At 34.1% G+C, this 203621-nt stretch overlaps 3 long non-coding RNA genes across 10 annotated transcripts; all 3 read right to left on the bottom strand.

Moving 5' to 3' along the window:
• Positions 1–33359: 33359 nt before the first annotated feature.
• On the bottom strand, positions 33360–194360 carry LOC143071050 (uncharacterized). Of its 5 annotated transcripts, XR_012976773.1 has the most exons (6): positions 45467–45554; positions 39635–39709; positions 38706–38775; positions 37710–37907; positions 36836–37035; positions 33360–33586 (listed from the first exon to the last, which is right to left on the bottom strand). It is a non-coding gene; the product is annotated as an uncharacterized LOC143071050 (long non-coding RNA). The 5 variants fall into 5 exon arrangements; XR_012976774.1 differs by lacking the exon at positions 38706–38775 and having other exon boundaries at positions 33361–33586; XR_012976776.1 differs by lacking the exons at positions 38706–38775; positions 39635–39709; positions 45467–45554 and adding an exon at positions 194293–194360 and having other exon boundaries at positions 33364–33586.
• On the bottom strand, positions 111101–164730 carry LOC143071074 (uncharacterized). 2 transcript variants are annotated; one of them, XR_012976780.1, is made up of 3 exons: positions 164612–164730; positions 113813–113885; positions 111101–111706 (listed from the first exon to the last, which is right to left on the bottom strand). It is a non-coding gene; the product is annotated as an uncharacterized LOC143071074 (long non-coding RNA). The 2 variants fall into 2 exon arrangements; XR_012976782.1 differs by lacking the exon at positions 164612–164730 and adding an exon at positions 161830–162231.
• Positions 137581–155975, bottom strand: LOC143071035 (uncharacterized). 3 transcript variants are annotated; one of them, XR_012976772.1, is made up of 4 exons: positions 155856–155975; positions 140191–140319; positions 139268–139366; positions 137581–137978 (listed from the first exon to the last, which is right to left on the bottom strand). It is a non-coding gene; the product is annotated as an uncharacterized LOC143071035 (long non-coding RNA). The 3 variants fall into 3 exon arrangements; XR_012976771.1 differs by lacking the exon at positions 155856–155975 and adding an exon at positions 144155–144169 and having other exon boundaries at positions 139268–139382; XR_012976770.1 differs by having other exon boundaries at positions 137582–137978; positions 139268–139382; positions 155856–155971.
• Positions 194361–203621: the final 9261 nt, after the last annotated feature.

The following is a 203621-nucleotide window of genomic DNA, read 5'->3' as shown; positions in this document are numbered from 1 at the left end:
ATATAATATATAATTTTGCTTATAAATACACATCACCAAGCCTTAAATAGATCACCTTTATCTGCAAACCAAGGATTTGTACTATACAAATCTTTGTGGAAACCTAACAAAATTGACAAATTAAAACTAAACCCGTGCTTTAAAGTTATTTGATATGCTATCCTTAGATGAGGAAAGATGATTTTCGTAATTCGTGTGTTTTGCTTATAAATTTCTTAACCTGATCATCAACAAGTTACAAAATGCTAAAGTGTTCATTTTTGGGTTCAATTTTCAAAAATGCAAACACTAATTATTAATTTGGGCGAAAGCTTTCGATAAAAAAAAAATCACGTAATAAAACCAATCGTCAACAAACGAGTACTTTATGGACAATTATGTTTATTCATAGATATGTAGATGTATTTAAGGATCATCCTTTTTAAAACTTATTAATGTCACATTATCAGACACTAATCGTTAAAGAATTTATGTGGGAGTATTTTTTTCTGGGGTAAACATTCTTCAGGTACATGCAAAAACACAATTTTTATAAGATAGATACGACAAGCCACGAAATTTCCACGGATGTCTAAAATTGGCTACTTACATATTTATCTAGTAAATTATTGAAAAAACACTATGACATGGCCTTTTTTTTAATTATAAAGAAAATGGTATTTTTGAATTTAGGCATAGTGAATGTGTACTTGGTGGTAACTTTAAATTATCATAGGCAATCATTTATACTGTTCCATATTGATATTATTAGGTCCTTACACTTTTCTGTTGAAATACCTATTGGTTTTCTTATGATTATTATTTTTTCTTCTTTTGCCACATTTTCTGTAATGGTGTTTTTTGTTTCGCAAGATGTCACTTAGTTTTTCTGTATATGATATCGAACAGTTATTGCAATTTTGAAACTAATCCTGTTAAGCCAAACAGTTTTTATTGTAAGAGTTGTCTCCCCAAACACTGATTTCTTGTCTGTCGTTCTCCTTCGCAACCGTTAAAGATTAAGACAAAATTATTTCACCAATTTGCTCATTATATCCTCAGCATCATAAAATTATTTTTGACCGAAGCGGTCAGGAGACTCCATATGGAATTTATTTCCCTTTTTGTATTTTTTAATAAGAAAAATTTAGTTGTAAACAAAAGGTGATAGAAACCTAGTGTCTTTTGAATTGAAGTTCATGGTCCAAGAGAAAGAAAATAAGGTCAAGGTCAAAGGTCAAGATCATGTTCTAAAGTTTGATTTTGGGTTATTTTCAATTCTTTCCAGAAACCGTATAAGATATCGACAAATGATTTTGACTGCATTGTTAGTTGCGTCATGTCGTAACACATACATTTTAGTTGAAAGGATGCGTAGACATTGAATTATTTTTAGAATTATGCGTATTGTAATAAAACTCATTACCCATGTATAATAAAGATATAGGATCTTTTTATTTGATTTCTTTGGTTTATGGCCTTGAAATTGATGTCAATGTCATAGGTCAGTTTGACGTTTTAGATATTTTTAGTCTTTGCTTTTACTTATTATGCATGCGAGCATGCATGATAAAGCTGTGGTACTTTGTGTATCAAGTTGCAAGCCATTTAACCTTAAAAAGGAACCGGAAGTGACCTTTTAAACCGGAAGTAGCAATTTTGTACTTTACAATGTAAAAGTATATCAAATCATATATTTTTGGAATTAATATCAAGTTTCAAATGAAACCGATTGTGACATTTTTCAAACCGGAGGTAACAAATTATCTTCCTTTTTTATAAAATAAAAAATGTAAAGAAACTACATATATATTTTTTTGGAATCAGCTCACAGTAAGATGCCATTTGACTCTTGAAATAACATTTTAAAGTCGATTTTAATATTTTCATGTCAAAATACATGTGTTTATATAGAACGACCTTCAAATGTTCCCTGAACAATTTGTTTTTAATTTTAAATAAAATTAAATTTAATTTGTTAATACGTTTTCTCTTGATGAATTGGATTTTGAATTAATGAAACTTTATATATAACACACAACGCATTATTCAGTATACGGATTCTCTATCAACCAATATAGCTTAAGGAGGTTCGCGGGTATAAGATTTTTAGAAAAAAATTAAACATTAATTTTTCATTACAGATTTTATTTATTACCTTAAGTAGTTGTTACTTTATCATGTGGTACAAAAATCATTCCAAAAAATCAATTCGTGTTGTCCCCAGCGGACTTTTAAAATGTAGATATCACTTTAAAAGCTCCAAATTATCTCCCTTTGGTGCAAAAATGCCATTTTTAACTCATCGGTGACCTATATTTTTTATTGCTGTTTTCGAATAAGCTATACATAAACTAAATAATTGTGAAATTTTAGCGATTTCTGTAATTTAGTTCTTTTTTAATTTCGATATTACTGCTATTTCTCCTATTAGTTCAACAGAAAAAAAGGACATTACCAAAATTGTATGCTTCTTTCGAAAGCAGATTGTGAGCGTAAATGAACGGTGACCCCATTTTTTTATTTCATTATTCTATTAAGTATAAGATAAAGTTCATTTATAGAAAAATATAGAGAATTGTTCCGAAAAAATTTGGCGGGAAAGGGATATCCAAATTGGCATAGAGGGGGATATGAGACATGTTCATCAGCAGTTGTAAAAAACAAATAAATTCGTTTGAAATGATGACAAAAAAGTTAGAGCATGTGAAAAATACACTGGCTACCAACCAATCAAATTCAGATTTCTTGTATAAGGGTAATATAATAATATAAGTATCTAGTACATGCTGAAACAAACCACTTGGCATATTTTTTGTTAGAACAAAGAAACTAATATCTTTAATTTAATTGGGCATAGTGCGACTGTACAGAATTTGGTGGTGAATTTGCATTATTGTAGGCAATAATTTATTTTATTCCATACTGTTATTTTTATTACATTTTCTCTTAATGGATTTGTGATTTTGGATAAAATAAACATAAACACCTGTGGAACAGTTATATTCACTGATCTGAACGTCACATTGATAGACAATCGGTTTTGGTAAATATTTGACATCAAATACATTGTTTTCTCTTGGAAAAATGGGGGGAAAACACAAAGTCGGCCTCAGTATATATCTGGGTTTTTTCAAGTTAAATAAATCGCATATTTACCAAATGACAGTTATTATATAAATTAAAAAAATATTGTACTTTATTGGCGATATTACTCTCTAACAATTTAAAATATTTTAATACAAATTTCAAATGAATTAAGGGTACTACATACAAACAGCTCGTAGGTACCTTTCAAGAAATGTGATCTAAATTTGATGTTATAAAGATAGTATAATGTTAGTTAGTTATAGAAAGCTTCATTTCAATGTTTAACTGTTATTTCGAAGTATTTAAAAAGAAAAGAATTAACACTTTACCTTGGCCGCCAACTGCGTTATTGTTTGAAGTGAACAATACTTGAATCTACCATAATAATGGAAGTAGTCTACGTTGTAGTAAAATTGAAGTAAGAAATAATAAAAACTGCAAACTAAATGGATAAAATATAGAGCAGATATATCTGCTCTAATGTATCTGCTCTATAGGTTTTCTTCAAAGCAATCGAAGTTCTTTCATAACCAATGTACCGTATCAAATACTTAAAATGAGATTCAATATTGTATTCAACTACTGCTGTGAACTGTTACGCTTCGTATGCTTGGTAGATAAAAGATGTACATCATAATTTTCAGTTAAAAGACATTATTATTCAAACAAAATTTAAAAAAGTTTAAATTAGATTTTTTAAAACATTTTGAAAGAAACAATTTACATGTTTATTTTCAATTTAAAACAATTGATTTTCTTTAAAAAAAAACTTCAGAATCAAACAATTTTTGTGAAGAAAAAGGCCACCCCTACTCCCCCTTCCCACCTCCCTAAACAGATATGTTTTGGAGGTTTGGGGTACTTTTGTTTTTTGATAGGAATTGTGTATATATTTAGTTGGAGGGAGTTATGTCTAAAATTGGCATATAAAACGACACCTGTCCTTTCAATTTTAAAACCGGTGATTACCGTGATCAGTAATACTATAAAAGACCGGCGTTCTCAAACAAATAAACACAAATATTCTTTGTCTAATAGATTAGTACGACCTGTATGTATTATTCTCCTGGTATTCGCTGTACCTTTCATGATAAAAACTGAAACCAGAGGGTGTATTTTCTCAGAACCAATACATGCTAAAACTAAGAAAATATGTCAATAGCACTTTGTTCTATGGTAGAAACTTGATATATGTTGTGGTCAGAAGCTACCAAGTGTTTGCATCAACTAGAAATATCAAGGTTTGTGATTGTCAATTATTGAATTAAGCATGTTTGTCTGTATTCAGGGTAAATTTTGAGGTGAACATTTTTAGCCAAAAGGTCCACATGAACCTTAATACTATATTTGTTTTTATGGTTTTCAGCTAAATTTGAATATCGAACTGACTGCTAGCAGCCGGTTGGATATTGAATATCGAATATCGAATAACGAACCGGCTGATAACTTCACATCCATCAAATATTGGTTGTTTCACTATTTTTGTGAAAATTTACTTTTGGTGATATATATAAGAAATGTGATATACTTTTACAGACGGTAAGATTGAACAAAACGTTACATAAATTAAAAAATCGTCCAATTCACTCAATTTATATGTTCACATGATAATAAAGTTTGATGTCAAATATAAGCTGATACATCACTCTTTTATCTGATATTAATTGTTTGATGATATCTTCATTCTGGAATTTTATATAAGCGTTCCAGTGTTTGAAAATAAAAAAGAAAAAAATTCCGAAAGTCCCACTTTAACGCGATTTTACAAAAAAAAAAGCTTAAATGAAAGTATAATATTTACTCTGTCTTCATGTTGATTTTCAGCCGTGAGGTATATCGGTCCATTAAACTTTTAGATTAAACGACTTTTCCCGATTTGTCACTCCATTAACTTGGAGAAAAGTTATATTAACTGCGCTGAACGTCACTTTGATATAACAAATGGTTTTGGTAAAATGAATATTCGGCATTTTAAAAAATACATTGTTTTCTCTTATGAAATGGGGGGAAAAACATTACCGTTGGTTTCAGTAAATATCAGTATATCAGTATTTTTTGTAACGTCAATTAAACCACGCACTTACCATAAAGACATTAATTATATAGATTTAAAAAAAATATTGTACTTTATTGGCGCTGTTTTATCTCCAACACATTAATGAATTTGAATACAAATTTCAAATGAATTAAATGAGCGACATACAAACAGTTCTTAGTTATCTTTCAGTGAATGTAATTTTAATTTGATGTTTTAAAGTTAGTATAAAGTTAGTTAGTTAAATGAAGCTTCAATTAGATAATGTTTAAACTGCTATTTGGAAGGTTTTGTAAATAAAAGGGTTAACACTTTACCTTGGCTGCCAACTGCATTATTGTTTGAAGTGAACAATATTTAATTCTAACATTCAGTGCTCTACAGATTTTCAAATTGATCATAATTAATGTACCGTATCAAATATGGTTGAATGAGATTCAAAACAAAATTTAAAAGCTTTCTCTGAACTAACTTTATCACAACAAGTTTCAATTACATTTTCTAGAGGGGGCTTGTAAGAGTTATTTCATTCCACCATGTTTTTAATCCGGGTAACTGTTTTTCGCTAGAGAATATTGGTTGTGAATAGTGTGAAAGCGTTGATTTTGATATTATTTTTTTCTTTAGGGAACAGTCATTATTACTCAGCTGAGGGGGTTGATAAAAGAGTGATGTATCAGCTTATATTTTAGGGGGGTCATTGCCAAAAATGTCATACCACTGGGGTGGGGGGGGGGGGTTACCATCAAAAAATATTTTAACTAGGGGGGGGGGGGTCACACAATAAAGATTTTATGTCTTACTAGTATATAAATTGTTGACAAAATTGAAATGAGTGTGCGATCTGTGAAAAAATGTCTGTTTATTCAATCTTTGATAGTGTAAACTGTAAAGCACCAGCAGGATATGCCTAATTTCTCAAGGGCAGTGCACATCTGATCACTCCTTTGATACGGTGCTTTTTGTCCGCAATTTGCTTTTTGTCCGCTTTTACTTTTTGTCCGATAATTTTGCTTTTTGTCCGACACTTTTGCTTTTTGTCCGTTGCTTTTTGTCCGTTTCGCTTTTTGTCCGATAATTTTGACTTTTGTCCGACACTTTTGCTTTTTGTCCGTTGCTTTTTGTCCGTTTTGCTTTTTGTCCGATAATTTTGCTTTTTGTCCGACCCTTTTGCTCTTTGTCCGTTGCTTTTTGTCCGTTTTGCCTTTTTAGCTCACCTGGACCAGAGGGTTAAGGGAGCTTTTCTCATCACTTGGCATTCGTCGTCTACGTTAACTTTTAAAAAAATCTGAAACTAATGACAATATTAAAGCAAATATGGCCACAATCATCCTTAGGGTATCTAGTTTCAAAAAAGTATCCGATGACCACGTTCAATAATCAAGATGGCCGCCATGTCTAAAAATAGAACATTGTGGTAAAATGTAGATTTTGGCTTATATCTTGAAACTAAAGATTTAGAGCCTGGGATAAGAATTATTCATAATGTCAAGATCTATCTTCCCGAGATTTTTCAGTTACACTAGACAACTTGTTTTGGGGTTGCTGCCCCTGATATTTTAATTTTAAGGCATTTTTAAGTTTAAATTTGATTGGAGTTTTGTTTAAAAGTCGTTAAACCACTTGACTAATAGTTATCAAAGGTACTAGGATTATAATTTAGTACGCCAGACGCGCGTTTCGTCTACACAACACTCACCAGTGACGCTCATATCAAAATATTTATAAAGCCAAACATGTACGAAGTTGAAGTGCATTGAGGATCCAAAATTGGGATAAGAATTGTTCATAATGTCAAGATCTATTTGCCCGAGATTTTTCAGTTGCATCAGACAACGCGTTTTGGGGTTGCTGCCCTGATATTTTAATTTTAGGGTAACTTAGCATTTTTAAGTTTAAATTTGATTGGAGTTTTGTTTAAAAGTCGTTAAACCACTTGACTAATAGTTATCAAAGGTACCAGGATTATAATTTAGTACGCCAGACACGCGTTTCGTCTACATAAGACTCATCAGTGACGCTCATATCAAAATATTTATAAAGCCAAAAAAGTACGAAGTTGAAGAGCATTCAGGATCAAAAATTCCAAAAAGTTGTTTAACTTGTTAAAAGTTGACTAACTTGTTTACCTAAAAGCTACTTATTGTAAATACACAATTTTTATGTGATGTTTGATAATAATACAATGATTAAATTTGTTGCTATTAGATAATAAAGCATGGATTTCTGGGGAAAACATTTATAACAGCCTAATTAAAAGTTTTGTCTTGGCTGATAGAAGAAATTGCATGATGAAAACTGAAACGCATGATGAAAAACGCACAAACGCTTAAAGATGTTTATTCAGAACAATAACTTATATCCAAAAAAAACCTCAGAAATATAGGAACTACCACCAATGAAGGTTCTAAAAAACTATAGGTGATACTTATAATGCTTAAAGCAATGCTCTGTTTATCTTTTTTTTTTTTTCGTTAAGACTTGAAATTGAACAAAAAATAATGGAATTATCCTTTAACGAAAACATCTCTTGAAAAGCCATTCGTTAATGGCTAAATGCTATTTATTTCTGAAATCGGCTTTTGGTACACATAAGATATTTTGTTGGTTAACAGATATTTTTTTACGCCGGACAGCGATTAAAACCTCACCAAGGAAACTTAATTTTATTTCGCTGTTCTGAGTGTTCAAGATGTTACATGCAGCTAAAATATTGGTAAAATAATTAAAAAAAATACTGGTCTGTATAAAATGTACGCAAAAGTAGAAGAAAGAAAGCAACTTGAATGCACTCCTGGCCTCAGATAAGTACATTAAACAAATGACAGCTAACACGAAATGAGTGACAATAAAAGCGCTATTCCAACACTTGCTTCATCAAAAACAAAATCTATATTCAAGACGATAATCTATGAAAAAAAGAATGAATATGAAAATTTTCAATTCAAACAATAGATCGATATCAATCAAATGAGTTTCATTATCATTTATCGGCTACCATATGAAACATCTAATGTCGAATTATCAACATTCAGTCCTATTAAACAAAGAATATTTATGTCATGTTGTGTAACGAAATCTCTACAGCACATGTTGTGACAACACTAGATGTTTAATAGGATCCCGCGAAAAGTCTGACTTGGGTCCACGAAGGTAGCAAATTGTCTGTGTGACCATCGCTGACGGCTTTTGGTACACATAAGATATTTTGTTGATTAACAGATTTTTTTTACGCCGGACAGCCATTAAAACACCAAGGAAAGGTTGCCATGCTCTTTGTTAATTTTCATGAAACTGATACAACCCCAAAGGTTTTACTATGAACACCAATGGATACTCGTGTCAATTTGAAAGCCACGCGGAATCAAATTCGAAGATGTTAAAGACAAATGCATCAATCCTGCTGGGCGTTTGTTGCTTTATATCGCCCTTGACATGGCTTTTCATTAAAAGGTCTACCGTAGAGGGTAAATATACAATCTATAAGAAATTGCATCCTTGGAAAAGCCACCTTAAATTACGCCCCAAATTCTTTGTCACTAGTTATTAGAAAGACCTGGCATATAGTCTGCTGTTCATTGAAGGTTCTTTACAACTAGGGCGGGACGTTCGAACTCGATTTGCGTCCGTTCAAATAACACTGTACTTCACATCTGTTCATAAAATCTATCAGGCGAAAAGTATACGATATTAGAACAGTAACTTTTAACCAACTATGCATAGTTCTAATAATAATAAACAAGAGTCTCTATGTGCATATTCAACAAAGGACACTCTCCAAAATTGTACACAAGAATATAATTCATGACACATTCTGTTTTGTTGATCTTGTATTGCTGATTATTTGCTGTTTAGATTCCTTCTATCTTGTTTAGTTTTGCTCAAAACAAAAAAGAGGATAAAAAAAATTCCTCATTTAAGGGCAATTAGGCTACTTTTATAAAGATTTTCAATCTACTTAACTTTGACGACAACATTTGACTTGTTAGTAGATCTTGACTTGCTGGTCATTTTTGTGATTTAAAGTGTATCTTTTTCTACTATAATTTTCTATAATATATGACAAAACTAATAAAGATAGGGGAACATCTTCTTTAAAAAGGGGCAAAATATACTAGAGGGGCAGTCAAACTCATAAATGGAAAATAAACTGACAACGCCATGGCTAAAAATGAAACGGTCAAACAGACAAACAGACAAACAATAGTACACATGACACAACATAGAAAAAAACCCAACACGAACCCCACCGAAAACTAGGGGTGATCTCAGTTGCTCCGGAAGGGTAAGCAGATCCTGCTCCGGATCCACATGTGTTACCCGTCGTGTTACTTCTGAGATAACAAATCCGGTTTATAGTCCAATTCGGTAGGTCACATTTATGAAAGGGAATGAGATTGTAGTTACGACGTACGGAACATATCCGATATCATTTGTGAAACGGTTATCCATAACGGTCAACCAACTTGTGGTGGCGTTCGTAAAATTTACGAAGATATGATTTCATCTTCACCATTTGGGACTCTCGATTTTATAGCTTCCTTGTGAGAAACCACCTTCTATCAAGAAAATCATGGTATGAAATGCAAGCACGGGAATATCGTATCAATTGGGAGATAAATACACCGTATGCTGGAATGTTGCTACTTAGAAGTGGAAAGTTCACAATTGGAAAGCTGAAATCATCTCTTTTGTCGTAAAGTTTTATTTTCAATCGACCCTCATTGTCAATTTGTAGATGTAAGTCAAGATTTGAGACCGGCTTTACTGTATCTGTTGTATCCTTATCTCTAGTTCAATGGGATAGATGCGTTCGACATAGCCACCAAATTTTGAATTAATTTATAAAGCGGAAAGTAGAGTTAAAGGATATTGCTAAGTTCTTATCTTTCTTCCTAAGAAGTTCCTGTATGAAGTCAGCCTATTAATAATAAAGAAACAGTTCTGCAAGAAAAGGGGCACAATTCGTTCCCATTGGAATGTCGCCAGTCTGTTGAAAAACACGTCATCCGAACGTAACAAATACGTTGTCAATCAAGAAATCAAGCATCTTGATAATGTCAGTTTCCAAAAAACATTTGTTTAAATCAGAGTAATCATTTACAAAGTAGGATTTATCCCGGCCTTCCTAAGACAAGATACTTGTATCTTCGTTGGCTATTCTTTTTTATGAAACTAAGCACCAACTCTTTCAATTTGTCTTTTAGTTTGGAATGTGGAATACTTGTATAAAGTGTAGAAAGTCAAATGTTTTAATACTATTACAAGATGAAAGAGAGTTAGATTGTATGTACTCTAAAAGATCTTTGGAATTTTTAAGTATCCACATCTGATTAACGCCACCTTTAGTATAGGCAGTTTCACAATAACTTTGAAGCCCGTCTTTGTTTGCTGATAAAATAGATGATAATAATTTAGAAAGAGGTTTCGTGGAGCACTTGAAAGGACAGCAATATACCGTAGTTTGTAAGGACGCTTATACAGTTTATGTATCCAATACAGTGATGGAAGATCCAGTTCATCGTCTTTGGTTGAAATTCTAAAGGAACATAGAACTGAACTATGATTTACAAGAATTTCCTCTTTGGTAAGTGTCGTGAGGGTATATGTTGGGTTTCCAAGTGAATTGTCAATACCTTTATACATCAAGCAGTTAATGTAATGAGTTTTACACACAAAAACAATGTTGTTTGGGGCTTCATCTGCGGGGACAACATATTTGTCATGCAGGTAGGATAAGTGTTTTGCAACATTAGGGTCTTTAAAGATTGACGTAGCATGGGCATTGATAGACCCATTCAGTTTCTTAATTCTGATTTGTAAAAACGACCTCACTGCCTTAATCCATTCGGAACGAGTGTCTACGTCTTCCTTCTCACGCTTAGCCCATTGCCTGGCATAATCCTCGACTGAATCCATCAAAATTTAAAAGTTGTATTTCCAATTGATGGATTTCGGCTCACGATATTTTGGACCTTTTGGTGGTATGGAAGTTTAGATTAAAAATGAACGAATTTTTGCATTTAAGTACTCTGTAACCCCTCTAATGTTCACTGCAGGACATATATTTTATAACCATTTTATTCCTCCACTAGTGTATAAAGGATGCAATAAGGTGAGGTTAGGTAAAAATTAAGAAAGAAAGAAATATTATAAGCTGGTAGAGTATCAATTAAGGATAAAGATAAGCTAAACATTTTAATAGGTCATGGACCTCCTGTTCAAGATATTTGAGATTAAAAATATGACGGGAAAAGGCTGACTCGAACTTTTACCTTATATTTGCATTGGTATTATTTGGGTCTCAAAACAAAAGAAAGAAAATCAAAAATCTTCTAAAATTTTGGTAAATGACCTTTTCATGAGCTATTTTAAAGTCTTATATGCAAAAATAAATGGGTTTTATGGGGCAAAATATTTTACATTGTATTTTATGGAAAAACACTAAGGAGTCCGAACATTTGACACAAATTCCAAAACATCACCTAAGTACATCCTTAAGTTTTCTGTATTTAGAGGCTAACGAGTACCAGCAGTCCATTGTATTATTCAAAATAAGCTATTTCTTATTGTTCACGCGTATTTTGGCATATAAGTCCTCCGTAATCCCTCTAATGGTCAATGCGGAATATACTGTTTGTAACCATTTTATTCCTCTTTGTATAGCTATATGTTATAAACCTCTTGTTTCTTTGTTGGTACGCTTTTGATTGACGTATAAGGTAGCAATACAATAATCTTTCGAATGAGGTATAAGGTTTATATGTTATTAGGGGCTGAAAGGTCGCAGTAGTCCATTCCATTATTCAAAATATCCATTTCATTATTCAAAATTGGCTATTTCTTAATCTTCACGCGTATTTTGGCACTTAAGTCCTCTCCTAATAAAAAGTCCACCTTCTAATGGTCATTGCGCCACAATCGACATGTTATATCTGTGATCAGAGGACTAAGAATAGCAAAGATCTTGAAAAATAAAAAAGACAATGTTTAGTATTCTAATATTTATTTATGTTTTGGTATTCAGGTGGCCCATACATTAAACCAAGGAATTTCTGTTAAAAATAGTTAGGAAAACCAACAAGTTCATCCTTCGAAACTAAATAAATAAATTAAGATCATTATATCACATAGTGTTTTGATTTTTTTCTTACAAAATTATACATTAACACATGACATGGGTAAAATCTCTTTGTTTTTACTGTGCTATAATCTGGATAATGCACAGCAAATGTGTGCATTAACTACCTCAGATATACTACACAGTTCAAATCTATTTTTACCTTTAGGGGCGGTTCCTAGATTTTGAAAGGGGCGCTATTCTATCAAATTAAAAAAATTATCACCGCGTGTAGCGAGACTAAAAACAATATTGACGATTTTAAGGCAAAACACGATACTTTGTCCAATCCTAGGGTGAACGACATGTTCGTCCCCACCCCGAATCCGCCATCTGCCTTGAAATTACGACACAGTTGAACTTTGTACAAACATCGTAGTTTCAAAATAGGAAAAAAGAAAGGTTTCTCATTCTTTTTTTTACATCTTAGCTTGAACATAAAATGTTTTATTATATTTTGCGTACAACATAAATCTTAAATCAGTGTTTTAAAGTCAGAAAGATAGTTTAAACATTTTTTGGTAATTTCCGCCAAAAAAGAAATGTATCTAAGAATATCCGAAAAAAAGAAATCTGATTTGGATTAGTTTTAGACTCAATGGAATTTATAACGACTTTTTGAATATCTATTCCCCATATTTTTGGATCGAATTTAAAGGGGATCATATTTAAGTTTGTTTGAAAACAGGGAGATTAGCTGGAGATCAATCAGACTTCATTTAGATGGACGTGTCTTAAAAACTAATACAGTAGATACAAAGAAATTTGGGGAAGGGGGAGTAAAACATTGGAAAGAGAAACGTATTTTCCGTTTATTCAACATTAAAAATTTAGGTAATATAACTAACATCTTCCTCGGTTTATCTTTCTCTATTAAAGCATATCATTGATGGAAAGAAATTCAAAAGCAATTAATCTAAACACAATAACCCTTCCGGTTATGATTTTTTTTTCATACAACGATTTGAAAGTACTCAATTTTTCAAAGTCTTAAACGTCACTTATTAAATAAAAATGGGAATAGATTTAACAGAAACATTAAAAAAAAATCTACCATTAAATCGCAATTTTACAATAAGTCTAAACCCCAAAAAAAATTATCAATTTGAAACTTACCAATGAAAGTCGTATTTCCCCCTTTCTTTACCCTACAATAAACTTTCCTAGGATCCGTGGATTGCGGAACATCGTCCACATCTAAAACGTTCACGTAAATTAATGACGTCATGTGTTAAAACAGTTATTGGCCAATCAAATCGGTATATAGAATTTAATCTGCACGCGCTCAGGATGACCCTTTAACCCGAACTTCTACGTCGTTCGGGTTAATAAGGGTCACCTGAGCTGTGCAGATTAAATTCTATATACCGACTTGCTTGGTCAATAACTATAACTTAATTTGAAAATTTGTTAGATTATACGAAAATGAAGAATTATGAAATACGGGATATAGTGTCACAGTCAAAAAATATTATTCTATTTCATTATTCACTTTGATTTTCAACTTGAATACTGAGATATAAGCTATTTCATTATTCATTATTTATCACGTAACGTTGAATAGTGAATAATGAACTTTTTCATTATTCATAATTTAATTTTGAATAATGCAAAATTAATAATGGACTTACTTAAGCGCGAAATTTGTATAGATTATACGGGGGAAACAGCATTCTGTGATCAGAAGCTAATCTAAATTATAGAATATAAAATTGAAAACAAAATTCAAGAAGATAGCTTTAAAAAAATGCTTTGAGAATATCAATGGATACAATAGGGTCACCGTGCGTTTTTTCCTTCTAAATTTTAAACTGTTAATATTTATCAATTCAATTCTAAAAAAAATGTTCTTTTAAATGAAAATTACCATTAGTAATCTGCATTTCTGTAAATGATTAAAATTAGACCTAAAGATAGCAAAAGTTCATGCAGATTCTTTCATAAAATGCACTATCTCCCTTAAAAATGCCAACTTAAAAACATTAAAAATCAAACAAATAAAATCTACACTTGTAAAAATGTTAATATTTATCAATTCAATTCTAAAAAAAATGTTCTTTTAAATGAAAATTCACATTAGTAATCTGCATTTCTGTAAATGATTAAAATTAGACCTAAGGTTTTTTTTGTATTACAATCCATGAATGCGCAAGACACTACATTTAAAGGACAATAACTTCAATTTAAGTAGTCGCCGTCATATTTTCTTTGTTGAAGACTTAAGATATAAGGCAAAGAAACGCCCCCCCCCCCCTTCCCAAAAAAAAATAAATATGGTCAAAATCATCATCAATGAACATTATCTGTAATAAGGAGTCGATTAACGATTTCGATCATGTTGTCTCATTTGTAGAACTGGTCTTGCTGGTCACTATAAAGTTTTTCGGTATCTATTATAATTTTCAAGATAGTAGGCAAAAAAGATTGTCATTTTAGGGCAATTAATCCTTTATTAAAATGGGAAATGAGTCCATGGTGTACAGATAATGCACCCACTTGATATAACTTCAGAAAGGGACATAGCTTGATAACGACAAAAGTGACACTACCCACATTTGTACTTGATCTAACTTCTGTTGTAATAAGCATTGTGTAGAAGTTTCATAAAATGTGCTTGAGGCCGTTTGTTTTCTCTTTTGAATTGTTTTACATTGTCATATCGAGACCCTTTAAAGCTGACTTTGCGTTATGGGTTTTGCTCATTGTTAAAGGCCGTACGGTGACCTATTGTAGTGAATTTCTGTGTCATTCAGTCTCATGTGGAGAGGTGTCTCATTGGCAATCATATCACATCTTCTTTTTTATATAAAGTTAAGAAACACAAACGTCAATATTTTCCCCATTTATATAGGGCATAAGAGGAAAAGTGAGGCCACCAAAATTCATACTTGACCTGTGTGTTGTGGTTTACTCATTGCATATATATATAAGCTTTATACCATTGTTTAAAGGCACACTGCAGTTAAAGAACGGAAATAAAAAGTTTAGCAGTTTTTCCATTTTCAAACTCTAGAGCAGTAAATATGACGTATCAAAATTCAAACTTGATCTGGGATATGTGGTAATAAGCATTGCGTTTAGGTTTCATAACATTGGGTGGGGCGAACCAATTTTGGACGTCATCTGAAAGTTTTAACAATTGGTAGAGCTCAACATCCTTCTGTTGTCAGATTTTCTCTCTTTTATAGTGGTTTTCAAATTAATAGACAAAACTTTAATTTTACCCCGTATGTTCTATTTCAGTCATGTTGGCCATCTTGCATGCGTTAATTGGTTGGTAGACATATTTTTTTTAATAAAATACCCTAATACTGATATTTCGATGTTCAAAATAAAACCTGCCAAAATATACACGTTTTTATATCGGACATAAAGCAACGTTACCGGACAAAAAACAAAACGGACCAAAAGCAACGCACAAAAAGCAAAAGTGTCGGACAAAAAGCAAAATTATCGGACAAAAAGCAAAACGGACAAAAAACAACGGACAAAAAGCAAAAGTGTCGGACAAAAAGCAAAATTATCGGACAAAAAGCAAAACGGACAAAAAGCAACGGACAAAAAGCAAAAGTGTCGGACAAAAAGCAAAATTATCGGACAAAAAGCAAAAGCGGACAAAAAGCAAATTGCGGACAAAAAGCATCGTATCACTCCTTATCACAGTTGTGTAAATTTACAATCAATAGATTAACAACTGTATGAAACATTTCTCCCTAGTTTTGACCACAGGAAATAGTGAGTTATAAACTTCAAGGTTTCTGGACATGCACAATTAACTTTCTATAGTCATGATAGTGTTTAAATCATTTTGATGTGATTCTTGAGATGAAATGGGTGTGTATATTTAATTATTTTGATGAAAGCAAGGATGCATATGTTAGTTATATGTCTGTCACGTGGTTACAAAAATAGGTATACTTATTTTATGAAATTATTACAAAGATATTGAATAAGAATAAAAGATGATCTCGATATAAGGTATTTCCCTTCTGTATTCTTTAATTTTTAAGGTAATATTTCTCTATTCTTACGTATTTTTTGCTCTTTTCTCCTTTTCTTTATATTTGAACACCAGTGTCCTCTGTTTTTTTTTTTTTTTTTTGGTCCATTTTTCTGTAAATTTTACCCATTCTCCGATATTCTTTCCTATCCAAATTTCAGATCTTACTAAAAAAAAATACTTGATGGGCACCATGGCATTCACACACACTAAACAAAACACTATATGATTTGGAAAAAGAACAAATATATTCAGCTTAGGCCCCTAAACAAAAATGTGTACTTGTTCAGAGAAAATTGATAACACACTTAACTCTTAAAAAATACATCTGTACAAAACAAAGAAAGGCCAGAGATTCCTGGCTTGTTTGTATATTTCTTTATCTCAAATAAATCATGTACATATTTAATCAAGAAAGGACAAGAACCATATAATCAGTGTTATATTATTTGCACTTCCTAAATCATTGTACATTGGAATCCTGATCCCCCGCCCCCATTCATAACTAGATATTTTAAGGCACAAAGGTTAAAAAAATTAAGATACAAGGGCCTGTGATTGGGATTAAAATAACAGTCAGTATTGAAAGTTTATCTACTGGTATACTGATAAAATTTGTAGAATTATAGGTTGCAGCAAAATAAATTAATAAATTGGAACATACAATTTTCTGTATATTTTTTTTTTATTTTTCTACATGCACGTGTCAAATATTCCTTTTTGAGAAACAAGAAACAAGAAAAAAAGCTGTTTGTTATACTCAGAATTTCTCAAAGCCTGTTACTATGTAGCTGGTAATCATAACCTTAACACAACTGGAGATCTCTTTTTTTGGAGGGGGGGTAAAACTTTTGAAATTATGTTCTTGGGGGGGGGGGGGGGGTCATAGTGTGGTTTTATAAAATAATGGGGGGGGGGATTCCCAACATAAAATTTTATATTAAAATTTGAACCGACCCCCTCAGCTGATAAATAATGACCATTCCCTTATATAAGACCAGTTTTCTTGTTTACATAAATTAATAGATTAAAAGTAAAATAGTTTTCAAGGAACCAGTTTAATTAATAGATATTGACATCGGCGCGGGACGTTTGCGCTTTTTCATAGGACATTTGCGCTTATTTTTTTTTTTGAACACTTGCGCTTCAAATCATAGGACATTTTCGCTGTTAACAAAAGGACATTAGCGCTTTTAACATCAGACATTTCGCTTTTGCAATATTTGGTTTTTATGACTATCCTCCTCTTTAATCCGGGTGGGGACCGGCATGTGTGACTTGGCAAAGTTAAATTAATATTGTTTCTTTATGGTTAAAAGTTTGAAAAAAATCATTTAAAAGCACATTTCATAGAGCATTCATGCCATAGCACATTGATATCTGTTTAAAAGTCTTCATACACTGAGCGACAAGTAAAAATTCTAAAGACATAAAAACCCATTCAGTCACCACAGGTCAGTTTTCGCTTGACATCTGAAGCCCAAGGAGTGAACAAATTTATCTCTTGTTATCTGTTCTGACTGATATTTCGCCCACATTTCAAATATATATTCAAGTTTCTCTTTCTAAAATCTTGACAGGGGTGCCTGTTCATCAATATAACGAATCTAATGTAATTCACACACTGTTGTTTAATGATACTATTCAAAAAGAAAAGAAAAAATAGCAGGATTATAGTCGAGTAGGATGTCCATTATAGTGGGCAGGGAAGGGTTCTGGACCATTTGTCGTACTAATGACAAATATAAGTTAAATTATTTACGTAATAATTTCTTCTCATTAAAATTACAGGTAGACGACTATAGGTGCAAAAGCGCAAATGTCCGGTCAATTTAGTACAGGTGAATCAAAATTTAAAGCGCAAATGTCCATAGTATTTGAAGCACAAATGTACGTACTATCGTTTTACAGGTAAAACATCGCAAACGTCATGTGCCCTCAATAAAGAAGATTTTATATCGAAGTGTACCAAAACACAAATGCACAGAAAAACTTCGGCAATCCAGTAAATATGAATATAACAATTAGTGACAATTTAAAAGCATACGATTTGATTAGAAAAAATATCAAAATTTTAAAATTCGTAAATAAAGTATATTATATTGTGTTATCATGTGTTAAAAGTGAGTATACTAAATAAAACACTTCATCAAGTGTAATAATTATTTGTTCAAAATCACTAGTGAAATCATTCCTGAGCTTGTGCAATATAAAGTTCTTCTCGGGACAATATTCCCCAATATTCATGCAATAACCCTATATTTTTACTCAAAGCGTTTGAAGGACGTCATGTTAGAATTGCCATTTAAGTGATTCTGTACTTGTAGTCTGATCAAGGTACACGGCGATCTGGACCTGGCTGCAAGTGCAGAACAAATATCATTCCCCTTATTATCATAAATCTCAGATTTTTTAATGTTTATCACAGGATCCTGTCCTCAAGCACATCGGGGATTTTACCACGGGCTGGCCCTTTATAACAAATATTTTACCCTGAGCGATAGCGAGGGGTAAAATATCGTCATAAAGGGACAACCCATGGTAAAATCACGATATATTCAAGCCCCCATGAATTATTCCGATTCTAGTAGGACAAATACGGCACTTGTTTTTGGATCGAAACGCTCTAGATAGGTGAAGGCATTATTTGCCGTTCCCATAAATAAACGCACAATTAGATTGACGTACGAGATCGGAGCAAACTGAATAAGTGATATGCTTAAACTATTTACAATAACATATTTAGATAGGTTTGGATGAATTTAAATAATATTCTAATATGACGTGCTTCTTTCGCTTTGTAAACAACACCGTGATAAAATTCTCGATATATCTATACTTAGCGCAGACTCCAAGATGTACACAAATGGCTGTTTAAATATGCCTCCCACGTAAATCCACATGTATCGTAACCTATGTGTAAACGGTTGTGGATTTCGCTGTGTTAGCAATTACAATTGAATAAAACCCTACAGAACATTTATTCTGATTCTGACGCTTAACAAAAAGAATTTACACATTAGAGAACGGAAAAATGGACAAAAACAAAATAAATTAAAATTCCGCGAAATTCCAGTAATGATTTTGGCGCATTAACGTCATTTCAAAACATGACGTCATACGTATGAAAACGTCAAAGCTGAAGGTTTTTCTATTGCGTTTACCTTCTAAACTCGGATACAACTGCATTAAAATAAATTATTGAGGTAGGTGTTGCTTGTTTTCTGTTCTATTGCATTATTCGCACATTTACTGATTTCAGCAAGTCAACATGGCGGCTCCATGGTTACAACATGTCAACAGTGAATTTGACTGTAGCTTACGATAAAAAATGTAAATTTAAAATTGCAAATGTTGGGTTTACTGAGAAGTAACAAAAGGAATCACATTTTTTTTCTAGCGGTTAGTTAAGAAATCATTCATGCAGGTTTATTAAATTTGTTTTACATTTATCGAACAGTGGGTAAAATAGAACAGCCACACACACGGTATACCCATCATCGCTTCAGTTTTTTAATGATCGTATTTGTCCTATTAGAATCGAAATAATTCATGGAAGCCATAGATTTGTTGTAAATTTACACATGGCCTGGGCCGTGATATTCGTTAATTTTATCCCTCGCTAACGCTCAGGATAAAATTCGAATATCACGTCCCAGGCCATGTGTAAATTTCCAACAAATCTATGGCTTCCATGAATTATTTCCTAAATTGTACTTAAACATTGTCAACAAACAAACAAAGTGTGGGCCGGACACCCTACCCTACTACATTACAGAAAAATTAATGGAAAAATGTTCTATATCAAATCATTCTCCACAATAGGCGCAAAGGAACGCTGGGTAGCTGTGGTCTACTTGTGAAAAAACTCAGTGTAATCTACGGCTTAGTTTATTGTATTTTAAGAAGGTTTAAAGATAAAGTCGGACAGTCTTCTACCCATAAAGTCCTCCTTACAGAAAAGTTAATAAAAAATGTTCTACGGCAGTATTTGTGTCTGCACTAGGTGCAAATGAAAACTTTGTAGCTGAGGTATATTGGAGAAGAAATCCAGGGTGTTCTTCGTCTTAGTTTTTTTTCAAAGAAAGTGCAAAGTTTGGGCCGGACACCCTACCCCACTATCTTAGTGAACAAAAAATAAAAAAATGTTCTATGTCAAATCATTGTCCACAATAGGCGCAAAGGAACTCTGGGTAGCTGTGGTCTACTTTTGAAAAAACACAGTGTGTTCTACGGCTTATTTTCTTGTTTTTTTTAAATAGGTTCTAAGATTGAGTCGGACAGTCTTCTTACCTTACAGTCTTAATACAAAAAAGTTAATAAAAAATGTTCTACGGCAGTATTTGTGTCTACACTAGGTGCAAATGGAAGCTTGGTAGCTGAGGTATACTGCAGAAGAAATCCAGGATGTTCTTCGGCTTAGTTTTTTTTTCAAAGAAAGTGCAAAGTTGGGGCCGAACACCCTATCCCACTACCTTACAGAAAAACTAACACGGGTATAAAAATTTACCATATTATAATAATTTCCAAAAAATGACATAAGTGTGTCAGAAATCATATCTGATATTCTTCCTCAGTCATAATGACCTTCCATCATAACGTACGAACTGAAAAAGGAAATAACACGACGGGTGCCGTACTCGGTGGAGGAAATGCTTACTCTTCCTGAGCACCTGATTTAACTCCCGGTTTTCAGTGGAGTTCGTGTTGTTTCTTATTTATTAGTTGTAACTGTTGATGTAAATGTCTTTTGGTTTGATGAGTCTTTGTTTACTCCTTGGTTTTGATTGGTATTGTCTTCCAGTCGTAACGTGGAAAACGTAAAAAGGTCCTAAATCAGTTGACGTAAAATTAGATTTTTTTCTTTTTGATAATTTCTTATGTGCAATGCAAATAGCTCTCGACAAGAGCACACAGTAACAGTACGGCTACAACATCGGGAACAGCTTCACGACTACCGGCATTAAGAAGGGACATTTACTTTCACATAAATAACACACATATTTTAGATATGACACCTTTGGGTCAACATAAAGGATTTGTTACTGAAAAAAATGATGTGAAATGATTAAATTGTGTGTGACAAATTTTCATTGTAATAGTTTTAAGAATGGAATTGCACATAATGTTTAGTAATACAGCACCAAACTTGCTATATAAACTCCTACTTTACTTAATTTTATTCTATGATCTATTACTATTTAAGAAAACACTTGAAGCTTTAATCCACACACTATGTCAATGAATTTAAGCTCAAATTGAACAGGTAGTAACATATGCAATATACATTGAGAACTGCATCGTGACTTGTGCTAAACAAACCAACATGCCTTTATTGCATATAACAGCTCACTGGTTCCAGAAAAATTGGGTAGTACAAAATAGGTACTTCTGATCTAAGTAACAAGGCTGATATATCCTCTTATCATCCAATTAATTTTTTTATCATTCATAGCAAACTTTTAAAAATGGTTCAACAGCTATCCCAAGTTCTTAAGCTTTTATTTGATACCAAAATTACTCAAATACTTTTTGACAACGTAACATCAATGGGAAAGAACTATATGGTTCAACATTGTTCGCCCTTGTGAAATTGAGATTTCAGCATTTAATAAATGTTGCATGGTTTTATCATCTTGGGGATAGTCAATCTATGTACTCAGGCTGCTATGTCATGGAGGACGGTATCAATCTTGGCTTATAATAAGAGTGTAACGGAGCGCAAACGCACTGTTTTATATATTTTATATGTTTTTTTAGATAATAGTCCACATAAAGACAGTAAATGTACTCATTATTCATGGCATCTTTAATCACAATTTATCTGCAGAAGTGTAATAAAACGTCGTGTACATTAGTTATAGTTTTTTGCTCTCTTTATACATCATAATCCGTATATACATACGACAAATATTGTGTACACACATAACAAATCAATATACAGTAAAACCTGTATAAACCAACCGGCCATGGGACTATAAAGAACGGCCGGTTTGGACAGTGAGTCGGTTTATTCAGGTTTCCGTTGTGACCGGAAGTAAATGACTTGTGACGTCCGATATATTGCATGTAAAAGGTCTGTCAGATTATATATTACAAAACAATGTATAGAGCGATAAATTAAAATACAAAACGCAATAACGTACTAACTTCGTTGGATCGTTTTCTTAAATCTTCATATTGATTGGTTGCAAAATATTTAGAAACTGGTTGTTTCTAGAATTAAAAAAATAAATAATTTAACCACGTTTTAACATGTCCTCGTATGTCAAATAGACCTATGTAGCACAAGTCACCGACTTGTCAATTTCACTTTTACTTTGTTATTCATTTGCATCATAATACTCCTCTTGTTTTGTTTGTAACACGAGAGTTTCGTTTTACTTCCATGATCGTTATATTCAAACTTTGGAATGGCCGGTTTGAAAGCCAGAATATTATCAAAGGAAATGTCATCACTATTTGTCGTACAGTGTACACTGCACATTGATTGTCGTCATCCGGTTGTTTTTCGTTATCAGGGTCATTCGTTTAAATGTTCATAACAGGGAATCCAGAACTTCGAAAACACGATGTAAATTTCTAACTCAATGATTTGAAAAAAAATATTCAAGTTACAACGTAAGTTCAAACTGAGATATATTCGGCGTGTCTATTACAAGTACTTTAATTAAGTATGGCTCCACCTAAGAATTATGCAGAGGGTGATACAGTGATAGTTAGATACTTTTTAATATAAGAAAATGATTTTTTTTATATTAGAAAATGATTTCCTAATATGTGACCCGCCATGACATTTGCATGCTTATGGAGGTAGAACGTAATTGTTAGAAAAATTATAAACATGATAAATATCGAGATTCAATGAAATACGTATTTGTGAAGAAGAGATAAACACTTTCCTTGACTTCATTTTGCGGACGCCGAACTATACATCATCTATAAGTTTTGAAGAAGTTTTACTTTATCGTTTGAAGTGAAAAATATTTGAATCTACATTTTAAATTGATACAAAAAAATAAATTTCTGCCCTATAGATTTCCTTTCATAAATGAAGTCTGAATATATCCATAATTAATGCACCGTATCAAATGCATTTAAGACCTACTTGTAAACTGTTACGCGTCGAATACTATGTATAAAGACATGCATAATAAATCTAAATTGAAAAAAGGAATTCTTAATGCTTACTTTGACAAATGTTAAACTAACTTCATTTCAACAAGTTTAAATTACATGTTCTAAAATAGAACTTGCATTGTAGTAAATTTAAGTCTTTAAAATTTTATTCAAATACGCTATTGAGCATCACTAAAAGCCAATAAATACAATAATTTTGTGTTTTATAAATAAGGGCATTCAATAAATAAAAGTCGTTATAGAACAGTCCCATTTTCATACCGGTATTCGAAATGACTCGTTTCATTGCTATAACAACACATATATCATAATAGCATGACAGAGAGTTTTGTTTCGGAATATTCTAGATAAATATACAAAAATCAAATTTTAGACAATGTACCCTATGGCTAGTCACATATAGTTAACGGCGTTTTTCTCACAATGACGTTCTACCTCCATAAGTTTTGATATGTCGTGGCTAGTCACATATTAGAAAATCATTTTTTGATATTAAAAAATTTCTAATATTAAAAATTGATTTTCTAATATTAAAAATGATTTTCTAATATTAAAAAAGAAAAACACTATTTATTAATAATAAAAAATGTTTTTCAAATATTAGGAAATGATTTTTTAATATTAGGAAATGATTTTCTAATATTAAAAAAACATTTTCTAACACTAAAAAGTATCTTATTTTTTAATATAAGAAAATGTATTTTTAATATAAGAAAAGTTTTTCTAATTTTAGAAAATAATATTTTAATATTAGAAAATGATTTTTTAACATTAAAAAATAGCTCTTTTTGTCCACTTTGGCTTGCCATATGTATGATCATGTTTAAAATAATTGTAAGAATAAAAATCATAGGAATCAAATGTCATATTTATAAACGCCTTAATACTCAACAAGCATGTTGCGTCAAAACTTGAAACTGTTAAATTTTGTTTTACGTAAGTAGACAGTCAGCAGTTATGAATAGATTTGATAAAAAGTAAATCTATTTTTCTATATTTATCTGATCCAAGTTTTCAAAAATAAATTTGACTTTTTAATGTATTGTTGTAATATGTCATGTATGTATTAGTATTTTAAGGTCTGCTAATTTTAAGTTTGCATTTATTGACAACCCTGTGTACATGTGTACCGGGATACAGTGATTTTTACCATTTCATGAGACTCTATCCAAAGTTACAAGCACATTGATTCACCTTATACATATATGATATAGAGTTACAAATGCTATATATATATAATGGTCAAAGTTTCATATCAATGAAATCGAACTTTTTCAGCCTAGTTGTAATCTAATGTACTTTTACATAATGTGTGTATAGAAATCAAAAGGATTAGTGCAGTTGAAAAAAGGCTTTAAAAAATGTGAACAAGAGAACAAAAGTGGCACAATCTTCTAACAGTTATCTATTTGTTATGTCAACTAAGTTGTCTGATATAAGAATATCTTTTAAAACATATTTTCTATTCTTTAATTACCATCTGTACAATGTTTCACTTTCTTCATAATTTAAATTACTGCTCTAGTAACTTTAAATGACACTGGATGATTGGTGGAAGGTACTTTCAAACAGATTGTAATAAATATTCCATGTATTAATAAGATTTTTTAAATTCAGTTAAACAAACAAAATTTAATATAGAATATGGAGTTTAGTATGACTTTCATTATCACTGAACTAGTATATATATATATATATGTGTTCATACCTTTTCCCAAAACAAGTTTTTGTATATATATTGGCTTAATTAGGATGAGGAAAAAAAGTGAAATACAAATGCAATTCCAAGATTCCTAAAAGTGAGTCTGGCAACCGTAATTATAAAGGGTAATATAGTGATCAGTGATGTCCACTTTGATATATAACAAACAATAAACAGCTGCGCCATGAGCGCATGATACGCCCGATGTCTTGTGTGAAAGTCTTATGCAATAATCATCAATAGTTTCTGAGAAAGTTTAAGCAATAACCATTGACTGTTTTTGAGACACGGCGGGACATGTGAAACACCCCCCCCCCCCCCAAAAAAAAACCCTGTTTTTTTTTTACAAATATCACTAAAATAAAATTTTGAATCAAACCAAAAAGTATACAGATCTTTAGATTAATATAACAAAGAAATGTGTACAGTTTCAAGCAATAATCATAAATTGTTTTTGAGATACGTCGCGACATGTAAAAAAAAAACTCCCCTTTTTTACAAAATACTCAATAACTAAAATAAAATTTTGAGTCATCACCATAAAGTATACAGATCTTTAGATTAATATAACAAAGAAGTGTGTAAAGTTTTAAGCAATAATCATAAATCGTTTTTGAGATACGGTGACATGTAAAAAACCCTCCCCCTTTTTTACAAAATACTCGATAACTCAGAAATGAAATTTTGAATCATCACCAAAAAGTATACAGATATTAAGATTAATATAACTAAAAAGTGTGTAAAGTTTTAAGCAATAATCAAGAATCGTTTGTGAGATACGGTGCGACATGTGAAAAAAAAACACATCCCTGTTTTAGTTACCAAAGTGCCGTGACTCAAAAAGTTTAAATCTTATTTTCACCAAAAAGTATACAGATCATTTGACCATCATAAAAAACAACTATATTAAGTTTCATGAAATTTAGATAAGTCGTTCTCAAGTTACGGTGCGACATGTTTACGCCGGACAGACAGACAGACAGACGGACAGACAGACAGACGGACGGACACCGAACATTTGTATACCATAATACGTCCTGTCAAAATTTTGACGGGCGTATAAAACTACAGTAAAAACAATGTATGTATTTCACTTGTTCCCAACTCTGCCATATTAAGAAAAAATAGGTTCACAATGCAAAGGCAACATGACATAGTAATCAAGATATTGAAGATTTCTGAAAGTTTAATGCGATCCAAATCCTGGTCTTTGTAGAGTTGCATATTTCATAATTGAAGATATGCATTCAGGGGCAAATCCGGCCATTTTAAAAAGGGGGGTCCTAACCAAGGTCAAAGGGGGAGTTCTCACTACGTGTCCCCATTCAAATGCATTGATCGTCCAAAAAAAAGGGGGATTCCAACTCTCGGACCTCGCCCCCATGATCCGCGCCTGACATTAGTACATGTACATTGTGTATTGTATCCATAAATCTCCAATTTTCAACTATGTTGCAAGATCATAAAATTTATATCAATTTCATTTTACGGGTAACATAAAAAAAAGTTTAATTGGAATTCATAGACGTTTTTCAAACGATAGTGTACTTTTTCACGACAAAATCAACGTTAAATTTATAATTCCCATTAACGATAAGATACAGCACCAATTAAATGTTACTTGCAGATGTCGCAACAAAGTAACATTATACACTAATGCTAGACTTTTCTTTATATAATGGACTGTTTTCTCCTTGCTGTATATTAACCCTCTTTCTGATAATAATTAATAGGACGCAAAAATAATTACCTTAATAATAAACAACATCAGGCGATCATTGCAGAGACGACTTTGTTGAGCTTGACTCTCAGACTTTACTAGTATATAGTTTATGCCAAATGTTTTAATTAATCTTTATTTCCTATGTTTTGAGTTTTCTTTGTTTAAAAAACATATCATTTGACACCACTCTACCATTGTCTTTGATACAGCATCTACATAACTGTTCCTGTCGGTGTGATATTGAACACAAGTACTTCGATTAATTAAGCATGACATTCATACTTATATATATACGAAGAATATTGTTAATCTTACAACCTAAACACAAGATGGATTATATTCAATAGAGATAAAAAAGTGTGTCAAATTAAAAAAAAACACCTCCCATACATGTGCTTGTAAATCTTTTATCAGAAACATTTTGAATTAAAAGCAAACAAATATTTGTGCACAACCAAATCTAATTAAACATAAATGTTTAGAAAGACGACCAATTGTAATATGCTTGAAGTAAAAACTGATAATGTTGTAAGCTGAAATTATATAATGCACTTTGGGTGATTTATGATATAAGCAGTAGTATGTCCATTTGAATTGAAAATTAATTGAAAAACAATATCGGGGGAATTCACTTTGGGGGGTGGGCTAACTTCCTTTTTTTTGGTGGACGGGAATGTGCCAAAAATATGGGTCATAATTTTGGGAGATTTTATACAAAAGTGACACTCTTTTTGCAACATCCTACAACATAATACATTAACGTTTGATAACTGTATATTGATTAGCGATATTATGGTCTAAATATTATGTATAAATAGGTTCACAATGCAAAGGCAACATGCTGTTCCAAATCTTAAATTATTAATGGAAAATTAATTTTTAAATTTAAATCATGTCATTTGAAAGTTCACCTTTCAAATAAGTTCCTAAATGAACCCAAAATTTGTCTCCTGATAATTTAAAATGGGTATATTTTGGCAAAAATGACACGACCCTACCAAAGATTTATGTAACTTCATTAAGGAATTCGATCATAAATGATACCATGGCTATACGTTAACTGCCGTTTTAAAAGCATAATTGTAATGTTTCCATCATGCACATCAATTATTGACTTTTTCCTACGTAGAATCGATAAATCCAGATGCCAAATTATTATATGAGTATAACATAGATCAGAGGGTGATACAGCAGATTATGACTCCAAGAAAACAATGTCAACCGCGGCAAAGCCAAAATTGAAAATGTATTTTTCGAGGGGTAATAATCTGCTCTATCACCCTCTCGGCTATTTGATTTTTTTATATTATACTGAATGTCCTTACCTAATTGTCTTTTAAACTAAATTTAAAAGTAATGATCTTTGAAGTCGTTTACCAAAAACATAACGGTTGTACAAAAGTAACAAAAGTAAAGCAAAAAAGTTTAGTTTTTTAATCAAGTGACAATCAATTTATACAAACGTAAACCTTTGTATTTAAATCCACGATGTTAATGGAAAACATTGTCTCTTGAGTTATCGATTTTTTATTGGTCAAAACGGGAGGGCGATATTCAAATAAATCATCTCCCACTGAACTATGGGATAGAGTAAATTGTTCACATAAATAAAGGCAACAGTAGTATACCGCTGTTCAAAACTCGTAAATCGATAGACAAAAAACAAAATCGGGATAACAAACTTAAACTGAGGGAAACGCATTAAATATAAGAGGAGAACAACGACACAACATGTAACACACACAGAAACCGATTAAGCATTAGACAAAATCCGATGAGAATAACAAATATAACATCAAAACCAAATACATGAATTTAGGATAGAAAAGTACCATGACACGTCTTATAGTAATGTGAATTCACACTCAAATATAAGAGAAAACAAACGACACAACGGAAACACAACGTTAAAATGTAACACACACCAGAAACGAACTATAATATAACAATGGCCATATTCCTGACTTGGTACAGGACATTTTTAAAGAACAAAATGGTGGGTTGAACCTGGTTTTGTGGCATGCCAAACCTCGCGCTTTAATGGCAATGTTAAATATAACATTAAAAATATATATAAAAGCTCTCCAGGTTTTGTTTGAAACATCAATTTCAATTTAACCATGGAAACACTGGACCGGTTTTAAAATTGGTCCACATCGAGGTGCAAAGGGTCAAAGTTAAAACTGTTTGATTTCATCAAAATAATATTTATTACGGTTTTGATATGCTGACTGTTAAAATTTGTAAATGGGTCCACATTAAGGTCTAAAGGTTCAAAGTTAAATTCTGTTTCATTTAATATCAAAATCTTGAGGTTCCTAATATGTGACCCGCCATGACATTTGCAGGCTTATGGAGGTAGAACGTCATTGTTAGAAAAATTATAAACATGATAAATATCGAGATTCAACAAGAAGAAGAGATAAACACTTTCCTTCGCTTCTTTTTTGCGGACGCCGAACTGTACATCATATATCAGTTTGAAGAAGTTTTACTTTATCGTTTGAGGTGAAAAATATTTGAATCTACATTTTAAATTGATACAAAAAAAATTTCCAAATCAAAATAATTAAAATGAGAAGATAAATACCTTACAGATTCCTTTACCGTCGATGCTGAAATGTTTAATGTTATCAACAATTTTAGCGTCTTTGGCCTCAAATTTCTGCTCTATAGATTTCCTTTCATAAATGAAGTTTGAATATATCCATAACTAATGCACCGTATCAGATGCATTTAAGATAACACCTACTTATAAACTGTTACGCGTCGCATACTATGTATAGAGACATGCATAATAAATCTAAATTAAAAAAAGGAATTCTTAATGCTTACTTTGACAAACGTTAAACTAACTTCATTTCAACAAGTTTAAATTACACTAGAACACACCCGTGATATCGCGGGTCCGTGACTGAATTAAAGTATATAACTTTGCGTAAGCCTTATTTTAGTATTGGTATTGTCATCTGATAAAGTCGTGCCGATTATTATAATATACACAGTTTTCTCTGCTTTCAAATCTTTCTGTTTAAACCCGTCGACCTGGAACTTTTCAATTATTGGTAATATTCAGGTCCTGGACTTGAGTATTTTTTAATTAACAGCATTGTCTAATAAAGTTCTTGAATGAATATCTTTGATTCGCTGTTTTACGTCATGCCCGCTAACAAATTGAAAACTGTACCTCTACGCCTTAGTCCAAATTTTTAGTATTCGTATTGTTACCTTAGAAAGTCTTACTAATTAAAAAAACTACAATAGGGAACAATTTGACAATGATTGAATTTAGTTATGTCGACTTTGTGGTTATGACCCGTGTATATATTTGGTGGTGCGCCTGTTAGATGCGGAACGTACAGATAAGGTAATATGTAACAGGTGAATATACTATTGGTATCGATACCGGATTCGACCCGGAACTTGTTAATTATTGGCAATATTAATTATGTGGAAAACAAAAGGGTCTGGAGTGGTGTAATTTTTAATCTACACAATTGTCCTATATTAGCTATATATAAAGTTGAATTCTTTGATATGTCGTTTTTACCTGATGCCGGCTGATAAATTGGACCTCGTAATTTTAGTATTATAGATGTTCTAATTTAGGGCTATAATTGTTTGCATTGGAGTAAATTTAAGTCTTTGAAATTTTATTCAAATACGCTATTGAACATCACTAAAAGCCAATTAATACAATAATTTTGTGTTTTATAAATTAGTGCCTTCAATAAATAAAAGTCGTCATAGAACATATTGTGATTGGTTCAATCATTAACGGTTCAATCATTAACTTAATTGAAATAGAAAATTTGAGACGCGACATTATTTGGTTGCATGTACATCCTATTATTTTCACCGAAATAAATAAATTGCATAATTTCTTATTTTTTTCAACACAAGTACAGCTATACTAGTTTTCTTCAGAATTAATTTGTAGTTATGAGGTAACATGACACCAATAGGAGCTTTTGCTGAACCAGTAAGTGGTTAAGGGGTCCTTACTTATTCATTTAGCTCTCATATTGGTCTGAAATGGAGATAGAAATCGGGATTTCTATACATTGACTAGACATTATTTATGACAAAGAATGTATTTATGAAGTTATATCAGCAAGATTAAACGGTTTATTCATTTTTCATGCAAATACCATTAATTGTTAAGATTTTGTGACAGTGAAAAGCACAATAAAGACAAATTGATTATGTAAGGGGAGATAATTTAACTTAATACAGACATGAGAAATAGACAAACAGTCAACTTAGTGATGTATTCTGGTACATGTATTGTCAAAAAGATTTTAGAATAATAGTTAACTTCAATCTAAAGACTCTTGTTGTATTGCCCTCATAATCAGGAAATGTTTAAAGTAATATAAGGCATGCTGTAAAATGTGGAATGGACTTTAATATCATTTTTCATGATTTGGTGCTTAAACTGTTTCTTTCAGTCATATTAACAATAAATAGAGTTGGCAATCCAATAATTCCTCCTGAATCACCATGTTTGACTTCTGTGTTGATTTGAAACATCATATATTTGGGTTTTGTTCACTATTTAAGTAAAAATGGTAAGATGAAAAAAATGTGAAAATCTGTCAGATGGGGTAGGGGTGTAATGTTTCATTTTTTTTGGTTAAGAAATGAGTGCAGACTAGTTATCTTTATTGTAATATGTTCAAAAGTAAGAAGTCTATGCATCATAGGTGTCATGACTGGTTTCAAGTTTGTTACGTCTTGGTTAAGGGGTGTAAATATTTTTACACTAAATCAATAAAGGAACTTTTTTTACCTATGCAGTTTGTAAGTTTATCAATAAAAAGTTGATTGGGGGCAATTATGATAAAAAAACAAGCCTTAAATTCCACCCCTGAGAGTAAAAATTGCTGATTCAGCAAATTTTGACTGATCTGTGGGTAATAATGTAAAAATTTACCTAGAAAGTAGAACTTAATTTTTTTTATGTAACTTGCAATACATTTTTATTTTTAAATGCTCGCTTTAACTTTTCGCAGTGTCTGACACATGTGCAACCAATGAAATTCGAGACAAGACATTCTTTGGTTGCATGTACATCCTATTATTTTCACCGAAATAAATAAATTGCATAATTTCTTATTTTTTTCAACACAAGTACATCTATACTAGTTTTCGTCAGGCTTAATTTGTAGTTGTGAGGTAACATGACACCAATAGGAGCTTTTGGTGAACCAGTAAGTAGTTAAGGGGTCCTTACTTATTCATTTAGCTCTCATATTGGTCTGAAATGGAGATAGAAATCGGGATTTCTATACATTGACTAGACATTAATTTTGACAAAGAATGTATTTATGAAGTTATATCAGCAAGATTAAATGGTTTATTCATTTTCCATGCAAATACCATTAATTGTCAAGATTTTGTGACACTGAAAAGCACAATAAAGACAAATTGATTATGTAAGGGGACATAATTTAACTTAATGCAGACATGAGAAATAGACAAACAGTCAACTTAGAGATGTATTCTGGTCCATGTATTGTCAGAAAAGATTTTAGAATAATAGTTAACTGCAATCGAAAGACTCTTGTTGTATTGCCCTCATAATCTGGAAATGTTTAAAGTAATATAAGGCATACTGTAAAAAGTGGAATGGACTTTAATATCATTTTTCATGATTTTGGTGCTTAAACTGTTTCTTTCAGTCAGATTAACCATAAATAGAGTTGGCAATTCAATAATTCCTCCTGAATCACCATGGTTGACTTCTGTGTTGATTTGAAACATCATATAATTGGGTTTTGTTCACTCCTTAAGTAAAAATGGTAAGATGAAAAAAATGTGAAAATCTGTCAGATGGGGTGTAATGTTTTTTGGTTGTTTTTTTTTTGGGGGGGGGGGGGGGGTTGAGAAATAAGTGCAGACAAGTATTCTTTATTGTAATATGTTCAAAAGTAATAAGTAAATATAAAATGTTATACGGCAAAACTTTTGTCCGCAATAGGTGTAAAGGGAAGCTGGGAAACTGAGGTCAACTTGAGTGAAAATCCATGGTGTGTTACGGTTTAGTTTTTTTTTTGTAAAGTAGGTCCAAAGTTGGGACAGGACATCGCTCCCAACTCTTACAGAAAAGTTACTAACAAATATTCTATGGCAATTGTTTTGTCCCTACTAGGTTGAAAATAAATCTAGGTAGCTAAAGTCTACTTGAATAAAATCAAGGGTGTTTTACGGCTTATTTTGTCTAAAGTTGGGACCGGATATCGTTCCCACATGTTACAAAAAAATGTTCTACGGCAACTCTTTTGTCTCACTATGTGCAGAGAGAAGCTAGGTTGCTGAGGTCTGTCTGAGAAAAAAATCAGGATGTTCTTCGGCTTAGTTTTTTTTTCTATGTATGTCTAACGTAGGGGTCTGACACCCTCTACAACCCTTACAGAAAAGTTGATCAACAAATGTTCTTCGGCAATGCATCTGTCCGCACGATGCACAAAAGGGAAGCAGGGTAGCTGATGTCTACTTGAGAAAACAAATCCAGGGTATTGTTCGATATTTTTTTTATTGTTAAACTAGATCCACAGTTGGGGTCGAACACCCTACCCCACCTTACAGAAAAGTTAATAAAAAAAAGTTCTACGACAAGACTTTTGTCCGTACTAGATGAAAAGGGAAGCTTGGTAGCTGAGATCTACTTGAAAAAAAAACAGTATGTTGTTCGGCTTGAAGTTTTTTTTTTAAGTAGGGTCCAAACCTTGTAAAAGTCGCCGAAAGTTTTTGTTCTTCTGTTTAGAGATTATTCCACAAGTTGAGAAATTCTCCTGAAATTAATAATAAAAAATAGTCAATAATTGAATACTAAATAAATGTAGTATTATGTAATCAATGTACAATAGAAGATCGTGTATATTCACGCCAAACAAATGGCATTTTTAACTGAAAAAAAAAATAGCAAATTGCTCTTCACACTTTAAACATGATGCAAAACTCTTTTGAAGTGACTTTTGAAAAATCATTTTCTTAATGTTATTTGAAATTTGGGATTACAATTTTTGATTTCACAAGGATATTAAAAAAAGATAATAATTCAACAGTTTGAATACATCAAATAATTTGCAGATGCTTGTTTTAGAAAGAAAAATAATATAAGTTCATTTCAGACGAAAAATTGAAATTGATTACATTAAGCATTTTTCAATTTGACTTTAAATGTTGAAAAATGAAAAATGCATTTTTCATTTTGAATTGAAATTACTTCGCAATATAAAAAATTTAAAAGATGATCAAAACTGCATCATTTTTTTTTAATTTTTAATGAGTAGATCTAGAATGAAATGAAATTTGTTTTAAATATTCAAATTGTCGACACTATTTTAAAATTATTCACGGTTTCTTTATCTTTTTCCTCGTTTTAAGCAAAACATCTTGAAGAACTTGTTAACTATGTATACGTGTGCACTATGTGTGTATCACCTAATTTTGAACATGAGAAATATACTAAAAGGTACAATAATGACCAAAAAGATGTGAATTTTTATTAATTAGTTTACCCGCAGAGCACACGACTGAATACATACACGTGCATGGAACATGACAAATATCCTTAAATGTTTATGATAACATTGAGAATGGAAATGTGGAACGTGTAACAAAGGCAACAATCCGATCAAAGGGCAAACAAGAGCTCAAGATCACCAATTGGTCTTCAACACAGGGTGAAATTCCAGCGCCTGAAGGTGGGCTTCATGCAGCTGGCCCCTTATCATCTGTGCGTATGCAGTAAAATAGAAGTTACACACAAGTCCAATATATAAGAAAACAATTAATTAAATTGACAAAACATAAACAAGACTAACAAAAGACGGAGGCTCCTGACTTAGACACAAATATGTATTGTTAGACCATCTAATACCTCTAAACAATGTAGAATATGACACGAAATCATGCACATTAAAACTCATATATCTTATTGGCCCAAAACCACAATTAATGATCCCCATTTCGTTGTCTACGAATATAGTCCCCTTTAATAATAGTGTATTTTTTTTCTTTCCCTTCCTCAAAGATTTCTTAGTTTTTCTGGGGTGGAAATAATAGATGAGAGCTTAAATAAACTTTTGAATTTTTCATTTTAACTGATGTTTATATGGAAAGAGTGATTAGGCCAGGTGCAAAAAGGTTATATTTACACTTTTCGGAACATCTCTTGACTTACCTATAGGGGTATGGATGTGTATTTACCAAATGTGTATGATGTATACTGGATATATTTTTGGACGTACTGCACATTACACACACACACAGAAAATAAAAAAATAGATTTGTTTTTAATGCGACAAAACGTTATAAAGAATTGGTAGAGGAATTAATTGTGGTCTCGGGCGTAATAGATTTCAAAACTAAGCAAAATGACAATGATACATACATTAACAACGGACTACTATCAATTACTGACATGCCCGCTCCAGACATAAATTAATCTGATTGAAAGATAATGTCTTCCTCAACTGAATTTCTAGCACAATCTCTCTCATTAAGGGTTTTGTTTATGATATCATCATAAAACATGTGAAAAGAACATAACCCGTTTGATGCCAACAACTTGTTTTATAATAAATTTGTTTATTTACAATGCAAAAACCCTATGAGTAAATAAATATTTATACTAAAATATGCCATCCTTAGGGACATTATCGTAACTCTATCCCTTTTGAATAAGCCTGTGTGGTTAGCTTTTGAGATGAATGCCGACAAATTTGTGTTTTATATAGAATATTACTGTTACAGAATAAGATTTGATGTGTAGATCTGAACATATAACATGTCCGTGTGTTGATTTGTATTTTTTTTTTGGCGAATGGTGTCATTGTACCGTTGATACAATTTAGTGAATGTAATGACTAGTTTGCGATACAGAAAACCATGGTGTAATATATTTTAGTAATACAGAGATTGATGTCGTGAAAATCAAATACATATACTACGTTACTTGTTCAGACATCGAACTCCGACTTCTTTTGAAATGATCAGTACTGTGCGTATTGCTATGTGTTTGTTGACTAGAGGTATATTAAAGATTCATTGGTGGCCTTTGGCTGTTTTCTTCACTTTTGTCGAGTTGCTGTCTCTTTTGCGCATTCACCATTTCTATTCTCAATGTCATCATATATATAATATATAAATACTACTCATGTTCGGAATAAGTTGATACCAAAAGAAAGTGCACACGTATACATCATTAACTAATTCTTCGAGATTGTTTGCTTTAAACAAGGGAACAGAAATACTGCAAATTAAAATGACAAATGATGTACGTTAGAGGATTTTTCATTTTTCAATTTATAATGTCAAAAGGAAAAATAAAAAAATGCTCCATATTGGAGCATTTTTCAGTTTTCAATATTTGATGTCAAATTGAAAAATGCTCCACGTTGGAGCATTTTTCTTTTTCAATATGTAAAGTCAAATAAAAAAATGCTTAAAATATTAATTTTTTCTTAGACAAGCATATACAAATGTTTTATTTATTTAAACTGTTGAACAATTAAATCATTTTTAACACAAACTTATTATTATTTTTTTAGATATCCTCATGAAATCAAAAGGTGTAATCTCAAATTTCAAATTTCATTCAGGAAAAGATTTTTATGAGTTGATGTCAAAAGATGTTTGCTACTTTTTTCCAAACAATGATCTCGAATTCAGATATATTTGATTGAATGCGTTTACGACTAATTGTCTGAACTATGAACTTACCATTTTTTGTTTGTTGAAAGCGTCTTTTGATAAAAGTGTTACTTATTCTTTTTTATTATACTTCGTCACTTGTTTCGACTTTTTAAAGACTGTCATCGGGGCCTATTATAGCTGACTATGCGGTATGGGCTTTGCTCATTGTTGAAGGCCGTACGGTGACCTATAGTTGTTACTGTCTGTGTCATTTTGGTCTTTTGTGGATAGTTGTCTCATTGGCAATCATACCACATCTTCTTTTTTATATCTCCATGCAATAAAAAAAAACATCATTTTATTTGTAATTGCTTTTGGATAGGACCGTTTTACGTGCATACCTTTTTTATTTGTTTTTCAGCAAAATTAAACCACATTTAATAGTGCCGTTATATTAGACAGAGAGCATGTGCAGTTGATAATCTTGATCTTGATATATTGCTTTTTTTCTAACAGTCCATCGAATTCACCGGTTTATAAAAGTCGCCAAACTTTTTCTTCTGATGTTGTGAGAGATTATTTCACAAGTTGGAAAATTCTCCTGAAATTAATAATAGAAAGAGTCAATAATTGAACATAAATGAAGTTTAATTTAATTAGTAATTTATGTACAATAGAAAATAGTGACCATACCAAACCAATGAACACCAACTGTCATATTCCTGACTTGGTACAGGCAATTTCTTTTTATAAAAAAAAATGGTGGATTAAATTGGGTTTCAAGCTAGCTAAACCTCTCCCTTGTTTGACTGTCGTATTAAAATCCATTATATTGACAACGATTTGTGAACAAAACAAACAGACATAACAGGTAAAATGTCAAAAATAGAGGCACAGCAGTCAACATTGTGTTATTATCTTAAACCTTATAAAATAAACAAATATATTAACAAACATTAAACATGGCACAATAATACAATGATGGGATGTATAAGTACAAAGCCACGTCATATGTAAGAAATAAATACAAAAAGGCATATAGACAAAAAGTTATATAGACATATATGTGTTCGAATGCATTTAAGACTAATGGTCTGAACTATGAACTTACCATTTTATGTTTGTTGAAAGCGTCTTTTGATAAAAGTGTTTACTTATTCTTTTTTATTATACTTTGTCACTTGTTTCGACTTTTTAAGGACAGTCCATGCAATAGAAAAAAAAACATCATTTTATTTGTAATTGCTTTTGGATAAGACCGTTTTACGTGCATACCTTTTTTATTTGTTTTTCAGCAAAATTAATCCACATTTGATAGTGCCGTTATATTAGACAGATTGCATGTGCAGTTGATAATCTTGATCTTGATATATTGCTTTTTTTCTAACAGTCCATCGAATTTACCGGTTTATAAAAGTCGCCAAACTTTTTCTTCTTATGTTGTGAGATTATTTCACAAGTTGGGAAATTCTCCTGAAATTGATAACAGAAAGAGTCAATAATTGAACATTAATGAAGTTTAATTTAATTAGTAATTTATGTACAATAGAAAATAGTGACCATACCAAACCAATAAACACCAACTGTCATATTCCTGACTTGGTACAGGCATTTTCTTTTTATAGAAAAATGGTGGATTAAAATGGTTTTAAAGCTAGCTAAACCTCTCCCTTGTTTGACTGTCGTATTAAAATCCATTATATTGACAACGATTTGTGAACAAAACAAACAGACATAACAGGTAAAAATGTCAAAAATAGAGACAAAGCAGTCAACATTGTGTTATTATCTTAATCCCTATAAAACAAACAAATATATTAACAAACATTAATCATGGCACAATAATACAATGATGGGATGTATAAGTACAAAGACACGTCATATGTAAGAAATAAACACAAAAAGGCATATAGACAAAAAGTTATATAGACATATATGTGTTTGAATGCATTTAAGACTAATTGTCTGAAAAATGACCCTACCATTGTTATGTTCATTGAAATAATCTTGCTATAACCGTGCTTATTTTTTTATTTTTTTTGTGCATACTTTTCCTCTAGTTTCAACTTTTTAAAGACTCCTTGCAAAAGAAAACGTCATTTTATTTACAATTGTTTATGGGAAAGTCTGTTTTACGTGCCTACTTTTGATATAATTTTTTTAGCAATAGTAAACTACATTCAATAGTGCCGTTATATAAGGTAGAATGAATGTACAGTTGAATATCTTGATATTGATGTATAGTTTATTCTAACAGTCATTCCAATAAACCTGTTTGTAAAAGTCGCCAAATGTTTTTACCCTGATGTTGTAAGATCATTACATAAGTTTGGAAATGCTCCTGAAATTAATAATAGGAAATAGTCAATGATTGCATATTAATGAAGATAGAAATCAAAGTACAATAGAAAATAGTGACCATATCAAACCAATAAACATCAACTGTCATAATCATGACTTAGTACATGCATTTTCTTTTATAAAAACTGTTGGATTAAACCTGGTTTTAAAGCTAGTTAAACCTCTCACTTGTATGATTGTCGTATAAAAATCTTAAGAAAACAAACAGACATAATAAGTAAAAATGTCAAAAATAGAGGCACAGCAGTGGACATTGTGTTATTATGTTAATCTTTATAAAACAAACAATAAAAGAAACAATAAAAGTCGCAAAAAGTTTTGATTCTTATGTATTAGGGTATTCCATACGTTTGGAAATTCTACTGAAATCAATAATAGAAAAACAAGGCAATAATTGAATATCAATGCAGATAGTAATCATTATACAATGGAAAACAATGTACACTAACTTTGTTTAAGTTCATTTAAATTTTTTTACAAAACAATAATAAGTAACCTCGAATGCAGATATACACGTTCGCATGCGTTTACGACCAATTGTCTGAAATATGAAGTTTCCATTGTTATGTTTATTGAAAGCATCTTTTTTTTTTTATAAAAGTGCTTATTTATTTTGGTGTATACCTTGTTACTAGTTTCAACTGTTTAAGCTCTCCTCGAAAAGGAAAACAAAACATAACTTTATTAGCACTTGCTTTTAGATAAGACTGTTTTACGAGCCTTATTTTTCAGCAAAAGTAGACGACATTCAATCGTGCCGTTATGTTAGGAAGAATAAATCTACAATTGATTATCTTGATTTTGATGTTTTGCTTTTTCTGACAGTCATTCGAATATACCTGTTTAAAAACTCGCCAAAAGTTTTGCTTCTGATGTTGTGAGATTATTCCACAAGTTTGAAAATTCTCCTGAATCTAATAATAAAAAGAGTCAATATTGAATATTAATGAAGTAAGTTAGTAATGAACAATTGAAATATCAAATTTGTTAAAGTTCATCTAGATTTGTTTACAAAAATAGTCAGCAACCTCGAATGCAGATATATGTGTTCGAATGCGTTTACGACTTCTTGTCTGAAAAATCAAATCATAATTGTTATGTTCATTGAAATAATCTTTTTATAAAAGTCCTTATCTAGTGTTTGGCAAACCTTATTACTAGTTTTGACTTATTAAAGACTCTCCTTGCAAAAGATAAACGTCATTTTATTAGCATTTGCTATAGGATAAGATTATTTTACGTGCCTACTTTTTAAGTATTTTTTTTTTTTTTGCTAAAGTAAAGCACATTCTATAGTGCCGTTATATTACGTAGAATATATGTACCGTTGATTCTTATTCATATTTCGCCTTTAGGTCTCAAGAAATGAATTAGCTTAACTTTTCTATGAGGCGTAATGTAATATCTATGTTTAAGGATGTACACCTCTGAGGAGCCAACAATTTCTGGAATTAAACATTTTTTTCTAAACCTGCTTTTTGAGTTTATAAGACTGTAATAAAATCATTGGTGAAGAAAAAATCATATCGTGGTGCACTTCTTTTTCTGCTACAGCCCTTTGAAAATGCCCAATTGTGATGATTTTCCCATTTTTCATCGATTTTTACCTATTTTTGGGCTATAATCATGAAAAAAATCCCAGTTCCACAATTAAACTTTTTTTCATACTTTCTACAAAGATGAAGTGGACCAATCTGACTAAATTTTACTTAATAAAACTATAGGTAGGTGTACCATGGTCAATTTTACATTTTTGTTATTTTCTTAGTTTTATGAACAAAAAGCATATAATTTCAACTTTTTTGTTATAAATGATTGAAAAAAATACATATCTAAGAAATTTGAACAGACCAAAATGACATGGGATGAACATGATTCTTGTAAAATAATTTTTTGTATCCCTCACCCATTTTCTCAAAATATTGGCTAAAAACATTTGTAAATATACAGACTTGATTTGTCGTAAAATTTGAAAACTGGATTACTCAAAAACCATTCATTGTAAATCTACAATTTTTCGACAGCGTTATGTTTAATTATAATCTTTTTAAAATTCATTGATATTTTACACTTGTATCACATATTTTGGAAATTATTCAAGAACGATATTTCAACGAGACTGAACGAGACTGAAGAGTCAGAAGAATACATCCTTAAACAAACAAACAAACCATAACCACCAGACCAGAGATGGTCGGTGACCTTGACCCTAGTATATACGCACTTGTTCTAAACAGTGAACACAACACTTTACTTAAATTCTTTTTAGTTATTTTATTGTTTATTTAAATTTAGGAAGTTTGAAAGTTACTTAAAATATAATTATCTTGTCTTTGATGCAAGACACGTGCTAATGTTAATAAGAAAAACAGATGTCTTGTCTACGACGTTTGACAAGTGTTGCTGGAAATGAATTAAACTTTTTTTTTGTCTACAATGTATGACAAGTTTATTCATTTAAGTTATTCCCTGTGCTGGACGGCACATTTGCTACTTTATTCTTTTACTCCTGTTTGTTGAACAGGTAGATATTTAAAAGTATTTCTTTTTACCTAAATGGCGTGTGTACTCTTAACATTTATTCACATTATGTTTTTTTACAATGGCTAAATTTGATTATGCAGATGTTATGCTTTGCAAGATGTTGTCTTCCTCCTCCTCCTCTTTCTCCTCCTCCTCCTCTTTCTTGTCCTCCTCCTCCTCCTCCTCCTCCTCCTCCTCATCATCATCATCATCATCATCATCATCATCATCATCATCATCATCATCATCATCATCATCATCATCATCATCATCATCACCATCACCATCATCATCATCATCATCATCATCATCATCATCATCATCATCATCATCATCATCATCATCATCATCATCATCATCATCATCATCATCATCATCATCATCATCATCATCATCATCATCATCATCATCATCATCATTCATCACCACCACCACCTTTGTTGTGTATGAAGATGGGAATTTTCTTCTAAAGCCCTTAACGTCCTTAACGTCCCTGTGAAAACGCAAAACTGCAAAACTCCGAAGAAGTGTACTATTTATATCAACTTCTTATTAGTATCGTATTGATATTAGAATTAATGGCCGAGTTAAATCACTAACAGAATTTAAAATTATGCTAGACTTTTATTTACAAGTAATTCCAAACTGGGTAAAAACAGGAGAAAGTTTTACAAAATTCAAATATTAGAAAACAGATTATTTTTGGAAACCGATACGTTAAACATTGCAACAACAGTTTGTTCTTTCAAAACTGGGTAGCGAGTGGATTGATTTATATCAACGACTTACTTGATCTTGCGGGAAAGTGATCAGATGTTTTTGTTTTTTTTATTTTAGAAAAATTAAACAATAAGTCTAATTGGATTGTAAAGTTTACAATCGTAAAATCTTCCATCCCAACGGAATTGAAGGAAACTCTCTAAAGAGTAAAATCAGTATCAATAAGGACAATTTGATATGTGGAAATAAACAAATACAATCAAAATATATATATAATAAAATGTTATATAATAGTCTAGTAGATCAAAAATATTCACAGGCAATTGGTATAAATATTTGGACAAGCAATTTATAGTTAGATAGCAAGCTAAATTTCATTCGTAAACGATTTTATATCTAAATCTTTAAGAGAGAATAAGATGAAAATGTTTAGATGGAAACTACTACATTATAGTATTCCAACAAAGTAATTACTATGTAAATGGAAAATTTCTGATAAAAATTAATGTATTTTTTTGTTAAACAGAAGAGGAAGATTACTTTCATTTCTTTATAACGTGTTATTTTTTAAAAGACTTTAGGGATGAAGTAGAACATCTTGCACAAATAAATTTTGTAAAATAAAATATCAGTTAAACATATAGTATTTGGATTCAACATATCAGATAAGGGTTCTTATGGTTTTAACTATTTTGTGACAGTTTTAGATTTTTGCATTTTCAAATTATACTATGTTTCAGAGCAGAAATTGAAATATATAGATGTGTATGAATTGTTGAAAAAGAAATTAAGAAGGGTTATGAATGAAAGCAAAATAATTTCTCGAAGTGTATATTTCATAAATTTGAAGAAATTGATTTAATAGAATAACTTGCATATACTATAATAGTTTATGTAATATTGTTGATTATATTGTGAGTATGTTCCTGGCAACTCAGAGTTTTTTCACAGGAATACTCCACTGGCGCTTGGACAGTAAAGTATAATTGTAACAAACTATCTTTAGAATAAGGAATGTATTTGTTGTGAAAAAAACATAATATTTATTACGAAGAAATTGCTGAATACAAAGTAAAGGAGGTAGCTTAAATGTCGTTCAGTATTACAAAAACCTACATAATATTAATCATATTTGACAATATAACATTCAGATATTTGAAAGAAAACATAAATACAACTAAAGTATGAAAATTCTATCTGTTGCCTAAAATACATAATAGTTATCAAAAGTACCAGGATTATAATTTTATACGCCAGACGCGCGTTTCGTCTACATAAGACTCATCAGTGACGCTCAGATCAAAATAGTTAAAAAGCCAAATAAATATAAAGTTGAAGAGCATTGAGGATCAAAAATTTCTAAAAGTTGTGCCAAATATGGCTAAGGTAATCTACTCCTGGGGTAAGAAAATCCTTAGTTTTTCGAAAAATTCAAAGTTTTGTAAACAGAAAATTTATAAAATGACCATATAATTGATATTCATGTCAACACCGAAGTGCTGACTACTGGGCTGGTGATACCCTCGGGGACGAAACGTCCACTAGCAGTGGCATCGACCCAGTGGTGTAAATAGTTATCAAAAGTACCAGGATTATAATTTTATACGCCAGACGCGCGTTTCGTCTACATAAGACTCATCAGTGACGCTCAGATCAAAATAGTTAAAAAGCCAAATAAATATAAAGTTGAAGAGCATTGAGGATCAAAAATTTCTAAAAGTTGTGCCAAATATGGCTAAGGTAATCTACATAAACTATTTGAAAATATACTAACAGAAATGGAGAGAAATGAAACAGCTAGACGAGAAAATTTAATTCCGAGCAGACCAATTGTATCCTTGTGTAAAACACCTCTACACAATAGTGGACACTATATCGATTATTTTCCAGTTCCGTTTGTTAAACAAGAGGCTCTCAAGAGTCTAAATCGCTCACCTGTTATTGTTTTGCTGAAATCTTTCATCAATGATCATTTTTGCTTTTTAATGTATTTTAATATGTGGCTTTAAAATGCAATTCAAATGTGCATAGTATCAGTCATATTTTCTTCAAAAGCAAATAAATGCATTTTAGCCATATTGTCTCTGTTTCTAGACTTACAACAAGTAAATACAATACAAAATTTATCCTATATTCATTTGCGAAGATTTGTTTAAAAACATAGACATGTGTAAAATTGTCCTTAAAGAGCAAATACATCCATAACGGGTCAATTGAAAATTTTGGTAACATAAAACCTTGACCTTACTTTGTTGAAAATTTTTGCTGTTTACAATTTATCTTAATCTTCAATAATATTCAAGATAATAACAAAAAACTGAACATTTTCCTTAAAAACCAATTAAGTAGCAACAACCCAACAATGGGTTCTTCGGTTTATCTGAAAATTTCAGGGCTGATACATTTAGACCTTTTAAACCAGTTTACCCTTTGTCAGATTTGCTCTAAATGCTTTAGTTTCTGAGATATAAGCCAAAACTGGCGGCGGCAGACGACGGACGACGACGGACGCCAAGTATTAGTCAAAGCTCACACGGTGCCCTTCGGACCTCGCTGAACTTAAAATAATATTCATATATATAAAAGATAAGTCAAGTTTTATTAATTCGATTGAAAATATAAAACCCAAACGTGACTGTTACCTATAAGTAGCATTCGATGCCAATTATATGTACACTTGTTTTACATTTGATGACATACTGGAAGCCACAAACGGGGAACTGACCAATATTGATCCAAGCAAGAATGAAATCAAAGTGCCAACAAAGGACAGTATACAACGCCTATTAAGGCTTATTTTAGAGAAAAAAATGAAAATGAATTTATATTTAACAATAAACATTACCGTGAAACCTTGGGCGGACCTTACAATGTTTGTGTTTCTTCAAAACATTTTACAACGCTTTCAACACAGAAACCCTATGATAATCACCTCCAGATTTAGGGATGACGGCTGGATTATATATTCCGGGCCTATAGAGGAAATACACGAGCTCATAATAATAGATAATTCTCCGCTCACTGACCTACTGAATGACGAATGCACGTTTCAACCCCAAGAGCTGCATGCAAACTGCAAAATCATAAACGGTGTTGTACACTTTCTATTAGTCTGCTCAAAATATGATGCGCATCGAAAATAGATGTTTGATACGCTTAAAAATAATGACATAATAGATCTCTCATTGAAACACCTTCTATCCGGATACACACACACTTTTAGTCCCATACGGGACACTAATATACTTATAAGAAAATAAGGAAAACTCTCCAATATTAGTTTCATTTAGTCTTAGTTTAGATATTATAAAATAAACAATAATGTATTTTGAACCAGTGTATATGAAGTAAATCTCAGATGGTCCCTCAAGTTAAACTATTTTATCAAGTTATACAATAAACAATTTTAAAGAAAAATACAAACTCACCCAAATCTGAAATCATTTCCTTTTTTAATACACATAGAATAATTATAAGTAAGTCAGAAGTGCAATGCACACTTCACCTTTGTGTCAGTCCATTTAGCGAAATAAAATAGACCTTTTCTACCTGTGTTATACTTCAGTAAATCAATCACCTTTCAAACACGAGTACTAATTGACCATGAAATGCACGCATTTAATTTTAACAAGTATCAACATTCAATTTGAACACTGTGATCTATTGAAGATTAGAACACTATATAATTTAACAGTATATAATAAGGGTAAAATACAACATCACTTTAATATTCTCTACAATGGATAATTACCGTCATTTTATTTAGAAATTAAAAAATTAAAACAACACAACACAACACGCTTTGTTTGTATACGTAACAATAGAAACATTTGCTACAGCCGTTTTTCATGAAAAGTGCGACTAACATTTGTCTTGCTTATTTAACGTTATATGTTAAAAGCTAAAGGAAAAGTGAGAACAAAAAAAAATGCAATATATGTCTTTTCAGATCATCCCAAACTGACAATTAGAGTCATATTATTAGAAAATAAGAAAAACCAACAAACACAATCAATACGCTCATATATTTTTTTTGGAATAGAAGTGCTAAATCCTTTATATGAGAATAGAATGATAAAATCTTAATTCGGACTAGAGGATGTCAGTTACATAAACACACACAGATGTTTGTATATATAGTCAAATGCGTTTTGTTAGAAGATACTTTTTCACTTTTTTCGTCTTTTGGAAAATGTTGTTTGTGCTGTATTTAGACCCTTCATCAACGAAAATGGTTTGACATGCTAACATTGGTAGCATTTTTCAAACTAGCATATGTCTTGTTCTATGTTTCTAAATATACTTTGATAAGTATATCAAAGACGACAAAAAGGTGAACAAACAGATAAAATTTCTAAACAATTATATGATACCTATCAGTTCATAATTTACATTTCATTAGTAACTATCATTTGCTTTTTTTCATTTTCCTATTATATGTTTCTACTGTTATGTGTTTTTTCCTCCATAGATAAACACTCTATGGTAACAAAGTCAACCATGTTCGTCACATATTCATCTAATTAATCGCCAAAATGTAATACATAAAATAAATTAAGGACTAAACATATTATATATACATAATATTTATGCTGTATGAATATAAGACGCAATTACTACATAAGTAAGCCGCCAACCAAAAGCAATAACAACAACGTCACACATGTACAAATAAAATAATTGTTTCGTTCAATGTATGATTGGATGCAATAGTACAGAGTCACGTCAAATGAATAACAGACCTGACAGTAAAAGTTATATTAAAAAAGACAAATGAAAGAACACTATAACACGTTATTATTTTAAAAATACTGCACTCCAATAAAAAATCAAAACGGCAGTCCTTCACCAAATGGTAAAATCAAAAAGTCATAATGCAAATTGTTGCAAATTGGTAACTAGTATATGATAAACAACAAACTATGAAGATGTCAAAGAATCACCTTTACGTCGTGAAAATGAAGCAAATGATACCCAAGGGACATTCAAACTCATAAGTCGAAAATAGACTGACAACGCCATGTAGGTTTACTTGTTTAGTACGAAATTACATGAAGTGAGTACGATTTTGCTTTATTACGAGACTCTCGCTATTTGACATATTCGACTTAAAACAAAATATTTCAAATTACTATCTTCAATGTTGACGACAATATGGCTGAACTTTAATTGGAAATGAAAGACAGAAATTATATAGTTCAGGTTCAAATGAATAATAGTTCAAATAAGTCAAACAACTGTGAAAATGTCTCGAAAACAACCCTTTCACCCCATTGCAAGTGAAATGAAAACATTTAATCAAAATTGTTTGGAAAATTGATCGTCTTGGCGAGTCATGCTAGTCATGCTATAAGCTCACGAAGGCATGTGTCCATTTCGATTCATAAAAAGAGTGTAACGGAACGCAAATGTACTTTAGAAATGTCTTAAATTACTAGTTGCGGACATCTGTGTGATTTGTTAAATGATAGTTGACTTTTCGACAGATTACTATTATTATCGTAAACTATGAATTATCTTCAGGTGTGTAATAAAAAAATCTACAAATTAAAGATTTTCTTTATTAGAACGTCTATTTAGCCAAACAGAATAAATGAAACAAACTTACCATTATTCGTTAACTACAAATTATCGTCAAACGTGTAATGAAAGGTAATTTAAATTTCGCTACACAATAAAGATTTTCTTTACTTAAACGTTAAGTAAGCCAAACATAATGATTAAAGCAAAATTATCATTCACGTTAGATTTATACATTTTATCACCGATCACAAACTGTCAAATTTATACAGATTAATCCCACTTCGAACAGCTGTCTCTTTTTGTATAAAACCTTATATAAATTATGGTATAAAATTTCTAAACTTGTAATAACAAAGTCATGAATGAACATTGGTATAATAAAAATCAACATTGATATCAATAAAAGTGAGACGAAGTGTATCAGTTTAAATTCAATATTTAGGTTATACTAAAATATAGAAAATAAAAGAATGAAATGTATTTGGGTTGATAGTTAAAATAATGTTGACATCTGTAATATCTGAAAACGAAATGTCTTTTGCATTATTCGAAGGTGGTCTAATATCTAGAACTGCTGTATTGATGTGATATATAAAATGAGTTTAGTTTTATTTGGTTAGAGAAAGCTTGTGGTCATTAAAAACGTAAATTAAAAAAGAACAAGATAATGTATTTCTCTTTTCTATGATGCACTTAAACGAAGTTTCGTTCGTTCAAATATCGAAACTATTTCACAGTTATGGCATACATTATCTAGTTGAAATAGGTTCACGGAAAAAGAGTCAAGGGAAAAACGTCATTAACTTGGAAGGTAAAGAGTCACACATTTTGATAAATGTAGGGAGAAACAGCCACAAATCTAAAATGTCAACATTAAATTTTGTATAATTATTTGATATTTCATCGTCCATTTTGGAAATTATACTGAAATTTAAATGCCAACTTATGTCCCTCTGGTATCTTTCGTCCCTCTTTTATGATATTGTGTATATGAGAAACCACTATTTTTAAGGTTTCAATTTTGTATCTGTCCAGATATTACACAATTGACAGGGAAACAGTTAACTGGAGACATGTAGTTAGTAAGTAACCGCCTGTTGGATTGTAATCATTTGTTTTAATCTTATAAACGTAATTATTTGCAATAAACACAAAATCGAAACATCCCGGTATTTTAGAATTAAACACTCAATTCAATTCAATCTTGAGACCAAATATCAATATACTCTTTTCATAGAGCTTTTTTACATTTTGCCAAAAGTTACGAACGAACGTAAAGGAAGCACGTATTACATTTAAACAATAACAATAAAGAGTCTTTGGTTGATCCGGTAATACAGCATTAATCTGCTTGACCACAATACTTTTTTGTCAAATTGGGAATCAGAGTATTTGTTTAGGAAAAGTCATAACCCCCTGAAGTTAAATGCTCGTGCTTTTACACTGATAGCAAAAATGAAAAACTTGTTTGGGGGAAATTAAACGGTCTCTCTCTCTCTCTGTCTGATTAATTGTGTATACTAGATTAAGGCTAAGATCTAGAATTGGAGGCTATGAACGTGTCTGTTGGGTAGAGGTACTCTTGTACGCCACACTCCATAATCTGCTCTTAAAATCAACTAAATATATACAAGTAGATCGTTTAGTTCATCTACATACACATTTTATCACATTAATATATATCAAGAAAATAAATCTGCAGTTTTGCATCCAATATATTGTAGAAATAATAATGACCATTAAACAGTAAACAAACTTGAAAGATAGACCCATATTGGTCACTCGACACCCAGGGCCAAAACGCAAATATACGCTAAAATAACCGTTCCATTATGAGCCTAACTCCGGTGTATGGACACATCACAAGGTGATAATGAATAGTACATAGGAAAAGGCGATGATTCACAAGTTAATAACGAGCATCAGCATTTATTTGCTTTGGTATTTTCTTATGTTAATCAATTCAACATTGTAATTTTAAAAGTGTACGGGTGGGGGCGGGCTGTAGGAGTACTTTAACAATATTTAGGGGTATTTTTTTCTTCTGACTACCATGCCATATATTTAGAATATTTTTTTAACTCCTTCCACCTGGTGGTACTATAATTTTACCTTTCGTACGTCCCAACATCCTATATCTCACGAAAAATATAATTTAATAAGTGTCGTTGCATGTAGGGAACTGGTCCTAAATAGGCTCACATTGGGTTGGAATGCTTTCGAAGTTATAGGACTATTATTGAAACATGTCAAAATAAAGGATCCCTAAAACGACTTTTACTCTACTGTTATTTAAACATATTTTAGTGTCCATAAATGAAAAATAGATTAGACAAACTGTTTTTCAATTTGAAGGTTTTTTTTATACATGTATTAATAGCATGCGTCGGAAGCGCTTTTACGGACTTCTGAGTTGAAACCTTATTTTTCATTATAGCCTAACTTTATGGTGTTTGAGAAATGAAGAATCTTGAAATCTTGAAAATCTTGTGGACGCTTCTGATGACAGAATGGTTTGCTATGTATCGCTTTTGCGACAATAGTTGCAGTTTCGACAAAAAGAAACAGAATAACAACATTGAAAGTGAAAAAAAGGGATCGACCATTTAGGTGACGTATACAAGTAAAAACGATGATAAAAATTTATTGCAGATATATAAGCTTAAGTTTGGAGGTCTTAAAAAAGTCATAAAAAAGAGAAACACAGAAATATGAAATGTGACTCTTAACACCATCAAAGTGTATGAATTTGTTTGTGAAGAATGTCAGCTTCATCGCAACAGTCTGACAAAAGAAATCTTAAATAAACCTATTTTGTAAATGGAATTTCACTTGTCTCATTTGGCAAGTATGCCTGTTGGAGATTTTAATTTAAAGAAATTATGAGATTTTAAGAATTATCACGATAATTCAACCAAATTTGGAATTATCAAATTATGAAAAAGAGGTGACGAAGTTGCCTATAAACTTCTCACAAATGTATTTCTCAATAGTGGATAGATATCATTGTCTTGCGTGATGAAAATGACTTCTAGGAAGTTTCAAAACTTTTAAAATAACCATTTTCCAGTTTCAGTTCACAAACACTAGAGAGTATACACTTTTAATGTGGCTTATATTCCTTAATCCTTAATTAAGAAAGCCCTAACATAGTTGTAGCACTAACATTAACGGTACCAATTTTTCTGCACCAGATGCGCATTTCGACAATACATGTGTCTTTAGTGATGCTCGTGGCCAAATTATTTGAAATACAAAGCTTACATAAAAGATGAAGAGCTATAATCTTAAAGTTCCAAAAAGTATAGCCAAATCCGTGAAAGGAATCAGAGCTTTGCATGAGGGAGATACATTCCTTTATCTATAATAATTTTTAACATTTTGTAACAGCAAATTAAATAACACAAAAAAATCCGTATTTGCATGCCAGTACCGGAGTACTGGCTACTGGGCTGGTGATACCCTCGGGGACTAACAGTCTACCAGCAAAGACATCGACCCAGTTGTTGTAGTAACATCAACGGTACCAATTTTTCTGCACCAGATGCGCATTTCGACATTACATGTCTCTTCAGTGATGCTCGTGGCGTAAATATGTAAAATCCAAAGCTTATATAAAAGATGAAGAGCTATAATCCAAAAGTTCCAAAAAGTATAGCCCAATTCGTGAAAGGAACCAGAGCTTTGCAGAGGGAGATACATTCCTTAATCTATAATAATTTTTAACATTTTGTAGCAGCAAATTTAATAACACAAAAAAATCCGTATTTTCATGCCAGTACCGGAGTACTGGCTACTGGGCTGGTGATACCCTCGGGGACTAACAGTCCACCAGCAGAAGCATAGACCCCTATTTCGTATAACTAATTCATTGAAAATTGGTCTTGAGACTATATATCAATATATTTCTTTTTATCGTACCTCCTATATATTTCTAAATATGATTTGTTAAAAGCGTCTACGTGGAGACCATGTATATTCCAAATTAGGTTTGTAGGGAGGCAGAGCTTACTTCATACACGGTTAGTAGTGGTGTTACGTTCCTTTATAAAAACAAAACGATAATGAGAAAAATTCTTAAAGGTTTCAACAGATGAGGAAATTGATGATGAAGATTGAAATAAATTGATTCACATATTTAAACCTAACCAGTTATTATTGTAGACATCTGTTTTTGTAGGATCGATTGAAGAAGTTTCTTAATGCTAACGGTATTGAATTTTCACACGTTAATATAGTCGGTAAGATAATTCGTCCCATAGTGTGCAAGGACGTAGTACGCGGTATATATGGATTGTAAATTCCATATAGGGATTCCATATTCGCTCTCATCCTATATGGATTTTACAAACCCCATATATATATATATATATATATATATATATATACCGTATTATGTCACTAGCACACTATGTTATTAATAATATCTTTTAACAGATACTACGATGTGTTTTAACATACTTCTTTGTCAAAAAAATAATAAATGGATCATAAACGCTTTTTTTAACTAAGAAGAACTTTTTATTTACAAAATAGAAACAACACGTTAATAGTGTCTTGCGTCGGAAGCCCTTTTCTGGATTTCTGAGTTGAAACCTTAGTTTCTTTATAGCTTAACAATACATAATAAAACAAAATCAAATACACGCAAATTACATCATACATGTTATATGTTAAATATGAAAACATGAAATCAATAAGAATTGATATATGGTTCTGATAATGATTTGATCGTACATTTATATGACTAAAGACGAAGAAATCTAGAATTTCAGATTAATGCTGACGATACAAATTTTAACTTTAAAGTTATCGAAAATAGTTGTCAAACCACTTGAGTGGTTTATTCATCATAAACATGATCCTTGTGTGTGAATGAAAAGAGCAACCGGATATCTGGTCTCTGTTAAGAAAAAATTAAAACCCAATGTAATTATTGCATAAAACATGCATTAAACTATTAATAAATTAAAATGTCTGTTCCATGAATAAAGCTCATTTAAATGCTACAGATTAATTTCAATCAAAGTAATGTGTTTTCCGTGACAGTATGGAAATACCGCTTATCTATTGAATGAAATAGATGTCAAAATTATACAATCTGATGAAATTTCAGACATCTTCAAGGTTTCTGTTGTCTTTGTGACAACGAGGACAAGTGCATTGGTCAATTTACAAAATATGTATATGTATTACTGGCTGCTTTCAAATGTTCAAAAAATTTATTAAGCAAAACAGAAGTTACTTTAAATCGTTAATTTAGTAGATAGGTAGGAAGTGTAGGATACACTACAATCACTCACTGTTCTGCCTTTAACTCGACCTGTCTGAATTGATCTGACATTCACTTATTTTGAAATACTCGAAACTTGTACTTGACTTTTACTCGACCAGTACTTAGCTATTTTAAACGCATCTGAATCATGCTAGACCTAGTCTGAACCATACTCGACCTCGTGCTGAACCATACTTTAGGCCTCTGTGATATTAAACACCATGCAATTATTGACGAAGTTGACCGAGAAAAACTTTACACCTCCTTATATCTTTCGCCCAACAAACCTACAGGACGTGTCAATAAAGTGCAATTTGACAAAAGACTCTACTCTATAACATGACATAAAAAACTTTTTCTGTTAAAACTGACAATAAGACAGGCTTAAGATATGTCATTAAGATACAAGACGAGCTAACAAAAAATCATCGTGAATTCGACAAAGAAATCGTGTCAGGAGTGATGTCAGAATCACAAGGTGAGTACTCAATTTTAAAAAGGGTATAATATGCTACTGGTTGTGTATTAAATATATTAAATAAAATGTACGCATGATGTATAAAATCTTACTGGGTGAGCATAGGGGGCCCAGGGGAAACCTGCCCCCGTTTGTGGAACACATTTCGTTGATTATATTGGGAATTACTCATGCATAACTGGAGCAACGCCTCCACCCTAATATCCGCCACTGCTCACCTCGCCCACTGTGGTGTATACAAATTCTTGTACACATTATGTATAAACCTTACTGAATGGATATGACATGAATGACATCGTACTGACCGTTTATTTAAAACTTTCTACACAGCATGTTTGAAATCGAACTGGCCATGTTTTTACAAAATTTTGTAAACAGCATGAATGAAATCGTAATGACCATCTATAAAACATTTTGTATACACCCTGTATGAAATCCTACTAACCATCTCTTACAGGTTATTTCTTACGATATGTATGAAATCAAACTGACCGTCTATTGAAAATCTGGTACACACCATGTATGAACAGGTACAGAATTTTTTTCCAGATTGATAATAAAGTGTGTTCAAATTAGATTATAGTATCTATTTTCGATGTAAAGAAATACATGTTTAGTCTATTGACGTCAGGTCTCTTGATTGAATTTTCAAGAATTTAGTTATACGGAATACAAACGTAGTTGCACTTTTATAAATTGGGTATAATAAATTATTATCGTTATAAAGGTTTAGTTAGTGCACTAGACAAGTGTGGTCTTCCCTTTGATTTGTGTTAACAATTAGATGACGTAAATTTATTTAATGTGTATCATATAAAAAAAGCAAACGTAAACTTGTTCCTCTATTTACGTTTTTTTTTTTTATTTAATGAACAAGAGCTTTTAGTAACCAGCAATACACAAAAATAATAATAGGTATCCGAGTGACTTACAACTACAATAGTAATTTTTATTAAAAAAATACTTTTTTTCTTTTCTTTTTACTTCTGTTTTTCCAAAACATACAATTTTAACTGATACACATCACTAAATTTGAAATCAATGTGAAATTAGATACCAATGACCGTTTAGGACCTTGTTATATTTATAAATTTAGAAAATTCATAAATATAACGGTTAGTGATATTTTGTACGTTGATATGATGTATAAGGCTTACACGAATAGTAATTTTACTTCATTTTTTTTCTGTTTGTCTTAAGTGACGTACTGAAAATGGGTTTATTTATACTGTAATGAAATGTAAATGACTTTTTGTCACACCTATGAAGATGAATTGATAGCTAAAATCGCATAAAACGAGTGACTGGTGAAAATAACGTTACTCCAATACTTGAACCAATGCATGCATATGAACGTAGTTTTCTGTGCACGATTTTATATTTTTTTATGTATCAATATCGTATTATTTCACTTGGTCAATGCTGTTGTGAAAATATTACATTTACGTAATGGTCGTCTTTTGAAACCGAAGTTGATTGTCACCAACGAAGAATAGGTATAGGAATATGTAGTATGAGTGCCAATGAGAAAACTCTCCATCCAAGTAACAATTTATAAAAGTAAACCATTATATGTCAAGGTACGGCCTTCAACCTAGAGCCTTGACTCACACCGAAGCATGAATATTCACGGTAGCACGTGTATCACATGTACAATAAGATATAAAGCTTTAACATTTTTACAATTTTGCGCCTGTCCCAAGTCAGTAGCCTCTAGCCTTTGTTAGTCTTGTATTATTTTTAATTTTAGTTTCTTGTGTACAATTTGGAGTTTAGTATGGCGTTCATTATCACTGAACTAGTATATATATATATATAATATATATTTGTCTATATTTGTTAAGGGCAAGCTGAAGGACGCCTGCAGGTGCGAAAATTTGAAAGTCATGTTTATCTATTTCTTAACTTTTTTGTAACGCAAATTTGTTAAAAGTTTTTTCGGGTTTTCATTCAATATCTGTTCAACTTTTTACACCAAACGGCCATAAAGGCTATGCTTACTCCACTGTGAGTACTGAAACGTTCAAACAATGACAAGTGTTTCATTTACCCCCCCCCCCCCCAAAAAAAAATAATACGTGCGTTTCGGCGAAAAATATCACGCGCAATTTAGTAAATGAAAAGGGAAAGTAGATCCTTATGCGGTGAACCCGTTCATGTCAATTGCTTACTGACACAGAAATGTTTATATCGCAACCAGTCCACTGATACTAACATTATCAGAGAGTAAGCATCAAAGAAAAAAATCTTAAATTACCGAAAAATATGTTAATTTGTTTAAAATGAAAAGACATGAAGTAAGTTCGATTGTTCCTCGCTAATGAATATATTTAACTAAAAATAAGATATATTCTTGTATTTCAAATTACTGTTTAAAATGTTGACGTAAATAAGTATTTGAGGGGAAATAGAAGACAGAAATATAATGATAGTTCAAGTGAGTCTTATACTGTGTAATTGTCTCGAAAACAACCTTTTTAATTCGGTAAAAGTAAGATGTTTTAAAACATTTATTGAAAGTCATTTGGTACATTTATCTACTTGGTGAATCAGGTTGTTAGATCACGGAGGCGGGTATCCATTTCGATTCATAAAAAAGGGTGTAACGTAGCGCAAATGTACTGTAAAAATATCTTAAATTACAAGTTGCGGACAATTTATATGATTTGTTAAATGATAGTTCACTTTTGGACAGGATAATCCTATCATTATGCGTGTGTTATTGGTAACTTTAAATTATCTTCAAAGAGTCATTTTTAAACCTTTTATGAAAATAAACAAAGGGCAGATAAGGTGATTGCATTGTTTTCATATTAAGATGGTTTAAACTTTACAAACTTGTAATAACAAAGTCTAAACTAAAAATAAGTATCAAATTTAACATTAATATCAGTACTAGTGAGGCAAGGTTGATCAGTTCAAATTGTATTTTTATGTAATTTAAAAAAAAAAAAAAAGAAAATATACTTGACAACGGTGGTATCTCCAAAATATTTCATTTTATTAGTATTCGAAGGTGTTCTAATATTTACTTATGTATTTGTAAGCCAATGGGGTATATGTAATTATGATTGTTTATTACTGGTTACAAAAATCGTGTGTTCATTATAAATCGCACATTGTAGAACGAGCTACATTTTTGTTTCCATTTTATATAATACACGTTACACGATGTTTAGTTCAAAACAATTGTTCTATCAAAGGACGGTGGTAACTTTGAGCAATCAAGTCTCCTCCAAAAAGAAAAACTACTACTGAGTTATAGGTAATTGGTTTGAAGGACTTCTTGGCACCAGGCTATGAAGGAATAAAAACTCAGATCGGAATAAAATTGAGAATGGGGAATGAGTCAAAGAGACAACAACCCGATCATAGAACAGACAACAGCAGACGGTCACCAATAGGTCTTCAATGCAGCGAAAAACTCCCGCACCCAGAGGCGTATTTCAATTTGCCCCTAAACAAATATGTATACTAGTTCAGTGATAACTCCGAATTATAGCATAGCATGGACGGTATGTTAGTTATACGTAATTGTGCATAGCAACGATACCTATCCAATAATAGTGGCCAAAATTAAAATATCTTTTCTTTTAAATTACTATCTGGTAATTAAGTGGAAATTTAAGATGAAAAATGTTTTGTGTTCAACGGAATAATACTTTAAATTGGTTTTACCACTGTGTATTTGACTTGAAAACAACTCTTTCATCCCGGTAAAGTCGGATGCAAACATGTATTTAAAGTTATTTGGTACAATTATCACCATGACGAATTATGCTATTAGATCACAAAGGCGGGTTTCCTTTTCAAGTGATAAAAATGTAACGGAACGCAAATGTACTGTAGAAATATCTTAAATTACAAGTTGCGGACACTTTATATGATATGTTAAATGATAGTTCACCTTTGGACATGACAATCCTATCATTATTCATTTGTGTGTTATTGATAGCTATAGACTATCTAAGAAGTCTTATAAAAAGTCATTTACAAACCTGTTATGAAAATAATCAGAGTGCACAATAGTGATTGTGTTGTTTTTATAAATGATGGTATGATTTTTTTTAAAACTTGTTATAACGAAGTCTAATATAGACATTGCTATCAAAATTAACATTGATATCAGTAATAGTGATTTGAGGTCGATCAGTTCAAAATGTATTTTTATGCAATTTAAAAAAAAATACATTTTAGGCTCCAAGAATAAGCGGTTAAAATATAGTTGACAACGGTGATATCTCCAAAATGTTTATTTTTTATTTTTCAAAGATTACAAAAACAGTGGGTTGTCTCATTGACAATCATACCACATCTCCTTTTTTATAGGTTCATTATAAATTGTAAATTGAAGAGCGAGTTACATTTTTGTTTCTATTTTATATCATACACATTACGCGATGTTTATTTCAAAATTTACCAAAGGACGGTGGTAGTTTTGGGCATTCAAGCCTCCTCAAAAAAAGCTAGCGCTGCGATATAGAAACGAGGTATGAAGGACGCGTACAAACACAAACAATCAATCAATCAATTAATAATTGGGAATTGGAAGTAATAATCGCTAAACAGTTCCTACAGAGTGAATATGAGACTTCATTTAAGTTAATTGAATTTGATGATCAGTCTTCATATATACTTGATTATAAGTTTGAATTGACATATCTATTGAATCATTAAGAATATTAGTCACTACTAAAGTGTTGAAACAAATCATGGTAACAAAGCCGACTGTTTGACCAAGATTTTCATGTATAATGATCTAAATTATATAAAACAGCTATTTTTAACGAATCAAAAAATTGAATCATTTGTACGAATTCTTCATTAACTGATTCGAGATATTTATTCATATTGTTAAATTGATAACTTCGATTTTTATACGAAATGGAGTTTTTATTCTATAAAACTGAGATTTATTTTTTTACTTAATAGCGCAAATACGTAATTGTGGTATCAATTTTCTGAATGGGGATGCTGAATACAAAATGAAATAAAGCGTGTTCAGACAATGCTATCATATAAATCACTCGCTAGTATTTAACGTTATAGTACCCAAAATGCACCTGATACACAAATTTCAGCTGTAATCACTAAAAAACATACCGAACGTATCCATGCGACGTCCACAAAATTTCATCTTTTAAAATGAGCACATTAAATAGGTTAAATGCATCAATGGTTTTCAAAAATTAATAGGAAGCATGACTTCATGTCAAATTGTTCTAAATATTGGAAAAAAATAAGAGAAAATATCAGTAATCGATTTTCAAGGATATGAATTCAAGTATGGATGCAATTTTTGGTACAGTACTCCTCGTGATAGGGTGTTTCCTATTAACATGGTGGTTATTTTAATTATTGTGTTTTGAAGTTATTATTGATTCATTGGATTAGTCTATTGATTATAAACCTATTCATAAAAAAATTTTAGCACATGAAAGAAAACATGAATGATGTTTATTGATACAAACATCTCTATTTTAAACAAAACGGAACAATTAAAAAATTGCTCTTTACCTTAAATTTTATATGATATTGATTTAGTTCACATCTTATAGAATACGATTCTAAAATAGGAAATTGGATCTACAGTATTTAAAACAAAACTAGGTAATATGTTAACAATTAAATTGATAATAACAATAGACAAGATTTTTACAGGAACATATTGGGATTTTTATTTGAAATTAGATGTCAAATAATTATCGTAAATACTTCGTATTCTGTTTATAATTATTATTTTTCTAATAGTATGCACACATATGTCTCCATACAAATAAATTTAACTAAAATTGAGAATTGAAATGGGGAATGTGTCAATGTTTTTAGATTTTGGTTGAGTTTACTCGAAAATAAGCTACGCCAGCAAATTGACTTTCCAATTTTAGTAATGATTTTTCTCTCAATCTTTTACTGTTAATCATTCTATTTTATTATTACAAACGCTTGTAGAAATGACACTTTTAACAGATATATTGTGATTTTCAGTTGTTTCCTTGTTTTATATCTCAATTCCACAACGATCCTAAACTAACACATTCAGCAGAATACAAAGAATATACGTAAACAGTCTTGTTTCAATCTGCAAATTTGACAATAGGACTTAACTCAATATATAGATATATATTTTTAACCAAAACGCAATTTTTGAAACAAAGACAAACCACTACATTTGATCCATTCATTAAATGATTGAAGGACAAATGTGCATCACGGTTGTCTGTAATCACTAATTTATAAATACACAAATATGGTGTCAAATACCACTGTCTACCGGCAAAGTTTTTTTTATAGAAAACACTTACACTATGTTCAGGATAGAATTTTGTAATAAAATTGTCAATATATATATATATATCAAACTCGTCTAAACATCAACTCAACAATGTTAGATCTGTAAATTTGCTTTCGCAAATTTTTTGTTCTTCCCTCACCGAGATTAGAACCCATGCTACTGAGATATCGTGACACCAAATCGCCTGCACTGTAGCCATCCCGCTAGACCACACGACCACCTGGGCTTCATAAAAATGAAGCTTTCGGTAGCCGGGTGTTACCTTTCCACGTCAGTTTTAATTAAGCGTCGTACTACAGTACATGATATATAAGGCATGAAGATGTTATTCTTACAGATCAGCTAAATTATCTATAGTAAAGAATCCTACAAATTAATGTAAGATACAGTCACAGAAAATTATTATATTTATAATTACGTCTGAGTCAGTGACAACTCTACAACAGTTTTATCCAATGGATCACCAGCAGTGATGGTGATTCATGGCTGTGTACGTAATGTATATACAACTCGTCTAAACATCAACCCATCAATGTTAGATCTGTAAATTTGTTTCGCAAATTTTTTTGTTCTTTCCTCGCCGGGATTCGAACCCATGCTACTGAGATATCGTGACACCAAATCGACTGCACTGTAGCCGTCCCGCCAGACCACATGACCACCTGGACTTCATTCTATTGTAGAGTTGTCACTGGCTCAGACGTACTTATATATCTCGTGATTAGTTTTATTTGGCAATCGCCAATGGCAGTCAGCAGGGTATAAGAACATCAGTTGTTCGACCTGTTAGTCAAATGCGTTTTGTTTAAATATACTTTTTCACTTTTTTGGTCTTTTGGAAAATGTTGTTTGTGCTGTATTTAGACCCTTCTACAACGAAATTTGTTTGACATGCACACGTAAACAAATTGCGGTTTTTATCCAACGCAATGATAGGTTTGAACGTAGTTTTCAATTTAGACTCGTTCATATATATATTATTCTTGCGTCAGAAACGCTTTTCTTGAAAACCTTCATCGGGGTTTTTGTTTCGCAACTTCATAGTAAATGTGGCAGTTTTATCTATAAAATGAGTTCCTTTGGGAAAATTACATTGTTTATATTTACAGAAGTAACCTGAATATGACCTAGTTTTTAATTATTTTTCTTAAAATCAGTTGACAACACCAGTAAGTCTACATAAGATAGAACATATTAAATAATAATTAGGGTTTTTAGCTACAAAATCTGTTTCAGAATCACTGCAGTATTTTTGACTGATCAATGCTATAAATAAAAGTATACGAAAAATTGATGATATTCATCAATGGAAGGTTTTCTTTTAACACGAATTCACAGTTCATATGTAATAGATATACGGTTTGTTTCCTTTCCCAAGACATCAACAATAATAATGTTTCCCAACATAAACAGACACTATATATGTCACTATTTTATCTACGTGCTAATGTCAGATGTACGATTGCATTCCCTTGTACTTTGAATATTATCCTGATTATCTCATGGAAGGATATGTTCGTGGTTATTTTACAGAAACAATACACACAATTATAACAACAAACCGGTTTTTCGTATTACACCTTCATGGATCATTTGGATTTAGATACTATTGTAAATGTCCCCCCTTAGTTTTTTTACAAGTATTTATATTATATTTATTTGAGGAGATTTTTAAAGTTAAAAATCATCAAAATAAAATGTTTAAAATTGTCCTGAAAGGGCAATAACTCCTTAAGGGCTCAACTGACAATTTACGTCAAATAAACTTTATTGTAGATCTTATTTTGCTGAACACTTTTCTATTTCTTCAATAATATGAACGGTAATAACACAAATCTGTACAATGTCATAAAAATAACCAAATTAGTGGCAGCAACATAACAATGGATTTTTCGGTCTGTCTGAAAATTGTATAGCTGATAGATCTCGAACATGTTTAACCCATGTAAGATTTGCTCTAAATGCTTTCGATTCTGAGATATCAGCCCAAAACTGCATTTGACCCCTATGTTCTATGTTTATTCATGGCGTCCATGTTTGTCAATGGATACAAGTTATCAACTAGATACCCTAAGGAACATGTAGTTAAAGGTTGAATATATTTGGCCGAGTAGTTTTAGAGATGAAGATTTTTGAAATAGTATACGACGACAGACGACGACAAACGACGGACAACGACAGACGACGACAGACGACGGACGCCAAATAGAACAATAATACATGAGCAAGCAACATTCATTGAAATACAAAACGATAAACTAACAAAAATAATTCAACTGTGTCAAAGTGATTATCAAAGAAATTCTAGATTGTAAATGATCAAATGTTTGCCAGATAAACTAAATGTTTATATTGAAGATAAAAAAGACTTACCTTATCGCTAATGTTAGTATCCAATATGACATAATATTTAATTTATCCGAAATTCGATTTATAATTTTGATAAAACCTGAATTACCTGTGTCACAGATATTATTATCAAATACGTTATGTTTCTGTCATCATGGTCATTCTATATCTCTTTCTTTAAATGCATCATCAGTCGTATAAACGTTTAATCCACCATTTTTTTACGTGAGAAAAGACAAGTACCAAGTCATTATTATGACAGTTGTTATTCATTCGATTGATATGTTTGCGCTTATGATTTTGCCATTTGAGAAGGGCTTTTTGAATTGAATTTTTCTCGAAGATCGGTATTTTTGTGATTTTAGTTTTAACATACAGACTATCGTTGTTCTGTTTAACTCACGTAACTTATTATATCCAAGTAAAAATTGTTTGTCAAAGTGGTTTTTTTATGGATTTATCTTCTAATCTGGTTTGCTTTGAGTGTCACTGATGAGTCTTATGAGGACACACCCCGGGTTTAGCGTACCAAATTATAAAACCGGTATATCAATTAATTACACATATTTTATCAGATTCCATGACCTTGAAATCAGTTGCAAATGTCATACAGGAAAATATGAAAAGGCAAGAAAATTTCAAGATTTTGAGATTTCACATTTTCACTGATCACATCAGTACACATCAGGAATTACAAAAGTATTCAACAATCTGATTATAGGATTTATATGTATAAAAACATAGCCAAGATGATGTTGTCTAAAAAAAGAAAAGGATCAGAATTCAACTGGTGTGAAACATATATATGTTGGGAAGAAAATTGAATCTTTGACTACCACGAATGTTTTAATTTAATAAAGGGCTTGTGAATTGAAAGATTTCTTTTTTTTTTAATGTTCACCTTTTGAATAATTAAACATTTTGGTTTGAATGAAAAACATTTTGCTTAAATGTATCAGTTTGAAGAAGTGTTATTTGCTCTTTTTATTTCTTTCTTATTTTACAAGAAAGAAAACTTATTAAGGTCTTTCCTTTTACAAAAGGGAAAGACCTTACTGTATTTCTTCTGATTATTATTATTATTATTCTTTTTGTTCCGCCAAACTTTGACAAAGTTACCTTGTTAACCGTAAGACGTGTCGCTTTCATGTTCACACTTTGTATTGGTGTCATAAATACCTATCCGGAACTCACCCTGTGAGTCAAAATATTTTGTCGGTTCGGAGTAATCCCTCCGAAACCCAAAAACCTTGTTATCGTTCCAACACCTTAACCGTAATAGGTAGAAAAAAAACGAAGGGTGAAATTTGTTCAGGACCAGACCCCGGTTCTTCATTACATTTGGATCGAAAAGATTCAACGACTCATTGGTAGGGTTATGCCCCTATGAAAATTAACCGGTGTCGGTTTGACACCAAAACTCAGAAACCGAATGTCGTAGACACCTAGAATCTTCACCAATCATCATCAATTCATGTATCTTTGAAAAATACCTCAAGGTCAAATTTGTATGTTGACCTTGACCTTTGACCTAACACCTTATTATGGGATAATCTCAAAAAACCATTATACTTACAGAAGTTTTAAATAGTGGAAAATGTTTGGGTCATTATGGCGCAACTTTGTTACATTTTGACCAAAGAGATTTGACTTTTTTATAAGGTGCATAACACCTGTTTTAGGTTTCTGAAAAGACAAAATCAGCTTTTACTATATAACCAAAGGTCCTAGACTCTTGGGGTCTTCAGTAATCGCATTGGGGACTAATGACCTTGACAAAGGTCAAAAGGTCAAAGGTCAAGGTCATGTCCCAGATAGCGAATTTAGTGTTTTTAACCTTATATAAAAGATTTCTAGTGTGTTTTCGAGCTTTTTAAGGTTGACCTTGACCTTTTCAATACATTCTACGTCTGTTGGAACATGTATTTTACATTACAAAAGGAAAGACCTCTCAATTGTTCAAGAACAATTGACCGTTTAATTTTCTTATACTTTTGTTAATAAGAAATACGTATTAGAATATTATAAATTAAATATGAGAATTTGAGTGAAATCTTTGAACTTGACTTTAGACATTTCTATTTTTTAGACAGTATGATAATTAAACGAAACATTCATCAACTCATTATCATCTGAAGGTAGTTTATATTACCAGAAAGGTATACTGCAGATTATGTAAATGAACTTCCTTTCAAAAACGTACACTGAATTTAAAGGAAGTTTGAAGAAGAAAAATGTACCTGAAAAATATCCATATAATATATGTGTGCTTGTTCTTATCAAGTTAAAATCATTAAATAAAAATTATTATGAACGGGTTCTCATATAACATTGTATTTAAACTTCGTTTAATTCACATTTTACCGATTAACATTATTTAAAGGAGTACAATTTAAAAACATGAAAAAAGGAGAGAAATATTATACATTTTCTGCCAGACGTGTTCGAAATACAGAAATTATTTAAACATTTGTGAGGATGAGATAACAGACGTAAATAGACACAAACTGTCGAATAAATCCCTGCCAGTGGTCAATGTTTTCAGTGGCACACAACCGGTACTATGGATTACAACGACGGTTTAACAAAGCAGGATATACAATAACAAGAGGCTCTCAAGAGCACGAATCGCTGACCTGTTATTTTTCTGCTTTCATCTTTCATCAATGATTATTTTTGCTTTTCAATATATATTAATGAGTAGGTTAAAAATGCCATTACTCCAAGGACAGCAATTTAAAAACTTTGAAAACAAGGAGAGAAATATGAATGTACTGCCAGTAATAGTTTAAACATGTTGAGGATGAACATAGACACAAACTGTCAAATAAAGCCCTGCCATTGGTACTCTGCTCGCAGTGACACACAATCAGTGCTAAGACATAAAACGAAGGTTTAACAAAAAATGGAGGCATGATAAAAAGGAAGATTACATAAAATACAGACTTAAGGTTGATTTATGTCCTTGGACATTTCAAAAGAAAGAGAAAGAAACACGAAATGCCCGATATCTATATAACATATGAACGGTTAAATTTTAATTTGAGAACTGTTATCTTGTATCATCACCCCCTCTAGTACAAATTTATACCGAAAAAAGAAAAAGATGGTAAAATCAGAACTTTTTAACTAAGACATATTAGTTGTTATGTTCCTATGACGTAATTAGTATTCTGAAATTGCATTGATTTTGTTTAAAAAAAAGTTATGCACCGAGTTCTTACAAGCAGGATATTTATTACATTAAACATGTTTAATTTTATAGGACATGTTGTAGCAAAATATCTTTAGAATGTATTAAAACTAGTATAAATACAAATACATATACACGACAACTACCGTCCGAACGTCTGCGATACCGACACATAGTATACATATATATATAACGTATGATGTTTATAAAAATATACCAGTCAACAATAGAAACAATACAAGTTACAAATGTTTCCATACATAATGAAATTGGTTATACTGTACCAAGGTAATCAAGTGCCCAATTGGTCTGATATTTAAATAACAAATAACTAAGACAAATACGCGAAATAAAATCATCTTTTCATCTGAAAATTCAAAAATCGATATTAAAAGTTTAAAGTTTAAACTTTGTCTGCTAAACTTTGTTAGTTTATTTGCAGATATTTGAGTACTTAATTTCCATCTTCATAGTTGAGGAGCGACTTTTTCATTCTTTTCCGCAAAATCTCGTTGACTCTTGTGTTCTATGATAAACACGGTATTTACTAACATTCCAATTTGTCGGATTATTTTATTCATATGCATTTGCTTTTCAAATAGATGTTTTTCATAGGATAAGTTTTGTCTATTTATTATATATTATGATAAATTGGAGTTCAAACTTGTTTATCGTTTTATCTGATGACAAGTATATAATTCAATTGATTATAGACACAATAATGGACAAATTTCAAAACATGAACAATATTTTGAACAAATGTTTCTGCGACCAAACAAAAACTGTTACTGATACGCCAACTTCTAAACAGATAAGTCCCTTGATTGAGTAGCTTTCGATAAACGTCGAAATATTATTAATATACAGTTAAAGTTTCTTTTTTGCAAATTGGTAGGTTAGATTAAAAAAACTTGACATCAAATGCACTGTTTTGTCAAAAAAGAGCTACTTTTACATGTTTTTATTTTTAAATGTAAGTGAGTGTGATCGTGTTTTCTATAATCTTTGCTTGATCAGAAGTCTAATTTCGTTTTATTCATAATTCTTGGTCAATGTGCAGTGGATAGAATCATATCTTATCATTATGCGACTTACATTTTTAAATTCAAACCTCAATTTGAACTCATAGTTATGCATGACGTGGACAGAAAAATATTTGGTATTCATACACTTTCAATATTCAGATCAAGTTTGATTGATATTTTTTTCATTTCATGCCCAACCTGCGATAGTAGAGGGGCATTGTGTTTTCTTGTTGGTTTGTTCGTTCGTCCGTCTGTCCCACTTCAGTTTAAAATGTTTGGTCAAGGTAGTTATTGATGAAGTTTAAGTCCAATTAACTTGAAAATTATTACATATGTTCCCTATGATATGATCTTTATAACGGAAATGCCAAATTAGATTGTTGACCTCAATTTCACGGTCCACTAAATACAAAAAATGGAATAGTGCGAGTTTCAGGATAAAGTTTATGGTTAAAGTTACAGAGTATTTTTTTATCAAGTTGAAGTTAAATCCAAGAACATGATAGTGCGAGAGGGGCTTCCGTGTACTATGGACACATTCTTGTTCCTACTTTTTTGAAGATCTTTATTACAATTGAATTAGGTAAAGAATCAAAGGGTTAAAAGATATCGCTATCCCTTGTTGGTTATCAGTTATGTTAATATGACGTGCTTCTTACGCTTCGCAAACAAACCCATGCTCTCAATCTAAAAAAAAGTTTGCACATACGTATATTTACTACTGCAGAAAAATTAATTTTATCAAATTGGCATGCATTTAATGTATTTCAACTTAAACCACTTTCAAACTCTTAAATGATGCACATTTTGTTAGATATACTAATTTGCATTAGTTGGAATACTAAGTACGTGCAGCAATATCCCGTCATCTCACACAGCCATTGCTTTATCCAAAACCAAATTGTCGGTATGCTCATCAAGCCATGGAAAAAACAAATTGAGTCAAATAATGCCAAGGAATTCAAATGAAGCTGGCCTTTCCTACAGATACACCAACCATTGTAGAAAAGCTGCCGTTGGCACTTGGCTAAAAAGCGTCGGGGTCGATGATTAAACTATCATGTCATTAACGGGTCATAGAAGCATTAAATCGTAAGAAAGCTACGTTGCTGGACCAAAAGCGTGTCCGTTCATCAACTTTACAGGATGTAGATTCCGCAAGTACTTTCAATTGCAATGAATCCGTGTAAAAGGGCCCTCTAGTCCAAATAATTATGACGTCTTGGAAGGTTATTTTAATTTTTTGTGTCAAATGACGCCTTATGCGTCGATGTAAGGCGTCACAGAAAAAAATACAATAGCCTTTCAAGACGTTATAATTATTTAGACTAGGGCCCCTCCTCCCAAGTCGCGAATGTCAGTAAAACTTTATTAAGGAATCCTCCATTATATATGAATATATTAACTAATGCTACAATAACCGGCGGAACATTCACGATTAATGTTAAAGTAAAGAAAGACGTACACAATTCTCCTTATGCGTCCACCGCCATTGACAATTGATCAGTCATAGTCATGACTTGTACAAATAAACTCATCATAGATACCAGGGGTAAAATTTTATATTTACTCAATTCAACACGGAATTGCTGACTACTGGGCTGGTGATACCCTCTGGGAAATAAATCTCCACCAGCAGTGGCATCGACCAGTGGCTGTAAGTAAAATTATCAGAGATACCAGGATTAAAATTTTATATTTACGCCAGACGCGCGTTTCGTCTATAAAAGACTCATCAGTGACGCTCGAATCAAAAAATGTTTAAAAGGCCAAATAAAGTACGTAGTTGAAGAGCATTGAGGACCAAAAAATTCTAAAAGTTTTGCCAAATACAGCTAAGGTAACCTATTCCAGAGTAGGACAACCTTCAAAAATTAAAAGTTTTGTAAACAGTACAGACTGTGTGTGTCAGAAACTGATCTCAAAGGAAAAGACGTTCAATTATAACTGTTCTGTTATATCGTGACACAAATATTGTTCTTGTTTATAAATTTATTAATTCCTGTTTTAATTTTTAATTTAAGAATTACTACTTTGCGAAATTAGACTGGTTCGGACTATTTCGATAAAAAAAACTGATACGGAGGTTCATTGAAGGGCCTACACAAACACTTATACACATGGAACATAGAAATTACCGTTATTGTCCTAATCAGAATCGAAATAATTGATGCTCGCTATCGCTCGGGCAAAAATAATCACGAATATAATGCCTGTTTAAACTACATTATGATATGACATGCTTCTTTTGCTTTGTGAATAAGACCCATGCTCTAAATCCAATAAAATTTGTTTGCACATGCGTATATTGACTAATGCAGAATAATGTATTTTGTCGAATAAGCATGCATTTGAAATATTTTATTAACTTAAAACACTTCCAAACTCTTAAATGATGCAAATGTTGTTACTAATTCATTTAAAATGAATGCAATGTGTTGCATTTCGAAACTGACATATTTGACCTAGATACGACAACCATTCTTGCTGGCTGTTCAAAACTCCTCCCTCTGAAAAATCACATTGCCAGCCGTTTGCTTGTTTACAATTAAAGAAAGGCAGATTCATGGAAGAGCCTACATAAACTCTCTACACTTATACACATCATACATAGGCATTACCTTAATTGTCCTAATCAGAATCGAAATAATTGATGCAAACTATACTTCATTCGTGTTATTTTAGCCCCAACTATCGCTCGGGATAAAATAATCACGAATATAATGTCTACTGATTTTAAAACTATAATAAAGTATAGATTGCATCAATTATTTCTTAATTCATATGTATTGAATTCATATATACTGACTTCATATATATTGAATTCATATATACTGAATTCATATATATTGAATTCATATATACTGAATTCATATATATAACTGATTTCATATATATTACTGAATTCATATATATTACTGAATTCATATATATTACTGAATTCATATATAGTACTGAATTCATATATAGTACTGAATTCATATATAGTATTGAATTCATATATTTGGCGACGAATGGAGGCATTGATGGCACATTATGCTTTTTTTTTTAAAGATCACGTCTATTTATTTTAAATCTATTCTACCCATCCCCCTATGCGTCTTTTCCGTTGTTCCCGAATAATAATCAAATCGTAGCGTCCCTACCTCTAAAATGTGTTTTTATAAATTAATTAATTACCTGCGAAGTTGCAATTTAGTCTTAAATGTCTACAACATTAATCTTTTACTTGATATGGTGATTTTTATTAAGTTATCAGATTCTTGATTTTTTTTTAGAAAAAAAACCTCTCGGCTGAGGGGAAGTGAAAAAAAATGTGTTTTAACTGTAACTTCATTGAACTGGGATTTCCAATATATATAGTTTGTATACCTCTTCTAAATACAAAATGTACTACTTCTTTCTTTCTGGAAACGTAATATTAGATACAATGCAAAGGTAACAAAAACATGTCAGAAACAACATGTCGTATCGTTTTCCTGCACTTGTAGTCAGTATGCAATCAAATTTAGAGAATTATAAAACAGTTGTATCATAAATTTACTGAATGAGCACATCAAATGATAAAGATAATAATTTTTCAATTTTCTTCTGGATACTATCTTTTCATTTTAATAACCTTCTGTCGAAGTTTTGTCAAAATTTGGTAGAAATCCAGGATATTTTACTACTGCAGTCATTAAAATTATAAAAACTTTAATCAATGAGTGAATGTAATGATAACATTCAGAAAAACGAAGTCCATTTATAAGTAAAATACGGAGACACGGGATTTTTTGTTTACAATAATGTACTTCTGGATATTATCTTATGATCATAAACAAGCTTCTTTCCAAGTATGGAAGAAATCCATTGTAGTTTAAGAAAGAAATGAACTATTCGAAAGGATCGCTATCTCGTTTTAACGACAAAAGTCGCAGGTTCGACAAAATATGAAATAAAAATATCTGTCTTCTCTATACTCATGTACCTTAGCATCTAAGAAAAATAACTCAACTACAACCTTAACTTATCTTTTTAGGGGGCACTAACAGTCATAACATGGGGCCCCATGACGTCTTGCAAAGCATCACAGAAAAAAATTAAAATAGCCTTGCAAGGCGTCATAATTATTTTGACTACAGGACTACTATGCAATAGTGACATGTCAAAAATGTATTGTTTCAAATATGTGTTAACGAAAAATGTTTTTGATTAGCCTTGAAAAAAAAGTTTCTTTGGGTCAATGTAAACAACATTTTTCTCAGAAATACAATCGTCGCACGGCAATGTTCGTCTAATTCACAAAACCCACTATATTAAAGTTAAAATCTGAAATGACAGAATTTAATAAACAGTTTATTTGAGAATAATTAGATTTCAAATGAGACCATTTAATCGATCAAATTCTATTAAGCTGCTGTCAAAACACACAGGGAAAAACATTAAAAAGGGCGCTTTAATGGTATATAGAATAAAGGCTAGATTTTTCCTAGGGCATTGTTAGATATTGTGTTAAGAAACATAAAATTATCTTATTTCTAAAGATATCTATAATTTCTGTAATAGGATTATCAAAGGAGATGCGGTGTGTACGTCAATGCAACAGCAATCAAATTAACACAGTTGGTAAAAAGATAAACGTAAATACCCTACAAAATCGGTCAGAGTCTTCAAAAGCTCTGAAAACATTAAAAGTCATTATTACAAATTCTTGAAAAATTCTTGAAATAAAAAATTACACTCAGATAGCTATAGGATACAGGACAATCCCTGACGATTTTAGTACAGTCACATGAACAGACGACCGGGTGAAGTAGGTCTAAAACTATATTTTAGATCGCTAAATTTCTGTTTATTCAAGAGCAGTGGATTAACAACCGGCGTTATATAGTCATTCTTCCACAATGCCATATTTTCCCCCGGGGGGGGGTTGCGTGATCCAATTGTTGGATCATAGACATATTTCCCCCGCGGAAATTTGACAATACGTATACAAAAAGTCACTTTTCCCCACGCCAATCTTTCCTCCACAGTTCATATTTCACCATGTATATAAGTCTGAAATTTAGAAGTGTTAGAATTAGATTTTTATGCTGACAACTTTTTGTACATTTACGTTTACACAAATCTGTCTACATGTCCACTTGTCTATATATTTGTTCACCACCCATTTTATGCGTCCGATAGTCCGTCTTCATTTTCACCAGTCTGTCTATCTGTCTACTATTCTGTCTACATGTTCACCAGTCTGTATACATGTTTACCAGTCTGTTTACGTGTCCATCAGTCTGCCTTCATGTCTACTAGTCTGTGTATGTGTCCACTTGTCTGTCTACAGGTCTACCAGTCGGTCTTATTGTCAATCAAACAATGACAACATGCTCATCAGTCTATCTACATGTTCAGCAGTCTGTCATCATGTTTACCCGTCTGTAATTGAGTTTTGTTTTGTTGTTTTATCTGATTGTCAGAATCTACCAAGGGTTCACAAATAAGAATAGATGTGATCCCCACATCCGAATGTGCTTCATTTCTATATATATTAACAACGAAATCATAGGTGTTTCAATTTAGACTTGTTAATATTTATTTCGTTTGGGCTTGTATAATTTTTTCCCTCCGGTTTATATTATCCGTTAATCCTAATTTTTGACATTTTAAAATTCAAAAGTCTATCCTAAAGGAAAATTAAATGGCCTTCCAAATACTTTTCGATCCCTAACATCACTGACGAGACATTAATTGTCGAAACCCGGATATCGCGTATAAAATTTACCTTTTGTTATGAGTTACCATCTTTGCAACAAATTTATTGTTTTCTACTCCGTATTAAATTAATATAGAGATCCATTGTTTTTCAACTTGTGATCAATTTATTTGGCAAACGCCAATTGCAGCCAGCAGGGTTTAGGACAATCAGTTGTTCGACCTGCTAGCTATAAATATAGTCAAAAGTAAAATCACAAAAATACTGAACTCAGAGGAGAATCCAATCGAAAAGTTCATAATCACATGGCAAAATCAAATGACAAAACACATCAAAAATCGAATGGACAAGAACTGTCATATTCCTGACTTGGTACAGGCATTTTCAAATGTAGAAAATGGTGGATTAAACCTGGTTTTAAAGCGCTAAACCTCTCACAAATGTGTTTTGCTATAATATATGTTTTCAGTTTTTTTTGGTCTTTTGGAAAATGTTATTTGTGCTGTATTTAGACCCCTCTACAACGAAATTTGTTACATGCACACGTATAAAATAGCGGTTTTTATCCAACGCAATCATAGGTTTGAATTTTGTTTTCAATTTAGTCTTGACAATGTATATATTTCTCTAATTCTTCGTCAATTTATGCCTATCTGCACCCATTGTATAAACAAAATGTTGATCTCAGTTCTTCATTGGTTAAAATCCGATTATGACAACGAACTTTCTTGCTTCCTTCTGAATTTCCTATTGTGACGGCATGAGAACGCGACGATGCCTGATGACATCACGTACCGTATAGAAAAAACACATTTTTTTGCAGATCACTAGAAACAAAGGAACAAGTTTGTTTGCTTATTAATTTAAGATAATTAGGGAAACAGATTCCACCACCAAATATCGTGTAATACGATATTTATTCACTCTCGACAGTTGAATTTTAAATATTTAAAACGCTCGGCCAGCCTCGTGTTTTAAATTTTAAGATTTAATTGTCTCGAGTGGATAAATATCGTATCACACTCGATGCAGTGGTAGAATCTATTTATATATGTAAGCGGCAATAAGTGAAATTAGGCGCTAAGCTTAAATCCTAGGCAATAAGCCAACGCCTAGACATGAAGCTTATTTCCTGAAATATGATGATGATTATTCATCCGATTGCCGAACATAACTTTAGGCAATAAGCGAACTCTGGAATTTAAGCATATTTGGTTATTTATTCTTGATATAATGTCGTTTCTTAATTATATTTTTAATATCACATGTATAAAAATGGATTCATTTGACAGATCTTCAAATTTAGTAAGTTTATTTAGTAATTTTAGCAGTTAAAAAAACAGAATTAGCTCAATCTTTTTTCATGTTTGTATTAAAAAAAAACAAATTAAAAAAAGTGATTGTATCCAATTGAAAAAGGGTGGAGATTCTTTAGAATAATTATAATATTTATTTGAAATTTTGTACACCATACTAGTCGAGCTGGTTTGAACTGGTCAAATGTAGAAAAAAAAAAAAGATATGATTTTTTTCTCACACCGTTTTCCATTTATTTTTTTATTGGATAAGTCAATTTTCTTTGTTAACAGTTCCACAACTTGTGATAACAAAATGATTTAACACAAATGTCCATTCTTGAGTTATTATGATGCGTTTTAATATAAATAACATATTTTATCTTTCATCCCTCTTTTATCTGACGTTGCGCGCGGTGTTCGTACCTGTAAGCGTAACACAACGACGCGACGTTTTTATCTACAAAACGTCGTATTTTAAATTTTTTTTTCACATTTATGTGATTGACCATCAATACGTGTTTCTTTTGTTTCTTTTTTAGAGTAAAAAATAAAAACAGGGAATTTGTCAAAGAGACAACAACCCGACCTAAAATGTAAAAAAACAATCAACGCCCAACAAAGGGCATTCAACACAGTGAAAAATCCCACAACCAGAGGTGATCTTGAGAAGGAACCGAAACACTATAATTGATGTATTGATTGTTTTTTTTTTTGTATGTGAACAACACATCTTTTTTTTTGTTTTTCTATAAAATTTAACATGATCAGTATGTGGCAAACCATTATTTTAATTCCTTCATTGTTGATTTATATTGTATGAAAAAAAAAACGAAAACAAGAATCGGGAGCTAGCTTGTTTGGTACGTATCGCTTATCGCACATGCGTTTAAAATTTATTTTTCACTTTAACATATATTAAAGACATTCCAAGGATATGTACTACTTAATCTATATTTATTTCTTTTGGGAATAAATCAAAGATTATAATTTGTCATAGTAAACTTTATTACATTATATAAGCTCAACTTTCCATTTCATCTAGTACAGATATTATGTCCAGATGCACGGTTTCGGAAAGAGTAAGTGCAAATCGAGAATTCACTCTTAACTGTGGTGAACTATACATTACAGATGCCTCTGGTACAGTTGCCTTTTTTTCGTCTAATTAATTTATATGACAGTTCTGATCTATTTAAGTCTGATTTGAAGTACTGTCCTCCAATAATGTTTGTGTTTTTCCAAAAGAAACACCACTATCGTCAATTTCACTTGTTATTAGTTTTTCGGGACAAGAAAGTGATTTTATTTCCGGTGTCTTGTGGAGAGTTGTTTCATGTCTTTTTCATATTTAAGATGAAACTGGGCCCTGTAGTTTTGCATCGGAAAAATTCGATTTTTTTCTTTTGCTCATAGTCAAACGTATGTTATTTGCATTTATAAAATAAAATAGTTAAAGTATTCAGTATTTATATGAAAGATGCACAAGATTTGCCTTTGAACTTTTAAGTATGAAACCGTGACACTTCGAGTTCAGCTCCCTCAAAGCATATTTTGATTTTACCGATTATATATAATATCTAATGTTTTAACTATTTACAATTAGTTTGTTCAGTTCTAATATAAAACGTAGTTATATTTTTTTTCACTTATGTTTTGTTTCAAAGAGTTTAAAGGTATTATAATAATATGTAAATTATGTATTACCTTATTTTAAACTAATAACTATTTTCTTATACATGTAATTAATCGGTATTTAAATTAAAGATGTTAAAGTTGTAAGTTAAATTGGATACAGTATTTCATTTTTTTCATTTGCTATTTTCTTTTACGCTAATACTCAGGACAGCGGTTAGGACATCATAGCTAAGATAATCCTCAGATAGCGTCGATGTACATGCTGAGACATGTCGTAAGTCGGTCCTTAAACTTTATCATAATTACTGTCCTAGGAATATCTTATAGGACCAATCTTATGACAGTTTCGATTAAGATGCCCCAGTTCTCATAATGTTATTATGTAACAAATATATTTTTATTAAAATGAATAAATGTCTTTCATTTACTAGCAATTATATTTTAGGCATAAAAGCTTAATGCCTGCACACATTTTTCAGGATTTAAGCATAAATCCTAGGATTTAAGACTAATGCCAACATTGTAACATCATTTAGGCAATATACTTACTGCCTAAGCGTTAGCTTATTGCATAGGATTTAAGCTTAATGCCTTACTTCACTTATTGCCGCTAACAAATATACGTAATCTGATATCCAATGTATATTAGTACGATGAAGCTTTGGTAACCCTTAACTAATTTTAGGATTCTCCGGAAGATTAGTTTTTACTTATGGGTTTATCCTCTTATTCATTTTAATCAAAAGTTACTATTATATTATTTTTATTAAACATGTCCAGCTTACATCGCCGACGTTAAATTACCGGGGTGGGGGGGGGGGGATTTAGCTTCTCGTGCTACAAGGGGGAAACATTGGCCTGATCCTGGTTTTACCCCAGAAAAATTGGAATAGGGGAAGAATGGCTACAGGACACCAGCACATTCACTCTGTGGTTAAAGATTTAAAATTTCAATAACTTTCTTAAACTATACTGGATTTCTACCAAACTTGGACAGAAGCTTTTTTATGATCAAAAAATTGTATCTAGAAGTAAATTTTGTTAAACTAGTTTTATCATTTTTTCCGTATTTTACTTATAACTGGACTTGGTTTTACTGAAATGTTTCGTGGCAGAAAAACTAAGTCCGTTTATAAGTAAAATACGGGAAAAATAGAATTTTATTTTTTCAAAATTTACTTCAGGATACTATCTTATGAGTATAAACAATTTTCTGTCCAAGTTTGGTAGAAATCCAGGATAGTTGAAGAAAGTTATTAAAATTTCAACAAATTTAACCACAGAGTGATTATTTGTGGACGCCTCAGCCGACGACGACGACGACGACACCGACGGAATGCAGGATCGCTGTGTCACGCGTTTTCGACTAAAGCCGAAGGCTCGACAAAAATGGAAAAAAAAATGTTTTAATATTACTGTCTTTTTGGACATAAAAAGCTTCTGTAAAAATTTAATAAAATGAAGTTTTGCAAAGTAAATGATGTCTGAAAAATCTTATTCCACAGACTGAGCATACAACGTCACTGCCGATGATGGAATATAGGATTGTTATGTCTCGCTTCCACTACATAAATGTTGCAGACTGATCAAAGGAAAAGGTAATATCTGTACATTTACATTACTGGCATGAATTGTTTCTATGTTGAATCCCAGCTGATTATCATATGAGTAAAACAAACGCTCAAATTAATGGCTTTCTCATCTATGGAATGAGACAATAAACAGGTCTTAAATTGTTATGAATCAAATCTGTTATTTGCAACCAATTTGAGCCAATGAATTCCTATAAATCCGCTTATGAAACCCTGTCTAGAGGATATAAACAACAACTACCAAGGAATCTTCTTACTTTAAGTTCAAAAATTATTATTTATGTCAAGATTATTAAACAAGTTCTATGGTGGAAAAAAATATAGAATTTAAATTAATCAACAGAATTGCATTCTAAAATTGGCAATACTCTTCCATGTTGATCTCATCAAGGTACTGTAATAACATGAAATAACCCAGACGAAATAGAAAAGAAAAAAGAAACATTTTAAAAGTATTACTGTAGCACTATAATTATATATATATGACACATTCCACATGTATCTACAATTGGTAATATGCATTTTGTAACATAATCTCTTATTCAAAATAAAATACATCATAAAAAAACATCAGCCCTAAAAGTTTTAACATATTTGGCATAATAACAATCATTTAAATAACTTCTTTATATATACATTTATGCACTTAATTTAATAGGTTAACAAGTATATGTTACATACAATTATGACAAAATGATAATCATTGATAACATGTACAACAAGATACAAAATAGCCCACAACTGATGCTTACAGTAAATCAATTCAATACAAATGACGTATTGTTAGCTTTGACAAATGCTGTGTAATGTTTTGGTTCAAATAGTTGTGTAGCAAAACGTAAGAACGTCATATACTTTATTATTTCCTTAGAGCATAAAAAATAAAAGCTGCCTTCACAAACACTATTATTATCTGTTTCTACGTTTGTTTATCTTACTTTTTATTTTTCATAACCGAAAATTGAAAAAGAACCAAGGACATTCGTGTATCTTGTATTGTATTTTTATAGTATATTCCTTTTTTACATTTAGGCAGAATATAAATACAACTAATGCTCTTTAAGGTGTATGCCTGTTATCTATTTCTCACATGAAGAGATATTTCTTTTGTCATACTACTGCATGGAATGTGATACGAAAATTGTGTAATTTGATTGACTTATTCAGCATCTTGAAGCAATATTGCGGCATTTCTTATGGCTATTCATTGGGTCATTAATGACTTTGAAAGGTCAAAACGATGCACATATCCTCCATGGCAAAGGAGATATGCGATTTTTCCATCATATACAAAACACTCGCACTTTAACCTGCAAATATTATTTTTGTCAAATTTTATAACATTCTGAAGGGTACAACAAATTTCAAAATGTCAATAGTTCGAGTTTGGTGCCAGAACAGGATATCTGATGTCATGTTGGTACATCAATTATGTGCAAAAAAACTATCTATATATTAAGGTTGTCAACGAGTACTCGAGTACTCAAGTATTGCTGAGTACTGAGCATCGAATACCAAAAGGATACTCTACTAATCAGTTTCCTGTTAGAACACCCTTTTTATATAAAATTAATTTTCCTGTGAATGCCCATCTGACAATTAAATAGTAATCAAGGATTAATCATAGTTAGAATACGTTTTGTTAAACATGCTTGTGCTTAATTGTCATTTAAAATGGCCCCAAGAAGAAGTCGTCTATACACGAGGACAGTTTCCCTGAGCTAACATTTTAGTAAAAAATGTGGACCTTAGCCTATCCGCTACATCCGTGCAATTAGAGCAAACATTTTCGTCTGCAGGACTGTTTGTTAAAAAATTGTGAACCAAGCTTTCAGAAATAGTTGGCAATAATATTACTTAATAAACACAAATTTGTAGCACCCTCTTGTGGCCCCAAATGAATGTATAATCACACATTTTTTAAATGATCAAAGACTTTTCTTTATGGTTACCAAATACTGTTGTTTAATCTGGTTTGACTTTGACCCCACCATGCATACATTTTAAATTGGTTATTTCAATTAAACGTTCAAGCAATCTTTCTTTAATAACCACCACCCATTAAATTTTAATAAAAATGCCGTCCTTCCTTCACCCCCCCCCCCCCATACAATTAATTCTTGTTTTTTTTTTGCCTAAAAAAGTGGATATACCTTATATCTAAATAAAGTATGTCCATCATTAAAATGGTCTGAAGAAGTTGCTGTTTAGGCATCAATTATATTTCTTATTTTTGTAATAAATTACATTGCACCAAGTAAATGCTAACACACAATGATAATACACATGTACCAATACACCGTATATCAGGTTATTTTTGCGTCAAATTTTGGATGCAGTTTGGGCCTTTGAAAAGTTAAATAATCACTGCTTTTATTCTTTTCTCCTTTCATGGCCAAGTACAATCCATTTGAATGAACAAAAACATTGGGGTATAATAACTACCGATTAAGTTGCACAAAATTTTCAGATATACAGTATAATTTTATATTATTGGGTGATATAAAAACATGTCTATTTATATTCAATATTGTTTAATCTCATAAAGCAGTCAATTAATGTGTTTCTATCATTAACATAAATGATATCAAAAGGTCTGGAGTAATAAATAACAGCTTTGTCACTTTCCTCAATTCGTTGTTGATTTTTTAGTTTATTAAAATGATCCTGCGACATTTCCAACAATGTTAGTATCACCTGAAACAAAACAACAATAATCAATATATATGTACATTTCCAAAAAAAAAAAAAATGAGGGTAAATTTGGTAAATATGAATAAAAGTTCCAGTCTCCTCCACGTTCAACATTTTTTATAGGTCCAAGGGCAAAAACTTTGTTCTTTAAAACGCTTTATAAATATCTTATAGAAATGTAAGCTTTGGAATGCTTCAGTGCAACTTTCAATGTAATTGATATTTTCAAGAGGCATAACTCTTTTAAAAACAATTGATCGGCACTGATTATCGAACTTATCTGAGACTTTGCTGATATAAGTTTCATAAAAATCTGGCAAGAATTGTATACAAGATAGCGCTAACAATGCAACTTTCCATGTAATTAATTCCAAGGGGCATAACTCTTTTAAACATAGTAGATTTTCAAACTTGTCCAAGACATTGCTGATATAAATCTATGATATAAGATTCATAAAAATCTGGCAAGAATTATACACATGAGAGTGCTAGCAATGCAATTTTCCATGTAATTAATATTTCCAAGGGACATAACTCTTTTAAAAATAGTTGATCGGCACTGATTTTCGAACTTGTCCTAGACATTTCTGATATAAACCTATGATATAAGATTCATAAAAATATGGCAAGAATTATACACATGAGAGTGCTAGCAGTGCAATTTTCCATGTAAATAATATTTCCAAGGGACATAACTTTTTTTTAAATAGTTGATCGGCACTGATTTTCGAACTTGTCCTAGACATTTCTGATATAAACCTATGATATAAGTTCATAAAAATCTGACAAGAATTGTACATGTGAGAGCGCTAACAAGACCTGACAGACAAACCGAAGGACAGATGGACAGACGGACTCCCGATATTTCTATGTCCATTAATACAACCAATTTTTCAAAGTGTCATCTCTGATTAGTGAACAAAAAAGCTACAATAAATTAAAAGAATAGTTATTAAATTCAGGGCCAAACCCTTGAATTTAGGTTAATGGAATAGCTTTTCCAAGAGGAGCAAGGCAAAACTTGCATATTTTTTATGCCATGAAAGGGGGGAATGAAGCGTTCCCTGTATTTTTCTGATACAATATCCAGTAATTTTTTGAAATTATTTAGAAATAAACCATGAGCAACACACAATTGAAAATGTATGTGGCTCTTACAAGGTGATGCCTTCAAACAGTTGTTGCTATTATTCAAATGTCTCGAATGTGTCAAGCAATTTTTAATACTGTATTTTAGAAAAAAAATTTAATAACATTTTATACTTCATATCTTGCTGATCTGATTCATATCTTTTATATGTCAATGAAGGTGTTACCTAACACTACAGGGATATAACTCTGTAAAATCAGCTAAACATTTAATCACGTTGTGTTGTTAAGGAAATATTTAGCTTCTCAATGATCAAAATTATTGTTTGTCAAACTGCTATGTAACCATTGCATTTTTCTGATAAAATGGTTGGTTCAATCTTTTTATTTTTTTTATGTTTTTGTCAGAGTCAAAGTAAATGCTTTGTCAAAATTTTATGAAAATTAAACGGATCAAATTGATTTTAGTGAAGGTGTTGGGTATCACCATAAGGTGCATACTTAATATTTACATCTGTTTTGTTTACTATAATTCCTGACATCGTAAGTTTTGTCATTTTTAAGGTCTTTCCTCTACGCGAGGAAAGACCTTATTGTTTTTCTAATGTTTTTTTTTTTTTTTTTTTTTTCTTTTTTTTCTTCCAACATTTTCTTGACATGCCCGCATCTTGTTTCTTTTGAAGTTATGAATACCAAATATTAACCATCGATAGACCTCATCATGAAGTATTACCAGATGACATTGTTAAGGATTTTATCATCCCCATATGAAGTTATCTTCCTTTTATTGATTTTTTTTCAACATAGCCCCCCCTTCGTTGTTTTTAAAGATATCATGACCTTATTTGGACAATAGGTACATCTCATCATGATGTATTACCATATGAGGTTGAATAGGATTTCATCTTCCACTATGAGAGTTATATCCCCTTGAAACGATTTCTTTCCTTTGCATTTTTCTTAAAAAGTATTAGAGATACAATCGATTTGAAAACGGCAACATGTACAAGACCACATAGCAATGTTAATGAACATATACAATTATTTTGTTATTAACCCTTATAAGGAGTTATTCCCCTTGATAAATTGAATACACAATTTTAGAAAAAATCTATTTCGAGAACCGGAAGTCGTAGAGACCTGGGACCTTCACCAATAATCTCTAATGCATGTGACCTTCAATATGCACCCAAGGTCAAAGGTCAAAGGTCACAGAGTGCAAAAAAAAAATGACGCTGCAATTTCAAGCTTACATATTAGGAAAACGATAAGACTTTGCTGCCTACATACAGCGTATAAAATGTTCCTCTCGACGAGCTCTACATTTTATATAATAAGCCCAAAAATTTCTGACCGTCTGTTCAAAAGTTACAACGGTGTGATTCTTATAAGTATAGTATTTTGTGTATATCTTTTTAAAGGTAACATATATCAACCTACTACAAACTGTAAAGATGATCAGTAATTCAAGACCTTCAATTTGAGGTCAATGTCAGGTCATGATGAAATTTCACCTTGATCTTCACATTATACTATGACCTTAACCATGTGATATTTGAAAGGTCAAGTGGTCCTGAGTTGAATGGTGATAGTCCCATGTCTCTACGACTTCCAGTTCTTAAGTTTTGTATTGCATCATATATTTGATGATATAACAAAAACCAGATTTAACAGTAAAAGTAATAATAATAAATAAAATAATGGTGTGGTTCAAAGTATGACGGGATACATAAGTACAGTTTCACGTCAAATGTTTATCATAAAAAACAGACTAAACAGAAAAAGTAGTCTAATATATTGATAACTATGAAAGATAGACACTTTAAATAGCAATAATGGTAAGCAAGAAGAGATCTGCAAATTAGTCAAAGTATGCCGAAATTGCTCCTATCGCGGCTCCTATTTTTTGCTTATAAAGCCGTCCATTAAAATCGATAATGTTGTTCTTTAAAATTGATCTGAGGAAATAGATTAAATCATCCGTAGGTGGGCATTTGATTTTGTAATCTGATTTATCAAACTGATCATACGAAATTCTAACTGCCGATAATAATTCATCAATCGGGCAATTAGTGTACATTGAAACTACATCAAAACTACACAGCCAGCAATCTGCATTAGGCTTAACTCTTTCCAACTTGTATATTAGATTAGACGTATCCTTTATATACGTATGTTGTTTTTGTACCATAGGTACTAAAACATAATCGATATCGCATCCAATAAATTCTGTGACAGTACAAATCTGAGATATGATTGCCCGACATGGTGGCATTATGTTATCAATGTTAAACCCATTTATATTGATTTTTACTTATTTTGATTCATTTAATCGGTGTATTTTAGGCAAGCTATGCATATACCCAGGCGGCCCATAATCAATTTGAATACCGTTATTAAGGTAATTAAATGTGGCGTAATCTATAACACCTTTGGTGTACATGCCTTTGACATATGTATTGATAATACATCTGAGTGCGTTTAGGGTCAAAGTTTTCCAATTTGGTGTAATGTTGTGTATTTAATTGGCGATCGCCTTTAAAATGGGAATTGACCTTATCTAAAATAACATCATTGTTACATTTATCGGCTTTCTTTATGATTAATGATTCATCATTTTACAGAGAAAAAATGCCGAACCTCTATGAAAAACTTAGATTGTTTCGAAATTTTCGAATTTGCATTGAAGATAGTTGACACCCTAACCCACTCTTACAGAAAAGTTAATTAAAAATGTTCTACGGCAATACTTTTGTCTGCACTAGGTGCAAAGGGAAGCTGGGTAGCTGAGATCTACTTGAGAAAAAATCCAGGGTGCTGTTTGGCTTAGTTTTGTTTGTAAGTAGATCCACAGTTAGGGTCGGACACCCTGACCAACCCTCACAGAAAAGTTAATTAAAAATGTTCTACGGCAATACTTTTGTCTGCACTACGTGCAAAGGGAAGCTAAGTAGCTCAGGTATACTTGAGAAGAAATCCAGAGTGTTGTTCGGCTTCGTTTTGGTTTTAAGTAGGTCCACAGTTGGGGTCGGACACCCTTACCCACCCTAACAAAAAAGTAAATAAAAAAATGTTCTACGGCAATACTTTTGTCCGCACTAGGTGCAACAGGAAGCTTTGTAGCTGATGTCTACATGATAAAAAATTCAGGGTGTTGTTCGGCTTAATTTAATTTTTTTTTACTAGGTCCAAAGTTGGGGTCGCACACCTACCCAACCCTCACTAAAAATTTTATTTAAAATGTTCTACGGCAATAATGTTGTCCGCGCTTCGTGCAAAGGGAAGCTGGGTAGCTGATGTCTACTTGATAAAAAGTAAAGGGTGTTGTTCGGCTTAATTTTTTTTAAACCAGGTCCAAAGTATGGGTTGGACATCCTAACCCACCCTTAGAGAAAAGTTAATAAAAAATACTCTACGGCAATACTTTTGTCTGCACTAGGTGCAAAGGGAGGCCGGGTAGCTGATGTCTACTTGATAAAAAATCCAGGGTGTTGTTCGGCTAATTTTTTTTTCTTGGTCCAAAGTTGGTGTCCGATACCCTATCCCATCCTTACAGAAAAGTTAATAAAACATGTTATATGGCAACACTTTTGTCTGCACTAGTTGCAAAGGGAAGCTGGGCAGCTGAGGTCTACTTGAGAAAAAATCAAGGGTGTTGTTCGGCTTAGTTTTGTTTTCAAGTAGGTCCACAGTTGGGGTCGATCACCCTAACCCACCCTTACAGAAAAGTTTATTAAAAATGTTCTACCGCAATACTTTTATCTGCACTAGCTGCAAAGGGAAGCGAAGTAGCTAAGGTCTACTTGAGAAAAAATCCAGGGTGTTGTTCGGATTAGTTATGTTTTTATGTTGGTCCGCAGTTGGGGTCTGACACCATAACCCACTTTTACAGTTAAGTTAATTAAAAATGTTCTACGGCAATACTTTTGTCTGCACTAGGTGCAAAGGGAAGCTGGGTAGCTGAGATCTACTTGAGAAAAAATCCAGGGTGCTGTTTGGCTTAGTTTTGTTTGTAAGTAGATCCACAGTTAGGGTCGGACACCCTGACCAACCCTCACAGAAAAGTTAATTAAAAATGTTCTACGGCAATACTTTTGTCTGCACTACGTGCAAAGGGAAGCTAAGTAGCTCAGGTATACTTGAGAAAAAATCCAGGGTGTTGTTCGGCTTCGTTTTGGTTTTAAGTAGGTCCACAGTTGGGGTCGGACACCCTTACCCACCCTAACAAAAAAGTAAATAAAAAAATGTTCTACGGCAATACTTTTGTCCGCACTAGGTGCAACAGGAAGCTTTGTAGCTGATGTCTACATGATAAAAAATTCAGGGTATTGTTCGGCTTAATTTAATTTTTTTTTACTAGGTCCAAAGTTGGGGTCGCACACCTACCCAACCCTCACTAAAAATTTTATTTAAAATGTTCTACGGCAATAATGTTGTCCGCGCTTCGTGCAAAGGGAAGCTGGGTAGCTGATGTCTACTTGATAAAAAGTAAAGGGTGTTGTTCGGCTTAATTTTTTTTAAACCAGGTCCAAAGTTTGGGTTGGACATCCTAACCCACCCTTAGAGAAAAGTTAATAAAAAATACTCTACGGCAATACTTTTGTCTGCACTAGGTGCAAAGGGAGGCCGGGTAGCTGATGTCTACTTGATAAAAAATCCAGGGTGTTGTTCGGCTAATTTTTTTTTTCTTGGTCCAAAGTTGGTGTCCGATACCCTATCCCATCCTTACAGAAAAGTTAATAAAACATGTTATATGGCAACACTTTTGTCTGCACTAGTTGCAAAGGGAAGCTGGGCAGCTGAGGTCTACTTGAGAAAAAATCAAGGGTGTTGTTCGGCTTAGTTTTGTTTTCAAGTAGGTCCACAGTTGGGGTCGATCACCCTAACCCACCCTTACAGAAAAGTTTATTAAAAATGTTCTACCGCAATACTTTTATCTGCACTAGCTGCAAAGGGAAGCGAAGTAACTAAGGTCTACTTGAGAAAAAATCAAGGGTGTTGTTCGGCTTAGTTTTGTTTTCAAGTAGGTCCACAGTTGGGGTCTGACACCATAACCCACTTTTACAGTAAAGTTAATTAAAAATGTTCTACGGCAATACTTTTGTCTGCACTAGTTGCAAAAGGGAAGCTAAGTAGCTGAGGTCTACTTGAGAAAAAATCAAGGGTGTTGTTCGGCTTAGTTTTGTTTTTAAGTAGGTCAACAGTTGGGGTCGGACACCCTAACCCACCCTTACAGAAAAGTTAATTAAACATGTTCTCCGGCATTACAGTTGTAAGCACTAGGTGCAAAGGGAAGCTTGGCAGCTGAGTTCTACTTGAGAAAAAATTCAGGGTTTTTTTTTATCTTAGTTTTGTTTGTAAGTATGTCCACAGTTGATGTCGGACACCTTAACCCATCCTAACAGAAAAGTTAATTAAAAATGTTCTACGACAATACTTTTGTCTGCACTAGGTGCAAAGGGAAGCAACGAACTGGGGTATACTTGAGAAAAACTCCAGGGTCTTCGTCGGCTTAGTTTTGTTTTTAAGGAGGTCCACATTTGGGTTCGGACACCCTAACCCACCCTTACAGAACAGTTAATAACAAATGTTCTCCGGAAATACTTTTGTACGCACTAGGTCGAAAGGGAAGCAGGGTAGCTGATGTCTACTTGATAAAAAGTCCAGGGTGTTGTTCGGCTTATTTTTTTTTTATTAGGTCCAAAGTTGGGGTCGGACATCCTATCCCACCCTTACAGAAAATTTAATAAAACATGTTCAACGGCAATACTTTTGTCTGCACTAGCTATATAGGTGCAAAAGGAAGCTGGGCAGCTGAGGTCTACTTGAAAAAAAATCAAGGGTGTTGTTCGGCTTAGTTTTGTTTTTAAGTAGGTCCACAGTTGGGGTCGGACACCCTGAACCACCCTTACAGAAAAGTTAATTAAAAATAGTCTACGGCAATGCTTGTGTCTGCACTAGTTGCAAAGGGAAGCTAACTAGCTAAGGTCTACTTGAGAAAAAAATCCAGGGTGTTGTTCGGCTTAATTTCTTTTTTTTTAAGTAGGTCCAAAGTTTGGGTCGGACACCCTATCCCACCCTTACAGAAAAGTCTATAAAACATGTTCTACGGCAATACTTTTGTCTGCACTAGCTATATAGGTGCACAGGGAAGCTGGGTAGCTGATGTCTACTTGATAAAAAATCCAGGGTGTTGTTCGGCTAAGTTTTGTGTGTAAGTAGGTTCACAGTTGGGGTCGGACACCCTAACCTACATTTACAGAAAAGTTAATTAAAAATGTTCTACGACAATACTTTTGTCTGCACAAAGTTGCAAAGGGAAGCTACCTAACTGAGGTCTACTTGAGAAAAAATCCAGGGTGTTGTTCGGCTTAATTTTTTTTAACTAGGTCCAACGTTTGGGTCGGACACCCTATTCCACCCTTACAGAAAGGTTAATAAAACGTGTTCTACGGCAACACTTTTGTCTGCACTAGCTATATAGGTGCAAATGGAAGCATGGCAGCTGAGGTGTACTTGAGAAAAATTCAAGGGTGTTGTTCGGCTTAGTTTTGTTTTTAAGTAGGTCCACAGTTGGGGTCGGCGACCCTAACCTACCCTTACAGAAAAGTTAATTAAAAATGTTCTACGGCAATACTTTTGTCTGCACTAGTTGCACAAGGGAAGCTAAGTAGCTGAGGTCTACTTGAGAAAAAATCAAGGGTGTTGTTCGGCTTAGTTTTGTTTTTAAGTAGGTCCACAGTTGGGGTTGGACACCCTAACCCACCCTTACAGAAAAGTTAATTAAACATGTTCTCCGGCATTACATTTGTAAGCACTAGGTGCAAAGGGAAGCTTGGCAGCTGAGTTCTACTTGAGAAAAAATTCAGGGTTTTTTTTGGCTTAGTTTTGTTTGTAAGTATGTCCACAGTTGATGTCGGACACCTTAACCCACCCTAACAGAAAAGTTAATTAAAAATGTTCTACGACAATACTTTTGTCTGCACTAGGTGCAAAGGGAAGCAACGAACTGGGGTATACTTGAGAAAAACTCCAGTGTCTTGGTCGGCTTAGTTTTGTTTTTAAGGAGGTCCACATTTGGGTTCGGACACCCTAACCCACCCTTACAGAACAGTTAATAACAAATGTTCTACGGCAATACTTTTGTCTGCACTAGTTGCACAAGGGAAGCTAAGTAGCTGAGGTCTACTTGAGAAAAAATCAAGGGTGTTCTTCGGCTTAGTTTTGTTTTTAAGTAGGTCCACAGTTGGGGTTGGACACCCTAACCCACCCTTACAGAAAAGTTAATTAAACATGTTCCCCGGCATTACATTTGTAAGCACTAGGTGCAAAGGGAAGCTTGGCAGCTGAGTTCTACTTGGGAAAAAATTCAGGGTTTTTTTTGGCTTAGTTTTGTTTGTAAGTATGTCCACAGTTGATGTCGGACACCTTAACCCACCCTAACAGAAAAGTTAATTAAAAATGTTCTACGACAATACTTTTGTCTGCACAAAGTTGCAAAGGGAAGCTACCTAACTGAGGTCTACTTGAGAAAAAATCCAGGGTGTTGTTCGGCTTAATTTTTTTTAACTAGGTCCAAAATTTGGGTCGGACACCCTATTCCACCCTTACAGAAAGGTTAATAAAACGTGTTCTACGGCAACACTTTTGTCTGCACTAGCTATATAGTTGCAAATGGAAGCATGGCAGCTGAGGTGTACTTGAGAAAAATTCAAGGGTGTTGTTCGGCTTAGTTTTGTTTTTAAGTAGGTCCACAGTTGGGGTCGGCGACCCTAACCCACCCTTACAGAAAAGTTAATTAAAAATGTTCTACGGCAATACTTTTGTCTGCACTAGTTGCACAAGGGAAGCTAAGTAGCTGAGGTCTACTTGAGAAAAAATCAAGGGTGTTGTTCGGCTTAGTTTTGTTTTTAAGTAGGTCCACAGTTGGGGTTGGACACCCTAACCCACCCTTACAGAAAAGTTAATTAAACATGTTCTCCGGCATTACATTTGTAAGCACTAGGTGCAAAGGGAAGCTTGGCAGCTGAGTTCTACTTGAGAAAAAATTCAGGGTGTTGTTTGGCTTATTTTTTTTTTTACTAGGTCCAAAGTTGGGGTCAGACATCGTATCCCACCCTTACAGAAAATTTAATAAAACATGTTCTACGGCAATACTTTTGTCTGCACTAGCTATATAGGTGCAAAAGGAAGCTGGGCAGCTGAGGTCTACTTGAAAAAAAATCAAGGGTGTTGTTCGGCTTAGTTTTGTTTTTAAGTAGGTCCACAGTTGGGGTCGGACACCCTGAACCACCCTTACAGAAAAGTTAATTAAAAATAGTCTACGGCAATGCTTGTGTCTGCACTAGTTGCAAAGGGAAGCTAACTAGCTAAGGTCTACTTGAGAAAAAAATCCAGGGTGTTGTTCGGCTTAATTTCTTTTTTTTTAAGTAGGTCCAAAGTTTGGGTCGGACACCCTATTCCACCCTTACAGAAAGGTTAATAAAACGTGTTCTACGGCAACACTTTTGTCTGCACTAGCTATATAGGTGCAAATGGAAGCATGGCAGCTGAGGTGTACTTGAGAAAAATTCAAGGGTGTTGTTTGGCTTAGTTTTGTTTTTAAGTAGGTCCACAGTTGGGGTCGGCGACCCTAACCCACCCTTACAGAAAAGTCTATAAAACATGTTCTACGGCAATACTTTTGTCTGCACTAGTTATATAGCTGCACAGGGAAGCTGGGTAGCTGATGTCTACTTGATAAAAAATCCAGGGTGTTGTTCGGCTTAGTTTTGTGTGTAAGTAGATCCACAGTTGGGGTCGGACACCCTAACCTACATTTACAGAAAAGTTAATTAAAAATGTTCTACGACAATACTTTTGTCTGCACAAAGTTGCAAAGGGAAGCTACCTAACTGAGGTCTACTTGAGAAAAAATCCAGGGTGTTGTTCGGCTTAATTTTTTTTAACTAGGTCCAAAATTTGGGTCGGACACCCTATTCCACCCTTACAGAAAGGTTAATAAAACGTGTTCTACGGCAACACTTTTGTCTGCACTAGCTATATAGGTGCAAATGGAAGCATGGCAGCTGAGGTGTACTTGAGAAAAATTCAAGGGTGTTGTTTGGCTTAGTTTTGTTTTTAAGTAGGTCCACAGTTGGGGTCGGCGACCCTAACCCACCCTTACAGAAAAGTTAATTAAAAATGTTCTACGGCAATACTTTTGTCTGCACTAGTTGCACAAGGGAAGCTAAGTAGCTGAGGTCTACTTGAGAAAAAATCAAGGGTGTTGTTCGGCTTAGTTTTGTTTTTAAGTGGGTCCACAGTTGGGGTTGGACACCCTAACCCACCCTTACAGAAAAGTTAATTAAACATGTTCTCCGGCATTACATTTGTAAGCACTAGGTGCAAAGGGAAGCTTGGCAGCTGAGTTCTACTTGAGAAAAAATTCAGGGTTTTTTTTTTTGGCTTAGTTTTGTTTGTAAGTATGTCCACAGTTGATGTCGGACACCTTAACCCACCCTAACAGAAAAGTTAATTAAAAATGTTCTACGACAATACTTTTGTCTGCACTAGGTGCAAAGGGAAGCAACGAACTGGGGTATACTTGAGAAAAACTCCAGGGTCTTGGTCGGCTTAGTTTTGTTTTTAAGGAGGTCCACATTTGGGTTCGGACACCCTAACCCACCCTTACAGAACAGTTAATAACAAATGTTCTCCGGCAATACTTTTGTACGCACTAGGTCGAAAGGGAAGCAGGGTAGCTGATGTCTACTTGATAAAAAGTCCAGGGTGTTGTTCGGCTTATTTTTTTTTTTACTAGGTCCAAAGTTGGGGTCGGACATCCTATCCCACCCTTACAGAAAATTTAATAAAACATGTTCTACGGCAATACTTTTGTCTGCACTAGCTATATAGGTGCAAAAGGAAGCTGGGCAGCTGAGGTCTACTTGAAAAAAAATCAAGGGTGTTGTTCGGCTTAGTTTTGTTTTTAAGTAGGTCCACAGTTGGGGTCGGACATCCTGACCCACCCTTACAGAAAAGTTAATTAAAAATATTCTACGGCAATGCTTTTGTCTGCACTAGTTGCAAAGGGAAGCTAACTAGCTAAGGTCTACTTGAGAAAAAATCCAGGGTGTTGTTCGGCTTAATTTCTTTGTTTTTAACTAGGTCCAAAGTTTGGGTCGGACACCCTATCCCACCCTTACAGAAAAGTCTATAAAACATGTTCTACGGCAATACTTTTGTCTGCACTAGCTATATAGGTGCACAGGGAAGCTGGGTAGCTGATGTCTACTTGATAAAAAATCCAGGGTGTTGTTTGGCTTAGTTTTGTGTGTAAGTAGGTCCACGGTTGGGGTCGGACACCCTTACCTACATTTACAGAAAAGTTAATTAAAAATGTTCTACGACAATACTTTTGTCTGCACAAAGTTGCAAAGGGAAGCTACCTAACTGAGGTCTACTTGAGAAAAAATCCAGGGTGTCGTTCGGCTTAATTTTTCTTAACTAGGTCCAAAGTTTGGGTCGGACACCCTATTCCACCCTTACAGAAAGGTTAATAAAACGTGTTCTACGGCAACACTTTTGTCTGCACTAGCTATATAGGTGCAAATGGAAGAATGGCAGCTGAGGTGTACTTGAAAAAAATTCAAGGGTGTTGTTCGGCTTAGTTTTGTTTTTAAGTAGGTCCACAGTTGGGGTCGGCGACCCTAATCCACCCTTACAGAAAAGTTAATTAAAAATGTTCTACGGCAATACTTTTGTCTGCAATAGTTGCACAAGGGAAGCTAAGTAGCTGAGGTCTACTTGAGAAAAAAAATCAAGGGTGTTGTTCGGCTTAGTTTTGTTTTTAAGTGGGTCCACAGTTGGGGTTGGACACCCTAACCCACCCTTACAGAAAATTTAATTAAAAATGTTCTACGGCAATACTTTTGCCCGCAAGGGAAGCTGGGTAGCTGATGTCTACTTGATAAAAAATCACGGGTTTTGTTCGGCTTAGCTTTGATTTTAAGTTGGTCAACAGTTGGGGTCGAACACCCTAACCCTACCTTACATAAAAATTAATTAAAATGTTCTACTGCATTACTTTTGTACGCACTAGGTGCAAAAGAAAGAATTGTAGCTGATGTCTACATGATAAAAAATTCAGGGTGTTGTTCGACTTAATTTTACTTTTTTGACTAGGTCCAAAGTTAGAGTCGGCCATCCTATCCCACCCTTACAGAAAAGTTAAAAAAAAATGTTCTACGGGAATACTGTTTTCCGCACTAGATGCAAAGGGAAGCTCGGTAGCTGATGTCTACTTGAGTGTTGTTCGGCTTAATTTTTTTTTACTAGGTCCAAAGTTGGGGTCCGATATCCTATCCCACCCTAACAGAAAAGTAAATAAACCATGTTGTTCGGTGTGAGCTAAGGCTCCGTGTTGAAGGCCGTACTTTAACCTATAATGGTTTACTTTTTAAATTGTTATTTGTATGGAGAGTTGTCTCATTGGCACTCACACCACATCTTCCTATATCCATGTTCTATGACAATATTTTTGTCTGCACTAGGTGCAAAGGGAAGCTGGACAGCTGAGGTCTACTTCAGAAAAAATCAAAGGTGTTGTTCGGCTTAGTTTTGTTTTTAAGTAGGTCCACAGTTGGGGTCGGACACCCTAACTCTACCTTACACAAAAAATAATTACAAATGTTCTACGGCAATACTTTTGTACGCACTAGGTACAAAAGGAAGCAGGGTAGCTTGTGTCTACTTGAGAAAAAAATCCAGGGTGTTGTTCGGCTTAACTTTTTGTTAACTAGGTCCAAAGTTGGGGTCGGACACCCTAACCAACCCTTACAGAAAAGTTAATTAAAAATGTCCTACGGCAAAACTTTTGTCTGCGCTAGGTGCAAAGGGAAGCCGGGCAGCTGAGGTCTATTTGTGAAAAAATCCAGAGTGTTGTTCGGCTTAATTTTTTTTTTTTAAAAGGTCCAAAGTTCGGGTCGGACACCCTAACCCACCCTTACAGAAACGTTAATTAAAAATGTCCTACGGCAAAACTTTTGTATTCACTAGGTGCAAAGGGAAGCTGGGCAGCTGAGGTCTATTTGAGAAAAAAATCAGGGTGTTGTTCGGCTTAAATTTTTTTTTTAACTAGGTCCAAAGTTGGAGTCGGACAACCTATCCCACCCGTACAGAAAAGTTAATAAAAAATGTTCTACGGCAATACTTTTGTCTGCACTAGCTATATAGGTGAACAGGGAAGCTGGGCAGCTGAAGTCTACCTGAGAAAAAATCCAGGGTGCTGTTTGGCTTAGTTTTGTTTGTAAGTAGGTCCACAGTAGGGATCGGACACCCTAACCCACCCTTACAGAAAAGTTAATTAAAAATGTTCTACGGCAATGCTTTTGTCTGCACTAGTTGCAAAGGGGTGCAAAGGGGACCTTAGTAGCTGAGGTCTACTTGAGAAAAAATCCTGGGTGTTGTACGGTTTAGTTTTGTTTTTAAAGTAGGTCCAAAGTTAGGGTCGGACACCCTAACCTACCCTTACAGAAAAGTAAATTAAAAATTTTCGACTGCAATACTTTTGTCTGCACTAGGTGCAGAAGGAAGCTGGGTAGCTGATGTCTACTTGAGAAAAAATCCAGGGTGTTTTGCGGCTTAGTTTTGTATTTCAGTATGTCCACAGTTGAAGTCGGACCCCCTTCCCCAACCTTACAGAAAAGTAAATAAAAAAAATGTTCTACATCAATACTTTAGTCTGCACTAGGCGCAAAGAGAAGCTTGATAGCTGAGATCTACTTGAGAAAAAAACCAGAGTGTTCTTCGGCTTAGTTTTTTTTAAAGTAGGTCAAAAGTTGGGGTCGGACACCCTAACCCACCCTCACAGAAAAGTTAACTAAAAATGTCCTACGGCAAAACTTTTGTCTGCGCTAGGTGCAAAGGGAAGCCGGGCAGCTGAGGTCTATTTGTGAAAAAATCCAGAGTGTTGTTCGGCTTAATTTTTTTTTTTTAAAAGGTCCAAAGTTAGGGTCGGACACCCTAACCCACCCTTACAGAAACGTTAATTAAAAATGTCCTACGGCAAAACTTTTGTATTCACTAGGTGCAAAGGGAAGCTGGGCAGCTGAGGTCTATTTGATAAAAAATTCAGGGTGTTGTTTGGCTTAAATTTTTTTTTTAACTAGGTCCAAAGTTGGAGTCGGACAACCTATTCCACCCGTACAGAAAAGTTAATAAAAAATGTTCTACGGCAATACTTTTGTCTGCACTAGCTATATAGGTGAAAAGGGAAGCTGGGCAGCTGAAGTCTACCTGAGAAAAAATCCAGGGTGTTGTTTGGCTTAGTTTTGTTTGTAAGTAGGTCCACAGTAGGGATCGGACACCCTAACCCACCCTTACAGAAAAGTTAATTAAAAATGTTCTACGGCAATGCTTTTGTCTGCACTAGTTGCAAAGGGAACCTTAGTAGCTGAGGTCTACTTGAGAAAAAATCCTGGGTGTTGTACGGTTTAGTTTTGTTTTTAAAGTAGGTCCAAAGTTGGGGTCGGACACCCTAACCTACCCTTACAGAAAAATGAATTAAAATTGTTCTACTGCAATACTTTTGTCTGCACTAGGTGCAGAAGGAAGCTGGGTAGCTGATGTCTACTTGATAAAAAATCCAGGGTGTTTTGCCGCTTAGTTTTGTATTTAAGAATGTCCACAGTTGAAGTCGGACCCCCTTCCCCAACCTTACAGAAAAGTAAATAACAAAAATGTTCTACATCAATACTTTAGTCTGCACTAGGCGCAAAGAGAAGCTTGATAGCTGATATCTACTTGAGAAAAAAACCAGAGTGTTCTTCGGCTTAGTTTTTTTTAAAGTAGGTCAAAAGTTGGGATCGGTGACCCTACCCCACCCTTTAAGAAAGATTAATAAAAATTGTTCTCCGGCAATGATTTTGTTTGCATTAGGTGCAAAGGGAAGCTGGGTAGCTGATGTCTACTTGATAAAAAAAATCCAGGGTGTTTTTCGGCTTAGGTAGGTCAAAAGTTGGGGTCGCACACCCTACCCTACCCTTTAAGAAAAGTTAATAAGCATATGTTGTACGGCAAAACCTTTGTCCGCATTAGGTGGAAATAGAGCTGCTTACTGAGGTTAACACGAGAAAAATCTAGGGTGTTGTTCGGCTTAGTTTTGTTTTTAAGTAGGTCCACAGTTGGGTCGGACATTCTAACCAACCCTTACAGAAAAGTTAATTTAAAATGTTCTAAGGCAATGCTTTTGTCTGCACTTGTTGCAAAGGGAAGCTAAGTAGCTGAGGTCTACTTGAGAAAAAATCCTCGGTGTTGTTCGGTTTAATTTTGTTTTTAAGTAGGTCCAAAGTTGGGGTCGGACACCCTAATCTACCCTTTCAGAAAAGTTAATTAAAAATGTTCTACGGCAATACTTTTGGCCGCACTAGGTACAGAAGTAAGCTGGGTAGCTGATGTCTACTTGATAGAACATCCAGGGTGCTGTTCGGCTTATTCTTTTTTATAACTATGTCAAAAGTTGAGGTCGGACACCCTACCCCATCCTCACAGAAAAGTTAATAAAAATTGTTCTACCACAATAATTGTGTGTGCACTAGGTTCAAAGGGCAGCTAGGTAGCTGATGTCTACTTGATAAAAAATACAGGTTGTTTTGCGGCTTAGTTTTGTTTTTAAGTATGTCCACAGTTGGAGTCGGACACTCTACCCCAACCTTACAGAAAAGTTAATAAAAAAAATGTTATACGACAATACTGTAGTCTGCACTAGGTGCGAAAGAGAAGTTGGATAGCTGAGATCTACTTAAGAAAAAATCCAGGGTGTTCTTCAGCTTAGGTTTTTTTTAAAGTAGGTCAAAAATTGGTGTCGGACACCCTACCCTACCCTTTAAGAAAAGTTAATAAACATATGTTGTACTGTAAAACCTTTGTCCGTACTAGTAGGAAATGGATCTGCGTAGCTGAGGTCAACACGAGAAAAATTTAAGGTGTTGTTTGGCTTTTTTTTTCTTTTAAAGTAGGTCCAAAGTTGGGGTCGGACACCCTACCCAAACCTTACAGAAAAGTTAATAAAAAATGTTCTACGGCAAAACTTTCGTCCGCACTTGGTGCAAAGAGATACTTAGTAGCTGATGTCTCCTAGATAAAAAAATCCAGGGTGTTGTTCGGCTTAGTTTGTTTTAAAGTATGTCCACAGTTGGGGTCGGACACCCTAACCCACCCTTACAGAAAAGTTAATTAAAAATATTCTACGGCAATGCTATTGTCTGCACTAGTTGCAAAGGGAAGCTAAATATATATATAAGTAGCTGAGGTCTACTTGAGAAAAAATCCAGGGTGTTGTTCGGCTTAGTTTTATTTTTAAGTAGATCCACAGTCGGGGACGGACACCCTACCGCACCCTTACAGAAAAGTTAATAAAAAATAGTTTGTACGGCAAAACTTTTGTCCGCACTAGGTGGAAATGGAGCTGCATAGCTGAGGTCAACAAAAGAAAAAATCCAGGGTGTTATTCGGCTTAGTTTTGCTTTTAAGTAAGTGTCCGACTAGGTCCAAAATTAGGGTCGGACACCCTACCCCACACTTACAGAAAGGTTAATAAAAATTGTTCTACCGCAATAATTTTGTGTGCACTAGGTGCAAAGGGACGCTGGGTAGCTGATGTCTCCTTGATAACAAATCCAGGTTGTGTTGCGGCTTAGTTTTGTTTTTAAGTATGTCCACAGTTGAGGTCGGACACCCTTCCCCAACCTTACAGAAAAGTTAATTAAAAAAATGTTCTACGACAATACTTAAGTCTGCACTAGGTGCAAAGAGAAGCTGGTAGCTGAGGTAAACTTGAGAAAAAATCCAGGGTGTTGTTCGGCTTAGTTTTATTTTGAAGTAGATCCACAGTCGGGGACGGACATCCTACCGTACCCTTACAGAAAAGTTAATAAAACTATTTTGTACGGCAAAACTTTTGTCCGCACTAGGTGGAAATGGAGCTGCGTATCTGAGGTCAACAAAAGAAAAAATCCAGGGTGTAGTTTGGCTTAGTTTTGCTTTTAAGTAGGTGTCCGACTAGGTCCAAAATTAGGGTCGGACACCCTACCCCACACTTACAGAAAGGTTAATAAAAATTGTTCTACCGCAATAATTTTGTGTGCACTAGGTGCAAAGGGACGCTGGGTAGCTGATGTCTACTTGATCAAAAATCCAGGGTGTTTTGCGGCTTAGTTTTGTTTTTAAGTATGTCCACAGTTGAAGTCGGACACCCTTCCCCAACATTACAAAAAAGTTAATTAAAAAAATGTTCTATGACAATATTTTAGTCTGCACTAGGTGCAAAGAGAAGCTGGTATCTGAGATCTACTTGAAAAAAATCCAGGGTGTTGTTCGGCTTAGGTTTTTTTCTTAAGTAGGTCAAAAGTTGGGGTCGTCACCCTACCCTACCCTTTAAGAAAAGTTAATAAACATATGTTGTACGGCAAAACCTTTGTCCGCACTAGGTGGAAATGGAGCTGCTTACTGAGGACAACACGAGAAAAATTTAGGGTGTTGTTCGGCGTAGTTTTTTTTCTTTTAAAGTAGGTCCAAAGTTGGGGTCGGACACCCTACCCAAACCTTACAGAAAAGTTAATAAAAAATGTTCTAAACTTTCGTCCGCACTAGGTGAAAAGGGAAGCTTAGTAGCTGATGTCTCCTCGATAAGAAATCCAGCTTGTTGTTCGGCTTAGTTTTGTTTTTAAGTAGGTCCACAGTTGGGTCGGACATTCTAACCCACCCTTACAGAAAAGTTAATTTAAAATGTTCTAAGGCAATGCGTTTGTCTGCACTTGTTACAAAGGGAACCTAAGTAGCTGAGGTCTACTTGAGAAAAAATCCTCGGTGTTGTTCGGTTTAGTTTTGTTTTTAAGTAGGTCCAAAGTTGGGGTCGGACACCCTAACCTACACTTTCAGAAAAGTTAATTAAAAATGTTCTACGGCAATACTTTTGTCCGCACTAGGTGCAGAAGGAAGCTGGGTAGCTGATGTCTACTTGATAGCACATCCAGGGTGCTGTTCGGCTTATTTTTTTTTTTTATTAACTAGGTCCAAAGTTTGGGTCGGACACCCTACCCCACCCTCACAAAAAAGTTAATAAAAATTGTTCTACAACAATATTTTTGTGTGCACTAGGTTCAAAGGGCAGCTAGGTAGCTGATGTCTACTTGATAAAAAATCCAGGGTGTTTTGCGGCTTAGTTTTGTTTTTAAGTATGTCCACAGTTGGGCTCGGACACTCTACCCTAACCTTACAGAAAAGTTAATAGAAAAAATGTTGTACGGCAAAACTTTAGTCTACACTAGGTGCGAAAGTGAAGCTGGATAGCTGAGATCTACTTAAGAAAAAATCCAGGGTGTTCTTCGGCTTAGGTTTTGATTGTGAAAGTAGGTCAAAAGTTGGTGTCAGACACCCTACCCTACCCTTTAAGAAAAGTTAATAAACATATGTTGTAAGGCAAAACCTTTGTCCGCACTAGGTGGAAATGGAGCTGCGTATCTGAGGTCAACACGAGAAAAATTTAAGGTGTTGTTTGGCTTATTTTTTTTCTTTTAAAGTAGGTCCAAAATTGGGGTCGGACACTTTACCCCAACCTTACAGAAAAGTTAATAAAAAATGGTCTACGGCAAAACTTTCGTCCGCACTAGGTGCAAAGAGATGCTTAGTAGTTGATATCTCCTCGATAAAAAATCAAGGGTGTTATTCGGCTTAGTTTGTTTTTAAGTAGGTCCACAGTTGGGGTCGGACAACCTAGCCCACCCTTACAGAAAAGTTAATTAAAAATATTCTACGGCAATGCTATTGTCTGCACTAGCTGCAAAGGGAAGCTAAGTAGCTGAGGTCTACTTGAGAAAAAATCCAGGGTGTTGTTCGGCTTAGTTTTATTTTTAAGTAGATCCACAGTCGGGGACGGACATCCTACCGCCACCTAACAGAAAAGTTAATAAAAATATTTTGTACGGCAAAACTTTTGTCCGCACTAGGTGGAAATGGAGCTGGATAGCTGAGGTCAACAAAAGAAGAAATCCAGGGTGTTGTTCGGCTTAGTTTTGCTTTTAAGTCGGTGTCCGACTAGGTCCAAAATTAGAGTTGGACACTCTACCCCACCCTCACAGAAAATGTAATAAAAATTGTTCTACCACAATTATTTTGTGTGAACTAGGTACAAAGGGCAGCTAGGTAGCTGATGTCTACTTGATAAAAAATCCAGGGTGTTTTGCGTCTTAGTTTTGTTTTTAAGTATGTCCACAGTTGGGGTCGGACACTCTACCCTAACCTTACAGAAAGGTTAATAGAAAAAATGTTCTACGACAATACTTTAGTCTGCACTAGGTGCGAAAGAGAAACTGGATAGCTGAGATCTACTTAAGAAAAAATCCATTGTGTTCTTCGGCTTAGGTTATTTTTTTGAAAGAAGGTCAAAAGTTGGTGTCGGACACCCTACCCTACCCTTTAAGAAAAGTTAATAAACATATGTTGTACGGCCAAACCTTTGTCCGCACTAGGTGCAAATGGAGCTGCGTATCTGAGGTCATCACGAGAAAAATTTAAGGTGTTGTTTGGCTTTTTTTTTTCTTTTAAAGTAGGTCCAAAGTTGGGGTCGGACACCCTACCCCAACTTTACAGAAAAGTTAATAAAAAATGTTCTACGGCAAAACTTTCGTCCGCACTAGGTGGAAAGAGATACTTAGTAGCTGATGTCTCCTCGATAAAAAATCCAGGGTGTTGTTCGACTTAGTTTGTTTTTAAGTAGGTCCACAGTTGGGGTCGGACACCCTAACCCACCTTTACAGAAAAGTTAATAAAAATATTTTGTACGGCAAAACTTTTGTCCGCACTAGGTAAAAATGGAGCTGGATAGCTGAGGTCAACAAAAGAAGAAATCCAGGGTGTTGTTCGGCTTAGTTTTGCTTTTAAGTAGGTGTCCGACTAGCTCCAAAATTAGGGTCGGACACCCTTCCCCAACCTTACAGAAAAGTTAATTAAGAAAATGTTCTACGACAATACTTTAGTCTGCACTAGGTGCAAAGAGAAGCTGGTAGCTGAGATCTACTTGAGAAAAAATCCAGGGTGTTCTTCGGTTTTTTTTTTTTTTAAAGTAGGTCAAAAGTTGGGGTCGTCACCCTACCACACCCTTTAAGAAAAGTTAATAAACATATGTTGTACGGCAAAACCTTTGTCAGCACTAGATGGAAATGGTGCTGCTTAGCTGAGGTCAACATGAGAAAGGGTGTTGTTCGGCTTATTTTTTTTTTTCTTTGAAAGTAGGTCCACAGTTGGGGTCGGAAACCCTACCCCTCCCTTACAGAAAAGTTAATAAAAAATGTTCTACGACAATACTTTCGTCCGCACTATGTGAAAAGGGAAGCTTAGAAGCTGATGTCTACTTGATAAAAAATTCAGGGTGTTGTTCGGCATAATTTTTTTTTTAACTAGATCCAAAGTTGGGGTCGCATATCTACCTAACCCTAACTAAAATTTTTAATAAACATGTTCTACGGCAAAACGTTTTTCCGCACAAGGTGCAAAGGGAAGCTGGTAAGCTGATGTCTACTTAATAAAAAGTCCTGGACGTTGTTCGGTTTAATTATTTTTTTAAGTAGGTCCAAAGTTGGGGTCGGACATCCTATCCCACCCTTACAGAAAAGTTAATTAATTTGTTCTACGGCAATACTTTTGTCTGCACTAGCTATATAGGTGCAAAGGGAAGCTGGGCAGCTGAGGTCTACTTGAGAAAAAATCAAGGGTGGTGTTCGGCTTAGTTTTGTTTTTAAGTAGGTCTTCAGTTGGGGTCGGACACGCTAACCCAACCTTAAAGAAAAGTTAATTAAAAATTTTCTACGGCAATACTTTTGTCTCCACTAGTTTCAAAGGGGAGCTAAGTAGCTGAGGTCTACTTGAGAAAAAATCCAGGGTGTTGTTCGGCTTAGTTTTGTTTTTTTATTAACTAGGTCCCAAAGTGAGGTCGGACACCCTACCCCACCCTTACAGAACAGTTAATACACATTGTTCTACGGCAATACTTTTGTCTGCACTAGGTGCAAAGGGAAGCTGGGTAGCTGATGTCTACTTTGTTAAAAAAAAATCCAGGGTGTTTTTCGACTATGTTTTGGTTTTAAGTAGGTCCATAGTTGGGGTCGGACACCCTACCCAAACCTTACAGAAAAATTAATAAAACAAAATGTTCTACGGCAATACTTTAGTCTGCACTAGGTACAAAGAGAAGCTGGGTAACTGATATCTATTTGATAAAAAATCAAGGATGTTCTACGACTTAGGTCCACAGTTGGGATCGGACACTAACCCACCCTTAGAGAAAAGTTAATAGAAATATGTTGTGCGGCAAAACCTTTGTCCTCACTAGCTGAAAATGGAGCTGCGTAGCTGAAGTCAACATGACAAAAAATCTAGGGTGTTCTTCGGGTTAGTTTTTTTCTTGAGTAGGTTCAAAGTTGGGGTCGGATATCCTATCCCACCCTTACAGAAAATGTAATAAAAAATGTTCTACGGCAAAAAAAAACTTCTGCAATAGGTGCAAAAGGAAGCTGGGTAGCTGATGTCTACTTGATAAAAAATCCAGAGTTTTGTTCGGCTTTCTTTATTTTTTAAGTAGGTCCGAAATTGGGGTCGGACCTCCTATCCCACTCTTACAGATAGGTTAATAAAAAAATGTTCTACCCAATACTTTTGTCCGGACTAGGTGCAAAGGGAAGCTGGGTAGCTGGGTCTACTTGAGGACAAATCCTAGGTGTTGTTCGGGTTAGTTTTGTTTATGTAGATCCAAAGTTGAGGTCGGACATCCTATCCCACCCTTACAGAAAAATTAATAAAAAAATGTTCTACGGCAATAATTTTGTCCGCACTAGGTGCAAAGGGAAGCTTGGTTGCTGATGTATACTTGATAAAAAATCCAGGATGTTGTTCGGCTTAATCTTTTTTTTTTACCTAGGTCCAAAGTTTGGGTCGGAAACATTACCAAACCCTCACCAAAAATGTTTATTAATAATGTAGTACGGCAAAACTTGTGTCTGCACTAGATGCAAAGGAAATCTGGGTAGCTGAGGTCTACTTGACAAAAAATCAAGGGTGTTTTTCGGTTTAGCTTTGTTTTTAAGTATGTCCACAGCTGGGGTCGGACACCATACCCCACCCTTTAAGAAAGGTTAATAATAAAAAATGTTCCACGGCAAAACTTTTGTCCGCACTAGGTGGAAAGGGAGCTGGGTAGCTGAGGTCAACATGATAAAAAATCTAGGGTGTTGTTCAGCTTAGTTTTTTTCTTTTACAGTAGGTCCAAAGTTCGGGTCGGACACCCTACCCACCCTTACATACAAGTTAATAAAACAATGTTCTAAGTCAATACTTTTGTCCCCACTAGGTGCAAAGGAAGCTGGGTTGCTGATGTCTACTTGATAAAAAATACAGGGTCTTTTTCGGCTTAGTTTTGTTTTTAAGTAGGTCCACAGTTGTGGTCGGACAGACTACTCCACCCCTACAGGAAAGCTAATAAAAAATGTTCTACGGCAATACTTTTGTCCGCATTAGGTGAAAAGGGAAGCTTAGAAGCTGATGTCTACTTGATAAAATATTAAGGGTGTTGTTCGGCTTCATTTTTTTTAACTAGGCCCAAAGTTGGGGTCGGACACCCTACCAAACCTTTACTGAAAAGTTTATTAAAAATGTTCTACGGCAAAACTTGTGTCTGCAATTGGTGCAAAGGGAAGATGGGTAGCTGAGGCCTATTTGAAAACAAATCCAGAGTGTTGTTCGGGTTAGTTTTTATGTAGGTCCAAAGTTGAGATCGGACACCCTTCCCCACCCTTTAATAAAAATATGTTGTACGGCAAAACCTTTGTCCGCACTATGTGGAAATGGAGCTGCGTAGCTGAAGTCAACATGAGAAAAAACCTTATGTGTTCTTCGGTTTAGTTTTTTCTTGAGTAGGTCCACAGTTGGAATCGGACATCCTATCCCACCCTTACAGAAAAGTTAATAAAAAAAAGTTCTACGGCAAAACTTTTGTCTGCAATAGGTGCAAAGGGTAGCTGGGTAGCTGATGTCTACTTGATAAAAAATCCAGAGTTTTGTTCGGCTTAGTTTATTTTTTAAGTAGGTCCAAAGTTGGGGTCGGACATCATATCCCACCCTTACAGATAGGTTAATAAAAAAATGTTCTACCCAATACTTTTTGTCTGCACTAAGTGCAGAGGGAAGCTGGGTAGCTCATGTCTACTTGATAAAAAATCCAGAGTTTTGTTCGGCTTACTTTATTTTTTAAGTAGGTCCAAATTTGTGGTCAGACATCCTATCCCACCCTTACAGATAGGTTAATAAAAAAAAAAATGTTCTACCCAATACTTTTGTCCATACTAGGCGCAAAGGGAAGCTGGGTAGCTGAAGTCTACTTGAGGACAAATCCAGGGTGTTGTTCGGGTTAGTTTTGTTTATGTAGGTCCAAAGTTGAGGTCGGACATCCTATCCCACCCTTACAGAAAAGTTAATAAAAATATGTTCTACGGCAATACTTTTGTCCGCACTAGGTTCAAAGGGAAGCTGGGTTGCTGATGTGTACTTGATAAAAAATCCATGGTGTTGTTCTGCTTAATTGTTTTTTTTTTTAACTAGGTCCAAAGTTTGGGTCGGACACCCTACTCAACCCTCAAGAAAAAGTTTATCAATAAAGTTGTACGGCAAAACTTGTGTCTGCACTAGGTGCAAAGAGAAGCTGGGTAGCTGAGGTCTACTTGATAAAAAATCCAGGGTGTTTTCGGCTTAGTTTTGTTTTTAAGTAGGTCCACAGTTGGGGTCGGACACCCCAACTCAACCTTTAAGAACAGTTAATAAAAATATGTTGTATGGCAATACTTTTGTCCGCACTAGGCGAAAATCGATCTGGGTAGCTGGGGTCAACATGATAAAAACTCTAGGGTGTTGTTCGTCTTAGTTTTTTTTTCAAGTAAGTCCAAAGTTCGAGTCGGACACCCTACCGACCCTTACAGAAAAGTTCATAAAAAATGTTCTACAACAATACTTGTGTCTGCACTAGGTGCAATGGGAAGCTGGGTAGCTGAGGTTTACTTGTAAAAAAATCCAGGGTGTTGTTCGTCTTAGTTTTTTTTTTTAAGTAGGTATACAGTTGGGATCGGACACCCTACCCCACCCTTACAGAAAAGTTAATAAAACATGTTCTACGGCAATTATTTTGTCTGCGCTAGGTGCAACGTGAAGCTGGGTAGATGGTGTCTACTTGAGAAAAACATTCAGGGTGTTGTTTGGCTTAGTTTTGTTTTTAAGTAGGTCCATTGTTTGGTCGGACACCCTACCCCACACTTACAGAAAAGTTAATAAAAAATGTTCTACGGCAATACTGTTGTCTGCACTAGGTGCAAAGGGAAGCTGGGTAGCTAAGGTCTACTTGCAAAAAAATCCCGGGTGTTGTTCGGCTTAGTTTTTATTTCATGTAGGTCCAAAGTTGGGGTCGGACATCCTATCCCTATATTACAGAAAAGTTAATAAAAACAAATTCTAAGGAAATACTTTTGTCCGATTTAGGTGCAAAGGGAAGCTGGGTTGCTGTTTTCAACTTGATAAAAAATCCCGGGTGTTGTTCGGCTTATTTTTGTTTTAAACTAGGTCCAAAGTTGGGGTCGGACACCCTAACCAACCCTTACTAAAAAGTTTATTTATAAAGATGTACGGCAAAACTTGTGTTTGCACTAGGTGCAAAGGGAAGCTGGGTAGTTGAGGTCTACTTGATAAAAATCCAGAGTGTTCTTCGGCTTAGTTTTGATTTTAAGTAGGTCCACAGTTTGAGTATGACACCGAAAGTTAATAAAAAATGTTCTACGGCAATACTTCTGTCCGCACTAGGTGCAAAGGGAAGCTGGATAGCTGAGATCTACTTAAGAAAAAATCCAGGGTGTTCTTCGGCTTAGGTTTTTTTTTTGAAAGTAAGTCAAAAGTTGGTGTCGGACACCCTACCCTACCCTATAAGAAAAGTTAATAAACATATGTTGTACGGCAAAACCTTTATCCGCACTAGGTGGAAATGGAGCTGCGTATCTGAGGTCTACTTGATAACAATACAGATGTTTTTCGGCTTAGTTTTGTTTTTAAGTAGATCCACAGTTGCGGTCGGACACCTCACCCCAACCTTACAGAAAAATTAATAAAACAAAATGTTCTACGGCAAAACATTTGTCTGCACTAGGTGCAAAAGGAAGCTGGGTAGCTGAGATCTATATCGAAAAAATCCAGGATGTTCATCGGCTTAGTTTTTTTTTAAAGTAGGTCAAAAGTTGGGGTCGGACACCCTACCCCATCCTTTAAGAAAAGTTAATAAAAATATGTTGTACGGCAAAACTTTTGTCCGCATTAGGTGGAAATGCAGCTTGATAGCTGAGGTCAACATGAGAAAATTCTAGGGTGTTGTTCGGCTTAGGTTTTTTCTTTTAAAGTAAGTCCAAAGTTGGGGTCGGACACCCTACCTCGCCCTTACAGAAAAGTTAATAAAAAATGTTATACGGCAGTACTTTTGTCTGCACTAGGTTAAAAAGGGAAGCTGGGTAGCTGAGGTCTACTTGAGAAAAAATCCAGGGTTTTTGACTTAGTTTTTTTTTTTTTATAGTAGGTCTGAAGTTGGGGTCGGAAACCCTGCCGCAGACTTACAGAGAAGTTAATACAAAATGTTCTACGGGAATATTTATGTCCGCACTAGGTGCAAAGGGAAGCTGGGAAGCTGGGTAGCTGAGGTCTACTTGAGAAAAAATGCAGGGTGTTGTTCGGCTTATTTTTTTTTCTTTTAAAGTAGGTCTAAAGTTGGGGTCGGACACCTTACCCAACCCTTACAGAAAAGTCAATAAAAAAATGTTCTACAGCAATACTTTCGTCCGCACTAGGTGCAGAGGAAAGCTGGGTAGCTGATGTCTACTTGATAAAAAAAATCCAGGGTGTTGTTCGGATTAGTTTTTTTTTAAAGTAGGTCCAAAGTTGGGGTCGGACACCCTTTTACCACCATTACAGAAAAGTTAATAAAAAATGTTCTACAGCCAAACTTTCGTCCGCACTAGGTGCAAAGGGAAGATGGGTAGCTTATGTCTACTTGAGAAAAATCCAGGGTGTTCTTCGGCTTAGTTTTTTTAAAAGTAGGTCCAAAGTTGGGGTCGGACATCCTACCCACCCTTAGTGAACAGTTAATGACAAATGTTCTACGGCAATACTTTTGTCCGCACTAGGTGCAAAGTGAAGCTTAATAGCTGAGGTCTACTTGAGAAAAACCCAGGGTCTTGTTCGGCTTAGTTTTATTCAAAGTAGGTTCAAAGTTGGGGTTGGACACCCTTCTTCACCCTTACAGAAAAGTTAATAAAAATGTTCAACGGCAATACTTTTGTCTGCACTAGGTGCAAAGAGAAGCCGGGTAACCTAGGTCTACTTGATAGAAAATCCAGGTTCATTTTGGAATATCAGTGATAAAAGCTTTTTAAAAAAGGGGGAAATAACGTTCAATATAATACAGTTCATAGTTTAATCAAATGTAACCTTTGGCAAGCATTTGCAAGGACAGAACTGTTCTTCAAATTTCAAAACAAATAAATCAAGAATTTCTACAATTAACCATTTAAGAAATCATAATACAAATCAATAAACTTACTGCAAAGGTTTAAATCTAACATGCCAGGACTTCATTTGATAGATTTTGTTTTACTTCAATAACGACAAGTATTACCTGTGTAACATGATACATTTGAATGACATAATGACAGTATGAAGACAAACCCCCTTTGCACTTTTTAGTTTTGCACTGTATGACACGATGTCGTTGTTTAGAAATATTTTAATCGCATGTATTGTTGACAGGGAATTTCCGTTATCAACGCACAGAAAAACGTTCGGTATTTTTATATACTTTTAAAAAGACAGACACTTAACATAATTTTCTTCAGTACTCAACGCATCACCCCGACAACATAGTAAATCGATTGTAATATCGACATTAAAAACACTTGTAATTTTATTTGACAATAGATTTCTAGGTGATGAAAAATTACTACAATAAATTAAATAGTGGTCGATATTTTCATTGATTAAACCACAGGAACAATTAATACTTTGTATCAAATTTGATTTGATAGAGTCAGAATGCAGAACGCTTCATCTGTTGTAAAAAACGCAAATGGTCTTCCTCGAAAAAAAAATCGCGGAGATTTTTTTGTTTCTATATTATAGTTTATGCAACTTTCGTTTAAACAAAACAATTAAGCAATAGGTCTAACATTTCTGTCCAAAGGATTCCACAATGTAATGAATGATGAAAAAGACTAGAGTAGTTGATGAATGGTTTACGGGAATTGTGGTATTCTGATTGTTACTCAAATTATTATAATTAATATCTGATACAAAATTCGGAACCAAATTATCTGGAGCTTGGTTATTTAATCTTATAAAAAAAAGCTAGTGTTTTAACCTCCCATCTTCCGTTATTTTTTTCCTTCAAATTACGCCTCATTAAAGATACTGTTCCCACTGTCGTTATTTGTTAATCCCGTAACTATTCGAGCAGCCTCGATATGGTTACTCTCCAATGGATCAGAATTTACTTTCTCATTGTTATCCCTAACTTGTGATAAATACACCAGAATTGGACAAATACAAGTGATGTAATTTTTCTCCAAATATTCCCTTCTTACAATGTCTTAGTGTACATTTCCTTTTTTGTAAAATATTAAGCTACTTTGAAGGTTTATTTTTCATCAGTTTATCATCATGATTACCCCATTCAAAATCATTACTAAATATGACACCGAGATACTTATGCGTATGAACTGTTTCTAATGTATACGTAACATCCTCAAAATAAAAGGAAAAATTACTTTGTATAGTATCTCATATTGAATATCATAACTATTAATAATTCTGTTATATTTGGATAAACTTTACCAGCCTTCTTTTTGACCACTTCCTTAAACAATAACAAAATATTAAATTCATTAGGTACAGTAAGATCTATAGACGTATTATCTTTAAAAAAAACATTCGCCTCAAGAGTCATTGACTCATTGTCAAATCAAACCATATCATTAATATATTTTAAACATCATAACGGCCCTAACACCGAATACTGAGGTATAAATGTGTTTTACTTTTGAAAACATAGTTGTTAATATATTAAATCAAGCCTGTATTAAGAGGGTAATGATTTGTCATCACTTTTGAAAAAGGGAATAACATATGCAAAGTTCTATTGATCGGGAAATAGTGGTTTGGATATTTTATTTCTAACAACAAGTGACATTTTGTTGCTAACGATCTCTTGTCTCACACTCTCATTTGCATCTAGCGTGAACACAAACACTTTTAAATCGTGGTCACCTGCAATAAGTAGTGAAAGAAAACAACATAGCGATCTTTAAATTTAGGTAAATCTTTGCTAGCATGATCAAATTGAACACTTCTTTTAGGCACAATCAAAACTCCCTAGAGACGCCGAAAGGCACTTGTTATTGACTTGAAAAGCACGAACGTTTTATGGAAACATTTAATAGTATTACATTGTAAGTAAACATGACACACTAAAGACATTGTTATGTAATTATCATTCCAGTCTACAGGAATAACTGAAAATCAAGGGAAATAACACACTTCATACGAATAAAATTTGATACATCATTACGTGTGCTTTACACCAATAATTTGACCGTTAATTATAAGCTGGTCATTAGAATATGCAAATAACAGACAAACATGTCTTAAGAAAATCATGAATAATTATATTTTATTGCACACTAGCAAATCACAAGATATTGTCTTTTCTCAAAGAAAATGTGGAGGGTCAAACCTTTTGGAAAAATAGCGCTACACCTATTCAGCTATTAAGCTACTTCTGATTGCTCCTCGTATAAAAGGTTTAAATGAAGGTTTGTAAGCCACAAGGGAGAAGCATCTCTCTTTTTTGTGTTTAACTTTCAAAGATTTTTTTTTTCTCTCTCAATTATCATGATACTACTTATGCATTTAAATCAAATGATAACAAAACCTGAGTAATCTTATTTCTGTTTCAGACATATCATTGCTATGTAAACTGAAATGTCAAATTAGGGGTTTATAAAAAGTTCTGAATAACTGGTAAGCATTTTGTTTTATTAAGCAAGCTCTATATTGTTTATTAGGGGTATTTATGCAAGTGACATAACAGTCAGAATGTTGAAAATATGCTGATATAAAAACTGTTGCTATGGTCTTGATATTATATAAGAAATGCTTAGTTAATGATCTTTTCTGCTCGATATTTCGAGTTAAACCTTGAGGCAACTGTTTCTCCATGCAACACTGCCACCTGTTCTTAGCATCATTTTGATCGGTAGTTATTTAATGACATCGTATTACGTGTGATGTCACAATGTTTCCTTAAAATCCTCGTGTGCTTTTCTCACTGTGGTTTTCAATGACATACATGACAACTTGGACCATGCAGACTATCCGTATTAACATTTCCGTTTCCGTTTGAATCTAGAACTGTGTTTTATTGAATGCTGTATAACTGTGTCCGTTTAAATTTATATTCTATGGACCATATTTTATAATTTGTGCCGTTTACCGACTCTTCCTGGATATTTATACCGTGTGGAACTTTTCCAATGGTTGTACCGTGTGTTATTTGACATTTTTGTGACATTTATTGACATTTTTGTGACATTTATTGACATTTTATTTGCATTGATTTATATTTTTGTTAATTGTTTTGAACACATCTATTTTAAATAGTTCTTTTCCCAAATATCAATTTCTTTAATATTTGTCCTAAGGGGGGAGGATTGTAATAGATGTGCCTTGATGTGCCTAGGTTAATTCCCCTTAATTTGGACAGATTAATTATTTAGTATGTAAATGTTTATTTTTGGTTTGATTTGGTTTAAACATAGTAAGATAAAAGTAAGGATTATTTATTTAACTGTTTTAGTATTTAACTTTTGATGTTTTTATAATGTTTTAAGAATATTCATTTATTTAACTTTTCTTCAGTACCTTTTATGTTAAAGTTGGCCTGTTTAATGACAAGTTTATGATATCATTTGATATTCAGTCGGAGTCGGCCTTGCACAGGCCTCCAAATACTCGCCGGAACTAAAATTAGTACCACTAAAGTCTAGAGTTAGCCACCACTTCGGTGCAGTTCGCCAGAGTTAGTCAACCCTTTTTGGTGCAATTTTACTACTTTAAAACACAACGAGAAGCAAATTTACTTTATTTTACTTGAAAGAATAACTCTGGGAACACTCTATTTTTCATTTTACATTTGAAATTACTTTATTTTTGAACTCCATTTAAGAAAGTTTGCTGACTCCTGTTTTATCCGACTTTGTTTAAATTCATGCAATTATTGTACATTTGTGAATAAAATATAGTTTCATTTGATTCATTGTCTATTGTTCAGCCATAATCTGATATCAGGTATCCCAATGGTCGAATAGGGGCGAAGTACTGGCCACTACACGTCCCGGGAGGTGTCGTCACCGACCCCCTCCAATGCAAGGATTTTAATTGTAATTAACCTTGTTTGCCTTTGATTTACATGATTTAAGATTCTGTTTTGAAAAATGTTCAAACAAAAATTGTACAGTGTGTGTATAGGGATATTATTAAGGTGTTGTATAAGTATGTACATGTGTACCATCTCGTCAATGTATACACACCTATCCATAACGATAATAAATGATAACTGGGACGTCCGAAAATATACTCGTTCTGAACATGAATGAAACATGTGCCCCTGGACGTTACACTACAAACAAAATCAGTCAACCGACATAATATATTTACAGTACACTAATCCAAGAAGAGAACTTCTCTTACTATTCACTCGACTTTTCATAATAAAATACATGAATCAGTCATATCAGTGTTTGGTGATGCCATTAAAGAGCTTTGTTTTAACCTGGTGGTGGGTACGACAGGCAGTGTTAATATCCTTTATACCAGTATCTTGAAAAATGCATTTATAGGCGTAATTATACTGGTTTGTGCATCGATTATATTCACTGTAATGTATTACTGCACATGCAAACAGTTGCTGATAGTAAAAGTTGTTTATCTGTGCTATATTACAAAAGCAGTGGTACTCCAGATAGTAGAGGAAATAATAAAGAAGAAGAAGAATACAAACCATCCCAAAATACTGACTTTAGTGACTGTTCATTATTTTGGATACAGAGAGGAAATGATGGCACTCTATATTGCTGTCATCTTTATTATACAATCCGTCCTGACATAGGAATATTACTATATTACTGATTTACAATGAATCCATATATTTCGGGACTGTTTCTAGCCGATAATACGGTATGTTTTTTTTCACTTTTGAAGGCCGTACGGCTGCCTATAATTGCTTCAATTTACTTCATTTGAACGTTGGTGGAAAGTGGTCTCATTGGCAATCACACCATATCTCCGTATTTTATATAGAGAAAATATTTGTTTTATGACCACACATGTCGGTTATCCAATATATAGGAGTACATCTGAGCCGCTGCTTTCAAGTCTTGTGTCAGAACAAACTTTTAGTTTAACCCCAGTGTAAAGTGCTGTCTGTTATGTTTGATGATCGCGTTAATTTGTAGCAGAACTGTGTTCTAACATTAGTATACATGTACAGTCTCTTATTAAAACCGTATAAATGCATAGTGATTTTATTGTTGTTACGATGACTGATATCAGAGGAATGCGTTTTATTATATAATCAAAAACTATATTTACCTGTATTATAGCATGTATGGGGCAAATGAAATGTTTTATTTTAGCGCAAACGAAATATAGTTTCTGGCGCAAATGAAATGCCAATTGGCGCAAAATCATAGGATCGCGTGATATACGTGTCACGACAGTCAACAAGAAATAATAATAAGCAATTATCAATCTTCTTGTATTTTTTTATTATACATTATCTGACATATTTCTTTTATACTTCCAACGAATCTTTTGTTTTAATGATGACAAATTCTAATCTCCTATTTTTGGGTATTCAATTCTTTTTTTTTTTCAGTTTGTTTTAAGCATTTAAGCAAGATATTAAAGATCTATATTTTTTCTATTTAGATCAAGCACATTTATATATGATATATATTATAGAATTCGTCTAAAAAACAGCCCAACAATGTTAGATCTGTAAATTTGCGGAAGCCTTGCACTATGCCCGGGATTCAAATTCATGCTATTGAGATATCGTGGCACCAAATCGCCTTGCACTATGCCCGACGCGCTAGACCACTCAATCACCTAGGCTCTATAAAGATTTCGGTGGCCGTGTGTTACCTTTCCTTGACAGTTTTTATCTAGCGTCGTAACACAGTACATGATGTATTAGGCATGAAGATAGAATTGTTACAGATCAGCTGAATTATCTTTTGTAAAGGATCCTACAAATTAATGTAAGATGCAGTCACAGAAATAATTATATTATAAGTGCGTCTGAACCAGTGACGACTCGATAACAATTTTGTTTTCCATCGGATCACCAGCAGTGATGTTGATACAAGGCTGAAAATAGATTATGTGTATTATATAATTCGTATAAACAACAGCGCAACAATGTTAGGTCTGTAAATTTGCGGAAGTATATATATAATGCATATTCCAAGTGTATAATACATAAAAACATGCCAAACAATGTAAATACAGCATAAACCATTTAAAAGTCAATACAACCATCTGCATTCATATATCTAAATACTCTATAGAGGAAATTTATTTTCGAAACAAAAACATTGGCGATGCGTCTTCACAAAGTATGGACGATGTTGTTCTATGACCGTTACATCTTGATGATGAACGATTGAAGTAAATTCATAAAATACATTCAAAACTAGCAAGTTGTTAGTGTTTGCATTTGTAATTGTATAGACCATTGGAAGTATGTTCTTATTACTAACGGTATTGAAGACTTGATCACTTTGATAGGCCACTTGTCTTAATATCACATGTTAAGATAGTCGGTAAGATCGATTCGTTACAGAGTGTGCTATTGACCTAATATATATGGGTTCAGTAAATTCCAAATAGGGATTCGAGCTTCACTGTCACCCAATATGCAATTTACCGAGCTTCGCTTTCACCCTATATGGAATTTACTGACTCCATATATATCGTATTAGGTCACTACCACACTATGTAACTAAATAATATCAGACAACGACCAGAGATGCTCTGTAAAATTGCATACGGAAGTTCGTGTTTCATTAATGGCAGTTCAGTTAACCTAAAAAATCGGAAGATATTGGTAAAGTATAAATTGCGGGAGGCATCATAATATACATGCTGTTTGATTTCCTGGTCCAAAATAAATTTTAAAAGGAGTCCACAAGGAAAAACTTTAAATTCGAAAAAAATATTCGCTATGTGGCAGATTTTAAAACCATACAAAAAAATTATTCAAAGTTATGATAACTAGTTTGTATGTATTATTTCTAGCATTTTAACTGTTGCTTACCTCATGCTTTCATTATTTGTTCAGGTTCAGAAAAACATCATCTATCGTTTTAATGGTTATATGACACTGTTAATTACAAATGTTAAAAGCAAACAAGGGCCAAACTAACTATTGTCTGTAATGTGCAAAAGTGCATTTCTTTTTAACAAATCAAATAATAAGATGTTATATATATACGTGAATTTCAACACCATATAATTGCTAGACACATATTATTGGGTGGTATTGGATCACGGAAACGTCGTAACAATTTTGAAATTAAACTGAAGGTGATATGATTTATTTGCATTGCATTATTTAAGATCTTGCATCAAAGTAAGCATGACTTAAACGATTGAAAATTTAAATGAAACTCGAATATCATTTAGTTTTCTCATCCATCACTTCACTTGGATTTCAAACCAGTGTAAACATTTCAAATTGTTGACGTTATACGTTCCTATTTAAGTAATTCTAATGAACGATGGCTAGACCTTTCAACGTGACATATTGATTGTTTTCGTTTAATTTAAATGTTGGAGTCCTAAGGACGTAATGATAAAAATAAACAAAGATAAAGCAATAACTCACAACGGACGTATCTAAGTTGTAATGTTTTATTGAGTTTACATGTATATTACGAGAATAACGATATGTCGTTGTAAAAACATAATGATAGATTCTTTAACTGGACTTAAGCTGGCAGCCTCTTTTAGCAGCCAATCAAGTAAGCAGCCACTTTTTTTCTAGCAGGCAATTTTAATGATATGCCAACAAAAATATAAAAACAAATATATCAAACTCAAATGTTCCAAAAATCTCAAAATCTTACTTTAATATACATGTAATAGCACGTCCTTTGACAGCAGAATTAGACATTTTTACGGCTTGTCGTGATCCTCAAAAGTCGTTTTATATACGAATGATGCTTAGCAACCATTTAATTTTTTGAGTACACTCTTTGTTAATTAAAAATGGTACAATTTAAAATCGTTTTTTTCTATTCTTTTTCTCGTTTTTTGATTCCTTATGATTGAGAGCTAAACAAACAATTTACATGTAGTAATAAACTACCATTCTCAATAATATTGGTTTTAAGTAAGATGTGTGGAATCGTGTCATATTTCCAGCAACTGAATAAAAAATTTGCAATGTACGACCAAAAGTTACATACATACTTTTCATGCACTAGGCATCCTTAAATATCAAATTTGTCAGTCGAATTTTGTATCAATGTCTATTCCTGTACATCTGAAATGAAAATAAATCGATATACATGTAATATTAATCTCTCTGCAACAGGCGCAAAGGGAAGCTGTGTAGCTGTGGTCTACTTGAGAAAACACACAGTGTGTTCTACGGCTTAGTTTGATTGAGTCGGACAGTCTTATTACCTTACAGTCTACCTTACACAAAAGTTAATAAAAAATGTTCTACGGCAAAACTTGTGTCTACACTAGGTGCAAAGGGAAGCTGGGTAGCTGAGGTGTACTGGAGAAGAAACTCGACGTGTTCTTCGGCACAGTTTGTTTTCAACGTACGTCCAAATTTAGGGTCAGACACCCAATCCCGCTAACTTACAAAATTAATTAAAAAAAAATGGCAATACTTCTGTCCGCACTAGGTGCAAAGAAAGGCCGGCTAGCTGTGGTTTACTTGAGACAAAAATTTAGGGTCAGACACCCAATCCCGCTAACTTACAAAATTAATTAAAAAAAAATGGCAATACTTCTGTCCGCACTAGGTGCAAAGAAAGGCCGGCTAGCTGTGGTTTACTTGAGACAAAACACAGGGTGTTCTTCGGCTTAGTTTTTTTTTAAAGAAAGTGCTCAATTGGTGTCGGACACCCTACCCCATCACCGTACAGAAAAATAAATAAAAAAATATTGATGTCAAATACTTGTCCGCAAAAGGCACAAAGGGAAGCTGTGTAGCTGTGGTCTACTTGAATAAAAAAAAACAGTGTGTTCCACAGCTTAGTTTATTGTTTTTTAAGTAGGTTCAAAGATTGAGTCGGACAGTCTTATTACCTTACAGTCTACCTAACACTTACAGAAAAGTTACTAAAAAATGTTCTATGGCAATACTTGTGTCTGCACTAGGTGCAAAGGGAAGCTGTGGAGCTGAAGTGTACTGGAGAAGAAACCCTAGGTGTTCTTCGGCACATTTTTTTTTAACGTAGGTCCAAATTTAGGGTCAGAAACCCAAACCCGCTACCTCACATAAAAAATATTGTACGGCAATACTTCTTTCTGTACTAGGTCCAAAGAAAGGCCAGGTTGAAATGTTTTACTTGAGAAAAAGCACAGGGTGTTCTTCGGCTTAGTTTATTCTTTTTAAAAGAAAGTGCAAAGTTGGGGCCGGACACGCTACCCCACTACTTTACAGAATAAAAAATAATAAAAAATGTTCTATGTTCTCACCTTGAAGTCTTCCATGCAGAAAAGTTAATAAAAATGTTGTACGGCAACACTTTTGTCTGCACTAGGTGCAAAGGGAAGCTGGGTAGCTTGGGGTATACTGGAGAAGAAACCCAAGGTGTCCTTCCGCACAGTTTGTTTGGAACGTAGGTCCAACTTTAGGAACAGACTCCCAACCTAACTACCTTACAGAAAAGTTAATAAAAAATATTGTACGGCAATACTTTTGTCCGCACGAGGTGCAAAGGAAGGTCGGTTAGCTGTAGTTTACTTGAAAAAAATCACAGGGTGTTCTTCGGCTAAGTTTATTTATTTGAAAGAAAGTGCAGAATTGGTGTCGGACACCCTATCCCATTACCTTACAGAAAAATTAATAAAATAAATATTGACGTCAAATAATTGTCCGCAATAGGCACAAAGGGAAGCTATGTAGCTGTGGTCTACTTCAGAAAAAACACAGTGTGTTCTACGGCTTAGTATATTGTTTTTTTAAGTAGGTTCAAAGATTGAGTCCGTCAGTCTTATTACTTTACAGTCTACCTTACATTTACAAAAAAGTTAATAAAAAATGTTCTACTACAATACTTGTGTCTGCACTAGGTGCAAAGGGAAGCTATGTAGCTGAGGTGTACTGGAGAAGAAACCCAAGGTATTTTTCGGCAAAGTTTTTTTAACGTAGGTCCAAATTTAGGGTCAGACAACCAACCTTACAGAAAAGTTAATACAAAGTATTGTACGGCAATACCTCTGTCCGCACTAGGTCCAAAGAGAAGCCTTGTTTCTATGGTTTACTTGAGAAAAAAACACAGGGTGTTTTTCGGCTAAGTTTATTTTTTTAAAGAAAGTGCAAAATTGGTGTCGGACACCCTACCCAATCACCTTACAGAAAAGTTAATAAAGTAAATGTTGACGTCAAATAATTGTCCGCAATAGGCACAAAGGGAAGCTGTGTAGCTGTGGTCTACTTCAGAAAAAAACACAATGTGTTCTACGGCTTAGTTTATTTTTTTTTAAGTAGGTTCAAAGATTGAGTCCGTCAGTCTTATTACCTTACAGTCTACCTTACATTTACAAAAAAGTTAATAAAAAATATTCTACGGCAATACTTGTGCCTGCACTAGGTGCAAAGGGAAGCTGGGTAGCTGAGGTGTACTGGAAAAAAAAACCAAGGTGTTTTTTCGCACAGTTTTGTTTAATGTAGGTCCAAATTTAGGGTCAGACACCCAACCCCGCTACCTTACAGAAAAGTTAATATAACAAATATTGTACGGCAATACTTCTGTCTGCACTAGGTGCAAAGAAAGGCTGGGTTGCTATGGATTACTTGAGAAAAAACACATGGTGTTCTTCGGCGCAGTTTATTCTTTATAAAAGAAGGTGCAAATTTGGGGCCGGACACCCTGCCCCACTACTTTACAGACAAAAAATAATAAAAAATGTTCTATATCAAATCATTGTCCACAATAGGCGCAAAGGGGAGCTTGGTAGCTGTGGTCTACTTGAGAAAAAAACAGTGTGTTCTTCGGCTTAGTTTATTGTTTTTCATGTAGGTTCAAGGATTGAGTCGGACAGTCTTGTCACCTTAAAGTCTTCCATGCAGAAAAGTTAATAAAAAATGTGCTACGGCACAACTTTTGTCTGCACTATGTGCAAAGGGAAGCTGGGTAGCTGGGGTATACTGGAGAAGAAACCCAAGGTGTTCTTCCGCAGTCTTTTTGGAACGTAGGTCCAAATTTTGGAACAGACACCCAACCCTGCTACCTTACAGAAAAGTTAATAAAAAATATTCTACGGCAATACTTGTATCCGCACTAGGTGCAAGGGAAGGCCGGATAGCTGTGGTTCACTGAAACCGCAGCTGAAAGGGAGGGCCTCCACTTTGTTTCATGGGTTTATTATTTGATGCATAGTTACCGGTAGTAGTACTTGAACGATTGAAATGATCATAAAAGGCAGTGCGCCAAAGATCATCATTTACAACTGCCCAATCAAATGTCATCACTCTGCGTACCTTTCTAAACGTTTCATCATAAGATTTTGCCATGTTAAACCCAAATTGCTTTGACCTTGCTCTAACATTATATGCATGTTTTATAAGACTTAAAATATGTTCTGCATAATAAATAGACATATACATATCAAAAGCTGCAGTCCACTGATGGATTGAAAATAACTGTTTTGGTTTTGCGTATGTAGTAATTTTTACTGCTTTCGATTTGAAAAGAACATCATTATCTTCATCTTCATTAAAATTTGGAGAAAGGGTAACAAAATCAACGTAACTATCGGACAGTATGTCTTTCTTAATTTTTTCACTGACATTAAAACCCAACGGTAAAGTATTTCTAAGTAAATAGCTTGCTGTCTGCCCTATAGATGAATTGTCAATACCTAATGTTTGGTCTTCTTGTTTTGTTGGGCTACTGGCTGTGAAGTATCCAGCAACCGATAGGTCTGACGTCACAGGTGGTACCAATGAGTAGTGAACGGTGTTTGATGATGAAGACGGCAATGTAAGCTGAATCTCTATTTGGTTAATAGTGCCAGTAACTGCTTCCTGTGTTGCACTAGAGCGCATACCACACACACTTGACAATCTGTCATCTGATAGTCTGACTCCACTGCTCTCAGTTAGGTGTAAACCAGCTCCTTTCAACTGAGTGATCATTGCTGCCGGTATTTTATCTGCTTTAAGGTGTCTTCTCACCTTAAAGTCTTCCATGCAGAAAAGTTAATAACAAATATTCTACGGCAATACTTTTATCCGCACTAGGTGCAAAGGAAGGTCGGGTAGCTGTGGTTTACTTGAGAAAAAACACAGGGTGTTCTTCGGCTAAGTTTATTTTTTTTAAAGAAAGTGCAAAATTGGTGTCGGACACCCTACCCAATCACCTTACAGAAAAATTAATAAAATAAATGTTGACGTCAAATAATTGTCCGCAATAGGCACAAAGGGAAGCTGTGTAGCTGTGGTCTACTTCAGAAAAAACACAATGTGTTCTACGGCTTAGTTTATTGTTTTTGTAAGTTGGTTCAAAGATTGAGTCCGTCAGTCTTATTACCTTACAGTCTACCTTACATTTACAAAAAAGTTAATAAAAAATGTTCTACGGCCAAACTTGTGTCTGCACTAGGTGCAAAGGGAAGCTGGGTAGCTGAGGTGTACTGAAGAAGAAATCCAAGGTGTTCTTCGGCACAGTTTTTTTTAAAGTAGGTCCACATTTAGAGTCAGACACCTAACCCCGCTATCTTACAGAAAAGTTAATATAAAAAATATTGTACGGCAATACTTCTGGCTGCACTAGGTGCAAAGAAAGGTCGGGTTGCTATGGATTACTTGAGAAAAAATATAGGGTGTTCTTCGGCTTAGTTTATTCTTTTTAAAAGAAAGTGCAAAGTTTGGGCCGGACACCCATCCTCACTACTTTACAGAAAAAAAATAATAAAAAATGTTCTAAGTCAATTCATTGTCCACAACAGGCGCAAAGGGGAGCTTGATAGCTGTGGTCTACTTGAGAAAAAACACAGCTTGCACTTCGGCTTAGTTTATTGTTTTTCATGTAGGCTCAATGATTGAGTCGGACATTTTTCTCACCTTAAAGTCTTCCATGCAGAAAAGTTAATAAAAAATGTTCTACGGCAAAACTTTTGTCTGCACTAGGTGCAAAGGGAAGCTGGGTAGATGGGGTATACTGGAGAAAAACCCAAGGTGTTCTTCCGCACAGTTTTTTGGAACTAAGGTCCAAATTTAGGAACAGACACCCAACCCCGCTACCTTACAGAAAATTTAATAAAAAATATTGTACGCAATACTTTCGTCCGCATTAAGTGCAAAGGAAGGTCGGGTAGCTGTGGTTTACCTGAGAAAAAACACAGGGTGTTCTTCGGCTTAGTTTTTTTTTTTAAAGAAAGTGCAAAATTGATGTCGGACACCCTACCCCATCACCTTACAAAAAAATTAATAAAAAAAAATATTGACGTCAAATAATTGTCCGCAATAGGCACAAAGGGAAGCTATGTAGCTGTGGTCTACTTCAGAAAAAACACAGTGTGTTCTACGGCTTAGTATATTGTTTTTTTAAGTAGGTTCAAAGATTGAGTCCGTCAGTCTTATTACTTTACAGTCTACCTTACATTTACAAAAAAGTTAATAAAAAATGTTCTACTACAATACTTGTGTCTGCACTAGGTGCAAAGGGAAGCTATGTAGCTGAGGTGTACTGGAGAAGAAACCCAAGGTATTTTTCGGCAAAGTTTTTTTAACGTAGGTCCAAATTTAGGGTCAGACAACCAACCTTACAGAAAAGTTAATACAAAGTATTGTACGGCAATACCTCTGTCCGCACTAGGTCCAAAGAGAAGCCTTGTTTCTATGGTTTACTTGAGAAAAAAACACAGGGTGTTTTTCGGCTAAGTTTATTTTTTTAAAGAAAGTGCAAAATTGGTGTCGGACACCCTACCCAATCACCTTACAGAAAAATTAATAAAGTAAATGTTGACGTCAAATAATTGTCCGCAATAGGCACAAAGGGAAGCTGTGTAGCTGTGGTCTACTTCAGAAAAAAACACAATGTGTTCTACGGCTTAGTTTATTTTTTTTTTAAGTAGGTTCAAAGATTGAGTCCGTCAGTCTTATTACCTTACAGTCTACCTTACATTTACAAAAAAGTTAATAAAAAATATTCTACGGCAATACTTGTGCCTGCACTAGGTGCAAAGGGAAGCTGGGTAGCTGAGGTGTACTGGGAAAAAAAACCAAGGTGTTTTTTCGCACAGTTTTGTTTAATGTAGGTCCAAATTTAGGGTCAGACACCCAACCCCGCTACCTTACAGAAAAGTTAATATAACAAATATTGTACGGCAATACTTCTGTCTGCACTAGGTGCAAAGAAAGGCTGGGTTGCTATGGATTACTTGAGAAAAAAACACATGGTGTTCTTCGGCGCAGTTTATTCTTTATAAAAGAAGGTGCAAATTTGGGGCCGGACACCCTGCCCCACTACTTTACAGACAAAAAATAATAAAAAATGTTCTATATCAAATCATTGTCCACAATAGGCGCAAAGGGGAGCTTGGTAGCTGTGGTCTACTTGAGAAAAAAACAGTGTGTTCTTCGGCTTAGTTTATTGTTTTTCATGTAGGTTCAAGGATTGAGTCGGACAGTCTTGTCACCTTAAAGTCTTCCATGCAGAAAAGTTAATAAAAAATGTGCTACGGCACAACTTTTGTCTGCACTATGTGCAAAGGGAAGCTGGGTAGCTGGGGTATACTGGAGAAGAAACCCAAGGTGTTCTTCCGCACAGTCTTTTTGGAACGTAGGTCCAAATTTTGGAACAGACACCCAACCCTGCTACCTTACAGAAAAGTTAATAAAAAATATTCTACGGCAATACTTGTATCCGCACTAGGTGCAAGGGAAGGCCGGATAGCTGTGGTTCACTGAAACCGCAGCTGAAAGGGAGGGCCTCCACTTTGTTTCATGGGTTTATTATTTGATGCATAGTTACCGGTAGTAGTACTTGAACGATTGAAATGATCATAAAAGGCAGTGCGCCAAAGATCATCATTTACAACTGCCCAATCAAATGTCATCACTCTGCGTACCTTTCTAAACGTTTCATCATAAGATTTTGCCATGTTAAACCCAAATTGCTTTGACCTTGCTCTAACATTATATGCATGTTTTATAAGACTTAAAATATGTTCTGCATAATAAATAGACATATACATATCAAAAGCTGCAGTCCACTGATGGATTGAAAATAACTGTTTTGGTTTTGCGTATGTAGTAATTTTTACTGCTTTCGATTTGAAAAGAACATCATTATCTTCATCTTCATTAAAATTTGGAGAAAGGGTAACAAAATCAACGTAACTATCGGACAGTATGTCTTTCTTAATTTTTTCACTGACATTAAAACCCAACGGTAAAGTATTTCTAAGTAAATAGCTTGCTGTCTGCCCTATAGATGAATTGTCAATACCTAATGTTTGGTCTTCTTGTTTTGTTGGGCTACTGGCTGTGAAGTATCCAGCAACCGATAGGTCTGACGTCACAGGTGGTACCAATGAGTAGTGAACGGTGTTTGATGATGAAGACGGCAATGTAAGCTGAATCTCTATTTGGTTAATAGTGCCAGTAACTGCTTCCTGTGTTGCACTAGAGCGCATACCACACACACTTGACAATCTGTCATCTGATAGTCTGACTCCACTGCTCTCAGTTAGGTGTAAACCAGCTCCTTTCAACTGAGTGATCATTGCTGCCGGTATTTTATCTGCTTTAAGGTGTCTTCTCACCTTAAAGTCTTCCATGCAGAAAAGTTAATAACAAATATTCTACGGCAATACTTTTATCCGCACTAGGTGCAAAGGAAGGTCGGGTAGCTGTGGTTTACTTGAGAAAAAACACAGGGTGTTCTTCGGCTAAGTTTATTTTTTTTAAAGAAAGTGCAAAATTGGTGTCGGACACCCTACCCAATCACCTTACAGAAAAATTAATAAAATAAATGTTGACGTCAAATAATTGTCCGCAATAGGCACAAAGGGAAGCTGTGTAGCTGTGGTCTACTTCAGAAAAAACACAATGTGTTCTACGGCTTAGTTTATTGTTTTTGTAAGTTGGTTCAAAGATTGAGTCCGTCAGTCTTATTACCTTACAGTCTACCTTACATTTACAAAAAAGTTAATAAAAAATGTTCTACGGCCAAACTTGTGTCTGCACTAGGTGCAAAGGGAAGCTGGGTAGCTGAGGTGTACTGAAGAAGAAATCCAAGGTGTTCTTCGGCACAGTTTTTTTTAAAGTAGGTCCACATTTAGAGTCAGACACCTAACCCCGCTATCTTACAGAAAAGTTAATATAAAAAATATTGTACGGCAATACTTCTGGCTGCACTAGGTGCAAAGAAAGGTCGGGTTGCTATGGATTACTTGAGAAAAAATATAGGGTGTTCTTCGGCTTAGTTTATTCTTTTTAAAAGAAAGTGCAAAGTTTGGGCCGGACACCCATCCTCACTACTTTACAGAAAAAAAATAATAAAAAATGTTCTAAGTCAATTCATTGTCCACAACAGGCGCAAAGGGGAGCTTGATAGCTGTGGTCTACTTGAGAAAAAACACAGCTTGCACTTCGGCTTAGTTTATTGTTTTTCATGTAGGCTCAATGATTGAGTCGGACATTTTTCTCACCTTAAAGTCTTCCATGCAGAAAAGTTAATAAAAAATGTTCTACGGCAAAACTTTTGTCTGCACTAGGTGCAAAGGGAAGCTGGGTAGATGGGGTATACTGGAGAAAAACCCAAGGTGTTCTTCCGCACAGTTTTTTGGAACTTAGGTCCAAATTTAGGAACAGACACCCAACCCCGCTACCTTACAGAAAATTTAATAAAAAATATTGTACGCAATACTTTCGTCCGCATTAAGTGCAAAGGAAGGTCGGGTAGCTGTGGTTTACCTGAGAAAAAACACAGGGTGTTCTTCGGCTTAGTTTTTTTTTTTAAAGAAAGTGCAAAATTGATGTCGGACACCCTACCCCATCACCTTACAAAAAAATTAATAAAAAAAAATATTGACGTCAAATAATTGTCCGCAATAGGCACAAAGGGAAGCTGTGTAGCTGTGGTCTACTTCAGAAAACATACAGTGTGTTCTGCGGCTAAGTTTATTGTTTTTTAAACAGGTTCAAAGATTGAGTCCGTCAGCCTTATAACCTTATAGTCTACCTTACACTTACAGAAAAGTAAATAAAAAATGTTCTGCGGCAATACTTGTGTCTGCACTAGAAGCAAAGGGAAGTGGGTAGCTGAGGTGTACTGGAGAAGAAACCCAAGGTGTTCTTCGGCACAGTTTTTTTTTAAAGTAGGTCCAAATTTAGGGTCAGACACCTAACCCCGCTACCTTACAGAAAAGTTAATATAAAATAAATACTTCTGTCCCCACTAGGTCCAAAGAAAGGCCGGGTTGCTATGGTTCACTTGAGAAAAAAACACAGGGTGTTCTTCGGCTTAGTTTATTCTTTTTAAAAGACAGTGCATAGTTAGGGCCGGACACCATACCCCACTACTTTACAATAAGAAAATAATAAAAAATGTTCTATGTCAAATCATTGTCCACAATAGGCGCAAAGGGGAGCTGCGTAGCTGTGGTCTACTTGAGAAAAAAACACAGTGTGGTCTTCGGCTTAGTTTATCCTTTTTCATGTAGGTTCAAGGATTGAGTCGGACAGTCTTCTCACCTTGAAGTCTTCGATGCAGAAAAGTTAATAAAAAATGTTCTACGGCAAACTTTTGTCTGCAATAGGTGCAAAGGGAAGCTGGGTAGCTGGGGTATTCTGGAGAAGAAACCCAAGGTGTTCTTCCGGACAGTCTTTTTGGAACGTAGGTCCAAATTTACGAACAGACACCCAACCCCGCTACCTTACATAAAAATAATAAACAATATTGTACGGCAAAACTTTTGTCCGCACTAGGTGCAAAGGAAGGTCGGGTAGCTGTCGTTTACTTGAGAAAAACACAGGGTGTTTTTCGGCTAAGTTTATTTTTTTTGAAAGAAAGTGCAAAATTGATGTCGCACACCCTACCCCATCACTTTAAAGAAAAATTAATAAAAAAAATATTGACGTCAAATAATTGTCCGCAATAGGCACAAAGGGAAGCTGTGTAGCTGTGGTCTACTTCAGAAAAAACTACAGTGTGTTTTACGGACTAGTTTATTGTTTTTCATGTAGGTTCAAAGATTAAGTCGGACAGTCTTATTTCTTACAGTCTACCTTACACTTACAGAAAAGTTAATAAAAAATGTTCTACGGCAATACTTGTGTCTGCACTAGGTGCAAAGGGAATCTGGGTAGCTGAGGTGTACTGGAGAAGAAATCCAAGGTGTTCTTCCGCACAGTTTTTTTGGAACGTAGGTCCAAGTTTAGGAACAGACACCCAACCCCGCTACTATACAGAAAATTTATAAAAAAATATTGTACGGCAATAATTTTGTCCGCACTAGGTCCAAAGAAAGGCCGGGTTGCTATGGTTTACTTGAGAAAAACACAGGGTGTTCTTCGGCTTAATTTATTCTTTTTAAAAGAAAGTGCAAAGTTGGGGCCGGACACCCTACCCCAATACTTTACAGAAAAAAAAAAACATGTTCTATGTCAAATCATTGTCCACAATAGGCGCAAAGGGGAGGTGGGTAGATGTGGTCTACTTGAGAAAAAACACAGTGTGTTCTTCGGCTTAGTTAATTGTTTATAAGTAGGTTCAAAGATTGAGTCGGACAGTCTTATTACCTTACAATCTACCTTACAGAAAAGTTTCAATGTTCTACGGCAATACTTGTGTCTCCACTAGGTGCAAAAGGAAGCTGAATAGCTGGGTATACCGGAGAAGAAACTCAAGGTTTTCTTCCGGAGAGTTTTTTTGGAACGTAGGTCCAAATTTAGCAACAGACACCCAACCCAGCTACCTTACAGAAAAGTTATTAAAAAATATTGTACGGCAATACTTTTGTCCGAACTAGGTGCAAAGGAAGGGTGGGTAGCTCTGGTTTACTTGAGAAAAAACACAGGGTGTTCTTCGGCTTAGTTTATTTTTTTGAAAGAAAGTGCAAAATTGGTGTCGGACACCCTACCCCATCAACTGAAAGAAAAATTACTAAAAAATATATTGACGTCAAATAATTGTCCGCAATAGGCACAAAGGGAAGCTGTGTAGCTGTGGTCTACTTCAGAAAAAACTACAGTGTGTTTTACGGACTAGTTTATTGTTTTTCATGTAGGTTCAAAGATTGAGTAGGACAGTCTTCTCACCTTAAAGTCTTCCATGCAGAAAAGTTAATAAAAAATGTTCTACGGCAAAACTTTTGTCTGCACTAGGGACAAAGGGACGCTGGGTAGATGGGATATACTGGAGAAGAAACCCAAGGTGTTCTTCCCCACAGTTTTTTTGTACGTAGGTCCAAATTTAGGAACTGACACCCAACCCCGCTTCCTTACAGAAAAGATAATAAAAAATATTGTACGGCAATACGTTTGTCCGCACTAGGTGTAATGGAAGGTCGGGTAGCTGTGGTTTACTTGAGAAAAAACACAGGGTGTTCTTCGGCTTAGTTTATTTTTTTGAAAGAAAGTGCAAAATTGATGTCGGACACCCTACCCCATCACCTTACAGAAAAATTAATAAAAAAAATATTGACGTCAAATAATTGTCTGCAATAGGCACAAAAAAACAGTGTGTTCTACGGCTTAGTTTATTGTCTTTTAAGCAGGTTCAAAGATTGAGTCCGTCAGCCTTATTACCTTATAGTCTACCTTACACTTACAGAAAAGTTAATAACAAATGTTCTACGGCAATACTTGTGTCTGCACTAGGTGCAAAGGGAAGTGGGTAGCTGAGGTGTACTGGAGAAGAAACCCAAGGTGTTCTTCGGCACAGTTTGTTTTGAACGTAGGTCCAAATTTAGGGTCAGACACCCAACCCCGCTACCTTTCAGAAAAGTTAATAAAAAATATTGTACGGCAATACTTCTGTCCGCACTAGGTGCAAAAAAAGGCTGGGTTGCTGTGGTTTACTTGAGAAAAAACACAGGATGTTCTTCGACTTAGTTTATTCTTTTTAAAAGAAAGTGCAAAGTTGGGGGCAGGTACAGTCCTTGGATGGTGTAAACTTCCCACTAACACCATACACCATTACACCATAGACCATACCTCATTACACCATACACCTTGTACCATTACATCATACACGTTACACCTTTGCACCATACACCTTACACTTTACACCATACACCATTCCTTATTATATCTACACGATCCGAAATTACCCATCATGCAATTCAATTTTAAATATTAAGATTTTTATTATGTTTATGCTTACAATCCGAAAAAATGAAATAAAAAAAAATCGTTTCCAACCAATGAAAGGTCGTACACTATCATTCACACCATTCCCGATCGCACGTTACACAATCACACCATTCCTCATACACCATTACACCAGTCCCCTTACACCATACACCATAGCACCATAGCACCATACACCTTACACCATTGCACCATATGCCATACACCATTACACCATACACGTTGTTTTGGGAAGTTTACACCATCCAAGGGCTGTACCCTACCCCGCTATTTTACAGAAAAAAATTAATAAAAAATGTTCTATGCCAAAGCATTGTCCACAATAGGCGCAAAGGGGAGCTAGGTAGCTGTGGTCTACTTGAGAAAAAAAACACAGTGGGCTCTACGGTTTAGTTTAATGTTTTTTTTAATAGTTTCAAAGATTGAGTCAGACAGTCTTTTTACCTTACAATCTACCATACAGAAAAGTTAATAAAAAAATGTTCTACGGCAAATCTTGTATCTGCACTAGGTGCAAAGGGACGCTGGGAAGCTGAGGTATACTGTAGAAGAAACCCAAGGTGTTTTTCCGCACAGTTGTTTTGTAACGTAGGTCCTAATTTAGAAACAGACACCAAACCTCACTACCTTACAGAGAAGTTAATAAAAAATGTTGTGCGGCAATACTTTTGTCCGCACTAGGTGCAAAGGGAAAGTCGGTAAGCTGTGGTTTCCTTGAAAAAAAACACAGATTGTTCTTCGGCTAAGTTCAACTTTTTTTGAAAGAAAGTGCAAAGTTGGTGTTCGACACCCTACCCGACGACCTTACAGAAAAATTAATAAATAATATTGACGTCAAATCATTCTCCGCAATAGGCGCAAAGGGAAGCTGTGTAGCTGTGGTCTACTTGAGAAAACACATAGTGTGTTCTACGGCTTCGTTAATTGTTTATAAGTAGGTATAAAGATTGAGTCGGACAGTCTTATTACCTTACAGTCTACCTTACAGAAAAGTTTCAATGTTCTACGGCAATACTTGTGTCTCCACTAGGTGCAAAGGGAAGCTGAATAGCTGGGTATACCGGAGAAGAAACTCAAGGTTTTCTTCCGCAGAGTTTTTTTGGAACGTAGGTCCAAATTTAGGAACAGACACCCAACCCAGCTACCTTACAGAAAAGTTATTAAAAAATATTGTACGGCAATACTTTTGTCCGAACTAGGTGCAAAGGAAGGGTGGGTAGCTCTGGTTTACTTGAGAAAAAACACAGGGTGTTCTTCGGCTTAGTTTATTTTTTTGAAAGAAAGTGCAAAATTGGTGTCGGACACCCTACCCCATCAACTTCAAGAAAAATTACTAAAAAATATATTGACGTCAAATAATTGTCCGCAATAGGCACAAAGGGAAGCTGTGTAGCTGTGGTCTACTTCAGAAAAAACTACAGTGTGTTTTACGGACTAGTTTATTGTTTTTTATGTAGGTTCAAAGATTAAGTCGGACAGTCTTATTACTTACAGTCTACCTTACACTTACAGAAAAGTTAATAAAAAATGTTCTACGGCAATACTTGTGTCTGCACTAGGTGCAAAGGGAAACTGGGTAGCTGAGGTGTACTGGAGAAGAAATCCAAGGTGTTCTTCCGCACAGTTTTTTTGGAACGTAGGTCCAAGTTTAGGAACAGACACCCAACCCCGCTACTTTACAGAAAAATTAATAAAAAATATTGATGTCGGACACCCTACCCCATCACCTTACAGAAAAATTAATAAAAAAAATATTGACATCAAATAATTGTCCTCAATAGGCACAAAGGGAAGCTGTGTAGCTGTGGTGTACTTCAGAAAAAAAATACAGTGTGTTTTATGGCTGAGTTTATTGTTTTTTAAGTAGGTTCAAAGATTAAGTCGGACAGTCTTATTACCTTACAGTCTACCTTACACTTACAGAAATGTTAATAAAAAATGTTTTAGGGCAATACTTGTGTCTGCACTAGGTGCAAAAGAATCTAGGTAGCTGAGGTGTACTGGAGAAGAAACCCAAGGTGTTCTTCCGCACAGTTTTTTTGGAACGTAGGTGCAAGTTTAGGAACAGACACCCAACCCCGCTACTTTACATAAAGGTTAATTAAAAATAGTGTACGGTTTAACATATTGATTGATGGTCTATATAAAAAGTATGGAATACTCGAAAGAACAAACATCCCCAAACTGACTGTCTAGTTCAATTGATCAAGGTAGTGCTTGAAAATAACAACTTTATTTTCAACGACAAGCACTTTTTACAGATTGACGGAACAAAAACTTGCAAGCTGCAGTATGTTGGTGAAACAGAAACTTAATTCAACATCAGACTTAACAATCACCGGTCGTTTTATACAAAAGGAAGAAACTGTCCAATTACGAGACACCTATTAAGAACAGGACATACTTTTGATAGAATCACCTTTCAAATAATTGAAGTAATTCAAAATTGGGACTCCGACAGGAGAAAACAGAGAGAAAGGTTCTGGATGAATCAGCTACGTACTCTTGAACCTGATGATGGACTTAATGAGAGGGATGAAAAACAGTTTAACCCAAAACCTGGGAACAGTATATCTAATGGGAAATGAATCTCGTACGCTTTTCAGTATAAAATTCAATCCTGTATTACACGAGACTTCGCGAGATTAATGGAGACTGAAAGCGTCTTGACTGAAAGCTATCGTGACTGCTAATGAATCATCCACATAATTCTACACATTCAACAACTATAATGAATTGGTAAGTTTTAGCGTAAAGAAGATATATTTTGTCACATGAAGTAACCAATATGAGAGTGATTTATTCTATGTAAAGTGTTTTATTACGTTGGCCAAATTCTCGATCATTGCAAAATGCAACTGGCGCCATTTTTTTTTTGTATTATCCGATTGCATTGTCCATCGTTTTGTGATGAAACAAATGCGATCATGACAAATTTGAAGCGACAGTTTACAAGTTTAGTACACTAGCCTCATGTTTCATGTAGTTTGAATGTCATTATATTGGTATTAATAAAGAAATCTGTCATCATTCGCGGTCTCATTCCGAAATGCCATTGGCGCCATTTGTATTATCCCCCCTCTTGCATTTTCCATCCTTCTGTGTTTAAATGAATGCAATTATTACAAAACAATGTTGCAGATTACAAGTTTGATACACTGGCACCCTGTATAACTTAGTTTGAATGACATTTTATTGATATTAAAAGATATATTGAGTCATCAATTTTGCCATGTTTGGCCCTTATCTGACCAGTCTGTGTACCCAGGAACATATATATTAGTATGTTATACGATTCCAAGGTGTACCTTATTCAATCTCCATCACAATAAAACTACTTTTAAAGCACAAAAACACCAAAATATATTTGATATTTGACATGCAGTTGTGATGGTGCACGTGATCCCTCACAGAATAATGTCATTATTTTACAATGATAACACTTAACTTTTTTATATTTATATTTATAGTATTGCAACCTTTATTTCTTCCAGTTTTTTTCATCATGCTTCATTCTTTACTTATATACCTATATGGAGTTATTTTCTTTCAGCACGACAGGTCATTCTTTTTCAGAATCAACCCGGACGATACCATGTTTCAATGATATATGCTCCAAGGCATAAAGTAATGACCTGTGTAAGGTCATTATTTTCCTTGATAAACATGCAATCTATGATTTACTTCAAAACTTTATTCGTCTAATAGTTTAATCTTATTGAGTCAAACTGAAAGGGTTGACTGATTTTTGGTTGCTTGCTTAACGTTCATTGGCAAATATTTCATGCATGTTCAGAACGATACACACTGAATACTGTGACCTACATGTATTTATATTCGTCTTTGTGTCAGTTCTTAACTTTTTTAAATTTACGTATACCTTTTACTCTATCAAATGATCAACTTATAAGATAATCATATATTCTATTGAATAACATTAACGTAACTCACGAAAGGGTCAGGTGCAGAGGGTATATAATTATATCCAGATTATCTTTTAATAAAATGTATTGCTATTCAAAAGACAATCTCATTCGATTCAAATAAAATTGTTAAAAAAAATAACCACTTTTCCGCGATAGAAATAACATAACAAATAGAAAAAAAACATACCCCTCCCCCTTTTCCATAAGCTACATTTGTATGTGGTACATAAATTACTTACAATTACAATGTGTCTTTTATTTGTCATACACCGTTATCGAATGGTAACAATACATTTGTGTCTTACTTCATGCAGTTACAGTAATATTTTTATTGTGTATGGATAATAATTTTTAAAAGGTTTATATCTAAATTATTTAGTGCGTTTTATTTCACATTCTAAATGAACCGCAGGGCGTATTTAAAACCTGAACGCATTAGAAAGGAATATCCCACTTTAGTGTTGTCGGTAAAATAGGATACTCAATTTTACAAAACTTTATAAAATTAATATTTTTTGACGGTATATAAGTCAGATAATGCATATTTTAAGGTTTTTCTTGTCGTAGAACACACCTCGGGGTGTCAGGATTGTTCAAAGAAAGACCTCCCTCCGGTCGGTCTTTCATTTGATCAATCCTGACACCCCTCGGTGTGTTCTTCGACAAGAAAAACCTTGAAATATGCATTATCTATAACAAAATTTAATTTAAGAAAGACACAACCCAACTGAATAACATGTTCATATCCTTGTAATCCATGTATTCCTGGTTATGAAGTATCTAGTATGAATATATTTGTATGTTGAGATTTGGAGCTAAACTTGGTAAGAAAAAACAATGATGGAAATCTTTGATAATCATTATCACTGATAACAACTTGAACATTACATGCACTCATGTATCAGGTTGTATTTTATGTCGGTTAAAAGTTCATTAGAGATTAAGTTTGTCTATTTTTATATACCTTGCCGACTCTAAATAAAGCTTATTTATTTATTTATTATTATTCATTTTAACGTTAAAACTGTTTGTAGCTTGCACGACTATATGAAGTTTATTTTTTTCTTATCTCAGACCTGGATGTAACAAATCTTAATTCAGAAAAAAAATGGTAATGATTAGACTTGTCTGTTCCCAACTTCTCATGATTGTGATGAAACATTAAACACCTGTCCTAAGTCAGGAACATGATGTACAGTGATTGTCGTTTGTTTATGCAGTTCATACATGTTTCTCGATGGATGATTCTGTTTCTTATCCCGTTTAAATGGTTATACACTAGTACTTGTTGGGGCCCTATACAGCTTGCTGTTCTATGTGAGCCAAGGCTTTGTGTTAAAGGTCGTACCTTGACCTATAATGTTTTTCCTTTAAAAATTATTATTTAGATGGAGAGTTGTCTCATTAACACTCATACCCATATCCAGTGAGCTCTTCTGCATTGCATTGTGCATAGAAGTCCACATTTTGTTACTTAGATGGAGTTGTATCATTAACACTCATACCACATCTTCCTATATCTACATATTCTGGCAAACTAATTAATAAGTCTCTCTTAATATCCGTTGACAAACATTCATATATGTCACTCATCGATATATTTAAGTCTATATTACACTAGTAATTTTGGGGCCCTTTAATTTATAGCTTGTTGTTCGGTGTGAGCCAAGGCTCCGTGTTGAAGGCCGTACATTGACCTATAATGGTTTACTTTTTTTTAAATTGTTGTTTGGATGGAGAGTTGTCTCACTGGCACTCACACCACATCTTCCTATATATCTATCTTTATTCATAAAAAAAGCAATTGGTTTTCCAAGTTTATTCATCATGTTCTTATTCATATCAACTCAGACTACATGCATATGTATATATATATATATATATATATATATCAATCATAGTAATAGACAGTAACAATTAACATCAAGTATAACCTTAAAAACTGGTATTAGTGGTACATTTCATCAATCTTCAATATGTCACTACTAGCATCACTGAAGAGACATATCTTGTCGAAATCTAGATCTTGTGTACACAAAAAAAATAGTGACACCTTGTGTTTGTGGCATAACATCTTGGCCACAAGTTTATTGTTTTCGGTTTGTATTATATTTATATTAAGATCCATTTTGTTACATCTCGTCAACTTTATTAGGCAATCGCCAATGGCAGTGCAGGGTTTAAGAACAACAGTTGTTCGACCTGTTAGTCAAATGTGTTTTTTTTTAAATATACTTTTTCACTTTTTTGGTCTTTTTGGAAATGTTGTTTGTGCTGTATTTAGACCCTTTTGCAACGAAATTTGTTTTACGTGCACACGTATAAAAATTTCGGTTTTTATCCAACGCAATCATAGGTTTGAACGTAGTTTTCAATTTAGACTTGTTTATATTTTTTTCGTTTGGGCTTGCATCATATTTTCCCTCCGGTTTATATGATCCGTTCATCCTATATTGACTCTTAAAATTCAAGAGTCTATCTGAAATTGAGGGTGAATTATATGGCCTTCCAAATACCTTTTCGATCCCTAACATCACTGTAGAGACATATATTGTCGAAATCTTGATCTGGTGTACAAACAAAATTATTGACACCTTTTGTTTGTGGCATAACATCTTGGCCACAAGTTTATTGTTTTCAGTTTGTATTAAATTTATATTAAGATCCATGTTGTTACACCTCGTGATCAATTTTATTTGGCAATCGCCAATGGCAGTCAGCAGGGTTTAAGAACTTCAGTTGTTCGACCTGTTTGTCGAATACGTTTTGTTTAAATATACTTTTTCACTTTTTTGGTCTTCTGGAAATGTTGTTTGTGCTGTATTTAAACCCTTCTACAACGAAATTTGTTTTACATGCACACGTATCAAAATTTCGGTGTTTATCCAACGCAATCATAGATTTGAATGTATTTTTCAATTTAGACTTGTTTGTATATATATATAAAGTGCCTAGAAAATCAACCTAACGATGTAAGAGTAGATTTGATTCGTTACTTCCTCCCCGGCGCCGGGACTGGAACATGTACTTTATTTTCTAACTTCTACGACAACACCGCCTAGCATTGCGCAGAGACCTTATCCCCTCCTCTAACTATAGCTTATCAAAATAAGCTTTCGTTTCAGGAGGTGTTACCTTCTTGTAGGAATTAAACAAGGATCTCTGATACAATACACGAAGTATTTATTGTTAGTGTACAGAAATGATCATCTACTCATCTCTTCAGTATAATTGCAGGATGCTAATCTATTTTTAGAAGCATACAATCACTGTAAATAAATATATGTATATGTCTGCCTGTGTGTAGTGACAACTACAAATTATACCTTGTCTATCGGATTTCTTATGATTGAGAAATACCAGGCCTTATAATATATACAACTTGTCTAAACATCAACCCAACAATGTTAGATCTGTGAGTTTGATTTCGATATTTTTTGTTCTTCCCATGCTGGGATTCGAACTCATGCTACTGATATACATTGTATGGTACCAATTCGCATATAAAATTACTGAATAATAGCCAACGATAAATCTTACATTATAAAATATACTTGATCTGCTATTTTTTAATAAATATGTTTACTTTATTGACAGTGACTCTGTCACTTTTTTCCTTGACTGTTTTCTATGATGCCTTTGCTAGTGGACTGTTAGTCACCGAGGGTATCACCAGCCCAATAGCCAGTACCAAATGAAAATACGTATTTTATTGTGTTATTAAAATATGCTGTTACAAAATGTTAGAAATTATTATAAATTAAGGAATGTATCTCCCTCATGCAAAGCTCCGATTCCTTTTACGGATTTGGCAATTTACTTTTTGGACCTTTTGGATTATAGCTCTTCATCTTTTATATAAGCTTTGGATTTCAAATATTTTGGTCACGAGCATCACTGAAGAGACATGTATTGTCGAAATGCGCATCTGGTGCAGGAAAATTGGTACCGTTAATGTTATTACCCTTCATTCCATCATATACAAACTTCTATTGATAACATTTCCATACTTAATCGAAGAAACTGCAGCTATTTCTTATAATTCAATCATGATCCATATATCGATATACTCTATTGATAGATACTCTAATGTTTTTTAAACATACTTTAGTGTCCTAAAATTACAAAAAGATCTGTTTTTCAATTTGAAATTTTTTTTTAAACGAAATAAAACAACACGTTACATGTATTAATGTCATGCGTCGGAGGCGCTTTTCTGGATTTCTGGGTTGAAAAAGAGGGTCGAACGAAACCAGAGGAACAGTCAAACTCATAGATAAAAAATTAACTGACATCTCCATGGCTTAAAAACAAAAAAAAAGACAAGCAGACACATAATAGTACACAAGACACAACAAAGAAAACAAACGACTAAAGACCAAACACTGGTGGTAATCTCAGGTGCTCCGGAAGGGTAAGCAGATCCTGCTCCACACGTGGCACCCGTCGTGTTGCTAATATTATTACAAACCCGGTTAATAGTCTAATTCGGTACACATTCATGAAAAAGGGAAGGCGATTGTAGTTAAACGGTTATTCGATAACGGTCAGCTAACTCGTAATAGCGTCCGTAAAATTTACGAAGAGATGATTTCAACATCACAATTTTCGAACTCTTGGTTTAATAGCTTCCTTGTGCGAAGCAACCCTCTATCACGGAAATCATGATAGGAAATGCAAGAACAGGAATATCGATTCAATTGGGAGAAATATACTCCGTATGCAGTCGCTACTGGAATGTTACTACTTAGAAATGGAAAATTCACAATTGGGTAGCTAAAATCTTGTGTCGTAAAGTTTTGTTACAAGGTTCATACTTTCTTTGTGGCAACCAAGACAATTGAGTGGTCAATTTACAAAATATATTAATTCATTACTGACTATATGCAAATGTTTGTAAAAATTTACTAAGCAAATAGAAGTTACTTTATTAGTTGGACCTATGCGAACTTTTTATAACATACGTATTCGGTCGTTCTTACGCATACGGTCTGCTTAATTATAATTGTATTTGAAGTAAAAACTCAAAAAATTGTCCCACCCGAAAAATTCATACGCCTTCGAACTACTACGTGAGAAGACAATTAATTCCTGTTACACTACGTGCCACGGAAATTAGTTAGTCTTCTCTATACCTTATGTTTCTAACATAGCAACACTTCTACCAATAGACAACTAAAACACAAACGTGTGTTTGTCGACTAGCTTGCTGCTTGTGTATATAGAAAACAACAAAGATAGCTATACTGTATAAACAAATAAAGTGAAATATATCATCAACCCTACATAATAATCAGGAAACATTATATCAACAACTGGTACTATAAGAGTAACAAAGCTACCTTATTCATGTTTTGATTTGTTTACGACACGTTTTTTATATATTTTTTCTTTGTATTTTTTTTTAAGTTAAAGTTAAGATTCTTTGCCAGATTTTGAAGTAAAATTCCTAAATATTCTAAGATCATTTCTTCCAAAATAATGTTAACTTCTGATAACTTCAATTTCGGTGAGCATGATTAGTTATCATGTTGTACACAGGCAATTTTGTTCACATACATTTCACGTGATATTCACCTCAAACGAGCTTATACATGAAATTCACGTGAAAAATAAATCTGATGTGAAATTCACGTGAATTGAGATTTCACATGAAATTCACGTGAATTGAGCTTTCACGTGAAATTAACGTGAATCAAGCTTCTTTTTTTGAAAATGTATTTAAAGTGAATTCAACCTCAATCACACGAATTTCACAGGATTTGGGCTTATTTAACATTCTTCTTAGTCTGGACCATGTGTTTATACTTCCATTCTATTTCTTCTTTCTATGTATCCAAATGTGTTTGGTCTTAAACGAAGAAAGCAAGAAAATCATCACAGGTTATAAATAATATCCAGGGCACCTTAGATCACTTTTAAAACTATTTTGGTAGTGTTCGAGTCTCAATCCTTATTTGTCAATGATTTAAGGACTGTGGTCATTTATAGGAGATGTTCGCACTGATGTATATTTCATTTTAGTTGATTTTTATTATGTATGTATGTATAAGTCATATTGTGTGGTCCTCAGTTTTGACACAAACCTATCACATCATGTAAAAGGACTTGCTCAAGATGCCAATTCTTTTTAAGAAGGTTTTGAAAGAAGAAAAAAAAACACAGTTACCCTTACAACATATGCATGTTCCCGTTTAAAGCCAGAAACCGTTTCAGTGGTTGTCTTAAATTTCATTTTAACTAAAAATAAAAATATTCAAAGAATTTGATGTTGATGGCTTGTGAAGAACTTTATTATGTGATTTTTATCTTTTATTAATTATTTGCTTATTATTCATAAACTGTAATTCATGAAAGGCAGCTTACTATCTTATTTTCATGGTTTATAAAGGTATGTATAAATACACCCTTATTGGCACCCCACTCATTGATTTACGCGCCAGGTAAAAATCATGTGACAAGTAGCACATGGTTTTTCATACAGGAAAAGTGGTTAGGCAGAGCACACCTAGATTTTGATGTGAACAAACGTTTTGTCTGCTGCAATTCTTATATTTGGTGATACCTCAGAATTGTCAATTCAGTACATGGAGTTTCACAGGACAATATAATGAATTCGCTCAGGTAAGAACATTTATTTATATTTTTAAAGGGGTTATCATTTACTTGTCATTTTGACATATCAAACAGACCCGGAGACTATTCATTTACGTGGCTGTCGATTTATGGTTTGAAATCTTGTTTTCGTTTGATTATATAATTTATTGGGGGTTCCATTTTTTGTTTCAGGGGTTGTTCCATGCAGTTTTAATGCTCAGTTTTGGAGTGGCAACGTTTAAATGGTCGGACAACGTACGTCCCATTTATTGACAGAGATCTTCCCAAATACCAGTTGTGAGGTTTAGTTCAATGTAACGTACAACGGCCAAGACATATATGTAATGTGGCAGATATTACGTATTTGCGTTTATAGAAGCTGTGGTTTATTTCACCGGAAGTTGGTGTTAGTTTTACCTGAAGTCCGTGTTTGATTTACCGGAAGTGGCATATCAATATAAAAGCTATGCAATTAGTGAAAAATATTGAATAAGTGAATATATAGTCAGCCATACATGTTATTGATGTTACAAGTGTATACAAGTCAATATTAAATGGTGAAAGTTTAGAATAATTCAATTTGAAGTATTTGATGTTCCAAGCAACGTCCTAGATCTTGACCGCAAACAGAGTGTACGGCAGCTGCATGTTATAATTGTGTTTAGTTTTGTTTTAGTAAAATATAATTTTTAACTTGTGTTTCTATGAGTGTTGGCCAACTGACAATCCGATTATCCTACATCTTTACATGGCTATTCTCGGATCATATTGTAATTGTTAATAGCCTCTGGTCAATTAAATAGATCATGGCATATCTATAAGACGCCTGTCTTTTATTGAGGACTACTTGTTAGCACCTTAATGCCTTCAGGTGGTTTTTGTGTAGTATTGCTGTCTGATCGATGTATACCTTATATTGCATTGAATTATTAAACTAAAATAAATTTTCTGAAATATAGCTGATATACAAATGTACCCTATTGAAAGTCTCTCGGTAATTTACAAACATTTCCTTCTTATTTCATATATGCGAAAAAAATATTTTTCATTTTAACCCTGACCTTAAGGTTAGTGCATAACGTTGATCTCAAAGTTTGGCTGCACAATAATCTAAAAAAAAAATGTTATTTCATATGTTTATATAATATTTATTTTAAAACATTTTCATTTTTTTACTGTATTATGTATAGTAAACATTTTTCATTTTTTTTTACGGTATTATGTATCTTGACACAATAATTAGAATTTGAATGGTATTATAACTCTGCAAGTACTTGACGTTGAACAAATATACACAATAGTTAATTCCAATTGGTTTACATTTCCTGAATACACCACTACTTTGACTCTGTTAATAATGTTTAAGACTCCTCTTCTGCATACATTATAATTGTTTTTTGTTCCCAAGGATTCCTTCATATATTTGCACTCATCCTCCTAAGATGTTGCTCCAATAATAAAATCCTGTAATGCATACTTAGCAATCAGACTCTTGGAATACTTCCTACAGTTCATGTAATTTAACAAGATCAGCATTTACTGTCTGTTTCTGTAATCAAGCAAAAAAGATTACATCAATTTAACATGTTAAATCCCCAATGATTTACCAAACTTATATAAGGAGATAACTGTATTGTATTGTAAGCGTCGACATGATCAATTGGTTATTTGATGATTAATTACCCAGTTAACATAACCAATGACCCATAAAAGAATACTGTCAAGCCAATTTACATAAGTTTAAGTGATAGGACCTTTTTATTTTTATTTTATTTAAATTTTTAGTTTTAAAGATTTTATTTAAGAGACAGTTTTATTTATTTTTTCTCTGTGTTTTACTGGTTAAATTTCTACCTTATATTTTCTCTTAGCCAAGTGAATAAATCCTTTAATGCAAATTTTTATAGATTTTACTTGTGTATATAACGCAGGAAATGTAATAACTTAATTTTCATCATTATTTTATTTAATTTTTGGTTGACTGTTATATTTAATATGTTTTTATGGTATTCATTGTGATATATATTTCCCCTTTAAATGCTCTTAATTTAAATCATTATTCTATTTAATTTCTGTTTTATTCTTATGTTCATATATATATATTTAATTGCTATTATTGTATGCATTGTAATATATATTTTCCTTCAATTTTATATGTTAAGCGCTTAGAGTATTATGTTATGAGATAGGCGCTATATAAAATCTATGTAATAATAATAATAATAATAATAATAATAATAATAAATAATTCCAAGGTCAGAAAAACCAAGCCAGACAGACATGTGCACCCTACAATCAATACCTACACCTTATATAGATTAGCTCTTAATTAATTACAGCTTGTATATCATATATATAGTATACAACAAACAGACCAAAATATGAAACTTATGATTGACCAATGAATTATGAATATCAGGTCATGGTTAGATGAACCCTGCCCAGACAGACATGTACACTATACAATCAGTTGCAGACAAGACAAAAACGGCCTGATTCATGATACCAGTAATTATTTTTAAAATCTTGGTCAAGCTCTTTTGATAATTTTCCTCAAACCACAAGCATAACACAGGGAAATATCAATATGAAATAATATTTGATATCTTAGGAAATACAGATAATAAAATTATATTCTCATTAATTTACATGGACTGAAAATGCCTATTTCATACATATACATAGCAGATTAACTTTACCATTGATCTGTTGATTGATAGTATTTTTTTTATTTTGTCAGTTCGTGTGGACTTCTTTTTAAATTTGCACAGACATGACAGGATTCGGTATTTTTGTTATATACCATTTTGACTACAAATACTGTAAACAAATACATACCAGTTACATGTACTGTCTCTCTAGGATTTCCTCTACATGTAAATCTAATCAATTCCTTCATTTAATTGTATAACTTCACTTCCACTCACATCTTGGGAGCTACAAATGTGTAATTCTGAAAAATTAAATTCCTTGAAGTACAGTACTTGATTTGTACTTGAAATTTAAGTACTACAGTTTTTTATTCATGTTATATATTACACCGTTACATTTTTCAGCTTTTCGAAAACTTGTCTATTTCAAATCTCTTAAAGTTTAGATTTTCAAACATGGAATATTTTTATCACAGTGGGTATTATTTCTATACCAAATTGTTTAAGTACAAAAAATACAGGGACCTAAATATTACAATAATTTTCAGGTAAAGAAATAGCACTTAAAATATTAAAAGTAAATGTCCAGTACTAGTCTTCAGATTTTTAATACAGAAAAAGTACCTGCAAAAATAGCAGTGTACATGTACGTTGTATATATTAATTAAATGTGATCTGATCATCACTATGAAGCAATGTTCAAAACACTCTGCCATTATCAGAAATCAAATTTATCTGAACTCCAATGACCATGTATAAATATATATATATATGTGTGTAAAACACTCAAGTACCACAATCTGAAAATATTAACACATATACACATTCAGTGAGGCATACAATCAAGATCAAAAAGATATAGTTGTTGTTGGATGCTGCATCATAACTATTACAAGTTAAATGAATGAAAGTCATTGAGTACATTTAGTTACTAGTACATACTATTTGAACTTAAAATACAGGATAATCATGATAATCTATTTATAATCAGTCTCTGGTCAGAAATTAAGCTACACAACAGCAGAATATAAGTCTCAGAGATGCACATACAATCATTGTATACATGATTAATATATTAAGATTAATACTTAGCATTGGCTGTCAACATACATTTTAAATGTTTGTACATGTAAAAATGGACTGTCAGCTAGGCATGCAGTCATTGGACACTGCATGTAGGTTACTTCAGTATCAGTCATTATTAATAGTTAACTCCTCTGTCCATTCCGTGTAGTATTGCTGAAAGGGAGTATTCAACATGTAGACACAATACTATTCAAAGAGTTTTGCAAACAATTAGCCTATAATATACATAAATTTCTTCTATTTGTATTAAACTTGGAATTGCACTTTCAAATATCATCTAGAGGCTTTACAGTTTTATTAAACTTGGCCCAGTAGTTTAAACTAAAAGCAGGTCATGCCCTTGTAGTGTTACATAGTAACTAAAGACCCCACCCTTTTTGTCATTATTAAATTAGTTTTCAAGTTGTGACCATTTGTTATTGATTTTTATACAATTTTCACTTACACTTCTGTAATAAACTCCTTTGATCCTACCACTTTGGTATCGAACCTTGAGGCTCAATTTCATAGAGATCAAAGATACACTGTATAAGATTTTCTCATTGTTGAAGGATGTACTGTGACCTGTAGTTTTATAATATATAACTTCTATGTCATTTAATCTTGAGTGAACATGGAGAAGGGACATTATACCATATCTTCTTATATGTATATATTCGTTTTTTTGTTTTTTTTTGGCCCATAATTATCAAAAGGTTTAGTTTTTAATGCACCCACCTAACACACGGCTAAATAAATTATCATTTGAATGCCACACATCTGTACTATCTGTTTTACCCGGATGTAAAACAATCGTACGATGCAATTTCCGTCAAATCAAGATCAAAGGTCAAGAACGAATAAATGCAGATTTCAGCTTGATTGTATACTATGACTTTTATTTACTAAATGCACATATGCAAACAATTTAAACTTTTAGCTGAGAGATTAACATTCGTTAATCAAATGCACGTTTAAATATTTAAAGCGTGTTTTTGATAGACAGCACATGTTTCCTGAAATTCGAGTAAAAGTTAAGAAAATGTGTAAAAACCCAAATATTTCTTTCCGATGCAACTGCTTATCACTGAAAACTAAGTAAAACCCTGTATAACTATCAAGTTTTTGACATAAATTTCCTAAAATATGCCTACTTCTAATCAAAAAGCAATTCATAACAACTCATACAGTTGCCCAAAATACCGTCATCTGCAAAAAAATAGCTTTTAAGCAGTTCTTCCTATTTAAATATTGCATGTGGTCAATAGAAGATTTAATAAACAATTTCTTAAGAATCTGAAAAATTTAAAGTAAAAAAATATGTGCGCGAATCTTACTATTGCTTGAAATAAAGGGGCAAAACTAAAAGATTGAAATCTGCATTGTGACTACCAGGATAAAATAAACATCTTTCGACTTTTCTAATAGTTTGATTTGCAGCTTCATTATGAATATTGATGTAGTGAAAAGACCTTTTATTTATTTAATGTGAACCATAAAAAATAAATTGAAAATATAGTTAAGGAATAACTAAAAAAATGAATTGATGAAAAATGAAATGTCAAAGAATTAAAAAAAAAACAGTAAACACATTGCAAAACAAGAATCTACCATTATCTTGAAACTTCACTTTCCACTTTTAACATGATATAGATGATATAATCTCACTGAAAAGTGTCAAATTTGTGACAAGGTTTGATGTATTTTCCATTGAAATTATCAAAAAAAAAAGCCTCACCAGATATAATTGACTTCATATCGTATCTTGAAATCGACGATGAGGGTTGGTTGAGAACAAGTTTTAGGACAAAAGATGAACATAAATCAGCCTATAAAACACTCCTTACTACCCAATTATATTTTTTTCATTTCTATGTAGCAACATTATAGCAACGCCTGCATATCTATAATCTTAAAGGAGGAGACCGATTTCATTGAACCTCAACTTCCCTGAAACAATAACAAGTCGGAAATATTTATGATATGACGTATAAATGTAGGGTTTTGTATTTTCTAAATTTGTTTTTGCATGCTCAGTCGACGTACTGCCCTCGAAATTAAATAAAACTCTTTATGTAAACCCTTGTCCAATTGTAACGCGATTTCGCGTCATCTTCTTGTAGAGTATATATCTCCAGGTTGATACAATATCTTAAGGCAACAGTAGTATACTGCAGTTCAAACTCATAAATCCATGGACAAAAACAAAATCGGGGTAACAAACTAAAACTGAGGGAAACGCATTAAATATAAGAGGAGAACAACGACACACCACTACAGTGTAGCACACACAGAAACGGACCAATTCCAGAGGTTGCATTTACTTTCACGATTATCACGATAGTGCGTAACTGCTCACAATGAAAATATTAGATGAAGGTAACTATAGTTTACCGCTATTCAATAGTCATCAATCGATTAACTAGTAACTTTAACAAATACTGTTCACAAACCAACTGCCATATGTCTGACTTGGTATTTTCTTATCCCAGGCATAAATTACCATAGCCGTATTTGGCACAACTTTTTGGAATTTTGGATCCTCAATGCTCTTCAACTTTGTACTTGTTTGGCTTTATAAATATTTTGATATGAGCGTCACTGATGGGTCTTATGTAGACGAAACGCGCGTCTGGCGTACTAAATTATAATCCTGGTAACTTTGATAACTATTTACACCACTGGGTCGATGCCACTGCTGGTGGACGTTTCGTCCCCGAGGGTATCACCAGCCCAGTAGTCAACACTTCGTTGCTGACATGAATATCAACAATGTGGTCATTTTTATAAATTTTCTGTTTACAAAACGTTGAATTTTTCGAAAAACTAAGGATTTTCTTATCCCAGGCATAGATTACCTTAGCCGTATTTGGCACAACTTTTTGGAATTTTGGATCCTAAATGCTCTTCAACTTTGTACTTGTTTGGCTTTATAAATATTTTGATATGAGCGTCACTGATGAGTCTTATGTAGACGAAACGCGCGTCTGGCGTACTAAATAATAATCATGGTAACTTTGATAACTATTGGTACAGGACATTTGAAGAAAAATGATGGTTTGAACATGGATTCAAACCAGAGTTCAGATGCAAAGTAAGACGGCTTTCACATGTGAAACATGATATGCTTACCCTTTTGGGAGCCCTTGAGATCACCCAAATATTTTTGGGGGTTTGTGTTACTCAATCTGTAGCTTTATATGTTGTGTTTTGTATAATGTTGCTTGTATTGCTCGTTTTTGCCCGTCTTTGTCAGCTCGTTTTCAATTATGAGTTTGATGTCCCTTTGATATCTTTAGTCACTCTTCAAGAAGTAAAAGTTTTAAATATTGTTGATCATTGTAGTTAAATGTATCATGATAACGATTTAGTCATATATATATATCACCGTGAACAAATTAGTTATTTTCGAGGATATTTGTCTTATTGCGTTAATCTTTTTCACTTTACTTTAAGGCGATTTTTTGGCCGATTTTCATTACTGCAAGTTAATGTCTGTAAAGTAAAAAAATACCAAAAGGGACAATCAACATCTAAAACCATGAATAAAAAAAAACTTAATCAAAAACATGAACAAGTCCTAGAGACGAACATTAGTCCACAAAACACAGCACAGCATGCGCACGATCACTGCCGAACACAGCGATTGATCTTATGAGGTCAGGAAGGGTATTCAACTTTTTTTTCATTTTCTTATTTCACAACTGCTTATAGTGTTTTACATACACAATGACCTACATTTGTATTTTAAAAGCTCATGTTGAAAATACTCAAAGCATCTTTTATTCAAATAATTCAACAGATTAAACTTCTAAATATATGTACATGTAATATGTCTAACACGATTTTAAGTTAAATAAGGAGCAGCAGTATTATATTTAGTTCGTTTACATCCCGCTTTAGACAACAAAGTGCTTCTAAACAAGGTTACTTATTTCAATGTTGCCTACGATTTAGACATGATTACACAAAGTTAATAAGTTTGACTTCGTAAAAATCATATGTTTACCTCAATTAGTTCGTAAAAATTCTATTCGAACTTTTAATACATCTTCTTCTTTTATGGGAAATCATACTCCTCCTTGATATTGACAATTAGCGATGTGCTATCTTTTAAAACATAGAATAACAAAATGACCGCTATTTGCAGATGGCGGATTTTTGGCAACTGCAAACACTTCAATAGAAGGTTGTGCTATGAACAATAATCATCTTTTTTAGGATTTGTGATGAATTTCAATTTTCGGGAAATATTGCGCTTGTAAGCTCTTATTTTTTGCTTGATTTCGAAATAATGTATCATGATACATAAATAGCATATAATCTTTTGGACAATGTTATGGTACATAAATTAGAAAATGGCCTAAATTGGAATGTTTTTCATGACCTTTGACCTTGGTTTAACAGAAAATGCATTGTACATTTTTTTTTAGGACTGGGCGAAACAGAAAGTACAGATTATTAGCTTTCGAATGATATATAATACAGCCTTGTGTTATGTGGTTGCATTAAAGTCGTTAACTTAGGCGTCTTTTTGAAATAAGTCACTGGCCTATCAAGCATATATAACAAACACAAGTGATAAACAGATAAAACTGGAAAAAATTTAGGACTATAAAGCTCTGCAAAAATAAAACATCTGAAGTTATTTTTTCTGAACAGAATATATATTGAGCTTGACCTGTAAACTTGTCATAATCTATTTATAACTATAATAAGGGTTAGATTTGGGTTTCCTCTTTCATGTTACATGATGTGTAACCCCGCCGCATTCTGTATACCGTCTTTTGGTGTGTATAATTCGCACATTTTTACCCTGGGGATTGTTTCTTGTAAGAGGGGTGCGCTTTATACATGACTACAAACATTTTCTTAGTCTTTTTTCAGCTCCAAACTCCGATAAAGAAGTTTCCAAGTGAAGTGAAGAATACGGAATATTTTCGCTAAAACCTCGACTGTTTTTATGTTTTTCATGTCATTACATATTTGTAACATGTATCGTATTACTCTTGATTTGTCACTTTCTATTCAACTAAAATATAGTGTATATATTTGATGTTACATTTATCGTGTCAATTTGTCCACCTGTTTTGCAATCTGGAAATTTGCTACCGAGGCGAACCAGAGGGGGGGGGGGGTGGCGTAGAGGGTGTACGCCCCCGCTCCCTTTTGCTTGGACTTTTTTTTTTTGTAAACTGATTGATCAGACAAGACTTCGAAAACTTTGCCATATCCCGTGTATTTATTTTTTATGTCACAATTCATTACTTATAATGATATTTTTTGCTTGTAGTTACTGATTATGTCAAACTCATGTGATGATTCGCTATTATGGAGTTGATCAGTTCGCCGTAAAAACGTCACTTATTGCAGTCATTTTGAAATTCAAATTACAGTAACACATGGACAGTTCTACGGCAATACTTGTTTCGCAACTAGGTGCAATGGGAAGCTGTATAGCTAAGGTTTACTTGACAATAAATCCAGGGTGTGACTTGGCTTAGTTTTTTTTTAATTAAGTCCAACATTGGGGTCGGACACCGTACCCCACCCTTACGGAAAAGTTAATAACAAATGTTCTACGGCAACACTTTTTCGCCACTAGGAGCAATAGGAAGATGAATAGCTAAGGTTTATTTGACAAAAAATCAAGGGTATGTTTCGGCTTAGTTTTTTTTTTTAATTATGTCCAAAGTTGGGGTCGGACACCCTACCCCACCCTTACGGAAATGTTAATAAAAAATGTTCTACGATAATACTTGTTTCACCACTAGGTGCAATGGGAAGCTGAATAGGTAAGGTTTACTTGACATTAAATCCAGGATGTGCTTCGGCTTATTTATTTTTTTAATTAGGTCCAAAGTTTGGATCGTAACCCTACCCCACCCTAACGGAAATATCAGTAAAAAATGTTCTACGGCAATACTCTTTTCCACACTAGGTGCAATGGCAAGCTGAAAAACTAAGGTTTGCTTGAGCATAAATCTTGGTTGTGCTTTGGCTTAATGTTTTTTTTAATTAGGTCCAAAGTTGGGATCGTAACCCTACCCCATCCTTACGGAAATATTGATAAAAAATGTTCTACGGCAATGCTTTTGTTGCACTAAATTTGCCCTTATAAATTTTACCATCCCCTTTTCATTACGTTCTTGCAATATCAAGCTTCCTGTTTGTGTCATATATAGGCATATGTATGTAATCAGAATCTTCCATAGATTTTATATCCAGTATATTAAATGATAAAATATAATTTCTTTTGGGTGCATCCATGTCAACAATCTGCATTTATTTGTTATAAAATATTGCAAAAAGGGAAGGGAAAGATGTCAAATATTTTCCCAAAATTTGACTGAAAGTAGAATTTCAATCGCTTGAATTAATACCTTTTCTGAAACTGTGTACATATATCATTCAGCAAATCTTTTGAAAATCATATGTCTTTCATCTCATTTCTTTGTAAAATTGCATCAAAAACTTCGTGTAGAAAAAAGTGTTTGTAAACATTTCTGGAGTAATTGCCTGTATAGCTATGACAATACGGATTGTCAAACAGAAAACAGCCCAAAAAACATGTAAAAAAAAGTCTTGATGATATAATAAACCATCTTTGAAGGCTAAATTAGCACTCAGCTGTCTAAAAATGAATTTTATTACACAATAACTTTCCTATTGGAAAAATCCACAGGGGCCAACATCGAAACTAAACTCCTAACTGTGTATTGCCTTAGGTCCAAAGTTGGGGTCGGACAACCTACCCAAACCTTACGGAAATGTTAATAAAAAATGTTATACAACAATACTTTTTTCGCCACTATGTACCATGGGAAGCTGAATAGCTAAGGTGTACTTGACAATCAATCCAGGGTGTGCTTCGGCTTATTTTTTTTTTTTAAATTAGGTCCAAAGTTGGGGTCGGACAACCTACCCAACCCTTACGAAAATGTTAATAAAAAATGTTCTACGGCAATACTCTTTTCGCCACTCGGTGTAATGGGAAGCTTAATTGGTAAGGTTCACTTGACAAGAAATCCAGGGTGTGCTTGGGCTTATTTTTTTTAAAATTAGGTCCAAAGTTGGGGTCGGACACTCTACCCCACCCTCACGGAAATGTTAATAAAAAAATATCTACAACAATACATTTTTCGCCACTGGATGCAATAAGAAGCTAAATAGCTAAGGTTTACTTGATGAAAAATCCAGGATGTGTTCCGGCTTTGTCTTTTTTTAAATAAGGTCCAAAGTTGGGGTCGGACAACCTACCAATCCCTTTTGGAAATGTTAATAAACAATGTTCTACGGAAATACTCTTTTCGCAACTCGGTGCAATGGGAAGCTGAATAGCTAAGGTTCACTTGACAAGAAATCCAGGTTGTGCTTCGTCTTATATTTTTTTTGTAAATCAGTTCCAAAGTTTGGGTCGGACACCCCACCCCACCCTCACGGAAATGTTAATAATAATGTTCTACGGCAATACTCTTTTCGACACTAGGTATAATGGGAAGCTGAATAGCTAAAGTTTACTTGACAAAAAATCCAGGTTGTGCGTCGGCTTTTTTTTTTTTTTTTTAAATTAGGTCCAAAGTTATGGTCGAACACCTTACCCCCACCTTCACGGAAATGGTAATAAAAAATGTTCTACGGCAATACTTTTTTCGACACTAAGTGCAATGGGAAGGTGAATAGCTTAAGTTTACTGGACAAAAAATCCAGTGTGTGCGACGGCTTATTTTTTTTAATTTAAATTAGGTCAAAAGTTGGGGTTGGACACCCTATCCCACCCTTACGGAAATGTTAATTAAAAATGTTCTACGGCAATACTCTTTTCGACACTCGGTGCAATGGGACGCTGAATAACTTAAGTTTACTTGACAAAAAATCCAGGGTGTGCGTCGGCTTATTTTTTCATCTAAAGTTTGGGTCGGATATCTTACCCCACCCTTACGGAAATGTTAATAACAAATGTTCTTCGGCAACACTTTTTTCGTCACTAGATGAAATGGGAAGCTGAATAGTTATTTTTTACTTGACAAAAAATCCAGGGTGTGCGACGGCTTAGTTTTTTTTGTTTAAATTAGGTCCAAAGTTGAGGTCGGACACCCTAACCCATCCTCGCGGAAATGTTAATTAAAAATGTTCTACGGCAATACTTTTTTCGTCACTCGGTGCAATAGGAAGCTGAATAGCTAAGGTTCACTTTACAATAATTCCAGGGTGTGCTTTGGCTTCGTTTTTTTTTTTACATTAGGTCCAAAGTTGGGATTGGACACCCTACCCCACCCTTACGACCCACCCTTACGAAAATTATAATAAAAAATGTTCTACGGCAATACTTTTTTCGCCACTCAGTGCAATGGGAAGGTTTTTTATAATTAGATCTAAAGTTGGGGTCGGACACTCTACCCCACCCTTACGGAAATGTCAACTAAAATTTTCAACGGCAATACTCTGTTCGAAACAAGTTGCAATGGGAAGCTGAATAACTAAGGTTTACTTGACAATAATGCCAGGCTGTGCTTCGGTTAATTTTTTTTTAAATTAGGTCCAAAGTTGGGGTCGGACACCCTACCCCACCCTTACGGAAATGTTAATAAAAATTGGTCTACGGCAATACTCTTCTCGACACTAGGTGCATTGGGAAGCCGAATAGCTAAGGTTTACTTGATAACATTTCCAGGGGTGCTTCGGCTAAGTTATTTTGTAATTAGGTCCAAGGTTGGGGTCGGACACCCTACCCCACCCTTTACGGAAATGATAATGAAAAATGTTCTACGGCAACACTTTTTCGCCAGTAGGTGTAATGGGAAGCGGAATAGCTAAGGTTTACTTGACATTACTTCCAGGGTGTACTTCGGCTTAATTTTTTTTAAATTAGGTCCAAAGTTTAGTGCGAAGCCTTCCCCACCCTTACGGAAATGTTAATAAAAAACTGTTCTACGGCAATACTCTTTTCGACACTTTGGTGCAATGGGAAGCTGAATTGCTACGGTTTACTTGACAATAATTCCAGGGTATGCGTCGGCTTATTTCTTGTTTGATTAGGTCAAAAGTTGGGGACGGGTACCTTACCCCACCCTTACGAAAATGGTAATAAAAAATGTTCAACTGCAAAACTTGTTTTGCCACTAGTTGCAATGGGAAGCTGAATAGCTAAAGTTTAGTTGACAAAAAATCCGAGAATGCTTTGTGCTTCGGCTTTTTTTTTAAAATTAGGTCCAAAGTTGGGGTCGGACACCCTACCCCACCCTCACGGAAATGTTAATAAAAAGTGTTCTACGGCAATACTCTTTTCGACACTAAGTGCAATGTGAAGCTGAATAACTAAGGTTTACTTGACAATAAATCCAGGGTGTGCTTCGGCTTAGTTTTTTTTAAATTAGGTCCAAAGTCCAATTAAGTCCACCCTTACGACCCACCCTTACGAACATTTTAATGAAAAATGTTCTACGGCAATACTTTTTTTCGCCAATCTATGCAATCAGAAGCTGAATAGCTTAAGTTTGCTTGACAAAAAATCCACATTGTGTGTCGGCTTTGTTTTTTTTTGGTTAATTAGATCCAAAGTTGGAGTCGGACACCCTGCCCCACCCTTACGGAAATGTTACTAAAACTGTTCAACGGCAAAACTCTATTCGACACAAGGTGCAATGGGAAGCTGAATAGCTAAGGTTTAATTGACAAAAAATCCAGGGTTTGTTTCGGCTTTTTGTTTGTTTAATTAGGTCAAAAGTTGGGGTTGGACACCCTACCCCACCCTTACAGAAATGTTAATTAAAAATGTTCTACTCGAATACTTTTTTCGCCACTATGTGCAATGGGAAGCTGAAGAGCTAAACTGTACTTGACAAACAATCCAGGGTGTGCTTTGTGCTTCGGCTTATTTAAAAAAAAAAATAGGTCCAAAGTTGGGGTCGGACACCCTTCCCCACCATTACGGAAATGTTAATGAAAATCGTTCTACGCCACTAGGTGCAATGGGAAGCTGAATAGCTTAAGTTTACTTGACAAAAAAAACAGGGTGTGCATAGGCTTAGTTTTTTTTTAAATTAGGTACAAAGTTGGGGTTGGAAACCCTACCCCACCCTTACGAAAATGTTAATAAAAAGTGTTCTACGGCAAAACTTTTTTCGCCACTCTGTGCAATGGGAAGCTAAACAGCTTAAGTTTACTTGACAAAAAAAAAACAGGGTGTGCATAGGCTTAGTTTTTTTTTAAATAAGGTACAAAGTTGGGGTCGGACACCCTACCCCACCCTTACGGAAATCATGATAAAAATTGTTCTACGGTAATACTCTTTTCGCCACTAGATGCAATGGGAAGCTGAATAGCTAAGGTTTACTTGACATTAATTCCTTGGTGTGCTTCGTCTTATATTTTTTTTAAATTAGGTCCAAAGTTTAGACAGACACCCTACCTCCACCCTTACAGAAATGTTCATAAACAAAATTCTACGGCAATACCTTTTTCGCCACTATGTGCAATTGGAAGCATAATAGCTACAGTTTACTTGACAAAACATTCAGGGTGTCCTTCGGCTTATTGTTTTTTAAAATTAGGTCCAAAGTTGGGGTCAGACAACTTAACCCCACCCTTACGGAAATGTTAATAACAATTGTTCTACGGCCAGTAGGTGCAATGGGTAGCTGAATAGCTAATGATTACTTGACAATAATTCAAGGGTGTGCTTCGGCTTAGTTTTTTTTTTAAATTAGGTCTAGAGTTGGGTTGGACACCATACCACACCCTTACGGAAATGTTAATATAAATTGTTCTACGGCAATACTCTTTTCGACACTAGGTGTAATAAGCAGCTGAATAGCTAAAGTTTACTTGATAATATTTCCAGGGTGTGCTTCGGCTTAGTTTTTCTTTTAATTAGGTCCAAAGTTGAGGTCGGACACCCTACCCAACCCTTTCAAAAAGTTTAATAAAAAAATGTTCTACGGCAATACTCTTTTCGACAATAGGTGCAATGGAAAGCTGAACAGCTAAGGTTTACTTGACAATAATTCAGGGTGTGCGTCGGCTTTTTTTTTGTTTAGTTAGGTCAAAAATTGGGATCAGTCACCCTACCCGACTCTTACGGAAATTGTAATAAAAAATGTTCAACTGCAAAACTTTTTTCGCCACTAGTTCCAATGGGAAGCTGAATAGCTAAAGTGTACTTGACAAAAAAGTCAGTGTGTGCTTCAGCTTAGTTTTTTTTTTAAATTAGGTCCAAAGTAAATTGGGGTCGGATACCCTACCCAACCCTTACGGAAATGGTAATAAAAAATGTTCAACTGCATAACTTTTTTCGCCACTAGTTGCAATGGGAAGCTGAATAGCTAAAGTTTATTTGGCAAAAAAATCCAGGGTGTGCTTCGGCTTAGTTTTTTTTTTAAATTAGGTCCAGAGTTGGGATTGGACACCCTTCCCCACTCTTAATGAAATGTTAATAAAAAATGTTCTACGGCAATACTCTTTTCAACACTAGTTGCAATGGGAAGCTAAATAGTTTAAGGTTTACTTGACAATAAATCAATCCAGCGTGTGCTTCGGCTTAGTTTTTTTTTAATTAGGTCCAAAGTTAGGGTCGGACACCCTACCCCACCCTTTCAAAAAGTATAATAAACAAATTTTCTACGGCAATACTCTTTTCGACACTAGGTGCAAGGGGAAGCTGAATAGCTAAGGTTTACTTGACAATAATTGCATGGTGTGAGTCGGCTTATTTTTTGTTTAATTAGGTCAAAAGTTGGGATCGGTCACCCTACCCGACCCTTACGGAAATTGTAATAAAAAATTTCCGGCTTAGTTTTTTTTAAATTAGGTCAAGAGTTGGGGTCGGACACCCTTCACCACTCTTAAAGAAATGTTAATAAAAAATGTTCTACGGCAATACTCTTTTCGACACTAGTTGAAATGGGAAGCTAAATAGTTTAAGGTTTACTTGACAATAAATCAATCCAGGGTGTTCTTCGCTTAGTTTTTTTTAATTAGGTCCAAAGTTGGGGTCGGACACCCTATCCCAAGTTATACGGAAATGTTAATGAAAAGTGTTCTACGGCAACACTTTTTCGCCATCAGGTGCAATGGGAAGCTTAATAACTAAGGTGTACTTGATATTACTTCCAGGGTGTGCTTCGGTTTAATTTGTTTTTAAATTAGGTCCAATGTTTTGGTCGGACGCCCTACCCACCCTTACGGAAATGTTAATAAAAATTGTTCTACGGCAAAACTCTTTTCGCCTCTAGGTGCAATGGGAAGCTGAATAGCTAAGGGTTACTTGACAATAATTCCAGGGTGTCGTTCGGCTTAGTTTTTTTTACAATAAGTCCAAAGTTGGGGTTGGACACCCTACCCCACCCTTACGAAAATGTTAATAAAAAGTGTTTTACGGCAATACTTTTTCGCCACTCTGTGCAATGAGAAGCTAAATAGCTTAAGTTAAATTGACAAAAAATCAGGGTGTGCATCGGCTTAGTTTTTTTTTTTTTAAATTAGATACAAAGTTGGGGTCGGACACCTATACCCCACCCTTACGGAAATGTTAATAAACATTTTCTTCGGCAATACTCTTTTCGACACTAGGTGCAATGGGAAGCTGAATAGTTAAGGTTTACTTGACATTATTTCCTGGTTGTGCTTTGTCTTATTTGTTTTTTAAATTTGGTCCAAAGTTTAGACGGACATCCTACCCGACCCTTAGAAAAATGTTAATAAAAAATGTTCTACGGTAATACTTACTGTTTTAGCCACTTAGTGCAATGGGAAGCTGAATAGCTAAAGTTTAGTTGACAAAAACTCCAGGGTGTGCTTCGGCTTTTTTTTTTAAATTAGGTCCAAAGTTGGGGTCGGACACCCTACCACACCCTTACGGAAATGTTAATAAAAAAAATTCTACTGTACGACTTGTTTCGCCACTAGATGCAATGGGAAGCTAAATAGATAAGGTTTACTTGACAATAAATCCAGGGTGTGCTTCGGCTTAGTTTTTTTTTCAGTAAGGTTCAAAATTTGGGTCGGACACCCTACCCCATCCTTACGGAAATGTTAATAAAAAATGTTCTACGGCAATACTTTTTCGCCACTATGTGCAATGGGAAGCTGAATAGCTAACATTTACTTGACAATAAATCCAGGGTGTGCTTCGGCTTAGTGTTTTTTTAAATTAAGTCCAGAGTTTGGGTCGGACACCCTTCCCCACCCTTACTGAAATGTTGATAAGAAATGTTCTACGGCAATACTTTTTTCGACACTAGTTTCAATGGGAAGCTGAATAGTTTAAGGTTTACCTGACAATAAATCAATCCAGGGTGTGCTTCGCTTAGTTTTTTTTTTAAATTAGGTACAAATTTGTGGTCGGACACCCTACCCCACCCTTACGGAAATGTTGATAAACATTTTCTACGGCAATACTCTTTTCGACATTAGGTGCAATGGCAGGCTGAATAGCTAAGGTTTACTTGACAATAATTCCAAGGTGTGCTTCGGCTTAGTCTTTTTTACAATAAGTCCAAATTTTGGGTTTGACACCCTACCCCACCTTTACGAAAATGTTAATAAAAATTGTTTTACGGCAATACTTTTTTCACCACTCTGTGCAATGGGAAGCTTAATAGCTTAAGTTTACTTGACAAAAAATCCAGGGTGTGCTTCGGCTTAGTTTTTTTTTTTTAAATTAGGTACAAATGTGTGGTCGGACACCCTACCCTACCCTTACGGAAATGTTGATAAACATTTTCTACGGCAATACTCTTTTCGACATTAGGTGCAATGGCAAGCTGAATAGCTAAGGTTTACTTGACATTAATTTCTAGGTGTGCTTCGTCTTATTTATTTTAAAATTAGGTCCAAAGTTTAGACGGACACCCTACCCCACCCTTAGAGAAATGTTAATTAAAAAGTTCAATGGCAATACTGTTTTCGCCATTATGTGCAATGGGGAAGCTGAATAGCTAAAGTTAACTTGACAAAAACTCCAGGGTGTGCTTCGGCTTTTTTTTTCAAATTAGGTCGAAAGTTTGGGTCGGACACCCTACCCCACACTTACAAAAATGTTAATAAAAAATGTTCTACGGCAATACCTTTTTCGCCACTATGTTCAATGGGAAGCTGAATAGCTAAAGTTTACTTGACAAAAAATTAAGGGTGTCCATCGGTTTATTGTTTTCAAAAATTAGGTCCAAAGTTAGGGTCAGACAACTTAACCCCACCCTTACGGAAATGTTAATAAAAATTGGTCTACGGCCAGTAGGTGCAATGGGAAGCTGAATAGCTAAGGTTTACTTGACAATAATTCCAGGGTGTGCTTCGGCTTAGTTTATTTTTAAATTAGGTCCAAAGTTGGGTTGGAGACCATACCCCACCCTTACGGAAATGTTAATAAAAAATGTTCTACGGCAATACTCTTTTCGCCACTAGGTGCAATGGGAAGCTGAATAGCTAAGGTTTACTCGACAATAAATCAAGGGTGTGCTTCGGCTTAGCTTTTTTTTATTAGGTCAAAAGTTGGGGTCGGACACCCTACTCCACCCTTACGGAAATGTTAACAAAAAATCTTCTACGGCAATATTTTTTTTCGCCACTATAAGGCAATGGGAAGCTAAATAGCTAAAGTTTACTTGACAAAAAATTCAGGGTGTGCTTCGGCTTATTTTTTTGTTAATTAGATCCAAAGTTGGGGTCGGACACCTTACCCTTCCCTTACGGAATGTTAATAAAAAATGTTCTATGGCAATACGTTTTTCGCCATTAGGTGCAATGGGAAGCTGAATAGCTAAGGTTTACTTGTCATTTATTCAAGGGGTGTGCTTCTGCTTATTTTTTTTTAAATCAGGTCCAAAGTTGGGGTTGGACACCCTATTCCACCCTAACAGAAATGTCAATAAAAAATGTTCTACGGCAATACTTTTTTCGCCACTAAGTTATATGGGTAGCTGAATAGCTAAAGTTTACTTGACAAAATATCCAGGGTGTGCTCCGGCTTCTTTTTTTATAAATTGGGTCCAAAGTTGGGGTCGGACACCTCTCCTCACCATTACGGAAATGTCAATAAAAAATATTCTACGGCAATACTTTTTTCGCCACTTGGTGCAATGGGAAGCTGGATAGCTAAGGTTTACTTGACAATAAATCAAGGGTGTAATTCGGATTAGTTTTCTTTTTAATTAGGTCCAAAGTTGGGGTCGGACACCTTACCCCACCCTTACGGAAATGTAAATAAAAAATGTTTTACGGCAATACTTTTTTCGCCACTAGGTGCAATGAGAAGCTGAATAGCTAAAGTTTACTTGACAAAAAATACAGGGTGTGCTTCGGCTTATTTTCTTTTTAAACTAAGTCCAAAGTTGGGGTCGGACACCCTACTCCACCCTTCCGGAAATGTTAATGAAAGATGTTCTACGGCAATACTTTTTTCGTCACATGGTGCAATAGGAAGCTGAATAGCTAAGGTTTACTTGACACTAAATCCAAGGTGTGCTTGGCTTATTTTTCTGAGATAAAGCCTTTTTTTCGAAAGGATTGTTAATATATGTGTTTGTCTTTTGTTTGGTTCTTGTTTTTTTTTGTAGTGGCATTGTCGGTTCCTTTTAGACTTATGAGTTTGAATTTTCATTTTGTATCTTATTCCTCTCTGTTTCGTTTCTGATAAATTGATTTTTTTTCATTGTTTTATCTAACAAGTTTGTAAACCGCCGTGCATCGTTTAAATCGTTTAAATGACTTACCTCAAATTTGGAACCTATAATCATGTTGTCGACGATATAAGTATCTGTAGATATTAACTGTTCAATTTTAACTACTTTTTCAAGCATATCATTTACTTTGAGCAATTTACACTTTTCGGCTAAAAGATACTATATGTGACAATATTAAGAAGCCGTTATGTGCATCGTTAATTTACAGTATCAAACTACAGACGGTCATATTTCTACATAATTGTAATTATAAATTGTTGAGGATTTTATTTATCAACCCATCTTTTCTGAATGCACAATCATAGTCGGAAAAGCCGATCAGAACATAAATAGGTACAAAAAAACTAAACACTCTTTGAAAATCGCCTTTGTCTGTGTGTTTTTTTTTTCAGTATTTCAGTTGCTTCTTTGAAGCTTTTAGTTTACCACCCGCTGTAAGTATGGAAAACACTATCTGTTCGTTTTTCCAGTTTTTATCAGATTGACAGTGGATTAAAAGATACACAACAGGTATAGTCTAAATGTCTACATCATGACAGATTTGCACTACAAATCAAAGACGTATTGCACAATCTTCTTGATTATTATAATAGTGCTTTTCAACTGGAACATAATGATTAGAAATTCGACTTTTTTCTTATTCAAATGGGCGTTTCAGCATTAAACGATTGATTTTTATGTTACTGTATTCCTGACATGTCATGTTGTCATTTAAGTGGTATATTTAACATTGCCATATACGCCAAGTCAGGAAAATGGAAGGTAGTTCGTTTCTGTGTGTGTTGCATTGCCGTTTTTTTTTTATTGTACTTCAGTGTTTCTATTGTTTCGTTGTTTTCCTCTTATAGTTGATATGTATCCCTCGGTTTTCGTTTGTAACCCTGATTTGTTTTCTCTCAATCGATTAATGACTTTTCAACAGCGGTATACTACTCTTGCCTTTATTTTACATTGATAATCAAATGCTATACTCGTGAACTGGATTGTTGAAATGCATGTAAGCAACACTTGTAAACCGATTTTAATCTAGAACTGAAAATCTGAATCTTTTTAATTAATTGACCATATATTGCAGGCTGCGTAATATAAAATAAGGTCATGGTAATTTTTCCAGCCACAGTTAGACTCCTCTACTTCGGTGAATTCAGTACTTTTCAGATTGTTCGCTTGAAGTAAATTAAGATCGTTCAATTAATTTTTACCAATTGTTAAATAAATCGTATGTTATTGTACTAAACAACAAAATACTGAGTTGAATAGGGAACACAATTGCGTTGAATGAAAAGTTACTTATTAGAATTGCTTTTTCTGGATGACTTATGTCGTCACAGCACTGATTTAACAAACAAATAGAAATGTGAAAGATAACTTTAATTTATAAGAAGACTTGACGTTTTTACGTTCAAGATGTTCTGATGATATTAAAATCAAACTGACCGTTCAGACAATATTGGTAAGTCATGAATATTGTTTAGGTGTTTATGAGAGTACAAAATCTGCTTAGTAAATATTCGTTAATTTTGTTACATTCTGTTAGAAATCAATCTTGAATTACACAATACATCGATTTATTATACACGTTTAGTATGTTTTACCAATTGATTAGAATACTGAACCTGTAGAACAAATAATTAGTGCCAGTAAAATTGGTGTATAATTGTTAGGGTTTGTGTTCGTTCAAATTAGAAGAGCCACTTAACATTTATATGCGTAACAAGGGATTTATTTATTATATTACTTCATCAGAAACATTCAGAACCCAAAAAATAAAGTTTTAAGTGTAAACACGTCCCGCGGTGTTTGGCCAAATGTTTAGAAAAGAATTACCAAATCTATAAAAGGTTAAATTTTCATCACTGAGTCAGAACGAGATTTCATATTAAAATTTGAACAGATTACATGATGTAATAAAGGTTTATTATGCCAGTCAAAGCAATGACTACCTAGTTGATGATACACACAGTGACTACCATATTAGTATGGTATAGTTGAGTTTTTGAAGATACGAGTTCTATAGTTATAGTTTACCCTAGTAAACTTACATAATTATTTTATTACAAACAGTTATAATGGTTGTTTTCAATGTTTGGATATATCATTTTTTCCCGGGAAAGCATTATACAACAACACACAAATTGTGGATTTCTCTTTGACAGTGATATTAATTTGGCTTCTTATTAGGGTGTATTTATTCAATTGGCTCGCTTTGCTTGTGTTTATGTTGATAGTTTAGACTAAAGTGAGGGTTTTGATGGATGACATTACCAAATATCCTTCGACATTACGGATTACATGGATAACAAATGTGTAGATTGGAAAACACCGATATGTCAGTATACATTTAGGAAACTGTCAGAGTATATACGACATTATTTACCACAACTGGAACCTCAACATTGTCGTCATAACGATTGTTAGTGAGTGACGTAGTCTCAGGTTATAGTGAACACTTAAAGAACGTCAGAAGTCTATGGACGAGAAAATGATGGCACGTATCCCTCAATAATACGTTTTTAATCTAAAATCACACAATCTATACACCAAATACTTAATTCATGTCTTTAAGAGTTATGCTAAATCATTGCAAACACGATGGAATTATTTTCACAAAAAATTACAAAAGCTAAAAATGAAGCAAATATGATATACAGCAACTATCAACAACCACTTCATTACAGGCTAAGCTTTTTTGACATATGAGTTTGAATGTTCCTTGGTATCTTTCGTCTCCCTTTTAACCGTCACAAAAACTTTACCACATAAATTGTGTGATGCAATATAACCATAGGCGGTGTCATCAGGTGTGAATTATTGAAAAATTTACCGATCTAATGTTCATCACACATTTTACAATTTTAATAAAAACAAAGGAGTAATAAATGCGTTGATTTTCTTACGCTACACTTTACTGTCCTCGTTACTTTATTGAAGTATTAAGTACATCGTCTCATTAAGCAGAGTTTTATTTATAATAGTTCTTTGGTACACATACAGTACTACCTGTGAATTTATCTTATTAATGGTGGCCATAAAAAATATGTTCACCATGGTGGCCCTATATGTCCCTGTTGCTTTTTTAATACGCAAGGTATTAATCAAAACCTAGTCAAGGATAAAGGGAAATCTTGAATGCATTGAAGTGTTAAAATTATATAACTTACAGGTCATGTGTCTCAGGTAAAATATACATGTATGTGTTTGTCAAATTTAATAACTGGGTTTATGACAAGAAATTCAAAAATAAAATGAAATAATAAAACTAGGTGAACAAACAGCTCAAAAAAAAATAATTGTCTCATGACTATTAGTTTTAATATTATACCTTTTAAATAATTTTTAATCAATTTAAGTTATTTTTTATATTAAGTATCATTTTCAAATATAATTGCACACATTTGCAATGCCTGCCTTTTCTAATGAAAAAGTGTTTCTCAAATTAATTTTCTTAAATCAAAATTGTTTATTATTGTAGATAGACTGATCTGCATTCAACATTGTTCAACATATATGTTTAAGATTGTCTTTAGGACTTACGCTAAATAAAATTTAGGCAGTTAATTATTTCTCAATAAATAACATATAAATATTAGAAATATTCATTACAGCAAAATTTGATAATATTTTTATTGTCATATGATATCTTAAACATGATCCATGTTTTAGAGGTTAAGCATTTCTTTTACTTTTTGTTTTCGGGTAAGAGACATTATTATGAGAAGGTAAATAATTTTCATATAGATTATCTCAAAGTTGTTTTGTTAATTTTACAATCAAGGAATAGGTGTTTTCGTTGACCTACAAGAGACACTGTTTACATATTCTATCCTTTCTAGGTATTTTATATTGTCCATTATTTTCTATTTCTAAATTATGACCAAAAATTCTACCTATTGACACAATCAAGTTTACAGTTTTTATCATAAGTTTTTATTCTTAGATTTTTCTTTAAATTCATTTTTTATTAAGGACTTTATAAGTCTTAATTCATTCAAGTCCCTGCAATTATTAACTTTATCTAAAAGGCCTAGGTTGAGTGAAATATTCTTTGCAAATGTATACCAAGAATATGTATCATGCCAGTCCAGCACTTTCAACAATATAATACACTGAAAAAAAATATGATTTAATTAATAGACCATAAAAGTGTCACCATTTTTAGAAGTGCACATTATTTTTTCTGGAGACAAATTTTGAAAGAAATTAACCAAACTGAAAATAACATATTTAATAAATTTCAATTTCATAAAATAATTTCTTTTCATAAGATTCACTTTATTCAGAGATAAGAACATTTTTCATTATGATTAGCATTTTCAAGAGCATTTATCAAAATTTTATGATAACTAGGTGGGCATTTGGAAAATAAGTCTTTTCAGTGATTGTTTGTGCACAACTCTTGTTTTGAGATTTGAAAAAAATTGAGATAAACAAAATTAGTTTTTTTTCCTAAACCATATAATGAAACTTGTAGTTTTCCTGAATAATATTAGATGTTATCAAAACTTATTGTAAAAGGATTGATATTGATCATCTTATTTTGTTAAGAAACCGACTTGTTTAATACTTTTAGATTTATTTTTTTTAAATATCATTTGCATGATTATTAGTTATTATTAATAGTAATAACTCATTTAATAATGCTAACAAACAATTGAATACAATGTACATCATGTACATTTATATAAACTTTTACTTAAATTTTTTTTTTATTAAAAGTGTTTATTTCAAATACTAGTCAATAACTTTATCTTTGACTTTTTGCCATTTCTACTCAAGATTCTTACCAAGAAGAAATTAAAAGAATAAGAAACAAAAAAGTAATGAAAAAAAAAAAAAAAATTTTTTTTAAATACATGTAACATTAAAACAAAAAAAACAAATAATAAATTAAACAGACTAAAACAATATTTTATTCTACATATTCAAAAAAAGGTGAAATGTCAATTTTAAAAGAAACCTGAGTTACCTGTACAGGTAAATTTTAATGAAACATACCAGCTGAAAACTTCAACCCTGATTGATTTTAACAGGTAACATAATGAGATAAAAAATCTACCTATGTTTTATGACCCCCAATAAATGGCCAACATCTCAAGATTGAATACCCCAATAAATGTTCACCATTGGATGTTGACCATGCAAGAGGGTGGACATAACTAAGAGGATGTCACAGGCTGTACTGTATCATGTTGTATGCCCTAGAAAATATATCATTGTGAAAAACTGTAACGATTCCAGATTTGTTTTTACCAAGAATGACATCATCATTTCAGCAGACAGTGGATATTCCAATATGTACTAAAAGTGCGTCACTACAAGTTGACACGGTTTTGTCTTCAAATGAATTAACAGTCATGCAAAATCATCTTAAAAACATGAAAAAAGAAAATTTCAAGGTTCTTGAATGTCACCTTTACATATATTGATGATGACCAGTAACTTCATAATAACCCACGTATCAGTGCGTCCTTGTTTCATGTTTACAATATAATATTAAGGGTGTAATTATCACCGGACGGTCTGCTCCATATCTACTTGATCCTTTGGGGGTTGTTAATATTCTGACTGCGTATCAAAGTAGAATACACAACATCTGCTTCAACTGAGAAAGAACGACTGAAATCGACACTTTAAAAGTTTCAAATTCACCTTCACGAATTAGTTGCATGATACGATATGGATGTGTCTCGACTCTCTTCCGATATGTTTTCGATGTCTTAGATGATCAAAGTCGTATAATATGTAATTATAGTGATTGAATGTTATACCCAATACAAATTGCTTGACTGATTACGGATTCACATGGTGAGTGAATGATGCAGATCCTGTGACTTTGATATTGTCAAAGTTACCGGCCTCATTTCTTTTAGAGTTTATGCTATTCCTTCAGTTAGTCTCATCTTAATTTTTATTGATAATATATGAAAAAATAATGTTCAAAGAAATACATTGTGTCATGGGAGCTGCTTTCAATAGCTTATGTAAATAAAATCATCATAGATACCAGAATTCAAATTTGCGCCAGGCACACGTTTCGTCTACAGGAGACTCGTCAGAGACGCTCGAATAAGAAATGTTAAAAAGTAAATATAAAGTACAAAGTTGAAGAGCTTTAAGAACCAAAAAATCTTCAAAGTTTTGCCAACTACAGCTTAGATAATCTATTGTTTAAAGTAAAAAAAGCCTTTGTTTTTCAAACATTCAAAGCTTTGTGAACAGTTTTAAATTATGACCATATCAATGATAATTCATGTCAACACAGAAGTGCTGACTACTGGGCTGATTATACCCTCGGTGGAATGAAAACTCCACCAGCAGTGGCATCGACCAAATGGTTGTAAATACATTCATCATAAAACCAGTATAGGTATTTAAATTAGAGGCGAAAGATACAAAAGGGATATCAAATATATACAGTCGAAATAAAATTGACAAAGTAATTGAAAAATACGATCAACGAAAAAAAGACGAAACATTTCACACAAAATTTAAACACAAAAACTAAGGACTGAGCAACATGAGCCCAATCACAAACTGAAAATTATCTAAGGTGCTAAACAAGAGTATAAAGACCATTATCCACATGGAGCACTGGTTGTGTTATTCAACCTATCCCACCCTTACGGAAATGTTAACAAAAATCTTCTACGGCAATACTTTTTTCACCACTATGTGGCACTGTGAAGCTGAATAGCTAAAGTTTATTTGACAAAAAATTCAGGGTGTGCTTCGGCTTATTTTGTTTTAAAATAAGTTCCAAAGTTTGGGTAGGACACCTTACCCCTAACTTACGGAAATGTTAATGAAAATTGTTTTACGGCAATACTTTTTTCGCCACTAGGTCCAATGGGAAGCGGAATAGTTAAGATTTACTTTACACTAATTCAAGGGTGTGCTTCGGCTTAGTTTTTTTTTTAAATTAAGTCCAAAGTTGGGGTCAGACACCCTACCCCACCCTTACGGAAATGTTAATTAAAAATGTTCTACGGCAAAACTCTTTTCGAAACTAGGTGCAATGGGAAGCTGAATAGCTAAAGTGTACTTGACAATAAATTCAGGGTGTGCGTCGCCTTAGTTTTTTTTTTTAATAAGGTCCAAATTTGGGTTCGGACACCCTACCCCTCCCTTACGGAAATGTTACAAAAAAAATGTTTTATGGCAATACTTTTTTCGCCAGCAGGTGCAATGTGAAGCTGAATCGCTAAAGTTTACATGACAAAAAATCCAGGGTGTGCATCGGCTTAATTTTTGTTTATACTTTAGGTCCAAAGTTCATGTCGGACACCTCTCCCCACCATTACGGAAAAATCAATAAAAAATGTTGAACGGCAATACTTTTTTCGCCACTTGGTGCAATGGGAAGCTGGATAGCTAAGGTTTACGTGACAATAAATCAAGGATGTGCTTCGGCTTAGTTTATTTTTTTAATAAAGTCCAAAGTTGGGGTTTGACACCCTAACCCACCCTTACGGAAATGTAAATAAAAAAGTTCTACGGCAATACTTTTTTGCCAGTAGGTGCAATGGGAACCTGAATAGCTACAGTTTACTTGACAATAAATTCGGGTGTGCTTCGGTTTTTTTTCTTTTTAAATTAGTCCAAAGTTGGGGTCGGACACCCTACCTCACCCTTACAAGATTTTTTTCGCTACTAGGTGCAATGGTAAGCTGAATAGCTAAGGTTTACTTGACAATAAATTCAGGGTGTGCTTCGGCTTAGTTTTTTTTTTATTAAGGTCCAAAGTTGGGGTTGGACACCCTACCCTTCCCTTCAGAATGTTAATAAAAAATGTTCTATGGCAATACTTTTTTCGCCAGTAGGTGTAATGGGAAGCTGAATAGCTAAGGTTTACTTGTCATTTATTCAAGGGGTGGGCTTTGGCTTATTTTTTTTAAATCAGGTCCAAAGTTGGGGTCGGACACCCTACCCCACCCGTACAGAAATGTCAATAAAAAATGTTCTACGGCAAAAAAAAATTCGCCACTAAGTGATATGGATAGCTGAATAGCTAAAGTTTACTTGACAAAACATCCAGGGTGTGCTTTGGCTTCTTTTTTTATAAATTGTGTCCAAAATTGGGGTCGGACACCTCTCCCCACCATTACGGAAATGTCAATAAAAAATATTTTACGGAAATACTTTTTTCGCCATTTGGTGCAATGGGAAGCTGGATAGCTAAGGTTTACTTGACAATAAATCAAGGGTGTGATTCGGCTTAGATTTTTCTTTAATTAGGTCCAAAGTTGGGGTCGGACACCTTACCCTACCCTTACGGAAATGGAAATAAAAAATGTTTTACGGCAATACTTTTTTCGCCACTAGGTGCAATTGGAAGTTGAATAGCTAAAGTTTACTAGACAAAAACTCCAGGGTGTGCTTCGGCTTATTTTCTTTTTAAACTAAGTCCAAAGTTGGGGTCGGACACCCTACTCCACCCTTCCGGACATGTTAATGAAAGATGTTCTAGGGCAATACTTTTTTCGTCACATGGTGCAATGGGAAGCTGAATAGCTAAGGTTTACTTGACACTAAATCCAAGGTGTGCTTGGCTTATTTTTATGAGATAAAGCCTTTTTTTTCGAAAGGATTGTTAATATATGTGTTTGTCTTTTGTTTGCTTCTTGGTTTTTTTTTGTAGTGGCATTGTCGGTTCCTTTTAGACTTATGAGTTTGAATTTTCATTTTGTATCTTATTCCTCTCTGTTTCGTTTCTGATAAATTGATTTTTTTTTTATTGTTTTATCTTTCACGTTTGTAAACCGCCGTCCATCGTTTAAATGACTTACCTCAAATTTGGAACCTATAATCATGTTGTCGACGATATAAGTATCTGTAGATATTAACTGTTTAATTTTAACTACTTTTTCAAGCATATCATTTACTTTGAGTAATTTACACTTTTCGGCTAAAAGATACATTTTGTACTATATGTGACAAAATTAAGAAGCCGTTATGTGCATCGTTAATTTACAGTATCAAACTACAGAAGGTCATATTTCTACATAATTGTAAATATAAATTGTTGAGGATTTTATTTATCAACCCATCTTTTCTGAATGCACAATCATAGTCGGAAAAGCCGATCAGAACATAAATAGGTACAAAAAAACTAAACACTCTTTGCAAATCGCCTTTGTCTGTGTGGTTTTTTTCAGTATTCCAGTTGCTTCTTTGAAGCTTTTAGTTTACCACCCGCTGTAAGTATGGAAAATACAATCTGTTCGTTTTTCCAGTTTTTATCAGATTGACAGTGGATTAAAAGATACACAACAGGTATAGTCTAAATGTCTACATCATGACAGATTTGCACTACAAATCAAAGATGTATTGCACATTCTTTTTGATTATTATAATAGTGCTTTTCAACTGGAACATAATGATTAGAATTTCGACTTTTTTCTTATTCAAATGGGCGTTTCAGCATTAAACGATTGATTTTTATGTTACTGTATTCCTGACATGTCATGTTGTCATTTAAGTGGTATATTTAACATCGCATATAAGCCAAGTCAGGAAAATGGAAGGTAGTTCGTTTCTGTGTGTTTTGCATTGCCGTTTTTTTTTTTTTATTGTACTTCAGTGTTTCTATTGTTTCGTTGTTTTCCTCTTATAGTTGATGTGTCCCTCGGTTTTCGTTTGTAACCCTGATTTGTTTTCTATCAATCGATTAATGACCTTCCAACAGCGGTATACTACTCTTGCCTTTATTTTTACATTGATATTCAAATGCTATACTCGTGAACTGGATTGTTGAAATTGCATGTAAGCAACACTTGTAAACCGATTTTAATCTAGAACTGAAAATCTGAATCTTTTTAATTGACCAGATATAACAGGCTGCGCAATATAAAACTAAGTCATGGTAATTTTTCCACCCTTATTTAGACTCCTCTACTTCGGTGAATTCAGTACTTTTCAGATTTTTCGCTTGAAATAAATTAAGATCGTTCAATTAATTTTTACCAATTGTTAAATAAATCGTATGCTATTGTACTAGACAACAAAATACTGAGTTGAATAGGGAACACAATTGCGTTGAATGAAAAGCTACTTATTAGAATTGCATTTTCTGGATGACTTATGTCGTAACAGCACTGAGTTAACAAACAAATAAAAATGTGAAAGATAACTTTAATTTATAAGAAGGCTTGACGTGTTTACGTTCAAGATGTTCTGATGATATTAAAATCAAACTGACCGTTCAGAAAATATTGGTAAGTCATGAATATTTTTTAGGTGTTTATGAGAGTACAAAATCTGCTTAGTAAATATTCGTTAATTTTGTTGACACATTCTGTTAGAAATCAATCTTGAATTACACAATACATCGATTTATTATACACGTTTAGTATTTTTTACCAATTGATTAGAATACTGAACCTGTAGAACCAATAATTAGTGCCAGCAAAATTGGTGTATAATTGTTAGGGTTTGTGTTCGTTCAAATTAGAAGAAACACTTAATATTTATATGCGTAACAAGGGATTTATTTAGTATATTACTTCATCGGAAACATTCAGAACCCAAAAAATAAAGTTCTAAGTGTAAACACGTCCCGCGGTGTTTGGCCAAATGTTTAGAAAAGAATTACCGAATTTATAAAAGGTTAAATTTTCATCACTGAATTAGAACGAAGGTTTCATATTAAAATTTGAACAGATTACATGATGTAATAAAGGTTTATTATTCTAGTCAAAAGCAATGACTACCGAGTTGATGATACACACAGGGACTACCATATTAGTATGGTATAGTTGAGGTTTTGACGATAAGAGTTCTATAGTTATAGTTTACCCTAGGAAACTTACATAATTATTGTATTACAAACAGTAATATAATGGTTGTTTTCAATGTTTGGATATATTATTTTTTCCCGGGAAAGCATTATACTGTTACGGGACGGGGGTGTCCAATAAGTAAAGGTATTTGCATACAAGGTTATATATACCCTGGTTTTCTATACTCTTGGTAAATTCTAGTATAAAACTGTCATCTCTGGTGTCGAGTTACAGACTAAGTTATACACGTTAATCGTTTGTCAACATCGTAGTAAACGTAGTAAAACATCTAGGTCAATTATGGTTTGGTCCATTTATCCAACGGGGATGCAAAGGTTCATGTATTAGGGCCGCAGTCTATCTGAAGACTGTTGTGCACTTGCTTTTATATCTCTGTCCCACCAACGTCTCGTGCTCCTATGGAGATGGTGGGCAAATTACGTTATGCTGATTGGATGCTGATCTCAGGTCATTAGGTCACTGACGTCAATAAACATAGTGATGCAAATGGCGGCGATCGGAATGTTGACATTCTGTCGAGTCGGGAAATGGACAAACGGGACTTATCTAAGCTTACTCTTAGCATGTATGGGCCCCGGTTACAATATATATGCTAAACGCTAATAAAATAACAAGGTAATAAAGCGGGAACGTGTGAAATAAGGGTAAACAGAAGATGGGAACAGTCATTCAGTCAGTGGACCCCCCGTGGTCAAACAATAAAGACGAACTCTATACTATTATTCCCAGAGACCTTACTAACAATATATAAGTATACACAATGTTCATCAAATGTCTTTGTATACGCGTTGGCTACCAGTAAACGACAAACGCGAAAATAGAATAGAGTGTTTACTGAGTAGCGAGAAACAGTCGTATGTACAAACCTACAGCTTATACCCTAAACCGTAACACTACCCCCAACCCAGGATAAGAGTTCGTCCTCGAACTTAAAAATACACCTACCTAATAAATACCTACTTATCAACCTACTAAAAAATTAATACCAGATCTTCTTTGTGTGGTTGCTGGCTCTCTCGACATGGTAAATTAATTACAATAATCATCATTAGTGTCAATCTCTGGTACTGAGATCAAACATTTGTACTATAATTCTGGTGTCAATAATATGACAATTGAGATACTCGCAACTCTGGATATTAGAATATATCTGGTTTCAATGTAAAGTGTTTGCTCTACTTGGTGTAAACTTCATGGTATAGTTGGTTCAAATAAATAAGTGGCTAAATAAATGGTACTTTAAATTGTACATGTCACCCGTCACAAAGACACGTCAGCGAATCACAACAATACCATATGAAAATATTCCACAGAACTTCCTTCCGTCACACAGACACGTCGATGAGTCACCTGGAACACTGGCAAACTAAAATTGGTAACATAAATACTGCCTGGTATTCCACAGACATTCCACCCGTCACTTAGACACGTCGGTGAGTCACCAGGACAATACCAAATAAAAATATTCCACAGACCTTCCATCCGTCACATAGACACGTCGATGAGTCACCGTGAACACTGGTAAACTAATATAGGTAAAAAAAATACTGTATGATATTCCACAGACATTCCACTCGTCACATAGACACGACGGTGAGTCAACGGGACAATACCAAATAAAAATATTCCACAGACCTTCCATCCGTCACACAGACACGTCGATGAGTCACTGGGAACACTGGTAAAACAAAATATATAACAAAATACTGCATGGTATTCCACAGACATTCCACCCGTCGCTTAGACACGTCGGTGAGTCACCAGGACAATACCAAATAAATACATTCCATTGACATCTCATCCGTCACTCAGACACGTCGATGAGTCAATCAGAATATTTCTGTATACTAGTAAATAATACTGTAGTCAATAAAAGGTCCAACCATACAACTCTGTTTATCATACAATGGTCTATTAAAATGTTATTTATTGGTAACATGAATGCATCCATTACACCACCTCAGCAGTTTCAACTGATAGAACAATAAATATTTAACGAGGTGCAACTCTTCATAAAAATACTGAAATATTTAACGAACTCATTTTCCGGTATCAAAACTTAATACTAGTATTACTGGTACAAAACTCACTTTCAGGTATCGAAAATGACTATTACTGGTAAAAATCTCATTTTCATAACAAATATATATATTAAAAAAAACATGTTCACATGCTAACATTCATGGTATCTGAATGTAACAAACATTAACGATTAAGTTCTCTTAGGACAGTCTCTAATGGCGTGTCCTTTCTCATTACAGAAATAACAGAACTGGTTTGCCTTGGCATTTATACAAACAGACGTTTCAGATTTTGGTTGCTGTCTAAACTTTTTCTCTCTAGCCCTAAAAGTTTCACATTTCAGAGCACAGTACAACGCTCCGTCAATGGTTTCTACATTGCTTTGTACAATATCCAATTCTAAATCATGATCATTTAGTGCTTTTCTAAATGCCCTATAAGTTAAATAGTCTCTGGTATCGAGACTCGAGGATGGGTAAGCCATTTTGACAAGCCTTTTTATATTATCCGCCAGATCCTGCAATGGTTGACCTGGTTTTCTTACACAAGCATCAATTTGTGACATATATACATCTGTCAGGTTTTCAGGAGCAAACCTTTTGGTTAACAGTTTAACTAAATAACAATATGTTGGGATATTATCTATCTCTATCAGCTAAAGTCGACAAAGCAGCACCATTCATACATGTAATAAGCTTTAAAATTTTTATATCCTCAGATCAATTATTTAATTTTGCAACAGCCTCAAAATGTAACTTGTACTGAAGCCAGTTAGTGGTCCCATCATAATTTGATGGTTTTGTATACCCAATAAATAGTCTCGATGCATACTGGTTCTCGGTTAGACAACTGGTTTGATTCACTACTCCCGCATACTTTATTGGTAACATTAGAACTTGTATTCTCACATGAACAATCATTGGTAACTTTTGGTATTTAATCTAAAACACTCATACACAAATTTGCCACCTGGTCTTCTATTTTCGATATACTACTTAAAAGTGATTCAGGAAGATTTTCAAGCTTTTCTACTTTTTCTTTATTTATCTTTAACTGTGTTTCAAATTAAAATTATTAAAACGGTCCCCTAGGGTATTCAAATTTCTACTGAACTGGTTCACTATATTTGTGTAGACCTCAACCTTCTTATTCATGGTATTTACTACATCATCTGGGCTTGATGCACAAGATTTATCACTAACTGGGGTAGATGCACGACTGTCAGGAACAAAATTTTCTGAAGGGCTAACGCAACTACTCATGTTAATTGTTTAAATTAAATCTGTTTTACATGTAAGTCAAAAAAGTTCATAAATAAAAAATACTGGTTCAAGTCTCTACTCTCGAGGTGTGGTTTTATGCGTATCCCACCGCCGGACACCAAATGTTACGGGACGGGGGGTGTCCAATAAGTAAAGGTATTTACATACAAGGTTATATATACCCTGGTTTTCTATACTCTTGGTAAATTCTAGTATAGAAATGTCAACTCTGGTGTCGAGTTACAGACTAAGTTATACACGTTAATCGTTTGTCAACATCGTAGTAAACGTAGTAAAACATCTAGGTCAATTATGGTTTGGTCCATTTATCCAACGGGGATGCAAAGGTACATGTATTGCATCGACTGCGGCACTTTTGGTTTGCTTTGCCTTTGGTCAGTTTCCTTGGTATCAGGAGTGACTGCCCTGGTAGCGGGCCGCAGTCTATCTGAAGACTGTTGTGCACTTGCTTTTATATCTCTGTCCCACCAACGTCTCGTGCTGCTATGGAGATGGTGGGCAAATTACGTTTTGCTGATTGGATACTGATCTCAGGTCATTAGGTCACTGACGTCAATAAACATAGTGATGCAAATGGCGGCGATCGGAATGTTGACATTCTGTCGAGTCGGGAAATGGACAAACGGGACTTATCTAAGCTTACTCTTAGCATGTATGGGCCCCGGTTACAATATATATGCCTAACGCTAATAAAATAACAAGGTAATAAAGCGGGAACGTGTGAAATAAGGGTAAACAGAAGATGGGAACAGTCATTCAGTCAGGGGACCCCCGTGGTCAAACAATGAAGACGAACTCTATACTATTATTCCCAGAGACCTTACTAACAATATATAAGTATACACAATGTTCATCAAATGTCTTTGTATACGCGTTGGCTACCAGTAAACGACGAACGCGAAAATAGAATAGAGTGTTTACTGAGTGGCCTGAAACAGTCGTATGTACAAACCTACAGCTTATACCCTAAGCCGTAACAATACAACAACACACAAGTTGTCGATTTCTCTTTGACAGTGATATTAATTTGGCTTCTTATTAGGGTGTATTTATTCCATTGGCTCTTTAACCAAACTTCACAGAATCAATTATTCAAATCATAGACGTCAAATGAAGCAAATAATCTTTGACCCTCGACTATTTACCTAACAGGAAATTCATATGCAGAACAACAAAAGAGAGAATCATCCCCCCTTTTCCCAAATTCCTTTTAGAATCAAATGCATAGTTTTATCTTTTTTTTATAAGAATGAGTTCTTTTTCATAAAACGAAGTTAGACAATACATTTTAAAACTACTCATGGTTTATTTATCTGCTTCAAAACGCGATTTTATATCTTCATCATTATATTTTTGGTCGGACAAATAGCGAAAAACCGTCAAAATGTTATTTGTCCGCTATTTGAATAGCCACTGTATTTTGTGTTGTTAATTTTTGGATTATTTGGTGTTGCTAATTTTTGGTAAGATATTTTGTTTATGGATGTGTAGCCCAAAAAGAATTACATGCACTCCAAGTGAAGTGACTGAAGTCTGGTATTGTTCCTCTGGTTGGTACATGTATGTCCGTATTTTTAATTTAAGCAAGCACCTGTTCATAATGATTTTCGCCGAACAACTTTATAGCATACTGCGCATGCTCCCTCAGACCCTAAAACCACAATTCCTGCTTCTTTGAATTTGAAATACGAGGGAAGTTTTAATGTTGGTATTGTCATGTAAAAAGTAAATGGATGTTATATATGGTAGATGTCTGAGTAATACATGATTCAATTACATTTTTGTAGTTCCTCGAACAGGCCATGCATCATTGATCATCTCTTTGAAAGTTAATTTAGACATGTTTTGCATTTAATTTGCTATTATTGATGTCATAGGGCATCATTATCACTTGATTTGCCAGACGTTCACCGCAAACTATAAAAGGCTTTGAAGGTTTGCCGGAAGTTCATCACAAAAATTGCCAAAATTTCACTGCAAACTATATAAGGCTTTGACAGTTTGCCGGAAATTCACCACATAAATTGTCAGAAGTTTGCCACAAACTATATAAGGCTTCCAAAGTTCGCCAGAGGTTCACCAGAATCTATATAAGGCTATACAACTTTGGGGCAGACAAGCCGTAACCTTCATTTTCATGATAAAAAGTAATGGTGAAGTTGCCGCAAACTATTTGCAGCAACCTTACCTCAGTGTTTGCGGCACATCTGCCGGAACGGTTCGCCAGAAGGCTGATTTTTCAGTAAGGGTGCGTGCACGCATATATTTTTTTCCTATACTAGCCCACCCACCAAATATGAACTGAAACTCTTCATCTAACAGGTCTTAGTTTTTTAATTCTAATAGGGCAGTTTCTCAACATGTATTTTCTGATACCTAGGAAATAAATCTCCTTATCCCCCCCCCATCTATCAGATATTAACTGAAATGGCCCAATAATAAGTATATTTATATAAGTAAAATACGGAAAAAAGTGGATCTTTTTCACAAAATTTACTTCTGGATACTATGTTATGATCATAAACAACCTTCTGTCCAAGTGTGGTAGAAATCCTGGATAGTTTAAGAAAGTTATTAAATTTCAAAAAACTTTAACCACAGAGTGAATATTTGTGGACGCTGATGCCGCTGCCACTGCCGACTACTACGGAATGTAGAATAGCTATCAATCTTATTAAAATATTGATCTCTGATTACGTTATACTACATATGAGATCTAACAACGACCAATATGTAGTTTGACTTCTGACGATTTCACACCTGACTTTTTAAACCAATTAGAATTCCCCTTAAAAAATCTTTGAAGTCTTTTCGATGCATAAATGTATATATGGCTTATCGATATCATGACGATATGTCCTGAGAATACCAAAAGATAAAACCGTGGGTAAATGACGACAGCTTGTTACTCTTTTCAGAAACAGTGTCGATTGGTAAGCATTTATTAAACATTGGCATCGAATTAACATCACAAAATAACATTCAATTGAGATGTTTCTCGAAGCAGGTAGATTAAAGAGACATGATAATTTTAATTTGTTCCGCTCAGCCCCTCCCCCCCCCCCCCCTTTCGATAAAACGAACCCAACTTTCAACCACAGGGGTTTGTTACAATTTACAGGGTTTACTATCCATACAAACCCGAAAAAATCAACAAGGTTCCATACTACAAAGGATAGGCAGGGATTCAGTTTGGAGGAAATTGCTTTAAGAGGGGTGCCATTTTTTAAAGGTGTTTATATTTGTTTTTTCTTAAAAAATTTCAAATTCAAATATTTCGAAAAGTTTCAAAAAGAAATCTTATATGCACAAATAGATTTTTAAGAACTATGACCAAATTTATATCAAGCCAAATTCAGACAGTATCAACTGTTCAGGGTTTGCTCAGCGAGGCATTTTATTATAATATAGAATTAAGATGGACAAAAACAGTTCAATTGATGCATATGTTTTGTGGTGGAGATTAGAGTTTCATTAGATAAGGGTAAATTATATTTCTTTGCAATGTAAAAGTACAATTTCGGAGATATCCATTCACTTAAACACAAGTAATTGTCTGGAAACTAGAAAAATGCTGTTTTTGGCCCTTAATTCCTGCATCAAATAGCCAATACCCCCAAACTCAATCCAATCCTTCCTTTTGTGATATGGAACTCTGTGATACAATGTCAGAGAGATCCATACACTTACACACAAGTTATTGTCAAGAAACTACAAAAACGAATGTTTTTACCCCTTTTTGGCCCTTAATTCACATACTGTTGTCACACACTTTAGGAATCTGTTATGGTTAATTATTATTTCAAAGTTTTATGCCATATTTTCTAAAGTATGTTAACACTAATGAAATCTATACGCAATCCTTGTAGTATAATTGGCAATTACACCCATCTTTGCTGAGAAATCGAGGGTCGAATCATCGACAAGGAGAATAAAGAGTGTTAAATGCTTTTTGATGTTGTAAGCAGTATGTTACTTCGAAAAATACATTTAGAGTTTAATACAGTCTGGTTTCATATGAAGCCATTTAAGAACTTTGAGCTTTCTATGATAGTATTTTATTGTTTACTCCAAATATAATATGATTTAATATAGTTTTATATATATATCTGTTGGTAGTAGTTCTTTTATTATTTCTGTTTAATATTAATAAAAACTTATATAGACTGGAGGGTTAAGAGCTGGTCTTATTACATTTAAATAGCTGTGTGGACCTCTATATGATTTTGGTTGTGTTTGCAGTTGCTGTTTCATAATTGCAATTTGCATACACCCCATATTTACTTTTTTCATATGTTCATGTGATTTTACTTACAAAACTTTTAAGGTTGTACATAACACTACAGAGAGATAACTCTGTAAAAATCGATTAATGATTTAATCATTTGTATATATATATGTTCCAGACCATATGAGTATTTGGACCAAACGCGTACCGTCCAGTCTGTATGCATACTTTTAAAAATGGTCTAGACTGTTCTCTTACGGTCTGCCAGGTTATAAGACTTTTATTTGATGCCTTGACATTACAGATCAACATAACTGAAATCTTATTATTAATATAAAAGGTTCAATTGTAATTGGAATACAAACTTTTAAAATGTTTTAAACTATTTAAAAGTTAATCTCCTGTATGTCAGGGAAGAAACTGGACATAAAGTATATAAAAATCTGTTAAAAAAACAATAAAGAATAATTTTATGATAAAAAAAAAGTGTTGAAAAATAAGCAAAGGATGAAAAAGGTTTCTTTTTTACTGTAAGAAAAGCAACTGGGGATATAGGGTTGCTGATATTTTTGGTAAGGATTGAACTCGTGTTATGTTATGAGTGCAATAGAACTTTTGACATACACAATTAAAAATGTACTTTGAAAAAACATACGGAATTGAATTGCAAGCTGCAGGAAAACAAACAAGAGATGCAAATGCAAAGGAACAGACATGAACAAAACATGTAAATGTAAGAAATCTGATGTTTATTGTGCCAGCAAGTATCACCGGTGGCGAGAGTGCTAAAATAAGATCCTTGTGCCAGCAAGTATCACCGGTGGCGAGAGTGCTAACATAAGATTGAAACAGCCAGTTAAATACAGAATTAGTCAATTTCAGTTGATGTAATGTTTTCCACTTTATTCATCTAATTGTAATAATATTAAATTGTAATACTCAATAGAAATTTTTTGATAATTTTGTGTCTAAAATAAACCAATGTGTTTCAAATACATGTATGGTCAAGCTCGTACTAGACCGTATGAGTATACTCGTACTGGACCATACACGTACAATCCAAATACTTATATGGTCTGGAACATATAAACATAGGTACTTTCTCCTTGTAAAGATGTATGAATGTACAGCCTCGGTCAAACCTTACCGGATAGCTCGAACGGACGCCTAACGGATAGAAATAAAAGTTGTCTGTTGACAAAATTGTTATCCGTTGGGAGTCCGTTGGTGTACTGACAAAAAAAAACAGACGCTTAACGAATGCATAACGGGCATGCAACGGAGATGCAACGTACGAGAAAAGGAAACGTAACGGACAGAACGGATTTCGAACGTACATCCAACGGACGAGTACCGCATAAAACAGACACCCAACAGAAGCGTTCCGGATAAAACGGATGAACAAGATATATTAAAGGCGACAATAATAATACATGTAAATCGCATAAATATTCAAAATGTTTCTGTGGAACTGGTTTTGGTTTGTTCTTCAAAATGCTGCCAAAGGGCAGTGTCTGGCCTGAATAAGAGCTGGTTGATTGTGAAGACGTGCCCTTACTCTCAGATCGATTATGAATAATAAGAATTCATGAACCTTTAGAAATCTAATTGGCATTTCTGACGCGAAATTTTCCATTGGCATTTATCCGTTTCAGATCCGTTCATCATCCGTTTTATCCATTATACGTCCGGTAGAAGTCCGTTTCACATTCGTTTAACATCCATTTTATCCATTAGATGTCCGTTAGAAGTCCGTTTTTGAATTGATCTACAAGACCTCCAACGGATGTATAACGAACACGTAACGGATACAAAACGGGAACGAAACGGACGAGTACCGTACAAAACGGACGCTTACCGGACCTTCAGCGGACATTTAATTCTAACTCTAAACATGCTCAAACTTTTCCACCGGACAGAACGGACGTCGACGGATAAAACGTACGGTTAACGGAGATGCAACAGACATGGACGGACGTCTAACGGATAAGAACGGACGTCTAACGGACATGAACGGATTGAAAAAAGTAATCCATTAGGCATCCGTTCGAGCTATCCGTTAAGGTGTGACCGAGGCTTACAAAATGTATAAAAATGATTATTTTTCAGATCACTTTATTGGATGGACCTATTCTTCAGTGTAGTAAATACTCATGTACAATTAGAAAATTGGTTATGTCTGGCCATGTAACTGTTCTTTTGTACAGCTTGACTGATATATATGAAATCGTGTAATAACAAATGACTTAAAAAAAAATAATTAAATGTTTGGGAACTTTCTTTAGATAATACTGGAAAGTATTATATATATATATATACCATGTATACATGAACTTTGCTCATTGTTGAAGTTTGTATTGTGACCTATAATTGGTAATTCTGTGTCATTTTGATCTCTTGTGGAGATTCGTCTCATTGGCAATTATACCACATCTTTTTATATAACATACCTTGATTCTATTGAAGACTAAAACATACCAGCAGCAATATAACATTTTTATTGTATTCCATACATCAGGACTATGATGATTCAGCATCATTCAGCAGCAGTACATGATGTAAATTAACTCATTCAAAATAATCAATTACAATTGCAAACTGATTATAAAGAAGCAGTTTGACAAATGAATAACCATCTTGAGAATGATTAAGGGTCGAGATTATTTCCATGTTTTCAGCACATCAAACTAATCATAATTTATCACAGAATTCTGATAAACAAAAAAAGACAGAAAATTTATTTATTTCAATAAATCATTAATGAAAATTACAGTTGATATTGTGATACATGTACATACTTTGTGATTGCCTATTCTGTTCTTTTCCTGCCTCTTGGAGTCTCTAGCTTTCTTTTCTTTATGAGTAAATTCCCTTCAAAATAGAATAGGATCATTTCACATAAAAACATATTAGGTGAAGGTATCTTGTGACCTGAGTAAATAAAAAAACCAATATGTATTTTATTGAAATATGGTTTGAATTGCACATATGGTAGCACTTAGAAGACCAAATCGACAGGAGCTCATTGTTTCTATGTCTCCTAGCAATGCAACACACAGTAGAAAACAAAACATTTGAGTGGAACTTTGCTGAAACCAAATATACAACATCCCAATACAAAGAAAATTCATATTTCAGTTAACTTTAATTGTAAATGGCCGTATATCTAAGCAATTGTTCAATCCCATAAAAGAAATACATGTATTTTATTAAGCACTTGGAAACCACTTTTTTTTTAACAAATTCTGTCTATTTTTAAAATCTTTGACCTTGATTTCAAAATAGTTGTTGGGAATTCTTAAGGATTATATTATCACATGGATATCATGGTGATTTTTTTATTTATAGTACAATGTATTAACATGTATATGCAAAATAATGTAGGAATTCATATATATTCTAGTGTTTTATATTGTCATCATGTGTAATGAATGTGTTGGCGTTATAGCTTAATTTAAGGTATAGGCTTCGCTTGTTGTTAAATTTAAAGGTTGTATGGTGGCCTATAGCTATTATATCTCTCATCTACATTTGTGAGGCATTTATATAGTAGATAGTTGTCCTATTGGAAAACATTCCATACTTATAGCTTTTTTTATACTATCAAAACTAAAGCTTGTACATACAAGGTTTTGTATAAAGTGAGACCTAACATCCACGTATTCCAACATCAATCCGAATTCCGATAGCAAACACTCTTATTCGGAAGACTCCATATGCATACTATAAGTAGTTCATTGTAAATATTACAAAATATTGATCACATGATGCTAGTATAACTAGACTTGCAATTGCTGTACATCAGTTCGACACTAATTTAGTGTTTCGGCGGTTTTTGTGTTATATGCTAATGATATATGTATAACATTTATGAAAGGGTTTAAGCATTGTATGCCCGCCATCATCAGGGATTTACCTATATCAATTTATTTCAATTTTGTCGTTGTCAATAAATCAGAATATTTTTTTCTTTTTTTTATGCTTTTTATAAGCTATTATTAGTTTGCTTGAAAATATTTCGTTGCAAACTGCATCCTGTTTTAGTAGATCCCGAGGTTTACTAATGCATTGTTTTAATTGATGAATGCATGGATTAAATTTCGTTGCCAAAACTGAAGGAATTTCCTTTGTGTTTTCTTTGGCCTTTTTCTGATTAATTCAGATCAATTACATGATAATGCCTCAGTTATGTACTTTTCGATTTTAATCTCCTTTTATCCTCTCTTTATTATGTTCAATCTGAACTGTAACAAAATATCTTGTAATGTATCTGATAATTTCGCCCTTGATAAACCCTGCAAACACATGTCTACTGTGACAGCTTTTACGCTCAAGATAAAGGAAGACATTTGTCGGTTTAAAGTGTGTTTTCACATCCAAAATATTTTTACTATAAAATCTTGTTCCTTTGAAAATATTAACATCAAGAAATATTATTTCTTTAGATGAGAATTCTAGTGTGAATTTCAGGAACGGATGATGATTATTTGCTAACTCTAACAAATTCTTTATTTCCTTCCAATCGCCATGGTATTATATGTTATTCAGGTCTCAGACAGGGTATATACTGTGACATTCCCGGCTTAGAGTTTATATCCCCTGAGCCGAAGGCGAAGGGGATATAAGCCCTAAGCCGGGAATGTCACAGTATATACCCTTTCTGAGACCTGAATTACACATATATTACGGATTACCCCTGACTTAATGTTATTTTCCAGTGCAGGTATTTGTTGACAACACATATATATTGAAAAACCCAACCTGATATGTTCGGCATACGTGAAGAATTTTCTAATTTGCTGTGAACATAATTTTATCGTGTATGTAATAATTTATAATAACACTTTTAACATCAAATTAAAATATTAAAAGTGTTAATTGCGTGATTTTGTATCAAAAATGTATTGTTGACTGAAGCACGTCATTATTTTCCCTCTTTGAACCTCTGACAGTCTGATAGCTTATGACTACGTCACATAGTAACCGGTGTTATGATGACGTTTTTGAGGTTCCAATTGGGGATAAAAACGTCATATATACCCCGGCAGTTTCCTGAATATATACTGACATCTCTGTGTTGTTATCCAATCAGAAACCTCGACACATTTGTAGTCCGTAATATATAAATATAATACCATCACGATACCTTCCATAGAAAAATATATTTTTTCTATGTTCAAACTTAGAAAGATTTTTTTTCATAATTTTATACATGAGTATATCACAGATTTCCGTGCTGGGCACTGCTCCTATCGCGGCTCCTATTTTTTGCTTATAAAGCTGTCTATTAAAATCGAAAATGTTGTTCTCTAAAATTGATCTGAGGAGATAGATTAAATCATCCGTAGGTAGGGATTTGATTTTGTAATCTGAATTATTAAACTGATCATACGAAATTCTAACTGCCGATAATAATTCATCAACCAGGCAATTAGTGCGCATTGAAACTACATCAAAACTACACAGCCAGCTAACTGCATTAGACTTAACTCTTTGCAACTTGTATATTAGATCAGATATATACGTATGTTGTTTTTGTACCATAGGTACTAACAAATAATCGATATAGCGTTCATTAAATTCTGTGACAGTACCAACCTGAGATATGATTGGCCGACATGGCGGCATTATGTATCAATGATAAACCCATATTTATTGATTTTTTACTAATTCCGATTCATTTAATCGGTGTATTTTAGGCAGGATATGCATATACCAAGGCCCATAATCAATTTCATTACCATTGTTAAGGTAATTAAATGTGGAGTAATCTATAACACCTTTGGTGCACATGCCTTTGACATATGTATTGAAATTACATCTAAGTGCTTTTTTGTCAAAGTTTTCAAATTTGGTGTAATGTTGTGTATTTTTAAAATTGACGATCGCCTTTAAGAAGGTAATTGATCTTATCTAAAATAACAAAATTGCTACTTTTATAATGATTAATGATTCATCATTTAACAGAGAAGAAATACCGGACCTCTGTAAAAGATTTAGATTGTTTCGAAATTTTAGAATTTGCATTGAAGATAGTTCGTGCTTTGTATTGAACAGGTAATTTTCAAGGGTGTTGCAGGTTAAAGGTGGCGTGTGTCCAGATTTAACTCTGAAGTGATGAATTTCATCCAAGTTACCATGATATAAGTAACGACATCTCATTTTTCTTGCTAATTCATCAAAATCATGTTATAAGTCCTGCTTTGTCCTTTTGACTGACGGTGAAGAAATGAATTTCAAACCTCTAGATAAAACCAAATACTCGCCATCAGTTAATTTTCTATGCGAAAGATTAACAACCTTTTTCTAGCTTGTGATAGCATAACTGTTAGCTTACTTTGCTGCATTGCAGCTTTGTTTTTATGCCTTCGTTTATGTTTATTTCTTTTAGCCTATTTCTTATAATGTCTAGCAATATCTGTGAAGACAGAGACTAGTATCTGAGAGACTATTATCAATTCAATATCAACAGAACGAAAATGTAGGAGGCGTGGTGTATCAGCCTCAGCGGATTTTCATTGGCTTGTTTACTTCTGTATTTATGTTTAGAGTAACACGTACTTCAATATAGACCTTTAATGGAAAATATAAATTTCCAAAATTACATTATAGACAAAAACAATAAATATTATTGTTTTTTCTTCACTAGGTATCAAGTGCCAAACACTAGTTATTTCAAATAAACCAATAAAATATTTATTGTTTATTCCAAATTCTGAACACAAGTAAATGCAAAAATAGCTTTCTATTAATGTGTTCTTATCATCAAATGTTTCGTTGGAAAAAGCTTCCTGTGTGCTTTACATTTCCAAAGATTGTTACAGTAACGCCAATTATGTGAATCAGACGGGATTGACCAAAGGTGCCGAACTTCCTTAATTAATTTACAGAGAAGTTAATAACAAATGTTCTGCGGTAACTTTTGTCAACACTAGGTTTAAATTAAAGCTAGGTAGCTGTGGTCTACTTGAGAAAAACAAACACGTAGTGTTCTATGGCTTATTTTTTTTTTTTATAAAGTTGGTTCAAAGATTGTGTGGAACACCGTACCACACTTCCTTACAGACAAGTTAATAAAAAAATGTTCTACGGCAATACTTTTGTCCTAACTAGGTGCAAAAAAAGGCCGGGTAACTGTCTACTTGCGAAAAAACACAGGGTGTTCTTTGGCTTAGTTTATTTCATTTTTAAAGAAAGTCCAAAGTTGAAGTCGGACATCATACCCCACTACATTACAGAACAATTAATAAAAAATGTTCTACATCAAACTTTGTGTCCGTTATATGCGCAAATGAAAGTTGGGTAGCTAAGGTCTACTTGACAAAAACACAGTGTGTTCTACGTTTATTGAATTTTAAATAGTTCCAAAGATTGAGTCGGGCAGTCTTCTTCACTACCCTACAGAAAAGTTAATAAAAAATGGTCTACGACAATACTTTTGGCTGGGTAATAGAGGTATACTGGAGAAAAAATTCACGGTGTTCTTCCCCAAAGTTTAAACGTAGGTCTAAATTTTGGGTCAGACACCCAACCCCACTACATAACAGAAAAGTTAATAAAAAAAATGTTGTACAACAAAGCTTTTGTCCGCACTAGGTGCAAAGAAAGGCTCGGTATCTGTGGTCTAATTGAGACAAAAACACAGGGTGTTCTTCGGCTTTGTTATTTTTTTTAAAGTAGGTGCAAATGGAGGGTCGGACACCCTACCCCATTACATTACAGAAAAGTTAATAAAAAATGTTGAACGACAAAACTTTTATCAGCACAAGGAGAAAAGGGAAGCTGGGTAGCTTATGTTTACTTGAGAAATAATCCAGGGTGTTCTCCGGTCTAGCTTATGTTTTTTTTTTATAGTAAATCTAAAGTTGGGGTCGGACATCGTACCACACTACACTACAAAGTGAATAAAAAATGTTCTACGGCAATACTTTTGTCCGCACTAGGTCCGTGTAATTGTGGTTTACCTGAGAAAAAAACACAGGGTATTCTTCGGCTTTGTTATTTTTCTTTAAAGAAAGTCCAAATGTGGGGTCGGACACCCTACCCCACTGCCTTACATTAAAGTTAATAACAAATGTTGTACGACAAAAATTTTGTTAGCACAAGGTGCAAAGGGAAGCTGGGTAGCTTATTTCTACTTGAGAAATAATCCAGGGTGTTCTCCGGCTTAGTTTTTTATTTTTATAGTAGGTCTAAAGTTGGGGTCGGACACCGTACCTGACTACATTCCAGAAAAGTAAATAAAAAAATTATTCAATGGCAACACTTTTGTCCGCACAAGGTTTAAAGAAAAGCTGGGAAGTTGTAGTCTTCTTGAGAAAAAACAAATTGTGTTCTCCGGCTTAGTTTATTTTTTTTTATAGTAGGTCTAAAGTTGTAGTCGAACACCGTACCAAATTACCTTACAGAAAAGTTAATAGAAAATGTTCTACGGCAATACTTTTGTCCGCACTAGGTGCAAAGATTGTCCGGGTAGCTGTAGTTTACTTGAGAAAAAACACAGGGTGTTCTTCGGCTTAGTTATTTTTCTTTTAAAAAAAGTTCAAATTTAGGATCGGACACCCTACCCCACTGCCTTACGCAAAAGTTAATAACAAATGGTGTACGACAACAATTTTGTCAGCACAAGGTGCAAAGGGAAGCTGGGTAGCTTATTTCTACTTGAGAAATAATCCAGGGTGTTCTTCGGCTTAGTTATTTTTTTTAAATTAGGTTCAAATTTAGCGTCGGACACGCTACCCCATTACATTACAGAAAAGTTAATAAAAAAAGTTGAACGACAAAACGTTTGTCAGCACAAGGAAAAAAGGGAAGCTAGGTAGCTCATGTTTTCTTGAGAAATAATCCACGTTGTTCTCCAGCTTCGTTTATTTTTTTTTTTAAAGTAGGACTAAAGTTGGGGTCGGACATCCTACCACACTTCATTGCAGAAAAGTTAATAAAAATTTGTTCAATGGCAATACTTTTGTCCGCACAAGGTTTAAAGAAAAGCTGTGTAGTTGTAGTCTACTTGAGAAAAAAAAACAAAGGTTGTTCTCCGGCTAAGTTTTTTTTTATCGTAGGTCTAAAGTTAATGTCGGACACAGTACCACACTACCTTATAGAAAAGTTAATACAAAATGTTATACAACAACACTTTTTTCAGCACAAGGTAAAAAGGGAAGCTGAGTAGCTTATCTTTTCTTGAGAAAAAATCCAGGGTGTTCTCCGGCTTAGTTAATTTTCTCTGATAGTAGGCCTAGGTCTAAAGTTGGGGTCGGACACCGTACCACACTACCTTACAGAAAAGTTAATAAAAATGTGTTCAATGGCAATAACTTTATCCGCACCAGGTTTAAAGAAAAGCTGGGTAGCTGTGGTCTTCTAGAGAGAAAAAAACACTGGGTGTTCTACGGCTAAGTTTTTTTTTATATAGTTGGTCCATAGTAAGGGTTGGACACCGTACCACACTACCTTACAGAAAAATTAATAAAAAATGCTCTACGGCAATACTTTTGTCCACACTAGGTGCAAAAAAGACCGGGTAGATGTGGTTTACTTTAAGAAAAACACTACATAACAGAAAAGTTAATAAAAAAAATGTTGTACAACAAAGCTTTTGTCCGCACTAGGTGCAAAGAAAGGCTCGGTATCTGTGGTCTAATTGAGACAAAAACACAGGGTGTTCTTCGGCTTTGTTATTTTTTTTTTTAAAGTAGGTGCAAATGGAGATTCGGACACCCTACTCCACTACATTACAGAAAAGTTAATAAAAAATGTTGAACGACAAAACTTTTATCAGCACAAGGTAAAAAGGGAAGCTGGGTAGCTTATGTTTACTTGAGAAAAAATCCAGGGTGTTCTCCGGCCTAGTTTAAGTTTTGTTTTGTAGTAGCTCTAAAGTTGGGGTCGAGCACCGTACCACACTACCTTACAAAAAAGTTAAAAAAAAAAAACAATACTTTTGTCCGCACTAGGGGCAAAGATTGTCCCGGTAGCTGTAGTTTACCTGAGAAAAAACACAGGGTGTTTTTCGGCTTAGTTATTTTTCTTTAAAGAAAGTCCAAATTTGGGATCGGACACCCTACCCCACTGCCTTACGCAAAAGTTAATAACAAATGTTGTACAACAATAATTTTGTCAGCACAAGGTGCAAAGGGAAGCTGAGTTTACTTATGAAAAAACACAGGGTGTTCTTCTGCTTAGTTATTTTTCTTTAAAGAAAGTACAAATTTAGGGTTGAACACCCTACCCCATTACATTACAGACACGTTAATAAAAAAAATGTTGAACGACAAAACTTTTGTAAGCACCAGGTAAAAAGGGAAGCTGGGTAGCTTATGTTTACTTGAAAAAAAAATCCAGGGTGTTCTCCGGCTTAGTTTTTTTTTAAATAGGTCAAAAGATTAAGTCGGGACAGTCTACTTCACTACCTTACAGAAAAGTTAGTAACACATGTTCTACGTCAATACTTTTGTCCGCACTAGGCGCAAAGGATAGCTGGATAGCTGTGGTCTTCTTGAGAAAAAACACACGGTGTTCTTCGGCTTAGTTTTTAATTTTTAAAGTAGGTCCAAAGATTAAGTATGTCAGTCTACATCACTACCTTACAGAAAAGATATCAAAACTGTTTTACGTCAATACTTTTGTCCGCAATTGGTGCAAAGGGAAGCTAGGAAGCTGTGGTGTACTTGAGAAAAAACACAGGGTGTTATTCGGCTTAGTTCATTTTTTTAAGTAGGTTAAAAGTTTGGTCGGACACCCTACCCCACTACCTTACATAATTGTTAATAAAAAATGTTCTACGTCAATACTTTTGTTCGCACTAGGCGCATAATAAAGCTGGGAAGATGTGGTCTACTTGTAAAACACAAGGTGTTATTCGGCTAAGTTGATTTTTTTTAACAGGTCCAAAGATTGAATCTGACAGTCTACTTTACTACCTTACAGAAAATTTAATAAATCATGTTGTATGTCAATAATCTTGTCCGCACTAGGCGCAAAGGGAAGCTAGGTAGCTGTTGTCTACATGAAAGAAAAAAACGCAGGGTGTTCTTCGGCTTAGTTTTTTTTTTTAAAGTAGGTCCAAAGTTGGGGTCGGACACCCTATACCAATACCCTACAGAAAAGGTAATAGAGAATGTTCTACGTCAATACGTTTGTCTGCACTAGGCGCAAAGGGAAGCTGCTGGGTAGCTGTGGTCTACTTGCAAAAAATCAAGGGTGTTGTTCGGCTTAGTTTTGTTTTTAAGTAGGTCCACAGTTGGGATCGGATACCCTAACCAACACTTACAGAAAAGTTAATTTTAAAATCTTGTACGGCAAAACTTTTGTCCGCAGTAGGTGCAAAGGGAAGCTAAGTAGCTGAGGTCTACTTGAAAAAAAATCCAGGGTGTTGTTCGGCATAGTTTTTTTATTTTAAAGTAGGTCCACAGTTGGGGTTGACACCATACCCAACCTTACAGAAAAATTAATAAAAAATGTTCTACTGCAATACTTTCGTCCACAATAGGTGAAATGGGAAGTTTAGTAGATAATGTCTTCTTGAGAAAAAACACACGGTGTTCTTCGGCTTAGTTTTTAATTTTGAAAGTAGGTCCAAAGATTGAGTCGGTTGAGTACAGCTGAGGTGTACTTGAGAAAAAATCAAGGGTGTTGTTTGGCTTAGTTTTGTTTTTAAGTAGGTCCACAGTAGGGGTCGGACACCCTATCCCATTACCTTACAGAAAAGGTAATAGAGAATGTTCTACGTCAATACGTTTGTCCGCACTAGGCGCAAAGGGAAGCTGTGTAGCTGTGTTCTACTTGAGAAAAAATCAAAGGTGTTGTTCGGCTTAGTTTTGTTTTTAAGTAGGTCCACAGTTGGGGTCGGACACTTACAGAAAAGTTAATTTTGAAATCGTGTACGGCAATACTTTTGTCCGCAGTAGGTGCAAAGGGAAGCTTAGTAGCTGAGGTCTACTTGAGAAAAAATCCAGGATGTTGTTCGGCTTAGTTTTTTTCTATAAAAGTAGGTCCACAGTTGGGGTGGACACCATATCCAACCTTACAGAAAAGTTAATAAAAATTGTTCTACGGCAATACTTTAGTCCACATTAGGTGAAATGGGGAGCTTAGTACCTAATGTCAACTTGATAAAAAATTCAGGGTGTTGTTCGGCTTAATTTTATTTTTTTGAACTAGGTCCAAAGTTGGGGTCGCACACCTACCCAGCCTTTACTTAAATTTTTATTAAAATGTTCCACGTCAATACTTGTGTTCGCACTAGGCGCAAAGGGAAGCTTAGTATCTGATGTCCTCTTGATAAAAAGTCCAGGGTGTTGTTCGGCTTAATTTTTTTTTAACTAGGTTCAAAGTTGGGGTCGGACACCCTATCCCACCTTTACAGAAAAGTTAATAAAAAATGTTCTACGGCAATATTTTTGTCTGCACTGGGCGCAAAGGGAAGCTGGGCAGGTGAGGTGTACTTGACAAAATATCAGGGGTGTTGTTCGGCTTAGTTTTATTTTTAAGTAGGTCCACAGTTGTGGTCGAAAACCCTAACCCACCCTTACATAAAAGTTGTTTAAAAATGTTCTATGTCAATAATCTTGTCCGCACTAGGCGCAAAGGGAAGCTAGGTAGCTGTTGTCTACAAGAAATAAAAAAACACAAGGTGTTCTTCAGCTTAGTTTCTTTTTAAAGTAGGTCCAAAGTTGGTGTCGGACACCCTACCCCAGTACCTTACAGAAAAGTTAATAAAACTGATCTACGTCAATACTTTTGTCCGCACCAGGCGCACAGGATAGCTGAATAGCGGTGGTCTACTTGAGGAAAAACATAGGGTGTTTTTCGGCTTATTTTTTTTTTTTTTTAAATATGTCAAAAGATTAAGTCAGGACAGTCTACTTCACTACCTTACACAAAAGTTAATAACACATGCTCTACGTCAACACCTTTGTCCTCACTAGGCGCAAAGGATAGCTTGATAGCTGTGGTCTACTTGAGAAAAAACATATGGTGTTCTTCGGCTTAGTTTATTATTTCTAAAGTAGGTACAAAGATTGAGTCGCTCAGTCTACATCACTACCTTACAGAAAAGATATCAAAACTGTTCTACGTCAATACTTGTGTCTGCAATAGGCGCAAAGGGAAGTTATGAAGCTGTGGTGTACTTGAGAAAACACACAGGGTGTTATTCGGCTTAGTTTATTTTTTTTAAGTAGGTCCAAAGTTGGGTCGGACACCCTATCCCATTACCTTACGTAATTGTTAATAACAAATTTTCTACGTCAAAACATTTGTCCGCACTAGGCGCAAAAGGAAGCTGGGTGTTCTTCTGCATCGTTTTTTTTTTAAAGTAGGCCAAAAGATTGAGTCGGACAGTCTACTTCACTACCTTAAAGAAAAGGTAATTACAATGTTCTACGTCAATACTTTTGTCTGCACTAGGTGCAAAGGGAAACTGGGTAGATGTGGTCTACTTGAGAAAAAACACAGGGTGTTCTTCGGCTTAGTTGATTTTTTTTTAAATAGGTCAAAAGATTGAGTCGGACAGTCTACTTCACTACCTTACAGAAAAGTTAATAAAACATGCTCTACGTCAATACTTTTGTCCGGACTGGGCGCAAAGTAAAGCTAGGTAGCTGTGGTGTACTTGAGAAAGAACACAGGGTGTTCATCGGCTTAGTTTATTTTTTTGAAAGTAGGTCCAAAGATTGAGTCAGACAGTCTACTTCACTACCTTACAGAAAAGTTAATAAAACATGCTCTACGTCAATACTATTGTCCGCACTAGGTGCAAAGGAAAGCTATGTAGCTGTGGTCTACTTGTGAAAAAACACAGGGTGTTCTTCGGCTTTATTTATTTTTTTAAATAGGTCCAAAGATTGATTCGGACAGTCTATTTCCCTACCTTACAGAAAACTTAATTGAAATGTTCAACGTCAATACTTTTGTCCGCACTAGGAGCAAAGATAAGCTGTGTAGCTGTGGTCTACTTGAGAAAAAACACAAGGTGTTCTTCGGCTTAGTTTTTTGTTTTTGTTTAAATAGGTCCAAAATTAGAGTCGGAAAGTCTACTTCACTACCTTACAGAAAAGTTAATAAAACATGTTCTACGTCAATACTTTTGTCCGCACTAGGCGCAAAGGAAAGCTAGGTAGCTGTGATGTACTTGAGAAATAACACAGGGTGTTTTTCGGCTTGGTATTTTTTACATAGGTCTAAAGATTGACTCGGACATTCCGCGCTAGTAGTAAAGGGAAGCTGGGTAACTGAAGTCCATAGGCGGATTTAGGGAGGGGGCCAGGGGGCCCTGCCCCCCCTTTTTTGGGAAAAAAATTGGTTGCTTATATAGGGAATCACTGAAGCGTGACTGGAGCGGGCCCCCTCTTAGGTCAGTCAGTGGGCCCCAAATTATGAAAATTTCTGGATCCGCCACTGAAGTCTACTTGAGAAAACAAATGTAGCGTTTTTTCGGCTTAGTTTATTTTTAAAGTAGGTCCACAGTTGGTGTCGGACACCCTACCCTAACCTTTAAGAAAAGTTAATAAACATTTGTTGCACGGCAAAACCTTGTCTGTACTAGGTGAAAATGGAGCTGCGTAGCTGAGGTCAACATGAGATAAAAATTTAGGGTGTTGTTCTTTTAAAGTAGGTCCAAAGTTGGGGTCGGACACCCTACCCCAACCTTACAGAAAAGTTTATAAAAAACGTTCTACGGCAATACTTTCATCCGCACTGTATGAAAAGGGAAGCTTAGTAGCTGATGTCTACTTGATAAAAAATTCAGGGTGTTGTTCGATCGGCTTATTTTTTTTTTTTTTGACTAGGTTCAAAGTTGTAGTCGGACATCCTATCCAACCCTTACATAAAAGTTAATAAAAAATGTTCTAAGGCAATACTTTTTTCCGCTATAGGTGTAAAAGGAAGCTGGGTAGCTGATGTCTACTTGATAAAAAATCCAGGGTGTTGTTCGGCTTAATTTATTTTTTACTAGGTCCAAAGTTGGGGTCAGACACCCTATCCCACCCTTACAGAAAACTTAATAAAAAATGTTCTATGGCAACACTTGTGTCTGCACTAGGTGCAAAGGGAGGCTGGACAGCTGAGGTCTACTTGAGAAAAAATCAAGGGTGTTGTTCGGCTTAATTTTGTTTTTAAGTATGTCCACAGTTGGGGTCGGACACCCTAACCCACCCTTACAGAAAAGTTTATTAAAAATGTTCTATGGGAATACTTTTGTCCGCACTAGTTGCAAAGGGAAGCAAAGTAGCTACGGTCTACTTGAGAAAAATCCAAGGTGTTGTTCGGCTTAGTTATGTTTTTAAGTAGGTCCACTATTGGGGTCTGACACCCTAACCCACCCTTACAGAAAAGTTAATTAAAAATGTTCTACGGCAAAACTTTTGTCTGCACTAGGTGCTAAGGGAAGCTGGGTAGCTGAGGTCTACTTGAGAAAAAATCCAGGGTGTTGTTCCGCTCAGTTTTGTTTGTAAGAAGTTGCACAGTTGAGGTCGGAAACCCTAACCCACCCTTACAGAAAAGTTAATTAAAAATGTTCTACGGCAATACTTTTGTCTGCACTACGTGCAAAGGAAAGCTTAGTAGCTCAGGTATACTTGGGGAAAATCCAGGGTGTTGTTCCGCTCAGTTTTGTTTTTAAGAAGTTGCACAGTTGGGGTCGGACATCCTAACGCACCATAAAAGAAAAGTCCAAAAGTTCTACGGCAATGCTTTTGTCTGCACTAGGTGCAAAAGGAAGCTTAGTAGCTGATGTCTACTTGATAAAAAGTCAAGGGTGTTGTTCGGCTTAATTTTGTTTAAACTAGGTCCAAAGTTTGGGTAGGACATCCTATCCCACCCTTACAGAAAAGTTAATAAAAATTGTTCTACGGCAACACTTTTGTCTGTCCTAGGTGCAAAGGGAAGCTGGTTAGCTGATGTCTACTTGATAAAAAATCCAGAGTGTTGTTTTGCTTATTTTTTTTTTTTTTTTTAACTAGATCCAAAGTTGGGGTCGGACACCCTATCCCACCCTTACAGAACAGTTAATAAAAAATGTTCTATGGCAACACTTGTGTCTGCACTAGGTGCAAAGGGAGGCTGGACAGCTGAGGTCTACTTGAGAAAAAATCAAGGGTGTTGTTCGGCTTAATTTTGTTTTTAAGTATGTCCACTATTGGGGTCTGACACCCTAACCCACCCTTACAGAAAAGTTAATTAAAAATGTTCTACGGCAAAACTTTTGTCTGCACTAGGTGCTAAGGGAAGCTGGGTAGCTGAGGTCTACTTGAGAAAAAATCCAGGGTGTTGTTCCGCTCAGTTTTGTTTGTAAGAAGTTGCACAGTTGAGGTCGGAAACCCTAACCCACCCTTACAGAAAAGTTAATTAAAAATGTTCTACGGCAATACTTTTGTCTGCACTACGTGCAAAGGAAAGCTTAGTAGCTCAGGTATACTTGGGGAAAATCCAGGGTGTTGTTCCGCTCAGTTTTGTTTTTAAGAAGTTGCACAGTTGGGGTCGGACATCCTAACGCACCATAAAAGAAAAGTCCAAAAGTTCTACGGCAATGCTTTTGTCTGCACTAGGTGCAAAAGGAAGCTTAGTAGCTGATGTCTACTTGATAAAAAGTCAAGGGTGTTGTTCGGCTTAATTTTGTTTAAACTAGGTCCAAAGTTTGGGTAGGACATCCTATCCCACCCTTACAGAAAAGTTAATAAAAATTGTTCTACGGCAACACTTTTGTCTGTCCTAGGTGCAAAGGGAAGCTGGTTAGCTGATGTCTACTTGATAAAAAATCCAGAGTGTTGTTTTGCTTATTTTTTTTTTTTTTTTAACTAGATCCAAAGTTGGGGTCGGACACCCTATCCCACCCTTACAGAACAGTTAATAAAAAATGTTCTATGGCAACACTTTTGTCTGCACTAGTTGCAAAGGGAAGCTGGGCAGCTAAGTTCTACTTGAGAAAAAATCAAGGGTGACGTTCGGCTTAGTTTTGTTTTTAAGTAGGTCCACAGTTGGGGTCGGACACCCTACCCCATCCTTACAGAAAAGATAATAAAAAATGTTCTACAGCAATACTTTTGGCTGCATCTATAGGTGTAAAAAGAAGCTTTGTAGCTGAAGTCTACATGAGAAAAAATCCAGGGTGTTCTTCGGGTTAGTTTTTTTTTAAAGTAGGTCTAAACTTAGGGTCGGACACCCTACCCCAACTCACAGAAAAGTTAATAAAAAAATGTTCTACGGCAATACCTTTGTCTGCATTAGTTGCAAAGGGAAGAAGGGTAGCTTATGTCTACTTGAGAACAAATCCAGGGTGTTGTTTGGCTTAGTTTTGTTTTTAAGTAGGTCAACAGTTGGGGATGGACCCCTAGCCCACCCTTACAGCAAAGTTTATTAAAAATGTTCTACGGCAATGCTTTTGTCTGCACTAGTTACAAAGGTAAGCAAAGCAGCTAAGGTCTACTTGAGAAAAAATCCAAGGTGTTGTTCGGCTTAGTTATGTTTTTAAGTTGGTCCACAGTGGGGGTCTGACTCAGAAAAGTTATTTAAAAATGTTCTACGGCAATACTTGTGTCTGCACTACGTGCAAAGGGAGGCTAAGTAGCTCAGGTATACTTGAGAAAAAAATCCAGGGTCTTGTTCGGCTTAGTTTTGTTTTTAAGTAGGTCCACAGTTGGGGTCGGACACCCTACCCCACCCTTACAGAACAGTCAATAAAAATATGGTGTACGTCAACATTTTTGTCTGCACTAGGTGGAAATGGAGCTGGATAGCTGAGTTCAACATGAGAAAAAATCCAGGGTGTTGTTCGGCTTAGTTTTGCTTTTAAGTAGGTCCAGAATTGGGGTCGGACACCCTACCCCACCCTTACAGAAAAGTTAAGAAAAAATGTTTTACGCATAAATTGTGTCTACACTAGGTGCAAAGCGAAGCAGGGTAGCTGAGGTCAACATGAGAAAAATTCCAGGGTGTTGTGCGTCTTAGTTTTGTTTTATAGTAGGTCAACAGTTGTGGTCGTACTCCATACCCCACCCTTACAGAAAAGATAATAAAAAATGTTCTACAGCATCACTTTTGTCTGCACTAGTTGCAAAGGGAAGCTGGGCAGCTAAATTTTACTTGAGAAAAAATCAAGGGTGTTGTTCGGCTTAGTTTTGTTTTCAAGTAGGTCAACAGTTGGGGTCGGACCCCTAACCCACCCTTACAGAAAAGTTTATTAAAAATGTTCTACGGCAATGCTTTTGTCTGCACTAGTTACAAAGGTAATCAAAGCAGCTAAGGTCTACTTGAGAAAAAATCCAAGGTGTCGTTCGGCTAAGTTATGTTTTTAAGTTGGTCCACAGTTGGGGTCTGACTCAGAAAAGTTACAGTAATTAAAAATGTTCTACGGCAATACTTGTGTGTCTGCACTACGTGCAAAGGGAAGCAAGGTAGCTCAGGTATACTTGAGAGAAAAAATCCAAGGTGTTGTTCGGCTTAGTTTTGTTTTTAAGTAGGTCCACAGTTGGGGTCGGACACCCTACCCCATCCTTACAGAACAGTCAATAAAAATATGTTGTACGTCAATATTTTTGTCTGCACTAGGTGGAAATGGAGCTAGATAGCTGAGTTCAACATGAGAAAAAATCCAGGGTGTTGTTCGGCTTAGTTTTTGTTTTTAAGTAGGTTCACAGTTGGGGTCGGACACCCTATCCCAATCTTACAGAAAAGTTAAGAACAAATGTTTTACGCATAAATTGTGTCTGCACTAGGTGCAAAGCGAAGCAGGGTAGCTGAGGTCAACATGAGAAAAATTCCAGGGTGTTGTGCGTCTTAGTTTTGTTTTTAAGTAGGTCCACAGTTGGGGTCGGACACCCTACCCCATACTTACAGAAAAGATAATAAAAAATGTTCTACAGCAATACTTTTGGCTGCATCTATAGGTGTAAAAGGAAGCTTTGTAGCTGAAGTCTACTTGAGAAAAAATCCAGGGTGTTCTTCGGGGTAGTTTTTTTTTAAAGTAGGTCTAAACTTAGGGTCGGACACCCTACCCCAACTCACAGAAAAGTTAATAAACAAAAATGTTCTACGGCAATATCTTTGTCTGCATTAGTTGCAAAGGGAAGAAGGGTAGCTTATGTCTACTTGAGAACAAATCCAAGGTGTTCTTCGGTTTAGTTTTTTTTTTTTAAAGTAGGTCCAAAGTTGGGGTCGGACATCCTACCCAACCCTTAGTGAACAGTTAATAACAAATGTACTACGGCAATACTTTTGTCCGCACTAGGTGCAAAGGGAAGCTTGATAGCTAAGGTCTACTTGAGAAAAATCCAGATGTTGTTTGGCTTAGTTTTGTTTTTAAGTAGGTCAACAGTTGGGGTTGGACCCCTAACCCACCCTTACAGAAAAGTTTATTAAAAATGTTCTACGGCAATGCTTTTGTCTGCACTAGTTACAAAGGTAAGCAAAGCAGCTAAGGTCTTCTTGAGAAAAAATCCAAGGTGTTGTTCGGCTTAGTTATGTTTTTAAGTTGGTTCACAGTTGGGGTCTGACTCAGAAAAGTTAATTAAAAATGTTCTACGGCAATACTTGTGTCTGCACTACGTGCAAAGGGAAGCTGAGTAGCTCAGGTATACTTGAGAAAAAAATCCAGGATGTTGTTCGGCTTAGTTTAATTCAAAGTAGTTCCAAAGTTGGGGTCGGACATCCTATCCCACCCTTTCAGTTAATAAAAGTTAATAAGAAATGTTCTTCGGCAATACTTTTGTCAGTACTAGATGCAAAGGGGAGCTTGATAGCTGAGGTCTACTTGAGAAAAATCCAGGGTCTTGTTCGGCTTAGTTTTATTCAAAGTAGGTTCAAAGTTGCGGTTGGACACCCTACTCCACCCTTACAGAAAAATTAATGAAAAATGTTCTACGGCAATACTTTTGTCCGCTCTAGACACAAAGGGAAGCCAGGTAACCTAGGTCTACTTGATAAGAAATCCAGGTTCATTTTGGAGCATCAGTGATAAAAGCTTTTTAAAAAAGGGAGAAATAACTTTCAATATAATACAGTTCATATTTTAATCAAATGTAACCTTTGGCAAACATTTGGAAGGACAGAACTGTTCTTCAAATTTCAAAACAAATTAATCAAGAATTTCTACAATTAACCATTTAAGAAATCATAATACAAATCAATAAACTTACTGCAAAGGTTTAAATCCAACATGCTAGGACTTCATTTAATAGATTTTGTTTTACTTCAATAACGACCAGTATTACCTGTGTAACATGATACATTTGAATGACATAATGACAGTATGAAGACAAACCCCCTTTGCACTTTTTAGTTTTGCACTGTATGACACGATGTCGTTGTCGAGAAAAGAAAACACTTTTCTACTTTGTCATCCTGTTAATCAGCATTCAACATTACAAAACGGACATGATCGTTATACATGGACAGACTGTAAATGTTATCAAGTAACCTTATTAATGGATAATATTTCTTTTTTTCTCAATTTGAAAAAAAAAGAAGACTAAATCCCGAATATTCTCTTTAAAATATAATCTATAATAATATTTCATTGATGTGACATATAACGACATGAAGCTTAAATGAGACTGTTCAAACTAATCAATGGATTTTTATCAAGTGCATTTTATTTACAATATAAATAAAAATAAGCCCGCCGATTTTCCAGTGTGTAATTTTTAGATGCGCAATCTAATCTTGTGGAGATATAGCTTGTTCATACTCATAATTCTTCATGTAATATACACGTTTTTCTTGGAAAGGGTATACACGGAACAGCGGTGACTAATAATTAATTCGTATTCTTCCATTAACAATCAATGAATTGTTATTGGTAACATAATATGATAGTAATTATGCTTCAATATCATTCGGTTATAGCCCTTATATAGAAATATTTTAATCGCATATATTGTTTACAGGGAATTTCCGTTATCAACCCACAGAAAAACGTTCGGTATTTTTATATACTTTTGAAAAGACAGACACTTAACATAATTTTCTTCAGTACTCAACGCATCATCCCGAAAAAATAGTAAATCGATTGTAATATCAACATTAAAAACACTTGTAATTTTATTTGACAATAGATTTCTAGGTGATGAGAAATTAAGACAAAAAATTAAATAGTGGTCGATATTTTCATTGATTGAACCACAGGAACAATTAATACTTTGTATCAAATTTGATTTGTTAAAGTCAGAATGCAGAACGCTTCATCTGTTGTAAAAAAAACGCAAATGGTCTTCCTCGAAAAAAAATCTCGGAGATTTTTTTTGTTTCTATAATATAGTTTATGCAACTTTCGTTAAACAAAACAATTAAGCAATAGGTCTAACACTTCTGTCCAAAGGATTCCACAATGTAATGGATGATGAAAAAGACTGGAGTAGTTGATGAATGGTTTACGGGAATTGTGGTATTCTGATTGTTACTCAAATTATTATAATTAATATCTGATACAAAATTCGGAACCAAATAATCTGGAGCTTGGTTATTTAATCTTATAAAAAAGCTAGTGTTTTAACCTCCCATCTTCCGTTAATTTTTTTTCAAATTACGCCTCATTACAGATACTGTTCCCACTATCGTTATTTGTTGATCCCGTAACTATTCGAGCAGCCTCGATATGGTTACTCTCCAATCGATCAGAATTTACTTTCTCATTGTTATCCCTAAGTTGTGATGAACACACCAGAATAGGACAAATACAAAGGATGTAATTATTCTCCAAATATTCCCTTCTTACAATGTCTAAGTGTAAATTTCCTGTTTTGTAAAATATTAAGCTATTAAGGTCAACCATTGAATCGGACAGTCTACTTCACTACCTTACAGAAAAGTTAATAACACATGTTCTACGTCAATACTTTTGTTCGCACTAGCCACAAAGGATAGCTAAATAGATGTGGTCTACTTGACAAAAAACACACGGTGTTCTTCGGCTTAGTTTATTTTATTTATTTTATTTAAAGTAGGTCCACAGATTGAGTCGGACACTCTACTTCACTACCTTACAGAAAATTTAATCAAACATGTTCTACGTCAATACTTTTGTCCGCACTAGGCGCACAGGGTAGTTGGGTGGCTGTGGTCTACTTGAGAAAAACACAGGGTGTTTTTCGGCTTAGTTTATTTTTTTGTAATTAGGTCCAAATATTGACTCGGACAGTCTACTTCACTATCTTACAGATATTTTAATCAAATATGTTCTGTGTCAATAATCCTGTCCACACTAGGCGCAAAAGAAAGCTAGGTAGCTGTTGTCTACATGAAAAAAACACTTGCTGTTCTTCAGTTAGTTTTTTTTTTAAAGTAGGTCCACAGTTCGGATCGGACACCCTACTCCACAACCTTACAGAAAAATTAATAAAGAATATTCTACGTCAATATTTTTGTCCGCTTAAGGCGCAAAGGGAAGCTGGTTAGCTGTGGTCTACATGTGAAAGAACACAGGGTGTTCTGCTGCTTAGTTTAATTTTGTTTAAGTAGGTCAAAAGACCTTACAGAAAAGTTAATAAAACATGTTCTATGTCAATACTTTTGTCCGCACTAGGCACAATTGATAGCTGGATAGCTTTGGTCTACTTGACAAAAAACATACGGTGTTCTTCGGCTTAGTTTATTTCATTTAAAGTAGGTCCACAGATTGAGTCGGACAGTCTACTTCACTACCTTACAGAAAGTTAATAAAAAATGTTCTACGTCAATACTTTTGTCTGCACTAGGCGCAAAGGGAAGCAAGGAAGCTGTGGTGGACTTGAGAAAAAACACAGGTTGTTATTCGGCTTAGTTTATTTTTTTTTAAGTAAGTCCAAAGTTGGGGTCGGACACCCTACCCCATTACCTTACCAAAAAAGTTAATACATAATGTTTTACGTCAATAATTTTGTCCGCAATAGGCGCAAAGGGAAACTGGGTAGCTGTGGTTTTCTTGAGAAGAAATACAGGCTGTTTTTCGGCTTTTTAATTTCTTTCAGTAGGTCCGAAGTTGGGGTCGGACACCCTATCCCATCACCTGACAGGAAAATTAATAGAGATTTTTTTACATAAATAAGGCCGTAAGTTTTCTCGTTTGAATTGTTTTACATTGTCTTATCGGGGCCTATTATAGCTGACTATGCAGTATGGGCTTTGCTCATTGTTGAAGGCCTTACGGTGACCTATAGTTGTTAAAATGCTTTACGTGAATACGTTTGTCCCCACTAGGCGCAAAGGAAAGCTAGGTAGCTGTGGTGTATTTGAGAAAGAACACAGGGTTTTTTTCGGCCTAGTTTATTTTCTTTTTAAATAGGTCCTAAGATTGAGTCGGACAGTCTACTTCACTACCTTACAGAAAAGTTAATAACACATGTTCTACTTCAATACTTTTGTCTGCACTAGGCGCAAAGGAAAGCTAGGTAGCTGTGGTGTACTTGAGAAAGAACACAAGGTGTTCTTCGGCTTAGTTTATTTTTTTTGAAAGTAGGTCCAAAGATTGACTCGGACAGTCTACTTCACTACCTTACAGAAAAGTTAATAAAACATGTTCTACGTCAATACTTTGGTCCGCACTAAGTGTAAAGGAAAGTTAGGTAGCTGTAGTGTACTTTAGAAAGAGCATAGTGTGTTTTTCGGCTTAGTTTATTTTTTTTAAAGTAGGCCCAACGATTGACTCGGACAGTATTCTTTACTATCTTACAGACAAGTTAATCAAAACTGTTCTACATCAATAATTTTGTCTGCAATAGGCGCAACGGGATGCTGGGTATCTGTGGTCTATTTGAGTTAAAATCCAGGCTTAGTTTTTTATTATTCTTTGAGTAGGTCAAAAGTTATGGTGGGACACCCTACCCTTTTACCTTATAGAAAAGTAATTTTCTACGGCAATACTGTTGTCCGCACTAGGGGAAAAGAGAAGCTTGGAAGCTGTGGTCAACTGGAAACAAAAACACAGCATGTTCTTCGGCTAAGTTTAGTTTTTTTTAATTTTTCAAAGACAAAGTTAATAACAAATGTTCTATGGCAAATATTTTGTCAGCAGTAGGTGCAAAGGGAAGCTGTGTAGCTTATGATTACTTGAAAAAACAGGGTGTCTTTGTGCTCATTTGTTTTTTGTTTTTAAGTAGGTCCAAAGTTTGGGTCGGACACCCTGCCCCACCCTAACAAAAAAGTTAATAAAAAATGATCTACGGCAATACTTTTGTCCACATTAAGTGCAAAGGGACGCTCGGTACCTGTGGTTTACTGGAGAACATTTTTTTTTTTTAAGTAAGTCCAAAGTTGGATTCGGACCCCTTCCAAACTCTCACAGAAAAGTACATATAAAATGTTATACGGCAAACCTTTTGTCCGCAATAGGTGTAAAGGGAAGCTTGGTAACTGAGGTCAACTTGAGTTAAAATCCATGGTGTGTTCGTCTTATCGGGTTTTTTTAAGTAGTCCAAAGTTGGGGGCAGACACTCTACCCCACCCTTACAGAAAAGTTAATAGAAAAACGTTCTTCGGCAATACTTGTGTCCGCACTAGTAGTAAAGGGAAGCTGGTAACTGAGGTCTACTTGAGAAAACAAATGCAGGGTGTTTTTCGGCTTACTTTTGTTTTAAGTAGTCCAAAGTTGGGATCGCATATCGTTCCCAACTCTTATAGAAAAAAATAAATAAATTGTTCTTTGGCAATACTATTGTCTGCATGAGACCCAAAGGGACGCTGAGTAGATGAGATGTACTTGACAAAAAAAAATATAAGGTGTTGTTCGGCTTAGTCTTTTTGGAAAGAAGTCCGAAGTTAGGGTTGGACACCCTACTCCACCTTTACACAACAGTTTATAAAAAAAATGTTCTTCTGCAATGCCTGCACTAGTTGTAAAGGGAACCAGGGTAACTGAGGTCTAAATGGAAAACATCCAGGGTGGTTTTCGGCTTTTTTTTAAGTAGGTCAAAAGTTGGGGTCGGACATCTTTTACAGAAAAATTAATAAAAAATTGTTCTACGGCAATCATTTTGTCTGATTAAATGCGAAGAGAGGCTGGATAGCTGTGATCTACCTGAAAATAAAATTCCGGGGTGTTGTTCTGTTTATTTTTTTTTTAAGTAGGTCCAAAGTTGGGGTTGGACACCATTTCCAATTCTTACAGAAAAGTGTTAAACCAAAATGTTAAACTGCCATACTTTCAACAGCACAAGGTGCACATTACAAAAAGGATAATAAAGAAATATTCTTCGGCAATACTTTTGTCCGTAACAGGTGTAAAGGGAAGCTGGATACTTGAGGTATACTTGAAAAATGCAAGGGTGTTTTACGGTTTATTTATTTTTTATTTTTTTGTAAAGTAGGTCCAAAGTTGGGACAGGACATCGCTCCCAACTCTTACAGAAAAGTTACTAAAAAATATTCTATAGCATTTTTTTTTTGTCCCTACTAGGTTCAAAATAAATCTAGGTAGCTAAAATTCTACTTGAATAAAATCAAAGGTGTTTTACGGCTTATTTTGTCTAAAGTTGGGACCGGATATCGTTCCCACATGTTACAAAAAAAATGATCTACGGCAACACTTTTGTCTTACTATGTGCAGAGAGAAGCTAGGTTGCTGAGGTCTGTCTGAGAAAAATAAAATAAAATTGAGAATGGGGAATGTGTCAAAGTGACCACAACCCGACAATACAACAGACAAAAGCAGAAAGTCACCAATAGGTCTGCAATGCAGCGAGAAACTCCCGCACCCGGAGGCGTCCTTCAGCTGGCCCCTAAACAAATATCTATACTAATTTAGTGATAATGGACGCCATACTAAACTCCGAATTATAGCATAGCATGGACAATATGTTGGTTATACGTAATTGTGCATAGCAACGATACCTATCAATAATTGTGCAGATAACCCAAACTTTTTTATAAGTTTATCCGGGTTTTCAAACATATTTTGTTCAATTTTTAACTTCACACCAATCGGTCAAAAAGGCTATTTCTTCACGTCCAAACAAGTAAAAGTGTTACATTCACCAACAAAAAACGTGCGAAAAATATCCAAAGCAATTTTGTATATCAAAGTTATGTAGATCCGTGCAAACGTTCATGTCAATTGCGAACTGACCAAATAATTTCTATATTACGACCAGTCCACTGATATTGACATTATCAGAGAGTACACATCAAAGGCAAATGCACAAATCACCGATATATATGTTAATTTGTTTAGTACGTTACATGAAGTGATTTCGATTGAGCTTCATGACGACTCTCTCGTTAATAGATATTTGTGGCTAAAAATAAAATATCGTTTATTTCAAATTACTATCTGGTAATTAAGTGGAAATTAAAGACGGAAATACGTTTTGTGTTCAATGGAATCATAGTTCAAATCAGTTTAACTACTGTGTAATTGTCTCGAAAACAACCCTTTCACCCCGGTAAAATTCAGATGTAAACATTTATTCAAAGTTATTTGGTACATTTATCACCTTTGCGAATCAGGCTATTTTATCACGAAGGCGGGAATCCTTTTCCATTGATTAAAAATGTAACGGAACGCAAATGTACTGTAGAAATATATTAAATTACAAGTTGCGGACACTTTATATGATTTTTTAAATGATAGTTTACCTTTGAAAAGGATAATCTTATCATTATTTGTGTGTTATTTGTAGTTATAAATTATCTTCAGAAGTATCAAAAAAAGTCATTTATAAACCTTTTATAAAAATAATTAGAGTGCAGAAAAGTGATGTGTTGTTTTTATAAATGATGGTATGAATTTTACAAACTTGTTATAACAAAGTCTTACATAGACATTGCTATCAAAATTAACATTGATATCAGTAATAGTGATTCGAGGTCGATCAGTTTAAAATGTATTTTTATGCAATTTTAAAATAAATGGATTTTAGGCTCAAAGAATTAGCGGTTAAAATATAGTTGACAACGGTGGTATCTCCAAAAAAAAATGTTTGTATTATTCGGAAGTGATGTAATATTTCGTTTTTCAGTAGTTGCAAGTCAATGGGGTATATGTAATGATCTCGGGGGGGGGGGCACTTGCTATAAAATTAGTGGTAGGGATGAGCCGCTGGAATAGTTCACTTTCACATGCTCTATGATATATGAAAAGGGTGAGAAATTCAGATTAAATATATCAATAGGTTGATATTATCACTTGCTTGATTATATCATAAGTATTTGAAACTAATCAGATGTCCGTATTTATTCTTGATGTGGTTAAACCACAGTCGTAAATACATCAGTTATTTGTCAAACCAATTAAACTCTATTTATTCTGATGTGGTATTTCCACTGATGCCAGTGATAGATGCAATAAATCCAACTATTTTGACATTTGCACCTTATTAACATTCAAGGGTTTGTATACATAAAACATGTTAACAATTATCTAAAGAAATTTCATTGTGACAGCGTCCTTTACGAGAGGGAACGGCAATGAAACTTTTTATCAGTTTTTAATTAACATTTAAACATGTTAAAATCAGTGAAGGTGTTACACTCTTGGTGATATTACATTTATCTGACCATAGATGTAATGCCAACTATGATCTGACCAAACGTCTTTTATATGTATTGTATTTTGGAATTGAAATATCTTCATGATGAAAGATTTAAAATGGGCAATAAGAAAAAAAGTGTTTCAGATGTGACGAATTTATTGGAAAAGAAGGTGATTTTATTTCGACTATTTTGCTTCTTAACAAGAACGTGATGATGAGCGGGAAAATATTGAAATATATCTATAGATCTGTTTTTTGTTAATTAATATATGACAAGGTATATAATTTTGATTAACAAAATATATGAAAAGGGTGGGGTACTTGATGTCTCAGCTGCTCACCCCTACCAAAAAAAGTTTGAAGTGCGCCCCCTCCCCCCCCCCCCCCCCCCCCCGAGGTAATGATGATGGTTTATTACAGACTTGGGGTCAATTACATTGGAATGTAATTAATTAAATTACACATTACATTGCAAAAATGATCAATTACACTAATTACACATTACACAGTTTTGGAAATGTAATTAATTAAATTACAATTACTTTACTAAAGTAATTAATTAAATTACACATTACATTTCATCATGATATTTGTTACTAATATTATACATGTATATATAATGCATGTGTAAAATATGCATTTAAGCATAGTTTTAGCATTGCATTTGATAATCATTAGTTATTTTAATGTTATGTCATTTATTCTGAATCTCTCTGGTCTGAACACTTTGACAGCAATTCTAAATAGTCTTGCGACAGGAGCTAATGTCACAGATATTGCTTGATCAGAACATAGAAGTTCAGAGGATCATCATAGTGATAGGAGAGGGAATTGGTTCCTATTAACCGAATGACAAGAGGTAACCAAAGTAATTATCTGTGTAAGATGACAAGAGGTATCCAACGTCACTACATGTGTAAGGATACCAGAGGTTGCCAAATTGATTTATTGTGTAACGTGACCAGAGCATCGTTGTAAGTTGACCAGACGTACACATAGTCAATATCCTTGCAAGTTGACCAGAGGTTACTAAATTAAATATAAGGGTCTGGTGACCAGAACATCAATGTAAGGTATTTAGAGGTATCAAAAATCAATTTCTGTGTAAGGGAACACATTCCCGTGCTTGTATTTTCTAGCATGAAGTAACAAAATACACAATATATGTTAGGTGAGCATCGGTATCCAAAGTCAACATATGTGTAATTATTGTTAACAGTGGTAACCAAAGTCAATATATGTTAAGAGAACAATGGGAACCAAAGTAAACATTTGTATAAAGCCAACAAAGAGAACCAAATATGTGCTAGGTGACGAGAACTACCCAAATTCAATATGTGTGTCAATCAAGTAGATGTAATAAATTCATTATCAGTGTAAAGAGACCAGAGGTAACCAAATGAGATAAAAGTGTTAAGTGAACAGAACATCATTATATAGTGACTAGAGGTAACCATAGTCAATATCTGTGTATGGTGATCTGAATTAAAGAAATCAATATCTGTGATAGATGATATTTGGGTAACTTAAGTTAACATCGGAAAGTAAGGTGACCAGAGGTTACACTAGTTATCACGTCTAACAATAACTAAAACATCATTGTAAGATGACCAGGGGGCATAGTCAATATCAATGCAAGGTGACAAAGGTAACCTAAATGAATATATGTGTAAGATGACGAGGAGTAACTAACATAAATATATTTGTATGGTTACCAGAGGTAACCAATTGAATATCTGTTTAATGTGACCAGAACATCATTGTAATGCAGTCAATAGATGTGCAATGTGACCACAGGTTACCAAAGAAAGTATATCTGTAAGGTGACAAGAGGTAACCATAGTCAATAGATGTGCAATGTGACCACAGGTTACCAAAGAAAGTATATATGTAAGGTGACAAGAGGTAACCATATTGAATATCGGTAGAATGTGACCAACACGTCCTTGTTAGGCGTCAATAGGTAAACATAGTCGATATATAACAAGTGACCAGATATAACTAAAGTAAAATAGATGTGTAAT

This window comes from Mytilus galloprovincialis, chromosome 1, assembly GCF_965363235.1.
Source record: "Mytilus galloprovincialis chromosome 1, xbMytGall1.hap1.1, whole genome shotgun sequence".
NCBI lineage: Eukaryota > Metazoa > Mollusca > Bivalvia > Mytilida > Mytilidae > Mytilus > Mytilus galloprovincialis.
This window is presented reverse-complemented; position numbering and strand designations above follow the sequence as displayed.